This window comes from Dipodomys merriami, unplaced genomic scaffold (genome assembly GCF_024711535.1).
Source record: "Dipodomys merriami isolate MVZ:Mamm:240054 unplaced genomic scaffold, mDipMer1.0.p SCAF_4, whole genome shotgun sequence".
NCBI lineage: Eukaryota > Metazoa > Chordata > Mammalia > Rodentia > Heteromyidae > Dipodomys > Dipodomys merriami.
Genome location: NW_027205603.1, coordinates 11954291 through 12241544, shown reverse-complemented (window position 1 = coordinate 12241544; position 287254 = coordinate 11954291). Strand labels below are relative to the sequence as shown.

Here is a 287254-nt window from a genome sequence, read left to right as displayed (position 1 = left end):
CCTGCATGACAGCATAAGGAATGCAAAGTTCAGAGAGATTAAATACATGGCTGAGGACAAACAGATGACAAGTCACTGAGTCATTCAGTCTACCTCATAAAAGTTATTTAAGCCTGCTCAGAGCCAGACCCCTCAACAGAAATTAGACACGAGGAAAGAGAAACTATGCTAATGAACAAGTGAATAGGGGAGCCAAAGGAAAAAAACCTGAAACTTACTACATGGGCCTGGTCCTCTCCCTGAATAGGCTGGGAATGTGGCTCAGTGGCAGAGTGCTTGCCTAGCATGCACAAAGCCCTGGGTTTGAGTCCTTAGTACCACATACACAGAAAAGGTTGGAAGTGGTACTGCGGTTCAAGTGGTGGAGCGCTAGCCTTGAGCACAGAGAGGCTCAGGGATATTGCCCTGGCCCTGAGTTCAAGCCCCAGGACTGGCCAAAAAAAAAAAAAAAAAGAATATTCACTCCATTTGAGAAGTTTTGACTGTGGGACTGATATTTTCTAAAGGAGGAGTGACCATGGAACAAGCGGAGGGGCTGGGATCTGTGGGTTCGTGGAATATGTAGATAATGTCAGTAAAGTCAATTCTGCTAGGCTACAAACATGGGAAAATTAATTCCAGCATTCAATAGCTCATCCCATAAAGACATCAGTGCATGATAACACATGTTGCTGCTTACTGAGATCTGTGCAGAGAGTTTCCCGTGCATTGTCTCATGCAAACTTCACAGAACTGGCACTGAGCATGGAAGACCCAGTCTGGATGGTTCCCTCTGGGCCCCTTAAAGTGCACATAACCACAGACAGTGCCTCAGTTATCCCATCGCTGGTGTGGGGTCCTGACTCAGCATGTCATAGCCAAGAGCAGCGCCCTGGCCTCCCTGCCATCTAGCACTTTCTGAGGCCACTGACCTACAGAGAAATCGTCCTCACTCAGCCCTGACGGTTCAGTCCTGGAGGTTCAAGACTATGTGTAGCTGCTCCCCAGGAGCCACGCAGGGCTTGAGACATCTAGAAGGCATTTAAGGCATTAAGTGATCTACTAGCCATGCCTGATGCACAGCCAGGCCAGAGGGGAAGAAGCAGGCTATGGTGTTCAGAAGTTAAGCAGTAGGCCTGCTTGCCAGTGTGACCTCACTCCACGTGTTTGTGAGTGTGGATTTATCTTAGCATAAGGGACCAAGGAGGCTCTGGGGAAGAGTGTGGTACAGAATGGGTGTGGGAGCTAATACCCAGCTAGATAAGAGCTGGAACCCAAGGACTCCTGACCTTTCTCGGAAGTACAGTCACTGAAACCGTACTCGCCCCTTAGCAAAAGTGTTCTGTAGAGTGAACACATTTATTAACTCCTTCTACTTTTCATAGCCCCCTGTGTAGACTCAGGTCACAGATGAGGAAACTAAGTATTGTGGTTTGCATCTTTAAAAGGTCCCTAAGGGCTATGTCATGAAAGTTTGATCACCAGCCAGGTTGATAAGGCCTTTAGAAGTAGTGTCTTCTGGGAGGTTTTCAGGTCATTGGGTCATGTGCCCCTGAAGAGAGCACTGAGACTCCATCCTCCCCCCTCCCCCCGGCCCTCGCTTACTGGCCACCACAAGGAGAGCAGTTTACTCTACCATGCACTCCCACCATGATATTCTGCCTCATCACAGGCCTTAAAGCAACAGGGCCGAGTGACCACAGACTGAAGTCTCTAAAACCATAAACTAATACAGTCCATCTTCTAGGGGACTTTGTCACAGTGAAAGAAAGCTGACAAACATGCTGAGATGCAGAGAGGGTCACCAGCCCAGGGAGACACAAGGTGGCTGGATCCTCTCCTGCTCCCCTGCAAAGCTTCTACCTCCTCTTCACCTGCAAAATCTGCCAGGATCCAAAGGACACAGGACCTACGTGCTACTGCCAGATCACCAGATATCTACTGTTTTATGGACAGACATAAAACAAGCGTGACCACAAAGAACTCAGGGTCCTGAATTCTCACAGATGCACAGCCAATCCATGGGAACCCTAGGACACTCCCTGTGCTCATTCTAGCTTCTCTCATCAAGCAGGAGCCTGTGTACAACTTCATGTCATGTCCTACACACCCAGGACCAATGGCCCCCCTCCTCCATCCCCTTCTTCTCCAGAAAGTTCCTACTCTGGCTCACACTTGGCATCCTTTCTCTTCTTCAAGTGTACATACATGTATCATTTGCAATAACAACATATTACAGACTACTTTACTTTCCAATGATTCACTCACTGAACAAACATTTATTTGAGTGGCTACATATGTGTCAGATAATCAACAATTAATAATCAACAGTTATACAAAAAAAAAGAATCTTAAATACCTGCCTTCAATGGATCTCACAGTCTAATGGGGATTGGATGGTGGGAAAACAAGTGGGCAGAATATTTAGTATGTTGCATTTTTAAAATTGTATTTTTAAATTTTCTTCAAGTAGTTGTGCAAAGGGGTCACCATTCAACAAATCAGTTTACAAGTACAATGATTGAAAGGCTGACCCTTTCATCATTCTTCCCCCATGGTTAATAGACATGATTGAAGAAATTTGGGAGTTTCAGTGCCTCGGTTTCCCCATTTGTGTTCCATAAGTGTGAACTAAGCAGGGTGCAGGCCCTCCGGGACTCTGGATGACTGGTATCTGGCCTCTCCTGCACAGCAGGCATCTGTTCTACCCTGGGGACCCAGTGATTCCAGGCTGGGCCTTCTGCCTCTCCAGTACCTGGCACAGAAAGCAGTGTTCTGGAAGTGATGTCTCTTCGATAGAGATTTCACTCTGGATCATTTGTGCCAAGTGAGAGAGGAAAACATAAATAACCCCAAACACAAAACATCACTTCTCCATGATGCCATTCTGCTAATCGGTTGCACTCAGAAAGCCAGAAAGAGAAAGAACCAGCTGCATTCCACAGCTAAAGAGGAGATAGCTTTCCATTGCAAGTGTATCCTGAGGAGGTTGTTTTCACTCAATCTCCTTGTAAAGTTGTGGTGTAGATGGTTCGTGCACTGGTTCTAAGTGTAATTCCTTTCAGGGGAGCCATCCCCCTCCTCCCCAGTCATCTAACTGCATAGTGGACTTTTCAGTCCAGCTTCCTGCCCTGGTGCCATGCAGTGACCCCTCAAGTGGGAGCAGCGAAGAGAGAATCTGATCCACCAGAGGCCCCAGGGGGAATTGTGATGGATTCCTTCTGGGTTACCTGCTTTTCTTCCCCGGCACCTAGTTCCTGGATGGGGTCACTGATCTTTGAGCCACATCTGAGGATGGAAGGAAGAGTTCCTGCATGCTTTGTACTGGCCTGGTTAGAAGGGACAATGGTCCCTGTCTGCCACCTGTTCCGGCCCCTTCTGTCCAGAGGTTCTCTGCCCCACCTGCTCAGAAACAAACTGAGGAGAAGGAGACCAGGTTGGCAGGAGATCTCTGCCTCAGCAGGGAGCATAGGAGCTGCTCAGAGCAGAAGCCAGTGCCCCTCCTTTCTGCCCCTGTCTCCTTCTCCTCTTTGACTCCAGCCCTCAGCCCCAGAGACTCTCTCTATTTCTTCCCTTTCAGTCTGTCTCCCCCAGCTTTCTCTGTTGCCCCCTTTCTTTGTCTTTTTCTCTGTTTCTCTCTCTCCCTCTCTTTCTCAGCTACAGAAGGCATAGCCCCTCTCTGCCCCCACCTTAGCTCCCTCTGCTCTTGGCCTCCCTCCAGACATTTGTTTCCACTTCCCGTTGATGAGGCTGATGGGGATGATTAGGGGGCTAAGGCAAGAGGAAAGCCTTTAGTTTTCCAGTGTGCACGTTTGAAACGTGCGTGATTCTGGTGGAGGGGCCTTGGGTGTTTTCCAAGAGCAGGTCTTTCATTTCCTCAGAGTCTGGGCCCTGAGCCTGACCCTCGGGACCTGGAACTGGCAGGATCAGAAACAGTAATGTCTGCATCCCAAGGCTGTCTACCCCGTGCATGTGCATGCTTACACACACACACAAACAAACAAACACAGGCACAGTCTGACACACTCAGGCACACTTACCTATACACTCAGAGACTCACGCCCACCTGTGTGCACACTCACACGTGCACATACCCACAGGCGTGTTCTGTGACACTCAGACACATTCTCACACACTCATGTGCACTTCATTTCTCAGTTTCCATGAACCAAACAAGCCAACCTAAATTGATGCAAAATAGGTACAGTGAAATAAGCATTTTAATGCAAATTACAAAAAAATAATTTAAGAAGACTGGAGGCATGGCTTATGAGGTAGAATACCTGCCTAGCAACTACAAAACCCTGGGTTCAACACAACACACACATACACACACACACATACACAGAAACATTTAATTTATGGAGAGGTAATAGTAAGTTACTTTTTTCCCAATCAATGTACCTAGCTGTTCCAGTATCATTTGTTTAAAAAGATTGCCCTTTTCTTCATTGAATTGCTTTGATGGCTTTGTCCATTAAAAAAACTTTCTGTATAAATATGAGTCTGTTTCTGGATTTTCTGTTCTTTTCCACTAATCTATTTATCTATTCTTATGTCAGTGTCACACTGTTTTAATAACTGTCACTTGTGAGCAGTGTATCTTGACATCAGATAGCATAACTCTTTGATTTTTCTCCCTTTATCTGAATTGTTTTGACTTTTCTAAATCCATGAATTTTCACATTTGAGAGTCCATTTGTCAATTTCTAAATTAAAAGGTAAAATTTTATTGGACTTACAGTTGTGTTGCAATTGTACTTATATTTGGGGAGACTCAACATCTTAATATGGAGCCTTCCAATCCATATGCATAGTATTTATTTGTATCTCCATTAATTTTTCTCAGTAGTGTTCTATGTTCTCCATATTGCATCTGTTCCATTTTTCCTTCAATGTATTTTGATATATTTTGTGTTTGGGCATTGTTAATATATAGAAGTAAAGTTGAATTTTGTATTTTGACCCATGTATGTTTGACCATTTCAGAAGTATTTTAATAGGATTAGGAAGAAGGAAATATGGGAGAGTCTTCACGAATCGGCCTGAGCCTATCCAGGAAGAGAGAAAATAAGCAGAAACAGAAACTACACTTGTCAATTTCTCTACCTGCAAAGCACTCAGCTGGACATTTCCTAAACCTGACTTCCAAAGTCACCTTGTACATATACATATTCTACAGACAAGAAAATGTATGCAAGTAGAGGCCAGATCCACCCAGAGCACTTGTGCCCCGGTGCCCTTCCCAGTTCATGGCTTTGCCACAGAGCTGCAGCAGGACAAAATGGTGAGTGTTCATAGGGTAGAAGCAAAGAGAGATGGCATCATGTATCAAAGCTGTGTGGCCTCTTGCCCAACTGCAGCCAGAAGATAAGAGTTGTCTGGTAGATAGCCAGGGACTAAGGCTCTGCGCTGTCATGCCCATAGCATGGCCAACAGCACATGACCCAGTTTTGACTATGGCAGGAAGGACACAAAGCAGAGCCAATGGGGCCAGCATGAGACCAGCAGGCTTCATTTCCACATGTCCATATATGCATGCAATGAGTCTTGATCAGAATCATCTCTTCCCATTCTTGCTTTCTAAAGTTATTTTTTAGGTAGAGTTGTGTATGAGTCTGGATTCAGACAATGATCCTCTTTTCTATAGCTTCCTGGCATAGCTGGAAGGGTCACAGGCACACATCATCATGCCTAACATTGATTGAGATGAGGACTTGCTAACTTTTCACCTGAGCTGGCTTTGAACCACAAGTCCTCCCAGTCTTTACCTCTTGAATAGCAGGTATGAAGCACCATACCGGCTCCTCTTCTGTTTGGTGAATCCCTTATTCACACTTGGATAGCTTCAGCCCCTTCTTCCTATTCTCTCATTCTCTGCTGGGACCCCTCTGTCCTTTCTTCCATGTGAGATCATCAGTATAAAATGGCTTTAAGGGCTGGGTGTCAGTGGATCATGCCTGCAATCCTAGCTACTCAGGAGTCTGAGATCTTAGGATAGCAGTTCAAAGCCAGCCCAGGCAGGAAACTCCATGAGACTCTCATCTCCAATTAACCACCAGAAAACCGAAAGTGGCACTATGGCTCAAGTGGTAGAGCACTCGCCTTGAGCTGAAGAGCTGAGGGACAGTGCCAAGTCCCAGAGTTTAAGCCCCATGACCGACAAAAGTAAAATATCCTGTGGGGAGGCATGACTCAAGTGGTAGAATGTCTCCCTAGCAAGCTCTTGAGTTCAAACCCTGTACTACCAATAAATACATAAAGGAAACCCAAAAAAGATTCTGAAGGGCTAAGTATCATGATGAAACACATACACGCAAGGACCAGGCAGGCATTCCACAGTAGGGAGGCCCTCAGTGGGGCAGGAGAGATTCGCAGCTGACCTCTGAAACAATCCTGCTGAATATCCACCTTCTCTCCCAAGGGCAGCCCTCCCCTCAACTCCTTGACTTCTGAAGGCCACTCAAAAGCCTTGAAGCTTTATTTGGTGACCTTTTTCTGCACTGCTGGTTGCCCCGGCAACCACTAAAGCTGGCCTCTTGGCCTCTCCAAAGCAGGCTCAGTAATGGCACTCTCAGGCATGTTTGTTCTGCTCAGCCAGCTTTGAGGACAATAGGTGGAATGCGAGGCAAGCAGCTCTGGTTTCAGAACCTGTCCCCAAGGACAGCCTCTCCTCCCCCTCCATATACCAAGTAAAGGAGGGGAAAGGATCTGAGAGGCAAGGTGAGGAGGGGGACACAGAGGTAAAAGACGGCAGAGGAGCCAGAGCTGGGAATCAGGATCTTCCTCTTCACAAGCCTTGGGGCAAAGGTACTGGATGAGAATCCATGCGGGATGGGTTAGTAGTTGACTATACAGCAGTGACTAAAGAATGCGTCTTCACCCAGCCTCATCTGCATTGTTAGTGTCCAGTGACTGGAATGGGCAAAGGCTGATTCGATGTGCAGATGACCGAGAGCTGGTGGAGAAAACAACTGGACTTCAGCTGGAAGAACTGGTGTTCACAAAGAGAGATTTGATTTACACTGGAATAAGTGGCTAAAACCAATCACTTTAAGAAATACATCGGAGGGAAAGTGGATGGAGCCCACAGAACTTGTCTAGAGTGAGTTTACAGCAGTGTGTACTCATTAGCTGAGAACACAGATGTGCGCTTGCTTTCATCTGGATCCCATATTTTACCTATTAGCTGGTAACCTCTCAAGCAAAGTGTATCAATCACTCTTACAGGTAAAACTGGCCTGTGCAATTTGAATTCATGTTCCTGTATTGTATCCTCCACAGACTCAGCACTAACTTCCTAATCACCTTTGATCTATCAGTCTGTGTCTGGGCAGACTGCATTGAGGAGCTGCATGTCCTTCAAAAAATTATTTAATCTCTCTTTGGAAACAATACGATTACCTCCCTTAAGGAGTTTCAGTAAGAAGTGAGTCATTTCTAGGTAAAGCACCTAGAAGAGGAAATACATGCTTCTAGTGGTTGCTATTGGTGTGAGTGATTCACCTGAGTGCTTTCAAAAGATTGGTAAGCATTTTTGCCTAAAGGGCCCTGCACCAGCCTCGATTTACTCAGCCCTAACCTCGTAATCACCGGTGAAATATGGGTCTGTGTCATTTTGTAGGTAGACTTTTAGGCTATAAGCCCCACCTTCAGGGTTCCACACGTTAGGTGCAGCCATTCAAGCCCAATGCACCAAATAAAGAGATGAGTAGTGATGATGGGAAGAGAAAAGAGATTTTTTTAATGTAGCACAAGCATGCTACAGGAAGAGGTAAAAATAAGCATTTCAGCACATCCTCCAGATTAGAGACATGAGCTTTGGGTTTAAAGAGAGGAAGAACAGCTCCTGTTCCAAGTGATATCCAGTGGGCAGAGATATTCCAGCTTCTCATTATCTCAGGATTGGCCAGGTAGAAGACAATTATGCCGATCTCAGGATGGCCTAGAACCTTTGCCACGCATTCAGACTTGTCAGAAAACTGGTTTGCATCATGCTGAACAAGAATGCATCTTCTGTCTTTAAGAGTTCCCAAGCAAAGAGAGGCTGGGAAGCTTTAAAAACTTTGTAAAGTTTCCTACATTTCAGAATCACATTCTTCCCCCCTTGCTTTTCCCACAAACCCAAACCAGATTTGGAGCAAGCAAAACTATGCAGGAAAGGCAAAAAAAATCCACACTGGAAAAATGCCGTCTTGTCCTAAAATCTAAATGCGGTCTCTTCCCATTTGTCCTGACCCACGTTTTCAATTTCACTTATATATTATTCATCTTGCAAACATTATGCAAGTATGATGCCAGCTATTATTCTATTTAATTCTCATAATGGCACCATAAGTAGATACTGTTGTCTTTGTCTGCATTGCCAGAGAGAAAAATTGAGGCATAGATCCAAACCAATAAGTAGCCAGGTCAAGCTCTGGAGTCTATATAGTCTGAACCCACTGAGGTACTAGGTTCACTAGAGGTTTCACTCTTCTAGGTTCATTGGCATTTTCCAAACAGATTAGAATCTTCTAGAAAGGCTGAAATCACGTGTGTGTGTGTGTGTGTGTGTGTGTGTGTGTGTGTGTGTGTGTGTGTGTTGCTAGGGATTGAACCCAGGACCTCTTGTTTGCTAGGCAAGCACTCTACCACTGAGCTATATACCCTCAACCCAAGATTGTATCTTCATGAACATCTTCTAATGGATACTGAAGGCAATCAGCCAGCTCCTCTCTCCTCAAACTGCTGCTTCCTACTGCAGAAAAAAAAAAAAGCCTAAGAGTAACAAACAACAGCTGCTCTCCCCAAGAGAGAAGCACAGGCTCGGGGCGCCTGTTCTTTGGTGGAGAAGGTTTCCTTGCAGCAGTCCGCCTGACCTCTCTGAGACCTCCACCACCACATCCCGTCCAGCTTCCCGGACTGCAAAACAGCATCTTCACCCTCATTGTTCTCCGAGGAAACTTGGCAGCAGGAACAGAAGGAGTTTCTTCCAGGCCCTCAACTCTGCACATGAAAGGCAGGCTGCTGTCTGCAAGGCCCTCAGACGCCCTGGATTTCCCTGCCAAATCTCGCAGCTTAGGGAGTGGCCCTGTCTCTTTGGTTAGTGTCCTGACCTGGAGATGCTAAGCTGGAGGAGAACAATGGCTGGCACTGGGCTGACTGGCTCCAAGTTGCAATCTCAGCAACCTGCCCGGCCGGAGTTCCCACTTGGGTCCCCAGGGAAGCGAGGGGGCAGGTGCGGGGTGAGGCTGCTCCTGCCCAGGCTGGAGACAAAATGGAAGGGGTGGCCAGCAGCACCTCCAAGAGGCTGCAACTACTGTTCCTCGGGATATAACATGCTTAGCCAGACACCAGTGGCTCACACCTGGAACCCTACCTCTTCAGTAGGCTGAGATCTGAGAATCACAGTTCAAAGCTAGCCAGGAAAGTCCCTGAGATGCCTATCATCAATTAGCTAACACAAAAACAGAGGCGGAGGTGTGGTTTAAGTGGTAGAGTGCCAACCCTGAATGAAAATGCTAAAAGACAAAGCCCAGGCCCTGAATTCAAGCCCCAGTGCTGTCACGAAACAGAAAAATAAAGGATATCACATGCCTGATGACTCTAGAAGCCTTACCCAAAGCATACACGATGACAGGGGGTTCTTAAGCCCAAAGTTAATACTCTACCACTTGAGCCACAACTCCACTTCCAGCTTTTTGGTGGTAAGTTAGAGTTAAGGATCTCACAGACTTTTCTGTCCCAGCTGCTTTCAAACCACAATCCTCAGGTCTCAGCCTCCAGGGTAGCTAGACTTACAGGCGTGAGCCACCAGTGGCCAGCCTGTAGTAAATTCTGAAGATGATGCACACACTCCTTGTTTCCCACGCATTGTCCTGTGGTGGTGTTTTCATGGTAATCCTGCAACACAGATGGGATGGGGGCAGTTTTATGCTCATTTTGCAGATGTAAAAACTTTAAACTAGAGAAATCATCTACTAAATACCATCCCCTCTGCCTGCCATTGCCAGCATTTTGTGTTTTAACTCTGCTTTCATATAAGGTCACCCATACAAGGGGTGAGGGAAATAAAGATGACAGTTGTCAGGAATGAAATAGGAAATTGCATGACTCTGGGGGTGATCGCCTGTTAGAATTGTGGGCCCAAGTTCACCTGACTGTCTCACTTCAGTCTCAGCCCTGTGGAGTCTCTCTGGAGTGGAATAAAGGCAGGAGCCATCAGGATGTTGTGGCATTCACCAGCTGCACTCCAAGGAGAACCTGCCCAAAACTAAGCAAATATGTCCTCTCTCCAGGAGACCACTCTCCTATTGTTCCTAGTCAGTCTGTCTTCCTTGCTGGACACAGATGGAGGTCCTGGGATGCTCCAAGCTCACGCTGCCTTTCCTTAAGAAGGCCAGGGTAAGCTCTGGATGGAGCTTAGTGGCACAACACTTGTTTAATATGCATGAGGTCCTGGATCAAGTCTTGGCATAGAATGGAGGAAGGGAGGAATAAAAGGAAAGAAGGGAGGGAGGGAAGAAAGAAGGAAGGAAAGAAGAAAATAAAGAAGGAAAGAAGAAAAATAAAGAAGGAAAGAAGAGAAAGAGGGAGGAAGGAAAGAAGGAAGGAAGGAAAGAAGAAAAGAAATAAGGAAAGAAGCAAAGAAGAAAGAGGGAGGGAGGGAGGAAAGAAGGCTGAAAGGAAGGGAGGGAGGGAGGGGAAGGAGATGGAGGGAAGAAGGGAGGGAAGGAAGGAGAAAAGGCATCTTCTCTAAGCCCAGGACCAAGGAGACCTCAGGGAGGTGGCTCTCTGGATGAGGAGCTGCCTAAAAATAGGTACCCGCTTCAGAGCACTGAGTGACAGTCCCTCTCTGGGCACAGCTGGGGCCGTGTGGCCCAGCATGAGAAGAGCAGAGGCCAGGGAGACTGAGTGTCCCCAGGGGACTTAAGCAAAGCTATTTTGAAGCCAGTTTATTGGGCAGCCACACTGGGTGTTTACGCCAGCTTGCACATGCTTCCTGGCTGACCCTCTCATCAGCACTTGGCCCAGGGAGATGATGACACGAAGAATAGGTGAGATTTCACAGGAGGCCCATAAGCACACCACAGGGCATCAGGGAGCTACCCTGGTTCTAGGGAGCCTCAGGACACCTCCCGCCCTTTGAGAGCTTAATTGGGCAGAGGGAACCAATGAATGACTCAATAGAAGCAAATGAGCTTGTCTCCAGGTGGGCAGCTTCCACCTTACAGCCAGGACTTACATTTGCCCGAGAGACCACAGCAACCAGGGCACCAGCTGTCCTGGAAGACGCATCCATCCATGTCTCTGATGCTGCTGGGCAGTTAGAAACTTGTGCTATATCTGAGGCATTTTTCAATGTATGCTATTTTCAGTTTACAGTGAGTCTGTTGGCACACAGCCCCACGTTAATCAAGGAGTAAGACTCAATGGCAGTACAATGTAACAACTGATAAGAAGCGAAGGGCTGTTGCCACAGTCACAGCAGTTATTAGGGTTCTCTGGAAGAGACCAATACAATCGCCAAGGCTATTCAGAGAAGACTTCCTGGAGGATGTGGGGCACATACTGAACTCTGAGTATCACTTCAGCATGGGAGAAAGAGTGGGAACACAAGTCCAATGATGGAAATAGGCAGGGTAGATGAGTAAGCAAGGAAGGCATCCATAGAATGGATGGACTCTAAGTGGGAGGTTGGAGGAGTCTCAAGGCAGGAAGTAGATTGGAGACCACTGTAAAGCTCAGGTAAGGGGCTTAATCCTGTGGGCAATGGGTCCTTCCTTCCTTCCTTCTTTGCTTCCTTCCTTCCTTCCCTCTTTTCCTTCCTTCCTTCCTTCCTTCCTTCCTTCCTTCCTTCCTTCCTTTCTTCCTTCCTTCCTTGGGATGGGAGTAGGGTGCTGAATAGCAGGGATGAAGGAGGGGGTGTCAGGTGGGGTTTTCCAAAGGTCCATCTGGATGTGATGTAGAGTAGATTTCAGTTAGGAAGGCCAAAGGCAGGAAGTCACCTCCAAGGTCCTGATCAGGCTACGGGGCAGAGTGGCCAAGCAAAACAACCTGAAGTGGACCGTGGCTTCACAGTTCCAAGAGCAGAAAATCTGATCAAGCCATACTTGCTAATAAACACTTTCAGATGACTTCAACAATGAAATGAAATGATAGCCTAAGAGGTCCTGTAACACGCAAGGCTGACTCCAGGAACTGAAGCACAAGCAACATAGGAGTCTGAGGATACAATATCCTTTCTCACTATCCACTTCCTATGTACAGGACAGAGCTGGGGTACTGCCACCTGCACTCAAAAGTCCTTCAGGAGAGAGGAAAAGAAATCCTCCAGCTCCAGCCACTTAGATCTATGGGCCTCCTCTTATTCCTGCTTTGGGAGAACTCTGGCTATTTTCCTACCACCCCACAAATGGAAGAGGCCTGTTCTCTCTCTATTGCAACTAAACCTATGCCTTTTTAATAGATGCAGGCATACTATAATGCTGTGCTTTAGGTTTTCTCCAGCTTTCTAGGCTTCCTACTCTTCTTATGGCCCGAGGACTCCATTTCTTCCACAACTTTCTCCCTTCTGCAAAATGTGCTCCCAGTTCCAGACCTCACAGTGCTACTGATTATCTACTGTTTATGTGACTCTGTCCCCATTCTCTCCCTCACGCTCTCCTCTCCTCAAAAGTATCATTCAAAGACATAGAGGTGCCGGCATTATGTGGACAGCCAAGATACACTCCAAGAGAGCTAAGTGGATGGGATGAGCAGGCAGGGGAAAGTCTAGCAAACTGTTAAATTAAAGATGTAGGAGCCAGGCACCTGGTGCTCACACTTGTAATCCTAGCTACTCAGGAGGCAGGGATCTGAGGATTGTAGTTCAAGGTCAGCCTAGACAAGAAAGTCTGTGAGCCTCTCATCTCCAATGAACCACCGGAAAACTGGAAGTAGTGCTGAGGCTCAGAAGTGGTACAGTGCTAGACCTGGAGCAAAAGAGCTCAGGAACAGCACCCAGGCCCTGAGTTTAAGCCCTGTAATTGACAAAAATAAAAGTAAAAATAAAAATAAATAAATTTGTGATGCAAGCTCTGGTTTAAGACTAAACTCCTCACTCTGACTTTAAGGCTCTCTTCAATTGACCTCCTGTCCCCTCTCTATTCCCCTTCCCACCCCCACCCCCCATATCTTCCTGCCCACGGGAGGTATGCCTGGCTATTAACAAGTCTTTCTTGCTCTGTCACATCTGACCAACTCCAATCCTCTACCCACATCCATGCTTTAAAGCCCTAATCTCACAGATTCTCTGAATTCAAGAATTTCTGATAGCCAAACAACTGAATTTTTTTCCCACTTATTCCTCAACACTTGATTTTCACAAAGTGCCCATCAGAACTGACCCAGAGGGAAGGTAGCATGGTTCCTTCTCAGGGCCCTTGCTGGAAGGTTTGGGAAGCATCACAGACAGATGGACCTGAAACCTCCCATGCTTCCTGGATCTGGCCCGGGTTCTGACAGGGGGATTCGGGCCTGGAAGTGGAATGTGCTCTTCTGACCCTACAGCTATCAGGGTCCAGGCTGAGCGCCCAGCGGAGATGGCACACCTGCCCCTGTAATTCATGGAACCCCTCGAGGGGCCTAACGGGCAGCTTCCCAGGCCCAGGCTCTGGGATGTTTGAATGACTGGGTCTGGAAAGATGGCTTTCCCAGGCCATGTGCTCTGAAAGCTGGCCTCCCTCAGTGACAGGCTCTAAGCCGGAGGTCTGCACGCTGCTGATGGGGGTGAGCAGGCGTAGCTAAAGGCTTCCTGGGAACAGTGAGCTGGGCCTGCTTTCACCTGTTCTCTTCCTGACAGCTGTGGGAGATGAAGAAGCCCCGCTGGGGCCAGCGGCTAAGGACAGGCTGACTTCAACCAGAAGCTCAGTCCCTGTGCTCGCATGCAACGCGCACACACACACACACACACACACACACACACACACACACACACACACACACACACACACACACACACACACACACCAGCAAACACATCCTGGAAATGCAACAGAGCTATGTAGAACAACCTCCAGAGTGCTGGACATAGGGTCTTGGACCGTGGTCTCACTGGCTGTCCTTTACAAACCATCTTTTTCATTCTTCTGTCCTTGAATCTCTAACAACAGGAGGAACCTCTAGGCTGTACAGAGGAGGCTGTATGGCTGGGATCAGGGTCACTTCCCAGGAATCTCTAAGCCACCCTTGCTTCTGGGCCACCCAAAAAGCAGATGGAAACAGGAGAGTTGTGAACAGGGGAGCCTGCCAGCCATAGTCCCATGGTCTTTCCCCATATGCGCATGCTCAAGAGGCTTTGATCCCTGAAATCTTTCTCCATCTTTTTTGGTACGAGTAGTACCAGGGCCTTGAACTCAGGACCTAGACTCCCACTTGTCTTTTTCATTCAAGGCTGACACTCTACCACTTGTGTCATCCTTCCACTTCTGGCTTTTTGCCGGGTTAATTGGAGATAAGAGTCTCATAGACATGACCACCAGTGTCTGACTTTTTCCTCATTTTATTTGGCAAGCCTCATCCCAGATGCTTTGGGGAGGGGGAGTGGTCCTTCTCTTAGAAATTCTCAAAATTTGGACTGCTACAGTTCAAAAATAACTGGATTGTGCCTTTACTTCTCAAAATAAAGCACCAATGTAGAGCCAAATTAGGCTATTAGATATAATTTAGGAGCCAGGTGTGGTGGTGTACACCTGTAATTCCAGCACTTGAGAGACCAAGGCAAGAAGAAGAAAGGAAGAATGAAAAGGAGGGAGGGAAAGAGGGGAACTTAAAAGAGTCAGCATCATTATCAACTGCTTGAAGATTTAGAGAGCGTGTCTGAGAAGTAGAATAGACTATGAAGAAGTCAGCCCAAGAACAGGGTAATTCCGTGCTGTTTAGCTCAGGGTCATCTTGGAGGCTGTAGTCCAGGAAATCTAAATGTTTTAAATAGCAGAGTAATAAAATTCTGTATAAGGCACTACTCATATCAAAGCCAGAAACCAGGAATCATTTTTCTTTTTCTTTCTTTTTTTGGGGGGATGGGGAGGAGGTTAGTGGTGGGGTTTGAACTCAGGGTCTGGGCACTGTCCCTGAGCTCATTTGCTCAAGGCTAGAGCTGTACCACTTTAAGCCATAGAGTCACTTTCAGTTTTCTGGCAATTAATTGGAGATAAGAGTCTTGTGGGGTTCCTGCCCAGGCTGGCTTTGAATCTCGATCCTCAGATCTCAGCCTACTGAGTAGCTAGGATTACAGGCATGAGCTTCCAGCACCTGGCTCAAGAATTACTTTTCATTTGGAGGAGAACTACATTAAATGGCTTGAATCACAACAATAAAACAAAAAGAGAGGAAAAGAGGAACTTAACAGTGATCTAGTCATCACTAAACATCATCTGAAAACATTTTCTGACATTAACTTTGGGTGTGCTAAGAAAAAAAAAATGTGAGAAATTCCCCTGGCTCTATTATTACTATTTTACCAATTCCGTGGGATTAAGATTTTTTTCCTACTATTAAAAATAATTCATTAGGGCTAGGAATGTGGCTTAGTGGTAGAGTGCTTGCCTAGCATGCATGAAGCTCTGGATTTGAATCACCAGAACCACATACACAAAAAAAAGCTGAAAGTGGTGCTGTGGCTCAAGTGGTAGAGTGCTAGCCTTGAGCAAAAGAAGCTTAAGGACAGCATCCATGCCCTGAGTTCAAGCCCCATGGCTGGAAAATAATAATAATTATTATCATTGTTATTATTATTATTATTCATTAATGTTTGTGGTAGGAAATTTAGGAAGTAGAAATTAATAGGAAGAAAAAAATGTAAGTTGACAAGGCACCATTGGCTCAAGCCTGTAATCCTAGCTACTTAGAGAGGCTGAGATCTAAAGCTCATGGACAGGAAAGTGCATTAGACTCTCATCTCCAATTAACCGGCAGAAAAGCCAGAATTGGAGGTGTAGCTCAAGTGGTAAAGCAGTAGTCTTTAGGGAAAAAGAGAAGGGAAAGTGCCCAAGTTCTGAGTTCAAACCTCAGTGCTGTAAAGAAAGAGAAGGAAGGAAGGAAGGAAGGCAGGAAGGAAGAAAGGAAGGCAGGCAGGCAGGAAGGCAGGAAGGAAGAGAGGAAGGGGGGAATGGAGGGAGGGAGGGAGGCAGGCAGGGAGGCAGGGAGGCAGGGAGGCAGGGAGGCAAGGAGGGAATGAGAAGGAGGGAGGGAGGAAAGAAAGAGAAAAGAAATATATAAATCGTGTATATTCTCACCCACAGTGACATTTCATTCTTCCACTTTTTCCTATGCCTGAGTCTGAGTTACTTGTGGCTTGTTAGGCAAGATCACTGATTTGAGGCATTGCCACACAGGTTTGATAATGGATTCATGACAGCAACGACACTTAGGGCTGGAAAGAATTTCCCTGTGGGAATGGTGGACATCTCTTACAGTCATCATTAAGTTGAATACCTATATGAAAAATGCTAGGACCCTTACTTACTATTTCCTCATCCCACAAAATTATCATCTACCTAAGCTAGATGCTAATGGCTCACTCCTGTAACCCTAGCTACTACACAGGAGGCTGAGATCTGAGGATCACAGTTTAAAGTCAGCCTGGGCAGACAAATCACAGAGACTCTTAACTACAATTAACCACCAAAAAGCTGGAAGTGGAACCATTACTCAAGTTGTAGCACATCAAAAGAGCCCAGTAAGAGTGCAAGACCTGGGTTCAAACCCTAATATCAGCAGAAGCAGCAAAAGAAGAAGAAAAAGAGGAAGAAGAGGAAGAAGAAGAGGAGGAAGAAGGAGGAGGAGGGAGAAGAGGAGGGGGAAGGAGGAAGAGGAAATAGAAGAGGAGAGGGGAGGGGAGGAGGGAAGGGAGAGGAAGAGGAGGGGGAGGAAGATCATCTACCTTACAAGAAGTGAGTGTGTGTGTGTGTGTGTGTGTGTGTGTGTGTGTGTGTGTGTGCGTTTCTTGTTATTTCTTGTTTTGTTGGTTGCTGGATGTTGAACCCAAGGCCGTGTACTACAAGCCATCTGTCACCAAGCTCCATTCTCAGCCCTATCTAATTTATTAGCACGTGTTCACCTTTGCTTTCCAATGCCAGCTAATGGATATTCAAAATATCTCCAGACATGTTTTTATAACCTGCCAGCTCCTTGTTAAACCACTTTGATTTGAAGAGCATTGTGTGCACAGTATACAAACTAGCCCAATGCGCCTAGAACCTGCCCCTGACCTCAAGGAATGGTTGCTCTTCAGAACAATCGAGTGACACTAGATTAGATATGCTCCCAAGCTCCCACGGATCTGGAAGGCCTCAGAGATAATCAAGCTCCCTCCCTCCAGCGCCAGCTCCTCCAAGTTCCTCATGAAGAATGAGGTACCAGAATCAGGCTTGCCCAAAAAGCCCTCTCAAAACCCCCTCCAGATTTATTCCTGAGCCCTTATCTGATTTCTCATTCATCTTTGTGGCTTTCAGGTCGAGTAAGTATTCTCGAGCAGGCAGTGAGCTCACAGTGAATCACTCCAGCTCCCAGGGTCTTCTTCCAAAAGACAAAACACCACCCAGAGAAAGTGAAGAGCTTTCCTAGCTGCAAAGGGTTAAGAGGGGGCTGATGATGTCAGCTGGAGCCCACCGAGGTTGGACAGGAAAAGAACTCGGGGCTGTTTTTCTTCTCTGAAAGCCAATCCCAGTGGAGTCGGTGGGGTTTTTTAAAACCAAATGTCTTTACAGTTTCAAATGAGTAACTGCATGACCTCAGCAGTCACACACGCAGCCCCTGCTGTTCTACCTTGAGCCCGGCTTCTCCCTGGGCGTCCTGTAAATAACCCACGTCTGCACAGCACATGTGGCGCCCGAGCTGCCCTCAGAAATGGTTCTGGCTGGAAACACAGGGCACTGTCTCTCAGTCATCTGGTAGCGATTTCCCTGACTCCAATATAAAGCCAGACCCCGGATCCATTCTCATGGTGGCAGGCCCACATCAGGACTTCATCTCGGTTGCTTGGATGTTGGTCCCGAACCACATCAATTACAGCCCTTTGTGTGAGTGTGAAACGAAATGATGACAATCTTGTTGCTTCAATACACTGTGCAGATTGTACCGAATGGAATCCTGAGTTTACCATGAGAATAGACTGGGGGGGGGGGGAACGGGACTAGATTCTAGGTTACAGGAATAAGCCCACACCTTCAAAACAGGAATAATTACCCAATATCATCAAATTATTACATTGGACAGGAAGTTTGGGCTGTGTTCAAACTTGCAGGCTCTAGGGAATTAAGTCCTAGAACCTCAGCCTAAGAAGTAATTTTTCAAATTACAGAAGCAAGATTGCTTTACTACTACCACTACTACTACTACTACTATTACTATTATTACTATTAGGAATAGCACATGGAAATTTTCATACTTACTAACTAACCTCATGGAAATGTTTAGAAAACATACCTTGAACCAACCAGACGGGAGAATTTTGTTTCATCCCAGTTCCTCTTTGAAATTGCCCCATGCCATAGATTGAGCTTCAGTTTCATCTTCTGAATTCCCATCACCCCTATCTCTCTAGACATCTTTAGGAAGAAAAATAAATAAATCAGAATATAAGGTCCTATGTGAGTTTCAGAATTCATTACACCACATTCTGATCCCAAATGCCACCCCAACCCCACAGTTTAGGGATCAAAGACTATCATAAATGCAATGACAAGACTCCTGGGCACAGGATGGAATGTGGACTCCAAACCACAAACATCCATACTGTGAAGGCATGTGAAGAGCTGCTTTAGGATGCTGTGGGTTTTCTAGCTACCCAGCCTCAATGCTAGCATTCATGGAAAAGAGCCAAAGCTGGTGTCACTAAGGAAGAAGGCGGACACTGACAGCACATGGACTAATAGCTTTTGGCCTCACAAGTAACATCACACAGAATGGCTTGACTTGGACCCCAAAATATGACTGCTCCTAGCCCCTGGAGTAGGCTTTGTAATTTATGGTTCGATCAAACCTGGGGGAAAGGGGAAATCTGCAACGAAGACTTTGCAAACTGCCTGTTCTTTTGCTCTCTTTTGCTTTCTGCACAAGGCTGATGGATGTGCTTTCAAGGAAGTTGGGTCTGATAAGTCATTTCCTCCTCTGAAGGCATTTGACTCACCTCTACTTCACCTCCCATGAGTCTGTTCAGGACCAGACAACTCAAGGGGGGGGGGCACTTTTTTCTTTCTTTCTTTTTTTTTTTTTTACTGAGTTGTAATATATCATGGTATCTTGCTTCAGGCCCCCACAAGAAGTGTGGCCTGTGCAGGAAATCCAAGTAGGGACTGTGTCTTAATCCTGCTTCTCTGCAACAAATCCAAATCATCTCCCATTTCTACCCATGGGGACAGGCGGCTAATGCTGCCCATGCTCAGAGGAGTGCATAGTCCAGCTGCAAGATCGATTCAGGATCTGAATCCACTTCTGATTCCCACACAGGATTCATGAGGAGTTCCACAGTAGCTCAACCAGGCTAGACACCCACAGACCACGAACATCACACCCAAAAGGAAATACGTACTTTTTTTCATTTTTTAAAATCTTAATTGTTTACTTACTACGTGTCTTCTAGACTTACCCCCAAGGCTGACAGAAGAGAAAAAATAATCTCCCACATTTTGTCCTTCTTTCTGTAGTGCTAAAGGCCATGGCCACACACACACACACACACACACACACACACACACACACACACACACACACACACACACAGCTCATGCATGCAGGGAATGTAAGTGGTAATAAACACACATCAGCTCATCAGCCATGAGAGCAGGCGGAAGGAGCCAAGGATAGACTATCCTGGTGCATTGACAAAAGCAGATTGGCCACATTGGCTCCAGATTCATTAGGAGAGAAAGTGGCAACTGCACCTATGTCCCAGAAGGGATGTTCTCAGCCAGCCCAGCAATGAGCTGCTTCTGCCTGCAGGGTGATCTGCTTCATAGCTCTCCTTCCATAAACCATTACTGATTGTCCCCACAGGGTCTGTGTATCCTGCAGAGATGATGCAGAGATGGCTCAGTGTCTTCATCAGCCTGGTCCCCAGGAAGCACCAAATCCTAGACAAGCAAAGACAGGTGGTAACTAATCCATGGAGACTTCCTGGGGCAGCAAGTGAGTCACTGAAGGGAGAGTCCAAGAAGGTGGGAAGGAAGAGTCCTTTGCCCGTCTTCGGTGGAAAGTAAGTCTGAGCAGAGGCTGGACAGCTTCATTAAGGCCATGTCAGAGGGGCCTTGGGGCTATGCAGAAGCATGGAATGGGGCGCTCCCATGCAAAGACCCTGCTGATAGTCACCACAAGGAAGACACCACCAACAGAGCCTGCTATGGCTCAACTTTGGAGCAGATTGTAAAGAAATTACATGGTGTGATCTGAGAAAGGACAGTAACTAAGAAGAAAGGAGTGGGGATACTGAGGGTGGACAACTTTAGCATTGAGAAACGGACTCAGGTAGCCATTGATTGGGACAGTTCAACGGGACAGGCAGAAATAGAAACTCTGAGGGTCTTTCCTCTTCCCTTTCCCTTCGAACTTTGTGCTTCGGTATTTTAGAACAAATACATGGAGAACATAAGTAGTAACCTTTACTGTGTGGTCCCGTGTGTGGCAGACAGGGTTGTTATTAACTCATTTCATCTCAAGGGAGGCTTGAGGCAGAATGGAAAGCAGAAGCGGCCTCTACTTTTTCTGGCTTTTGTTATCTAAAGCCCTAAGCAAGAGGTTAGCGGTGTGGCTCTGTTGGTAGAATGCTAGCCAAAGAGCAAAAGCAGCAGGTATAAAGTTCAAGTCCTGGTTAGGACCTTAAAAAACAACAACAACAAAACCCTAAGCTCTTGAGAGAATTGAGGAGGTAATTGTGGCAACATCAGAGTCTCAAAGAAACTTGAGGGGGGAAAAGATAGCCACTAACAAATATTCATTTGGCCAAAAGAAGGAACTAAGGGACAGAGAAAAAAAGAGGCTGTGTTAGCCACCAGTGGCTCTCGCCTATAATCCTAGTTACTCAGGAAACTGACATCTGAGGATCACAGTTTGAAGACAGCCCAGGCAGCAAAGTCTATGAGACTCTTATCTCCAATTAACCACCAGAAAACTGGAAGTGGCGCTGTGGCTCAAAGAGCACTAGCCTTGAGCGAAAAATCTCAGAAACAGCACCTAGGACCTCAGTTCAAGCCTCATGACTGACAAAAAGAAAAAAAAGAGGATTGTGGATTCTAAGATGGAAGTCCTGTACCCATCTTTCCAACTTGTCAGAGGAAAAAGAGTCAGACCTTGAAGTGTGGGGGGAGGCAAGACGAAGACAAAATCAAGAGGTCCCTGAATCCAAGCTTGCCATAGAAGCTCAGAGCCAATGTAGATAACCAGAAGCCATAAGGGCCCCCTAAAAACTTTCACCCTCTGTGAGCTATTCTTTGGGCAGAAGAAGCCTGAAAAGGACTGAGCTTAAGTCTTCTAGAAGTCTAGTCAAATGGGGGCTTGAGCTTCAGTGTTAAATAGCAATGTAAAAACAAAAAGTTCTGCACTGGTAGTTCACACCTGCAATCCTAGCTACTCAGAAGGTTGAGATCTGAGGATCACAGTTCAAATCCAGCCTAGCAGGAAAGTCTGTGAGACTCTTCTCTCCAATTAACCACCAGAAAACTGGAAGTAGAGCAACAGCTCAAAGTAGTAGAGTGCTAGTCTTGAGCGAAAGAGTTCAGGGACAGTGTGCCTAGGCCCTGAGTTCACAACTGACAAATAAAAATTTAAAAATAAATACATTAATTTAAAAGTTTTATTTGTTTGAAACTGAGTTTTTGGACCCACATTTGCATATGCTATTTATTTCTAAGTTCCCAGCTTAACACCAAGTAGCTCATCAATGCAAGTTTATTGAATGGCAATCATAGTGTTATATATGAGGCATATAAAGACATTCATTGGACCAGTAGTTTTTCTTTTCTTCTTTTCCTTCCTCTTATTTTTTCAATAGAAAAGATTGACCCCCAAGCCAGGCACCAGTGGCTCACATCTGTAAGCCTTAGCTACTCAGGACGCTGACATCTGAGGATCGCAGTTCAAAGCCAGCCCTGGCAGGAAAGTCCGTGAGATTCTTATCTCCAATTAACCACCAGAAAACCAGAAGTGGTGCTGTGGCTCAAGTGGTAGAATACTTGCTTTGAGCTGAAGAGCTGAGGGATAGCACCCAGGCCCAGAGTTCAAGCCCTACAACTGACAAAAAGAAGAAGAAGAAAAAAAGATTGACCCCATAGACTCACGTGCTCTACTACTTGAGCCATACCCCCAACTTTTCTTTGTCTTCTCCTCCTCCTCCTCCTCCTCTTCTTCCTCCTCCACTTTCTCCTCCTCCTTCTTCTTTTTAATTTTTGTCAGTCATGGGGCTTGAACTCTGGGCCTGAGCGCTGTCCCTGAGCTCTTCAGCTCAAGGCGAGTGCTCTACCACTTGAGCCACAGCATCACTTCCACTTTTCTGGTGGTTAATTGGAGATAACAGTCTCACGGACTTTCCTGCCTGGGCTGGTTTTGAACCGCAATCCTCAGATCTCAGCTTCCTGAGTAGCTAGGATTACAGGCATGAGCAACCAGCGCCCAGCTGTATTGTACTTTTTGGGATAGAATCTTAATAATTTTTGCTAGGGCTGGTCATGAACTGAAGATACTCTGGCCTTCACCTCCCAAATAGCTAGGATTGTAGGCATGTGCTGCTGTATCTGTCTATATCAGTGGTTTTCAAAGTGGAGTATGGGGACCCTTGAGGTACCCCAGATCCATTTGTCATAATTAACTTGTTCTTTTCATTCTGATTCCCTCACAAAGGCTATACAATGTGAGGCTGACTGTGAAGGAACTATGACTGCCCCCTGCCTTCTTTAAAGTCACAATTAAAGAGATGTGCAAAATGAAGTTGGGCCCCAGTGACTCACACATGTAATCCTAGCCACTCAGGAGGCCAAGGTCTGAGAACTGATGGTGGTCTATAGCCAGTCCATGCAGACAGATTTGAGGTACTCTCATCTTCATTTAACCAGAAAAAAAAAGTCAGAAATAGAGGTATGGCTTAAGTGGTAGAGCACCAAAAAAGCGAAGGGAAAGTGACTAGCCCTGAGTTCAAGCCCCACTACCAGTACCAAAAATAGGAAGATTTGCAAAATGTGAAATAATGCCACTCTTTCCACTGATTTATTTTGTGTTTGAAAATAGTTCATTGATATTTTGGCATCAGATTTATATTAGCATGCAGTGGGTTCATTAATGTATTTTAAATGTATTAGTAGATAAAGTGTTTTTAAATTGCTCTCAGCTTTGATTTGGAATATAGCACTTATCAATCCCTATAAACAGAAGAAGCTTTTGGGGGGGGGGGGGAAGCCTCAGTCAATTTTCAGAGTTCAAAGGATCCTGAGACCAACTGGTGTGAGAACCACTGAAGGAGACCAGAAGCAGCAAGAGGGAAGGGCAGGAAGGACCTTGGTCCAATGTCTCTTCATCGTTAACTACGTCTCACTCTGTTCTTTCTTGGGTCTAGGCATCTAGTAGAAGCCAAGTCCCAGACCCTCTCTGAAATCCTGAGTCCCTGAGGATATACCAGGAGAATGCCACAGGAAGGGTTTGCTGGCTAAAAATAACTACCCTGAGACCTGAGGGTCAGAGGGCCCCTCCCAGGGCTAGGAAGAGAAGAGGGGTTGATGTCAGCGCTCAGAGCTGTCAGCATTCCTGGGCCGCTCAGGTCTATGGGTGACTGCTCAGGAATTCCACATCCTTTTATGCCTCCAGAAAAATGTCATCACTAATCTCTGCCTGAGCCCAGTGTGTGTGTGTGTGTGTGTGTGTGTGTGTGTGTGTGTGTGTGTGTGTGTGTGTGTGTGTGTGTGTGTGTGTGTGTGTGTGTGTGTGTGTGTGTGTGTGTGTGTGTGTGTGTGTGTGTGTGTGTGTGTGTGTGTGTGTGTTCCATCAAATTCTCAAATTCAAGGGTTTGTTAATCCGATTTAGGCTCTGACGTTCTTTCACGGAACACTCGCAGAGAAACAAAGTTCAGGACCTTGTTTTTCAGTAAACCCTGCCACACCCCCACCCCCTTGCCACTACTCCCTGCTGCAACCTCAGTAAGCAGAAATGCTCAGGGGAGGAGGGGCTGTGATTCCTAGCAGTGAGGTAACCTTCCCTCCTCCAGGCCCCTCCTGCCTCGGTTACTGCTAGAGCCCACGCTGCTGTGTGGAGTTATTGGAAGCCTACTCTGAAACACTGTTATAAATACCCAATAATAAATATACACAAGTTATTTCTGAAATGAACCCAGAAATAGTCCCCTGCCCAAATAGCCAAGGTTATTCTTCAAGATCCTGGGAAGTGGTTTATATTTCCATTGCTCAAAGCAGAAGCATTGGTCATATGTGGCTAATTTTAGTTTTCTGTTTTCTTTTTTTTTTTTTTTTTAAATCTTATCATCTGGAGGGGAAAAAAAGAGAAAGGAAAAAAGGTAAGAAGATCAGGGAAGAGTGTGTGTTGGTCTCAGACAGAAACAGAGAGACAAAGAAAGACAAAGAGGAGGGAGAGAATGAAGAAAAAATAATGAGAGAAGGGAGATTCTAAGTTTCTACTATTCGTCTCTAGCTCTGAAATGACAATCAGAAAAACATCACAGTCTAGGTTTTCATATTTCCTTGCCCCTGTGAGTCTAAATTATAAAGCTCTGAGGCAGTGGGTGAGCAAGAAGAGTTCCATAAACCTCCAAAGCCTCAAAGAATGAAACAACAAATGACAATATGGGTAGCTCAGATCAAAGCGGAGTGCCACAATAAAGACCGGAACTGACTTGAGACATCACAAAAGGAGCTCAGGGCGAGGAAGAAGGATCTGGAATGAAGACCTTTCTTTCAAGAACCTCTGCATTGGGTTCTGTTTGCCACATGTTACTAGGGAGGAGAACAGGCCTGATGAATTCCCTCAAATAAGTTGTTGACATGCCTTGCCTCCAAGTTTGTCATATACAGAAGGGAACAGTGCTCCCCACTGCCCCCTCCCCATCTCTCCCTTGGCTATTAAAACTCAACAAATTCAGCAGATTTATTGAGTCACTGCCAAGATTATGTTTTCCATGTGGGAGAGCAAGTTTACACTGGCAACATTTGTTCCTTCTCTTGGGAAGGCTAGGAAAAGACAGACCCAAGTCTTGTGTGTCTCAGAGGAAAACAACCCTACACAGCTCAGATTCCTTCTGGCCAGGTCCTTCCTGCCAAGATGAGTACCTAAGAATCCTAACACTAGCCAGACCTTGTATTAGCTGCCCTAGAAGTTGAGCTCAGAATCCCCAAAGTAATTTTAGGATCTCTTGAACCCCTCATCTGTTCCTATTTTGCTCTCCCCAGACCCTACCTTCCCCTGGAACATCTGGCTGGCTACCTCTCTTACTGAAGTTGGCTTCTGGTGTTTTGTAGATTTAAACTTTCTATGGGTTTTTGCCTTCCTGGTCTCCCATCTCACGAAAGGGTCTCTTTGGTTTTAACTCTCATTTTTCCATGAACTCTGCTAATTCAGATCTAGCCAAAAGAATTCTCAACAGCATACCTGAAAGAATGGGCATACACATACACACACACACACACACACACACACACACACACACACACACACACACACACACACACATATATCTACATATATCTATATATATCTATATCTCTATCTATCTATCTATCTATCTATCTATCTATCTATCTATCTATCTATCTATATACCTTCTTTACACTCCCAAGTGTTATTTCTATTTTATCATCCACACAGACTCTACATGGGGGAGGGGGGGAGTTGCCCCAGCTGGTAAAGTGTCCATAAGAAGTTCTTTACCTTTCCAGAAGGTCATTGCATGTGGACTTGGTCATAAAATCTCAATAATTCTATAGAAAGAAAGAAAGGAAGGAAGGAAGGAAGGAAGGAAGGAAGGAAGGAAGGAAGGAAGGAAGGAAGGAAGGAAGGAAGGAAGGAAGGAGAGAGAGAAAGAAAGAAAGAAGACTCAATGAAGAGAGGAATCAAAGGCCCTCCTCCAGAGTTGCTTCCATAAACAATACAATCAGGAACCATAACTAACCTCAAAATCTAGCAATAAGGGATTCAGATGTTCTGATACCCCGGGATAGTAAGCAATAGACCATCTATAAAAGCTTGAATGGCAAGTCCGATAGATAGAAGTTGGTGGTGTCAGTGATGAGCTTGAACTCCCAAAGAAGTCACTTGCACTTGGTAGGAAAGACAGAGATCAGATCCACAATCTTATATGGCATTGAGCGAATCACTTTGCTTCCCTGTGTTTGGGTTCCTATGTTAAAAAGGCCATATTCCAATGTCAAGTCCACAAAGATGGCCCTCAATCAACATTTGTGATGACACTCTCTGTCATCTAATTCTTCCTGGATCAAGGTTACACATTTATAAGACATCTCAGAGAATTTGGGACATGTTCTGCCACCATGGAGCAGTTAAATAACTACTGGTCCAAATGAATCTCAAAACCATGACTTCTGTTTATAAGCCTTTACACCATTTTCCAGCTGCCTAGGTTTCCCAGTGAACTACACAGAGAAAATGTTTTTGAAATGTACTTATCTCCTCATTCTATGTTCAAATAAGTTTGAAGTGGAAGAAACAAACCCCACCTAGAACTTGTTCACAGGGCTTCTGATTTTAATAATTAAAAAACTACACTTCATATTATATTCTAGAAATACAGATTTCCTACTGGTCCCTATATGTTAGCTATTTTTGTGGGTGAAATAGAGCAGTTTTAATATATGTACTACTTCAGGGTAGACAGGATAGAGTTCGCGTTGTCTTTAGAGAGCCCTAGAGCAATGGGTTGTACAGAACATCAGATGGAGTGGCTGTCAATACTGAAATGCGAAATCCTCCTTATGATCGAGTAAAGCAATTTTCTCCCTTTATTGGGCTTAATTTCTTACAAAGCATTAGTTTCAATAAGCTAAGCCTGCGGTGGCTTAAGGGATTTGATCATGATGTTGATGTCTGGAAACCAAAAGGATAGCCCAGGTGAATAGGCTGGAAAAAAATATATCTATGGGATGACCCATGGGCATCTGTACCATCTGTTCATGGAGGTAAAGATCTGTGAGTTGGGACAAATGAATTTCAATGACCAAGAGTAACCAGAAAGTTGTGGATTTGTTCAAGTGATGTTAAAAGAAGAGGAAAAGGGATCAGAGAACAGAAAAGAGCTGCCAGTGAATTGGACAGAAACAAAACACCTTGTGTTGTCAGCTTGCCCTTGTTGAAATGCTTCAATGCATGGGTTCTAATCATCTGTGCAACTGCAAAAGCCTAAAGAATTCCTGAGAGCTTCTGGGTTTGTTCAGATAGTCTGGAAGGCACTCACTTTCCAATATGGCAGGACAGAGATGCTGGCTGGGCCCCAAGAAGAAACACACACACACACACACACACACACACACACACACACACACACACACACACACACAGGAATCAACATGATTAGTATCACTTGTTCACCTGACCAGCTCTTATACTTTGAAAGAGACTCTGAGACTCATGCCTAACTTGACCTGATTTTCTATTTTTCTTTCCATCTCCCCCCTTCTCCCCAAAAACCCAGAAATCTCCCTCCTGATGTGAGTTGAGGCACAGCAACATTATTCCACAGCTTTTGAGGAAGTAATTATGTTGCTTTAGAAATCTTCTAAGAAGCACACAAGCTTTTCTTAACCTAGCAAGCTGTAGACTCCAAGATGACTGGAGTCCTTCCCTGTTGAATTATCACCCCTTAAAGACTTGTTTGTTTGTTTTATAAATTACTGGTCACAAATTTGGTTAGATTAAAAAATAATAACAGCAGGGCCTCTAGGAGCCTTACTCAGTTTCAACATGCTATAAAAAGTTCCATATACTTATATATTACAACAACCCATAGCAACTGCCCCCCCCCTCAGAAGTTTTGCCCTTTAGAAGTTCCAGACCCAGGGCCCACAGGCATGTTGAGGGGAGGGCCTTCTTCCTGGCTACAGCTGGCTGACTGCTCCTTATACCTTCATATGGTGGAGAGGTTGAGAGTTCTCTTTCAGAAAGTGACTCACCCCTCATGAAGTCTCCACCTTCATGATCCAGTCACTTCCCAGAATCCTCACCTTCTAATACTATAGGCTTGGGGGCTTGAGGATTTCAACACACAAATTTTGAAGGGCACACCGTTCTGATCACTGCATCAGGAAATTATACGCCTATGACTCAGTATATGGGAACATTAAAAAGTCATTCCTTTTTGCTTTCTTTCAGAAGCCACAAAGACCGGTTGTCTTTCCCTCGGGCTATAGGCACCCTGGGAGCATGGGACATCTGGTCAAAGTTCTGAACTACAGCATGGAAATGAATTTTGGAGACAGCATTCATTTTTTTCTGGCTTTGAACTGAAGTTTTCTCTAAGCGTGTCCCCTGCTTCTTTCTACCCTGTCCTCTTAGGGAGTTTTGTACTGGGATCAACATGCTCAGGATGTGGCTTTGGTTTTAGAAGCTTTCCAAGGAGTTGAGGCAAAAACCACTCTGCAAACAAGCTAAACACAAAAGACTTAGCATGTACTGAGAACAGGTAGAGTTCATTTGCTGTTATAAGTTAGGAGGGACGGGAGCAGGTGGAAAGCAAGAGACTTCTAGATGTGGTTTCGCAGGTCTGTATTCTGGTTATAAAAAGTCGACTGGCAAGGTTTATGGCATGTGTGCATTATGGATAGTAAAAACAAAGGAAGTTAAAACAAAGGAAACACCAGCACAGCCTACACTACTCTTCAAATGTTGACAACTTCCATAGATGTGGCTTCTCTTCTTGTTCATGGGATAATTCCCTTCCTGTTCTCTCATAACAGTGATCAAGGTAGCTGGGCACCAGTGGCCTGTAATCCTAGCTACTCACGGAGGGTGAGATGATTGAGGTTCAAAGCCAACCCCAGGCAGGAAGTCCATGAAACTCTTTTTTTTTTGGGGGGGGGGCCAGGGGGTCTGGTCGTGGGGCCTGAACTCTGGGCCTGGGCGCTGTCCCTCAGTTCTTCAGCTCAAGGCTAGCGCTCTACCACTTGTGCCACAGCGCCACTTCCGGCTTTTTTCTTTTTGCTTATGTGGTGCTGAGGAATCGAACCCAGGGCCTCAGGCATGCAAGGCAAGCGCTCTATCACTGAGCCACCTTTCCCAGCCCCAGTCCATGAGACTCTTATCTCCAAGGAAGCACCAGAAAACTGGAAGTGGCACTGTGGCTCAAAGTGGTAGAGTGCTAGCCTTGAGCATAAAAGCTCAGGGACAGTACCCAGGCTGTGCGTTCAAGCCCAATGACAGACAGACAGACACACACACACACACATACACACACACACACACACACACACACACACACGATGGGGGTATTTCTTTTCTCATATCTGAAAGGATGTATCCTCTGATGCTGAAATTAAGAGGAAGTTACCTTCTTTTTGCTTTTCTCCATTATCTTGTCACCTAGAAAGGATGCTGAGCTCCAGAACATGAGGAAGGAAACACTCAGAACATATTCCACAGGATCCTGAAATCAGAAACTTCTCCTGGTACTTGCATGGAAGACCAGAAGTAGACAAGAATCTGCACTTCCTGCCCATATCTTCCCCCACTGCCCAGCATTCAGCTTGATTGCACTGGTCTTGCTTTCAAGGATCTACACATGTTTTAATGCAAGATTCTTCTGAGGAAGACCTGGAGTGTAGGGTGGAAACTGAGGCCTGAGAGGAATTCCTCCATGCCAATATGGGATCCAAGCTGTCTCCAAAGGCAGCTTGATCCCCAAAACTCAAATGAAAACACCATAGGAATTTCCAGAACAGGTCCCCAACCAAACAGGGTCACGCCTTGTAAAACCTAAACAAGCAATGCGTATCTCTACCTAAAAATACAACCCAGCTTCAAAACAAGCCCACAGGGTGATATACACCATAGGCACAAGGGAAATGGAAAGACAGGGAGGAGGGGGCTCCTGCTGTCATAAACAAAAACAAAACTCCTGCCAACCAGTAAGCATGGCCCCTGTGGAACAACTCTGAAGGTTCTCATTCTCCTGTTGTCCCTTCTGTGCCCATAAAACTTCAAAAAATGCCTCCTAAAAATTGTGCTGCTTTGGATTAATATCTTCATTTAGCTATTCAGCTGTTTATGCATTTAGCTATTAACAGATTTGGGGAGATTGACTTCCAGGCAAAACAGATTTCCATCACTAGCTCTTGCGCACTGAACTGTTCTAAACAGAGACTTACGAGGTGGGTTTAAGCATCCTAAATCTGGAGATATCCATGGTCTTTTCAAGCCACCTGATCAGGTGAGAATCTTAACAGAAAAGCCAAGAAGTAGAAAGGGATGATGATGTTTGGCGGCTTTTATTTTTTATTTTTCAGACCTTAAAAGAGTTAATAATGCCAGTGATTTAAGTCACAGACTTTTTTAAAAAAACATTAAGTTTATCCACTTATATGATATATTTGTAATGACAACCCCAGGACTGGAGATCAAGAGATAAAAGTTTCAAGAGTTCAAGGTCAAATCTTATCACTTCCTAGTGTTTATTTGGGGACCAATCTTGTCCCCTCCCTGGAACTTCGTATAAACCTAAAGAAAGGGACTTTGCCTCTGCCAGTGTCTAGTGGAGTCTTAGCAACAGTGTCTTCTGGCATCAAGTAGCTGTGACATAGGGGACCCTTTTGCACCTTTGTGTAATGTATCTTACTGCTAAAAACCATGGAGTCCACCAAGACAAAGGCCCCTGAGCAGCCACTGCATGACTTGGTTCAACAGCTGAGGTCTGTGCATGAGTGGTTCCCAAGACATAGCTAATGTACCAAGCTAATGTAGCTAGTATTGGCTTCCTCATGCCTTCCCACTGCTGAGCAGCAGTAACCAGGGCTGACTTAATAACTGGAGTCATGTTATAGTTCTTTCATCAAATGGATTAAGTGCACTTACCCACATAGCAAAGGATGTTGAGCTGAACATGGAATATAGCAAGGTGCTATCTGCCATGCCATGCCCAGAAGAAACAAAAAATCACCACAGACTAGGCAGGGAAGGGCTTTCCTAACACTCTGCCATAAAAAAACCAAAAGCACCAATATGGAGTTCAGAGGAATTAGACTTACGTGTTTGGTCTTCAAGATTGAAGGCTGATACATAGAAACAAGGCAAGCAGGCACTTTATCACTTCTGTGGGTCATACAGATCTAACATGTCTGCAAAAGGAGAATTCAAACACTAGAGTAAGTACCAAGAAAGAAGCAGAGGTGTGCGCAGGATTTAGGTACATCATCATATCCTAAAAGGAAGATGCTAGATATCATTGGGGACCAGGACAGGCTGTAGAGCTAGACCCACTGCCTGGGCCTTCTTGTTTCTTTTCCATAGACATATGTTCTGAACATGTGTGTTTGGACTCAAATACCACTCCAAGAGGTAACCCTTCTAGAATCACCAATCATTTCTTCTTCCTACTCCTCTTCCTCTTCTTTCTCCTCCTCCTCCTCCTCCTCCGATTCTGCCACCACCACTACCTTATCCTTCTCCTTCTCCTTCTTCTCCTCCTCCTCCTCCTTCTCCTACTCCTATTCCTTCTTCTTATGGCTCTTTCAGAGAAGTCCTACCTCACGTCAGTTATTTTTGAAACTCAGTCATCTTGCTGGGCCAGTACTATCATACCAAGAAGGGGAGGGGGGGCAGACAGGAAGTGCAGAGTTGATATTCCAACACTCACCTATAATTCCACCAACCCGTCATACAACCCAGCCTTTAATATTACTCTTTGATGTGGTTTCCCAAACCTATGTTGTGAGAATTCTGGGAGCCCATCCCACCTCTGTCCACCCTGTAGTGGCCTATGGTGTGGGTGTGACAGACAGGGAGGGCAACCTGATTACCTAAGGTGATTTTCCCTGTAGGTACAATTTAGCCAGTGACCCAAAACCTAAATGAATCCATTCAGAGGGAATCCCAGAGCTTCATTCTAGGTTTGGAGAAAGAGAAGATCCTTCCTCCTCCTAGACAAAGATCCACATGGCCTAAGAGGTGAAGGCTGCTACACCATTAGCAGGAGACAGGTTTGATCCTTTGAGGAAGGCAGGGTTGAACCATGGATAAATCACCCAGCAGTGTTAATAAGATTGGGACATTTGGAGCAAATCAACCCTGAAGTTTGCCCTACCTCTGGTTGTTTTAGTTGTGCCAGCCAACAAACTGCCTATTGTTCATACCAGTTGGCCATGGATTTTCCATTATTGAGCTATGAAGTGTCTTTATGAGATCACCATAGAAATTGCTGCTAAGTTTATGCATTTATTACTACAAAGGAAAATAGGAAGAAATGCTTGCTCTAAAGGTCCACTCCAAGACAAATGTTTTTTGGCAGCACTGGGATTTTGAACTCAGGTCAAGCATTCAACTTGAGCCATACCTCCATCCCTTTTTGCTTTGTTGTTTTAGATAAGGCCCTGCATCTCTCCCTACCTCCAGTGCCAATCTCAGATTTCCAGCCTCCTGTCTATGCCTCCTATGTAGCTGAATTACAGATGTGATCCACCACACACAGTGTGTTCCATTATAAGGGAGTTTTGCCCCAGATGGACTCAAATTTTGGTCCTTCTAATCTCTCTCTCCAAAGTAGTTGGGATTTACAGGTGACCCAGTCCCAAAACACTTCTTTTTTTTTTTTTTTTGGTCCAAAATAAACCTTAATCCCTCCCTTCCAACCATATTGTCATGTTAGCTCTTCTGGTATAGATATCCTAGAGCCACTGTGTAGAAAGTCCCATCTATAAACATCCTGAGAATTATGTGTGCACTGTGTAATTCCTGAGCAGAATGGGCAACACAATGAATGAGACCTTTCAGGAAGATGATCCGGAGTCATTGTATAGAAAATATTGAGACATAGACTAGACAGTAGAAAACCCATCTAGGAGTCAGAAACCATTATGAGGCCTAGTGAAGGCCAGATAGAGGCCAAAAGGAAAGGGAGAGGGCTGGGAATGTGGCTAAGCAGTAGAGTGCTTGCCTAGCATGCATGAAGCCCTGGGATGGATTCTTCAGTACCACATAATCAGAAAAAGCAGCGTTGTGGTTCAAGTGGTAGAGCGATAGCCTTGAGCAAAAAGAAGCTCAGGGACAGTGCCTAGACCCTGAGTTCAAGCCCCGGGACTGGTCAACAAAAGGTGGGGGCCACAAAAGGGGGCAAAAGGGGGGCTGGGAAGGTGGCTCAGTGGTAGAGCGCTTGCCTTGCATGCATGAGGCTCTGGGTTCGATTCCTCAGCACCACATAAGCAGGGGGAAAAAAGCCAGAAGTGGCGCTGTGGCTCAAGTGTAGAGCGCTAGCCTTGAGCTGAAGAGCTGAGGGATAGCACCCAGGCCCACGACCTACGGGACCCAAATAAAAGGGGCGGGCGGGGGGGGGGGGGGGGAGAAAGGTTTGATGGCATTAGAAGAACAAAGGATAGAGTGGCCACCCACAGCAAGGTGAAATCTTTCACAAGAAAGAATAACATGGGATTTGGGAAGGCAATGTGTGCTGCAGTTGTGTTAAATGAACCACAATTGCCTGAATGGTTGAAATTGAGAAAGATCTGTCTTCGTCTCCAATTATTTACAGTTCTGTTAAATTTGTTTTCACTCGGTTTGGTTTGGCTGAGGGGGATCAGTCACAAGTGGGAGAAGATTTCTGGGGCCAAGAACATGAGAAATAACTCTTCCACTAAGGAAAGCAGAGAAAGAGATAAAAGCAAATTCCTATATTTTCCTATTCAAACTCCAATTAAAGCCAACTGGCTGGTGGCTCATGCCTGTCACCAAAGCTACTCAGGAGGCATAGATCTGAGGACTTCAGTTCAAAGCCTACTCAGGCACAAAAGTCTATGTGAGATTCTTTTTTTTCTCTCTTAACTTGTTTATAATATTTAGACACCAGTGTCACCATGGTACATGAAATTGTTTTTTTTTTAATTTAATTTTATTTTATTTGTGAACATACTGTACAGAGGGGTTACAATTACATGGGCAGGATAATGCGTACATTTCTTACCAAGCATTGCAGCCTCCTCCTTTGGTTTACCCTTCACATCCCTTCCCAGCCTCCCCCCTCCCCCCCAATCCCAATCCTTCTCCTTCCTCCCCCTTCCCCCCCCCCCACACCGACGTTGTAAAGCTCATTTTGGACATGACAACTTGTACTTCTCATTGTTGCAACAGGTCCACCTGTATCCTTAAACAACTAGTTTTTCCCCATCTCCTCCACAAGTTATACTGACATCAAATATAGTGAAAGCAGGGGTTATACTGTGGAGGAGGGACATACAAAGCAACAAAGAGATAATCTTATAAATGCGTTAGAAACACATGCATGAAAGAAAAAAACATTAAAATACATATCTAAGGGTTCATTTTCCTGACATCACATTATCTGACCTTTTCCGCTTGACTCATACATATACTAGATATTGCAAATAAGGGAAACCATGGGACCTATGTTCTTTGGGCCTGGCTTACTTCACTTAATATAATTTTTTCCAAGTTTTTCCATTTCCTAACAAATGGGGCAATGTCATTCTTTCTGATGGAGGCATAGAATTCCATTGTGTATATATACCACATTTTCTTGATCCATTCATCTACTGAGGGGCATCTGGGTTGGTTCCATATCTTAGCTATGGTAAATAATGCTGCAATAAACATAGTTGTGCTGGTAGCTTTAGTGTGGTCTTGTTTGTAAACATTTGGGTAAATGCCCAAAAGTGGGATTGCTGGGTCATAGGGGAGTTCTATGTGAAGTCTTTTGAGGAACCTCCATACTGCTTTCCAAAGTGGTTGAACAAGTTTACACTCCCACCAACAATGCAGTAAGTTTCCTTTCTGTCCACATCCCCTCCAGCATCTGTTGTTGTTAGAGTTCTTGATTTTTGCCGTTCTAACTGGGGTGAGGTGATATCTCAATGTTGTTTTGATTTGCATTTCTTTTATGGCTAGGGATGTTGAACATTTCTTCATGTGTCTATTGGCCATCCTTCTTTCTTCTTCAGAGAAGTTTCTCTTTAAGTCTTTAGCCCACTTATTTATTGGGCAGTTGTTTCTTTGAGGATTTGTTGTTGGGGGGGTTAATTTTTTGAGTTCCAAGTATATTTTAGATATGAGACCTTTGTCCATTGTATGGCTAGTAAAGATCTTCTCCCAATCCATGGGCTTTCTATTGATCTTGCTAGCTATGTCATTTGCCCTGCAGAAGCTCTGCAACTTTATGCAATCCCATTTGTCCAACCTTTCTTTGATTTGTTGTGTTTCCAGGTCTCTATTCAAAAAATTTCTCCCTGAGCCAAGGAGACCTAGGATTTCTCCTATTCCATACTGTAATGTTTTCAGAGTGTCTGCTTTGAGTTCAAGGTCTTTGATCCATTTGGAGTTGATTCTGGTGCAGGGTGATATATAAGGATCTAGCTTTAGTTTTCTACATGTAGTTAACCAATTTTGCCAGCACCATTTACTGAAGAGGCTGTCTTTCTTCCATTCTATTGTTTTAGCTCCCTTATCGAAGATTAGATGGCTATAGGTCTGTAGGTTCATTTCTGGGTTTCCAATTCTATTCCATTGGTCCTGAGGTCTGTTCTTATGCCAATACCAACCTGTTTTGATTACTATGGCTTTATAGTAGAGTTTGAAATTTGGTATTGATATTCCTCCAGCAGTGTTCTTTCCGTTGAGGAGCGTTTTTGCTATTCAGGGTCTTTTATTGTTCCATATGAATTTTTGGATTGCCTCTTCTATTTCCTTGAAGAATGAGGTTGGAATTTTGATAGGTATTGCGTTGAATTTGTAGATAGCCTTGGGAAGTATTGCCATTTTCACGATGTTAATCTTTCTAATCCAGGAGCATGGGAGGCTTTGCCATTTTTTAGTTCTGTGTTGATTTCCTTTTTCAAGATTTTAAAGTTTTCATCATAGAGGTCCTTCACTTCTTTAGTTAAGTTAATTCCTAGGTATTTTATTTTTTGTGGGGCTATTACAAATGGAGTTGTTTTCCTAATTTCAGCCACACTTTTCTCATTGTTGGCATACAGAAAAGCCATTGATTTTGGGGGGTTAATTTTATAACCTGCTACTTTGCCAAAGTTTTGAATCAGCTTGAGTAATTTGGGAGTGGAGTCTATGGGATTCTTTAAATACAAGATCATGTCATCTGCAAAGAGGGAGAGTTTTATTTCTTCTTTCCCTATTTGGATCCCATTTATGTCTGCATCTTGTCTTATTGCTGTAGCTAGGCATTCTAATACTAGATTGAAGAGAAGTGGAGAGAGTGGGCATCCTTGTCTTATTCCTGAGTTAAGAGGAAATAGCTTTAGTTTTTCACCATTGAGTATAATGCTGGCTGTAGGTTTGTCATATACAGCCTTTATTGTATTGAGGAATGTTCCATGGATTCCTAATTTTTCCAAAACCTTCATCATGAAGGGGTGTTCTATGTGAGATTCTTATCTCCAATTAACTACCAAAAAGACAGAAGTGGGATGTACCTCAAATGGGAGAGCTCCAGTCTTGATCCAAGAAAGCTAATGGATAGCACCCAGCCCCTGAATTCAGTACTAGCTCAAGAAAACAAATAAACAAACCTCCAATTAGAGGAAAAGGGTGTACAGCTCAAGTGGTAGAGTATTTGCCTAGCAAATGTGAGGCCCTGGGTTCAATCCCCAGTACTTCAAGGAGAAAAAAAAATCAGCAGCCTAACAGGTACTCAGAAATGACTTTTGCTAAAAAGCACTGACTCCCTGCTTAGGCCTACTTGTTAACCAAAATCAGAATAGCTCTGCATCTCCCTTCCCATCACCTCAGAACCCAGAAAGAACAGATAACATCTTAGAAGAAGGGACTGAAACTACCCCGAAGGAACAAAACAGTTTTACAGCCTGGACTGCTCCCTAAATGAGGGCAGTTAGCTAAGATGCTGAGCATCTCATGAACACCCTTTCATTTGAGGTGTTCCCCTCCAGTGCTGACCACCATGACTACTTCTCAGGGGAATCTCTGGAATCTTCCACAGAACTAGAAGTGAGATGATGATCAGCCAGGCCACACTGCTCCATGGTCTGCTTAATTACACAGGCCTCTTCTCCCCTACACCCCCACCTCAGGGCCCCAATTCCTCTTCTATTTAAACCTAAAGTACATGCCAGCACCCTGAAGACAGGTTCAAATGCTCTCTCTTCTTGTCCCACACATAAAAAGTGCATTACTAACTCTCCTTTCACCAACCTTCATCGCTTCAGCAGGACCTGGCATGTTAGTCCTCTGGCCAACGACCTCCTTAATCAAACATCACCAAGGCTCACATATTGGTTGTGTTAATGGATAAGTTCAGCTAAGGTCCTGCCTTCTAGGAGATGGTCTACTATCAATAAAATGGGTTTCACTCCCCAAATGAAATAGAATATTTACTATAAAGTTGTTTATTAGATAACTAACTGAAGGAAGAAGTATCCAATTAAACTAGCATTTGACAGGTACTTGCAAGGGAAGGAGAGGGGAAGAAGAACAAATGAAGGAACTGAGTAGAATGTTGGCAAGAATGCATTGCATATGCCATAGAACTGGGAAAGATAAGGGAAGACAAGATCATGAACTGCTCTGTTGGATGGCAGCTGCTTTGTAGAACTATGTAAAGAAAATAAAAAAGGGGCTGGAAAGGTGACCCAGTAGTAGAGTGCTTGCTTCTCATGCAGGAGGCCCTGGGTTCGATTCCTCAACACTAAATAAACAAAGCCGGAAGTGACGCTGTGGCTCAAGTAGTAGAGTGCTAGCCTTGAGCTGAAGAGCTGAGAGGCAGCACCCAGGCCCAGAGTTCAGGCCCCCATGATCGACCAAAAATAAATAAATAAATAGTTTAAAACAATAAATAAAAAATTATAATAAAATAGCATTTGACATATGAAGAAATAGAGGCTCAGAAAAAATAAACAGCAGAGTTCAAAATCCAACTTGAAGCTGGGAATGTGGCTTAGTGGTAGAGTGCTTGCCTAGCATGCATGAAGCCCTGCATTTGGTTCCTCAGTACCATATACACAGAAAAGGCCAGAAATGATGCTGTGGCTCAAGTGGTAGAGTGCTAGCCTTGAGCAAAAAGAAGTTCAGGGACACTACCCAGGCCCTGAGTTCAAGCCCCAAGACTGGAAAAAAAAATCCAACTTGATCTTCTCAATTACAACTAAGATGTACTGTCTTTCTACCAATTTAGCATCATTATCATGTAAGTGGGTAATCCATAAAGTCTTTAATAAGCTATGCTTATAAGCACCTCAATGTTTTACATTTCTGGGACCTGCAGAACAATGGTAGAGGTCTTCAGAATGGATAGATCTTTTTTTTTTCTTTTTTTTTTTTGTGGGTCATGGGGCCTGAATTCAGGGCCTAGGCACTGTCCCTCAGCTCTTCAGCTCAAGGCCAGCGCTCTACCACTTGAGCCACAGTGCCACTTCCAGCTTTTTCTGCTTATGGGGTGCTAAGGAATCAAACCCAGGGCCTCATGCATGCAAGGCAAGCGCTCTACCACTGAGCCACCTTCCCAGTCCCAGAATGGATAGATCTTAATGGAGCTAGCTCCCAAAGGCATAGTTCTTGGTCACTCATAGTCCCTCCACCCAGGAATGTTCTAGTATTGGAAGATGGACCTGGATGGCTCTCCTGTACTGTACAACTCTTCTCCTGCCAGTAAATGGAACAAATGCTGCATGTTCACTAGGACTGGGAGAGATCTTCAGCCTCCCTCAATGTGCTCCAGGTGGTCCCCTGTTTCTATGAAGCACTGGGGGCTGGAGGGGAGGGCATGCTGCCTCACCAAGCTGAGTACTCTCATTAAAGTCCCTGGGGTCAAGAGTAGAAGGAGCTCCCATTCTGTGCTGGGGACATGCGGATCTTGGCCATCACAGGTGAACCAAAATTCCACAGGCAAATTCATCAGCCTCCAGACTGCTGCTCGGGATATGCCTTTTTAGTGAAGTAATGAGACCTTTCTGTTCTTTGGGGTTTCGTTTTTATTTTTTGCCAGTCCTAGAGCTTGAACTCAGGGCCTGGGAACAGTCCCTGAGCCTCTCCATGCTTAAGGGTAGCTCTACCACTTGAGTCACAGCACTACTTCCGGCTTTTTCTGCTTAGGTGGTATTGAACGCAGGGCTTCATGCATGCTAGGCAAAGCACTCAAGCACTAAGCCATACTCCCAGCCTTTTGGTTCTTCTGGACTTAGAAATCTAGGCTTGTGGAGAACCATGAATCCGGGTGTGTTCGTCTCTGCACACTGGCCAGTAAGGGTCAAGGATCAGCCCCAGAAATCCACATACCTGACCCACCCTACACTCAGTATTTTGGTTTGGCATTCTGAACAATCTCGTCCCTAACCCTGTGGTTTTCAAAGCCTCCTCCTAGCTCCTATTCCACTGGGTTCCTCTTTTCCCCAGAGGAGTCTGAAGGCCTGGGGCCAACATAAATTCTGGGAATTGGAACCCAAGGGGACTTTTCCAAAGGAGTGTCCAGAGTATGTGCTGGGGAGCCTTTTTCTCTGTAGGCCCTACCCTGTCTCCACCTGCATTTTAGCGGCACACTCCAGCTGGGCTGGGGGCATCTCCCCAATCTTGCAGCAGCTAAGCTTTCTCACATTTCTTTAGATTGGCAGCAACAAGGAGACATTGCAGCACTGGAAAATGCCTGTTCTTGCATCTATCTCAAACCACAGCGCTCCACAAGAGACAGAGGGAAATGAATTAAGATGCAAGGAAAAATGATTCAGCAAGATATGCTTAGCCGGGTGCCAGTGGCTCACACCTGTAATCCTAGCTACTCAGGAGGCCGAGATCTGAGTATCACAGTTAAAAGCCAGCCTGGGGAGAAGAGTCCCCTGAGACTCTTATCTCCAATTAACCACTCAAAAACCAGAAGTGGTTCTGTGGCTCATAGTGGTAGAGCGCTAACTATTTGAGAAAAAGAGCTCTAAGACAGTGGCCAGGCCTGGAGTTCAAGCCCTATGCACACACTTAACTATTCAGGGGTCAGAAACGGTCTTTGATTTCCTTAGTTAAAAGTGTTGTTTTTATTACATCTATAAAGGATAAAGTGAGCCAGGCACCAGTGGCTCATGCCTGTAATCCTAGCTACTCAGGAGGCTGAGATCTGAGGATCGCAGTTCAAAGCCAGCCCGGGCAGGAAAGTCCGTGAGACTCTTATCTCCAATAAACCACTTGAAAACCGGAAGTGGTACTGTGGCTCAAGTGGTAGAACACTCGCCTTGAGCTGAAGAGTGTAGGGACAGTGCCCAAGCCCAGAGTTCAAGCCCCATGACCAACCAAAAAAAAGGATAAAGTGCTGGACTTGCACAGATTTTACAGCTGAGCTCAAATTCAACTAACTCTTACAATAATCGACTGCAAGCCATGGAGTCTTCATTAGGTTAGCCTATATTTAGCATTCTTAACAGAGAGTCAATGAGATCCCATTAACAGTTCGTTTTCATTCCTCCATGTTGTCATATTTTAACTACTTCTCTCTTTTTTTATCCTTACCTTGCATATACATTTTGTTTTACCAACTTACTTAGATAAGGTTAAGTTCCTGCAGACATTAAGTCACTTATGAAAGTAGTTATTATTCATGAATTACCATCAGTACATTTTATCTACATTCTACCTTAAATCTTGTACGCTGGTTCAGTGGACCTTTTGTCTCCAAAAACATGAACGTCTGTGGCTGGGAAGGTGGCTCAGTGGTACAGCGCTTGCCTCACATGCATGAGGCCTTGGGTTCCATTCCTCTGTACCACATAAACAGAAAAAGCCAGAAGTGGTGCTGTGGCTCAAGTGGTAGAGCACTAGCCTTGAGCTGAAGAGCTGAAGGACAGTGCCCAGGCCTAGAGTTCAGGCCCCACGACCAACAAAAATAAATAAATAAATAATTTTTTTTTTAAAAAAAAAGCAAGAACAACTGAGCAAAAAAAGTTTTTAAAGGCTTAGTCTCCCATGCAAGCCATTTTTGCATTGATGTCAGAAGACTTTGAAGCCTCACCTAAAGTTCTAGGAAAAAGTAAGCCAAGACAATGCAGCATTAGACCCAGTGCTGGAAATTCACTAAAGAATCATGTATTCAGTAGTGGCTGTAGGCTATCTCAATGCTAAGCAAGTTCATAGGTTATTTTATTCTTTCAGAGCCTGTTTGTTTATTTCTTGTGGTGCTGGAGGACAGAACCTAAGTACTAGTTCATGCTGTACAAGTACTCTACCATCCATCTACATCCTCAGACTCATAGTGAATACTTCTACCTTTGCTTTCAAATCAATCCATATGGAGTCTATATGGTCACATGGGGCCATACCCAGCTCCAATCTAGGCTGTCTGACTTGGAGGCCTGGGCTCCCCACCACTGTCAGCCAAGGTTCTGGATCTAATCCCGCTCTGTACATATGTAGCAACTGGTGATTCACTACTTTTGTTTTGGATAGAGGTGTAGTTCTGTGGTAGAGCAGGTAGGTACCTCGCAAACATAAGACCCTGGCTTCAAACCCAGCCCTTAATTAATTAATTATAACTCTTCTTCCATGACTTCCATCTCCTTATTTTGTAGTGGACATCACTGTGAACCATTCACTCAAAGAATATCAATCACCTGTGCTTAACACTGTGTTTGGGCAGCAAGTAGACAGTAATATAAAGTATCCCCCCCCCAGGTTATTATAGAGATTAAATGAGATGTCTTTAGGTCACTCAGTGCAGTGCTTTATATATAGTTGACACTCAATAGATGGACACCAGCTCATAACCATATCTCCACAGAGCCTTCCTGGGCCAAACACAACTGCCAGTCTCTTCTGCCTCAATCCTAGCTTCTGTGGTGAAAGCAAGTCTGTCTCCTACTTGCTGATAAAATCCAGCTCCAACCCTCTTGTATCCACCCATCTCTAGGAAGTGCTCATGGCATTTTCTTAGGCTCCAGAATACTACACCACAGTACTGAGCACCCTCAAATCCCCCTTTGTTGGGTCCTATACCCTTCCTGTGATTGAACTCAATGGTTTAGCAACATCTTGGTGAGTGCAAAGTCAGAACAAGCACAGCCAAGAAATAAAAGGTGTATTACCTAAAGCAGATCAGGACAGCATTGAAATTATTTCCAGAGCTGTACCCTCCTCCAACCAAGTGTGGTTGGCCTATGCTTGTTCATATAAGAAAGTACTTTAGGGGCAGGCACATCTCTAAGAATGCTCAATGTAAGGTTGTAGTTCAAGAAGGAAGGGGGATGAACCCATTTATGAGCATATTTAGTTCAAAGCTGTGTAGCCCATGTTTGAAAGGTTAAAAAGGTGTTGTACGGGAACTCGTTCCCATCTCAAGAAACAGAGAAACCATATTTTGAGAAGTCAAATCAGGAGCTGTTATTGGAAAGGTGGTGATTGTTTCAAAGACCTGCAGCTCCTTGAGTACACTTAACACTGTTAGAAAACTGAACCATGAGAGTAGTAAAGCAGAGGTGGGGGGAGGAGGAAGGAAAGAGAAAGAGAGAGAGAGAGAGAGAGAGAGAGAGAGAGAGAGAGAGAGAGAGAGAGAGAGCAGAAAAACAATACCAGCCAGGCACCTGTGGCTTACACCTGTAATCCTAGCTACTCAGAAGCCTGAGATCTGAGGATCATGGTTCAAAGGCAGCCTGGGCAGGAAAGTCTGTGACACTCTAATCTTCAATAAATCACCAGAAAACTGAAAGTGGCTCAAGTGGTAAAGCACTGGCCTTGAGCTGAAGAGCTAAGGGACAGTGCCCAGGCCTAGATAGAGTTCAAGCCCCATTACCCATCAAAAACAAAACCCAACAAACCAGATCAACTCCAGTGGATAGTTGAGGTGGGAGGCATGGTGACTGGAGGGAGAGCCAGGAGACACCAGACATGAGGCATAGGATAATGGCACCTGAGCTGGTCCAGTCCCTGCCAGGGGCAGGGGGCAGGGTCACAGGAAACCTGAGAGTCTCTGGAGTTCAAAGCACGGGACTGACAGGTCCAGAAACACACAGTCCAAGTCCCCACCCCTGCATCTAGGAATTCAGCCATGCCAATCACCTGAGGGTAGAACTTCCCTGTGTCTACCACGAAGACAAGATAGCACCAGTTAAACCCAATTCCCTATCATCCACCATGTGGCCAAGATGGTGCTGGTTATATCCAGTATCCTTATTTCAACAGCAGATAGGAACCCTTTGGGGCATGCTCAGCCTACATCTGAAATATAGTGGACAGAAAGAAGCACTGTGTGCATTCTCAGCTCACATCAGAAAAATGGCATCAGGCTCAGCATACTCCGCATTCACCAGCAAGCTGGGGACAGAAATGCCTAGTGGCATACTTAGCTTGCATCATAAATATAGTGGACAAGAATGTCTCTGGGTGTACTCAGCTTTCCTCTAAGTTTTGGCTAAAAATCAATGGAGGGTGCATTGAGGAGTTTGCCTCTTAAGGTGACTTAGTGTCTCTGACCTAAGCAAATTGAGATACCCAGCCCCTCGATACAAAATAAAACAATCCCCGAGGGAAAAACTGCCCTCTATCCTTGCAGCCATTTCTGTCCACCAAGATTCAAGTATTTTTACACATCCCTGAAGCTTGAAACAATTCTGCCATCGTCAGCTAGGGAGTGACGGGTGAGAGACTAGAGAACTTCTGGTCTCTTTGTTGTAAAGTTCAGAGCCAAACCTCATTAGGAAAATCAGCTAAGTTTGAGTTTTCTTTAAGTTTGAGACTGGGCAGAGACCCCTGGCTTTCAGTATAAAGTGATCCATGGGAGAAGCAATGAGATCATGTCTGCAGAGGCCCCCGGCCCATTGGAAGAAAACCTCGCCATCATTTCTTGGAAGAGACTTCTCCTTCCAATCATTTTTGCTCACACCATCTCAGTTTTCCTGTCTGGCTGCAGCCATCAACAGCAGCCAACAGGATGTTGCCAAATTTCCATTTGCTTGCCCTCTGGTCTTTTCATATGGTTGAGTTTCTCCCCTCTGGGACCAGATGCTGGTCTGACTGCATACACAGAGTTTTAAATTGTGTGGTCTCCTCCTATCATTTAATCCTTCAGATAACTATAATAAAGGGGAACTGGGGACTTGAGGGCACATATTTAGTTTTGCTTTTTCATTTTAATTCATTCCCTCACTCTGTGTGGATATAGGAATCCTCAGAGGGAGAAGAAAAGTGTCTTTCTCTGTAGGAAATGTACTGTTAGAGAATAAAGTAATGCAGGCTTTGGGGCACCTGTGTCAGTCTTCAGTTTTGTGTGTGTGTGTGTGTGTGTGGTTTCCTTTCATTGGCTTCTCCATGTACTCAGGTAGCTATGGGTAGAGAATTCCTAGGGCTCTTTAAACAGCTCTATTCCAGATACCAAGGGCAATAGACTCCAATTCCACCTTTCATGGGATTTTTTCTTTTCTTATTTTTTTCTGGGGATTGAATTCTGAGCTAGCTCAGCAAGCATACTCAGACAGCCACTTGAGCCTCACCTCCAGCCCCTTTTGGCTTTTTTTTTTTTTTTTTTTTTTTTTTTTTTTGGTCATGGGACTTGAACTCTGGGCCTGGGTGCCCAGAGCTCTTCAGCTCAAGGAGAGTTCTCTACCCCCTTAGCCACAGCACCACTTCCACTTTTGGCTTTATTTTTAAGGTAGGAAAGTGCATCATGCCTGAACTAGCCTGGACTGTATTCCTCCTACTTATACTTCCTACTTACATCACCAGGGAGGCAGGTGTGTGCCCCACACACACAGTCATTGTGCTTCCCTTGTAGCTTCGCTAACATGGGTTGAGATGGAGTCTCTTGAACTCGTATGCTTAGTCCAGCCTCAAATTATGATTCTCCCAATCTCCAATCCCAAGTAGCTAGGATTATATAGGCTTGAGCCACTGTACCTGGACTCATGTTGATTTTCTTGATATTAGATGATAAATCCATTCTCTCCTCTAATATTGATACTCTCCTTGAAGATATGGTTTCCCCTTCCCTTTCTGGGAAGATGCTAAGGAGGCACTGGGATAGATGGATGAGCATGGACACATAAATCATGAGAGCAATGAATGATTATTGTATGGTTCTACAGAAGAACAGGAGGGCTGGCTGGTGGAGGCAGTCAGGAAAGACTGATTTTCTCCTGTCAGATGGCAGCAGACAGCTGCTGAGAAAGATGGAGCTAGATGGGTAAATGCGAGCAGGCAGGCAGGTAGGCAGGCTTTCAATAATGTACAAAGTAATGTAGAGGACCAAAAGCAATCTGGTGGAGGCTGGCAAAGCCAGGGAAAAGAAGACTACCTCCTCCTCTCATCAGAGGGCATCAGAGAGAAACAGAGTGAGTTAGAAGATCCAGGGAAAGCCAATGGTACCAAAACCTTCAGGTAAGGATGCACTGGGATGGATCTAGGAGGGAGATTTCTTTCCCTTTTTTGCCAGTCCTGAAGCTTGAACTCTGGGCCTGGGCACCGTCCCTGAGCTCTTCAGCTCAAGACTAGCACTCTTACCACTTGAGCCACAGCACCACTTCTAGCTTTTTCTATTTATGTAGTACCGAGGAATCAAACCCAGGGCTTCATGCATGCTAGGCAAGCATTTTACCACTAGGCCACATTCCCAGCCCTAGGAGGGAGATTTCTGTAAATTTTAAGGATGCTGTGCTTCAGAGAAAAGTCCTTGTCATAGCTTTATCACTCGGGTCCCAGCCTCATCCGTTCATGGCACCAATGAGACAGGCAAAGCCAGAGCAGGACTCAGCATTGAGCTTTGACAGTGAAGCCAATGTACTCCAAAAGCAGGCAGTGAGCATGACTGCTCTTCTTTCCCTCACTGGAGGTGGGACAGGGTAGTGACCCAAAACATGGCTTCTAGATTCCAGTGTCCTGGTGGGACACTCAAGTGTGCCACTTAACAAGTATGAACCTGGGGATGCATTTTTTAACTTCTCCAATCTTTCATCCCCCTCATTAGCAAACCAGAGTTTGTAGCAATAGCTAGCCCATAGAGATCATCTCAGAACCCAAAGTGATCATACACGTAAAAGATGTAGAACTGTGCATCACGTATTACAAGATTCTTCTTTGCCAACAGCTATGATGAGCTGCATTTTTCTTTGAATTTATCTTTGGAGAGTCAAATAATAATCATCAACCTTGAAAGAACTTTTTGGAAGTTGGAAATACAATTGCTGCTTGCTATACAACCCCCAGTGGATTAAGTAACTTAGCCAGGAGCTCCTCACTCTTAAAAAGATTGGGTTGCAAGAATGGCTCTTTTTTATCACAAGCACAGCAGAGAGAAGGCCAATTCTAGACTGAGCCTTAATTAATCCATGTTCAGAAATGAGGATAAGAAATGCAGACAAGGGCCAGTGGCTCATGCCTGTAATCCTAGCTACTCAGGAGACTGAGCTGAGAAGCTCAGTTCAAAGCCAGCCTGGGCAGGAACATCCAGAAGACCTCTTATTTCCAGTTAACCACCAGAAAACTGGAAGTGGCACTGTGGCTCAAAGTGATAGAGCATTAGACTTGAGCAAAAATAGTTCAGGGATAGCGCCTAGGCCCTGAATTCAAGCTCCAGGACCAGAAAAAGCAAGAGAGACAGAGACCAAGAGAGACAAAGAGAGAGAGGGAGGGAGGGAAGGAGGAAGAGAAAGAGAGAGGGGGAGGGAGAGAAAAAGAGAGGGAGAGAGAGAGGGGGGAAGGGGGAGGGAGAGAGAGAGAAGGAGGGAAGGAAGGAAGGAAGGAGGAAAGAAAGAAAGAAAGAAAGAAAGAAAGAAAGAAAGAAAGAAAGAAAGAAAGAAAGAAAGAAAGAAAGAAAGAAAGAAAGAAAGAAAGAAAGAAAGAAAGAAGGAAGGAAGGAAAGAAAGAAGGAAGGAAGGAAGGAGAAGGAAGGAAGGAAGGAAGGAAAGAAAGAAAGAAAGAAAGAAAAAGACAGGCGGCCATGTGCCTCAGTCCTTGGATACTTCTCTTAGCCAGGGCCTTGGGTGGGTTCAGTATAAGGAAGCCTGGGCCTATACAGCAGACACAAGGCCATGACTGCTGGCTTTGTGAAACCATAGGCCTGCCTTTTTTTCTTCACAAGTGGTGGGAGACAGCAGCATTTCCTTTTTGGAGAAAAGACGCCCAGACCTCCAGGCTGAGGCGGGAAGGGTAATCAGCCACAGCTGTGGCCTCAGCTGATTGAAAATCAAGACTCCAGCCCTACGCTTCCTCCTGTGGTTTTGCAGCCTGGCTGATGTGCAGCTCGGAGCTGCTTGCCAGAACGCAGTACACAGCACTTCATTCCATCTCAAGCCAGCTGTCTGCAACAGGCCACCTGTCAATCTGAAGAGACTGAGGTTGAAACGGTGCAGGAACCCATTCGGTGCTGAAAGGATGGATGAGTGGATGAAAGAGTGGATGGAGGAGTGGATGGATGAATGAATGAATGAGTCAATCATCCCTTCTCTTCTCCCATAGAAGACTGTTTCTGGCTAACTGTTGCACAGGCTTTCCAGCTCTGTGCTAAGACAGGGATTGATTGTTGACCATCAGATGTAACAAGTCTCACAGAGCGGGGAGCCCAGATAGCCAATGTACCATCAGACCACTCCTCCTGCAAGAAGGACTCAGGCCCACATGTGTGCATTGGTAGCCATGCACTGGGCACTTGCACACAGAGAAAAGCAATGATTCCCAGCCTAACACAGGGCCTACGGGAATGCTGAACAGGAAGGACTATGGAGGCAAGTAAAAGAGAAAAGGCCATCTTATTCAGAAGGAAGCCAATGCACACAGACTTGGCCCTTGTCACTGGGGCCTAGGAGGAAAAAGGTAAACTACTCTGGCTGCAAGCAGAACATGTGGAAAGAGTTAACAGGGAAAAAACCACATAGCCAGCCTGTCTCAGGAGAGGCTGAGGTTGCCTGGAGGCTGAGGAAGGGGTTGGGGAAGGAAGTCTGACATTCAGCATTGGAGAGGCAGTTTATTCCTCCAGACAACCATTTCCTCCCTGTGCAGCCCTGTGGGAGGCCGCCTATCCTGAGGCTAAACTTCCAGCTCCGTTCCGAGGGGACATTCCCTCCTCTGTTGCTCCCCCATTCCCACCCTCTCCCCCCTCCCCGAAACTCAAATCTTCTCTTCCAGGCCTGGAAAGGCCCGACAGAGCCCACAGCCCACGGATCCAAGCCTTGTCACGTCATTGTTTTAAGTAGTCTGGACGTGAATCCATTTCTGGGTTTGTTTTGAAGCCAAGATACATGTTTTCACTCCCCACCCCCCTCCCGCCCCTTTTGCTTTTCTGTAAACTTGTTATGACTCATTTGGGGACTTTAAGGGGTGGGGGAGATGGATGGAAAAAGAGCAGACTGTAGGAAAAGTGGCCTGTGCTCTGATGAAGAGCTAGAGCCTAAAAGGAGGTACCTGATGGAGCAGCTGGGGTAAGGTACACTGATTTAAGGGGCCACTGAGAAACTGGAGAAATGAAGAAGGTGGATGCGCTACCTAAAAAGTGGCTTAGGTTTAAGGTTGGGGAGTAGGCCCTATGTCCTGGGTTCTTTGAGGAGGGAATGTGAAAAGCATATTTTGCTTTGTAGTCTGGACTCTGCTAAGCTCAGACCACATTTTATCCACTATGAGCTGATCATTTCTTATTTGCTGGGAAGAACTGAAAAGCAGAAGCTAGCTTCCACCGGGACAAAAGACCACACCAGGTAGAACCCTACTTGGGGCAGCCCTACTTGGTTGTGTCCTAACCAGCCCTGTTCTGGGGCCTCAGGCCAAAGCAATCAGGTTGTGTGTAGTCAGGGAGCTGACCCGTCCTGGGGAGTGTACCACCAGTGGCATTCTTCAGTCGCCACTGCCTGGGAGAGGCTAGCACACAGCCTCAGACTAAACAGAAGACAAGAAAACACTGGTTCTGAAGAACTGCTATTTTTACATCCCTCTTCCCAGAATTCCAAGGTACCAAGATCTGATTTAAAACCAAAGGAAAAAGCCAGGGGCTGGTGGCTCACACCTGTCATCCTACCTACTCAGGAAGCTGAGATCTGAGGATGGTGGCTCAAAGTCAGCCTCAACTGGAAAGGCTGTGAGACTCTTACCTCCAATTAACCACCTGAAAACTAAAAGTGGTGCTGTGGTTCAAAATAATAGAGTGTAAGCCGGGCGCTGGTGGCTCACGCCTGTAATCCTAGCTACTCAGGAGTCTGAGATCTGAGGATCGCGGTTCAAAGCCAGCCCGGGCAGGAGAGACCGTGAAACTTCTATCTCCAATAAACCACCAGAAAACCAGAAGTGGCACTATAGCTCAAGTGGTAGAGCGCTCGCCTTGAGCTGAAGAGCTGAGGGACAGCACCCAGGCCCAGAGTTCAAGCCCCACGACCGACAAAAAATAATAATAATAATAATAAAGTGTATCTTTGAGCCAAAAAAAACTCAGGGACAGTACCTAGGCCCTAAGTTCAAGCCTCATGACCAACAGAAAAAGTAAAAATAAAAAGTAACCAAAGGATAAAGAAAGTAGGAGAGATGCTAATGAAAGCGATTCATCCCTTAAATACATTTCTGTCGCATTATTTCACCCTGTTGGCAAAAAGCTAAAAGAATACTGATTGAAGGGCCCGGTACCTGAATGACTGAATCAACCCCCAGGCCCAGAGAAGGCTAGGTTTCCAGAGAGCAAGCCAGCGGACTCACTATACCGCTGTTCACAGACCACATACCAAGACACAGGAGTGTTTAAACATGGAGAGTGAACCATGTTGTAAAAAGAACCTTAAATGAAATGCAGTAGAGTCTTGAGTAAACCCTGCTGAAAGTTACTGTTAGTGGCAGTTTCTGGGATGTATGAATAGAATTTGTACCTTGGGCTCTGTTCTCCTGTTGGTTTGTTTTTTTAATCTCACTTGAAAAAAATAATCATTTTATTAACTTTAAGTAGTTACATGAAAGCATTTCAATTCAGCATATCTGTTTGTGAGTACATATATTTTTTAAGCTTTTTTTTTTTTTTTTTTTTTTTTGGCCATGGGGCCTGAACTCTGGGCCTGGGCTGTCCCTCAGCTCTTCAGCTCAAGGCTAGTGCTCCACCACTTGAGCCACAGCGTCACTTCTGGCCTTTTCTGCTTATGTGGTGCTGAGGAATTGAACCCAGGGCCTCATGCATGCAAGGCAAGCACTCTACCACGGAGCCACCTTCCCAGCCCAGTACATATATTTTGATGGATGTATTCCTTCCATCATTCTCTCCTCTCAACCCTGCCTCCATCCCCTCAAGTTATCTTCTTCCATTTTCACGTGCATACATAGTATTATGACTTTATTAGCTTGTCCTTCAACTTTCCTTGCACTCCTGGCTTGTTTTTCCTACCTAAATTCAGCCACTCCTCCAGGGCCCAGTAGTAGGACACTGGAAAGAAGATTCCAGTGTCCAGATATTGAGGTTACTTGTTCCCAGACACCATACCCTGCAGTAGCCCTTCAACAGACCCTTCAAAGCTAGCACAGTTTACATAGGCTACCTTCCCTATCCCTCAGCCATACTCCAGGACAGATGGCAGGTGGGGGGAGAGATGGGTGGCAGGGAGACCATTGAAAGGACTCAGCTAACCACAGAGAAAGAAAGAAAGAACGAGAGAGAGAGAACCAGAGAAGGAGGGCAACTTGTCTAAGGTCACCTAGGCGAGGGAAAGGTCGGATAGGTATGAGAAACCCACAGTTTAGTGAAACCTAAGCTTCATCCCTGGTGTATTTCCTGCAGAATTAAAATCCAAATTGGCCAGAGAGTCCAACAGTTCATTATGCAGGATGAATGAGTTCTTTGAGATCTGAAGTGCAGCCTAGGGACTACAGTGAAGAATACTGCACTGTACACTTGAAGTTTTGCTGAGAGAATCCATCTCGTGTTCTCATTGCACACACACACACACACACACACACACACACACACACACACACACACAAAAAAATCACAATTAGGATGAATGTTCATTAATTTGATAATGGGGATCATGTCATAGTATGTACATATCATCAAAACATCACATTGCACTTTCCAAACACATGCAATTTTGTCAATTCTAGCCCTGGAAAGCTGAAGAAACTACAAATTTTAAATTAAAAAAAATCAAAGGCAGAAAATGTCCTCAGAGATCTTTCTTGTGCAGTCCTTTAGTGTTTCAGGTAGAGTCTGAGACTAAGACTCTTAATGACTCCCTCATTAAGCCAGTAGCGACACGTGACAGGGCAGCCCAGCTCAACCTCTAGAGCAACTCCTGAGACTGGAGTTGCCCTTGTGACTCAGTTACAGAGGTGACTGAAGGTTGTAAGGATGAGGAAAGGGAATGAGTGCCTTTGTAAATAACTTGAGTCAGGCCTCAACCAGCTTGGTAAACCCCAGATTGGCCAGGCGGTTCACTTTCTGACGTGCTAGGCTGGCTCGTGGGCGCCCCCGTGTGACCAAATGTCTAAACAGCAGGCTGGAGGCAAAGCAGGCCTGGGCAGTGGACCCTGAGCTTGGTTCCTTTCTAGGCCTTCTCCCCACAGAGTCACCACCAGTGGTATTAATGAAGGCTAGACACTGATGCTTCAAAGGGCACAAGTTTGTGCCCAAATAGTGACTGACAAATATTTTACAGTGAGCCCTTGGTCATTCGTGAAAACCAAGGACATACAGAAGACCCTGAGTTGAAAAGAGTTCATAATGACATTAAACAAGCTAACATTTGTGGCTCAAAGTGATAAAGCACTAGCCTTGAGCAAAAAGAGCTCAGGGATAATGCCTATATCCTGAGTTCAAGCCCCACCATTGACAAAAAAAATCTAACTTTTCCAAGTATGATAGTAAACACCTATAATCCATCTTGCAGCACTCCAGAGGCTGAAACCAGAAGATCGCAGACTTTGAGGCTAACCTAAGCAGCAAGAAAATAAAAAGCAAGCAAACAAAAAAAGCTAACTTGATAAATAGTTACAATGGTACATTTAGCTAGCAGAGCAGAATAACTATAACTGCAAATAAATCAGATAGACTTTTTAATGTAAAAGTTTTTTTGGTTTGGGTGTAGGTTTTTTTTAACATATAATAGAAGAAAATGTATCTAGGACAAAAGAATCCCTGGAGGCCACTTGCAAATGGAACTCTGGCCAAATCATAACAAAGTGGCAGGTTCCAGCCAGGCCGCTGGACAGGTATAGACAAGAGCTGAACACATGTAATGCTATTTACTCAGGAGGCTGAGATCTGAGGATCTCAAAGCCATCCCAGGCAGGAAAATACATGAGACTCTTATTTCCAATTAACCACCAGAAATCCAGAAGTGGTGCTGTGGCTCGAGCGGTAGAGCACTCACCTTGAGCTGATGAGCACAGGTACAGCACCCAAGCCCAGAGTTCAAGCCCCATGACTGACAAAAAAAAAAAAAAGAAGAAGAGCTGTCTTCTAGCCACTTCACTGAACCATGATCTACAGAACTCATCACCAATTTGTCATCTACAATTCTATAAGCTCCTCAGAAGAAGGGACAGGAAAGGAATAGAATTGTCATGATTACAGGCCTTCTGGTCTGTTCATCCTACTGCCTACAGGTAAATTATATAGCTTATTGACACAACCCCTGCTGTTTTGTGTTGTTGTTGTTTTAACTCTCAAGTATACCTCATTATGTTAGTGTAGATGTGAGGTAATAATGTTCAGACTGTGTTGACATTTTAAAATGTCAGTCACCAAAGGCACAAATATCTAGAATCCATACACAAACCTGCTCCTTTCAGAACTGCTGAGTGGGTGGGCATTGCCCAGCCACTGTAACATAGTACCTTAGACACAATGGCTTAAGCCACAGTTTTAGAATCTGGAAGACCAGGATTGGGGTGCATCATAGTTGGGGTCTGTTGAAACCTCATCTTCACCTGCAGACTGATATCTTCTTACTATCTTCATGTAGCTTCTTCCTTAGGAAATAAAGCATATCTCCCTCTTCTGGTATAGACACTAATCCTGCTAGATCAGTATCCACCATCACAATTTACCCTTAGTTATCTCCTTCAGGGCTCTGGCTCCATATATAGTCACACAAGGAGTTAAGACCATATGTTTTGGATACACATAATTCAATCTACAGCAGGTATGTCTGGCAATCCATCACAAGCAAAACAAAAAAGCATGTGAAGATACATCAGTATTGGTAGTCCTCACCTGTAACACCAGCACCTGCAGGCTAAGGCCGGATGACCTCAAGTGCGAGGCCAGCCTGAGCCTCTTACAAAATAAAATAAACCAGAGTTGAAAAGAGAGAAGACTGGTAGGGAAACAGTCAAAGGAAGAGGCTGTAGCCGTGATGGTGGCAAAAAAAAAAAGCTGCTAAAAATGTGTGGTAACTGGGGATACAGTTCAGCAATTGACCCCATGTCTCCTTTCTATATTATCAGTTCTTTTTATTCTAATGATGACTCAGACTTTTCTCCTCTAATGTCCCCTGTCCTCATTAAAAAATGGGGAGAAGAGAGAAAAAGAGAAGGAAGAGGTGGAGGGCAGGGAGGAGGAGGAAGAGAAGAAGGTAAAAGAAAAATAAACAACAATCTTCAAAAGAACAACAACCCAATTAATAAATGGGCTAAAGACTTAAAAAGAGACTTGTCAGAAGAAGAAGTAAGAATAGCCAATAGACACATGAAGAAATGTTCAATATCTCTAGCTATAAAAGAAATGCAAATCAAAACAACATTGAGATTCTACCTCACCCCAGTTAGTATGGCTATTATCAAGAAAACTAAAAATAACAGATGCTGACAGAACACTATTGCACTGTTGTGGGAATGTAAAATCATTCAACCACTCTGAAAAGCAGTATGGAGGTTCCTCAAAAGACTAAGCACAGAGCTTTCCTATGACCCAGCAATTCCACTCCTGGGCATTTATCCAATAGACCACAAACCAGCCACACTAAAGCTATAAACACAACCATGTTCATTGCAGCATTGTTTACCATAGCCAAGATATGGAATCAACCAAGATGCCCCTCAGTGGATGAAGAGATGAAGAAAATGTGGTATATATCCACAATGGAATTCTATGCTTCCATCAGAGAGAATGATATTGCACCATTCATAAGGAAATGGAAAGACTGGCAAAAATATATATTAAGCAAAGTAATCCAGACCCAAAGAAACAGGCTGCATGATTTCCCTCATTTGTTGTAACAAAATTGTGCCTATGCATCTAGAAATAAGCACACTGGATGGTAAAAGACAAAAAAATACATTTGGATATAATACACTATACTGCACTCTAGACATTTACATTGAGACCAAAGGAAGATATTCTTAGGATCACAAAGGCTCAATAGCTATGTGTATATAATCATATAAAATTATGTTAATCAAAATGAACTCCAAGAAATGGAAACTAGAGGATTTCTTATTTTTTTACTTTTTGCTTCTTTTTCTCCTTGCTGTTTTCATTCTGTACCTTTAGTCTTGTACATGAGTTTATCTGTCTTAGGAAGGATAAGGGGAGTTCAGAAAGGGCTAAACAAAGAGTGAACAAATGCAGCAGTGATACTCACTAGACATTACTGTTAAAATGGACTACACATTTTGTGGGAGAAGCTGGGGCAGGTGGGGAAAACTAGGAGAAAACAAGGGAAGAGGTGAGACTGTTCAAAAAGAGATGTACTCTTACCTGACATATGTAACTGTAACCACTCTGTACATCACCTTTACAATAATAATAAAAGAAGAAGAGGGTGGAGGATGGAGAGGATGGGGAGGAAGAGGGGGGAAAGGAAGGAAAGGAAAAGAAAGGAAAAGAAAAGAAAGGAAAGGAAAGAAGGGGAGAAGGAAGGTAGATAGGCAGGCAGGCAGGTAGATATTAGATATTTGATGGTGAAATGAAGAATGAGTGTGGAGGAGAGGGAAGGAAGGTCAAAGGAAAAGGAGGGGAGGAAGGTGAGAGGAGAAAGAAATGCTTACACTTACGTTCTGTCCCTGGCTGGAAGTCTGGGACTTTTTGCAGCACCATTCCTCACAAGGGTGAGGAGAGAGCTGCAGGGACTCAGTTCTGAGGTTTGGGAAAAGACACGTGAAACAGCAACATCTGGGCTTTGAGGAACAACCCTGCCTTCTCATAAAACCCTTTTGCATGATGGGCCATCGCCATGGATTATCAGGAGGTATCACAGAAACTGCTCCTCTAAATCTTTGTGTGAACAGGATAGATAATCTGGTGGCCATCATACATACACATACATACACATACACATACATCATGCATCATGCTCTGAAGCCTGGGGCCCCTCGCCCCACAGCTCTCCTGCAGCTTCCAACAGTCACTGCTATGAGTGCAAGAGCACAGTGTTAGGTAAATTGGCAGCCAAGGAAAGAGAGCAGCACATGGTATTCAGGAATAGAAAGGACCGAACCACAGCCAGGTCAGACTTATCAAGGCCAGGGGTGGAAGAAGCTGTAGACACACAGGATTCAGTGTGCCTCCAAGGGTGTTGTTACCTAGGAGACACAGGTACTGGGTGGAGACTTAACCAAGAAGAGGGAGGAGTCTGCTCCACCTTCCCAGGGTGGACCTTACACACAGAATATGCTCTTTCCTGCCTATTTCTTTTCTTCTGACCTTGAAACCTATTTATGATGCAAAAGGAATTGTTGAGGTAAGGGATTTTTTTTAAAAGATTGGAAAGTCTGACTCATCTTTTAGCAAATTTGGACTTTGAGTGTTGTATTCTCTTCTAAAAAGTTAGTGATGGAACCAAGTTAGTGACCAGAAACAAGTAACTATGGCATTTATAGACTGATTTTCTGCAATGTGCCTGAGCAGATTTTCCTCTTGTATGGAATTCACTCTGTTCTGGTTGTTATTGAGATTAATGAGTGATTTAAACACACACCACACACACACACACACACACACACACACACACACACACACACACACACACAGCTTTTATCCCTTCTTACACAGAAATAGTATAAACATCTCTGGTTTAAGAAAACTAAGACTTCTGAATTTTCCCTCCAAAGACTCAGTTCAGAACCATGCATTGGACATTGGACATTCCACATGTGTCTATTAAGTAGTACATGAATAGATCAATAATAGACAGGTCATAAAGAGATAGAATGATAATGGTTGAATGGGTGGATGGACGGATGATTGACATATAGAGATGATTGGTACATGGTTAGATAGGCAGGCAGGCAGGTAGGTAGATATTCGATAATTGATGGTGATAAAAGACAGACAAACAGATAGATGAGGGAGAGATAAAGAGAAATAGTGACAGAAAAATAATACAAATAGTCATTATCTTTGTCTTATAGAAACCTGCCACCACCATGTTAACAGCTTTGGCTGATTAGGAGCTGGATTCATACTCAGCCTCTATCTCCCCAAGCACTATGTGAAATAATGCGGACTCTGAGTAGCACTATGTGAAATAACACTGGCTCTGTGAATAGCACTATGTGAAATAACACTGCTTTCCTCAGAGGGTCCTCGTGGAAAATGCCACTAGGCCAAGTCAATATTCTGATTCTCTAAGGGGACATGTTTGGACCAAAAGAACTCTTTGATAGAATAATATATAGTAAAAGTCCCTGGAATATTTCTAAGAGGAAGACAAACTGTCCCTACTCAGCTACTTATTTGGAAGTAGTGGCTTCAGGATGTATAAGGCCCTATCTGCAGGTGGTATATAGAAATTTTTCTGTCTGTTTTTTTTTCTCTACTTCTTAGTCTTGTGGTGTGTGTGTGTGTGTGTGTGTGTGTGTGTGTGTGTGTGTGTGTGTGTGTGTGTGTGTGTATGTGTGTGTAAAATGGAAGCAGCTCCCTTTTTTTTTTTCTTCTGGTCGTAGGACTTGAACTCTGGGCCTGGGTGCTGTTCCTCAGCTCTTCAGCTTAAGGCTAGCCCTCTACCACTCCAGCCACAGCACCACTTCTGGTTTTCTGAGTAGTTTATTGGAGAAAAGAATCTCATGGACTTTCTTGCTCAGGATGGCTTTAAACCATGATCCTCAGATCTCAGCCTCCTGAGTAGCTAGGATTACAGGCCTGAACCACTGGCACCTGGCCAGCTCCCTTTTTTTTTGCATGAAGCTACTGCAGGGCAAAATTTGACAAAGAGCCTGGAAGTATAAAATACATAAAAGAAACCCACCTCCAGGTGGCTTGTCTGTACATCCATATGATAAAGATTTATCAAACAGCACTGGGCTCTCCCACTCATCAATCACTTCCTTCAGCACCTGGAACATCAGGAAGAAAATAATGACTTCCACCTGGTCTGAGGTAACCAGTGTTTGGTTGTCTATGGGCACAAAGTATATATAATTACAATGTTCAGTTACCAAGGATCAAATGCTTGGCTAACACTAGAAGTCTAAGAAGGGACGGCAGAAAGAAACACAGTAAGATCCCTGAGAGCTAAAATCTGCAAAACACCTTTCTAGGGACTCAGACTTAAGAAATCTAGGTAGGAGCGATTTCTCCACACAGCAGAGTAGAATTCACAATAGAAAATGGGTCTCTTCTGTGAGCTAACACTCTAAATCCTGTAAGAGTACAAGAGGGTTCCTTAAAACATGATACTTCAAGGACCATGAACCAAACTGAGCCAAGAAAGGAAAATGAAAGAGGATAGCACAGAGGACAATGGAGTAGTGGATTAAAACAGTGGTTTTTCATTCTGTAGTTCCTCCCAACATGCCCCCCTCCCTCTGGCTCTACCAGCACCTCCTGGAACCTACTAGAAATGCAGATTCTTGAGTCTCACTTGAAAGTTAACTAGAAATTCTGGGGATAAAATCCAGCATTCTACATTTTTGACAAGCACTCCTTATTACTCTGATGCATGCTACAAATTTAAAAACAAAAACAAAAACCAGGCACCAGTGTCTCATGCCTATAATCCTAGCTATACAGGGGGCTGAGATCTGAGGATTGCAGTTTGAAGCCAGCCTGGGCAGAAAGAAAAGTCCCCATGAGACGTTTTTTTCTTTTTTGTACTTTTTTTTTTAATTATAAAAATACTGTACAGGGGGGTGGGGGGAGCGGGGAGGATTGGGCAGGGGGAGGGGTGGGGGGAGGATGGGAAGGGATGGGAAGGTGAAACAAAGGAGGAGGCTACAATGCTTGATAAGAAATGTACTCATTATCTTGCCCATGTAATTGTAACCCCTCTGTACAATATTTTCACAATAAAAAAAAATACTGTACAGAGGGTTACAGTTACATGAGCAAGGTAATGAGTACATTTCCTATGGAGTACTGCCTCCCCCTCCCATCCCTTGTTTCTCCCCTACCATCCCTTCCCTCCCACCTCCACAACTCCCCCCTCCCATGGACTCTTATCTCCAATTAACCACTCAAAAACAGGAAGAGTTGCTGTGGTTCAAAGTGGTAGAGTGCTAGCCTTAAGCAAAAGAGCTCAGGGACAACACCCAGGCCCTGAGTTTAAGCCCCACAACCAAATGACAACAAAAAACAAAACAAAACAAAAACCCGGAGCTGGTCACTGGTGGCTCACATCTGTAATCCTCGCTACTCTGGAGGCTGAGGTCTAAGGATCACAGTTCAAAGCCAACCCCAGGCAGGAAAGTCTATGAGACTCTTACCTCCAATTAATCAACCAGAAAACCAGAAGTGACATAATAGCTCAAAGAGCACTAGTCTTGAGCAGAAAAACTCAGGGACAGCACCCAGAACCTGAGTTCAAGCCCCATGACTGACAAAAATTTTAAAAAGTACTGGATTAGATTAGATGGCTTTGGAAAGTTTTATGTCCATTCTGAAATTCTCCACTGGTAAATCAAAGAGTATGACTTACATTAGGTCTATTTGACCCGGATCTTCTTAATGCATTCTCTCAAGGTAGCTGGGGTAAGGCAGTCTCTGCAGCCTCCTTTAGAAGGCTACTAATCCTGCCCAGAACTCTTCCCCTACTGACCTCATCTCTCCTTAAGACTTCATCTACTCGTACTGTCATACTGGGAAAAAGGATCTAAGCCTACGAAATCAGACCATGATCGTTATCTAACCTTCAAGTCATCAGATAATATTGGTTCTTATGCCTGCCTAGGCCTGTGGGTCTGATTATAAATTCCCCCAGGTCCAGATCTGTTTTCATACCCATTAGTACCCAGCAGAGAATCTAAGACAGAAAAGCTGGTAACAATGAAAAACAAAATATGAGGAGGGATGGATAGGCAAGTGGGCCAAGGAATGAGTAAAGACTGCGTCTTTCCTTGCCCGGTTCTCTGTCCGTAACACATCAGAATGAGCTTCAGTATTTGGGTCAACATATGAAGCAGTGGGGATTGTCTTTCTTGATTACCTATCATTCAGGCCAAATAACTAAACTAGCATCCTGGCCCAGAGATTAGGAGTAAATTCTCCTCTGCTTTAAAATCTGGGTTCACAAAACCCACACACCTGGAGAGCAGTTGCTGGGAAGTAAATGTGCTTTAAATCAGATGGGATAGGAAGGAGGGAGAGGGGGAAGGGGAAGGGGAAGAAAAAGGAAGAGAGAGGGAGGGGGAGGAAGAGACCATGAATCTATTCAGTTTGGAAGTAATAAGCTTATAAATATTTCAAAGATACCCATTTAAATTGGACCAACTTCAGACATATTTTTATTCAAATTCTGAGAGATCGCGAGTTTCATGCCGGCAATGGAACCTAGGCATCAATGCCATCTGGTACACGGTGGAGGAAAAATGGCACAGATTCCCGGGTCTGGAAATATTTGCCAGGTTATCCAAGGGAGAACAGGCCCGCCCAGAGGGCATAGGCACAAACCACAGCCTCCCAGGACTTTTGTGGTGCTGCTTTGGTCTGTGGGGTAGCTCAGCTGCTTGCAATCTGAGCAAGCTGAGGGGCTTTGTTCTCAGAGGCAGTTTTAGTTCATTTTCATGAATGAAAGAACTCTACTGCTTAGAGGAAAATGGTGTTGTCCTTGGGAAGCAAGCATGAGCAATCTTCCTGACAAAGTCAGTCATCCAAGGAGGAAGCAGACCTGCAAAAACAAATCTTTTTGCCCTAAATGACTTGCAAGTTCTCTGCAGATCTAGATGTTGGAGGTAAGAGCACAGGTGTATCTCTATGGTTTGAGACAAGATGCCATTTCCTCCCCCAAGGGACTATCAGGAAGGAACCTAGTGATGGACAGCTACTGCCAGGATCTCCCTGGAATCCCTTCCTATCTCCTTCATCACTTCCTACTTCCTAGCTACAGAGGACAAGTAGCACTTGGGACCAGAGTGGCCAGGCAGAAAGCCCAGCACAGGGTGGAGACAGCTGATGCAGCTGCAAGATGGTACCTATTTTAGAGGCACTGTGTTTTGATTCCTCCAAAGGGATTAAAGCTGGAGTCTAGCCAGTCATACCCATAAGGCTCATCCACAACTCGGCTAGAGGAGCCATGCCAGAGCAGATGAGGTTCAATCAAGGCATTTTATCTAGCACTTTCCTTCAGTGGAGGTGAAGGTAGTGTCATGAACCAGAGAATAATCTAGGGCCTTTTTTTCTTTTCGGTCAGTTATGGGGCCTGAACTCAAAGCGTGGGTGCTGTCCCTGAGCCTGTTTATGGTCAAGGCTAGTTGCTCTACCACTCAGGCACTTCCGGCTTTTGAGTGGTTAATTGGAGATAAAAGCCTCACGGGGACTTTTCTGCCCCAGCTGGCTTCAAACCACAATTCTCAGATCTCAGCCTCAAGAGTAGCTAAGATTTCAGGCATGAGCCACCAGCACCCAGCTTAATCTAGGGCTTTTTTGTTGTTGTTGTTTTGGTTAGTGGTGGAGCTTTAACTCTGGGAGCTTGAACTCTGGGCCTGGGCATTGTCCCTCAGCTCTTCAGCTCAAGGCTAGCACTCTACCACTTGAGCCACAGCACCACTTCTGGCTTTTTCTATTTATGTGGTGCTGAGTAATGGAACCCAGGGCCTCATGCATACAAAACAAGCCCTCTACCACTGAGCAACCTTCCCAGCCCCAATCTAGGGCTTTTAAGGTCTAGTTTATCTAAGAAAAGTAGACCCCCCCCCCAAAAGGCACCAACACTCAAAGGATGAAAAGAATTTTTAAGAATTCATTTTGACAATGCTCTTACAATGCTTTCTCCATTGTTGCTCCTCTCTGAATTAAATTTTCATGAAAAATGAAATACTGAAATATGTGTATAATACTTGTTTCCTTTGCCTGTTTCTTTCTTCTCCCTCTTCTTTTTTCTCCTCTTCTTCCCTCTCTTCCTCCTTCTGATAATGTAGCCCAAGCTGCCTCCATTTCATGATCCTCCTGCTTCAGTCTCCTAAGTACCCAGGTATTAGCTTTTTCTTTTTTCTTTTGGTCAGTTGTGGGGCCTGGACTCTGGGCCTGGGCGCTGTCCCTCAGCTCTTCATCTCAAGGCAAGCGCTCTAGCTCTTGAGCCACAGCACCACTTCTGGCTTTTTCTGCTTATGTGGTGCTGAGGAATCAAACCCAGGGCCTCATGCATGCAAGGCAAGCACTCTACCACGGAGCCTCCTTCACAGCCCTAGCTTTTTCTTAATGGTTGACAAAAAGATCTTTTTATATCTTGATTATCAGTTACTTTTTGTATGTGTTGCAAAGGCCTTCTCCAACACTGTAAACTGTGTTGCAAAGGCCTTCTCCAACACTGTAAACTGTTTCAAAAACATAAACTGGGAAGTGTTCTGATAATACTTCTGAAAGACATGGTACCAGGCCAACACAGAGAGAACAGTTTACATAGGTGTAAGGTCTACAACCATCAACAAATCCAGACAACAGGGAACCACATAACTTTTTGAGGAATACATTATACTTTCTAAAAGATCCTTTAATCACCTAGCTTCAGTCTCATGACAATCTATGAATTTGTGGAAACTCATTTCCTCACTTGAAGTGAAAAGTTGGTCAAGATCTTTTTAATGGTCTCTGTCTGACCTGTTATGTCAGTTTTGCAACTGTACCAATCCAGGCCCAAAGGATCAAAGAAGCCTGTCTATCATCACAGCCCTGCCTCAGAACAGAGAAAGACCTAAAATGTTCCTCATCTGGTATCTTGAAAGGAAGTTACTTCTCTACCAGAGTCTGCTCCAGTGTTTCTGATCTTAATAAAAGGGTCACGTAAACACAAGGATGAGCTTCATTCAACAATTTTTATTGAGTATTAAGGTTGTGGGACCTGATTCTTAGAGATATATTGGATAGAGATGTCAGATTTCATTGTTAGAGTCAAGTTGCTATTACTAAAATGAACGAGGCAGACCAATGCTTTTTAAAAATATTATTATTACATGCAAGAACATTCTTTTTATTTTCAGAGTTTAGATCTAAGATTACATTGGAAAGGGAGTGAATCTTCTTCCCAGTAGAAGATGACTAATTATGCAAAATCCTCTAACTCCTTGCTGTATATATGTTTTTAAATTAAGATACAGGATACTAGGCAAAGCCAATATGAATACAAGACTTGTTATTATATTTCACCTTGTGGCCTGCAAGGAGAAAGAACAGTTTTATGACTACAAGAAGACACTGCAAAACATTTTCTCATTCTGCCTTTTCCTGGCTGATGTATCTCATTCTGGTTCAGGTCAAAGCCCTGAACCAATACCTTACATGATAAATATTCTTAACAATCTGAAAAATGAGTGAAGAACTGAATGTTAATGCCCAATGGGTACTCCTAACCACTTCTACTAGTTTTATAGCTTCAAGGAATTAGAAGGAGGGGGGAAAAAAGGGATGGTGAAGAATTTAACAGATGAAAAGCAAGTTCTAAAGAGTCTTCTAATAGCCCTTTACATTGGAAATGACTACACACTCATTGACAAATCTTAGTATTACAGTATGGACATATATCCTACATAACTTTGTATGCAAGCTAATACTGGAAAAACACTTCTAGCAGCGGTGATACAAAGCCTGAGCTTTCCTCGGTATGACCTGTATAAAGCCCCTGAGTGATGGTCCACCTGAGCACAGGTAGGCCTTAGAAAGTGCTGACTGGTACCTCAGAAAGGGTGCCTAGATAGCAGAATGTCCACAGCGTGGCCATTCCAGGCCACACATGACTGGGACCTCGTATTTCTGCAGCATGACACCCAAACATACAAAACTCAACCACCGTGCCCCTCAGTCTCCAGCCCGGCTCCTTGATATCTGTCCTGACTATTCCTTAGAGGGAAGTCAGTGAAAAGCAGAAAATTGAGGGGTTACGCCTATGCTGGAGTGACAGCATCAGTTCCAGAAAAATAGCACAGGGTCACATCCACAACCGTGACCCAGGACACCGGCCTCCTGAGGCTAGGTGAGTGATCAGTCTGCCCGGCCCTCTTCCTACAGCTCAGTTGTAGGAAAGGTAGTCGATGAGCCGGGGAGGGATGTTTAACTTGGCGATTTTCTCCAGCCCTCGAACTCCAGTTGCCTTCCTCAAGGTCACTCTGCAGAGCTGAGATAAAGTCAGAGGTGTCTCTAGAAGAAGGGAATCAAAGAGTAAGGGAAGTTAGTTTTAGGCAGGAGCAAGCTGATGGATGTGAGGGTGCAAGTGGAAAAAGATTCCCTTTACCCTGCAGTTAGCATGGGACCAGGAGGAGACCTCTGAAAGGTCAACAGAAGGAGGAAGGAAGAGCAGGAAACAGAATTCTTGTAATGTCCATGGAAATTTAATTTTGTGGCTTTTATGGCTTTTAAATGGTGGGATTTGTTTTGTTTTTGTTTTATGAGCCAGAGAAACTCATCTAGGATGGGGAGAATCATTTGTCAGACATTCAGCCAAACAAGGCACAAGTGGAAAGTCTGTACTAGAGCGGGTGGTAGTGGCTGCTGCCTGCTACTCCAAGCATGAGGTCTCCTTGGCTCTGTGATGTTGAAGCTGAAGCCACAGGGATCCCAAGAAGAGCCCTTCACTTATACAAAAGAGCTCCTACCCACAACATCCTTCAGTGGCAAAATATCGGAGCTGAGGCTTAAACACTAAGCCATCACAGGGAGTTCCAGAAAAATGAGCAAGCTGGGGGGGGGGGGGCTGAGCCTGGCGGCCTGGCGGACACAGGACCATGTACACAAAGGAGTCCAACTCACTTTCATAGTACTCAAAGCACTTGGCTGGGGCACTGCTGCTCCATGTGTAGTCGGATGGTTTCTTCCCCCTGTTGTCGCGGGCGTAGATGTTGCCTCCAAACTCAATGAGCATCTCAATGAGGTCAACGTTCTTCACCTTGGCTGCATGATGAAGGGCAGTCTCATGAAGTTTGGCTGCATTCACATTGGCTCCTGAAGGTCCAAGTAGAGAACATGTATCACCAACAACAGAACTTGGGGAGCCAGGACAAAAACTGGCTTGGACTTGAGCAGTGTACTAAAATCACATGTACAAGGACCTGATGCATCTTTTCTCCATTCCCTGGAGCTTGGCTCTCCTTAGGTTTTCCAACAGGCCTGTGACCCAAGCCCAACAGTGCAAAATCATTACTTCTATAAAAATCCATTTGTGAAGCCAGGCACTGCTGGCTCATGCCAATAATCTAGCTACTCAGGAGGCTGAGATCTGAGAATCATGGTTTGAAGCCAGCCGGGGCAAGAAAGTCCATGAGGCTCTTATCTCCAATTAACTACTAAAAAGCCAGAAGTGGAGCTGTGGCTCAAGTGGTAGAGTGCTAGCCGTGAGCAAAAGAAGCTCAGGGACAGCACCCAGGCCCTGAGTTCAAGCCCCAGTACTGGTGTATGTGTATGTGTGTGAGTGCACACACATGCACACACACACAATCCATTTGTAAATAAATAGGAATAATCTATTGCTTCTCACTACTTCTCTGTGGGTTTGAAATGTTACACAATTTTTTTGGGGGGGATCCGGTCGTGGGGCCTGAACTCTGGGCCTGGGCACTGTCCCTCAGCTCTTCAGCTCAAGGCTAGTGCTCTACCACTTGAGCCATAGCACCACTTCCAGCTTTTTTTCTTTTTGCTTATGTGGTGCTGAGGAATCGAACCCAGGGCCTCATGAATGCAAGGCAAGTGCTCTGAGCCACCTTCCCAGCCCTGTTACACAATTTTTTTAAAAAAAAGTAATTCTAAGGAAAAGAAGAAGCTAATCTAGTTCATCATCCAAGGACTCCTGAAAGTAAAGTACTTAGCCATCAAGTTATACATAGAGCTACCAGCTTCAACAAGACCTTGTAAAAGGCTATACTATACATTTCCAGCTCTCCCTCAGCAATGTACAATCTGGCAATGTGGAGTAGGGATATTGGCAAGGAGTAAATAGACCTCAGCTCTAGGACTGGCCTTAATGTGTCCAACGTGCTTTCTCTACTTTAGTAACTGGTTTAAATAATCAAGAGTTGAATGCATCAGAAATTCACAGAGTTTTAGCCCGAGGGGATCTGTTCAGCTTTGGACATGGGATCAAGTTTGGGTCAGTAGAACGTTACGGTAGGTATGTTGGAGGCATTTGGGAAGAACAAGTAAATGTTTGGATTATTTATTTATTTAGTGTCAATACCACTGCTTGAACTCATGGCCTTGGAGCACCTCTCTCGGATTTTTCACTCACAACTGGTACTCTCCCACTTGAACCACACCTCCCTTTCTGGCTTTTTGCTGGTTAATTAGAGCTAGGGTCTTAGGGATTTGTCTGTCTGGACTAGCTTCAAACCAAGATCCTCCTGAGTAGCTAGGATTATAGGCATAAGCCATTAGCACCCAGTGAAGTGTTTGGATTTTTGGGGGGTCCAAAACTGGGATTCAAACTTGTTATCTGATACTTCTCACTCACTGGCTGGTGCTCTACCGCCTGAGCCATGTCTACAATCCCAAGTGTCTGGATTTTAAGTCTGAATCTGCTATAACCACTGACCACTGCCCTAGAGAATAGTTAACATGGAGTGAATCACAATTGCAAAATTCAAAAGCATAGAGGGTTCTGTGACATTGTTGAGTCATGAGGTTGGCTACTGAGCTTCCCAGCTTTGTTACCTGAACTTGCAAATGTTCTCCATTGTTTTCCCCAATTGGACCTGGTTTCTGCATTACAGTCAGCCTTCCAAGTCCCTGAGTGCTGTATTCATAGATTCAACTAATTGAGGATCAAAAATATTTGGGGAAAAAAAAGACTGCCTCCATCCTAAATATGTACAACTCTTCTACCTTAGAGAGCTCTCTGTATTGTCTTTTTTTTTTTTTTTTGGTCAGTCATGGGGTTTGAACTCAGGACCTGGGCACTGTCACTGAGCTTTTTCACTCAAGGCTAATACTCTACCACTTTGAGCCATAGTGCCACTTCTCGTTTTCTGGTGGTTAATTGGAGATAAGAATCTCACACTTTCTTGCTCAGGCTGGCTTTGAACTATGATCCTCCATTCTCAGCCTCCTGAGTAGCTAGGATTACAGGCATGAACCACTAGTGCCTTTTCAAACTTGACCAGACAATGACTGGATTCAAATGCTCCTTTCTCCTAAATGACACCTATCCCTATCAGAACTCCTTCTCTCTAAGTAGGTATTGTGAACCCTGTCTGTTCTCGACAACAATAGTCATTCATATTTGTTAAGCGCCAATAATATTAGGTCTTATGGATGCTTTATTAAAGGTATCCCCAGGAGCCCTGCAACATAGATTTTATATTCTTTATAGAGAACCTGAGCTCTTTCCCACCTCTTTCCCAGCTCTTTCCCAGCTCTCTTCTCTTTCCCAGCTCTTTCCCAGCTCTTTCCCAGGTCTCTTTCCCAGGTCTTTCCCAGGCCTTTCCCAGCCGCATGGAGGGCCAACATGGCCTGGTCCCAGCAGGTCTACTGAATAAACCTACCGCTTACCTGAATACCACATGCATGGTGTGGTTCTTACTCGGCAACCTCTTTTTAAAAACCTAATATAAATGGTGCCGAAACCCAGGAAGGGCTTAAAGTCAGGATAGGTGAGATTCCTCTCCGTTTTTTTTTCTTTTTCTTTTCTTTTTTTTTTTTTCTCTCTTTTCCCTCTTTTCCCTCTTTTGCTCTGAGGAATACCCATAGTTCTGACGGCCTTTTGTGAACCCATCTGTCTGCTACGGACACAGCATATCAATACCATTGCTGGCCTTCACATCTACGTCCACACCACTTCTTTACTCTGGTGAGTGAAACTACTCTCTACAGTTCTCTGTTGCTCAGTCTCTGTTCAGATGTGACGCCACGCCAGAAAGCTCCTACGGCCTTTAGCTGAAAGGCCGGTCACCTCTGAAGCCGAGGACGCTTGGGGCTTGGCCATTTCTCTATAGAGGGCTCTGGGGGAAGTCGGGACACCGCTTCTGCCTGGTCAGCTCTCCTTCACTCACCAGACTGACTCTCCTACACAATTCTCAGATGTAGACAGTTTCTGCCACTGCAATGGTAAATGGTCAGAAGTCTGTTTACTTTCAGGTTCTCTTTGCTCTCTCTCTGCCATTCATGTCCAACTTTCCCAATCTCTCCTATTATCTTTTCTACAACATTTTGGCTTGTGCCCTGAAGAATGCAAAGCAGGCTGGGTCCCGGGGACCCCCCCTCTAGGTTCCCTCTCAAAGGCTAGCCAATGTAGGCTTGATCTATTTGTTCAGGGTTTCTTTGCATTTTTTCAGAAATTCGCCATCTTGAGTTCGCCATCTTGACCACATGGTGGGTTAAGGGTTTGGCCCCATCTAACCCTTAACCTTCCACCAAGTTTACTACTCCATCAATCTATTCTAAGGTGCCTTGCTAACAAGTTGCTCTTTTCACAGGCCCTGGTAACTGATGCCCAACCATCTGATGTGCTTTGTTAGCAAAGATGTCTACACATGTCAAAATTTTAGGTTTTGAGTTTTGTCTTTTTTGTTTTGTGTTGTGTATTCTACTACTGACTACGTGGTTCTAAAATACTGGGCCTATCTGTGCTAAAATCCTCATCACATCTAATGAGTTTTGTCATTTCAGAATATTTGTTGGCAATTCTTGATAAGGACCAGGTAAACTCTACTTATTCTACTTGATCTCCTTGCTGCTTTAATTGGAAATAACAAAGGGCTTTTGTGGCAAAGATTGCAGCTCAAAGCCAGCTCGGGCTGAAAAATCCCTAAGACTCCATCTCCCAACTAACCTGCAAAGAGCCAGCCTGGAAGCATGGCTCAAGACTCTTATCTCTAACCAGCAAACACTGCAAGTGGTACTGTAACTCAAAGTGGTAGAGTGCTAGCCTTGAGCAGAAGTGTTCAGGGATAGTGCCCAGGCCTTGAGTTCAAACCTCCTTGAATACCAGCTGGGACAAGCCATCCCAGCAATGAGCACCTAGACTCAGCCAGTCTGGGGAACAAGGGAACATGGAGAGGAGTAAGAGGAGATGATGTCACATCAGCCACTTTGTGCCTGCCCTTTCAAAATTAACCAGAGCTGGGAGGTCAATAGAAGTAAGAAGCCTGCCAATGTCTATACCTGTCTACCTATTAACTGAACAGGAATTTATATTCTTGCCTTTGTCACCTGACTTCTCCTCTACCTAGTCGCCAGATGTCAGAAGTAGCTAGGGACATTTCTACCAACATTTTCAGCCCCAAGTCCTTCCTCTTGCCATTTCTTTGCTCTCTAGTATTTTTTTTCCAGCCCCTCAATGCCTCATGAGACTTCTCCAGACTTCATCTAAGGACTCACGCCACCAAGGGACAGCGGCTGCTCGCTGCCTTCTCTGGGAGTGGACCAAATTCCAGCCTTTTACCCCTAATGTCAACGCCCCTTGTCAGCAGGAAGTAGCCAGAGAATCCGCGCCCTATTTCATGATTATTAAAAGGCTGGAATGTAAGGTCCGCTCCTGGATGATGAGCAGACTCCACCCTCTTCACCGCAAGGTCTCCACCCAGTACCTGCATTACCTAGGCAACTGGCACACCTAGAAGAGGTCACATCTGCATCTACTGAGGTCACATCTGAATTTGATGTGGCCACACCTTTCTCCGCCCATACCCTAGATAAGGTCTAGCCCAGGCCCAGCTCTCTCTCCCAGCTCTCTTCTCTTTCCCAGCTCTTTCCCAACTCTTTCCCAGATCTCTTCTCTTTCCCAGCTCTCTTTCCTAGCTCTCTCTCTTTCCCGGCTCTCTCTCTTTCCCACGTCTTTCCCAGGCCTTTCCCAGCTGCGTGGAGGGCCAACATGGCCTGGCTGGCACCTTACCTAAAAAAAAAAAAAGTGAGAACCTGAGGCCAAGGTCTGTCTTCCTGGTAAGTGGGAGAGACTGCTTTGAACCATCTGTCTCTCCTGGCCAGCTGCTTGCCAGATATAGCATAGGTAAGACATTCACACAGATAAATACCAATACAGGGAAGCAACCCACACAGGTAAACGACAGCTCAGGTAAACCACCACGCACCTGCATTAAGCAGCACTTTGACACAGTCTAGATGCTCCCGGGCGCAGGCCACGTGCAGAGGGGTCCCAAAATGGCAATCGTGTGCTTCCAGATTGGCCCCAACATCAATAAGAAGCCTCACACATTCAGAACTCCCTTAAAATAAATGGAAAAGAATGGGAACATTCATGAATCTGCTCACTGAAAACGATACGCATGGCAAACGGCAGCTGGGACTCACTGCCTGTGCTCAGGTACAAGAAACAGAAGGGGAATTGATGACAATGTCCCAATCTAGGGAGCGGTTTACAACCCTATACAGCTCTGGGGAAGGCTGGAGATGCTGTCCTTTCCTGAGGACTGTGCAGGCTTCCGGCCCACCTGACAGTGGGGAATAGGTCATATCCACCCTCTTGCTGAGAATCAAAGATTTGGGACCCCACCTGGGAACACCTAGGGAAGGAACACTGGAGTCCTTCCTCTCTGAGGTGGCCCTTGCTCCATGTCTTGGCTCCTCTGTCAAAAGTCAGTTGGCTGCCGGGCGCCAGTGGCTCACACCTGTAATCCTAACTACTCAGGAGGCTGAGATCTGAGGATCGAGATTCAAAGTCAGCCTGGGCAGGAACGTCCATGAGACTCTTATCTCCAATTAACCACCAGAAGGCTGGAAGTGGTGCTGTGGCTCCAGTGGTAGAGTGCTATCCTTGAGCTGAAGAGTTCAGGGCCAGCCCCCAGGCCCAGAGTTCAAGACCCATGACCGACAAAGGGAGGTGAGTTTATTCTGGGTCTTTTGTGCTATTTCGTTGGAACTTGAGTCATTTTTACTGCTTCCCAATTTTTGTACTTCTGTGCAAGCCAAATACCTCCCCAAAATCTTTTTTTTTCTTCTTTTTGTTGGTTGTGGGGCTTGAACTCAGGGTCTGGGAGCTATCCTGAAGCTTTTTGGTTCAAAGCTAGTGCTCTACCACTTCGAGCCACAGCATCACTTCTGGTTTGTTAGGTAGTTCACTGGAGATAAGAGTCTCATGAACTTTCTTGCCCAGGCTGATTTTGAAACATGATCCTCAGATCTCCAGCCTCCTGAGTAGCTAGGATTCTAGGCATGAGCTACCAGCGCCCATATCTTTTAAATGAATCCTTTCCATGCCAACATCCCCCTCTGGGCTCTGTATGCTTGGCATTTATATCATTTCAATGGTCCCTAACATCAACTCACCACTCATGCAGGCCTCGTGCAATGGGGATGCTGTGTACAGAGGAGGGTTGACCTTTGCCCCATAGGACAGCAACAGCTTCACACACTCAATGCTGCCTGAAGCACAGGCATCACAGAGAGGAGTACTGCCATCAATGTTGCGGGCATCCACCTCAAGGAAAAGAAACAAATGATAAAGGACAGGCTAAAGCCCATGTACCTCTCTCTCATCTTCATAGATTCATCTTTGCAAAGACAACTTGGTACAAGCACAAGTTTGCTCTTATGTACTAAGGCACCATGCCAGGCAAGGGAGTTCAAAGAGAAAGATATACAGGTTGGAGGTTGGGGTGGGGGCAGTGACAATCATGATCCTAAGAATGGAAGTCTCCAATTTGATGTTCTTTTCTCCCTAGAAGGTCAAACTTAGCCTCACTTGCCACCACCTCCAACAACTACTGAGCATAGAGCACGAAGGAGAACCTGGGGTTGCAAGCCGGGAAGAGGGTATAAAGATGGGTTTTAATTCAAGCCTCAGCTTAAAAGAAGCACCCAAGGCTGCCTTAACATGCCTCATCTAGAATGAAAATCATAGGGCAGAAAAAGGAGATCCCCTGGATTGGCAAGTTCCACTCTGAAATTGTCCAAGATCAGCCACTGTGTGTGTGGGTACATGCTGGAACTTGTTCCACTGCTAGCTTCAGGAAAGAGTGGGTAGTATACCACTTTTACCTCTTCCCCACACAAGAACTCTGAGACCAGAGCTGCATTCCTCGTAAGACACTCTGTGTGGCAGGGCATCAATGGCTCAGGCCTATCATCCCAGCTACTTGGAAGGCTGAATCTGAGGATTGCGTTTCAAAACCAGCCTGAGTAGAAAAGTCTATGAAACAATTTTCAATTAACCAGCAAAATGCTCAAAGTAGAGGTATGGGTCAAGCCAATTAAGAGTGCCCTGAAAGCCAGGCACTTCTGGCTCATGCCTGTAATCCTAGCTACTTAGGAGTCTGAGATCTGAGGATTGTGCTTCAAAACCAACCAGGGCAGGAAAGTCTGCGAGACTCCAATCTCCAATTAACCCCCAGAAAATCAAAAGTGGAGTCGTGCCTCAAAGTGGTAGAGCACTAGCCTTGAGTAAAAGATCTCAAGGACAGTGCCCAGGCACTGAGTTCAAGTCTGACAACTGACCAAAAAAATACGTTACCCAGGGTGTGCTGGTTGGCTCTGAGCAGCCTGGTAGTAGGCCTGCTAGAAATTGCTGGCAACTTAAAACTAGCCCTGGTATGCTAGGGAAAGAACCAAAGTCAGAATTTTTAAAATGTTGTTCCTTGCTGTCTGCCCCGCCTCCAGAAACCTGGTTTTGCCAGAACCCCACTTAGCCATCCTAGAATCTGGAACCCTGCTCTTTGAGCCTCAACAACAGCGATTCGGCATTCACCCAGCTTCCCTCCCAGAGAGCCTGTGCCTGGCGTGTGGCTGGCCTGCCTGTCTCTGCATACTATAGGCCGGGTCACACTGCCACCACTATGTTAAAGTTGCCCCATCCATGAGCCCTTCCTGGCCCATTTCTCTTTCCTACCTCTAGAGGTCTCCCTATCCACTTCCGCAGCTGCCAGCCAAGCTAGGAGATGGTCCCCAGGGTCACTCACCTGAGCACCAGCCGCCAGCAGCAGCTGGACGCACCGCGCCTGGCCCTGCAGACTGGCCGCGTGCAGGGGGGTGATGGAGTCCACCGTGACCTGGTTAACGCAGGCGCCGCTCTCAATCAGCTGCTGTAGCTGCAGGCTCTCACCCCTCTGGGCAGCCTCATGCACTGGGGTACGCTCCACCCAGAAACCTAGAGAGGAAACCATTGTCTGCTAAGACACTGTCTCTTCCACCCAGGTCCAATGAACATGTGTAAGACTTCAGAGCCCCTGAATGACACTCAAGGCACCAGCTGTGTTTGTGTAATTGGTCCCAACACACTTATTAAAAACCCACTAGCAATCCCTAGTGCCCAGAGGGTGGAGTCCAAACTTCTCACTGGGTATGTAAGGAAACTGCTCACATCCAGGATTCCATCTCTCACCACTGTCCACACAGAGGCTGGGTGGGCTCTGCAGGTACACCTGTAGCTAGCTCATCACTGACCCCTGCAGTTCTACACACACACACCTCTGACTGCTGTACAGTCTCAAGAAGTTTGCCACTCCTAGGTAAAGAATAATAACCTGTCAGGAGCTAATAGCTCATGCCTGTAATCCTAGCTTCTCAGGAGGCTGAGGTCTGAGGATCACAGTTCAAAGCCAGCCCAGGCAGGAAAGTGTAAGACTCTTATCTCCAATTAACCACCAGAAAACCAGAAGTGGAGCTGTAGCTCAAAGTGGTAGAGTGCTAGCCTTGGGCACAAAAGCTGAGGGACAGTGCCCAAGCCCTGAGTTCAAGCCCCAGGACCAACAAAAACCAACAACAAAACAGTAACTTATGTATAATTGAGAAGGCTAAATATCACTTCAAGGTGGGTGACTTTAAATCTATCCATGAAGAGTGAGTGCACTCTCACCGTCATTTTGTAGTCTGACTGGCCAGGCCTGAATACAGGTTGTTTTCATCCCTTGTTCTTGGACCCCAGTTGCTAACCAGATGTTTTCCCTCCCCAATTCTAGTGCTCACTGCCTCCCTGATAGCATGCCCTCTGGAAAGCGCAGATGGTGTACTGTTCTAGTAAGTTCCTCTGGGACCAGAGTTTTGCCCCTAAATCCTTGCCACATAATTAGGCTACTGTCTCCAGCACCATCCCCTTTCCCCCAATGCAACTCAATAACAAGCTGGTCAAGTGGGACCAGCTGAACATCCCCCAGCCATTCTTCAGGATAAACTCTGCATGTAAGGCACCCAGCACACCGTGACACCATACTGACATCAATATGATCACAGACCATCACCTGGTCTCATTCCTCAATGCTCTGTAGGCATTGTTCCTTCCCAGGCCTAGAATACCCCTCCCCAAGCCCCCAGCCCTATCTCCCCCCACCCCCCCCCACAAGTGAGTCAACTGTGAGTTAAATCATCCTCAACCAAGACTGCGTGGAATGTCTGCTCTTTCAGGAAGCCTCCAATTATGCCGTCTACCCACCCATGCCCTTTCTTAAACCCTATCTCTACCAATGGCTGATCTGTATTCTTCTCAGCCTTTCTGCTAAGGTAATCACCTGGGATCCTCCATCTTCAGTATCGATCTGACACACAGGGATCTGAATGAATAAGTAAGCAACTTCTGCTTACCAGACTGAAGTTCCTAACCCGGAAGCTGGCTCTGTCCTTGCCCTGACTGAACTCATTTTTCAGCCTCTTACAAGTCTACCTAGTCCTAGACAGTGACCTGAAAGGCCAGACAAGGCTATGACCACACAGTCTGGACACACCCACTAAAAGGAAAATAGGTGCTATAACAAAAGCCAAGGCCGCAGCCCTGCATAGCAATGCGTTTGGTGATTGGTGGTTCAGTACTAGCAGCTCTGACTCTAGTCCGTTCTTGCCTCTTCCAAACTTGCGTGCTTTCATGTGTTTATTTGCTACTTGTATGCCTGAATAAGAGATGGCAAAGCAAAACTTTAGCCTCAGAATGAGAAGGCTTCCTGAACATCAACTACATGTCTACTGCTAACTAACTGCTGAGGTCACCACAAGAAGGAATGACAGGTAACTGCAAACCCTCATACCAGTCCTTTGCTCACAGGACCTTATAAGCGCAGTATCTAAACCAGCATGGATCTTTCTTGCTCACTGCTCCCACAGCCCTCTCGGCCTTTTGTGTCTCCTTCCAGACCACATCTGAAGACCAGGCCCAGACTAGGACTGACTCGAGCCTGAAAAGCCTTAGTGTGAGTTCTCAGCATAGATCTCAGCATCAGTCTTTCCTGAGGGAATTGATGTACACGGTAGACCAGCCTCAAAAAGTCACTCAGCTCATGAGTTCAGATCCAGTCTCTGTCACCTACAAACAGCTCTGCCATTTTAATCAATCCATCCACACAAAATTCCAGTCTCCTAACCTGTAAAATGAGAAGACTAAATGAACTAATGCCTGCATACTGTTTTATATAGTGCCTTGCCAATTCCAAGTAGTAACTGACAGATGCTGTAACTATTACAAGATTATTACTAACACTATTAGGTAGGCCCAGTATTGTGGCTTGAACTCAGGGCCTTATACTTTTGTTTGGCTATTTCACTCAAGGCCAGTACTGATACTTGGAGTCGCACCTTCACATCCAGCTTTTTGCTGATTTTGGAGATCAGAGTCTCTCGGATTTGTCTGCCCAGGCTGGCTTCAAACTGTGATCTCTAGATCTCAGCCTCCTGAGTAGTTAGGATTAATTATAGGCATGAGCCACCAGTGCCCAGCTACTATTAGTATTTCTATGAGTCCTATTTGGAGCTCCTGAGCCAGATCTTTGTTCTGTAACAAGCTCCCTCCTCCCCCTCCCCATACACACATACTGTACTCTAGTCCTAGTAGCTAGATCCTCTCCCCACTTTCCCCCAACTCCCTCATGAGTTCACCTACTCATTTCCTGGGCCTCTGAGACAGAACCTACATTCTTTGTATTTGGTGTGCCTGAGCCAGCCCCACACAGCCCACTGCTATATCACCAGGAATTCTGCTAGATAGGCAGCCTTGATGTATTGATATCAAGAAGGGCAACAAATCGATTTCCTCTTTTTTTTTTTTAATCTCCAGAGTTCTAGTTCACCAGCATCCCACTTAGTCATTCCAGGGGCAGAGTCCTGCTCTTTGAGCCCTAGTAGTGGTTGTTCAGCTCAGACCTGGCTGACCTCCCAGAGAGCCAGGAGAATGGAGCTGGCCAGCCCAGGCCATGCCCACTGAAAAACAGAGCAAACCCTCCTGAAACCACTATAGCAACGAGTATTTTCAAATCCACCAAGAACAAAGCTGATCCAGCAGTGTGGCTTTGAACCAGGGCCAAAGATCCATGATGCACTCCTAAATATCAGAGAGCCGGGGAGTCTTTCTTTCTTTCTTTTTCTTTCTTTCTTTTTTTCTTTCTTGCACTCCTAAATATCAGAAGGCTGGGGAGTCTGTCTTTCTCTTTCTTTCTTCCTTTCTTCCTTCCTTCGGTCCTTTCTTTCTTTCTTTCTTCCTTCCTTTCTTTTGAGTAAGTCATTAAAGGGAATTTGGGATAAGTCCTCCCTGAAGATGTCATCTGAGGACTGAAAGCAATCTCCAGGCTCTAAAATAAGCTCTTTCCCAAAAGCACCCCAATAAACACTCTTGGAATGATAGAGCTAGCCCTCAACATGCACCACCAATAAATGTAAGTTCAGGAAGAAGGTCAGCCATATTTGTCAGAAAAAGAACTATGAACAACCATGAACAGGAGTGGGAAGCTGAGGGTTTTTCTGAGGGTTCTCAAAAGGCTCACCTTTCTCTCTCATGGAAAAGCTCAGAGTCCTAAGTGACTTATCCCCCCCACCCCCCTCAGAATGCTAACAATGAATGGTAGAGCTGCAAAAGACCTTAGAAATCCATTACAATTGCTGGCTGGACCTACCAGGCATCCAGCTCCCTCCTCAGGAGGCTTGGCTGGAAGGATCACAATCTGAGGTTGACCCCAGGCAAAAATGCCAGACTTTATCCAAAAAACAACTAAGGCAAAAACAGCCAGCGAGTGTGAGTGGCTCAAAAGGAAGAAAACCTGTCTAGCAACAGAGACCCTGAGGTCCAAATCCCAGGACAGCCCATAGAAGAAAAAGAAATTCTTTATAATTGATACTCTCAGAAAAGGACAGTAAAAATAGATCATTCCTTTGTCCCCCATCTGTTTCCTGAACTTCATGATGATGAAATTAGCAGTTGCCTGAATTCCCAACACACACACACATACACACACACACATGTGTGTGTGTGTTTATTTTTATTTTTAGGAACACCTAATAGTTTGGTTTTCTTCCTTTAAAGATTTTTCAACCATGTCTTTTTAACTTTTTTTTTTGAAAGCCCCCAAAATATTCTGTTCAGTAAACTTGGGGCCAAATGACACATGGTGGTTTAAAATACATTGAATGGAAGTAAAAACTTAAAATGTTTGCTTTCCCTTAAGGGACAAACCAGACAAAACCTGGTATGAGTGGGGAAAAAGGAAAATGAAACAAAATTTGAAAACAAAAGACAAAGAGAAAAGAAGTTACAAATAATCTCCTAAGAAGTGGAGAAAACTAAGAATAGATTCTGTTGCCTTAAGGATGGGGGTGGGGGGGTTCTTTCAATAGTGGGCTTGTTAAATCCAATAAAGAGCCTTACTCTCTTACCATACCTCCCCAGTCCTCATCCAGTATCTGTTACACCTTCCCATGGCTCTAACCACCCCAGGAGGCATGTTCTCCTCCATCGCAAGCTCCAACCACAGAGCACAGTGAGCCTGGACTTTGCCTCAGAATGATAGGTCCTTTCTTTTCCCTCTTTCTCTTTTAATTTTATTAGCATAATTAGTTGTACAAGGTTGGGGGTGGGGGGTGTTCCATTCTGACAGTTCCACGCATTAAACAACAATGTATCCTGATAAATGTCCTTCCTTCCTTCCTTCCTTCCTGTTTTATAAGACAGGGCATCCTTCTCAGCTGGCCTTGAATTCTCCATCCTTCTGCCCCATCCTGCTAAGTGCTGGAATTACAAGCATGAATCACTACATCTGGCTTGTTTTCTCCAGTTCTGATGAGAACTTTAGGGACCTATTTCATTTTAAATCCCAATGCCTCAGTTTTCTTATGATATGAGGTAGCATCTCTCATGGCCATTTGATGGAGAAAATAAGATAACGTTTTGCCTATAAAAGTGATCAGCATTTATAACTTACTGTTTACTTTGATTCTGTTCTTAGACCTAAGACTTTTCTGGTTTGTGAACAATGTCTTTTTGAATTCTTACTTTAGGATAAGTTTCCCACTGTAAGTATCGCTCTACCCTTTAAAAGATGCCCTGGGGTACTGCCTTATTTTGGATTCCCCCCCCCCCCACACACACACACAGAAGTAAAGGAATGACAGAGTTGAGGACATTTCCATTTAGAAATGGGAATCTTCTTAGTCCCTTCCCCCAAAGACCTCATCAAATGAAGAGTAAGGAGAGAATAAATTCATGTAAATAAAACAAAAACCAAGAGAGTATAGAGACAAAGTTCTGCAAGTTCAAGAATACGTGGGGAGCCAGAGAAGACATATGACTCTCCTTAAATTCTATGTACTGAGTAAAAAGCTCCTAAGATTCTGCAATGCCTCTCTGAGGCATTCTACGTCACAAAAATAGGAGAGATCAATCAGAACGTTAAAATGAGTGAAGCATCCACTTCCACTAATAGAATTATTGTTGAACACCGTTAGGCTTGGAAATGTCAGCAGAACATACTTTTAAAAGAAGCGTATTGAATTTTTAAAAATGGCAATGTCAAAAACATCCACAAGCCCCTAAAGTTGTGCATCCATTAGTTTAGAACCTGCTTTATGTCTCCAGATAGTTCTCGAGCAAACTATGAAGAAAATACACTCAAAACTTATGTCATGCTATTGAACTCTACCTGAGCAAAATAAAATGGGTGCCTCCTCGGGTTTCACAGGTTAGCTATTCATGGCATGTTCTCTTGCAGCGATCACACACAGATCACACCGTCAGGGTCAAAGTCCGTGCCGCCCGCGGTGGAAGGCCAAGGAAGACTTATTAAATGCCTTTGATCATTTGCAGGTGGTGTGCAAAATCATCTGAAATCTATCTGCCACGTTCTGACGGCCATTGCTCCCTTTAACTAAGCCCCTAACTTAGGTCTTTCATTTGTATTCGCATGTGACACACACACACACACACACACACACACACACACACACACCTTCAGTTCCTAGCTTTCTGGATACTAAGCCCCTAACTTAGGTCTTTCATTTGTATTCGCATGTGACACACACACACACACACACACACACACACACACACACACACACACACACACACACACACACACACACACACACACCTTCAGTTCCTAGCTTTCTGGGTACTTTTGCAGTTCAATTCATTTTGTCTTATTAACCACGGAAAGAGTGTCGGTTTATCCTCGGATCCACTGTGTTTGTGGGCTGCCCAAAAGCCAAGGGAGACGGCCTTGTAAGCTGAGAGGACGTGGGGGGGGGGGCACGGGAAGGGGGTTCTGGGGATCGCAGCCGGCGCGATGCACCCAGCGACCTCCTGCCCGCCCTCCCCTCACCCCAGGGCCATCGAGTGTGCCCCGGTGTCCTCACTCCAGGGCGGACTCCGGGGCCACCTCCGTGGGATTGCGGGTGACTTGCACACCGGCTGACCTGACAGCAGCAGGCACCCCGGGAGACGTGCGGGGACTGCCCGGCCCTCGCGCCCGGCGGACTGGGCACGCGCCCCGCATCTCCCGCAGGGTGCGCGGCGCCCGCTCGGATGGCTCCGTCGCGCCAACCCCCCGCGCGTGGGGCGTCACTCGGATGACCGAGCCCGCCGGCCGGCCGGGGCGCGAGCCGCTGGGGACGGGGCTCGGGACCCCGGGGTCGCCGCCCATCCACCCACCCAACCGCCCCAGGGCACCGACCAGCCGCGAGCTCGGGGACCCAAGCCACCCGAGGAGCTGCGTGCGTCCCCGGGAGCCGCCGGGCCCCGGCCCCGCTCCCTCCGCCGGCCTCGCACGTACCCACGTCGCCCAAGAAGTAACCGTCCGCCGCGCGGGGCTCCATGCGGGTCGCCGGCCGGCTCTCGGCGACTCCGGGTGCAGGGACCTGAGCGGCGACGCGGCCCGGCCGAGCCGCCCCTGGGCGGGGCCGGCCCGGAGGTGGCGCGCGCCGGGAGTTGTAGTTCCCGCCGTCCAGGGGGGGGCGGGGGCCGGGCAGCGGCCAGCTCCGGGCGCTCCCCCTCCGTCCCCGCTTCGCCTCCGCAGTCAGTGTGCGTGTATGCGGTATGCGTGTAAACGTGTTGCTCGTGCGCGAATGTTGATAGTTGCAGATCGTGTATGCAGGTGCCAAGCACGGCTCCCTGTGAGCAAAAACAAACATCCGTGTGCAAAACGTGCTTGGGGCGCAAAGGGGTGTCCAGATGCACAATGTCCTGCCAACCCACTCCCCTGCTTTGCGCTGACCACGCTCGGGAGAGGCATCCAGGGCTCTTTATTACTTAACTATGAAGAAGGGCTTTCCGGCGTTCACAACAGCCGTTTCTTCCCCTTCTTTGACAATCATCAGGCTTTTAAAATCTGGACCATCTGCCCATAATACCTATCCTGAGCGCAATCTTTTCCTATGTGGGGAACACTTAGATCCGAACTATAGCTGTCAGTGAGATATATAGGCTGTAGTGGAGTGATTCTATCTTGAAAGGCACAAGAAGTCCTGATATTTGAGGTATTAATAACGTGTCATTACAAACTGGAGCACTAGCAGTCACGCATGCAGCGATAAGCACTGCAGTTATCCCCTGTAAGCTGGGCTCTGGCAGGCCATCGCTAACTACTTAGAAGGCTCAGATCTGGGGAGACCTGTTGGAAGGATCTTGGTTCCAAGTCGGTCCAGGCAGAAAAGCCCAAGAAATTCTTATCTCCAAGTAACCACTAAAAAGCCATTAGTGAAACTGTGACTCAAGTATTAGGGTGCTACACATCTTGAGCAAAAAACGCTCAGACAGCAACCAGGCCTTGTGTACACACACACATACATACACACACACACACACACACACACACATACACACAAATTACCAACTATAGACAACTGAAAGGCTTGAGATGATCAAGTAGATACAAACTTTATTCAATTTAGGCTCATATAGAACATAGATGGATACTGGAGAAAAGCTGCTAATTTATCATGAACTTGATTAGGGGAACTTCAGATGCTGCTTTATTGTTAATGCATAGCTACTGGTGTGATGGAAGTGTTCACTATCTCTAACTATTTGTGAAGACCCAGCTGGGGTGACATTCAGCAAGCAAGAATAACAATACAGTGATATTTACTGTATTACCTCAGACCTGTCTCATCATTTTGACTTTGTGTCATAATGTAGATTGCAGAAATCTTTCTTTTTTTTTCTTTTTTTTTTTGCCAGTTCTGGCCTTGAACTCAGGGCCTGGGCTCTGTTCTTGAGCCTCTCTGTGCTCAAGGCTAGCACTTTACCATTTGAGCCATAGCATCACTTCTGGCCTTTTCTGTTTATGTGGTAGTAAGGAATCGAATCCAGGGCTTCATGCATGCTAGGCAAGCACTCTACCACTTAGCCACATTCCCAGTCCCTCTTTTTTAGGTTGATCCTGGGACTTAAACTCTGAGCCTCAGTGTTGTCCTTGCACCTTCTTTGCTCAAGGCTAGCACTTTACCACTTTGAGCTGTAGATCCACTTCTGGTTTGGGAATGGTTAATTAGAGATAAGTTTCCACAGACTTTTCCTGCCTGGGCTGGCTTCAAACCATGATTATCAGATTTCACCTTCCTGTGTAGCTAGGATTTACAAGCATGAGGCACCAGTGTCCAGAAACTAGAAATCTTGACTGCCTCTCCAATGTCTTATTGTTCAAGTCCATTGTTATGATAGTATAATGTTTATTGGTTCTGATGAACAGGAGTGTACATACACACATTTAGTAAGATATATGAATGAAAGACAGTAGGAAATAAATGCCACCCCCCAAATATCATACCTCAGGGAAACTTAGAGTGAACTGGGGCATGCACATCCAGGTACCACTTCCAAAGTGAAAAGGGTTCTGGATGTGCTCATGGTCGAGCACTTTTTGTCATGCCTGAGGCCCTGGATCCAGTTCCCAAGTACCATAAAGAAAAGGGAAAAAACAGAAAGAAAAACAATGTGAAAAAAAATACCTGACCCTACAGCCACTAAGAAACATGATGGTGAATAAGCTTCCTTGGGTTTTTGTTACAACATATCCCCCAATTTCTAATAGAAGCATAAACAGACTCTCATTTAATCTTTAATTGCAGCTTCTCAGAAGTCCTGGGGTAGGTGTGTATGTTTATCTCCATGATAAAGGGCATTGACTTCTGTTAGTTAGCCATGTTAATGAAGTTGGAGATAAAATGGATAAAGCTATGAATTTCCCTCTAATCACTGCTTTGGCTGCATACAAGTTTGTTTGTTGTTATCATTTTTTGCCAGTCCTGGGGCTTGAACTCTGGGCCTGGGTGCTGTTCCTGAGCTTCTTTTAATCAAGGCTAGCATTCTATCACTTGAGCTACAGTGCCACTTCCAGCTCTGAGTAGTTTATTGGAGATGAGAGTCTCGTAGACTTGCCTGCCCAAGTTGGCTATGAACCACCATCCTCAGATCTCAGCAACTTAAGTAACAAGGGTTATAGGCATGAGCCACCAGTGCCCACCTTTTGCACACAAGCTTAATATGTTATTATTTCATTTTTATCCAGTACCAGATGTTTTCTAATGTCTCTTATCGCTTCTTTTACTTGTGGCATATTGTTATTGTTATTAATTTTGTTGGTCCTGGGGTTTGAACCCAGGACTTAGGTGCTGACTCTGAGCTCTTTTTCTACCAGTTTGAGCCATAGCAGCACTTCCAGTTTTCTGGTGGTTAATTAGAGATAAGAGTCTCATGGGGCTGGAAAGGTAGCTCAGTGGTAGAGCGCTTGCCTTGCATGCATGAGGCCCTGGGTTCGATTCCTCAGCACCACATAAGCAAAAAGAAAAAAGCCGGAAATGGTGCTGTGGCTCAAGTGGTAGAGCGCTAGCCTTGAGCTGAAGAGCTGAGGGCCAGCGCCCAGGCCCTGAGTTCAGGCCTCACGACCGGATTCCCCCCCCCCCCAAAAAAAAAAAAGAGTCTCAGGAACTTTCCTTCTCTGGCTGGCTTTGAACTTCAATCCTCAGATCTCAGCCTCCTGAGTAACTAAAATTACAGGTGCAAGCCACCCGCAACTGGCTTTTTTTTCCCTCCAGTCCTGGAGCTTGAACTCAGGGCCTGGGTGCTGTCCCTGAGCTTCTTTTGCTCAAGGCTAGCACTCTACCATTTGAGCCACAGAGCCACTTCTGGCTTTTTCTGTTTTTGTGGTACTGAGGGATCAAACTCAGGGCTTCATGCATGTGAGGCAAGCACTCTACCATTAAGCCACATTCCCAGCCCCAGCTATTATTTTTTTAATAATAACAAAAAAAACTATGTTTTCATTTCCTGGAATTTGTTTTGGTAAATATAATTTTAAGTGTTCACAGAAGTAATACAGTTGGGAATTCTTCAGCTATTTGGTCATTGATTTCTAATTTAACAAAGAATAAATACACAATAACTCAGTAGTTCTTTCAGTGTTTTAAAATTTAATAGTATTTATATTGCAATGCACCATATATTCCAAACACACATTAAAAGAATGTGTGTGCATGAGTGTTGGCAGTGTTTTTAACTGAAATTCCTATAACTTCCATTAGGCCAAATTCTTTGTCAACTTTCAAGTCATTTTTTAAAAATGTTTCATTTACTTCTATCAATTCTTAAGACTAGAGTTTCCATAAACGAGTTCCCATTAAACTTCAGTCACATCAAATTATTTGTCATGTTTCAAGTCTCTCTCTCTATATACTATATACTTCATTTCCATCTACTTATATCAATTCCTGAGAGAGTAGAGCTTCTAGCTATTAATGTGGATTTGTCCTTTTCCTTTTAGTTATCAAATCCTGCCTTATGTTTTTGTTTAAACAGTACTTTCTTGATGAATTAAGTTTTGGTGTTTATTAACTATCCCCTTTGCTTCTAGTACTTTTTAAAAAAATTTTTCTGGATAGTCTATATTGTTCAATATAAACAACTATTCCAACTTTCTTAAGATTTTTTTTCATCCTTTTGTTTTTAGCCTATCTAAGTTCTTATATTTAAAGCATGTTTCTTCAATTTAGCATATACTTGGGCTTGAAAAACTTCACCTTTTAATTAGCGTGTATAGTACATTTTAATTCAGTGTATTTAGTGATATAGTTGGGTTTGCTGATTTTTTTCTTATTTGTTCCATTTGTTCTTGTGTTTTTTGGTTTTCCTCCCTTCTTTTGTCACTTGTACTTTTGCTGTAATATCTAAGAAATTATCTAATGTAATGTCACAAAGATTTATTCCTATGGTATCTAAGTGTTAAAGTATTTACACTGACATTTAGGTCTATAATATATTTTTAGTTAATTTATGCATATGGTGTGAGGTAGAGTTTCATTTTCATTCTTTTTAATGTATTTATATATGAACCCCAATAATAAATATCTAATACCCAAAGGGTTAAACTCCCTTAGCTGCCTCTGGAACATCAAGGCCAGCCTGGGCAGAAAAGTTCACAATTTCCCTTCTTAATCAATAGCTGAGTGCTGTCATGCATACCTATCATTCTATCTCCATGGGAGGACTGTAGGATTGGGCTAGCCTGTGCAAAAAGACCACTAGACTTCATCTCAATGGAGGAAATATGAGTAGTAGCACACGCCTGTCATCCAAGCTACTATGGGAAGCCTAAAATATGTAAACAGGCAGAGTGTGGCCTAAACATGGATGTATACCTGGACAAGAAGTGAGACCATATCTCTAGTGGCACAAAAATAAGCGGAACTCATAGCTCATGGGTGGAAATCCTGCCTAGCAGACACCATGCCTTAAATTCAACCCTTAGTACTTTCTGAAAAAACAACAAAAACTTTTAAAAAAAACAAGAGGAAGAAGGCAGATGAGGATAAGAAATCATAAAATAAGTGAATTAGATCAAAGTACAATGTATGCATGTATAGAAATACAATATGCTGTTATGCTATTACATATATAATAAACATAATGATAGTAACAACAATAATAATAAAGCTTAGAAAGGGAGCTAACCATTCAGAAATCAAAAACCACCTTCCAATAATCTCTTTAACTACTTAGGAAGATACCACTGCTTCCTGAAAACCTCCATTTTTGAGATGAGCAGTGATAATGCTAGAGGCCTAGAATGTGATGACATAATATTCAAAGGAAAATGTATAAGCAGACTTCATGATAAAAAAAAAAAAAGATGGGCTATACCATTTCCTTCTTTTTGAAGTGTTCTTTTTCTGGTATGGTTACATACTTCACATCTCTTAATGTTACAAGCCCAATAATATTACTTCCCCAGATTGGTCTGTTCAACACAATCCCAAACAAATCCAATCTTTTAAAAATATAATTCTAAAACTTACTTAAAAAACTGAAAATAGCCAGGCGCTGGTGGCTCACGCCTGTAATCCTAGCTACTCAGGAGGCTGAGATCTGAGAATCGAGGTTCAAAGCCAGCCCGGGCAGGAAAGACCGTGAGACTCCTATCTCCAATAAACCACTAGAAAACCGGAAGTGGCGCTGTAGCTCAAGTGGTAGAGCGCTCGCCTTGAGCTGAAGAGCTGAGGGACAGCGCCCAAGCCCAGAGTTCAAACCCCATGACCGACAAAAAATAATAATAATAATAAATAAATAAATTGAAAATAGTCAAAATGTATTTGAAAAAGAAAAAAGTTGGAGGCAATGCAAATTCAAACCATAATGCACCATCGAGAGTAGCTAAAATTAAAAAGTGTTAGAAAGGATGTAAAAGAACAAAAAGTCTTATACAGTACTTGTGAAAGTGTAATTTATAAATATAATCTGCAAAAAGTTTACCATTATACCAAAGCTGAATGCATGCCATCTTTGTTGTCATGATGTTTCATAATAAACCACTCAAGTTAAATAGTTTATAACAGCATTAACTCTCACACTAAGCTATAATGTTGGGCTATAAATTGATGTCAAAAGTGCTTTATATAGGTTTGTTCTGGAGACTTAGGCAAAAAGGACAACAGCTGCATGAGAAGTAATTTTCATAGGAATCACTGAAAATCAAAGTCTAATCAAAGAAGCCTGTTTAAGACTATTACACACTGTCTTCTAGGATCCTATCAGCTCAACCAAGGTAAACAGCAATGAGAAACAGAAGCAAATCTGGCCAACAGTATGAACGGGATAAGTATTTGTAGAAACAAAAATCCAAATTGTTATGGCTAGCATTCTAACATCCCATTCCTTGGTATTCACCCAATAGAAACGAATGCACAGCTGAATAGAAACGTTCAATATTATTATTTCTAATAGCAAAGAACTGTAAACAAAATCTATTGGCTGTGCAATCAGTTAAGAAAATTCGCTACATTCATATATACAGTAATGATAATGAAAGAACAAGAACCATGAACCCAAGAAACAGACCTGAAGACATAGCACAAGGGGCGCCTAGCAATAACAAGGCCTTGAGTTCAATGTCCAGTATTGCCAAACACACACACACACACACACACACACACACACACACACACACAACCACACCAAAACACAGCAAGTTGTACACAGACAAAAAAAGCTTCAATTTACATTTACAAGTGCAAGTAAATGATATAGTTTAAGGATGTATATTTAGGTGCAAATCCATTTTTTAAAGTAAAGATTACCATGAAAGTCAGAATGATTATTAGTGTTTTGATTGCTGTACCTATCACAGACTGGGTAAAGCTAGAACAGAAGTTTACCAGGCTACATTCTGGAAGCTGACAAGACAGAGGGGCTGCCCCTGGTGAGAGCCTATATGTTGCATAGTAATTTGATAGAAATGCAAGCTAGGACACATGAGAAATTCAGGCCAAATTTCATCACTTTATCAGCAACCAATTCTATAATAGTCCATTCATGAGAGTTCAGCCCTCATTACCTAATTAACCTTTAGAAGTGACAGTATTGGGGCTTGGGCACTGTACCTTAGCTTTCTCTGTTCAAGACTGGTGCTCCACAACTTGTGCCACACCTCTATTTCCAGAATTTGCTAGTTACTTGGAGATGCAATTCTGAAATTTGACTTTAAACTGAGATCCTCAGATCTCAGCCTCCTGAGTAGCTACAATTATAGACATGAGCTGTAACTTTGGGGGGTGGGTACTGGGGCTTGAACTCAGGTTTTTCTTTTTCTTTCTTTTTTTTTTTTGAACTCAGGTTTTTCTACTCATAGGTTTTTAGCACAAGGCTAGCCTCTACTGTTATGGTAACGCAGAGCAGCGAAGATGGAGATCATTTTTAGACCCAAACCAGGCTAGTGCCAGAAAGAAGTTTGGGTCCCCAGGGAGGGGGGGGGTTGTTTTGTTTTTTGTTCCATCGTGGGACTTGAACTCGGGGCCTGGGTGCTATCTCTGAGTTCTTTTGCTCAGGGCTAGTGCTTTGACCACTTCCGGTCTTCTTGTGGTTAATTGGAATCTCACAGACTTTCTTGCCCGGGCTGGCTTTGAACTGTGATAAGACTCCTGAGTAGATAGGATTACAGGCATGAACCACCAAGCACCTGGCCTTAAACCCAGAATTTTATATAAACCTCTAGTTCCATACAAAACATAGGCATTAATCAGATGCACAAAAGGTCAGGGAGGCTGACATCAATTTCTGACCAGGTAGGCAATTCCTGTCTAGTTGTGCAGAGATCACATTTACCTTGTTACTTCCCCTTCTGTACTGTTAGTAAAAGTAATGCTTTGTGGGCTTCCCCCTAAGTCTGCCCCAACCTGCATTCTAGCAACAGCCACCAGGCAACTTTCCCACAACTGTAAAGTCCCTTCGCCCAGAGGGGTTACTTTTGTCTTCTTCACTACCACTTGGGCCACAATTTCCGGCTTTTTTGGTACTTGAAAATACTGTACAGACTTTCCTGCCCAGAGTGGTTTCGAACCGTGATCCTCAGATCTCTGCCACCGAGAAGGTAGGATTATGGGCAAGTATCTCCATACTTATCCGGGTAAAGATAGAAATCACTGGTCATTTACAGTCACCTCGGTTCTTCATATGTAAGATTTAAACTTCCAGAATTTTCCTGGTTAAGTTGCTCAGAGACACCCCCTGCCCCATCTAACACGGATCTTAAATTAATCAAAACAATGGCAACATTTCAAATGATTTTTTTTTAGACTAGACCACACCAGCGTCGTCCTCAAAGGTGAGCTTGGCATTGAAGGCGGCCTCACGGCACATGGAGACATCTCCACGCGGTTTCCCCACGCGCCTTCAACACCCTACATGCACTAGGCACTAGCGGGAGAAGCCTGATTCCACCGTCCAATCCCGAGCGAGCGGAGGTCTTGCGCCTGCGCAGAGAGAAATAACAAGCACAACGTGGACGCCGTCGGTGGTTTGCGCCTGCGCCTTGGATTCGCCGTGCTGATTGGCTCCCATCTCGGAGGGCGACGCGGCAGTTCCGTTTTCACTTTCTGTCTTTTCTGCCCCTCCCCCCGCCTCCTCGCTTTTCTTTCCTCCTCAAGGTTTTACTTCCGGTGGCTGGCGCTCCGCGCGGGGAGAGTCGACGCGCTCCTTCCGGTGTGGCCGCCGGGAGCCGGGGTTGGTTCTCTGAGGGGAGCCGCGGCGCCAGGCGGGGCGCGAGGGGGAGCACGCGGAGGAGGAGCACGCGGAGGAGCTCGCGGCGTCGCTCGCGGCGTCTCCCGGCCAGACGGACGGTCCGTGCGGAGGGCGGGCGCCGCTGCCCGCTTCGCTGTGGTCTCCGCCGGCTGGCCGCCACGCCGGGACAGGAGGAATGTTCTGGCTGGAGAAGCCTGCGTGGAAAGCTCGGCGGTGACCTGGGCCGGTAAGCACCCCCCCCCCCGCCCACACCGGGTGTCGGGGCGCCCCGCGTGGAGCGCAGCGCGCGGGTCTCGGGGCCCGGCGCGGGCTCGTGGGTGGGGAGGCTCCGCCGGGACGGTGGTGGGGTGCCGCGTGGCGGGCCAACTCCAAGCCGCCGCGGCTCGCAAAAGGTCCCGGGAGAGTGGGGCGGGAGCGCTCGCGTGGCCCCGGCGCTTTATTAGACTTGGCTGCGAGACTCGCGACGGGCTCCAGGGCTCTGGCCAGACTCAGTTTCCCCACCTGCGAGAGCTCGAACTGAGTACATCTGGCCAGACTTAGTTTCCCCACCTGCGAGAGCTCGAACTGAGTACCAGTACACACAGAGAGAGAGAGAGAGAGAGAGAGAGAGAGAGAGAGAGAGAGAGAGAGAGAGAGAGAGAGAGAGAGAGAAGGCAGGGTTAAAAAGAACTTTGTTTGTGCCGCCTATCCGGGCTCCTGGACCCTAGGGGAGATAGATAATGAGTTCTAGATGTGAGTTTCCGACGGGCAGGCAAATCATTTCCCAAAGCTTTCTTTAATGCAGCTTGCTACTCAAGTTCCATTCCGCAGAGACCATGGTAGCGTGTGATTTTATTTATTTATTATTTGTTAAGTGTCCAGCCGGGCCTCCATGGTTCACAAGAATAATCCTAGCTATTCTGGAGTCTGAGATCCGAGAGGATCTCGGATGGTGGTTCAAGGCTAGCGTGGGCCCCTTAAGAATCCTTTATCTCTAATGAACGAGCAAAAAGAAAAGAAAAAGCAAAAAAAAAAAAGAAAAAAAGAAAAAGCAGAAAGTGCAGTTGTGGCTCAAATAGTCAGCCATGCTTGAGCAGATAAAGCCAAGGAACAGTATCCAGACTTGAGTTCAAGCACCAGTACTCACACACACGCACACTAAACAGAGTGTCCAACAGTCTGTCCGTAGATAATAGGTCATTTAGCAGCAAACTGGAATTATGCATAAAGAAAGTTACAATAGATGCAACCTAATAATTTGACCGGAGGTGGCATGCCCCCAGACATTGCAAACAAGGATTGGTAAGTGAAAATTCTCAAGTTGTTCTTATGTGTACCCTGAAACTTCAGTCCAGAGCCTGGGTGCTGCTCCCTATCACTGAGCTACAGCGCTACTTCCAGTTCTTTTGAGTCTCAAGGGCTTTTCTGCCTGGACTGGCTTCCAACCCCTATTCACAGATCTCAGCCTCCTGAGTAGTTTACAAACTAGGCGGGAGCCACCAGAACCCAGCTCAGGTTTTTCTTAAATCATAACTTGTCTGAAGTTTCTTAGGTAAACCATTTGTTCTCCCCCTATAAAGAAAATTAGAATGGTAAGGTTTATGCAAATGTTTTGTAGATTTTAAGTGCTGTAGTTTGGGTTCCTCTGAGAAGGGGGGGAGTATGGCTCAGGTGAGTGTGGGATAGTTAATGTTACAGAATTTTAGATTGGTGGTAATTCAAAAAGGCTTATTACGAATGTTCCTTAATAGCATTAGAAATAGTCTTGTGTTCAGAATCCTTGTTAGAGAAATAGGTAGCTGTTTATAGCATCTACAGTACATCAATAACTAGCCCAGTCTAGAAAAAAAGAAAGGTGACAGTATCTACAATTATTTTAAGGAAGACAAAGACAGTATTTGAAATGTTGTGTTCTCAGGATATTGGCCCAGATGTAATTTTAATTCTCTTTTCAAAAAGATATATCACATGCATCTCCTATCCCAAATGCATTTGCCTAAATGGATTAAAATCTGAAAAGTGCCTAAAAACTTGTCTGATAGTGTTTGTTATATTATAATAACAATATAGGGGCTGGGAATGTGGCTTAACGGTAGAGTGCTTGCCTACCATGCATGAAGCCCTGGGTTTGCTTCCTCAGTACCACATACACAGAAAAAGCAGGAAGTGGTGCTATGGCTCAAGTGGTAGAGTAGCACCCTTGAACAAAAGAAGCTCAGGGACAGTGCCCAGGGCCCTGAGTTCAAGCCTAGGAATGGCTAAATAAATAAATAAAAATTACAGTGAATGTGTTTATCTGTTTCTCAATTGCCGAACACTTATTTTCAAGATTTCCTTATAGTGACACAATGATGATTTCTCTGCTGCTGATAATAAACACACTTAAAGCACTCATGCTGGCATTTCTGTAGAACCAAGTCCTTTTGAGAATGCTAGGTAATAATCATCTCCATGCTAGCAGTACTAGATGGTAATGATATATATATATATATATATATATATTTTAATTTTTTTTGGTTGGTCGTGGGGCTTGTACTCTAGGCCTGGGCGCTGTCCCTCAGCTCTTCAGCTCAAGGCTAGTGCTCTACCACTTGAGCCACATTGCCACTTCTGGCGTTTTCTGCTTATGTGGTGCTCAGGAATTGAACCCAGGACCTCATGCATACAAGGCAAGCACTCTACCACTGAGCCACCTTCCCAGCCCCGATATTTTAAAATATATTTTACATATCTCACATTTTCCTTGGTGAATAAGAAGACAACTATTTTTGGCCTGGTCCAATCATCTTTGACTTATGTGACGAACATTCTTGGCTACCATAGTGTTTTAATAATTGTAGCTTTTTTATTTATTTTATTTTTTTTCAATTGTAGCTTTATATTTTGATATATCAGTATCTTTTGGTTCTTTAGCATTTTTTCTTTATGAAATTTAGAATTATCTCAGTTATTATAGAAAATCTTGTTAGGTATTATTTGTGATTGCATTGAATTTAAGTTTGAATTTGAGAAGAGATTCTTTTGAGGTTTTCCATCTAGGAAAATTGGTATGTCTTCCTGTTTTAATTTTTTGTGATACTATGAATATATACAGTTAAATAAATTTGTGTACTCCAATGAATAGGTACCTCAGAAACCTTGTGTGTGTTGATTCCATAAGGAAAATACTCCTTGCCAGATCACCAGAGTCTTCATTAATTTTATGTCAGATATTCTTTTTTTTTTTTTTTTTTTGGTCTGTCGTGGGGCTTGAACTCTGGGCCTGGGCGCTGTCCCTCAGCTCTTCAGCTCAAGGCGAGCGCTCTACCACTTGAGCCACAGCGCCACTTCCAGTTTTCTGGTGGTTTATTGGAGATAGGAGTCTCACAGTCTTTCCTGCCCCGGCTGGCTTTGAACCGTGATCCTCAGATCTCAGCCTCCTGAGTAGCTAGGATTGCAGGCGTGAGCCACCAGCGCCCAGCATGTCAGATGTTCTTTTGACTTGCTTATAGTTGTATCAGTTACATACTTTCCTTGTTTATTTTCAGTTGATTTTGAATATTAGGTAGACTCCCACTGCATATCCTGTGACTTTTGTTAAACATGTTTTTGCGATTCATTTATGTTGAAGCATATGCCTGTCATTCAGCAATTTAGACTCCTTTACATTTATTTTAAAACCTATTGAGACTGAAAGCTACTGCCTCATGCCTATAATCCTAACTATTCAGGAGGCTGAGATCTGAAGATCATAGTTTGAAACCGGCTGGGGCAGAAAATCCATGAGAGACTCATCTCCAGTTAACCACCAAAAAGCCAGAATGAGAGCTGTAATTCCAGTAGTAAAATACTAGCCTTGGGCAAAAGAAGCTCTGGGGCAGGGCCCAGTTCTTCAGTTCAAGCCACAGGACTGGCGGCCCCTCCACCTCTCCCCCATACACACGTCTCTCTGGCTCTGAAACATTTGACCCATTTGCATTAATGTAGTGGGTCTTTGCATTTTTTTCATTGTTTATTTATTATTACCTCTCTTTTTTATATTAATGTTCTAGGACTTGGGGATTTCTCACAGTGGAAGAGCAGCAGCATTTGTCTGGCAAATGCAAGGCTCTAACTTCAGTCCTCAGCTCTGCTAAAAAAAAAAAAAGCTAATTTAGTCCATTTTTTCATCTAGTTTGGAAATTGTGTACTTTTCAAATTTTAGAATTTTCCTAGAAATATGCACCCTTGACTATTCTCTTTAAACCTTTCTTAGTTAGAATCATTCATTTCATCCAATCTCTTTGTGGTTATAACTTTTTGTTACCATGTGCTTGAATTCTTCTAAAATTTATTACTGGAGAGATAAGATACCAGGTAGATGAGTGTCTAACTAGCTTATTGTGGTTTACAACCAATGCTTGTTTATATTTCCTACATTTTTACTACTTCATTATTCAGACTTCATTGTTTCTTTTATCCAGCTGGACCCATCTTCCTCCTATATATTAAAATACTTTCTTTGTAAAGGTTTTTATTGAAGGTTTGTTGATGAAGTCTAAAAGTGTCTTTCACTATCACTTAAAAATATTTTTGCATAGAACACTCATTTAATTGGTGCTTGTCTTTTAGCATTCTAGAGAACTCATTCCTTGTATTTAACTTACATTGTTGCTGTTAAGTCACCTGTGGTTGGTAGATTCCTTTTTCTCTGACTGCTTTTGGTATTTTTCTCTTAGTCTTTAGCATTCTGCTGTTTCTTTTTTTTTTTTTTTTGGGTCCAGTGGTGGGGCCTGAACTCTGGGCCTGGGCGCTGTCCCTCAGCTCTTCAGCTCAAGGCTAGCGCTCTACCACTTGAGCCACAGCGTCACTTCCGGCTTTTTTCTTTTTACTTATGTGGTGCTGAGGAATCGAACCCAGGGCCTCAGGCATACAAAGCAAGCGCTCTACCACTAAGCCACCTTCCTAGCCCCTGCATTCTGCTGTTTCTGTGATGTGTCTATCTTGCTTGGATTGTTTGGCTTCTTTCGTTGTGTTCAAGTCCTGGAGCTTAAACTTGGCCTGGGTGCTGTCCCTAACCTTGTGTACAAAGCTACCACTATACCAAGTGAACTACAGTTCAACTCCCTGGATTGCTTGGCGCCTTAATTTGTTGCCTATTCATAATTCCTGAAAAAAGAGTCTCCCTTTCTTACTTATCTGCAATGGACTAGGATTAATTTTTCATCGTCTGCATGACAGTGTCTTCTTTCTTTTTAAATTTTGTCTCCTGTAAATTACTTAACAGAATGCATTGCCAGACTTTCAGGTTTCTGATCATTTGCTAAGTAGAATAATCTCTGAAACTGGTCTTTTGGAGGAAGGGATAGAGCTGTGATTCTTTCAGCATTATTGTTTTATTCAAATAATAGTTTCACGGATTTGCTTATCTATTGGATTACTGTTTTCATAATTGAAAGTATATTTGTATAAATTGTTTCTGATAATGTATAATTTTAGAAACCTTTTCCCTGTATTTGTGGTTCACAAATGTTCACATCTTCATTTTTTTCTTTTTTCTTGCTAAAAGATTTAGTATTAGCTTTTTGAAACAACTAACTTTAGCCTTTATCCTTTACTCAATTGGATTTTTTGTTTTATTTTATTTTATTTTTTGTCAGTCGTGGGGCTTGAATTCTGGGCCTGGGTGCTGTCCCTCAGCTCTTGAGCTCAAGGCTAGTACTCTACCACTTGAGCCACAGCCCCACTTTCAGCTTTTTCTGTTTATGTGATGTTGAGGAATTGAACCCAGGCCCTCATGCATGTAAGGCAAGCATTCTACCACTGAGCCACCTTCCCAGCCCCTGTTTAAAAATTTTTTTAATGACTTATCATAAGAAATGTGTTTAGGGCATACTTGTGTTTTACCTTAAGATTTAATAACACTTAATTGGAGAACTAAGTCCCTTGTTAGTCTGTATTCTATTCCTTGGCATGGTGAAATAGACCCTGTTTAGAACCTGTGATGTACACCTGCTCCTCCCTCATTAGGAGAAATATTTAACCATCAATCTTGAGGCCTGGTTTGTTCACTTGAGGAAACCTACCTTTATGGAAGTCTATTTATCTGTCAGAAGCATTGAGTGGGATACAGTAGAGAGTTTGATGCAATCAGTTACTAATTTTGAAACTTACAAATCCAGTTTGATGAAGAGTTAGAACAGTAGTCATAAGGTTTATATAGATGTCATAAAAAGTCACCATAAAGGGCTGGAGGTGTAGCTCAGTGGTAGAGTGCTTGCCCAGCATGCCTGAGATGGTGAATTCAGCCTGTGAGCACTGAAGAAGCAACAACAACAAAAAAGTATCACCATATAAACTATGAACTGATTCTAATAATTGTATAATCTTGAATATAAAATTGCATAATCTTGAACATAGCCTTTCTATACAGCATATCAAAAAAAGCTAAGTGTAATATTATACTAATCTAACTTTACAGTAGAATGGATTTTGAGAATGTTAAAACAATCTTCAGAAGCCAAATATTAAACCCAAAAGTAACCAAACTGTAGTTAAATGAAAAAGTTATATTACATTGTAAGATTCACTTTATATAATAGTCTCTAAAAACATTTTTTTTGGGGGGGTCAGTCGTGGGGGTGGAACTCAGGGCCTGGGCCCTGTCCCTGAGCTTTATTTGCTCAAGAGACACTTTGAGCCACAGCACCGCAGCTTCCCATTTTCTGGTGGTTTATTGGAGATGAGTCTCACTGACTTTCCTGTCTGGTCTGGCTTTGAACCAGGATCCTCAGACCTCAGCCTCCTGAATAGCTAGGATTACCGGCGTGAGCCACTGTACCCACCTTCCAAAAACTTTTTAACACTAGTTTCTCTTCACTAGCTAGTGAGTTTCCAATTTAAAATAACATATAAAGCATGTACATAATTATTTATTCATTTAATTCGTTTGTCTCAGCCGTGTTAGATTTCACTTGGGAAATGAATAAGTAAATTAAAACCCTAGTGAAACATAACATTAATGAGACGGAGGAAAAGATGTTCTTAGATCAGGCAAAACACTCCTCTCAGCCCTATTTCAGAGGCCGGTACATAAAGCATTCACACCCATATTCAATAGGGCTTTCATTTTTGTAAATTGAATCTCCAGACACGGTGGGAAAGGCCACCTTCACTGTGGACAGAACGCTTAAGAAACCGGATTTTGTAGATTGTAAAGGAACACAAGAAGCCATCCCCCAGTGGCGATTTTCCCAGGGTCACCGTCCTGGCGTCAGCTCCGAGGACCGCACTGGGCGCCGGTCGGTCGGTCGGCGTCCCCGGCTCCGAGCTTCCCCGCCCTCCCCCGCATCGATCAGAGCTGCCCCTGTCGGAGCTCCCCGCCTCGGAGCTGGCTGGCCGGGCCGGCGGGGTGGGGGAGGGAGTCAGCTCGTGGAGCCCTGGAGTCCGCCACCCTGTTGACTTTCAAAAGGCACTGCTCGCCCCGTGCCCAATACCGGCTCCCCGTCCCCGTCCCCCTGCTTCCGGTGCTGGCCTGCCCTGGCCGCCCTGCGGGCAGGGCGGGAGGGGGCCAGTAGGGCTGCGGATTGAGCAGAGCCCCCTCCCCCATACAACATGGGGTAAGGAGAGGGGTGGCCTCGAATGCCCTGAAGCTGCGGAGACAGTCCCGAGACCCCTTGAGGACCGCTCCTTTGGTTCACCTATGAAAGTGTTTGAGAATGGACCGATTCTGTGCTGTACCTTACCTGGTAGGAGGTTTGAGGGTGTTTGAGAATGAAGCTTTACCAGGGTCGTGTCAGGCCCCTGCTGCTGAAACCAGGTGATGACGGAGACCAGGTGATAATAGACATGTTTGTATGGTTCTTCAAGGTTTACTGAGTGCCTTCATTCCTGGTTCTTGATAGATTGTGTCATGGTGTCAGATGCCTTGACAGAGACTCATGTGTGTAGATCTACAATAATTGAGATTGGTTTTGTTGTTGTTGCAACAAAGCCTCACTGTATAACCCAGGCTGGCCTCAAACCCATGATTCTGCTTTAGCCTCCCCAGTGCTGGGGTTACGGGCCAGTACCTCTATAATCTGCTGAGATTGTCTTTTGAAATGTAGACTAGTGATTCCAAATGAACCTTGCGCTTCAAATAAATAATAGTACCTTATTATTCCTTTTGTGCATGAACCTGGCTGGCACATACTTAAGACTTTTGCACATTAGAGACCTTTTTTTTTTGTCAGTTGTAGGGCTTAAACTCTGGGACTGGGCACTGTCTCTGAGCTCTTCAGCTCAAGGCTAGTGCTCTACCACTTGAGCCACAGCACCACTTCCGTTTTTCTGGTGGTTAATTGGATGTAAGAGTCTCATGGACTTTCCTGCGTGGATTGTCTTTGAACCACAATCCTCAGGTCTTAGCCCCCCCAGTACCTATGATTATAGGTGTGAGCCACCAGTGCCCAGCTGGTATTTTCAATTTTTAATAGGGGCACTTTGTTTTATGTGTCTTGATTGGGCTTATGTTGCTTTCTCTGCCTCTTCCTGCCCCCCCCCCCCCAAATTGTAAATTTGCTTCTAGGTAGAGCTGTGAAAGGTCTTTTTTTTTCTGAAATCAGAGTAGCTTTATTTCTCCTGGATTGTATTTATGCTAAGATTTTAGAAAATACAAAATTCCCTTCATTTGGCCTACTCAAAGGTAATTTCTGTTATAGAGTTTTATTATCTGCTGTGGTGCTAAGAGCTTCCCTGGACACTAGGGACTTTGGTGAATAAGACATAGTGTCTGCCTCTATGCACCTGGCATTCTAGTAGGGAAGAAAGATTATCCTCCCCCCCCCATCCAAAAACAAAACAAAAGCCATGAAATAATAGCATGTTGTAAGGAGAGTTTTTTTTTTTTAAAGCAAACATACTTTAGATGGGATGACTTACAAGTTTCACTAAGCAAGTAGGAGCTTAGTTAGGAGAATGGGAGAAAACCCTCCCCTTAGAAATAACAGCTTGGACAAAGCTTAGAAAATAGATCAGTGTGGCCACAGCTTCATAGAAAGGCATGGACAAGATAAAGAACAGGAGCCAAGAGCCCAGCCCATACCTATAAGGTTGAAATCTGGGATTAAGTTCAAAGGGGGGGGGGGCAGAAAAACCTGTGGGACTCTTCCAATTAACCACGGAAAAGCCAGAAGTAGAGCCGTGGCTCAAGTGTTAAAGTGCTAGCTTTGAGCAAAAAAGCCCAGAGATAGTGCTTAGGCTCTGAGATCCAGACCTAGGACTGGCACTCCTTCCTCCCCCCCCCCCCGCACCCCCCCCCCCAAAAAGACCAAATTATATATAAGGCAAAGAGCTGTTGTTTTGTTCTGAGGACACTGAGAAGCAAAGGGTTTTAACTAACAATCATCAGAGAAGCTAACTGATTAAATAAATATGTATTGAATCCCTACTGCATACCTGTTCTAAGGGATCAAGACACACCACTGAAAATGAAAATGCCCCTTTATTCATGAAGCTATATCTAGTGTTGGGAAGCTAGTTGGAAAAACAAGACAAATATTAGATGTTGATGAGTGTTACACTGTAAGATGACGATTAATCTGCTTTTTTTCTCCCTAAACAATTTACGGTAGTACTTTTTCTGTCTTTATTAAATAAGCAGCTAAATTTATTTTTAAATATAGTTAAAAATAACAAGTAGAAATAAGCTGCAGCAATAGAAATTGACAAATTATAAGAAATCTACTAAGAATTACATAGTAACTTCCTTTTACCTATCTTCTCATGCCACAGCAGTGTTTCTGTGACTTGTTTTCTTTGAATTAACTAATATAGTTCATTAAATTTATAGTTCTGCTTATTTCTTTGATTTCTCTATTGATCATTAATTGATGTCTGTTAACTTTTAATGCTTAATAGATTATCTTTGTCAACACATGATGTGCTTAAGACTTGAGAATCAATAGTCGTTAAGATGTAGGTCTATATATTTGTCAAGTTTTGTTATTAGCATTTACTTGCTTTGTAAGAAAAAAAATTAGAAGCCTTGTTTTGTTTTCCAACTTTCAGAACAGGTTGCATATAAGGATGAATATTTAGTTAGCAAATGCATGTCTATTAAATACCTACGATGTGAAGCATTGAGCTGAATATTGAATAATTATTGGTAAACCAAACATAACTCCTCCCATCATAGGGATGGTTTATTGGGAAATATTGATTTATTAGGGAAAATGGTACTTGCAAAGTAATTATAAATATGTATGTATAAATAATTAACTACTTTGGGGTAGACTGGTGAAAGGTATAGTGGTTCTTGCCAGAGTCAAAGCTGTTGAAAAGATTGAAACCAGAAGATAGCTTGAGCCCTGGAGTGCAGGTCAGTCTGGGTAACACAGTAAGATCATGTCTCAAAGTAAATAAAAGAAATTTATTAGGTGCCATTGGCTTATGCCTATTATCCTAGCTACATAGGATGCTTAAATGTGGAGGATTGAGGTTCAAAGCTAATCCAGGCAAAAAAAACCCAAACCTCCTGAGATTCCATTTCCAAAATAACCAGCAAAAAAAGGTAAGATGCTTTAAGAGAATGAGGATCAATTTGAGGTTATATTATTTGTTTATTTGAGTAAATAATTGAATGCACATGCACTATAGGTTACTCCTTTTTTTTGTGCCAGTTATGGGGCTTGAACTCAAAGCCTGAGAACTATCTCTGAACTTTTTCTGCTTAAGACTGGTGCTCTACCACTTGAACTTCTACTTCCATCTATCTGCTGGTTGATTGGAGATAAGGATCACATGAACTTTTCTGCCTGTGCTGACTTCAAACCATGATCCTCACATCTGAGCCTCCTGAATAGCTAGGAATACAGGCGTGAGCCACCAGCACCTGGGTTATCCTTTTTTAAATAAATATGGTAGGTGTGGTGGCACATGCCTGTAATCTTAGTACACTAAGGCAGAATACTCAGTACACCGAGGCAGAACAACCAGCCTTAATTGAGTTTATGTGTGGTGCTAATTAATTAATCAGGTCTTGTACATATTAGCATACAGTAAAATAGTGTGCTAGCACTAAATTCATCCCCAACCCTTGGAAGCTTTTTGTTGTTTTGTTTTGTTTTTAATTGAAGAGATTCAGATGAGCTAAATTGACAGTTCTAGTTTAACATGTCCATTTGTACACTGGAAATGTTTTTTTTTTCTTCTTTTTTTGACCAGTCCTGGGGCTTGAATTCAGAGCATGGGCACTGTCCCTGAGCTGCTTTTTACTCAAGGCTAGCTCTCTACCACTTGAGCCACAGTGCCACTCCTGCTTTTTCTGTTTATGTGGTAATGAGGAATCAAACCCAGGGCTTCGTGCAGGCTAGGCAAGCAGTCTACCACTAAGCCACATTCCCAGCTCCTGGAAATCCTTCTAAAGTTATAGTAAAAATGTGTAAATCCACAAAGATTAGGAGGAAAAAGCAAAGAGAACATATACAAAAGCAATATTTGAGAAACTACAAAGAAAATAGATGGGAATATATTACATGATTTAATGAATTAGAGAATGGCAAATGGGAAAGGGAGGTAAGCCAACAAAGAAGCAAACTGATTATCCACAGAATCTGGAAGAAGCTCAAGAATTGGAGAGGTATAACTTTTCAAGGAAGAGTGAAGTGGAAATAGGAAAGACTGTCATAATGTTGACTAACTGGACTCCTTCACTGCTTTGGTATATCTAGAGGCTACTTTCCCTCTACACTGAGAAAAGACTGAAGGTTTATAGTCAGGAGACATAAACTAGACAGGCTTTATTTAGAGAATTGAACTGGGATGAAGCATCTAAGTGAAACTGAGAATTAAGTGGAAGACAACATGTTAAACAGTAAAATCCAGAACCATTTTTTTTTTCTGTTTCACTCCCAGAAATAAGCAAGTTGATATGCTCCTAAGCAGAATATTAAAGGATTATTCTCTATATAAACTGACTAGCCCAGATCTTAACCTGATTAAACAACTACATCCCCATCAGAACAGACCAGATCTTGACTAGAGCTGCTAGTCAAGAAGAGTGTTCAAGAATGAACATGGTAGTGCATGCCTGTAACCTCAGGACTGGGAAATTTGAGGCAGGAAGATTGGAGGGTTCAAGGTCAGCTTGAATTACATACTGTAAGATGAGGCTAACCTAGTACATATTAAGACTTACCTGTCTCAAAAAAAAAAAAAAAAGAGGGGAAAAATGTCTATCATTTCTATGGTGTAAATATCTAAGAATTGAATTGATGCAACATGTTATGTTTATCTTCATAACAAACTTTTCCTAATTGGCTTTAGTACAGTTTATACACTACAGCTTTTAGACATTTACTGCCTCACACATAAACATGCAGGACAAAAATTACCAGCCATTTGATAGATTTTCCATATGAAAAACACCAAATAGGAAACAAGCTAAACAGAAAATAAAAGGAGCTTGGTAGAAATAGATTTATTGCTGGGAACAAAAGAAACTGTATATGTGTGCATGTGCACACATGTGCACATTCATGCTTACACATGTGCATAAGAGATCACATTTGTGAAAGATTAATTTAAAAAATTATTCAGAAAATAATTGTGACTGGACCAGTTTTTAAAAATTAAATGTTTAAGCTGGGTGCTGGTGACTCATGTCTGTAATCGTCACTTACTCAAGATGCTTAGATCTAAGGATCTTGGTTTGAGGACTTCCCAGGCCGTGATGTCCATGAAACTCTTTATCTCCAGTTAACCACATTAAAAAACAGAAGTGGAGATGCAGGGCCTAATAATCATAATATGTAGGGAGCTTCTAAAAATAGACACCTAAAGGAAACACTTCTCAAAAGAAGTACAGATGGAAATAAATACATAAAGAAATGTTCAACATTCCCTGGCCATAGCAAATCAAAATGGTACTGAGATTATATCTTACTTCATTCAGAGTGACCATCAAGAATATGAATAAAGCTTGGTGCCAGTGGCTCACGCCTGTAATCTTAGTTACTCACAAGGCTGAGATCTGAAGATCAGTTAAAAGCCAGCTTGGGCTGAAAAGTCCCTGTGAGACTGTTTCTAGTTAACCACTCAAAAACTGGAAGTGGTGCTGTGGCTCAAAGTGGTAAAGCATTGTCCCTGAGCAAAAGAGCTCAGGGACAATACAACACCAAGGCCTGAGTTCATGACTGAGTTCTTGACTGATGCCACCAAAAAAAAAAAAAAAAAAAAAGAATAAAAACAAATGCTGATGAGGATGGAGAAAGGGAACCTTAATACATTATTAATGGGAATGTAAACTACATAACTTTTATGGGAAGCATTTACGGAAATTTCTCCCCAAAAAACCCACCAACCAGATATAGCAAAAGTAGCATATACTAAAAGCATCTGTATAATCATGTTCATTATAGTACTGTTCACAAGTTATGGAGCAGCTCATGGATCAAGAAACTATAGATATAGATAGATCTAGACCTGTCAACATATGCACCAGATTATTCAGCCATAAAGAATACAGTCAGGCCATTTGCAAGGAACTGAATGGATCTGGAAATCCTCATTAGGTGAAGTAAGCTAGTCCTCAGAACACAGGTCATGTTTGTTCTCATGTGAATTTTGGACCTAAAAAATAAACATAAGAATGAAGGATTGTGTATGCTTTAAATATATATGTGTATTTATATGTGTGCAAATATGATCAATCTAAAATATGATATTCATGTGTGAGATATCCATGTTGAAATTTCAGAACAGTTAGCGCGCACTTTTAACAAAAATGAATATTAAGAGTTGGAACATGTTTTCTCTGGGGTGTAGGTGGGATGGAATGAACAGAGAGGGAGGAAGAGAGGCCTGATTATAGTAAAAAAGCTTTATATGTGTGAAAATGGAACAAGGATACCTGATGAGATTAGTTTGGTAAAGGAGAGGAAAAGAAAAATGACAGTATCATGATCAAGTTGCATTGTATATATAAATGGACATGTTCAAGTGAAATTGCCTTGGATTTATAATCTCTGCTTTTCATTTTGAAATTTCAGTGAGGGAGAAGTGATTCCTATGAGCGTAATTTATTTCTCTGTATAAAATTTCTGATTAGGAATTGAGGATTCTCGAAAAAATATTTCAAACTAAGTTACTGCATACAGAGCAAATTCAGTACTTGGCTGTAAGATTCATTAAAGGAGAAAAGTGAGCATTATAGCTTTATTCATAATTACTTGGTAAACATTTGTTTAGATAGTAGATATGTTGTAAATTGGATCAGTTTTTTTCTTTGTTAGAGTATTACATATATTTTAAATATTTTTATTTTAAAAATAAAAATATTTAAATATTTAAATAAAAATACTGTACAAAGGAGTTGCCATTCAACAAAGCAGTTTATGAATACAATGCATTTTGATTAGTGGCATCCCTTTCAACATTGTCATCCATTTTTTTCTTTCTTTTTAGCATTTATGACATTAACAAAGAAAAGGACCATGACAACAATTCTAGGGGCCTATGTGATGAAAATGAATTAAAACCACCCTCACATTCTGTCTTAGAGAATATTAATAGAAGGATTCTATCAGAAGACAGTAGGTATTAAATTAAGTGCTGTAAGTTAATTATGAATGATCCTAAACTAGAATTATAAAGAGATTTAGTTTGAATTTAGGTGGTATAAAACAATTGTTTTTTATAATTTCTAGTAGCTACAGCTTCTACAATCAGTCTAAAATTGATAGGTGATTGAATCTTCAAGTTGCCTCAGAAATGTTAAATTGATTTGTATTTCTTTGACTTCATTCATTCATTTATAGATCACATCCCACTTCACTGGTTTTATATTTTCCATTCTCTTGCTGATGACTCTAAGGTGATGGGAATGCAGGCATGTGTCACCATAACTATTTTAATTATTGTCTTTTAATTTAAACTGAAAAAAAAATCTTTTTTTGGGGAGGTGGTACTGGGGATTTAAACTCAGGTTTACATGTACACTAGGCAGGTGTTTTACCACTGATTCATACCTTAGCTCTGGTGTTTTTCACTCTTTTTTTTTAACAAATTTTTTTAATTGTGAAAATACTGTGCAGAGGGGTTACAATTATTCACTCATTATTTTTGCTATAGGGTTTCATTTTCCTCCTAGGCAAGCACCTGTACCACCATCTGCCTATTTTAGGTTTCCTGTTGTTGCTGTGATAACAGGTGGGCACCAGCTTTCCATGATTGAAATGGAGTCTTACAGACATTTTCTCCTGGGTTGGCCTGCAACCACAATCTTTTTTTTTTTTTTTTTTTTTTTGCTGGTTGTGGGGCCTGAACTCTGGGCCTGGGCGCTGTCCCTCAGCTCTTCAGCTCAAGGCTAGCGCCCTACCCCTTGAGCCACAGCGCCACTTCTGGCTTTTTCTGCTTATGTGGTGCTGAGGAATCGAACCCAGGGCCTCATGCATGCAAGGCAAGCACTCTACCACTGAGCCACCTTCCCAGCCCAACCACAATCTTTTTTAACTCAGCTTCCCTTGTAGTTAAGGTTTATAGGTGCTTGCTACTGTACCCAGTTGTAGGTTTAAGGGGTCTTTTAACCTTTCCTGCCCAGGCAGGCATTGAACTTCAGTCCTCCCATTCTCAGCTTCGCACATAGCTGTTGCTGAGCCTGAATAGAGATATTTTAAATGATATAATATAAACTTTTTCAAATGTAATTTAGTTTACTTTTTCTACTTCCCAACCTCAGTAACAACTGATTTAAACCACTATTTATGGCTAGTTTCAGCATTTCTAAATAATTTTCTGTATTCTTTTGAGCCCCTATTTTTATGTGTTTTTTAAGTCAAAACAACATTATAAGCTAACCACTGGTGGCTCATGCCTGTATTCCTAACTACTCGGAGACAGGTCTAAGTAATATGGTTTGAAACTTGCATAAGCAGAAAAGTCTGAGACTCTTATCTCCAATTAACCACCAAAAAAAGCACACATATGGACTTTTCTGCCTGGGTTGACTTCAAAATGTGATCCTCTGAACTCAGCCTTCTAAGAAAGTAGGGCTACAGATGTGAGCGCCAGTGCCTGGCAAGTATTGATTTTTAGAAATACCCTACTCTTTGAGAAGTGTTGACCTAAAGGAGAAGGCATTTTTAGTCATAAGTACATAGTTTTGGAATTAAAAACATGTAAGTGAAAAGAAAAATTCTTTTGTCAGTTGTGGGGCTTGAACTCAGGGACTGGGTTCTGTCCCTGAACTTTTTTTTAAGGCTCAAGGCTAGTGCTCTACCACTTTGAGCCAAAGCACCACTTCCTTTTTTCTGGTGGTTAATTTGAGATAAGAATCTCATGGACTTTCTTGCCAGGGGTTGGCTTTGAACAGTGATTCTCAGATCTCAGCCTCCTGAGTAGCTGGGATTACAAGCCTAAACCACCAGCACCGGTTCTTACTTGTAAATCATGAGTCTTTCAGCTTAATTGTGATGAATCATTTCCCACACTTTGAAATATTCTATGAGCACATGCATTTGGGCAATCCATGTTAAAGTTAAGTAGACCAAACTCTTCTTTTGCACTACTTTCTTCTTTTCTTTTCGTTTCTTTTCTTTTCTTTTCCCTCCCCCCCCTCCTCCTTCTTCTTTTGGTGGGTTGTGAGGCTTGAACTCAGGACCTGGGTGCTGAGCCTGAGCTCTTGAGATACAGCTCTATTTCTGGTTTTCTTGTGGCTAATTGGAGATAAGAATTTCAGGGCCTTACTGGCTTTGAACTGTAGTCCTCAGATCTTAACCTCCTGAGTAGCTAGGATTACAGGCATGAGCCACTGGCACCCGCCTTTTGTACTACTTTTAGTTTCCATTGTACATGATCTATTTAAATATGGGGAGGTAAATGGTACTCATCACTTTACAAATTTAAAGATATATGCATACCTATTCACATCTTAGAAAATCTGGACCCATCAGTAATACTAGTCTTCATTTTTAAAGCTATCCTTTTTTTTTTTTTTTTACTACTTTTTCAACTGTGAGTGACATGCTTCTCAAATACTGAGCCTTAGATGTTTGAAAATTATCTTTATAAATAACAGTCCATAGAAATTTCCCAAAATCATAACTTCTAAAGGATTTTTGGTTTGTGTTTGGACTAGCAGAGGGATTTGAAAGCTTGGAAACCACACAGGTTTCCATTTTTCTTGGAGTCATACAGCTTTAAAAACTGTAACATTGTCACCACTGATGTTTTGTTATTTGAATCTAGTCAAAAAAAAATTTTGTTGTTGAGCTTGAGTCCCTGGCTGATTCTGAGCCCCTGGTTTCAGGTGACCCTTCTGCCTAACCTTCAGAGTAGCTGGTATACCATATACTAGCTCAGAATAACCTCACTTTTCATGGTGCTGACATTCAAAGGGAAAATGAAACTGAACAAAAATAAAAGTAAAACTTAGAATATATAGATTAGGCATTCTAGCTAGCTTCATTAAATCCTTACAATGCTTCATTCATTTTCCTTTCTTGCTTTCTATTTATATCTGTTGATGTTAGGAAATTTATTAAATGATGAAAAAAAATCTTGAGCGAGGCATTAGTGGTTCACATCTATAATCTTAAACTACTCAGGCAGCTGAGATCTGAGGACCATAGTTTGAAGTCAGCCCGGGAAAGAAAGTCTGTGAGACCCTTATTTCCAATAAACTATCCCCTCCAAAAGACAACCAATGCCCCCCCCCCTCCGAAAAAAGGTGCTGGAAGTAGTGCTGTGGCTCAAATGGTAGAGCACCAGCCTTGAGCAAGAGAAGCTCAGGGGTAGTAACCTCAGCACCCCTCCCAAATAATTCTGATAGCTAAAGTATTTAGGTTAGTATAAGTCCAAATGAAATTTCTTGAAAAAATTGTATGCATTTCCTTGATAGTCTAATTTTAGGTAACAACAGATAACTTATTATATTGGTAATATATTACTTATTATATCTGTAATTATATCTGTAATTTTTAAAACTGATTTTTATCACTAATGTTTGAACTTTAATGCAATTGGAAGAGTTTAAATAAAAGTAGGAAAGCTTATTAATATGCCTACTTGTACTATGTGACCAAACCTTCCAGTGCTCTGTAAGTGATTTCATTTTTATTTAGAAATAATAGAAGAAAGTTAAAATATTTAAAAGCTATAGTGGTAATAAAACTAGTAAGATTTAGTTTTTGCTGAAGGAAAAAAGTGTTAAAAGATATAGAGATGTAGAAAATTGCTGATTTTGGTCAGTATTCTTCTAGGAAACATTTGGTCAGTACTCTGTTAGGAAACATATCTTTCAGAGGACAAGCATATCACAGTCTCTGGAGATAGTATAAGAGTATGGATAGATGAAAGTACTTTTTAAAAAATGATCTGGGTGTGATGGCTTATATATGCAATCCTAGCTTTTCAGGAGGCTGAGACAGAAAAGGTCAGGGTTGGAGGCCAGCCCAAGCCCCCCTCAAAATCATGAAGATCCCCCTCCATCTCAGCCATTAAACAAATTGGACACTGGCATGTGCCTTTCATACCCAGAAATGTAAATAGGAAGATTCAGTCCAAGATCATCCAGACAAAAATTAAGATCCAGGGCTAGAGATGTGGCTTCAGCAGTAATATCCCTCACTAGCAAGTGCAAGATCCTGAGTTCAAACCCTAGCACTACCAAAAAAAAAAAAAAAGTGGTACAATTATGTGAAGTGAAAGAAAGTTATAATACAAGCCATAAAAGTAAAGCTCTGTAGACTTTTGGCTGCAGGGAAACAGCAGAAATAAAATTATTTCTGTTGTGTTTGGAAGGTAAGAAATAGCAGGTCCCTTGAAACCTAACAGGTTTACTTGGGAATTTGACAAGAAATTGGAAAGGGCAACTTTATTAAAACATGGCCTAGGTGTCTGTGTTGGGGGCGGGGCGGAGGGGGGAGCCGGGGGCGGGGGCAGGGACAAAAACAAACTAAAGATGGAAACATTGGCCTAAGCAGTTGCTGACCAGTATCCCAACACTGGAGTTGCATATGCCTTAATAGCATGCACAGCTTTAATCCAACATGCTTAAGAGTTATAGCAGTACATACGTCGTTTCTGTGCTAATTTCATCCTCAGTTACAATTTGTATAGGTTAGTTTTTTACATGACAGGTCTTTCACATCATGAATTACTTAGTCATATGTCACACAGGAAAGGAAGAAGTTATTGAGTATTCATTAGTGCCACTCAGCCGTCTTTGGTTATCTTAAACAGTGACATTATTTTTGTTTGTATTTTACAGTTTTTGAGTCAGTGTCTCTGAGTTCAGATTCTCTCTTCCAGAGGGCAGTTTCAATTCTCCACACTTCTTACTTGGATTCTGCATCTGAGCATGGTTTTCAGTATAGTCAAGTGACTTTTGTGAAAAATGACATTTTCTTAAATGAGGTGAGGTATTTGGTACTTTGTGTTGTTTGTGAATTAGTTTTACTTTAGTTTCAAGGGAAATGTATTCATCATAATATATATGTATACACACACATATATACATATAAACCTAAGTCTTAAGCATATTTTATTGTGTGTGAAATACTAGAACTTGAACTCAGGGCCTTGGGGTTTCAGCTTTTTTTATTCACAGCTGGTGCTCTTATTGCTGAGCACTCCCTTCCAGCTCTTTTGTTGGCTAATTAGAGATAAGTCTCAGACTCTTCTGCCTGAGCTGGCTTCAAAATATAATGGTCAGATCTTCATCTCATGAATACCTAAGATTACAGATGTGAGCCACCAGTACATAACTCTAAGATAATTTCTTAGCTATTTATCAGATAAAAGATCCCTGGAATTGGTCACTTAGGAGATAATACATTCTAGGGAATAGAATAATAATGTGTTTACTTAAGTAAACACTTGTGTGTTTAAACATATGAGATAATAGATTTAAAAACAAATTAGTTCTTAAAATTGGTAAGAGAGGGGCTGGGAATGTGGCTTAGTGGTAGAGTGCTTGCCTAGCATGCATGAAACCCTGGGTTTGATTCCTCAGTACCACATAAACAGAAGAAGCCAGAAGGGATACTGTGGCTCAAGTGATAGAGTGCTAGCCTTGAGTACAAAGAGGTTCAGAGACAGAGTCCAGGCCCTGAGTTCAGGCCCCAGGATCTCTTCCCCCCCCCCAAAAAAAAAAAAAATTAGTAAGAGAGCTAGGCGCCAATGGCTTATATAATCCTAGCTACTAAGGAGGCTGAGATCTGAGGATCATAGTTCAAAGCCAGCCTGGGCAGGAAAGTCCGTTGAGATTCTTTATCTCCAATTAACCACCAAAAAAACTGGAAGTAGCGCTGTGGCTCAAGTAGTAGAGCACTAGCCTTGAGCTAAAGAGCTCAAGGACAGTGCCAAGGCCCAGAGTTCAAGCCCCATGATCGACCAAAAAAAAAAAAGGTAAGAGAAAGCAGTATGTTTATAGGATATATTCTCTTTCTTTATACAGTACAAAGCCTTTTACCAACAAAAACAAACAAGTAATTATACTGAGGAAGAACTTCAAGAAACTTATGGGTTTTTCCTGCTTGAAACTGAAAATCAGGTAAGAAAATCAGATTGCATAAAATTAATGATATTGTTAGCCATAAATATTGGTATTTCAGTTTTATGAGATTGTAGGAAGACCTGTATTTTTATTTAGTGGAGTGTCATTGTAAGTAATACTACAAGCTAATCGTGAAACAGATTTAAGTTTTTAGAACTTTACGGTTCTTCTTTAAAATCTAAGTTTCTAACTAGGCACTGGTAGCTCACACTTGTAATCTTAGCTACTCAGGAGTCTGAGATCTGAGGATCACAGTTTGAAGCCAGCGTAGGTAGGAACAGTAGAAAACCGGAAGTAGTACTGTAGCTCATGTGGTACAGCGCTAGCCTTGAACAAAAGAACTCAGGTATAGTGCCTGAGTTCAAGTCCCATGACAGAACAAAAAAAAAGTGGTAAAATTTATATGAATATGGGTTTCTTTCATTACTACAATTTTTAAAATTGCTATTATAAAAGGGGGGTTACAGTTACATAAGCCAGATAATACTAGTTTCAATGCCGTTGAATGCATGGACATTTTTTTTCATTAATCAGTGTTTATTTCTGTGGGGGTTTTTCAGATTTAAATTGCATGGTTTTGAGGATAATAAGATGAACACTTCTTATTCAGTATTCTAGTTAATTGTTTAAAGATTGAACATTTTTATTATTTCCCTTGCCTAAATTGGAGGAAAAGGAAAGCACTGTGTATGTCTCCAGAGATATGTGTAGTGTCTAAGAAGGAGGGATCTATCAATACAGTTAAATTTGATATTAAATTTGATAAATTTGATATTTATAAGGCTGGGAATGTGGCTTAGTGGTAGTGTTTGCCTAGTATGCATGAAGCCCCGCGTTCGGTTCCTAAGTACCACATAAACAGAAAAGGCCAGAAATGGTTCTGTGGCTCCAGTGGTAGAGCACTAGTCGAGCACAAGAAACTCAGGGACAGTGCCCAGGCCCAGAGTTCAAGCCCCAGAATTGGGGGGGAGGGGAGAGAATTGATAGATAGATAGATAGATAGATAGATAGATAGATAGATAGATAGATAGATAGATAGATAGATAGATAGATAGATATAGATATATAATTATGTAGGTTACATTACAGGCTTATATAAATCAAAGATATATTTGCCTAAGGAATAATTAAAATATGTAGATTTACACTAAAACAGACACTTTCAAATTAAATAGTTATAAAGCAAGAAACCTTCAAGAGAATACTTAAGTATGACCTTGTTGGATTTTTTTTCGTGACACTTTTGTTAATAGAAATGGTAAAAAGCAGGGCTGGGAAGGTGGCTCAGTGGTAGAGTGCTTGCCTTGCATTCATGAGGCCCTGGGTTCGATTCCTCAGCACCACATAGCAGAAAAAGCCGGAAGTGGTGCTATGGCTCAAGTGGTAGAGCACTAGCCTTGAGCTGAAGAACTGAGGGACAGTGTCCAGGTTTAGAGTTCAGTCCCCACGACTGACCAAAAAAAAAAAAGAAATGGTAAAAAGCTTATGACAGTCTTTGGATCATTAATCAAAAGACAATTGTATGAATTTGCCCTGTGCTTTGTTTTGTATTTTAACATTTTTAGATTATGTACCCACTGTTTAATTTGCTTATCCCAAGACTGGTAATAAACAAAACAGTATCTTTTGTTTAAAGGCAAAATTGATATGTCAGCGTGGACTCTGTGTTGGTAGCAGTGCTGTTACTACTCTTGGTGATCCAGCCAAAGGTGAGGCTGTAAGGAAGAAAAGAATCTCTTATTTTACTTGATGAACTGAGATTTAATTCCATAAGAAATATTAAAACTAGTTTCATTATTTGCAAACAAGTAATCTTTAGAGTTAGAACTTTAAACATAGGGGTTGTGAATCTGAAGCTTACAGTATTCTTCAGTGCCGAATGTTTAGTACTGACTTGAGGATTTCCTCTTAACTATCATAATGGCAGAAAGTAAGTAGAACTGAGTAAGAGAGGGAAGAATCAAATGTAAGGTTCCAAGCACATACCATAATATTATTAGTAAAAAAGACACAAGATGAGAGAAGCAGATTGTTTGGAATTGCTAATTAGTTAAGAGACGCTAGTGATATAATGGGGAAGAGCACAACAGTTTTGTAAATTTCAGCTTTCTCATTGGAAAATAGATTGGGCTATTTTGTAGAGTTGGTGTGAGGACTGAGACTTTATAAAATGCTTAATTAGCCAGGAATTTGTACCAAGTAGTTTATTAATAGAAGTTTGCCATAAATACTTCTGAAACAGAAAAGGGACCAGAACCAGGGCAGAAGTGAGAGAATATTGCTTGAAGCCAAGTCATTGTTAGGCACAATAGTATAGGAGAAGATGGCAAAGAACAGAACTTCTAAATTGGTAATGGGACCTGGTGTCCTACACTGGGATGGATGATGTTATAGAATGAAAAAGAGGCAAAAGCAATCCATTACATGGAGAATTTGGAGGTAGAATTTGACACATAATCAAAGGATCTCAACTGAAGAGAATGTTCAGCAGTGCCGAATTCTAGAGAATGTAGGACTAGAAAGGATTATTAGGTCTTCACTAGATTCGTGCTGACTTGTTAAAAAAATGTTAAATTCCCAACATAAAAAGTCCCTAAACAAAACAGTAACAACAAAACTACTTTAAAATGGGTATATAATATAGCATGTACAAAGTTGTATGATTTAAGTTGTACTCTGGTTGTTCATGCCTGTAATCCTGGCTAATCAGGAGACTGAAATCTGTAGATTGCAGTTCAAAGCCAGTCCAGGCAGTTCAAAGCCAGTCCAGGCAGTCTGTGAAACTCTTACCTCCAATTAACCACCAAAAAATCATGCTGTGGCTCAAAGTGTACAGTGCTAGCCTTGAGCAAAAAAACTCAGGGAACCACTAGTCTACTTTGTGTGTTTAAGAATTTGCCTATTATGAAAGAACATTCCTGTGAATGAAACCATATATTATATAATCTTTTATGTATAATTATATTTATTTAGGATAATGGCTTTATCCATATTATAGCCTGTACTTCATTTCTTTTGTAGTTGAATCCTATATATTTATATCACATTATCTTTGTTCATTAGTTGGGCATTGTTTCATATATTCTGAATGTGAAGATATATGAATAATGCTACTATGAATATATGTTTAAATGTATGTGTTCATGCTTTCATTTCTCTTGGGTATAAAGCTAGCAATGGAATCATTGGGTTATATGGTAATTAGAAAACACAAAAAATTTAAGTTATATTCATCTCATTGCTTAAGAAAAAATAAGCTTATTTAAGAGTAAAAGGAGGGATTTCTCCTTATTCCCCCTCTCCAGATGAAGTGTTTCTATTACTATCTTTCACAGAGTTTTTCTTCCACTTTCCAGTAAACTTAATTTTTACTTAATTAAACTTACCTTTAAACTTAATTGTGAAAGGAAAGCCATGAAAGAAAGTAGTGAGACTGTCCATCTGAAGAAGGGTCCAAAGAAGACCAGTGAATCCTCTCCGAGGGCAGTTTTATACTATAGGACTCCCCTCAGATCTCCTCTCCTGGGCTTTGCACTGATTGCTTGATGGTTTGTACGTGTCACCTCAGCTCTTTCCATTGGTTATCAGGTACCCAGGGCATAATGGGAAGAAGTGTTTGAATGGGAACTTAGAGCATTATAGAAAGAAGCAGCATTTGAGCAGAATCCTGAGGCACTGTGAGAACAAGAAACACCATGAGGGCTGGGAAGGTGGCTCAGTGGTAGAGTGTTTGCCTTGCACACATGAGGCCCTGAGTTCGATTCCTCAGCACCACATAAGCAGAAAAAGCTAGAAGTGGTGCTGTGGTTCAAGAGGTAGAGCGCTAGTCTTTGAGCTGAAAAACTGAAGGGCAGCACCCAGCTCCAGAGTTCAGGCCCCATGACCAGAAAAAAAAAAAGAAAAGAAAAAAAGAAACACCATCATATGGGACACATGTTATCTGCCATGTGTTATGTCTGTTAGTTTTTATCCTCATCTACCTCATAGTTCCCCTTTTTCTCTCATTCCCCTTCTCGATGTAATCTCTAACTTCTGTAAGAGAACATAAATGATGACTACTGCAGACTATTTCTGCTCAGCATGAAGTATGGCAGTCTGGAATCCTCCAAGCACACAAGATGTCCATGGTAAAACTAGAGGACAGTTTAAATAAAGCGTCTTTTTTAATGGCCATTTGTAACCTGATGGACTCCAATCTAGAAGAAACAAGACTTAACAAACAGGTTGAAAATACAGGAATTCTTTTACTAGAAAGGGGTCCCAGGAAAGGTAGAAGTCAAGACAGCCAGGAGCAGATGTCTCTCCCCATAAGAGCCATTCTTGAGTAACTTGTTCTCTATGAGAGACCTTATAAAAGATTAATTTGTGGATGTTAGTTTGGACTTTTCCTGATCTGTTAACCCCCATACACTCTTTGTCATGGCCAAGCCCTGTCTGAGCAGCTGTGAGCATATCTAAAGCTCCTCTTTTTTTGTAGAACCACGGCTGCTAGGGAGTCAGTTTGTCCCTGAAGATTATAAAGGTTTGGGCCAAAGTCATTGACTATCCCTTGCAACAAATCTTAACATACTAGAGCAGAATAATTTCTCCTATTCATGACTCCATGCCTGATGTAATTGTAGAGCCTACCAGCAAGAGGTATAAGTTGGATAGCACTCTTTTAAGAAGCTGTGTATGCCCATACATGATAATAATAACATAATAATGTAATATGTTATATATATATAATATGATAATAACATGACAGGGTACAAAACTTACAGGGAGACACTCCAGTATCTCTTCCTCTCTGGCCTCTACTATTGTTCCCCAAGAGAATCCATGTCCAAGAGAACACAGAGTTTGTTCCCATTTAATGTGTCTAAGAGCCCAAGCCCTAAAAAATTTTAAATGTTAGAACATGCAGCATTTAATCCAAAGGAAGACAGAGGCAGCACCCAAAAGAAGACTCAAAGCAAGCTATGTTTGCCAAGCGAGCACCTCCAAATTATTGGGTGAAGAAAGCAGTTAAGAGTCCAAGCAATTGAAAAAAGGTGCTTGCAGAATAGAACAGAGGTAGGGAGGATAATTCTTAGCTACTGCAGAAACTTACTTGTTAGATCCAAGATACCGAGTCACACAAAAATAAATTCAAGTCAGAAACAGCCATATGCCTCCTCATCACTGATGAGTTCTCAAATGAAGTGATCTAGAGAAATGGATTTATTTTCTCTGCCCAATATAGAATTAAAGGCAGGAAAGCGTTTAAGCAGTAAATTAAAAGAATAGCCATGAAAGAGAATCTTTCCATGCAAACTAATGATCATGAGGGTAGTAAGTTTAAACCCTAGGAACTGTTTTGCATTATTGCTTCCTTTACTTATGTATTTTAAGAATTTGAAAGTTGGGTGCTGGTTGCTCCTGCCTGTGATCCTAGCTACTGAAATTTGAGGATTGCAATTTGAGGCTAGCCCAGCTAGGAAAGTCTACCACTTGAGCCACAGCACCACTTCGGGTTTTCTGGTGGTTTATTGGAGATAAGAGTCTCATGGTCTTTCCTGTCAGGGCTGGCTTGAACCGTGATCCTCAGACCTCAGCCTTCTGGGTAGCTAGGATTACATGCATGAGCCACTGGTGCCAGTCCATACCAGGATTTTTATTATCTAATAGCTTTTCTTTTTCTGCCTCAATGTTCAACACTGTGGCCTATATATGTCATAAATAATTTATCGTCTTTTAGGCTTCTGTATTTTCATTCATTTGCCTATTCTCTAAAGAACTTCTTGCTCAAATATATTAACTTTTTTCTCTTTGGCCAGTCCTGGGGCTTGAACTCTGGGCCTAGACACTGTCCCTGAGCTTCTTTTGAAAGCTCAAAGCTAGCACTCTACTTCTTGAGCCACAGCACCACCACTTCTGGCCTTTTCTGAAATTGAACCCAGGGCTTCATGCATGCTAGGCAAGCACTCTCCCACTAAGCCACATTCCTAGCCCTAAATTAACATTTCCGTGTTTTTCAAGTTTTTTTTAATACATACTGTTGATTATTTCAATTTCTTTGTATCTTCAGATACAACATGTTCTTGACATATATTTAAATGTCTACTATATTTTGACCTATGATGTGACTGAAGTGGAAAAAAGAAGTATAACTGTCTTGATAGAGGCAGGAACCTTTTTTTGTTTACTTTTATCACTGCTCAGAAATCTACTAAATAGTAAACTCCTGGTGCATATGATTAAAGTGCTTTCTAATATTTTTTTGTGAACTATACATTGAGAGTCATTATCATAAGCCTTTTGGCTGATGATTATACAGATAGAAAAATAGAAGAAAAGTCAAACAGATTTTTTTTCTAAGAATGTCATACTTTTTATCCTTTTTCAGTTACTGTGCCGAAGTAGAAAATTGGTTGTCAAGTATCCTTTACTTTTAAGTTTCTGTTTCTTTAGAATCTCAAAATGGTGATTACTTAAAAGGTAAATGAGGCAGGCACTGGTGGCTCATGACTGAAATTCTAGCTACTCAGGATGCTAAGATCTGAGTGCAGTTCAAAGCCAGCCTAGACAGAAAAGTCCCTGTGAGACTCTGATCTCCAGTTAACCACTTAAAAACAGAAAATGTTGCTGTGGTTCAAAGTGGTAAGAGCGCAGAAGAGCAGAAGAGCCCAGGGACAGCGCCCAAGTCCTGAGTTCCAGCTGCAAAACTGCCCCCTTCCCCTCCCCCCCCCCCAAAAAGGTAAATGAGATCAAAGCAACTTTTAATGGACTTGTTCTTTGGGTAGTGTTATTGCTTAAATGTTAGGTTTTTGGTTTTTTTGTTGTTTTTAAGTTATACAAAGGAGTTTCAGTTAAATCAGATTATGAATTCAGCGAGTCTTGATCAGTGTCACTCCTTACATAGTTCTTTCCTATATATTTTTTGTTATATGTAAATTGTATTTGAGTAGATACTTTCTTAAAGTGTAAATTAATCTGTTTTATACTTTTATAGGTGTATACATTTCCAAATATTCAGACTATCTTCATCCAAGACCATGGTGCCATGGGAAATCTGGTTATATTGTCATTTTTAATATAATTAAGGTAAAGCCCACATGTGCTTTTATGTAATATTAAAAATTGAAGTTTGTCAGCCTAAATTTCTTTGTACATTGCTAGCCACAGTTCTTATCTACTAAGACATCTATCCAAATTCAGAAAAATGACACTGTATTTTCTTTTTTGGCACTATTGAGGTTTGAATTCAGCTTTGTGCTTGCTCGGCAAGTGACCTACCATTTGAGCCACACTATTTTTCAGATAGCCTTGAGGTTTTACCCAAACCTCACTTTAGACCTTGATCCTCCTACATATATGGCCTAACACAGAGCTGGAATAACAGATATATACCACCATGCTCTGCTTATTTGATTGGCATGGGGGTCTCACTAAGTTTTATCTGAGCTGGCCTTGAACCTCCATCCTCCCAATCTCTACCTCCAAGTAGTTTGAATTACAAGTATTAGCCACTATACTTGCCTTCTTTAAAGAGAAAGCTCAAGTTTGTTTTAATAATCTGTGAATATATTTTTAAAAGAAACTTCAAAATAATAAAGAGTATTTACTAAGAAGTTTCTCTCACTGATGTCTAGGAAATTAATGTTTTAAAAAGTGAAATAACAAGTAGTTTATGCAATGAACATGGCTATAAAAACTGAACCTTAGAAGATAGCATGCATTGTCCAACTAAAGTGGTTAAATAAAAATTCATTTTCTTTTCTTTTTCTTTTTTTTTTTCCTTTGCCGGTCCTGGGGCTTGAACTTAGGGCCTTAGCACTATCCCTGAGCTTCTTTGAGGCACTACAACACCACTTCCAGCCTTTTCTGTTTATGTGGTACTGAGGAATCAAACCCAGGACTTCATGCATGCTAGGCAAGCACTCTACCACTAGGCCACATACCCAGCCATCTTCGTTTTCTTTTTTTTTTTTTTTTTGGGTCCGGTCGTGGGGCCTGAACTCTGGGCCTGGGCGCTGTCCCTCAGCTCTTCAGCTCAAGGCTAGCGCTCTACCACTTGAGCCACAGCGCCACTTCCGGCTTTTTTTGTTTTTGCTTATGTGGTGCTGAGGAATCGAACCCAGGGCGTCAGGCATGCAAGGCAAGCACTCTACCACTGAACCACCTTCCTAGCCCCATCTTCATTTTCTTTATCCTTCAAATACCCAGTCCTGTTCGCAGCTTCATGAGACACCACTAGTAGTGATCTTACAAATTCTAAATGTCCTAAATAGTGAAGGTTTTTTTTTTTTTTTTTTTGGGTCCGGTCATGGGGCCTGAACTCTGGGCCTGGGCGCTGTCCCTCAGCTCTTCAACTCAAGGCTAGCACTCTACCACTTGAGCCACAGCGCCACTTCCGGCTTTTTTCTTTTTGCTTATGTGGTGCTGAGGAATGGAACCCAGGGCCTCAGGTATGCAAGGCAAGTGCTCTACCACTGAGCCACCTTCCCAGCCCAATAGTGAAGTTTTTTAGTAAATCACTCAGTTAGAATATTTATCCTAATAGTAGAGGAACTCTGATTTCAGAAGGGGTAGGGGTGCTTTCTGTGATCTTACTTTGCTTGGCAGTCTTTTAGCTTTCTTACTATCTTAAGTTCTTTGGTTTATAAAACCCAAACTACTGACCACCCTCCTGTAGGCTAGCATTCTGCCACTTTCCAGCCTTTTGGTGCTTTTATTAGAGCTAAGATTCTCATGGAATCTCCCCTCTCCCCCCTTGCTGGCTTTAAACACAATTCTCAGGTCTCAGCCTCCTGAGTAGTTAGAACTACAAGTGTGAGCCACTGGTGCCCCAACCTGTTTTTTTTCCCCAAGAGAATTCTCTGTATTTCAACATCTATTCTCTAAAAGTGAAGAGCAAGTAACACTACTTTGCTGTACAGTACCTGCTTTTTCCTCCTCAATTCTTATTTTCTTGCTCTAAGATCAGTGGTATAAGAAAGTATGCCTGTCAACACAGATAGTAAGCATTTGATTTTTTTACATGTGTTAGATTCTACTTCTCTTTTGGTTTCTTGTCCATGCATACTCCAGATTGGCTGGATATTGCTGTTTAACTTTTGCCAGTGCTCTCTATTGTCCTTATTTATTTCACAAAAGAGAATCATACCTGAAGCCATAAAATGCTTGATGGGGAAAAGATAGAGGTGATTATTTTAAAACAGAGCTATTAACATTCTTTGGTTTCTTAGTATAGCTTTTGGTGATCATATAAAGAAGAGGATTTTAAACTCATGCACACACACGCACGCGTGTGCACGCACACACACACACACACACACACACACACACACACACACTCTTGCTTCAAAGAATGTAGTTTTCTGGATGTGGTTGGTAGTAGTTGCCTGCAATGCCCACACTCAGGAGGCAAGAGGATGGACAATTCCAGGCCAGCCTCAGCTGAATAGTGAGATCTGAAAATAAAAAGAATGCAGTTACATCTATCTTAAAATTTAAATCGCCTACAATCCTATACTCCCTTGATATTTCAATTTTATATTTCAATATTTTTCATGTATATAGATTTCATAACCCCAAAAAGGTCTTATACTTTATTCTTAAACATATTAAGAATAATTTCTTATTTTATATTATCTTAAGACATTTCCGCATGTGGTAAAACTTTTCATTTCCTTTTTCCATTGCTGGAGATGAAACCCAGGCCTTGCCTGTATTAGACGAGCACTATCACTGAGCTATATACCCTCAGTCTCAGTAAACTTAACTTTAACCATTGTGAAGAAGTCTGTAATGGGAAATACTATGACTATTCACTAGTCATTGCCAATTTCCACAAAGCACTTTCCTACATATTTGCTCCTTCTGGACTTTCTGAGTCCTAGTATAAATATATTTAGTTTTATACTTGAGTTTGAAAAGTGATTTTTAAAAATTTTATATTTCATTTTTTTCTGTTATAGTCAAGTAAATGTATCATAAAAGATAGTGGGCTAGTTTTTCTCATAAATTTGTTCTCTTAAATTTGGGATACGTATATATTTATTTGATAATTGTGTTAAAGGTTATTGGTATCCACCTCAAAAGGGTATTGTTCTTATTCAACTTACTAAAAATGCATCCACATTCCTATTAGACCACCTTTAAATAAATTCTGCAGTTAAAGTTACTGCTATTTGTAGAAGACTGATAAGTTTTATTATTTTCATTCTAGGGAAAAGTCAAGTTTGTGTCTGAGAATTACACAACTAACTACACTAGGCCATCTTCGGGCTATGACTGCCATGTGGCTAAACATGCTCACAAAGTTTCTGACAAGACAAGCCATTTTCGTGCCTTTGAACTGAGTCAGGTATATTGCCTGTGAATAAATAATATCTAAGATGTATTTCTGAATTAAATTTGTCAGATTTCGAGATTGGTTGGGGTTGAGATAAACTTAATGTGTATGCAGTTTTCATACTGCTAATAATGCTTATTTTTCTTTTTCAGTGTTACCTCTATGAACTTTCAGGCAACACTATTATTAATCGACCCAGACAAGTTTGTCCTTTTTTAATTGTAGCTTTTCAATACAGGGAACCTAAAACCATGGCAGCACCAGCTTATGAAAGCATGTAAGTAATGAATGTACATGCTTTGTTTTGCTGGATGTGTTCCTCTTGCTCTTAAAAAAATGTTCTTTTTTTTCTTTTATAGGTTTGAACTCAGTGTAGATGGTAAGAAATTATTACTTTCTTTTTAAAATGACTTCTGGGTAAAAACTCTTTCACGAATAATTAGTTTCCCTTTTACCCTTATTTCTTAAAGCTCCCATCCCTCCATGGAAAGGAAAATTAATTGTTCAAGGTTGTGTGCTATGTGATATAACTCTTCAGTCCACTTATAGCACAGTTCCAGCACAATTGTAAGTATTTTGTGTCTTTCCTTACATTTGTAGGGTTTTTTTTTTTTGTCTGTTTTCCTCAGTTCTGGAAATTGAACCTCCATACTAAAGCAAGTGTTCTACCATTGAACTGTTTCTTTAGCCCCTCATTTTTTTTTAAAACTGGTATTTTAAGGTCTTGACGGGGGTTGAATTGAGATAAAGCAATTGTATGTACTAGTATGGCTGTTTAGAGTAAAAGGCCATAATACAGGAGACCTAAAGTCTGTCCATTAATGAGAACATGATTTCTCAGGACAGTATGCATTCCCAAATATACACTTTCTTTGGAAATGTCTCACTATGTAGCCTAGGCTGTTCTCAAACTTGTAGGCTCCAAGTATCTCCCACTTTGCCTGGCTAAATAAAATTATTTGGCACTAGAGTTTTGACTTTCCCACCAAACAGATCAAATTTGTTTACTTAGCAAATACAGTAGATTACAGTTACTTAGTTCTCTTATTGAGGCCTTATTAAGATTTACAGTATTTGCAGCTAGAACTGGTAGTGCATGGTTATAATCCCAGCAACTTTGGAGATACAGGCAAGATGATTTCAAGCTTGACACCAGCAGAGACAAAGTTATTGAGTCCCTATCTCAAAAACAAACAAAAAGGCTGGAATCATAGCTCAAGTGGCAGAGTACATACCTAGCCAAGTACAAGGTTTTGGGTTCAATCCCCACTACCACAACCACCTGGGAAGTAAACAGTTAAAAAAAAAAAGGCAAAACCTACTTGAAGGATAGAGTTAGCAAATAAAAGGTAGTCTACTAAATATATTGTGTAAAGTATTCCATAATCTTATCAGAACATAGAAAACAAAGACTGTCTCAAGACTTGGAATGTAGTACATGAGGCCTTTGGTGTTTGGTCCCCGGCAACACAAAAATAAATAGCAATGTCTAGTTTTCCAATTTTCACTTGATTCCTCTTGAAAATACTAAGTAAAATAATTATTAACATCTGTTTACATTATAATAGATTGTAATCATGAATAGTCTCCACTGGGATATTGTAAAGGACATCTTACGAAATCTTTTTGTCCAGGGGCTGGGAAGGTGGCTCAGTGGTAGAGCACTTGCCTTGCATGCTCGAGGCCCTGGGTTCGATTCCTCAGCACCACATAAGTAAAAAGCCGGAGTGGCGCTGTGGCTCAAGTGGTAGAGCGCTAGCCTTGAGCTGAAGAGCTGAGGGACAGCACCCAGGCCCAGAGTTCAGGCCCCACGACCGGACCCAAAAAAAAAAAAGAAAGAAAGAAATCTTTTTGTTCAACCTGTTCTTACTTTGTACTTGAAATAACTGAAAAGGTAGATGTACGGATTCATTGATACATAAGTAAAAATGGATATGCTGTCAGGATTCATTTTCTTTCTCTTGGCCTCTTTTCTTCTTTTTTTTTTTTTTTGTCAGTCGTGGGGCTTGAACTCTGGGTCTGGGCGCTGTCCCTCAGCTCTTCAGCTCAAGGCGAGCGCTCTACCACTTGAGCTACAGCGCCACTTCCGGTTTTCTGGTGGTTTATTGGAGATAGGAGTCTCATAGCCTTTCCTGCCCGGGCTGGCTTTGAACCGCGATCCTCAGATCTCAGCCTCCTGAGTAGCTAGGATTACAGGCGTGATCCACCAGCGCCTGGCTTCTTTTCTTCTTTTTACCTTTACTTTTCTTTTCCTTTGTTGAGTGCTAGCCCTTTTTTTTCTTTTTGTTATTTTCAGATAGTTTTGTATGTGTGGCTGCGTTGGCCTGGACCACAATCCTCTCTCTCATCTAGTACTTCACATAGCTAGGATAACAGGTGCATGCCAATGTGTCTAGGTTTGATGGAGACTGGAATTATGAATATACTATGAACTGCAGTCCTCCTGATCTCTACCTCCTGCGTAGTCTGTTGTGGGGCTATTTTGGTTTTGGTTTTTGTGTATGTTTTTTGAGGGCCAGTACGGCTGGCATTCTATAAGTTAAGCCATGTCTCTAGCCATGCTGGGCATTTTGCTAGTTATTTTGGAGATGGAGAATTACAGGCGTTTCTACCCAGGCTGGTTTCATATCTCAATTCTCCAGATCCTCAGCCTCTTGAGCAGCTAGGTGTGAGGCATAACCACATGATTTTGTTGGCCTTTTTAAAGAAACAGCAGCAGGAGCTAGGCATGGTGGCTCAAACCTGGTTAGCTAGTTGGGAATCAGAGATTGGGGATCATGGTTCAGTCCCAGCCAAGACAAAGTTTGAGAGACTCTTTGTCAACCAATAGCTAGGTATAGTGGTATGCCCCTGTCATTATCCCAACTTCAGGAGAGCACAATGGTTGGGTGCAGTGTCATTCCACCTATGTGAGGAAGCACAAATAGGAGGATCGTAGTCCAGGCCATCCAGTTATAAAGGAAGACCCTATATAGAAAATATGTAAATAATAAAGCAAAATCTTATGAGTACAATGAAAAAGAAGAAAAGATTCTTAGTACTGTAGAATGTTACTGCTAAGTTCAAAAATGGAATTATCAAGCCATAGAGAACTTCAGTACATTGCTTGATGATAATTGTTTTGTTTTTTTAGACCACGGGAACTAGATTTTAAATATATAATGAAAGTGTCTTCTTTGAAAGAAAAACTACCAGAAGCTGCCTTTAGAAAACAGAATTACTTGGAACAGAAAGGTCTGTTGGAACATAGTGGCACATTGCATGTCTTGAGCTTGGTTTCAGTTCTATTCCTCTCTGTCTTCTAAACACAGAAATAATAACTTGCAACTTTCAAGTGATTCTTAAAAGGGTCTTTTCAGAAAGTTCTTGAGTTGTCATGTTCTTTAGTTCTTTGGAAGCCAACTAGAAACTGTAAAGAAGTTTGATCTATGATAACAAAGACCAGTTTTAATATAGAATACTGAATTGAGCAAACTATTAGAAGTAGCTGGAAACTCACACCCTGAAAAAGAGCATGGTTTTAATTGTTTTTATTATTTGTATACTTTTAAGTTCAAATGAAAAAAAATATGAGAGGAAAATTTAGGTCATTTACTTTAAGGAACATTAATTTTTTTGTATTTATTTGTTTTGTTAAACCTATAGAAGTCTCAATGCAAATGAGAACATTATTTTTAATTATTTCAGTAACTTTTTAAGTTTCATAATTTAGAACATTGTGATGAGAGTTTTTAAGCAGTGTTCCTAGTTCTTTTCCTTTTGACAACCTATAAAATGATTGACTTATAAGTAATTTTAGAAATAAGATCTGTTTTTCTGATTTTTCTACAGTTTGTTGCCAAGATTTGTGCTTTGATTTATATGAAGTGGAACTGTCAAACAAACAAGGAGAAAACTTAGATAAGCTAACAGAATATATTAAAAATAAGCAATTGGTAAGAACCCTTCATTTTAAATACTATTTTTTTCTTGAACTGAGAAATTGATGTCTTAAGTTAGCGAATTGGATGAGATTGCTGAAAGGATTTTTATGAATATTTATTGACAAACTGGGTGCCGGTGGTTCACACCTGTAATCTAGCTACTCAGGAGGCTGAAGTTAGAGGGATGTCATTTGAAGCCAGCCTGGGAAGGAAAGTCTGTGAGATTTTATCTCCAATAAACTATTCATAAAAAGCTGGAAGTGGGGCTGGGAGATTGACTCAGTGGTAGAGTGCTTGCCTCTCATGCATGAGGCCCTGGGTTCTATTCCTCAGCACCACATAAGCAGAAAAAAAGCCGAAGTGGTGCTGTGGCTCAAGTGGTAGGGCACTACTACCCTTGAGGTGAAGAGCTAAGGACAGCACCCAGGCCCAGAGTTCAGCCCCATGATCGACAAAAAAAAAAAAGCTGGAAGTGGCACTGGGGCTAAAGTGGTAAAGTGCTAACCTTGAGCACAAAGAGGCTCAGGAACAGCAGCCAGGCCCCGAGTTCAAGCCCCAGGACTAGCCAAGAAAAAAAAAAAAAGAGATCTATGTATATCTTGACACATTGGCACAATTATGGTCTTAACATTTTCCTCCCCCTGTATCTCAGTTTACTTTTGTATCTTGCTGATCTATTTACATTTCTAATTGTAAGAAATAGAAAGTTTTTCTCAAAATATTTTTTTTGACAGAATAATAGATGAGACCTCTAGTGCTTCTGCATTAAAGGGCCACTTATTAGACACTTATATTTCATTTTTTGTTAGCATGCATTAATTATACAAAGCTGGACTAATTGTGAAATTTCCAGACATGTACTGATGTATCTCAATGAATCTTAGCTCTTCTACCCCTTACTCCTCTCTCCTTAAAACATTTTCATACAAGCAAACAAAACTTTGACCATGTGCATCTTCATCCATCTCCTTTACTATTCCAACTTCCTCTCACAGGTACTTCTTCCCAACTTGTAAGACCCTTCTTTAAAAGCACCTTAATCATTTCTATTACCATTATTCACAGGTTTGTAGGAGTTAATTTCTTCTCTTATTTTTGTAATGTAGAAAGTAAGACTGTTGCTGGTGCCTATAAATCCTAACTATTCAGGAGGCTGAGATGTAAGGGTCACTGTTCAAAGCTAGCTTGTAAGACTCTTAATCTTCAATTAACCACTCAAAAACCAGAAGTACAGCTGTGGCTCAAAGTGGTAGAGCACTAGCCTTGAGCAAAAGAGCTCAGAGACAGTGCCCAGTTTCTGAGTTCAAACCACACAATAGATTTAAAAAGAAGACAATAAGACTGCTGAGAAATATTTACTGTGTCAAGGAATTCCATAATTTTAGCCATGTATCTTTTATGAGAGATTGGATCCAGAGTATCATTCAGCTCTCATTGTGACTAATTCTTAAATCACAAAAGATATGACGCAAATACTGAACAGTGGGCCAGGCAAGTCTAAGCCTTTTAATAACATGACTATTCTCATAACAGTAAGAAATTGATAAAGTAAAACAGACCATATGTAAATTTGGAAGGAATTCTGTCTGACTGATAGTACTCTGAGCTGGGTATGGTGGTTCAAGTCTCTAATCTCAGCTACTCAGGAGGTGTAGATTGGGAGGATGGAGGTTTGAGGCAGCCTGGGAAAGAAATTGGTGAGACCTTGACTCACTTAACAAGCTAGGCATGACGCGGTAAACTTGTGATCCCAGCTATCGGGAGGCATAGACAGGAAGCTTGGAGGCTGGCACTGACAAATAATAATAGTATGTTTTGAAATACATGGTTCCAGTCCATCTTTAACAACCAGGGGATTTAATAGGCTTATTATTTCATTCTAGATGGTAATCATTCAAGTGCTATATGTCCTTCCTTTAGCCCTCTGTGTAAGTTTCATTCTAAGACTGCCAATCAGGGCCACATGTTTCATTTTCACATGGATGGGAAGTGGTGAAGTGAAATACTACTTCAGTCACTTCAGGCCAGTTTGTGTCATCTGCACATTCTTCAACTAGTAGTAACTGGATCACAGGGATGAGCAGTGATACTTGAAAGCGTCTCTTAGAAGGTGTGAGGTCAGTTCCCCCCAGTCTGTAGTAGTGATCCCAACAGAGGGAAGAGGTACTTAAGAATCTTCTTTCATATGTTTGTTTTTTAATGTTTAAGGCAATTGTCAAGTGCTTAGAAGATAGAGGAGTTTTCATTTTACTTACATCATCAGCCTTAATACCAGCACCAGGTAAGGACTACTTTTCTGGGAGTGGAAAAAAACTTCCTGTTTATTTTGTCTTATAAGATCAACAACCTTAAGTTTTCTTCTCATTCTGTGTAGATTTTGAAGAGGAACAGATGGGTCTATACGGGTTACATTTATTCCATTCACCTCTGTCAACAGGTGAGTATACAGTGGTATCTCATTTTCAATGTGTTGCATAGTCTTAAATTCTAAACTGACTTGACTTTTCAGTAGTACATGACACCACTAACTGCTCTTTTCCCTCTTAAGTAGCTCATTTTTCTTCACCTTCTATCTGACCCTTCTTGGCTTCCTCTGCAAGTGTACTCTTCAATATCTGTTCACATTTCTTCTGCCTTGATGTTTCTAAGGTGCCTCACATTAAGCATGTCTGAGTTGATCTGTTACTGAACTAGAATACCTAGGAGATACTTTCACCTTCACCTGATGATGTAGCTTAGTGTGAGACTATGGTAACAGTAATCTTAGAGTCTTAATATGACTACTGTTCCCTGTCTGGACTGTTGGGTTTCATATTTGACTCATACATTCTCTGGATATTATTTTCTCACAGAGAATCAAAACCTTTCATTTAGGTGCCTAACAGGTAGGCAGTATGTAATATGAAGTTGTGATTTCAGTATCACTTTTTATTCCAACTAGCATCCCTCGATTTACCAAAATAGCGTAAATACTTTTATGTAGCCCAATCCCTCCTTTTTTGAGTCAAGGGTTTATTAGGATATTGCTTAGGGTAGCCTCAGTATTACATCCTGCTTAAGCCTACTGAATGCTGAGGTTATAAGTGTTTACTACTACTCACCCTTCTTATATCTTTTTTTTTTTTTTGATAGTGGTGTTGGAGATCAAATCTAAGCCTCACACATTCTAAGCTACATCCCCAGTACAATGCCTACTACCCTTCTACTGTATCCTTAGTCCACCTGTACCAAGCATATGAAAAATAAATACTTGCTGAACAAGTGAAAAAATGAAAGTGAGTCATTTAGTTTTGCCACAGAAGGAAATTCTCATTGTTTTGGAGTCATGCTGGATGCATTTAAAGAAAAAACTAACATTTCTAAAGCTACAAAGAATACACAAAAGTTTTTAAGTTGATTTTTCCTTAAATTATACTGTTATTCAAAAGAGCTGTATATTCTTGGTAATTGTAACAAAGTATTATCAAATTGCAGTACCAGAATGGCAAAGATTATTTACATTTATTAGGTATAATTGATTTAGTAGTCCTTAAAATACCCTTTTTAAGATCTGACTACAGAGCTGGCTCTGAACCTCTCCCTCTCCCTGCTCCTCCTCTTTCTCATACACACACATACACCCTCCTGTGTGGTAGGCAACCACTTTACAAGTAAGCTATATCCTCAGCCTCTTTCCTACTTTTTTTTTTGTTGTTTTTGGTCATGGGGCCTGAACTCGGGGCCTGGATGCTGTCCCTCAGCTCTTCAGCTCAAGGCTAGCACTCTACCACTTGAGCCATAGCACCACTTCTGGCCTTTTCTGCTTATGTGGGACTGAGGAATCTAACCCAGGGCCTCATGCATGCAAGGCAAGCACTCTACTACTGAGCCACCTTCCCAGCCCTCTTTCCTACATTTTTAATTATAAATTACCAGTCACAAAAAGAGCCATTCCTAACTGTATCCAGGACAAAAATAAATACTGGAATAAATACTGGAGTGCTACCTTTTCATGTATTCCTCATTAAGACAGTTTGTACTTGGTCTACTAATTCTAACCTACCAGTTGCTTATTAGACTGTTCTTTTTCATTTTCTTTATGTGTATAACTTCAAGAATATGGATATATTTTCTCATTAAATATATTACATATATGTCTTATATAAGTTCTTAGTTACCACTTAGGTTTTCATTTGAAACACTGATATATTTAACCATTCCATAATTTTGAAATCCAAAGCTTTTTTCCCCTCCTTTGTTATAAACCAAAATGATATCATGTTTTTAATGTGTGTGTTTTAGGGGTGAAGGATTGGAATGTCGAAGATGACATGTCTTTGAAAGTGGTACCTATAATACCTGCCCTTAATTGTGCCCTGCTAGAAGCAAAGAAATCACTTCCTGAAGAAAGAACCCATCCAAAAACATTGGTACAGAGCAATTTGCAAGCACTTTCCAGAGCAGACAATAGCCTTTCATTGACTGCTGTGCCTCATGATGGCGTGAAGGAGACTGTATCAGTTGGAAAACTGCCCATGGATTTTGACTTGATCCCCCCTCCTGAAAAGTGCTCTGTAGAGTCTTTCATTCAGTTGAAGTCTTATATTTCAGATCCCAGTGGCTATTCTTTTGATGTGTCTACTGCTCAGGATTTGTTAGTAGAGCAACAACAGCCTCCTTGTATTTCAGATGGAATTTGTGATGCTGGATTTTCTTTAGTTATGACTCCAGATCCTGAATTTCTGGACCTAGAAGAAGAAGTACAAAAAGAAACTGAAACAGAAAATTCTGAAAATATATTGAACACAAAGAACAATGGAGTTATGGTTTCAGTGAATCCACTAGCATCAAATCCGAGAGTGCAACCCAAGAGAAAGGCCAGCGTACCACTCGGGGTGCACAATAAAAGGATGAACTTATGCCACCCCTTTCCCAAAAGAGCTGCATCTGAAACAGATCATGGTTCCTATTCTCCGACAACTCTTAAGTTAGTTAAAGGACAGTTTCCTCAGAAAAGAAAAAGAGGTAAGCATGTGGATTATTAAAATAATAACCATAGACTTCAAGTCCTGTTCCTATCTGGATTTCTTTGGACTGTAGCTTGGCAGCACATTAGAAGTTGATTCAAAATTAGAAATTATTAGAAATGCCAACATTTCTCTTCAGTTGATCTTTATATAACTACTGAAAGCAAGAAACTAAGATATGACAAAAGCCTTCCCACCAAAAGCTTATGTTATACTTGTAAAAAGCTATCATTCACATATACTTACATCCTATTGTAAGAAATAGTGCATAAATTGACATGTGCCACAGATTCATACATTTGGAAACAAAAAATAAAAAAGTGATGTAATCTGATAATTTGTTACAGTGATCAAAGAACTCTAGTCATGACCCATTGTTTATTAGTAACTATCAGTGGGTTATGACATGTAGTCTGAGAAACATGGCATTGAATAATACATAAAGAGAATACTGTCTTTTTTCATTTTTCTCTTTCTCCAGAACCTGTGAGAGATCTTTCCTTCCTATTTGTGCAAGAGTTAGATCATAGTTGTCTAACCTTAGTTTCTTTCTCTTTTAAATTTATCCTCCACTTTTTTTCTGCTACTTACTACCTGTGATGATTTAGTAAGAAGGAAAATAATTAGATCCAAGGAAATGTACATTAAATTCTAAGAGCTTTCTTAGTGATATGAAATGGGTCTAGTTTTTTTTTTACATTTCATTAGTATTCATCATTGTTTATTATTTTGTTTTCATGCTTAAATGTTCTCAATCAGAAACAGTATTTTTTTGTATAATGTTACTTTAAAAATATTTGCCGCCAAGCACAGGTTGCTCACACCTGTCTGTAATCTTAGCTATTCAGGAGGCCAAGATCTGAGGATTGTAGTTCAAAGCTAGCGTGGGCAGCAAAAGTCCGTGAAATTCTTTATCTCCAATTAACCACCAAAAAACTGGAAGTGGCGCTGTGGCTCAAGTGGTAGAGCACTAAAGTCTTGAGCTGAAGAGCTGAGGGATAGTGCCCAGCCCCAGAGTTCAAGCCCCATGACCGACCATTGCTAAAATTCAGATATAGGATTATTTCATGTATTTTGGGTCTAAATTTTGAGTGGGAGCAATTAAAATTACAAAAAGTTAATAGAAAATTTTGTCAAAGGTAGCATTGGCATGCTTTTAACGCTTAAAAGATTAACTGCAATGTTTAAGCAGGTGGGGGGTGTGTATATGTATATGTATATGTATATGTATATGTGTGTGCTGCTACTGGAGCGTGAACTCAAGGCCTGGGTGCTGTTCTTGAGCTTTTTTGCTCAAGGGCTCCACTTTTAGCTCTTTTGGTGGTTAATTGGGAGTAAGAATCTCACAGACTTTGCTACCCAGGCTGGCTTGGTATAATGATCCTCAGATCTCAGCCTCCTGAGTAGCTAGGATTACAGGCATGAGTCACAGGTGACTGGCTAGCCAGTAGTATTTTTACATCTCCACTTTCCCTTTTAGCTATTTTCTTAGTTGCATATGAGAAGAAAAGCACATAATTTTGTAAAGATGTGTTTTTTTTTTTCCTCAAGATATGTTTACTAAGTGCAGACTTTTTTCACTCTTCACCTGTCTTAAATGTTTAGTTTCTCAGATATCACTAAAATTTAGATGTATACAAATAGTAACATAACATAATGTGACTCTTTAGAAATATATAGTCTTCTGTATAAAATGTGTTTACGGATTTAACCATATCACCTTATGTGTGTTGCTTTTACAAACATAGTTAATGTTCTACTTTCAGAGCTGTAAATTAGTACAGTGTTATTTTCAACATCACTCAGTAAAAGTTTTAATATTAAGTTGTATCTTGTCTAATGAACTTAATACTGTGATAACTTTTCTTCACCTAGTAAGATAGACTTAGTAAGTAGTAGCAAGTTCCTATCTTTTTTTTTCTAAATTCTTTATTGTGATTAAGTGAATACATAATTTCCCAAATTTCACAGTATTGTGGGATACTGATGCTTTGTTAAAGTCACAAACACATTCTAACTTTCATGTGGTAAATTGTCTATCGTGGTCTATAACATTTATGAGTTCTATGAGGTTTGCAATACAGTTAATTCTTCCACATTGAGTGATATGTACATTCCTTTTGTTTTGCATAGCATCAGCGCTCTCTTTTCCACTCGTTCCCTCCCTCCCATCACTGCCATTGAGTTGCTTAGTTCATTTTGATCAATGTCCAGTACTGCTGATGAGTCCTACTGTTGTATGTTTTTCCCCGTATGTTTTTCCCCTATTCCCTCTAGTTCTGTGTCTTCATCCTGGTTTCCCTCCCGTGTGCACATATATACCATTTGTGTGATCAGCAGCATGGGGTTATTTAGTGGTGATTTGACCAGATGAGTGGGAATTTTTTGGGGTTTTTTTGTTGTTGTTGTTTTTGGGTCCAGTCGTGGGGCCTGAACTCTGGGCCTGGGTGCTCTCCTCAGCTCTTCAGCTCAAGGCTAGCACTCTACCACTTGAGCCACAGCGCCACTTCCGGCTTTTTTCTTTTTGCTTATGTGTTGCTGAGGAATCGAACCCAGGGCCTCAGGCATGCAAGGCAAGCGCTCTACCACTGAGCCACCTTCCCAGCCCGAGTGGGAGTCTTTTGTTTCTTTAAGTCTTGTTAATTTTGTCGTATCACCTTACATTTTGGATTTCATATCCACTTAACAGGGAGATCATGTGCTGTTTGTTTCTGCTCTTGGCTCAACATGATTTCTTCCATCCATTTCTCTGCAAATGCCATTATTTTGTCCTTTCTAATGACTGCATAATATTCCATTGTGTATAGATACCAAGGTTTTGGATCCATTCATCTGTGGTGGGACATTTGGGTTGTTTCCATATCCTGGCTATTGTGAACAGTGCTGCAATAAACATGGAGGTGCATGTGTCCTTGTATACTGGTTCCTGTTGTTCAGGATAGATGCCTAGAAGTGGTATTACTAGGTCATAAGGAAGGTCAATATTTAGCTTTCTGAGGACACTCCAGACTGCTTTCCAAAGTGGTTGTATAAGTGTACATTCCCACCACAGCAGTATAATAGGGTTCCTTTTTCTCCACATCCCCTCCAGCATTTGTCTTGGCTGACTTTAGGATGTGGGCCATTCTGACTGGGGTAAGGTGGTATCTCAGGGTTGCAAGTTCCTGTCTTTATGTGAGAATTAAAACCCTACCTTATTTTTTAAAAAGTTCATTTAGAACTGGGTGCTGATGGCTCATGCTTGTAATCCTAGCTACTCAGAAGGCTGAGATATGAGGATCATGGTTCAAAGCCAGCCTGGGCAGGAAACTCGTTGAGACTCTTATCTCCAATAAACCATTTAGAAAACCGGAAATGGTGCTGTGGCTCAAGTGGTAGGGCACTTGCCTTGAGCTGAAGAGCTGAGGGACAGCGCTCAGGCCCAGAGTTCAAGCCTCAGTTGACCCCCCCCCCCCAAAAAAAAAAAAGTTCTTGTAGAAGTAGCTAAAACTTTATAGTTTTCCCCCAAACAAAAGAAGTACAGGAAAAAGGTAGGCTGATAAACATCTGGGCTCATCTTCCTTAAAAAATGGTCTCTTCTACATAAGGTGCGGAAGTGCTGACTGCACAGTTTGTACAGAAAACCAAATTGGATGAGAAAACCCAAGAAGGTTCTATTTGTAAAGATATCCCAGTGGCAACAAAAGTTAAAAGGGCAAAGAAGCAAGAGAAATCTCCAGTCAAAACTAAGCCACATGTGAAGAAATCTCCACAGAAACAGAGGGTAAATATAGTAAAAGGCAAAAGGAATTCCACAATCAGAAAGCAGCCACAACCTGGTAAGAAACACTTCCTGAAAATGCAAATACTACATGCAGATCTAGTGGGTATTAAAAGATAATATTGAAGGGCTGGGAATGTGGCTTAGTGGTAATGTGCTTGCTTAGCATATACAAAGCTCTGGGTTTGATTCCTCAGGACCACATAGACAGAAAATGCCAGACGTGGCGCTGTGGCTCAAGTGGTAGAATGCTAGCCTTGAGCAAATGAAGCTCAAGGATAGTGCCTGGGTCCTGAGTTTATAATTTGCATAGAGTCTGAACATGAATTTTTTTTTTTTTTTTGGTTGGTTGTGGGGCCTGAACTCTGGGCCTGGGTACTGTCCCTCAGCTCTTCAGCTCAAGGCTAGCATTCTACCACTTCCACCACAGTGCCACTTCCAGCCTTTTCTGCTTCTGTGGTGCTGAGGAATCGAACCCAGGGCCGCATGCATGCATGGCAAGCACTCTACCACTGAGCCACTTTCCCAGCCCTGAACATGAATCTTTACAAGATAAAAAAAAGTATAAATAGCCTTACTTATACCTAAATGCACATGCAAATACCTGGCAGATTTGTCTGCTCTGTAGTCATTTATAAAGGTAAAGAGTTGTTTGTTTATAGAGGACTATAAGTAGAGTGCTGTTAGGAATCCAGCATGGTTGAAGTGGTAGAATGCCTGCACAGCAAGCATGAGGACCCCAGTACCTTTACAAAGCAAACAAGCATAAAGCGGTCAGTAATCTAGAATCTTATATATTGATTTCATTGATTTGATTTGAATGGTGGCTTTGTGACTATTTCCTACTGTTAAACAACTTTGTTATTAGAAATTCTTGGGTCACCTCAGACTTCACCTCTATGCAACTGAACATATACCACCAAGTCTACTCTTGGGTCTGTTTCTTTTCTGTGTATAGTGCAGTCCTTCCAGACTGTGACATCTATAATGACATTTCATCTTTTGTATTGATTCCCAATAGAGAGACTTCATTCCCTTTTATCTTTATATTATTTGTTTGGGGTTTTTGTTTGTTTTTGGTTATGGTTTTGGTTTTTTTGCTAGTCCTGGATCTTGAACCTCGGGGCTTGGGCACTGTCCCTGAGCTTCTTTTTGTTAGGCTAGCACTCTACCACTTGAACCACAGACCTACTTCTGGCTTTTTCTGTTAATGTGGTACTGAGGAATTGAACCCAGCTTCATGAATGCTAGGCAAACACTGCACCAGTAAGCCCCACTCCTAGCCCCTATTTTTTTTTGGGGGGGGTCTGGTCATGGGGCCTGAACTCTGGGCCTGGGCGCTGTCCCTCAGCTCTTCAGCTCAAGGCTAGCACTCTGCCACTTGAGCCACAGTGCCACTTCTGCCTTTTTTCTTTTTTTTGCTTATGTGGTGCTGAGGAATCGAACCCAGAGCCTCAGGCATGCAAGGCAAGTGCTCTACCACTGAGCCACCTTCCTAGCCTCTCCTAGCCCCTATCTTTATATTATTATTCATTTTCTTTTTGATTTCCCTGGTGCTACTTTATTCCTCATCATCTACTTGATTCTTATATGTCACATAGATCAGGAGTGGAGAACATCCATCATCTGGGCCTTTATAAGGGCCACAAAAAACTATTATTTCATCTGGCTTTGCCAAGACAAGTATAGGCAAGACTCAAAGTAGGCCCCCAAATGATGTTACAAATATCCAAATGGCTCTTAATAGTACAGTGATAGAGGTTTTCCACTCCTGATAGATGGTGGGGAATTTAAGACAGTTATTTTGTTGGTGGAATTAGTGATGAGCTTGGGAGTTTTAAGTTCCTGTAGTGTTATTTTATGACTGAAGACTTTTTCATAGCTCATCATGTTGTTCTAAAACCTGAAATGATAATTTGGGGCATGGCTGAGGTGGTAGAGTGCCTGTAGACCTCTAAGTGCAAGGATTAGAGTTCAATCCTGAATACTGCCAAGAAAAAAAAGGGGGGGAAAAAGGTGTAGTAACATAATTTGGGTTCTGTGGAAAATTTGAACTTTTGTGATTGTTTTTGAAGGATGCATGATACAGTCTTACCCTACATGACCATATGACCATATTTATTTAGTTCCTGCTGTTCCCTGACTTATTACTTCCCTTTTGGCTAACTTGTATTTTTCTTAAGCTCACTGTTTTTTTTCTTGTGCAATTTCCCTCTACACATCTAAGTTCTAGTTCTACAAAAGGTATATCCTTAGATTCTACCCCTTTAATAGTAGTTTCTAATAATTTGATATGTCTTGGTGTTCCATCTTTCAAATTCGTTTATAAACATTATGAGATTGGCTTTTATAAACTAATTGGTTGACAGCATTCATTTGGGTTTATACAGAAAAGCACATAAAATTAAGTTTTCAAAATATGTTTAAAACTAGACAAATTTCTGCTGCATTTATGGCCATATAAACCATTAAAATTTTAAGGTTACAGCTGGGTGCTGGTGGCTAACGCTTGTAATCCTAACTACTCAGAAGGCTGATCTGAGGATCATGATTCGAAGCCAGCCCAGGCAGGAAAGCCTGTGAGACTCTTATCTCCAATTAACCTCCCCAAAACCAGAAAATGGGTCTGTGGCTCAAAATGGTTGAGCGCTAGCCTTGAGCAGAAAGAGCTCAAAGACAGCCCCAGGCCCTAAGTTGGAGCCCCATGACCAACAAAAAGAAAAAAGAAAAAAAATTTAAGGTTACTAATTTTAAAATCTGATTCTTTATTAATTACCTATACTGGTCTGTTTCTTACACTTGAAATGTTAAGCCTAAGATGGCAGATGGAACATGGCTATGTTGGATTCATTTTGAAAATTGTTCATCTTAATTACTTTAAGTTGCAATTAGCAGAATCAAATGAGAATTTCTAAGTCATCAAAACAAATTTTTAATGAACAAATAATCTGTCCTTTTCAAAGTTTGTGATACAGTTTTTCACTAATTTCATTTATATAATTTGGCGTTGTCTTGTCTCTGTCTTAAATAGAGGTAGATTATTTGTGTTATTTTTTAATTAAGAGCCTACAAATAAGTCTGTAATTGTTTTATGAGAGACTATATATACTAAAGTGTACCATTTTTTGTGTTAAGTACAGTATAACAGTATTCTTTAGAGTAGGCTTAACTAGTAAGAGATAAGTATATGGAAGTCATAAGGTTAACAATGATGGAATGAAGCTAATGTCAATAAACACATTTCCAACATGCCTGTGTGCTAAGACAGTTATTTTCTTTGGGCCCCTTTCCTCTACATTGCCCCTTTAGGATATCCTATTTAAAATAACACTGTATAGTGTTAGATTTAATATCACCCACCCTAATCCTTCTCATCCTAACTGATGACATCTTTATTAGTTACTTGCCTTTTCAGACAGGTTATCAATTCATTTTAGACCTACTTTGGTTATTATAAAGAGAAATCCAGTTGGTATTTTCCTTATGTCCACTTACCTACAACAGGGATTCATTGCCTAGCATCTCTGCTAACTTTATCTTTCATAATAACATTTCAGCCGGGCTCCAGTAGCTCATGCCTGTAATCCTAGCTACTCAGGAGGCTGAGATCTGAGGATCACAGTTCAAAGCCAGCCCAGGCAGGAAAGTCGGAGAGACTCTTATCTCCAACAAACCACTCGAAAACCAGAAGTGGCGCTGTGGCTCAAGCAGTAGAGTGTTCGCCTTGAGCTGAAGAGTGTAGGGACAACACCCAAGCCCAGAGTTCAAGCCCCATGGTCGACAAAAAAATAAAAATAAAAAATAACACTTAAGACTTTTATTATTCTGAGAAAATCCATGAAAACTATTGGAGAATATAAATATTTAAGGGGCAAATGTTTAGGTCTTGATTATCTACAGAAATCAATAGTTGGGCTGGGAAGTTGGCTCAGTGGTAGAGTGCTTGCCCCACATGCATGAGGCCTGGGTTCGATTCCTCAGCACCACATAAGCAGAAAAAAGCCTGAAGTGGTGCTGTGTCTTAGTAGCAGGGTGCTAGCCTGGAGCTGAAGAGCTAAGGGACAGTGCCCAGGCCCAGAGTTCAGTTGCCATGACCAACCAAAAACAAAAAAAGAAAGAAAATCAGTAGTTCTGCTCTCATGGATAAAGCAAAGGGGTAATATTTTCATAGAAGAGAGTAAAGTTTGAAATGATGACCATTTGAAAAAGATGAGCTCATTTATGACTTCTAACTTTATCTCATTACATTATATTGTTTAAAAATCAGTGTAAGCTAGGCACTGGTAGCTCATGCCTGTAATCTTAGCTACTCAGAAGCTCAGACTTAGAAGATTGTAGTTTGAGGCAGTTCTGGCAGAAAAGTCCATCAGAATCCATCTTCAGAATAACTAGCATAAAGCTGGACTAGAGATATAACTCAGGGCATAGAGGGTCAGCCGAGCAAACAAGCCAAACGAAAGCAGGCACTGTATGGGGAAAGAAAAAACAAATGAGCAGGCACTAGTATGAGCAATAAAACAAAAAACAATATAGTTTTTAAAAAATCTGTTTTGGACTTTGGATACTTTTCTAATATATCATTTATTAAGGGAAATGGTTCCTGAGATGCTGTTCTAAAAAACTGGAGTACACAGTTCAAACTAATACTATTTTTTTGTGTGAGTGTGCCAGTCCTGGTGCTTGAACTCAGGGCCTCGGTTTTGTTTAAAGCTAGCACTCCACCACTTCAGCTACAGCTGAAGCTATAACCAGGTTTTTGGCTGGTATTGGAGTTAAATTCTCATCAACTTGCTTGCCCGGGCTGTCAGCCTTCTGAGTCGCTAGGATTACAGGTGTGTGCCACCAACACCCAGTAAAACTATTATATTCTCCTGTCTCTCCCCCTTCTTCCCCCCCAGATTGTAAACTCACTGAGAGCAGGACTCTCCTTTTTTCTTTCCCCTTATTATATGATTCTTGAACTGAGTAGTATATGTTGGTTTTTTTTCTTACTCCTGTTATCACTATCCTTCATCCTCTACAACATATCACAAATCAGATTTCATTATTGCAGTATGTCTTGTGTGTGGTTCAGTACATGCATTTTTGAATGGTATTTTTTAATGTATAAATTCATTACGATTTGTCTCAGAGTCAATACATTATAGACCTCACGATTGGAAAGAATCTCAGTCTGGTGGCAAAATTTTAATATGCAGTCTCTAGGTTTTTCTTACATATGTATATATATATATATACACACACACACACACATATATATATATATATGTTTATGTAAATCATTGATTTTCACTAAGACATGGTATTGACAGAAACTTGATTCTGTGGAAAGCCAATGTTATATTTATGTTTTTTTTTTTATTTTATTCTGAAGCCAAAAGAGAAACCACTTTACAGCTTCAATCAGAAATTTCATCAGATGGTCAAAAAGATGGAATTAGCATAAATACAGCGCAACCAGAATGTACTTCCAATGCTCCAAAAGATCTTCCTCAAAACTCCTCTATCATCTGTGACTCCCAGGCCCTAAATATGTTAGCTGACCTAGCTTTAAGCTCTGCTGCCTCTTCTGTACCATTATGTGATCCTAGAAACCTCTCCTCCACTGAATTGCTACAAAATGATGTTTTACTCTCTAAAGAAAATTTATTATGTTGTACTTCTGACCATGAATATCATAGGGGAGTTAAAAGTCAAAAAGGTGTACTACTGCCTAAACCATCCTCAGATAGAAAGGACAATTCTGAGTCAGACATAACTGTTAACCAAGAAGAGAACTTGGTTGCTGGTAGTCAGGCCCCTGCCAGAGCCCAGTCAGCACTCCCTGAAGAAGCTCTACCATCTTCAGCTACAAGCCAAAACCTAAATGCTTTTGTTGCTGTGGAACATTCATATGCCCTGCTCCTTCCAGAACATTCAAAGAAACATTTACATCAGAGAGGTTTACCAGGCCCTACTTTTACCAAGAATGGGACAAAAGGCCCTGAGACTGGAACTCCAGTAGGAAAAGTCATACCATTTCGGCATCTACAGAACACTTCCCCTCTACAGAAGTTTTCTGAGGACTCATTGATTAAGCGCAAAAGTCGATTTGTAACTTCTAACCTGAAAGAGTTCTGTTCTCATACTGTGCTTAATTGTGATGGCTCCTTGAAGATCACTTTCATATGTGAAACAGAATACAAATTTAGTTTAGATAGTAAATATACCAACAACCCAATGGAAAAAACTATTTTAAGAGCATTACATGGGTAAGTAGGAGTGCACTCAGTGAAAATGCCTATGACTTTTCTGTTAAGATAAATATTGTCAGATGGGAAACCTGTGCTAAACTTTGGTGAAAGAGAAAAGAAGCTGTTGTAAGAAAAACTTATAATTGGTGGTTATATTGAAAAGTAGTATTGAAGGTGTACTGAACTTTCACTTTACTGAAGAGTAATAGGAAGTCAGTGGTCTTGTATGTGGAAAGCTTTTAATGTTACAAATGGCCTTTTTTTAAAAAAAAAATGGCTTTCCATTTTACAGTATTTATTTGCCAGTACTGGTGATCTTAATGTAATACTGTGAGATACAAAAATAATGCTTTACAAACTGAGTTCCAGAGGAAACATTTAAAAATGACTTCTTGCCAGGTGCTGGTGACTCACGCCTGTAATCCTAGCTACTGAGGAGGCTGAGATCTGAGGATCATGGTTCAAAGCAAGCCCAGGCAGGAAAGTCTGTGAGACTCTGGTCTCCAATAAGCCACCAGAAAACTGGAAGTGGCTCAAGTGGTAGAGTGCTTGCCTTGAGCTGAAGAGCATAGGGAAAGCGCCTAGGCCCAGAGTTCAAGCCCCACTACAAACCAGAAAAAACAACAAAAGAACTTCTAAGCCGGGCACCCATGGCTCATGCCTGTAATCCTAGCTACTCAGGAGCTTGAGATCTGAGGATCGTGGTTTGAAACCAGCTTAGGCAGGAAACTGTGAGACTCTTATCTCCAATAAACTACTCAAAAAGCCAGAGGTGCTGTAGCTCAAAGTGGTAGAGTACTAGCTTTGAGCAGAAAAAGCTCAGGGACAGCAACCAGGCCCCAGAGTTCAAGCCCCAGCACTGGCAAATATTAAAATTAAAAAAAAAAAAAAAAGACTTCTAGCTTGTTCAAGTATTCAGATTGGTAGAAGTCATGAGTAAATGGTTCTATAAATAAGAAAGCAAGAGCCAGTGGGTCACACTTGTAATCCTAACTACTTGGGAGGATGAGATCAGAAGGATCACAGGTTTAGGCCAGCCTGGCTGGGCAAAAACTGAGAGACTTCATCTCTTTAGCAGGAAGCTGGACACAGTGGTACATCTATGATCCTAGCAACTACAGGAAGTCTAGGTAGGTGAACATAAGCTGAGCTATACACCTAGGCACCTAAAACAACCCAAGAAAAACGGCTACAGGGTGTAGCTCTACCAAGTTAAAGGCCCTGAGTTTGAAACTCCAGTACCTCCAGCTATAAAAGTAAAAGGAGAGAGGCAATAATAGGGTTGTTAATAGCACAGCGCCACAGGCATTGGATTTAAAACTAACCTAGGTTTGCATCTAGGCCTTCCCAGCTCTTTTATCTTGTGACCAGGGTCACAGGCTTCTCAGACATCATTGTGCAGCTCATTTAGGGATCTTACTGAGCAGCAGGTGCCATCTATGGTAAGGTGGGTCTGATAGTCTATATTAGTAACAAATTTCCAGGTGATGTAAATAGAGCATGACTGAGTAACATTGTGTGTATATGCATACACACCAGTACTGGGACTTGAATTGAGGACCTGGGTGCTATTTCTTAACTTTTTCACTCAAGGCTGGCACTCTACCATTTGAACCACAGCTTCACTTTTTGGTCATTGATTAGAGATAAGAGTCTCATGGAGTTTCCTGTTCAGACTGTCTTTGAACTTCATCCTCAGGTCTCAGCCTCCTGAGTAGCTAGGTATGAGCCACTGGTACTTGGCAAGGTAGCACTTTTTTTTTTTTTTAAATATGAGTTTAGCAGTAGTTAAAGCTTGAGGTTATTAATATATTACTTTTTTTTAAAAAGTGACTTTAGATGTTTCTTTGGGGTAGGCATCACTGGTGGCACAGAGTCAGGAAGAAAGGATGGCTAGCTATTACATGGAATGCCACTATCTTTGCATGGTTTCAGAATATCCAGACATGTAATCTGAAAAAGCATTGTTGTACTTAATTGCCCAGAATAATATTGGTATTACACCCACATAAAACAGGTATGCCGTCTTCAAGGAAAGTTGGTATAAAAGCCAAGTGCCAGACCAAGAGTCAGGAGATCCCTGATCAGATCATAGTTCTGTCATATAGATTTTTGTGGTTTGGAAAAAGTTACTTAAACTGGAGAGGTGTGGCTCAGAAGTAAGACATCTTGCCCAGTAAGTGTGAGGCCCTGAGTTCACATCCCCAGAAAAACAGAACAACAACAAAAAGAACTCACTTAAATGTTGTGTTTCTTTGTTTCCTTCTCATTAAAATTAGTGGGTTAGGCTTAATAATATTTGTCAAATTAACTACATAGTATTCATTGCTTCATATCTGTAATTTTTTTTTGGGGGGGGGGGGTTGGTCATGAGCCTTGAACTCTGGGCCTGGGTGCTATCCCTGCGTTCTTCAGCTCAAGGCAAGCGCTCTACCGCTTTAGCCACAGTGCCACTTCTGGTTTTCTAGTGTTTTATTGGAGATAAGAGTCTCATGGACTTTCCTGCCTAGGCTGGCTTTGAACCGCAATCCTCAGATCTCAGCCTACTGAGTAGCTAGTATTACAGGTGTGAGCCACCGGCACCTGTAATTTTAAAAATAAAAATTAGTACTAAACTTACGGTTAGTGTTGGGGGCATTTGTTTTTTATAAGATTTAAAATATTTGAATTGTTTTTGTGTTTTTTCTAAAATTATAGGCCCTGGAACTCTAATGTACCTGAAAATGTGGAAGACGTAAAGCTTTTACTTCACATGTGGGTTGCTCTGTTTTACAGCAATCAAAACAAAATCATACCATCATCCCGAAAAGTTGTGGAACACAGTAATCCAGCAAAATACGTGTCTATAAATAGCACTTTAGAATCTTTTGAACTCAGTGAAATTGAGGAGACCTCCAATGTAGAAAAATATTCTCTCGACCCTCTATTGGAGAATAAAGAAACACCTAGAAGTCATGCTAAAGTATCCTTCCCTACCTCTAACAATGTGCTTCCATTCATTAAATCACCACCTATGAGACACTTGGGATTCTGTGTACAGAATGAAGAGAAAGAAGCATTTGCAAGAGAGCATCATTTGGGTACCTCTGTGAGCCAGAATTCTGTCTGTTCTTGTAATAATGAGGTAAGACTAAGTTTGTAAATGCTGCCATTATTTTGAAGATATGTTAAAATTATATTTGAAACAGTATTATTTGGAGAAAATGTGTTCTTCACATGAGTTAAATGATGTGGGAGCCCACCATGATCATGCACTTATTGTTACAATTTAGAGCAAATTGCTTGTTCTATGTGGGGTTTTTTGTTGTTGTTCTTAATAGGTGACTGTCAGTACTTGTCATGTCTTACCAAGGTATTATTTAAGGACCAAGTATGTTTATAGTAAATACTAGAAATGCTGGGGTTGGAGCCATGGCTCAGTTGGTAAAGCATTAACCAGTGAATGAGAACATCGGATACTGAGTTGAAGTCCCTGTCTCAGACCAAAAAAACAAAACTTTGATAAACCTTGACCTGATTATATCTGAGTTAATTTTGGAGAAAAGCTATTGCAGGTCACTATTTTCAAGTGTGGAAGACACTTTGTTTTATTCCATTGTTTTCAACTGATGTTCAGCTAGGCTAGATAATTCAACTTTTAACTGGAACAGATCAGAAGTTTGTAACAACATTCTAAGGAAATAGATTGACAAAACATCTGCCCTTTTAAGTTTATAGTCCAGATTTAGTGTAGACTAGTTTTTCTTTTTTTGGATTTGGAATATATTATTCTATATATATATATATATATATATATATATATATATGCATATTATATATATATATATATACATATATATATATATATACGGGGGGGCTGAGATTGTTCTCAAACTCTTGATTTGACACTTTTGCTCAATTGTCTATAGACTAGTTTTTCAAGAGTTTAGACAGTACCTGTAATAATGCTTTAACATTAGTGAATGGTGAAAAACTTTATATCAGCAACATCATTATTGTGAGGGTTTCTGGAGCATTGTGTTCCGTTTAGTGATTTCTCAGATAAACCAGTGATAAGCCATTTTATAGATGAGGAAAATAAGGCATAAAAATTACTCAGGAAGTAATTCCCTAAAGAAACATAGTAAATAGCTACGTCAGGGTTCAAATCTAGACAGCCTAGATCACTGTCAAATTTTGTTTCATGTGCATCCTTACATGCATATTTAAAATGTGTACATCTTAAAATACTTCATGTAATGTGTGGCTTTTTTTTTGAAGGTATTTATGTGATTCTCAGCAGATACAGAATACCCAATTAAGAACTACTGCCTTAGAATAAAAAAATATGTATGGGGCCTGGGAAGGTGGCTCAGTGGTAGAGCGCTTGCCTTGCATGCATGAGGCCCTGGGTTCGATTCCTCAGCACCACGTAAGCAAAAAAAAGAAAAGAGCTGGAAGTGGCGCTGAAGAGCTGAGGGACAGCGCCCAGGCCCAGAGTTCAGGCCCCACGACCAACCCTTCCCCCCCCCCCCCAAAAAAAAAATCTTTGGGTTTTGGATGCTTGTATTATGGGTACTGACTGTATTTCAAAGCTGTTCCTGGCATCTTGTTGGATACTGTACCAGTCCTTGTGGGCATAGTGGGATGCAAAGAATATTTTAGCTCAGCAGGCACTAGTTTTTCATGTGTTTGAAAAATTCTTTTTAAATGATCAGAAACATAACTCTTTACCTGTATCTAAGAACATATATCTGAATATAAATATGTCAAAATGCCACAGTTGGCATTTCATTCAGACCACAGCATGAGATAAAGGAATGTGGCCACATGTTACCTTATGTAGTGTGATACAAAGAAGGCTACCCAGAAGTTCTTAATACTCTTGCTACCAAGACTTTGCATATGCTTTGTTCCTTTAAAACTAAAATTTAAAACTGACATCTGACATCTCAGCCTGTTCTGCTGAAGTCATGCTTCAGTGTCCTTGAGTTAAGTGTCTCATTTGGTTGAAGCTGAATTTTATTAGTTTACATTGATTATAGTGTGTATGGTGGGGGAAGTTTCACTATTATATTTCCACATGTTTACAGTTTTATTCCAATCAGTGTTACTCTATCCCTTCTTTTCCCCTTACCTCCCATACCTCCCATAACAAAAATGCTTTTATTTTTTATTTTGTGCTGGGCCTGGGGCTTGAATTCTGGGCCTGGTCATGTCCCAGGCTAGCCTAGGGCTAGCACTCTACCACCTGAACCTTAGATCTACTTCCAAATTTTTGGTAGTCAACTGAAGATAAGAGCCTCACCAACTTTCCTGCCTATGCCAGCTTTGAACTGCATTCCTCAGATTTTAGCTTCCTGATTAGCTAGGATTACAGGCATGAGCCACTGGCCCTGGGCTTCCTGGGATACTAAGATTTCAAGATTCAAACAAACTAAAAATATTTGCTTTTTCTGTTCACACATAATTTTATTTTATTTTATTTATTTTTTGCAAGTCCTGGGCTTGAACTTAGGCCTGTGCATTGTCCCTGACCTTCTTTTGCTCAAGGCTACCACTCTACCACTTGAGCCACAGGGCCACTTCTGACCTTTTCTGTTTGAGGTACTGAGGAATCAAACCTAGTTCTTCATGCATGCTAGGTAAGCATGTGAACCCTGTTCACATGTAATTTTAAAAGATTGTATTTAACTACTGTTATTGTTAATGTCATTAATAGCATTTGTTTTATTTTTGTCATTTCAGCTAATTGGAGAAAAAGCCCAAGAATTATCAGATAAACTAGAGACTTCTAATCTTGTGCTTTCTGGTACTATAAGTAAACAAACTAATGGACCATCTATTTCTGGTGAAGATAAAACCTTTCAGTCACTTGAGAACACAGGATTGGCTTCTTATAATGACACTATCATACAAGCCACATTGACCACAACTAGTGATGGGTCCAGCAGTCAGGCAGTGACGTGTCAGAAGTCTTTGTACAGCATCCTGAAAAGCAAAGGTGATCCTTTTCCTACAACAGTGCAGACAGACACATGTGCTATACCTGACCTTACCCAGCATAGTAACCTCATAAGCAATGAATGTCAGCCCTCTCTGCAAAAGGTAGATGATAAGAATATGGAGTGTGTGATGATTAATGTGGAACCACTTACTCTCACTTTTGAAAAAAATACCTATGAACAAATACATACAGATGTAAATATAACCAACAAATCTCCAACCTTTAATACTGAGTTGATTAAGCAAATATCACCTACTGTGAGTGTTAAGCATCCTATAATTTCATTGGAAAAGGCACAAACACAAGGTCTCCAGGAGATTCCATCTCTAGCACCAACTAGACAGGAGGGCACTAAGTACTTCTCTGTCTCCTCAGTAAGTGAAGAGATGATTGCTGAAGAACTGTCTTTCATTCAAAAAGAGATTGCTCCTCCAATATCATCACCAACTACTGAGAAACCGATGCTATCATTAGTTGAAAGTTCAGGTTATCCAGTTGCCAATGAAGACATTAATCACTCTGAAGATGTGTTTGTGAAGACGCCAAGTCTCTTTAGCATATCTTCAGAAGAGATTATAGAGCCATCACAAGTTGAAGTAGGCTCACCATCTGCTTCAGCTGCCCTAGATTCCCTTAACTGTATCCCACCAAAAAGTACTATGTTAGATGGGTCTTTAGAACTAAGGAATGATGACAAAGGCAGCCTCAACCATGAAAATATGAATTTGGAATCATTAAATTCAGTGTATGACCAGCAAAGTAGTGTATCTATGAATAAGGAGGAGGTTAGTGCAGAATTGTCAGAGGAGGAATCTGATATTGACCTGACTCTAACAATATCACCACCTACAAGTCCCAGAGAAGAAATCCCAGCTGGCAGAGTAGAAGAACTACAGGAGTTACAACTTGAGGGTAGAGCTAAACAAATAGTTAGATCAAACAAGGAGGCAACCCTCCTAGAAAACAGAGAAGTGAATTTAGCCAGGGATATATCAGTGCATCCTGCTATGTCAGAAGAACCATTAGGTAATGAGAAAAGAGATAATGTACAACCAGTTACTTTAATACTTTCCAAAGAAAATTGTGCCCTTGAGATTGTAGAGGAAATTAATGTTAACTCTGACATTCCATTTGATTCTCTAATTGAAGAAGTGTCACCAGCTTCCAGTCCTGGCTTCCCAGTATCATCTGAAGAAATTCGACCATCTCAGACTGTATCTCCCTGTAATTTAAAAGTTTGTGGTACACAGTATGAGAAAAGTAAAAAATGCTCTCAGATTGAGGTGGAAGATTTACCCATAACAGAAAAAGAAAATTGTTCTGTTTATTCCACTTACCCAGTGGGAAAAGGTGACTTAACTCAAGTACAACAAATTCAGCTCTCAGCTGAAGTGCCTCTAAAGTTAACTGATCATCCAGGTACCAAAGGTAGAGTAATCCTTCCTGGTAAAGCAAGTGAAGGTATTATCATAAGTGACCATGATGAGGTTTTAGCTTTCTCAGAAAAGGTACAGTGCAGTGATGCAGAGTTAAATAAGCCTGCCTCCGTTGCCAAGTATGAAGGTGATTTTAAACCTTATCTTGAAGAACTGGCAAAATCAGGAAATTCTTTGCAGCCAGTTAGTTTAGAGAACAGAAATTTAGACTTTAAACACCTTTACTTAGAGTCCAGTAAGCCTCTACTTAGTCCTAGGAAGATTACTGAAAGTAAGTCTTTGGCAGACACATTGGTTTCTACAACTCACTTAAGTGGAATAATGAATACACCATTCAAACAGACTAGCCCTAAAAGCATAAAAAATATCCAAGACTGTGACTTGAAAATAGATGCCACTGATGGAGCTGATGTTACACAGGCATATATGCACCCAGAGTTTCTAAATCTTAATTTTTCCTCAGTTGGAACTACAAGACTACCAAGTGTAAACTCAGGCTATCCAACACAGGAAATATCTGTAGTCAAAATGGCCCATTTGCTTAACACTAAAACAGAAGCTGATTTATATGACAAAAACACAGATTTCAGCACTATGGGACCTCATTCTCACCCTCATACAAAAGATGAACAGAAAACCCAGGTGTTGCAGAGTGCATCAACATGTGAAGTAAAGGAGCTGTGGAATGGTAAGGGTTTCCCTGTGTGTGCTGCTTCTGACCAAGACACAGCAAACACCAGTGAAAGTATTGATAAAGATTCTTCGGATTCCTTGGTTTCAGAATCCTTTGACCCTCTTGTCTGTCGAGTTTCTGAAGAGCAGATTGTCAGTAAGAGCATTAATGAGAGGCACAGAGTCTACACAGAATCTGAAACCCTTGTCAGAGACACAGAGATGAGCATGGACATTAATATGTGCTATGAGCCACTTTCTGGAGACTTTGATGAAGACACTCTTAATTTTAGAAATCCCAAATTAAGTTTGGAGAATTCATGTACTTTGAAAGGTAGTCATGACAGCAAAAAAGAAGATGCTGCAAAAAGTAGTTATGACTCTTGCATGAACTTAAACAATAGAGATAATGAAGCTTGGGGCTACTCTAATAATAAGAAAGTTCCAAAGCTAGAGATAAACATTCCTCCCAAAAACTGGGCCATGGGCCTAAAGAAGGATAAGTACACGCCAGGTTATGTCCAAATCCCTGACTTCCAAGGTATCCTCAGGACATACGCAAATTTCACTGTCACAAGAGAGGTCAAAGATGAAAGGAAAACTAATCTGAAGAGCCGTCCAGGTTCTACTACAAATACAAATGTCAACCTGCTCAGCTCCTGGACTTGGGAGGTGGCAGAGGACCTCACACAGAATACTTTAGACATGGAATACCTACGTTTTGCACATGAGGTAAAGAAAGTAGCAAAGAATAGTTACCCTCAGCAATCTGCCTTAGAACCTAACAGTATCTTTTGGAAAGAATTATCTGCCCAAGTTGGAGCTTTCCCTTCAACAAAAGTATCTGAGGCCTCAATTTTATACCCAGAGTCCAAAAGCCCTATTCTGGTAACAATTGTACACTCCAGCAGCAGCAGACAGCAGACTCCACAGAGAAGAAACTGCTCACCTAGCAATCTGCACAATTCTTCCTTTTGGAAAGAGAAATGTCACAGTGGAAGTCTTATAACTTCTCAAAGAAATCAGACTGTTCCTTTCCACCTCAACAAACTAAGATATAGAAGTACTTTGAAAGACTCTCGCAATGATATTTCTCTTATCCTAAATGAATATGCTGAATTTGACAAAGTGATGATGCATAGCAACCAAGTTGTTTTCCAAGATGGAGATTTCAATGTGACCTCTGGAGAAGCCACATCCCAGCAGCTGTATCCTTCTTTCCCAAGACTGTCAGTCTCCTACAAAAACATGATTACAGACTTCTGTGACAATTTGCATGTCAAACTAAAGAGTGTTATGCAAGAGGCTTCTGAGGGTCCCTTCCAGTTTTACCTTGTTGAAACGGAAGATAAATCATTCTTCTTACGAACAAAGGTAAAATGGCTGTTTATTCTTTTTTTTTTTTTTTTGGTTGGTCGTGGGGCTTGAACTCTGGGCCTGGGCGCTGTCCCTCAGCTCTTCAGCTCAAGGCGAGCGCTCTACCACTTGAGCTACAGCGCCACTTCCGGTTTTCTGGTGGTTTATTGGAGATAGGAGTCTCACGGTCTCTCCTGCCCGGGCTGGCTTTGAACCGTGATCCTCAGATCTCAGCCTCCTGAAGTAGCTAGGATTACAGGTGTGAGCCACCAGCACCCGGCTGGCTATTTATTCTTAATACTATTTTAATTGCCTTCAGTTTATTTTAGGAGCAATGAACTTAGCAGTTTAGGCTCCAGAAAGTACTTAGGTTTTACATAAAAGCTCAGTCTTTTATCTGCATACTCAGTGTTGTTATATTTCAAATGGAAGACAGATAAATTCTGAGAGGATAAAATGAAACAAACTGATGGTGAATTGATACACATCTGGCCCCTACCAACTCAAGATTTCACCAGGGTTTCATCATCAACCATGTATTCAACCAGGAAATAAATGATCCTAGTAATCAGGATTTTTTTTTTTAAACATGGGCAGGTAACGAGTACATTTCTTTTTTTTTTTTCTTGTAATCAGGATTTTTTATTGGTCGGTTTTGGTGCTTGAACTCAGGGCCACCTGAGTGCTGTCCCTGAGCTCTTTTGCTCAAAGCCAGTGCTCTATCACTTTGAGCCACAGTGCCACTTCTGGTGTTCTGGTAGTTAGTTGGAGATGAAAGTCTCCCAGACTTTCCTGCCAAGGCTAACTTTGACTGTGATCCTTATATCTCAGCCTTCTGAGTAGCTAGGCTTACACAGGTGTGAGCTACTGGTGCCAGCCTAGTAATCAGATTGTAAAAGGAAAACATTTTTCTAAACCAAAAGAGGTTCATCTCATGATCCATACTACAAGAAGAAAATATGTAGTAATAATTTTTGGAGGTTCTGTATTTCAGTATTAGAAATAATACTTACATGTGAATTATGAGCATGTCCACCCTTGTGACTTTTTGTAGAAGTTAGTTGTGGCACAAATTCTGGAATGTCCTATGGTGAAAGTGCTGCAGAGAGAAGAACACGTGAGTGCAGAAGCAATGAGGATGACCCTGGGATGACTGGATGTGGGTCAGAAGGGTAGACAGGACCAGGCAGGACAGCAGCTGTCAGCATGGCAGTGTGTACTGTTGAGAGATAAAGGGCTGATGTTAGGAAGGGACATCTTACGAAGTTACCTTATCATAGACTTTATCTTGATGTCACTGGTTACCTAAGCCACTGAGAAGCATTTACAAAAGATGAATAGCAGCATATTTGCATTTTAGAATGTTACCTTCAATAAATGGAGAACAAATTGTCACCTGTCAGAAGCTTGTTTGTCATAGCTTGTTTTCTTCCATAAAATGGCTATTTAGTGTCATGTAAATATGGTGTCATTTGATTTCCCCTCCCCCCAGATTTGTAGAGTTTTTCTTTAGCATAAACTCTTCCCCATGTCTTCTTTCTTCTAAGGCTCATTTTGTTCTTCAGAGTCCATAACAAGTGACTGCTGGGTTTGGTTTGTCCTGTCCTTCACTTCTATGTTATTGCTTCAGGTTCCTTGCCATTTTAGTGAGTAACATAGTTGAAAAGACATTGAGTGATGTTGTATGATAACTTACACTTAAAATCCCAGAGATTGGGGGGTGGGGAGAGACAGTGGTTCAAGGCTGAAATGTTAGCAAGTCAGTAAGTAGTACAACTGGTAGTATACACACATCATCTCAGCAAGGAAAGATGCCGTAAGTAGGAGGGTCAGAGTCCAGGACAACTCAGACAAAAAGGGAGCATGGCTTAAGTGGTAGAATGACTGCATAGCAAATGGGAGACTCTAGTTTCAAACCCCAGTATAACCAAAGAAGTAAAAATAAAGAATGATCTTCCCCAATCTTTTGGGAGATGCTTGGCTTCCAAAAGCCACTTGGAAATTAATTTTGTTACATGTCCAATACCCAGTGTGCTTGAATGAATCAGAAATGAGGAAGCCAATGGGCAGCTCACACCTGTAATCCTAGCTACTCAGGAGGCTGAGATCTGAGGATCACGGTTCAGAGCCAGCCCAGGCAGGAAAGTCCATGAGACTCCCCTCTCCAGAAAACACAAAGTAGCACTGTGGCTGAAGTGGTAGAGCACTAGCCTTGAGCTGAAGAGCTCATGACAGTGCCTAGGCCCAGAGTTCAAGCCCCATGACCCACTCCAAAAAAAGAAATGCGTGAGTCAGTTGAGTTAGTATCATGATCATGTATGTTTTGCTACAGAGTAATTAACTTCTTTTTACTTCTATCTTCTCCAAAACAACCAAGTAATTATATGAGGTTTCCATTCCTTTCTAGTTCCTTTCCAGACAGCACTGGGATGTTAAATTTTCATGTAGAAGGGAAGTCAAGGCTATTTTATCTTCAGTGGGACTACTTCTGGAAAAGCTTGTTTTCTATACTGAATGTATTTTTCGAGAGAATATTTTATCATTTAGCCACTATTTGCAAGTAACAAATTTGTGCAGATGGTAAAATTTTCGAGAGAAAATGTTAAATAAATTTATTTTAAATAAATGAGAATTAGGGTACTATCAATAGAATAGTGTCATCTTCAATAATTCTTCAGTGATTAGTCCTGAAGCATTAATTAAGGATGGGATGGAATTAGTGATGAAATATTTGTTTATGAAACAAGGAGATGCTCAAGGTCTTTACACAAAATAATAATTGCCCATAACACTGCAGGGTTTGACTTTTTTTTTTTTTTAATGTGTTCATTACAGAGCTGAGCACTAGTGGCTCACACCTGTTGTAATCCTAGCCACTTTAGGAGGCTGAGATCTAAGGATACCATTTGAAGTAGAGCTGTGGCTGAAGTGGGAGATCAGTAGCCTTGAGCACAGAATCATAGAGATAGTGCCTAGATAGGCCCTGAGTTCAAGCCCCAGGACTGGCATTAAAAAAAAAAGTGTTCATTCTAATAGTTTATTTGGTTTTGTTTTTTGTTTTTTGTTTTTTGGGCAGTGCTGAAATTTGAACTCACAGCCTCAAGCTTGTTAGGCAAGCATACTACCACTTCAATCATGTCCCAGTCCTTTTGCTAAAAGCTTATTTTTCAGATAGGGTCTTACGCTTTTCTCCTTGCCACCTTCAGGGTATAATCCTACCATTTGCCTTCAGAGTAGCTGGGATTATAGTTATGTACCATCACACACAGCCTCATTCTAGTAGTTTATTAGTAACATAATGATGGCTCAAGATTAAATATTTTAGTAAGTCCTTTGTAAAAAGAAATCTTACAAGAATTTCTTAAATATCAGGCCATCCATTATGAAGTATTTAAAGAAAATAGTTTTGACTAGGTCATACAGTGGCAACATTGCATCCTTCATTTAGAAATAACATGTTCATGGGGCTGGGAAGGTGGCTCAGTGGTAGAGCACTTGCCTTGCATGCCTGAGGCCCTGGGTTCGATTCCTCAGTACCACATAAGCAAAAAGAAAAAAGCTGGAAGTGGCACTGTGGCAAATTGTAGAGTGCTAGCCTCAAGCTGAAGAGCTGAGGGACAGCGCCCAGGCCCAGAGTTCAGGCCCCATGACCAGACCTTAAAAAAAAAAAAAGAAAGAAAGAACATGTTCAAATCTCAGTAGAAGCTGAGTACTGGTAGCTCACATCTGTAATCCTAGTTATTAAGGAGGTTGAGAACCAAAGATCGATCATGTTTGGACCCAACCTGCACAGACAAATCTGAGAGACACTTTTTAAAACCTCTAGTTAACCAGGAAAAAGCAAGAAGTGGAGACATGGCTTACGTAGTAGGGTGCTAACCTTGAGCAAACAATTATCTCAGTGGAAGGCACTTTCTCATCCTTAGAAACTGTTTTGTGAGTTAGAATAATCAGCATTCCATTGTTACCGTATTGACTATCTATTCAAAGATACAGATCTATAGGACTTTATTTCTCTCCAAATTGTCTCTAATAGGGATATGAAATTCCCAATTGATTTTTAAAGTTTTAGTAGTAGCTCTAGCAGTGGCATTTAAAAGTAAATAACTAGTGAACCCAAAGATATTTTATGCCCTAGAAAAAAATTGGAAGTCATTTATGTAGATTGGTTTGGTAGTTTTTAAAAAGTCAGCTTTTGTGTTTTATGGACATGAAAAAATTATTATAAATTGCTTTATCTTTAAGCTTCAAATTTCTTTTGAACTTGTAATACTTGTTACTAAGAATCCAATTTATCATTTTTATATATAAAAGTTTGGTAATTTATACAAATTGCTACTTAATGTTGCTTTGATAGGATATTCTATAATGACTACTCTAAATCTTTCAGAACATTCTGAGGAAAGGAGGCCATATGGAAATTGAACCTCAGCATTTCTGCAAAGTTTTTGGCAGAGAGAATGATATGCTAATAGTTATCATCAGAAATGAAGATATAGCATCACATTTGCATCAGGTAGGTTTGGAAACATCTTTCTTAACAAAAACAATGTATTCCCAATACTGAAGTTGTTCTGTAGTATCCATGATTTTCTGTGTTGGGAAAAGCTAATGTGCACTTCCTAGTAGACCTACAAGTGAGAAGATGGAGACAAGGGGGGTGCACTATGGCATACTGTATAGGGCAATTGTAAGGTATTTGTAGGGCAGTTCGAGCTTCATGAAGTCAAACTATTCATATTAAACAAGGGAAGTACTGTGTGAAAATGTGATTTCTAAATTTTCTCACTTGACATCTGTATCCTAAAATCTGTATCACTTGATCTCTGATAAAAAGAAATGTTGATTAAATGGCTTAGGTGTATTCAAGTGCTATTGCATCTGCCTAAAAGAGGAAGGAAGAAAGAGAAATTTTGGTTTTGTGAACATTTTGTGAACATTTCCTTATTCCCAGAAAGGGCCACGGCCTCAGTGTTTTGTCCCACTGTTATCAGTGGGCAGTGAGCTGTTGATAATAGCACAGTTCTAAGTTTATGGGACCTGACCAGTTACTGTAAAGGTACCCAAAACCCCAGATGCACTCTTCCCGCTTGAATTTTTTCCAAGTCTTTGGAAGTTTTTGAGAGGTCTTTAATTTTGACAAATTCATTTTTGTTGATGAGCTGAGAAATACTACTTAAACTTGTGACCAAGTTATTAGTATGGGCTAAAGATACTTTCACCTCTTGGGATAGAAAAGTGACAAAAGTGTTTAACACCATGTGTTTGATGCACCTGCCTTGACAAAGGTCCTTTTATGTCCAACAGATTCCTTCTTTGCTGAAGATGAAACATTTCCCCAGCATTATGTTTGCTGGAGTAGACAGCCCTGAAGATGTTCTTAATGACAGTTACCAAGAACTGTTTGGCACTGGAGGCTTTGTGGTATCAGATGACAAAATATTAGAAGCTTTAACGTTAGGTTGGTCTTTCCTTTGGCCCTTTTTTAAAAAAAAATTTGTTATAAGGTGATATACAGAGGGGTCACAGTTACATAAGTCAGGTAATGAGTACATTTCTCTTTTGACAAATATCACACTTTCCTCCATTCTCTCCTAGTTTTATTTTGGCCTTGTTCTTTGTTTGAAACCTTGCCAGTTCATTTCCTCCTCCAGTGAAAGGAATACTGTTGCATCTTAAAAAAAAAATCACTATTTGAGTGATGATGGCTCATGCCTCTACTTGGGAAGCTGGGAATTCTGACTGAAGTCCAGTCAGGGCACAAACACGTAACTCCATTTCAACCAGTAGTTGGGTATAATGGCACAAGGTGCCATACTAGGCAGGCTGAAAAGGATTACAGTTCCAGGCCAACCAAATCAGGAAAGTCCTCAAGCCTCTATACAAATAGAAGAAGCTGCATAATGATGTGAACATAGGATCATAGTCTAAAACTTCCTGTTCACTCACCTGAACAGGAAGAGAGACTCTATTTCAAAAATAGTGTACAAAAGGGCTGGAGAAATGGCTTAGTGCTAAAGCCCTATCCTAATGAGCACAAACTGAGTTCAAACCCCAGTCCCTCTCCACACACACACACACACACAAACACGAGATGTTACCAATTTAAGAATCCCAGTTGTATTTCTGCGTATTACGTGTGTATATATGTGTGTGTGTGTATATATATACACACACGTATATATATGCATACATACATATCGGTCTATATATTACTGTGCTATGCTCAGCACTTTTTTTTTTTTTTAATTTTTTTTTTTTGAGTCTGGTCGTGGGGCCTAAACTCTGGGCCTGGGCGCTGTCCCTCAGTTCTTCAGCTCAAGGCTAGCGCTCTACCACTTGAGCCACAGCGCCACTTCCGGCTTTTTTCTTTTTGCTTATGTGGTGCTGAGGAATCGAACCCAGGGCCTCATGCATGCAAGGCAAGCGCTCTACCACTGAGCTACCTTCCCAGCCCCACACTCAGCACTTTTTACATACTAAGTCTTTTATTAAAACTTTATTTAAATTTATTTAGGATAGTGTTGAACGGGCATACATACTATCTTTGGTCTTCTAAACATTCTTCTCTATTTGTTCTTTCTATTCTTTTTTCTACATTTAATACATACTAATTCTTTTAGTACTACTCTTGTTTACTCTTATTTAAACTGGTTATTTTTTTATCACCAAACCTGCTTTTAAGTTTCTTCCTTCTCAGGGTTCGTCAAACTTCTTCACTTAGCAAATAAGTCCACTGCGTGAGAAACATATTGCTTAGAATCATCTTAGTTCTCCATATCTGATGGCACCACCCTTAATGAGTTGTTTGAACATGCAAACAATTCACTTCTCTCAGGTCAGATACCTTTATGTACAACCCAAACCTGCCCTAGGGCGGATCAGATTAGAAGTGGACTCTGATACCCTTTCTGTTTGAAAACATAGGATCTGCCTTAGCATGCATTCAACATGGAAACTTAGATTTAAAAGTGTGCTCTGTGACACTGGGCTTTGCTTCTGTCCCATCACATGGCTGGTCCAGGGAGATCTCTCATCACTAGTGCTTCCATGCTCTTTTTTAAGCAGTCCTTTCCCACTGTTGGTGAGCAGTAGGACTGAAGTAAGGAGGTTGTGCCTCTGACAATGAGTGGATGGAAGTGCCAGGGATGTACACTAAACCAAGGCTACAAGTGATAACCATTAGACTTTGCATGAGACAAAAAAGAAAACACCTGAAACACAACTTTTCTTTCCAAATTTAATCTACAGCTCAGCTGAAGGAAATGATCAAAATCCTAGAAACACTAAATGGAAATGGAAATGGAAGATGGAAATGGTTGCTTCACTACAGAGAAAATAAAAAGCTAAAGGAAAGTGCAAGGTAAGACTTGCTGTGAGACAGGAATGGAGATGCCTTGTCCCCCGTGCCCAGTACTCTAGGCTGCTGTCAATCGCACGTTGCATCACTGACACAACTGAGCTCTGTGGGCCAGCTTTTGGGTTTTTGTAGCAAGACATCAAATAAAAGAAGCCATGTGTTAATTGTTTGATCTGCACATGTGTCTAAAGTCACAGCAGTCAAACTTACAAACCATAAACACCCATATAATTATATTCAGGCTCTGCTACTATGAACTACAAAAAATATTTCATAAGGCACTGGTGGCTCACCCCTGCAAACGTAACCATTCAGGAAGCTTGAGACCTGCAGGATTTCCATTTGAAGCTGCACGCAGGCAATTAATCTCTTAATTAGCTAGCAAAATGCTGGACTAGAGGCATGGCTCAAGTGGAGCAGCAGCAACCACGAATGCAAAAGAAAAAGACCCTGATGAGTTCAAACCATTATAATGTCAGAAATTAAATGTGTGTGTGTGTGTATTTCACTGTGGACTAGGTGCTTAAATGCCTTTGGATATGTTACATTGCCATCGTTCAAGAAAGAAAAGAGACCAATCCTTAATTATCAAGTCTGTCTTTAATTGGCAAGTCTTTAAGTGTTAAGCAGGGGTTTTAAGAAGAGAAAACCTTGTTTGATTGTTTGGCTGAAAGAATCTAGGGCCTATGATACTCTCGTTCAAACATGCATCCCTGAGAGATATGTCTTCCTTGTACAGTGTCAACACTTGATGAAGGTCCACATGCCAAGTTTTGAAGCTGGGTTGCAACTTCAAAAACTTACCCTTAAAATGAGATAGTTGCCTTTTTTTTTTTTAAACCATAGTGCTTTCTTCACATTAGGAGCAAACATAGCTGAAATAGTAACTGAGATGCTTTAAAGTAAAGAATAGGGTTTTTGTTTTTACATTACTGGGATTTGAACTCAAGGCTTTGAAATTGACAGTAGGTAGATTCCCTAGTGCTTAAACCATACCTCCAACCCTTTTTGTTATTTTGCTTGTGCCAGACTGCACTGTAGTTCCTGTGTAGCTGGAATGATAGCTGCATGTTATTGTGCCCAGCTTTTTCTCATGAAATGGGTGGAGTCTCAATAAACTTATTGACTAATCTGGATCCACAAACCTTCCATTCTCCACCTCTCACAATCTGAGTAGCTAGGCTGGGGTGTGAGCCACTAGAGGTAGGACAAGAACATATTTTCAGGAAAGGCTTTACCTTGATAGAGGACCCTAGCAGAGAGAAAAAGGTTTCATTGACAAGGTAAAGAGAGTAGAATGTACAAAGGCTTATTCAGACCAGGGTACGCAAGCAGGAATTTGCAGAGAACATTGTTAGGAGGCACTATAAGGGAAAAGTGTGGCTTAATAACTAGAGAAGCAGCACACTTACACAATATAAATTGAAGTGACATAAATTCTGGTTATTCTTTTTTTGGGGGTGGGGAACAGTAGTGTGACGGCTTTAACTCAGGGCTTTCATTAGAATCACGGGTACATTTTGCTCTTAAGGGTAGTAACAGAATTTTAAGGAAGGTAGGAAACAAGAAAATTCTGGTTACTACCTAATGTTTGTTATCTAATCACAGACATGAGAGGTAGCATCAGTACTGTAAGAGATTTGTGGGTATGAAAGGGATGACATTAAGATGCATTGTGTTCATAAGCTGCTTTACTGAAGGGCAACTCCTTTGTACTACTTAAAATAATAAATTCATTGGTGTACAGCTAATTAATGCAAAGCAGTGAAAAGTCTACCAAGACAACTTGAAGTGCAGTTAGATGTAGTTATGATGCTTCTGGCTCAGCATGAGTGCAAATTTACAATTGTATTTACAAGCATGTTTTAAGGTCGTGCATCTTCAGAAAAAGGTTATGAAAAAAAACTGATAATGGGATCTTATTTTAAAATGACTAGATAAAATGAAATAATTTGTGATTTAGTAAATCACAAAGGGATACTGAATTTGATTTTGGCTATTAATATTCAAATCTATTTTCAGAGTGGATCCAGTTGCATATAGAAAAAACTTGATACTGAAATCATATCAAAGTGCCAATATCATTGAATTGCTTCACTATCACCAGTGTGACTCTCAGTCATCAACAGAGGCTGAAAGTTTGAAATGTTTGATAAACCTGCAAATTCAGCATATTAATGCCAGGTTTGCTGTCTTCCTAATAGGTAAGTTCACATTCAGTTTTCATTGTTCAGCTAATGCCAAATTAGGTCAGCTCTAGAAATGTCCATCCAAGTAGTCAAATATGGGCTAACACCGTAATAGGCAGTCAAGCTATATGTGTGTTTTGACAAGTGTACCTAAGACCAGGAGGGGTTGGGCCACAGGTACCAGGTGAGTTGTGTGATAGATAAATCTTCTGACAAGTTTCCTCAGTTCTTACAAAGTACTTTCTCAAATTCTTTGCTTTTATTGATCACAAAGCCATCTTAATTGTGAACCACATACACTTCTTCTCTGCTACCAGTGTTAAGAAATTGGAGGCCTGGGTGCTGGTGGCTAATGCCTGTAATCCTTATTACTTAGGAGGCTGAGAACTGAGCCAGTCCTGGCAGGAAAGTCCATAAGAATCTTTATTTCTAATTAACCACCAAGAAGCTAGAGCTAGAAGTAGAATTGTGGCTCAAGCAGTAGAGCCACTAGCCTTGAGCAAAAAAAGCACACAATACCCAGATCCTGAGTATTATTGATATTTTTCACCATTTTTTTTCTCTTTCCAGATAAGCCTACTTTTACTGCCTCCACCGAAATCTTTGAAAATAGTGGAATCCTTGTTACAGATATAAATCATTTCATTGAAAATATAAAAGACATAGCAGCTCCATTTAGGAGTAGCTATTGGTAAGAACACTTTTTGTATGCCATCACTCTAGGTTTCTGAGGAGAATCTTAACTGGGTATCTGTGGCTCACACCTAAATGCGTAGCTACTCGGAAGATCTGAGGACCTGGATTTACCCAACCACAGGCAGAAAAATTGGTGTGTCATTTCAGCTAACTAACAAAAAGCCAGAGACATGGTGAGAGTAGGAGGGCCAGAGTTCAAGCCCATACTGGCACACACAAACCAACAGAACATGTGCAGCCTACTATAATTTTTAACTTACTGTTAGCTTCCTTAATCATAACTAATGATAAAACCAGCTGAGCACTGGTGCCTCAGTCCTGTAATCCTAGCTAGTAGCTCAGGAGGCTGAGATTGAGGATCATGGTTCAAAAGCAGCCTGGCAGCAAAGTCCATGAGACTCTTACTCCCAATTAACTCCCTAAACACCAGAAGTGGAGCTGTGGTTCAAACTGGTAAAACAGCTCAGGGACAGTGTGTAGGCCATGAGTTAAAGTCCCATAGCCTATAAAAAATTAAAATACTTGTTTATTTCATCTAATTTTGTTTCCACAGGTGATTCAACTAAGCTTACCTACACATGGAGGACATCAGCAAATGAAGATTCCTCGCACTTGAAATAATGTTCTACAACTTTCTAAGTTTCCTCTTTTGTTACTTTTCTTGAACTTCTGACTTCACAGTGGTATAGTAGTTGTCATTAACTTTGAGTGGTAGTTTAAAGTACTATTTTAAGTTATTTTTAAGATGCCTTCAAAACTTAGTTGAGCCTATTAAAGACAAGAACTTCATGTTTACATAGACAAAATCAACTTTAACAAAGCTTTGTTTTTCTAACATGGTATTTTAGACATTTTGACACATTTGTAAAAAATGTACTTATTAAATGTTTTCTTTGTTGTATATAAAGCAACACTACAGAAAGGTAAAACACTTTTATAAACGGTACAAATTTATAAACTTCCATTTTCTCAGTTTTTGTAAATACTGCACTACAAAAACTCACCCTGAAGAAAAAGCAATCACTTATTTATGATATTAGAAATCATTTCTATAGTAATCTTTAAGACACAAAACCCAGCAAAAAACATTTGTAAGATACTATCTATTTGGAGCAAAGATTTTTATAACTAGTTTGTTTCTTTTTTAAATAAAGTAATGTAAAAATCACCTGTTTCTGCAATGAATTTTAGAGCAAAATTTAATTAAAATATATGAAATATCTTAACACTTTTTATGCCAATCATTGGAGTAACTAGCTTCCAGAAGAATCCTTTCTAAAGAGCCTTTTGGTTTGGCCCAGGTAAAACTCTTCCCCTCATCCTTCAAAGATATTGAGCACCAAGCTGCAGAAAGGCCAAGCAGGCTGTCCAATTGCTTTACATCATTCCTACTTACCTAAGGTGCCATTGTTACTGTTGTTTTTCTCATGAGGACTATCAATACAACTTTTCACTAACTGAGATTTTCTATTAACACTTGCAGGGACCTAGATAACTACCCTTGGTACACTTTGTTACTAAGGAAAAGAACATATAGCCCTACCTGACATTCTCTCTCCTTGCTGAAAGGCCATCCAGCATCACAAGGCTCCCTTCTTCATCCTGCCTTTACTGTTTCACTGCACCACACCATATGAAAGCATGCTGCCTCTGTGCCAGCCCACCAGAAAATGTGTGTGGATGTTTTTGCTCCAGTGGCATGGTTGGTGAATTATACAATTTTGAGTGAAGGCTATGAAAACGTTCTTTTCACTCAGTGGAAACATGAGAAACTCATCAATCACAATCTGATTAATCCCTTTCCCCATTCCATAACAGTGAGAGTTGATGTTCATCATTGGGAAAATGCAGCATTGGCAGCCATCACTGAAGAAAAGGCAGTACCTGTTAACTGCTGCTGAAAGCAAAACTGTCACATTCTGTCAACTAAGAAAGCCACAGGACAGGGCCTGATCTGACGTCCAGATGAGGTGCTGTGCGTTAGTGCCTGTGAAAAAACCGGTGACTCTTCTGCCTGGTGTTGACCTGGGTCCTACTAAAGGCAATGTGTATAGTAGCTGTGCTGTGGCATTCACAATCAGGACACAAACAGACCAATATATGAGTGCTGTGGTTTCCAGAGTTTGGCTTTATTTTGCAGTACAGAAATCATTTGGAGCCATTTTGAGACAGACATCAATGAAGTAGAGGCTCTGTCAAATCAATACTGCATTGCAGCTTGGTCCACTGAAGAAGCCATACCTGGGAAACAAGATGCTTCTACACTTTACCTGCTTTGAGATGTGTTCCTCTCCCCTTCTCTCATCAATTTTACTAGGTTAAAACACCACATACTGGCTTCCTCCAAACAACTCCTTAAGCCTGGAGTTTGGTTAGAAACTTATGCCCATAAACCAAACTGTGGCAATCCTATTTGGGCCCTGCCATAATACTTGACATAACACAAAATGTAATAATGCACAACACTTAAGAAATGCTGTCCCAAACTAGAAAATTTAGATTCAATGTCAAGATGGCACACAAATTGTATAGATCCAGCTCTTGAGCAGTGGAAGCACACAACTGCAAAGGCTACACTGATTAAAAGATACAAATACTGTATCAAGTTCTCTATCAATATCACAATGTATGTTTAAAACTGCTCCTTCACTACAAAAAAGCCAGTCTGGTTGGTTAAATAGAACAGAATGTGGTAAACAGCCAGTTCTGAATAGCCACTCCATGAAAACAAGTTAATACATGATATTAGAGAGATGAAGGGGAGGAGTATTTACTGGTTACAGCACTCTCAATCTTCATTTTGATTACAAACCAGGCCTTACAATATTGATTTCATACAATATGCACTATTTGCCAATTTTTAAATGTGTCCTAATTAGATAACACGTACTGCTGCTAGTCTTCCCCATAGATATCATTTTTCTTGCGCTTCATTTCCTCAAAGTCAAACTCAGATCCTGTCATCCTCTTATAGATGTCTTTTATGTCATCACACGTTGTCTCAAAGTGAGTTGTAGCATCATATGCACGAGAAATAAAGATCTGGAAACAAAAGTTTATGAGAATTTTAAGATTATATAGGCTATTTCCCTATAAAGCCTGATACATTTTTGTCAAGTCACACGCACCTGGCTGTCTGTTCCCAAATCTTTTGGTACAAGGAGGTCACTGATGCTAACAAATCTGGAAGAGAAAAAAATTGGCAGGTTAGTTCCCACACCCCATCTCTGCCTATATTTTCAAAGTTTAAGGTTGGTAGAGGAAAGACAGCCCACACCAATGGCTGCCAGCCTGGTTCTCGGGATCACTACCATTCAGCCCAAACTAAGACCTCAGTTTGTATCGTGGTTGACATAAATGAATACAACTTACTTCTGTTCAATTGGTTCCAAAAGCTCCAAAGCTGGTCTAATTTCTTTCTCAGGTTCCTTTGTTTCCACAGTTGTACTAACGATCGCAATGTACTTGCCCTGGGCAGCCACATTGTGTGCAGACGAGATCATGCAAACATAGATATCTACAAACAAATAACAGCTCAGTCTTTCATGGTTTGTAACCCTGGGACATGAACATTCCAGATTTCACATAATTGATTTAATTATGAATAAAAACTACTGGGAAGAGCCGATATCTTCAAGGCTTAAGTTCCTTAGGAAGATGAACTGGGTCAGGGTAAGAACACATATATTTAATAACTGGAACTTCTTTTAATCTTGTTATGGTTTGGATGTGGCTCATGTGTTAAAGACTTGGTCTCCATCTGGTGAAGCTAATAGGAAAACTGGACTGGTGGCACTGGCTTCATCAATGGTCAACTGGTCAGTCTAACTCTGCTCCCTCTCTGTGCTTCCCAGTCACCACTGAGATGATGGTAAGTGGCTTCCTCTACCACACAGATAACATTAGGTCTCATTTCAGCTCCCCCAAATGGAATCTACTGACTGAACTAAGTCAAAATTTTCCCTTCTGGAAGCGTCAACAACACAGGCTAACAAATGAGTTGAAGATTGGGTCAAAAATGATGGAAGACTCCAACTTTAAATGATACAAAAATTTCTTCAGTGTACAAAATGAGGTATCTGGGTTTGAAACCCTAAACAATGTAACAAATTTCTACCAACATCTACTACTTACCAGACTTTCGATTGACTTGGTTCTGTGGAATAATAATCTGGCAGGAGTTGGCATCATTGGTATTCTTGATGGGATGGCTGAGAACACAGATAACTCTGATAACCTGGCCCACTTTTTCTACCCGATCTTTTACATAGCTGGGGTCACAGATGAGCTGCTTACAGCGAGCAATCTAGAACAAAATATTTAAAAGATTATAAAGAAGACATAAATGGAAATACATCCTGTGTTCATACATAAGACTATCTAGAATTCAAAACTACCTCAAAAAAGAACAGTGCTGGAGGAATCCCTATAAAGCTACATCCATGCAGTGGTATGCAAGATAAAGAACCCAGCAATAAATGCTTCACATTTACGGTCAAATGACTTGACTAAACCAAAAACATGGGCTGGAAAGGTTGCTCTGTGGTAGAGTGCCTTGCACGCATGAGACCCACAACCGGACCACCCTGCGCCCCCACCAAAAAAAGCTTCATGATACTGAACTTGATAATGTCTTTCTTACATCTCAGACACTGACAACAAAAGAAAAGAAAAAAATAGACCAAGTGGTCTTTGTGAAATTTTAAATTTTTGTGCATCAAAAAATACTATTCACAGTATAAATGAGAAAGCCATGAAATGACAAGGAATATATCAAGAACTCAAAATGTCATTCAACCTCACTAAAATCTGATCTCAAATCCTCATTTCCCATGAGATTGAATCACCCGAAAAGGTTGAGGTTTCTACGTTTCCTAACAGTTCAGTGCACTGGGAAAGGTAAAGCAGAAGAATTCAAGTATAAGATTTACATTATAAAGAGCCCAGCCTGGGCTAGGAAGGTTGCTCAGTGGTAGAACACTGCCTTTCAGGCCCTGGATTCTATTCCTCAGCACCACATAAGCAAAAAGAAAAAAAGCCGGAAGTGGCGCTGTGGCTCAAGTGGTAGAGCACTAGCCTTGAGCTGAAGAGCTGAGGGACAGCACCCAGGCCCAGAGTTCAGGCCCCACGACTGGACCCCCCCCCCAAAAAAAAAAGAATAAAGAGCCCAGCCTCAAAACACCAAAAGCATTTTAGGTTTCCAGGCACCAACAGCAAATAAGGTATTTTGGAGTGCACGCATTACTAGCAGAACAGGCAAGGGCAATGACTAAGACAAAGGGCAGAAGTACTAAACAGTATGGTGACAAAAGGAAGGAATAAGTAATAATGTATTTAAAAACGTACAGCTCTCTGACCAGCAATATCATCTTCACCTGAGTATTTTTTTTGACCCATCATGGGACTTGAACTCTGGGCTTGGGTTCAGCTTAAGGTGAGCACTGTACCACTTAAGCTTCAGCACCCCTTCTGGTTTTCTGGTGGTTTATTGAAGATAAAGAGTCTCAGGGACTTTCCTACCAGGGCTGGCTTTGAACCTTGATCCTCAGATCTCAGCTAGGAGAGTAGCTAGGATTATAGGCTGAGCCACAGGTGCCGGGCTCACCTGAGAGTTTCTAAGAAAAGGCAGAGTTCTAAGGCCTCCTGTGTCAGAACATGCACTAAAACCAGACTAGCATGGTTTACAGAGTATTCAACTTTGAGTAACACTATTCAGAACTCTGCCTAGACCAGATCCACAGCTGAATCCTATATTAACCAACTAGCAAAGCCCAATTTCAACCAATAAATTCTGGATGGTAAAAATAAAGTCAAACAAAAATCTGAAAAATCTGGAGACAGACTCCAAAATACCCTTTAAATATGGGATACTTTTAAATTCCATAGTACTACATACTTTAGTCTTAAAAGAGCAAAGCAAACCAGAAAAGGTTAATGTATTAAAAACAACCCAAGGCACATCAACTACAGAACAATCCTGGGGAACACCAACCACCTAACAAAATCGTATAGTCTAGAAGCTAGCGTCAATGTCCACCTTCAAATAAGCACTTTTTTCACAAGAATGTAGTAATTTTAAAATTGTAAAAGCTACTTACCTCTCCTTCAGATTTAACACCAACTACTTTTCCATTCTGCACAATGATTTCTTCAATGGGCTTGTTCAGCATGTAGGTGCCTCCATAAATAGCACTTAGCCTACAAAGGTTGTTAACCCTCCATTATAATACAGAATTGTTTCAGCTGCATAAGTCTCCCTTCTTAGGTCTGGAATGTATTAAGGACTATTTTTTCAATTTCTTTCTAGAAGGATGTTATAGAATCTATAGGTAAAGTACGGATTTAATAAGCCGACTTAATTTCTCATACCATTACCACATCAAAAGGATCCAATGACCAGTATTCCAGAGATAGCTTGTAAAAAAGTCTAGTTCTTCCCCACATAAATTGTATACTTAGAAACAAAGATTATCAAAAGGCCCAGGAAAAAAGCAAGCAGAAAATGGAGAAGACACTAGAAGAGAAACAAGTGTCAAAGCAATTTACATGATCTACAGGGCTCTTCTGAGGGAACCACCTCTGTCTATGTAATACAGACAGTTCAGACAGCCAGGACAGAAATGGGAAGCCTGCAGTCTATAGATCTGAGGTAAGGTGGAATCTGGGGTAGTCTGTAGGGGAGGCTGGGCACCAGTGTCACACACTGGTGCTATTCAGGAGGCTGTGATCTGAGGGTTGCAGGTTCAAAACCAGCTTGGACAGTAAAGTCCCTTAGACTCATCTTCAATTACCAAGCTAGAAGTGGAGGTGTGACTCAAGTGGTAAAGCACTAGCCTTGAGCAAAGAAGCGCAGGGACAGAACCAAGGCCCTGAGGAGATGGGGAAAGCGGGGGGGGGGGGGGGGGGGGGCCGGGGGGCGGGGAAAGGAGAGGAGTAGCTACTTGTGTCCAGGTCCTTAGAGTTCAATCCCCAGGACTACACAAAAAAGCATGTGTAGGAGAGAAACCCTGCAAAAAAAAAAAAGGGGGGGGGATGTACAAAGGATTTAACGAGTCTGTATAAACTTTTCAAATATTAAAAGTTGTTCATACAAAAGGGAGAATCCAGTTGGGCACTGGGGTTTAAAGCCTGTAATCCTGAGCCGTGAGCACCAGCCTTGAATGAAAAGCTAAAAAAGAGCACTCAGGCCTTGAATTCAAGACCCAGTACTGGTCATGCATGTGTGCACACACATGTGCACACACACATCCCAAAAGGGAGAATCCAAGAGACCCAAAGAAAAACTTCAAATGATAAAAGCTGAGCTGAGATTACAGTTTTAAGTGGCGGTTTTGGAGAATGGTGACCCCAGAAAGACTTCACCCTAGTGTTCAAAGATTCAAAGTAAAAAAGATTCACCCTAAGAAAGTAAAATCAAGCCTCCACAAGTTAATAATTTAAATGCTTACTTGACCAAAAACCAGCTTTTCAGAGAATCTCTACCTATCCATTTACCCTATATATAATCTGTAACTACTAGACACATGAAAAAATGTAAAAATATGATCCAAAGTAAACAGAAAAAGCAATCAATAGAAACAAATACAAAGGTCCAGATGTCAAACGGCACAGGTAAAAAGACAACTGTTGTAAATATGCCCAAGGACAAATATCCTTCTTCAGAGATCTGTTAGGGAATAATGCATTATTAACATACAACCAAAATGAGCAGAGAAATTTGTAAAAATGTCATGTAAAAAATAGAAATTTTAGGGGCTGGGAATGTGGCTTAGTGATAGAGTGCTTGCCTTGAGCAAAAGAAGCCCAGGGACAGTCCTAGGCCCTGAGTTCAAGCCCCAGGATTGGCAAAAACAAAAAAAAGGAAAAGAAATTTTAGAAGTAGAAGGTGCAACATAAAAGTCACTGAATGGAATAAACAGGTTCTTTTCAGATTTTTCTCTTGGTTCAGGTAGGATGGGGATGGAGGTCATGTTCCATCCACACACATCACCAGCAGTAAAAGCAACCATAGCACAACAGCACGCTGCTCACTGGCCCATCCCAACTACTATAGCTCCTGGACTCCACAACAGCACCAGTTTCATTCTGTTCACAATTATACCTACTGTACATACTGTATACATACTCTTCTATATCCTGTCCCCATACTCTTCTACATCCTATCCATCATCCTGTCTATCCGTATTTCTCTACATCCTATTCTCCAGCAGGAGCACCCCTTATATCCTGTCCTCCAATGGCAACTCACTGTCCAACAGTGGTATAACTGCACTGGACCCTGTCCTTCAGCAGTCACACAAGGTCACAGACATCGGATCTCAAGGATTCCTATGTCTTGGTGTTACCTAAGGTAGCACACATGTGCATGACTCAAGGTTATATAGGTGTTATGAATTCCAGTCCTGGGAAAGTAAAGGCCCAAGCCCTCCCTCCATAAGCTAAGGTGCGAGTAGCCTGACTTACTCCATTTCCATATACTTGAGTACAGCAGGAAAACCCAGGTTAAGGAGCTGTAAACCTGAATCCAAGGTATTTGAGAGGCTGAGGCAGGAGGATCATGAGTTCAAGTCTAACCAAGAGAATTTAGTGAGGTCCTGTCCCAAAACAACAATAAACAGGGCTGGGGTGAAAGTCAGTGGCAGAGATCAATTCTCAGCATCCCCTTATCAAACAAACAAACAAAAAAGAAGCAGAAGTAGTCAGTGAAACTGAAGATACATGAACAGGCATTTTTGAACATGAGAGCCAATGAAAGAGATTAAAGAACTTCAATAACCTCAAGAGTTGCAACGAGCACTAGCACTTTGTCAAACTGAATTGTTTTATTGAAGCTCCGTGTTCAACTGTTCAGAAACTTTATTTAAAAAAAAAAAAAATCAATGTATCTGGCAACGGTGGTACGACCATTCTCTACCACCCAGTTCCCCTAGGTGGTAGAGATCAGGAGAATCTTGGTTCCACACCATGTTTGCAACATTTCATCTCAACATAGTAGCACAAACCTGTCATTGTATCTAAAGTGGAAAGCAGAAATTGGAGGATCACAGTCCAGGCTGGCCTGGACAAAATTCCTTATCTCAAAAATAAGAGAGCAAAAAGGGCTAGAGGTATGCTTGAAGCAGCAGAGCATCTGCCCAGGAAGCATGAAGACTTCGATTTGAACCCTACTACTGCCAAGACATTATTATTATTTTTTTTTTTCCCCCAGGGCTGAGGACCGAACCCAGGGCCTTTTGTGCGCCGGGCGGGAGCCCTTCTGCTGGGCTAAACCCCCAGCCCCAAGCTATTATTTTTTTTAATAAAATGGAATAAAAAGTCTCAGAAAAAATAACAAAAGGAGAAAAAAGGAGAAGTGAATCTTAAAAAAAAAAAAAAAGATGAATGACCTCTCACTATTCAGGAGTATATCTCAACAGTCAAATCACAGGTTATATACATCTACTCAAAATAAAGTTCAGAATCAATGTTAAACATAGGCTCTTACCTTGCAAATCCTTGAGGCAGTTCTCCAAGGCCATAGAGTGGATAAAGGTATGGGCTTTTACCATATCTTGCCAAAGACTCACTGTAAAGTTTAATCCTGTTAATGGTTTCACAACATGGCTGGTCTAAGTAGCTAGAAAAAAAGAAATAAGCATTCAAATAAGGGTTTGGTTTTCTTGTTCAATTTAAAATCTTTCTCAAGTAACTTCAAGCTATTATCTTATTTCATTTACAACGTTGCAACATCAATTTGCCATTAGAACCGCTTTACTCCTAGTACAATACATCTATAAAATTGCTGTTAAAATTTCCACTTTGGAGATCTGGGAAATTCACTTAAAAGTTCCAAGAAAACACAAGTCAAAAAAGGCCATCAGTTACTTACTCATCAGTTCTGTAAAGTGCAAGAGAATGACCAGTAAAATCTATGACATCTTGGCCCAGATCAAATTTTTTATACACATCTCGCATTGACGTCTTCTTAGGATCGACACCTTCAAAAGTTCTAGGATCTTTTTCATCAAAGTTGGCAACATAGACTAGAAATTTCCTGAAGCGACGTTTTTCAAATAGTCCCATTAAACCTACAAAACAATTTTTCAAAAAGCACACATTCACAATAGAACACTAAGCAAAGGAAAGCATGGAGGAAGTTTAAACATACATGTCATTTAACTTCAGCTCCTCTGATATAAAGTATGATTTAAGATAGGAAAATCTGAACCACATGGCTTCCAGTTTCATTTTTTAAGCACATAATTAAAACTGGACATTACAAAGACTTTGACCATACAAATACAAATCTTTATAGCCAGTATCTTTAAATTTTAAAGTTGAATTGTCTCTTACTCATAGAGAGTAAATGTGATTGACAAGCACATTATCTATGAAGACATCTCAATGTCTGTCCCTGACAACTCTGATCCACACAGCCCATCACCAAAAATTCTAAATGCTTTTTCTTTTCCTCTTCGGCATGTTAAAATGTATTCTGGCATCTATTGGATACTCTGGCATCTATTGGGAAAGACATTTAAGACATCAAGGATAAATTGCATCAAAATAATTTGGAAGTAGACTGTACAACAGGTCACTGTTTAATGAAGTTCTAGATAGTCAAGTTCACTGCTTGTTACTTCTTTATACATAGTTCTCAATTTTTCCTACTGATCAGTATTCCTACAAATAATATGTAGCTGGTAAGAAGACAATGAAAAGGAAACTTTCCTAATTTCATCCCCCTTCTCCTCTTCTCTTCAAATTGCCTAGAACAACATCAGGCACATACAGACATTCAATAATACCTGGAGACTAGTTTCTGAGATTCCTTTCCACTACAAAATCTCATGATTCTGAGTGGGAGAAAAAAAAATGAAATCACTTACTAGATGCCAGGGCTTCTGCCTCAGTGGAAGGAACCTTGTAGATTTTTCCTCCTTTATAGACAAAGCTCCCTTCGATCACTTTGAAATCCATATAACGAGTGACCTCTGTATAAAGCAGCATCTTAACCAGCTGACCTAGAAGAGTCATATAATTCAAACTATAATATAAACCTTAGTATCATAGGAAATTAGAAGAAATACTATGCATGTACAGAAAAGTCATGCAACTCCCTCTCCCAATAAATATATGTTAGTAAAAAATATTAACTTGCCAGGTGCTGGTGGCTCACACCTTTAATCCCAGCTACTCAAGAGGCTGAGTTCTGAGGATCTCAGTTCAAAGCCAGCCTAGGCAGAAAAATCTGTGAGCTCTCATCTCCAGTTAACCACCAAAAAGCCTGAAGTAGATGTATAGCCAAAGTAGTAGAATAAAGAAACCAGGTGAGAACATGAGGCCCTGAGTTCAAGTTCTAGTATCAGCATCAAAGAAAACAAAGAAGACAAACCAGAAATAAATGTACATTTACACATTTCTAATATTAGTGGCTGCCAAATTTTTCATTACATCGTCCAGTAACTCCTACCAAAGAAACACCTATGGCTTTATTTAAATGGTTGAACCATTTAAATACTATACACTTACATACTATACACTTACAAAGTTCTTTAAATGTTGTACCTTCAATACTAAATCTTACCAACTTGCTTTGAAAAATCTATGTATTTTACTTATTTGAAGTATGAGGTTTAGAATTAATAATATTACTGCAATTTTATTTAGGCTGCTTATTTCTTTTTTTTTTTTTTTTTTTTTTTGGCCGGTCGTGGAGCTTGGGCGCTTTCCCTGTGCTCTTCAGCTCAAGACGAGTGCTCTACCACTTGAGCCACAGCCCCACTTCCAGTTTTCTAGTGGTTTATTGGAGATAAGAGTCTCACAGAGTTTCTGCTGGCTGGCTTTGAACCATGATCGACAGATCTCAGCCTCCTGAGTAGCTAGAATTACAGGCGTGAGCTACCAGCACCCGGCTATTATATTTCAAAGAGACAATAAAATATTTCAATGTCTAAGTCAACTTATATTCATTAAACTTAAATGAACATCAGATAAAGAACAAGGCTTGCAATGAGTTCTAACTTCCTATAAGCCCAAGAATGCTCAAACACTAAACGTAGAAAAATGTGCAGAGTACAGGCTGGCCAGTTCACTACCTAGGAAAGCTGATATATATTATGTATTTATTTGCTATTGCTGGTTGTGGGGCCTGAACTCTGGGCCTGGGCGCTGTCCCTCAGCTCTTCAGCTCAAGGCGAGCGCTCTATCACTTGCCTTTTCTGCTTATGTGGTGCTGAAGGCCTCATGCATGCGAGGCAAGCACTCTACCACTGAGCCACCTTCTCAGCCCAGCTGATATTTTTCTTTTCTTTTCTTTCTTTTTTGTTGGTTGTGGGGCTTGAACTCTGGGCCTGGGCGCTGTCCCTGCACTCTTCAGCTCAAGGTGAGCGCTCTACTGTTTGAGCCACAGTGCCACTTGCCCAGCTGATATATTTCTAAACCTCATTCTGTTACCTTCAAATAGGACAAAATGACAAAAAGTAAAATGAATAATATTAAAGGTTGTTGGGAAAGGGTAGTATTACTAATGAAAGCAAACATTGCAATTTAAAGTCTTTTTAAGAAGGTCACAGCCATAATTAGGAAGTAAACGGTAAGACTTGTCATCAATGCATTCTTTCTCCCTCTCCGCCACACACATAAGCATTCATACCACACTAGCTGAAAAGTGCAATGTTCACTGGGACAAGATTTATGTGTGTGTGATATATACATCTGTATATCTATACATACATACACATATGCTAAAATAGTCAATCTTATTAAATTTTAATGGTGAAATTTTGGTTATGTAAATTTATTTCCTTTAACTATATTTCTATTTTTGTGTATGTATGCCAATCCTGAGGCTTGGACTGAAGGCCTGGGCACTGTCCCTGAGCTTCTTTCACTGAAGGCAAGAGCTCTATCACTTGAGCCACAGCTCCAGTTCTGGCTTTTCTGGTGCTTAATTAGAGATCAGTCTTATGGACTTTCCTGCCCAAGCTAATTTAGAACTGCAATCCTACTCAGATACCAGCATTCTGAGTAGCAAGGAGTATAGGAATGAGACACCAGCACCCAGTTGTTTTCTAATTTTAATAATACTTGAGAATAAAACTTTTTATTATTCATTTCTAAAGAATTTGGTTCATTTTAAATTTCAGAGCATATTTAAACTTCCAACTATTTGTATTAATACAAACTACAAAATATGAACAGAAAAAAGAAAGGGCAGTACACACTTACTTCATAGGAAACAGATTTAGAACCAAGAATCTAGTTTTTAAATGTATTTTATGCCTCTAAAATAAGGGAATATTAATATGAAAAAGTCTACAAAATACTTTAAAAGCTACAAAATTGAAAAACATTAAAATGACAGTTTCTAAAGATCTAGTTATTGAAGACTATTACCAAAGCATCAAGAGGGAAGTCAGTCAAAAAAAATCACAATTTTGGTATGTACTACACAATTGTGCCAAATGTTTATAACTGTGTCAAATGCTTACAAAGTCACATTTACAAAATGCTTTTGGTTTTGGTTTGTATAGTGCTGCATCATAATTTTGTTTCTCCAGAGCTGTTTATCAGTTAGTCCCCCCTCATTCTTATTGACTTCAGATACTCCTAATGGATCATTTATTAACCATACTGTTGGCATTCCACAAAACCCAGTTCCTCACACCCACAATAATTCTGTCCAAGAGTTAGTTTTTACTTCCAAATCAGACTCAAAATTAAGTTAGAATTCTTTACCATTAGCCATAAGGAACTTGGGAATTAAGTCAACATTCCAGTCTCTTCCTCTCCCCATTGATGCTGGTGGTACTCCTGGTAATTTAAATCTTTTGTATAACTAAAAGTAAAACAAAGAATTTCCATAATGTAAGAAAATTTAATTTTAATTATAAAATGAATAAGTGGCTTTGGCAATAATAACTAAACATTACTATGTAAGGGAAAGTATGAGGGAGTTTTACTTTTAATCAGATAACATTTTTATCAAGATTCCAATACATTTGTAATTTAAATATATTATGTAACTCATGAGTGCTAAAATACACAAGTTTGCTTTTATTTGTTACTAGTAGAAAAGCAAGAATACAAAACTATGTGTCAGTGACATACACTAGTCCTAGAGGTGTATTTATTTTTTGTAGAAATCACTTAAACTCATTCTCTCCTGAATAAAAGAAACGCTTAATTCTGCTTCTGTGGTATGAAAGAATTGAAAAACTAAATTTGAATTTTGTCAGAGGAAAACTAAAATTAGCTAAAATTTTCAAGTTCTATTAAGAAACAACTAAAGTACAAATTGTAGCACACATCTAAGGTTTACAATAATAAGCCTCGACATATTCATATACCCATTATTATTAAATCACCGTAAACTTGGCTTATGTGACTTTTGCAGGTGTTAGTTGATGTGGGTGGGTATGTATTGGGTAGCCAATTCATGTATACTTTCTATGAGCTAAGTATAAGCTTAGATAAAAGAAAGTTTGTGGTTTAAAAGTCTGAGAATATAAACCAGATGCTGGTGGCTTATGCCTTTAATAATAGCTACTTGGAAGGCTGAGCTCTGAAAATCATAGTTCAAAACCAGTCTGGGCAGGAAAAGTCTGTGAGACTCTTATCTCCAATTAACTACCAGAAAACTGGAAATGGAGCTGTGGTTAATAGTGGTAGAGCACTAGCCTTGAGCAAAAAAGCTTAGGGATAGCACTCAAGCCCTGAGTTTAAACCCCATGACAGAAAGAAAGAAAGAAAGAGAAAGAAAGAAGGAAGGAAGGAAGGAAGGAAGGAAGGAAGGAAGGAAGGAAGGAAGGAAGGAAGGAAGGAAGGAAGGAAGGAAAGAAAGAAAGGAGAGGGAGGGAGGGAGAGAGGGAGAGAGGGAGAGAGGGAGGAGGGAGGGAGGGAGGGAGAGAGAAAGAGAGATACAAAGGAAGAAAGGAAGGAAAGAAGGAAAAGAAAAGAAAGAGGGAGGGAGAGAAGGAAAGAAGGAAAGAAAGAAAGAAAGAGGGAGGGAGGGAAGGAGGAAGGAAGGAAAAAAGTTTGAGAATATGAATTCAACCTTTTAATTCCTACTCGGAACAGGAAACATCTGGTGAAGGCTGTGTATGGCACAGGAAATATTTGGCATATGACAAAATAAACACATATGCTTTTTGTGTACTTCTTTTCAACTTCCCAGAGCTGTCTTCTGTACTGGTAATTTTTTATGGGCTGCAAATGATCTTATAAATATCTAAATGGGGCTAGGGACCAGTGGCTCATACCTGTAAACAAGCTACTAAGGAGACTGACACCTGAGGATTGCAGTTCTAAGCCAGCCCAGGTAGGAAAGAAAGTCCATGAGATTCCTATCTTCAATTTAGCACCAAAAATCCACAAGTGGAACTGTGGCTCAAGTGGTAGAGCACTAGCCTTGAGCAGAAAAGCTCAGGGACAGTGCTCAGTGCCTGAATTCGAGGTCCAGGATAGGCACCAAAAACAAAACAAAAACAATCCAAATGTTTTTTGGCAGAAATAACAGGAAAAAGGTTCCCCATCCCTAAGTAACACTGGCAACAACTGAATAAAAATTAATGAGGAGAAAAGGGAATGGTAAAGGAGAGAAGAAAGCTTGTTTGTCTTACTTAAGAGCAACAGTAAGTATACTAGTGTGGAAGGAACAATGCCAGCATGTCCCTGCACAAATGACCTATAAGAAGAGATCTGAACGATGTCATCACCCCAACCAAAGCTGTAAGCATCATTCACAGTAGGGGTAACCTAACATTATGTGCCTTTAATGCAATGTAGAAGGAAATAACCAACAACCTATAAAATATCCTAGCCTTCTCAGAAGGAAAAGAAAGGGGGGAAGTGAGGTAGTCTTTTGTAGACTAAGAGAATTAAGAGAAACAACAGGAATGCAAAACTTCAACAGTCAGAGATCAATGGAAAACCTGAGAGGTCTAGATACTGTCACTTTTCATAAACATGTAATGATATTATGATTATGCAGGAGGACAATGTTATATTTAACATCTGTATGTTATCATGTCTACATTACTTTCAGTGGTTCAAACCCAACAGAGCAAAGCTGAGTGTGGTGATACATGCTTGTAATTCCAGCACTCAGAAAGCAGAGGCCAAAGGATCATGAGTGTTTAAGGCTAGCCTGGGCTCTATTTTATCTCAAACAAAGAAACATACACAAGAATAACCCCGAACCATTAACAACAATAATAAAAATGTATCAAAACATTAATTGCTCAATTCAGATGGAAGGATTTTGATACAAATAGTCTATCAACTGTCTGTATTCTCTCTTATTCTTTTTTCTTTTTTTGGCCAGTCCTTGATCTTAGGGCCTGGGCACTGTCACTGAGATTCTTTTGCTCAAGGCTAGTACTCTACCACTTGAGTCACAGCACCAGTTCTGGCTTTTTCTGTTTATGTGGTATTGAGGAATCGAACCCAGGGCTTCATATATGCTAGGCAAACACTTGAAGCCACATTCCCAGCCCTGTATTCTTAAATACAGAGAAAAGTCTTTATGACATATAAGTATGAAGTTCAATAAGTCACTGAATATGTAAAAAACATGGAATACATGTACAAATTTCTTTGGCTCTCTCTCTCTCTCTCACACACACAGAGAGAACATATCCATACGTGTATCTGGATGGTCTACAAGACCCACACAGAGAAATAAACAATTTAGTAGACAGAAAATAGTTCATGTGCCCATCCCCTAAAAACTGGGAATCACGACACGTTTCACAAGCCACTCTGAAATGTTAACCCCACAAACACAATTCTGTAATCAGAAAAGTGGGGATAAATATAAGACAACCAGTAAGACTCTGGAGAGAAGACTGGCACCATGCCAGGCACACACCAGGTTCCCTACCATTCCTCCCACTCCCACTATGGTATTAAATGCTACATGGCAACAAAGTCACAATTTAAAGTTCTATAAGTCCCAAAGAACCTAAAGAACCATGGTGCTACAGACTTTCTAGTTAATAAAACAAAAACAACCCAAGTGGTAAAATCCTTCAACTACAAAGGTATATGAATTCCTATGAATACGTACATCTTCCAGTGGCGTGATAGACGCACTTTCACCTCCATAATATGGGTTCTGATCCATGTGGAGAACCTTCTTTCCATTCACTGACATTATACCTGACAGGATACATTCCTGCAGAGAAAACAGACATCTCTTTAAAAGAAGAAAAGTCACAGCATGTTAAAAATTGACTTTTTTTTTTTTTGCCAGTCCTGGGGCTGGAACTCAGGGCCTGGGCACTGTCCCTGAACTTCTTTTGCTCAAGGCTAGAGCTCTCTCACTTGAGCCACAGCGCCCCTTCCAGCTTTTTCTGTGATGTGGTACTGAGGAGTCAAACCCAGGGCTTCATGCATGCTAGGCAAACAGTTTACCACTACCACTACTACCACCATCCTACCACTCTACCACATTCCCAGCCCCCAAAACTGATTTTTTTTTATAGGAAGAAACTGTCGCCAGGTGTCAGTGGCTTTATGTGTATAACTCTATTGAATCAGGAGACTGAGATCTGAGGACTGTGGTTCAAACACTCTTTATTTCCAATTAATCAGCCAAACCTGGACGTGGGAGCTGTGGCGCAAGTGCTAAAGTGTTAGCCTTGAGCAAAAAAGCTCAGGGACAGCAGCACTCAGGTCCCAAGTTCAAGCCCTGTTACTGACATGAAAGAAGAGAGAGGGAGAAGGAGAGAAAGCAAGAAAGACTGCATTACCCAAAGTAAACCAGTGCTTTCCAAATAAGAGAAATAATACTATAAAATAATGCAGGGGCTGGGTACTAGTACCTTACCCTTATGGTAGTAAAACAATAAAAACAGGGGCTGGGAAGGTGGCTCAGTGGTAGAGCACTTGCCTTGCATGCTCGAGGCCCTGGGTTCGATTCCTCAGCACCACATAAGAAAAAAACCGGAAGTGGCACTGTGGCTCAAGTGGTAGAGTGCTAATCTTGAGCTGAAGAGCTGAGGGACAGTGCCCAGGCCCAGAGTTCAGGGCCCCACGACCGGACCCAAAAATAAAAAATAAAAACAAATAAACAAGGTTCTGACAAAACAAAGAGGAAGAACCAGCTAATAAAAGTAGGTATCAGGACCCAACTTTTGGAGGCAAAATCATAGCAAAGTGAATATTGCAGAGCCTATACATCTAATCCTTCACACTCCACTACAAATAAGCATGACATACTAGTTTGTAGCCCTATAGTAAGCGCTAAAGGTTAAAATCTAAAATAAAGGGCCTAGAAATTTAAATTCGGGAGTCTAACAGCTGCTAACTTCAACAGCACTGCTTGGAACAAATATGACCAAAGCTAAGTGAAACTAGTAGGAATTCTACAGGCTCAGACTATATATTCATCTATAGAAGACTGTTTCTATATTACTAAAATAAAACATAGTACCTTAAGTGTAATGCTTGAAACTCTATTTTACACATGGGATGAAGTTACTAATTCACTGATAAAAATGAGTCAGAGCTGGATATATTAATGATCCTCAATTTTTGAGTATCTCCTAAAATTAAAACTTATTACTACCTACCTTTTAAATATGGAATAACAAGCAAGTAACTAGAAAAACTGGGAGAGAATGAGGGAAAGGGAGACACGGTTTGAAAGGATTGTACTCATTACCTGACTCATGTAACTGTAACCCCTCTGTATATCAACTTTATAATAGCAATAAAAAGAAAGAAAGAAAACCTGGCCCAGGGCTGGGGATGTAGTTCAATCATAGAGTGAGCACTTGCCTAGCATGCATGAGATGCTGGTTTTGAATCCCAACATGACAAAAAACAACGAATCACCCACAAAGAAAGAAAACACTTTCTATCAATTGTGTATGTCAAGAACAATAATAGGCTTGGTGCCAGTGGTTCACGCCTGTAATACTAGCTAGTCAGGAGGCTGAGATCTGAGATCAATGTTCAAAGCCAACCCAGGCATGAAAGTCCCTGAGACTCTTATCTCCAATAAACCACTCAGAAAACCGTAAGTTTGGCACAGTGGCTCAAGTTGTAGAGCGCTAGCCTTGAGCTGAAGAGCTGAGGGACAGCTCTGAGGCCCACAGACCCATGACCCCCCCCACCACAAAAAGAGAACAATAATGGAAATGTGTATGACTATCCTCAACATATTAGGCTTAAACCCAACATATAATTTTAAACTCACCCACAAATGACCTACACAAAACAAGAACACACACAAACATCAAAATAAGATATACAACTATGTTCAAAATACAAATTCTTTATGAGTTGCTAGCCTCCTAGCAAAGGGGGGAAGAGAAGATCAAAAAGGGATTTTCATTTCAGACAGGTCTGAAATGAAAGGAGAATCAAAGTACCCACAAAGCTTACTAAGTCTCTTTTTTTTCTTTTTTCTTTCTTTCTTTTTCTTTTTTTTTTGTCGGTCCTGAGGCCTGAACTCTGGGACTGGGCACTGTCCCGCAGCTCTTCAGCTCAAGGCTAGCACTCTACCACTTGAGCCACAGCACCACTGCTGGCTTTTTCTGCGTATGTGGTGCTGAGGAATCAAACTCAGGGCCTCATGCATGCAAGGCAAGCACTCTAACACTGAGCCACCTTCCCAGCCCTAGCTTACCTAAGTCTTAATGAGAGTACATTTATTATAGCACAACACAATATTAACATTCATGAAATGAGATATTAGTTATCAAGTAAATTTACTGTCTTGGTGAAGTTATTAAAATCATTAGAAAGGTTTTTTTCCAAGAACTGTAGTCCTTCAAAGGGATAATTCTCAATTCTTTAGGAAACTAAATTACACCAAATACTCCATTTTTCCTAGCCAGAGCAAAGATTTTAGTTTTTACCAAATTGTTTCAGGTCTCCTTCATAAAAGTTATGGTGCATATTTATGGATTTAATATGAGCTTAATTAAGACTTAATGGATAGAAAACAAGGGCAAAAAGGCAAACTCCAACACACTTGTTTGAAAGACTATCTTAAAGGAAGAAGATGGGTGTAGTATGGCATCAAAAAACAGGAGGATCCATGTACAAGGCACGTGGAAGTAGGAGGTGCAAGATTCTATCAAGGACAAGAGGCCTGGCTCATCAGTAGAAAGCCTGCCTAGACAGCACGAGGCCCTAAGTTAAACCCCTTACCAACAACAAATACATAAGTAACAAGCTCTTAACATGCAAAGAACTTAATACACGGGGCATTATATATTTTGGTACCTATAACTGACACCATCTGCCTTCATTAGGTCTTTAAACCTTACACAGTAAATATTTAAATTAAGGAAATTAAACAATATGTTAACTCTGAGTCAGCTGTAATTTGGGGGTTTTTAACTTCGATGATCCTTTAGTCATGTAAGCCCTAGTACCACTAAAAATGAGGATCTAAGATTTCTCTTTACTGCTAGGTGCAGGTGGCTCATGTCTACTACTCAGAAGACTGAGATCCAAGGATTGAGGTTTGAAGCCAGCCAGGGCAGAAAAGTCCCTGTGAGATGCTTATCTCCAACTAACCACTCAAAAACTGGAAGTGGAGCTGTGTCTCAAAGTTGCAGAACCCTAAGCCTTGCACTAAAGGAATTCAAAGACAGCAAACAGGCCCTGAGTTCACACCATACAACTGATTCAGAAAACCTTTTTCTCTTTATCAAAATCATCCTTTCACCACTGCTTTTATCAATGGTGTTCATAATGCTATTGCCATGAATTGATACAATTCTTAAAGAATGTGCCCCAAAATAGTCTAGGAAGACTCATGGAGATTGAAGCTTTTACACTAATAAAAGATAATGTGTCTAATTTCAAGTTTAGTATGTACTCATCGCCCATCAGTAAGCTCACAATCCAAATGAGTTTAAATAAAAATGTCTTGGTTGTTATAAGGACTGTTTCATCTTTGGTACAAAGTGAAGCTTCTAAACAAGGAAAGTGGAACTTCCATGATGGATTTGTACCCAGTTATCGTGTTCAACAGACCTTAATCATGAGCAAATCTGAAATATTAGCAATACCCAGAGAAAAACAGTAGAACAGCTCCTACAAAAAGAAATTCAGCCAAATGGTCCACATTGAAAATGACTGAATCGCTTTTGGGTTTTTGTTTCTATTATCTTTAAGTAGTTATACAAAGAGATTACGTCAGTTTATCAATACAATGCATCTTGATCAATATCACCCCTTTCATGTTTTCCCCATCCCTCCTAACCCCAAGGAATGGCTTTCTGAATAAGTAATAGGCGTGTATTTGGTACTACTTCCTAGATCATCATCACATGCCTGTTTCTGGACTGGTTAAATATAACCAAAGTAAAAAGGGTATGTTCAAAAGAGTATTATCCAACAATAATCACTAATCTTTTTTTTTTTTTTTTTTTTTGTCAATTGTAGGGCTTGAACTCAGGCTCTGGGCACTGTCCCTGATGTCTTTCTGCTCAAGGCTAGTGCTTTACCACTTTGAGCCACATGCAGCTTCTGACTTTCGAGCAGTTAATTGGAGATAAAGAGCCTCATAGGGACTTTTCTGCCCGTGGCTGGGTTTGAACCTTGATCCTCAGATCTCAGCCTCCTGAGTAGCTAGGATTGCAGGCATGAGCCACCAGCACCCAGCTTAGAACAGTTCTTTAGAAAACTAAAAAACTTAGTCAAACAATTCACAACAACCAAGTAATAGGTAGGTCCAGATGCCCACTGACAGATGAATAAAGAAAATATGGTGTATACATACACACAAGGAAGTATATTATTCAACCATTACAAATCAAATTGTGTCATCTACAGGAAAATAGATGGAACTGGAGTTCATGTGAAGTCAAGTGAGATTCAGAAGGACAAATATTATATGTACTATCTAGTATACTGAATCTTGATTCATAAATAGCAAACAGACACAAATCCCAATGGACATCTATTTGCAGACCAGGCAGTGATAGTGGAAGGAAGCAGACAAGTGATGGGAGGTGAGATCAAAGTACATGGAATATACAGCAGAAGTGCCATAATGAAACATATTGTTTTGTACAATTTAAATAAAAATCAACATGGCTTTATCTTAGGGAAGAGAATGATATGGCAGGGTGTTTTTGTTTTTGTTTTTAAATGACCCTTCCCTTTCACTATGTGTATTTGTTATTGAATCTGGGACAGATATAAGTGTGACTTTTAATTTTTCTTCTTTTCTATTTTTCCAGATTTACTACAGTATTATTTTTACAAAACACAATAGCCAAATAAAAACTCAGATTTTTCTCTTGTCGAGAAGGCCACATAATTATTTATGGATGTCATCTAAATTGTATATAATTTGATCCTGAGATTACACTGCAGTTCAATAAATGTGAAGTGGTGGTTTATAGTAAATGATTATGTGAAGTCAAATCATATGGAATTCACAAGACTTACAACAGTGCTCCTAAGATTATGTGGGAACTCAGTTCAAATTTCAAATGTTCCCTAAACTGACAGCCCAAAAGGTTGGTTTTCCAAGATGAACTTGTTTTTACATTTTAATAACAAAAGTACAATTTCCAAAAATCCGCCTGCATTATTTGCAGAATATTATCTCTAAGCAGACAGATACCCAGGAAAATAATTATACTGTGGTATTAGATACCCCTAAAACTTTATTAGGAATGCATTCTTCGTGTTATTGATTTATCTTCTAAGTCTTGGTAAGGAGTGTAGTAGGTACAACAGAGAACTTGGCTTCTGGCAAGCTCTATCATTAATCCATTTCTTAGGGAAAAGCATCCAGGTGGGACAGTGAAAGCAACAAAACAAATCCCACCAAGGGAACATTATAGCAAGGGTCCGGTGGATGAGAAAGCATTGGATAAACATTATAGCCAGGGTCCGGTGGATGAGAAAGCATTGGATAAACACGTCTGGAGGAAAAAATAAAAAACCAACTCACTTCTTCCAAATCACCAGATGCTCAGTAAGTGAATGAAAGGATGGCTTAAAAGAAGCTGTAAGGCTTCTTCTTTGGAGATTGGGGAATAAACAAAAAAAAATTAAAGCTAGTGTCTTCATTTTCTCCAAAAACTTTTAAAACTCTTGCAAATCAGCGGCTATCCAAGGACTCGTCACGAAACCTTCCGCTCGACTCCGCTGGCCAAAGGCTGACCGGTAGAGGCGGCTGCACGCTAGATAGGAAATGCGCCGGCCGGGGGCCACCTCCTCCCCCTCCGTCTGCTTCCAGTCGGAAGAGGTCACCCACCCAAAAGGGAAGTGCGGGGACATCTGCACCGCGGGCAGGCTTTAGTTACTGTGTTTCCTCTTCGCTAGCTGCTCCTCACCAGCCGTCCTCGGTCCCACCCGGCTGACTGCCTTCACACACGGATGCACAACCAGAGTTCCAGTTCCTGCTCTTCCCCCCGGCCCGCCGCACATGGGGCAAAGCCCACGCGCGGGGCGCCCCACAAATCTCACCCGCACCCACGATGACACCTCCGCGCCCCGCTTTCCAAAACCCAAGGCGGACGAGGAAAGAAGCCCGGGAGCAGAGGCGCCCCGAGGCCGCTGATGGGCGACGCGGGGCCCCCGCCGCGGCCCGCGGGGTGCGCCCACCCTCCCGACGCGGGCGGCCCCGGGCCGCGGCCTGGCCGGGGGGCCCCGCAGGGACCGCCCCGCCGCCGCCACCCTGGGCCCATCCTCCCTTCCGGGCCGCCCTTTCACCCCGGGACCGATTCCCCGCCCCCCACCCTCGGACGATCCCGCTCCCCGGCCGACTCCCCCGCTGCCCGCACCTCCCCTCCCCCGGTTCGGGCCGCCCTCCACCCCCTCGCCGCTCGCGGCTCACCGTCAGGCCGGTGCCCAGCACGATCACGTCGTATTCCTCATTCATGGCGGGGAAGGGCGAGGCTCCGAGAAACGAGGAGACGCAGGGGCACTGCAGCCGCCCTCAAGAAGCGGGAAAGGACTCAGGCCGTCCTCGGGCCTGAAGAAAGAGGGAAGGCCGAAGGAGAGGTAAGATGGAGCTGAGAAAGAGGCAAGGCCGGCCGCCACCTCAGACGGGAAGAGCTAGGAGGGAGGGCGCGGGGCGGGGCGGGGCGGGGATGGGGCGAGAGGGGAGGGCGCGGCGGCGGCGGCGCAGCCTCCTCGGCCAGGGCGGGGCCTGCGGAGAGGTCGCGAGAGCCGTCAGTCACGCGCTTCCCGCTCTCTGATTGGATAGCACCAGTCACTAGCCCAAGCCTTTTCCGCCACTCGCGGGAGGAGGGCGGGATGTCGCCATGTCGGCTTCCGGTTCCCCGCCCGTCTTTGCCTCCGTGGTCTGGGCCGCCGTGGCATGCGGGGCTTGGACCGAGTTGAGCTTGAGCGTGGCGGGACGGAGGCCGCCGCTTGGCTGCCGCGGTCGTTACTCCAGCCCTTGGGCAGGTGGGACTGGCTGGATCCGAGGCTCCAGAGCCCGACCGCCGTCCTTGGACTCTGGTGCCCGCGGGGCCACGTGGGTGAGGAACTTGGGGCCCGGGCCGCCCCTCGGCGGACGTCAGCCTGGTCGCCACGGGCCCGGAGCCTGCTCCCGCCCGTTGGGTTGGGCTCAGTGGTGCGGCGAAGAGCTCAGACACACAGTCCCTGCCTTATTTTGAGTTCTGAGTCATACTCGTTTGGCTCTGGCCCCCAAACGTTTCTGCGAGAGGTAAAGCTTGTCCCCAAGTGGCCACCATCCATAGTGGAAGTGCACGCAGGTTATTACCTGCCCTGACAGTGTACCCTGGTAGCCTAGCAACCGAGCCTAGGCCCGCCCCCTGCCCAAGGCCGCCAAAGTGTGCCCTTATACGGCAAACGCTGAATTGCACTGTTCAGATAGTTTTGAACATTTCCTGATTTTCTGGTTTTAGATGTAGTTTATCACACTTGAGTTGAGATGCATTTATGAGCTCTCTTTGGTCCGAAGTGCTGCTTGGTTCCAAGATTATACTGTTTAAAATTACGCTAAATTTCGTTTCAGCTTTTGTTGTTGCTTAAAAGATTAGCCTAGTCTGCAGGACCTAGAATTAAACATGCTGTGGTCCCCAAGATCGTCAAACTAACACGTGAGGTACCCACCTTTTTGCAGCAGCTGGTGGGCCTAGGTAAGTTTTACTTTTGGACCCACGCTCCACTCACTTTGTGTTTTGAACTCTCCTTTGTCTGAGTAAATTAACTGAATTGAATTCAGTCCACAGACTTCAATGGTCTAAAATAGACTAAATAGACTTTGAACGCTGTTCAGTTTCCAATTGGAATGGACAGTTACTGGATTAGATTCAATTAAAAGTCCTGCATAGGCTTTTTTTGTTTTGTTTTGTGGAAGAATGTGTCTTGGTACTCTAACTCAGCTTTTATGCTCTCTGCTACAACTCACACTTGAGCCACGCCTCCACTTCTGGCTCTTTACTGGCTAATTGGAGAAAAGAATCTCTTAGATTTGTCTGTTCTGGCTGGCTTCTAACCTGGATCCTTGATCCTCAGAGCTCAGAGTAGCAAGGATTAGAGATATGAGCCACCAACACCTTGCTTGTTTCCAGTAATAGGATTTTTTTTTTCTTATTTTATGCCAGTCCTGAGCGCTGGGAGCTTCTTTTTCCCAAGGCTAACACTCTACCACTTGAACCACAGCTCCATTTCCAGTTTTCTTTTTTTTTTTTAGTAGTTTATTGGAAATAAAGTCTCACAGACTTCCTGTTAGGGCTGGCTTCAAACTGTGATCTCAGCCTCCTGAGTAACTAGGATTACAGATATGAAACACTGATGGCTGGGTAAGATTTTAACTCAGTACCTTAACATTTGAGCCACTCCTTCCTCCCCTTTTTGCCTCCCTCTATGTTTGGTGGCCCTGGGCTGTGATCTCCCCCTTCCCCATGAATGTTAATAGGAATGACAGTCACAACACTTCACACAGCCATTGAGGTGGAAGCTTACAAACTTTTATATCCTGACTGACCTCAGACTACAATTTCTGCCTCTCTGGTAACTAGAAGTACAGATTTGAGCCACCACTTCTGTTTGGGAGGGGAGTACTAGCAGAGTTCTGAGAGTCCCACTGACTTGCCTGCCCAGGCTGGCTTTGAACCTAATATCCTCAGATATTAGCCACCTACTGAGTATATAGAATTACTGTTATTAGTCACTGGTCCCTAGCTTTAATAAGTGGCCCTCAACAACTGTAGTAGTCAAAAGTGCCATTGTTTGCAAGACTTGCACCACCATTGATACTTTCCTCTCCCAGAAACTTGGAGAGTGTATTCTTACGTGTGACCCCCCCCCCAACTAAAGATAGTGTTTAAATTTCCCTACATCCATAAAATGACATATACATTAGTCACAAAATGAATTTTTTGTTGTTGTTGTTCGTGGAGCTTGAACTTAAGAGTGTGGGCCCTGTTCCTGTGCACTTTTGTTCAATGAGAGCACTCTACCACTTTGAGCCATAGCTCCACTTCCAGTTTTTGAGTAGTTAATTGGAGATAAGAGTGTCACAGGGGGCTGGGAAGGTGGCTCAGTGGTAGAGCGCTTGCCTTGCATGCTCGAGGCCCTGAGTTCGATTCCTCAGCACCACATAAGCAAAAAAGAAAAAAGCTGGAAGTGGCGCTGTGGCTCAAGTGGTAGAGCGCTAGCCTTGAGCTGAAGAGCTGAGGGACAGCGTCCAGGCCCAGAGTTCAGGCCCCACGACCGGACCCAAAAAAAAAAAAAAAAGAGTGTCACAGGGACTTTTCTACCTGGTCTAGCTTCAAATAGCAATCCTCAGATCTCAGCCTCCTGAGTAGCTAGGATTACATGCTGAGTCACTGGTGCCTGGCTGACCAAATGAATTTTTATAATATAAAACTCAAGTACAAAATGGAAGAGACTATTGAATGTCCTCATGTAACAGTGGGTCTAACTGACTTCTGTTGGCAAAACAGCTGATATTCAAGAAGGTCTTTAATTGGAACTCACAAGGTCTGTATTTTGTAACATACAATACCCCACTATTTTTTTTGATTTAGCAATAATAGTAAATAAATGTTGAAGAGGGTTTTAAGTCTGTCAGCTAAGATATGCTGTGTTTTGAATGAAGAATAGGGTTACAGAGAAACTTAAAGGCATTAAGATAAGGGGATTAATTTAAGACTTCTTCCCTGGAGAAAAACAAATCAAATAGTATCTTAAGGAGACTGAGTCTCCAAAAGTGTGAGCCTGCTCTTGGATCTTTCCTCCCCACTTACCACAGTTGTCAAGAAACTTGGAAAGCAAAAAAACATTTTATGGTGAAGTAGCTTAAAGTAGCTTAACTTGGTTCAGTGGATTGTGGGGTCACAGATGTTTTTGGTTCCTTCTAGAGTGAAACCTGAGGTTTAGTGGAAGGAGGTACTTTGATGGAGGAGAATAGAAAGCACCATCCATCTTGAAAATACTGCAGATCTTTACACAAATGAGGAATTTATGGCAAATGTCTTATTTGTATTTGGCTTTTAGAAAATATTGTTTATTAATTTGTTCTATTATCTGAACTTTATCAGGGAAGAGAATGAGCCTAAGGAGAGAAAGTTACAGTGAACTTTAATCCAGGCCACTTTTCACTCTTCTGAGTCACTGCAGCAGTTTCTGCGACAGATTTTCCCACCTCTTTTTTACCTGGTCTATTTTGTTTATCAGTTTCTTGAAATATGAATTTAGATCATGTCATTACTTCTCCATATCTTTTAGAATACAATGCAAACCCTCTAATAGGGCCTACAAGGGATTGTTTGCTCTAGCTTTGACATTCCAACTTTGTCTTACAATGTTTACTTGCTTGTTGGTCACTAAACTTAAAGCACTGTAGTTTCTCAGTTCCTAGAATCTGATCAACCTTTAACTACCCAATGGCCTTTGTACTCTTACCAGCTCCTTAACTGCCAAGGGTCACTTCCCCCCTGCACCTCTTTACAGAGTTAATTCTTTCCATTTCCCCTCAGCCATTACTACAGTTCTTTTCACTGCCTTATCAATTTGCTTATTATTTTCTTCACTTGTTCTTTGCCAACTAGGGCAGGGATATCATCTGTTTTGTTCATAGTCAATGCTCCTAGCACTCAGAAGAGTGCTGAGCACCTGGTAGATGATGAGCAAATATTTGAGGAAAGAATAAATGACTCAGAAGTCAACAAAGACTAAATGTGGTAGAATCAGTCCCAATTCTTCCAGACACTTGAGAAGTAGGTCCTTTCTCCTAAGATACTATAATTACTGTTTCAAAAGGTCTTCGAGACTTGGTATGTTTTCAAATTTCCTGCTAATGCTCTAGAAAAAGGAAATAATAGGCTATCTATGAAAGATAACTTATATAGCTCCAAATATATGTATTTCCTAAGATGATGCATCATTTGTCTATGCCCACCCCAACAACTCTTCCTCTTTTCCCATTCTCCATTTTAGCAGTGACTGGTTACATCTTTTGCTCAGACAGAATTGTAGATTTCATTCTTTATTATACCATCTTTGTCCCTTGTCTGCTCTAATTTCATTGCTGTACACAAACCATCCCCAACTTCAGGAGCTTAAAAATAAACAGTGGTAATGGAGCAAATGAAGGAAAGGGTGACATTGTCCAAAAAAGAAATGTGCTCATTACCTGACTTATAAATTAGTAACCCCTCTGTAAATACCTTAATAATATTATATATATAATATTATATCTTTAAAATAGACGGGTTTAAGAAAACCAGGTAGGATTAGCTTGTCGAATGGGTCAGCTGGGTGGGAACTGCTTAGGTTTATTAGGAATTTTTATTTTTTTATTTTTTTTTGGGTCCAGTCGTGGGGCCTGAACTCTGGGCCTGGGCGCTGTCCCTCAGCTCTTCAGCTCAAGGCTAGCGCTCTACCACTTGAGCCACAGCACCACTTCCGGCTTTTTTCCTTTTGCTTATGTGGTGCTGAGGAATCGAACCCAGGGCCTCAGGCTTGCAAGGCAAGCGCTTCTACCACTGAGCCAACTTCCCAGCCCTATTAGGAAATTTTTGTCAGTGGCTGAGGCTGCAGTTGTCTGAAGACTCAATGGGGCTGGTCAGCCAAGATGGGGCACTGAAGTCCTGGCTGATGTTTAACACTGTGGCTTGGAGGCTAGGAGATTAGCTATAATCATAGCTAATCTAGAACAACATATATGGTGTCTGGTAAAGAAAAAGATAAATTCCCTGAAGAAGTTGAGTATCAAAAAGGCTTTTTCTGCTGAGCTACCAGTTGCTCACATCTGCAGTCCTAACTGTATAGAAGACTGAGAGATCAGGATTGTGGTTGAAAGCAAGACCAAACAGACAAATATGCAAGACTTTATCTCTGGTTAACCAACAAAAAAGTCAGAACTTGGAGGTATGGCTCAAGTGACAGAATGCCAACTATGAGTGAAAAAATCAAAAGGATATCAAGGCCCTGAGTTCAAACCCTGTGCTGGTATGGGGGCTGGAGAGTTGGGGGGGGGGGCAGGAATAGGGAAGGCTATTTCTAGTGACTTTACAGGAATTTGCAACTTTAATTGACTTTCTACATGGTGTAGTCTCCAGACTCATGATGTGTTATAGAAAATACATCTCATGGCAGAAATCAGTTGCAAGTGCAAGTGTGTGATTAGCTGCAGCTCTATGGAATGCTTTATATATAAGGACTGGGAGTTGGTAGTAATGGGTGGGGCTCAGGGATAGTAACAAAGCAGGTTGGCCTGGTGTTCTGATATCCAAAAAATCTGATAAACAGGCTGCAGGCATGTCCTATATCCCTCTGTTCTTTAAAAAGCTTATACTCACTCTAGCACCTACGTGTAAACAATTTAGGGGACAGGCGGGTCATGTTTTGAGGTCAGCCCATGGAAAAACTTTACAAAACATCCCCTGCCCTCCAAGTCCTTGTCACCCCAAGCTTTGCAGAAAGCTGAGCTTGGGAAGATCCTGGTTTCCGGTCAGCCCAAGCAGAAAAGCCCAAGAGAGTCCATCTTCACAGAGGCAAGCTGAATATGGTTAACTTTGGAGGGCATTATCTCTATTTAAATACTCAAATCTAGAGCAGTCTGTCAACCTAACACAGCTGCCATACGAAGTTAAGTCGTTCTTTTCTGTGCAGTCTGTTCTGTACCTTGTATAATACTTAGACTACACACTGGGTACCTGCACCCACCTCATGCACCTCACTAGTTGTGGTAGTCAGAGTTCCTTCAGACATTGCAGGATCTCTGGTTGACAACATTTACTTCAGTTGAAAACCACTGAATTAGATTACCACCATTTCTAAAATTCCTTATCAAATTCCCAGAAGACAAATCTCATTGGCCCAGCTGGATCCAATGAATTATAACCAGAACGTGGGATCACATGGCAGAGATATGGCTGCCAAGAATCCACACCTATGCCAGTGCTGGCCCATTCCAGAAAAGAGGAGTGGACAGATAAGTAGTAGGTATCAATTACATTTCCTTAATCCTAGTCATGAGGTTTTTCCAGCCCAACTCCATGTACTCTGGCTCCTACATGGTTTAGCTGAAATGTTGAGATAAACTTAAATTATCTCTATACCCTTAAAAAAAAATTTGGAGTTGGGTTCTAGCACAGTGTAGAGGACTTGCTTAGCATGTATGATGCCCTGGGTTTGATTCAAAGCACCTAAAAAAAGCCCCAGCAACATGAACTTTTGTTTTTAAACCTCCAATTTTTCACTATAAGGATTTTAAGTAAAAATACCTGATTTCAAAATGTATGTCCTCCAGGGCTGGGAAGGTGGCTTAGTGGTAAAATGCTTGCTTAGCATGCATGAAGCCCTGGTTGGAGTCTTTAGTACCACATAAACAGAAAAAGCTGGAAGTGGCACTGTGGCTCAAGTGGTAGAGTTGCTAGCCTTGAGCAAAAGAAGCTCAGGGACAGCGCCCAGGCCTTGAGTTCAGACTCAAAGCCAGCCTGGACAGAAAAGCCTGTGAGACACTTATTTCTACTTAATCACCAAAAAGCCAGAAATAGAGGTGTGGCTCATGTGGTGGAGTAAAAATCTTGAGTGGAAAAAGCCAAGTTGAGTGCATCAGGTCCTGAGTTCAAGCCACCAGTACTGGCCTGTGTGCATGCATACACACACAAGAAGATACACTATACAGAAATGCTTATGAAATTATAATATACAGTGGCAGAGAACTGCCCATTTTTCCCTCCTCAGGGAATGGCAAGTACAATGGGAAGTGCAGTAAGACTTCTTGCAACAATCAAAAGCCTTATGCTAAAAGGTAACAATATGAGGGCTAAAAAAAAGTCTAGCAGTCAAGTGAGAATGTTTGTTCTCCTATCATTATTTAAAAATATAAAGGTATGTGCATGTTAGCCCTTGTTCAAATTACTTAATGTTTGAATACATAAGTAAGGTTGAACAGAAAAGACACTGATTCGGGGAGGGGGGTATATATGGAGGAAGAGACGATTGCAGGAAATAATGATACAAAGGGTTGATTTTCAGAGAACATTTTGCAAATTGAACACATTCCCACTCTTTTCTTCATCCTCTTCAACAATGCCATTAAAGGAATTTTTTTTTAAGATGCTAACTCACAAGTTCAAAGACAATAGAAAAGGAGCTTCAGCGGTTAAAAAGTGAGGGACTCAAAGCAGATGTTTAAACATAATAGACTTAAACCAGGTATGGTGTAATTCCAGCATTTGGAAGCTGAGGCAAAAGGATTTCAAGTTTGAAGTGACCACCTCAAAAGAAAAAGGTGCCAGGTGCTAATGGCTCACACCTGTAATCCTACCTACTTAGGAAGCTGAGTTCTGAGGATTGCAGTTTAAAGCCAGCTGGGGCAGAAAAGTCCACATGAGATTCTTATCCAATTAACCACTCAAAAACTGGAAGTGGCGCTGTGACTTAAGTGCTAGAGAGGTAAACTTGAGCACAAAGAGGCTCAGGGACAGCACCCAGGCCCTGAGTTCAAGCCCCACAACTAACAAAAAGAAAGAAGACATGTCTTTTGTGTTTCTTAGCCCAGAGAGTTGAAATTTAAGGGCTAGCACAAAATATAGATGTAAAAGCAGGCCACATAACACAAGAACTAAATGTAGGTAGAAGACTCACACAAGATGTGTCTGCTCAATCACCTTGACCACCCTGGTGGGGAGAACCTCCCCCCATCCCATGATCCTGGCAGTGGGGGCTCCTGGCTCTTCTGCTTTTCTGTGGCCAGAGATGCACCTCTGGCTTCTCCAGTGGGCACCTAAGAATAAGAGGCTCCCCACATGCTAGGAAGTGCAAAGAACTTGAGAAAGGACTGATGGGCTAGAAATGTCAAAGATAATCCTGGAAGCCTATTGCAAACATCTGTGGACAGAAAAGTTTTTATTGTGGTCATTCTCACACTTAGACTTGTTTATCGTCTGGGGATTTTGTGATGTACAGTGGGATGATGGTGGTGATGGTGACAATGGTGACGATGGTTCACTGGCATGTAGAGTGTTGCTGTCCAAAGTTTTCTCTGTGCTGGAGTCTTCAGACCATTTAGAACTGGAGGTTGAGAGACCTCACAGAATTTCCCTCACTCATTTGGGGTGTTAGGAAATTGCTACCTACCAAAATATCTTGTATCATTAACTATTATCTTATAGATAATTAAATTTCTCTCCTGCTGGAGCCTTGCCAGGGCTGCGTGCTTTTATGAAGGCAGGCTTTATGCTTTGAAGGTTGTAATTTAGATGCAGAGAATTACTTCAGCTTTGTCACTTCAAAGAAACCATTCCCATTGGAAAGCTGTCAGTGTGGTTTACATCTGTGAGGGAGGCTGAGCCCACAGGTTTGGCCTCATTACCTTTGTCTTACTGGTTGGTGCAGCAAGAAGGCAGCCTAAGAAGAATCAACTATATGCATTGGGTTGTGGCCTGGAAACTTTGATGGCTCTTCCTCCCTCTCCCTGCTGTTTCTTCCCTCTCCCTCCCTCCCTCCCCTCTCTCCCCTTCCATCTTCTTCCTCCTCCTCTTTCCTCTCCTCTCTCCTCTCTTGTGATTTCTAACCAGGCTAAGCTACATAGTGAAACCCTATCTCCAAAATGAAGGGGAAAAGAATTTCTACCAGTCTGGTATGACATGAGCTCCAAGCTTTCTGACCTGTACATCCTGTGCTTCTAGTCCTGTCATACACAGACAGAGCTTCCTGGAGTTCTAGTTCTCCAAAGGTTTTGCTCATCCCAACACCAACAAATTGTAGGTAAATGTGTGGGTAAAATGTCCCAGATGCAGCTTTGAGGAGCTTGCTTCTCCCCCCACCTCCCATAGTAGTAGATCTGCGAAAACACGCTTGATGGCAGATTGCGCCTTTCAGCTCACAAGGCTGGGAGGGGAGTGGCTAATGTGGTAGAGCATCTGCGTAGAAAGTTTGAACCTTATCCCCCTGGTCCACAAAATATGAGGAAGAAAAAAGTAGCTCATGGGCCTGTTTTTTTTTCCCAATAGTGTTAACACACCCATGTGTCTGGGTAGTCCTGATTTAATTGGATAAATTCATAGATGGCAGTATTTTATTGTGTAAACATTATTAGTCTGTGCTGACGAATGGCTGTACAACAGATGCAGAGTTGCTCTTCCTCAGCATTTTCACTCAGACTGGAACAGAGCTGCTGTTTTATAAAATGGAGTCACTCAGGGCAAGGCCCAGGCTACAAGCTACTTACTATTCTGCACATTATGTCGTAGTTTAGAGCTGGGCACAGCCTGATCTGAGTACTATGTGTGGCGACTGGTTAGTGGGTGAATACTCTGGAAGGATTCCTGGGGAGGCAGGGCCACCTGAGCCACTGAAGCAAGGGACCCCTGTGTGGGGGCTCCTAGAGTTCCTGTCTCTTTGGGATGTACAGGAAGACTCGTGCCTCTCCCCAGAGTGGCTCTCCATCTCAAGGTCAGCCCTCCAAGGGTTGGTTGTATTTGCTAGAGCCGTCCTAGGCATTCTTGTTACTTTGATTTACAGTCTGGGATAAAGGGCCATTATCAAAAGGCTGCATGCTCTGGGCCTGCTCACAATAGGCCTGAGCAGTCTCCCCAGAGGCCATAAATTTACTGGACACGAACAAAAGCACCATTGTTGTAGGGATAAAGCAGATAGAAAGTCGATTTTTCTTTGCTACTAGATTGATTTCTGTATTGCAGATCACTGGGGTCATGTCTGAGGGAGAAGGGGAGAGCCTGGGGCCCACCTCAGGGTCCTTATGCCCTGGCTCTCCTGGAACCCCACTGAGGACTGGTGTAGACAGTTGGCCAAACCCAATAAGGACATGGACTTCCCGGAGTTCAAGCCCCACATCCCATCCCGGAAGGTCTCATCAGCTGTAGTGGCCTTGGCAGGATTTCAGCACAATGTTTTGGCCTACGTGGCTGCAAGCCAGGCTGGTTAGGTGAGGCCAGCATGTCCTCAGCCCTCAAGCTCCCTCTCCCCCCCCCCCTTCATTCCCACCTTTCCTCCCTGCCTCGTTTAAAGGCCCCTTATTCTGAGCACCAGCTCCTCCCAGTTCCTGAACTGATACTGTATAATCTGTTTGATCAAGGACACTTCTATTTGATGTTCCATTTTAGCATAGGTATTTAGTATATGTTGGTTCTTCTAATGCTATAGATATCACACTATAGATATTAATTACTAATCCATTGCACAGATAAAGAAGCTGATTCAGACACTGGGGTTCTGACCAAGGTAAACAAATGTTGGACTCAAATTTAGGAGTTGTACGCTACATCTAACATTCAGTAAGCCAATCCCTACTAATAAACCAGTTAATAGAGATGCCATTCTTCCCAAATAACCATTCCTCCCAAATGGCATAATGATTTAACAAAGCCATTATGTAGCTCAGAGGCAAAGTGCTTGCATAGCAAGAACAATGTCCTGGGTTTTATCCCCAGTACCAAAAACAAACCTTTGCTTGAAGTGGCTCACACCTTTAATCCTAGCTATTCAGAAGACTGAGATCTGAGGATCATAGTTTGAAGCCAGCCTGGGCCAGAAAAGTCTCCACGAGACTCTTATTTCCAATTAATCACTCAAAAACCAGAAGTGATGCTGTGGCTCAAGGTGGTAGAGTACTAGCCTTGAGTAAAAGAGCTCAGGGACAGTGCCCCAGGCCCTGAGTTCAAGCCCCGAGGGAAAAAAAATCACCACATCACCTCTTTTAACTACATTTTGTCTGTGTTTTTTGTCTGTGTAAATGCCAGTACTGAGAGTTGAACTCAGGGTCTGGGTGCTGTCCCTGAGATTTTTTGCTCAAGCTTGGTGTTCTACCACTTGAGCTGCAGCTCCACTTCTGGCTTTTGATTGGTTTATTTGAGATACAGGTCTCACGGACTTTCCAGGCTGGTTTCAAACCATGATCCTTAGGTCTCAGCCTTCTGAGTAGCTAGGATTACAGGCATGAGCCACTGGTGCCTCATTTAGCCACATCTTTTTGATGTAGCTAAAATCTGTTGGAATTTGTGTTAAAATTGGGGCTTGTACATACAAAACTATATTTACACTTTTTTTTCAGCTTTATTTGTTATGCTCTACATGCAAAGAGCAGCTGCTCTAACAAGCTTCTCTTTCCTGTTAAATACAGATGAGAAATCTCCATCCTGTTTTTGTCTGCCTAAGTAGTAATTGTCTTCTGCTAGCCAATCTTCTCTCATTCTCTCTCCTTTCTTAGTTTCATATCCTTTTATTTCAGGAGGAAAGGCGGGTTCATACTGTGATTGGATCTGACAGTATAGTGACTGGTTTCAGAGCAGAGATTGCAAGAGTAATTGCACTTATTCACTCATCTTTTTTTCTTTTTATGCTAGTCCTGGGGCTTGTACTCAGGGCCTGGATGCTGTCCCTGAAGGTTTGTTGTTGTTGCTGTTGTTTGGTTCACAGTTGGTGCTCTACCACTTGAGCCATACCTCCACTTCCAACTTTTCGGTGGTTAGATGGAGATAAGTCTCATGGACTTTCCTGCCTGGGCTGGCTTCTGAGTAGCTAGGAAGACAGGTTGAGCCATTGTTCCTGGCAAGTTGCTCATCTTTGTTAAGATAAACCATGTGAGAAACTCTCATGTCTTAAAAAGTGACAAAGGATGCTCCTCTCAGGAATTAAGTTTATGAAGCTGGGACCAGAAGGCAACAGAAGCAAACCACACGACATACTGAGAATTTTCCAGGAAGAAGATGTGGTCTGTTGTGTTTGAGGAAGTGAAAGGCCTGTGTTGTGTGAGTGAAGTTTGAGGAGGGGGCAGGAGGAGGCCTCACTGCATGGATGGAGGGACAGCAGGGCACGCCTTCCTGTGCATCTAGTGATGAGGCTGGACTTACCTCAAGGAAGAAGTCTGAGAGGGGAGGGGCACCGTCCACTGTCAGCCTTCCCAGGTTGCTGTCAGGGTTGCATGGAGCATGAAGGGAATTACGAAAGCAGAAGTAGTAAGACCAGTTTGGAAGATGTTACAGTTCAGACAAGAGAAATGTCTGAGAGGTGCTCACGCTGGATTTCCTGTCCCATAAATCCTTCCAGAATATAGAAGACTCCACTCTGAGATGGAGTCCATCTAGTCCCTTTGAACCTAAGTAGGACTCTTTCAACTACATTCACAAATGGAATGAGGGGAAAAGATGCTGTATGACTTTCAGATACATTATGAAAGGCAATGTGGCTTTGTGTGTGTGTGTGCGCGTGTGCTCGCACACAGATGCTGGGACTTGAACTCAGGGCTTTGCATTGTTGCTTGGCTTTTTCTGCGCAAGACTGGTGCTGCATTGTTGTCTGGAGTTTTCCACTTAAGGCTAATGCTCTCCCACTTGAGCCACACTTCCACTTCTAGTGTTTTACTGGTTAATAGGCAATAAGATGCTCTTAATTTGTCTGTCCAGGCTGGCTTTAAGCCACAGTCCTCAGATCTCAGCCTCCTGAGTAGCTGGGATGTGAGGTGTGAGCCACTGGTGCCTGGCCTAAAATATTGCTTTAGTACTGTCACAGTCAGATGGTGAGACCCTTCTTCCCTGCCCCCCTTCACGTCCCCGCCCCCCCCCCCCAGCAACATTGCCCATGTGAAGGGGAAATGAGGTTGCCAAGCAACAGCAACAGCAATAGCAACCTCTAGGCACCTGCGTGATTTCAGCTTTCAGGTCTTCTAGCCAAGGCCCCCATCACTGGGGAGCAAAGAAGAGCCATCCATGCTGTGAATTCATGACCACAGAATCCATTAGCTTTATCAATAGCCGTTTCACACTGTTAGATTTTGGAGTCAAATTTGCTCTACAGCCTTAGTATGGGAAGAAGAGGGCAGTGTCTGGAACTTGTATGATGGCAGTGGTTTGGGAAAAACGTGGACCTATTAGAGCTCTTCTGTGGAAACAAAATTAACAGGATGTGGTCATGATAGTGACAGAGTGCCATTTCTCTCTCTCAGCAAACTAAAGAAGCTGCTTCATTAGAGAAAATACCAGTTTGGAAGCTGGGCATGGTGGCTCATATCTGTAATCCTGGCTACTCAGAAGGCTGAGATCTAAGGATTGCAGGGTTTTTGTTTTGTCTTTTTTCTTTTTTTTTTTTTGGTCATGGGGGCTGAACTATGGGCCTGGACACTGTTCCTCAGCTCTTCAGCTCAAGGTAGCACCCTACCACTTGAGCCACAGCGCCACTTCAGCTTTTTTCTGCTTATGTGGTACTAAGGAATCAAACCCAGGGCTTCATGCATGCGAGGCAAGCACTCTACCACTGAGCCAACTTCCCAGCCCCTTCAGGGTTTTTGTGTGTGTGTGTGCATTTTCTTTTTCCAGTCTTGGGGCTTGAATTCAGGGCCCGGCACTGTCCTTGAGACTTTTGGTGCTCAAGGCTAGTGCTCTACCACTTGAGCCACAGCACCACTTCTGGCTTCTTCTGAGTAGTTTATTGGAGATTAGAGTCTTATGGACTTTCCTGCCTGGGCTGACTTTGAACCATAATCCCCAAATCTCAGACTCTTGAGTAGCTAGGATTACAGGTGTGAGCCACCAGAGCCCAGCTCTGAGGACTGCAGCCAGCCCTGGCTTAAAAAGCCAGAAGTAGAGCTGTAGTTCAAACGGTGGTAGAGTGTTAGCCTGGAGCAAGTTCAGGGACAGCACCCGGGCCTTAAGTTCAAGCCCTAGAACCAGCACCAAAACCAAAACAAAACATAGAAAAGAGAAAACCAAGCTGTGTGCTTGCGGTACGTACCTATAAATCTTAGCTACTCAGGAGGCTGAGATCTAGGAGGATCCACATTCAAAGCCAGTCTGGGTAGGCAGATCTTGAGACTAATATTTTCAATTAGCCAACAATGAAGGCATGGTTCAAATGGCAGAATACCAACTGTGAGTGAAAAAAATCTGGGAAAAACAAAAAACCAAGCAAGAGCTAGAGGCCCTGAGGTCAATCCCCAGTATAGGCACATAAGAAAATAAAAGAAAATGCCACTCTCTTCTCTCTCTCTCTCTCTCTCTCTCTCTCTCTCTCTCTCTCTCTCTCTCTCTCTCTCTCTCTCCCCTCCCTCCCTCTTTCCCTGTCTTTCAGTCTCTGTCTCTGCATGGCTTCATTATTTGGGTCCTGGCTTCTCATTCATTTGAAGCTACTCCAATCACACTGTTAAGCCATTACTTCCACAACATAGTCCTGTGGGGAGCCCCAGGGGTCAGGCCAGGAGCTCTGGCCTCCTTACTCATGCAGATCACACCCACTTCCTACTACCTCCTTGTCTGATTCTTTCTGATCCTTGAAGTCTATGCTGCAGTAGCCAGGACTCAATTGCAGAGCTGCTTCTCTTCTCTTTCTCTTGGGTGATCTCAGCTACCTCACACCATCTGTCTGCACACGCACGGCACCTCCTGCCAACCTCTCCTCTCCTGCTGCCTCCAGGACAACTGGACGTCTCCTGGAAAGTCCATACTGGACCAGCATCCAGTCTAGACTCCCAACCTTTCTTACACCCACCTCCCAAAGGAGGCAATGCTGCTCCCATTTGCACAGGCTCAGATGTTTGATCTTGCTATCCATTCACCCCATGTCCAACTCCTTAGTAAATTCTGTTGGTTCTACTTTGAAACCATCTCAGAATCCTGACCCTCCGCCCCTTCATCCTGGTCCATATTGCTGCCCCATCTCTCAGTTGCCTCCTAACTAGCTTCTTTGGTTCTGTTCAATACTCAGAATAATGCTGCTAAAAATCAGGTCAGATTTAATCTTCAAACCTCCTAATGTCCCATAAGGGCCTGTGTCATCTGGCTCTGACCTCATCTGCCACCCTCTCCCTGCTTACTCATTTCTGCCACACTGGCTGGCTTCCTTCTTTCTCCTCAGCATGGCAGACACAGCTTCCCTAGAGCTTGGGCAGCCACTGTTAGCTCTGTCTGGAATGTTCTCTTGGAGCTTACACATTCTCTGCTAAGATGTCTCTGGCAAATCCACCCGTTGGTGCTTCCTGTCCCCTTCTCCATTTTATGTTCCTCCTAGCACTTATGACCACTTGATACACTACTTATTTCATTGGTGTCTGTGTGCCTGGCACACAGTAGGCTCTCATGGACTTGAGTGAACATTTAATCCCCTGTGGCAGGCACCTTGCTTTAGGTGACTCACTCTTTCCTTCTCTTTCTTTCTTCTCTCTCTCTTTCTCTTTCCTTCCTTCCTTTCTTTTATTTTTTAAGCTGGTTGTGGTCTAGAACTCTGAGTCTGGGCACTGTCCCTGGGTTCCTTTTGCTCAAGGCTAGCGCTTTACCACTTCAGCTACAGTGCCACTTCCGGCTTTTTCTGTGATTAACTGGAGGTAAGAGTCTCAGACTTTCTTGCCCGGGCTGGCTTTGAACCACAATCCTCAGATCTCAGCCTCCTGAATAGCTAGGACTACATGTGTGAACCACAGTCGCCCAACATATTTTCATTTCTGAGGTGAATTAGATGAGGCTTGGAGACAGTGAGCTACATTTCCCAAAGCTACATGATTATTAAGTGAAAGAGCTACGGTTTGAATCCAGAGCTCATATTGGCAAAGCTATGCTGGCCTTTCCTTACTTGGAAGATCTCAGAGACAGTACCAACTCCATATGAGAGTGAACTATCATGCATGTGAAACTAGTGTTTCAAATGCTTCTGCGTTACCCTATCCTTGAGGATATTCTGAGACTTATAGAACTGGAGGGAAAGTGGTTGCAGCTCTTGGAAAATATCCTGCTGGGTTAGATGCCTGTAGAGACAGCTAGGCTGATGTGCTGAGGCCTGAAAACTCACAGTGGCAGAAGTAGGGTATTGACAGGTATAATCATGCAGTACGTTTCTAAGGAATGCCCAGCCTGTCCTCCTTATTGTCAATCACTTTTCTCGGGGATGGCTGAGGAGACAAGATTCTGCACATTCTCTCTGTTGGGCTTAGTCACAAATACCCAGCAAATCCTCACTGTCCTAGCTAATGCCACAGGCCACACTTTAGCTTACTAGTTTTGTTATCTCAACAAAACTCTACCACTCTTTCTAACTTAACTTTGACCCCTTTTTCATGTTGCTGGTTATACAAGCATACAGACTATCAAATACAAGTTCATATTACTACTCAGCATTATAGAAAATGCAATATACCTGTCACTAACTGCTCCCACACTGACCTTCAGTCATGTATGGATGTGCATTCTGCCTTAACCTTTTTATCGTCACTGCCCCCTCCCCCTTTTTAATGCCTCTGAGCAGGAAATATTCCTTTTGCATGTGGAGCTGCACCGCCATCCCAAGGCCTCCTGACTCCTCTTTCCCCTGACCTGCTGAAGATTCTGGCTACATCGTGAACCTCTCTTGTCACTTTTATTTTCTCCCATCTATAAACATCATGCACTTACCCCTCTGAAATAGATTACTGTTCCATGTCCTGTCTGTCTATCCATCTACCCACCTCCCCACCTAGCTCTCTCATGGTAGGGACAGAACCCCAGAACCCAGGGTCTTGAACATGCTAAGCAAGTATTCCATTACTGACATGTATTCTAGGCCCAAATTCTTTCCTTTTGGTATCATTTGAACACTCAAAAGGAGGAGTACTAGTGAGCTCAAGCACTTCCATGGCCTCCGTGGCCTCTCAAGCATTCACTTAGCCTCTGGCCTGCTAGTGATCAAACCCAAGACCCATTGTTCAGTCCCTATCCCTTTGCCCTGGCTTGCAGTCAAAGCTTTACATCCTTAAGAAACAAAGCTCTGTTGTATTTTTTTAAGGTGGGAGCTGGGGCTATAGCTCAGTGGTAGAGTACTTGCCTGGCAGTATGAAATCCTGGGTTTGATCACCATTACCACACAGACGAGAAAACCACACCCCAACATCTACACAAAAGAACATAAACGGTTATATGAAGAAGCATGTAGCAGTGATTTAAAAGTAAAGTTCACATAGTTTGTAAAAACGTTGAATTTGCTTGAGCTTCATCTTAACCATATGCATTTTATGCATTTAGAGGGACTCCACCAGGGTCCGGTTTGTTTTCTCCTCTAATACTTCCTGTATCTTCTAAGTTCCACCATAGCCTTGTAAAACAAGTCTGGGAGAACAAACAGGCCTTTTCTGGTCTGCCACCTGCTGGTAAATCCTAGCAATACCCTAGATAGAGAAATTCAGTGGCTGCTCATCCCTTTTCTCCAAACCTGAACTCCTGTTAACCTGAAGTTTTTTTCATTTCTATTCTGCAATCCCTTTTCCATTTAGCTCTATAAATATTTTTTACATATAATTTTATGTGGGTAGTTTTAATGTATCACATTATAATACTCTGGTTTCTCTTCATATCTCATAAATCTTTCCCCTATATCACATTCTAGCTACCTTCAAGTTTTTGCAGTGCTTACCTATTTGTATCTCTTTCTGGCAACTTATGCCCTGATTAAGCTTAATTACTAATGTGTTCACGTGGTCAGGGTGTGCTTTTAGGAACAGCTGAGGGCCATAAGACCTAATGAAAGTGTGGTCCACTCTTGAGGAGGGCAGGTACAGTGAGCCACCATAGGCAATCCCTTGGTTAAACTGGCCAGAGTTCTGGACTGCTGCATGCAGGGACTTGAGGACAGGTCTAGAAGCAGGAGGAGTCATTAAGGGACTGCTGCAGTTATGGTCTGGGACAAGAATATGAGAGCTTCAGCAGCCAAAGAAAGGAAAGTAACTGTAATTAGAAAAGTGAAGGAATAATAGTAATTATCATCATTGTGCACAACACTTCAATATATTATTGCAGAAGTATATTATTACACATTCTCAGCACTTTCTTTGCTACAATTAATGCTGTCATTATAACCATGCTGCCTCTGGCTGTTGAGTCATTTCAGCAATGGCCTCCAGAAGCTAAGGTTTATGTCACATAAGTATGTGGGATCTGGAATTACCAGGAAACAAGTGTGACACAGTCATTGGCTAGTTGGTAAGGGCAGAGCAAAGGGACACACAGGAACTTTTGTGCACACAAGGGACTGCAGATAAACTGTTGTGGGGCTAGGAATGTGGCTTAGTGGTAGAGTGCTTGTCTAGCATGCATAAAGCCCTGGGTTCAATTCCTCAGTACCACATAAATAGAACAAGCCAGAAGAGGCACTGTGGCTAAGTGGTAGAGTGCTAGCCTTGAGCATAAAGAAGGTCAGGGACAGTGCTCAGGCCTTGAGTTCAAGCCCCAGAACTGGCCAAAAAATAAAAAGAAAGAAAGAAAGAAGAGCTGGGAGGTGGCTCAGTGGTAGAGCACTATCCTTGCATGCCTGAGGCCCTGGGTTTGATTCCTCAGCACCACATAAGCAAAAGGAAAAAAGCCAGAAGTGGCACTGTGGCTCAATGGTGAGCGCTAGCCTTGAGCTGAAGAGCTGAGGGACAGCGCCCAGGCCCCATGACCCCCCCACCTCCCCCCACCCAAAAAAAAAAAGAAAAGAAACTGTTGACTGTGTGGCCAGTGCCTGCCATCCTAACACTTGGGAAACAGGCAGGAGGAATGCAAGTTCAGGCCAGCCTGGGTTACATAGACTTGTCTTAAAAAGAGAAAATAAAGACAGAAAGTGCTTTATGTTTGTTGTGAGGGTACTTTTGGGCTGATCTTTGGCTTACTTGCATGTACGCATCATCTCCACACTCAAAGGTTCAGCTATCTCTGAAGCAACCAAATAATCACATCTCCAATCAGCCCAGAGAGGTCATGAGACAGGACTGAATTTCTACCTCAATCCTAATTATTTGGGAGTTAGGAATAGGAATCTGCTGACATGGGGGAATAATCAAGAGAAACTGGAAATTCTTGCTATTTTCCAAGGCCAGCACAGGCTGAGGATCAGGTGAGTGTGCAATAAGTATTGGCTGGATTATGATGAACAAAAAAGGATTAAATCATTAGGATTGATGCATTCCAATCTTAAAAGACTGACTTAGATGAATAACTATATTTTTCTTTTTTTTTAAATTTTATTTTATTTTATTTGTGAACATACTGTCCAGAGGAGTTACAATTACATGGGCAGGATAATGCGTACATTTCTTACCAAGCATTGCAGCCTCCTCCTGTGTTTACCCTTCACATCCCTTCCCAGCCTCCCCCCTCCCCCACAATCCCAATCCTTCTCCTTCCCTCCCCTCCCCCCCCCCCCCCCCCCCCCCGCACCGACGTTGTATAGCTCGTTTTGGACATGACAACTTGTACTTCTCATTGTTGCAACAGGTCCACCTGTATCCTTAAACAACTGGTTTTTCCCCATCTCCTCCACAAGTTATACTGACATCAAATATAGTGAAAGCAGGGGTTATACTGTGGGGGAGAATAACTATATTTTTCAATTCAGAGAAAATGATGGAACATTTATGCATGTTACATACTTCTGGAAGGATACCTGAGAGTCACTTCCTAATAATTATTCCTACTGTAATTTATAGTTAGAAAAAGTGAGATGTGGAGGGATCATGACCCTGCTTGGGGATTCTATAACACAGTGGGAATCCAGATTCCCCGTCATTCAGGTTTGTAGTGGGAGAGGTGTGTACAGAGGAGCAGGTGACGTGGCAGGGGGCAGGGGAGGGGGATGGAAACACTGGCTGCTGACTGCTTTCATCGAATCTGTTAATGACTAAAGAAAAGAAGCAGAGTAGAAATTGCCATGCATTTTATTGTTTCCGTGTAGAAACCTACTTATGTCGTAGTGCAGGGGTCAAAGCCTTGGAGGATGTCCGCTCTCTGTGTGAGCTGCAGAGCTAGGGTGCCCGTTATGTCTTCAGAATCCTTCAGCCCAGACCGCAGGAGAAACTGGGCACAAGCCAAGTGCTGACCTGCACAGGCTAGATGCAGGGCTGAGAGAGGCAAGAATGACATTAGCTTAGAACACAACCGCTGGAGTACACAGCCTAAGGTTGCAATTTGAAGCCAGCCAGGGCAAAGTGAAGTGAGAAACTATCTCAAAAATAAGTCAGATGTGGGGATGCATGCTTATGGTTCCAGCTGCTCAGGAGGCAGAAATAGGTGGACCAGTCCCAGCCAAGTTACTTCAAGGTCTTATCTGAAAAACAAACTAAAAGCTAAAGAGTAGGGGTATGGCTCAAGTAGTACAACATCTACCTAGCAAGCACATGGCCCTGAGTTTAATTCCCAGTACTGTAAAAAGAAGGGAAGTAAATGATTTTATGACTTAACAGTAGTAATTAAGCCGATAGTCATCACCATTGTCAAGGTAATAGCATTAGTTCTCCAACTTGGCAAATACAGAAAAAGTTATTTTAAGAAAAAGCTGTCAAGGGCTGGGAATGTGGCTTAGTGGTAGAGTGCTTGTCTAGCATGCATAAAGCCCTGGGTTCCAATTCCTTAGTACCACATAAACAGAAAAGGCTGTAAGTGGCACTGTTGCTCAGAGTGGTAGAGTGCTAGCCTTGAGCAAAAAAAGCTCAGGCACTGTGCCAAGGCCTTGAGTTCGAGCCCCAGGTCTGGCCAAGAAAGAAAGAAAAAGCTGTTGAGATACTTAAGAATAATATTAGCACCAATCTTTTGTGGGGCTTGAACTCTGGGTCTAGGCGCTGTCCCTCAGCTCTTCAGCTTAAGGCAAGCCCTCTACCACTTGAGCCACAGTGCCACTTCCCGTTTTCTAGTGGCTTATTGGCGATAAAGAGTCCCACGGACTTTCCTGCCCAGGCTGGTTTTGAACTGTGATCTTCAGATCTCAGCCTCCTGAGTAGGTAGGATGACAGGTATAAGCCACCAGCGCCTGGCTTCTTTTCTTTTTTTGAGACAAGGTCTTGCTATGTAACCAGGGTAGGCTTGAACTTGGGATTCTCCTGCGTTAGCCTTCTGAGTTCTGGAGATGGCACCCAGGTTTTGTGCATGGTAGGTAAGCACTCTCCACTAGGCTATACTCTCAGCCCGAAATATGAAACTTGGTGAGTTGTTCACACATTCAATACCTGATCGATTTCGTTCATCTTTAGCATTGATGTTAGCACCCAAGGATAGGAGAGTCTCAAGTGTACTTGTATGTCCTTCCTGAGTATTGAAATAAATTCATTATTACTGTGATGATAACAAAAACTTTTAAACAAACTCTAATCATATTAGGCACTTACAGTGCCTTATAGTGCACTTATAGTCAACTAAAAAACCTGAATTGTATAGCTAAAGGGTAATGACTTGTATCACTCTTTTTTTTTTTTTTTTTGTCGGTCGTGGGGCTTGAACTCTGGGCCTGGGCGCTGTCCCTCAGCTCTTCAGCTCAAGGCAAGCGCTCTACCACTTGAGCTACAGCGCCACTTCCGGTTTTCTGGTGGTTTATTGGAGATAGGAGTCTCACGGTCTCTCCTGCCCGGGCTGGCTTTGAACCGTGATCCTCAGATCTCAGCCTCCTGAGTAGCTAGGATTACAGGCGTGAGCCACCAGCGCCTGGCTTGTATCACTCTTAATAAGGCATCCATCATTAAATATCTTGGTCACATTTCATTATTAGGATTTAGATGATCAACTTTATATGCCACATTAGTGACCTAATACAATTGAGTCTCTATCAATATAAGCTGTATAAATTTTGTGATTTATACAGAACTACAATTCCAAAATTTCCCAGACCAATATTTACCTAATTAAAATCTGTAGGGTAGAGATAGATGACCAAAGACTACATAACCTCTCATAAAAGAGAATCCTAGGGGCTGGGAAGGTGGCTCAGTGGTAGAGCGCTTGCCTTGCATACTTGAGGCCCTGGGTTCGATTCCTCAGCACCACATAAGCAAAAAGAAAAAAGCCGGAAGTGGCGGTGTGGCTCAAGTGGTAGAGCGTTAGCCTTGAGCTGAAGAGCTGAGGGACAGCGCCCAGGCCCAGAGTTCAGGCCCCACGACCAGACCCCCTACCCCTCCAAAAAAAGAGAATCCTGCAGCTAGTATTATGAAGCAATTATATATATATTTTTTGGTGAAACCAAAATCAAAGCTTGAGGTTCAGTCTTCCCTGAAGACTGGAGAAAACCAGCCTGTCTCCCCTTGTGGCATCTCATACCATCCTTACACACCTCCCTACCTTCTCATGAGGGGAAAATAGGACAGAAGAGTGTAGATGATTTAAAAATAATCGCTGCTTCTAGAAAATCAAGCATGGGACAACTAAGTAATGGATCAGTAATATGGGAGACTGCAGGCACTGACAACAGCTTCCTTTCTAGTTGAACATTTTGTCTTCAATGTGACAGGGAGAGATCAATTAATGCCATTCCCTTCTCCCATTTAAAGAGATCTTAACTTCTAAATGCTGCATAAGTATAGAGATCTAGGAGTTTCATACAACAGACATTTATGGCTTTAAATGATTCCTGAAAACAAAAATGTTAGTAGTGTGACGTAAAGCCCAAGAACATAAAAGGTACTTCTTTATTTCTTAATTTCTTTCTTTTTAGTTTCCTTTTAAAGGGATTAACGACTTCAGATTCATGATTATTTCAAGTATATGGACAATTACCATTCACAGAAATGAAGCCATAAAAACCAGGATTATAGCTGAGGGCCAGTGGCTCATGCCTGTAATCCTAATTACTCAGGAGGCTGAGATCTGAGGACCACAGTTCAAAGCCAGCCGGGGCAGGAAAGTTTATGAGACTCTCATCTCCAATTAACCACCAGAAAACCAGAAGTAAGCTGTGGCTCAAAGTGGTAGAGTACTAGCCTTGAGCAAAAGAGCTCAGAGACAGCCTTCAGGCCCTGAGTTAAGCCCCACAACTGACAAAACAAAACAGGATTACAGAGCCATCCATCAATGGAATAACGCAAGTCAAAGTAAGGTAGGGACATTGTCATGAGAAAATACCAACCTTGGCCGCATAATGAAGTGCTGTGTGGTGGGTTGTGGTTGCTCTCACATCTACATCAATGCCAAGATCAGACACCAGGAAGCGGATGGCTTCATCCTGCCCTGTGACAGCTGCCCTGTGCAGAGCCTGGGCCCCCAGGCTGTCCTCAGCTGAAGAGCAAGCCTTGTAGATGGGAGGAGCAAAAATCAGAAGAAGCAGAAAAACCTGGGCCCATACACCTGGCTGTCTGTACCTTCCTCTGTGCAGAGGATATGGAGCTTCTGTCTGATTCTCTAAGGACTCTAACCAAAAAAAAAAAAAAAGGATGAATCCTGTGACACTGATCATGATGTATTATACTCAAACTGCTTTGATGAATAGTAACTCCTTGTAAAACTACTTAAAGATTTGAAAGAAAGAAAAGAAAGGAAAAAGAACGGGATGAGTCAGTACTCCTGGCTACAGTGCCAAAAGTGCTTCCAGGGGCCTCTGTTGCCATCAAAGGACTAGTATGTCTTAGAACATGGATCTTTGGGGCCTCTCTCCACAGAGTCAATTTCACTGCTTTTCCTTGCTTTTCTTTCCCTTTTAAATAAACTTGCTCTGATTATTTATTTATTTATTTATTTATTTATTTATTTATTTATTTATTTATTGGTCATGGGGCTTGAGCTCTGGGCTTGCTTGGGCACTGTCCCTGCGCTCTTAAGCTCAAGGCAAGCGCTCTACCACTTGAGCCACAGCGCCACTTCCGGTTTTCTAGTGGTTTATTGGAGATATGAGTCTCAAGGACTTTCATGCCTGGGCTGGCTTTGAACTGTGATCCTCATATCTCAGCCTCCTGAGTAGCTAGGATTACAGGCATGCGCCACCTAGCTATAAGGAGCTATTTCTAGAATACTTAATTTGCTAACTTCTCTAAGTAGATTACATTATTTAATACTTCTAGGAGCCATCTGAAGAAACTCAACTTCTCTTTATTTTATAGCTGGAAATACAGATACTTAGGACCCAGGATATAAAGGGTGCTGTTTATCCTACAATCTAAAATTTGTAAGAAGAATCAAGGAATAAAACAAAACCATTTTGATACCTGATGTTTTTCAAGGAGTAGCCTGGCTACTTCCACATGACCACATTGAATTGCATCCATAAATGGGGTGACGCCACAATTGTCTCTGCAGTCTGGTTCATACTGGCACCTAAAGCCCAAACCCAGAATTACAGAACTGAGAGTATTCCCTTCAAACTCTTCTCTAACCATATGTTGTCTCCTCGGGTTATCTTTTCAAATTATCATCTCTGTTGCTGACCCCACATTTATATCTGGGCCCACCTGTGTCTTGAACTGCCTGCCTGAGCCCCATATTTCACAGGCATACAACACTCAACATTACCTAAAGTAAAATTATCATCTTTCTCCCCCACCTGCTGCTCGTCCAGTGTTCCATTTCTCAGCAAGTGGCTCTGACATCATATCCTAAAGTCATCTTTGATGTTCCCTACTCCTCATTCCTTTCATCTGTTTATTTTGTTGCTACGCTAGAGATGCTAGGGCCCTGCATATACTGCCAAGTGTTCTACCACTGAGCTGGATCTCTAGCCCTTCTCATCTCCTTTAACAAGTTACTCATCTTGCCCCATTGGCTCCACTTTCAAAATTACCTCCAAATCCCCCTCTTCATCCCTAGACATCTTTGTGTCCAGCTACCATCAATTTTTTTTTTTTTTTTGCCAGTCCTGGGGCTTGAACTCAGGGCCTGGGCACTCTCCCTGAGCTTCTTTTGCTCAAGGCTAGCACTTTACCACTTGAGCCACGACACCACTTCTAGCTTTTTCTGTGTATGTGGTACTGAGGAATCAAACCCAGGGCTTCATGCATGCTAGTTGAGCACTCTATCACTAAGCCATGTTCCCAGCCCCTTACCATCATTTTTGTCTTTCTCACTGCACCAAATAGATCATGGAACCTCCTGCTCACCCCATCCCCCAATCCATTCTGCCTAAGGATTGACAATTTGGGGAAACTGTTGTCTGAAAACCCTTCAATAGCATCTTAAATGCTTAGAATAAAATCTGAACTTTCTCACATGGTCTACAGTGTCCACATTGTCCAGGCTTCAGCATATTCTGAACTTCCTGTTTCTCAGATATACCATACTTGCCCATGTCTCCTATTGGCAATTAACTCTCATTCTCCCCTTCAAGTGGCACCTTCAATATTGCTGGTGCTGAGATTCTGACTCCAAGATATACTGAGTTATATGCTCCCTTTGGGATACTGCTATTCCTTGTAATGTTGGTAAGTCTTACAGAGCTTGTTCAGTCTGTACTGCTGCCAGTCTGTGATCCTCTTCAAGTAAAAACAGTATTAACCTCTTGTTAAAATGTCTAATAAATATTTTCCCCCAATTTATTGCTTTGCTCTTACCTCTTAAGAAGTACTTTTACTGCTTCTAAACAGCCATGCATTGCTGGGAGAAGAGAGTTGAAAATTAGAACGTTTAGGTATGCTGTATACTCAAAATGCTTCTTGGCTGGGGATGTAGCTCAATGGGAGAATGTTTGCCTGACATGCATAAAGCCCTGAGTTTGATCCTGGCACCATAAAAATAAATAAATAAAGTTCTTTCCTCCTGGTTCTCTCCCTTCTGCCTCAGTCTTCTAATTATGACTTACAGGAATATTTAAATTTGGTATACTTTTACTGCCCCCTAAAAATAAAATTCAACTCAATTAGTGGTAATGATGTTTTTACTTTAGGGATGCACAGCCAGTACTTGATTATTTCTCTCTCTCTCTTTTTTTTTTTTTTTTTTGCAGGTCTGGGCTTCAGCTCTGGCCTGGACACTGTCTCTGAGCTCTTTTGTTGAAGGCTAGCACTGTACCACTTGAGCCACAGCTCCACTTCCATTTTATCTCTATGAGCACTTTCATGGCAAACTTTCAGTCTGAAACTTATCTTCCCAGTTTTTTATTGTAAAACTCCAAGGTCAGTCAGCTTTCATCCAGGAAATACAAAAACATTTTACTGTCTGTATTAATCCTTAACCAAGTAACCAGAAATTGAGTCCCTCTCCTAAAAATAATATTCAATAATAAAGGTTTTGATGTCTTCTACTTATTTGGGGCAAATGATAGGGTGCTATGTCTCCAAGGAAGTATCTCCAGATGTGTGTGAAGGGCAAGGTGACCAAATAATTAATAAGCTAGAGAAATGTCTTTCCATTTACTTGGAATGTTTAGGAAGACATTCTTCCATCCCTAAGTGCCACTGTGTTTATAAAACAACTGGATGTGTTTTACCTAGACTATATCACATCGCAGGCATTAAGTTCTAGAGAAACTAAATTCAACACACTTCCTAGTAGGGTAAGGTTACTTTCCAAATTTCAAATTTCTTGTTCTAGACTCTTACACCTCTTACTGTAACAACTTTACATTTTTCTTAATTTAAAATCATCTACAGATGCATAACAGTTAAAAGTAATTAAAAAATAAAAACCGTATCCTAAATTGTATTTAGACACTGGGGCCAATGTATCTATAAGCGTTTGTATTTAGACATAAAACATGGTATTACTAAGAATATGAAGGAAATATTTTCTTTTTCTTCTTGTCTTCAGTAACAATGTAAAAACTGCTAAAAAGACAATAGTAACTATTTATTCTGGGCCTACATGTGCCAAGGATTGTGTTAAGGAACTCACATAATGACCTCTTTATCCCTACAGTAATTATGTATCATGGGTATCATTGCTGATGAAGACATTTGCTCAAGAGACAGACTAGGGGGGCTGGGAAGGTAGCTCAGCGGTAGAGTGCATGCCTTGCAAGCATGAGGCCCTGGGTTCGATTCCTCAGCACCACATAAACAGAAAAAGCTGGAAGTGGTGCTGTGGCTCCAGTGGTAGAGCACTTGAGAGCCTTGAGCTGAAGAGCTGAGGGACAGCGCCCAGACCCAGAGTTCAGGCCCCATGACCGGCAAAAAAAAAAAAGAGAGACAGACTAGGTTTTCTACTGAAGGTCAAAGACTTTGAGAGGAACAGAACCAGTTTTCCATCTAACTAATAGAAGGTAAGATGGATACACATGAAGAGTTTACTAACACAAGAAAGGCACTTAGCCGGGCACCAGTGGCTCATGCCTGTAATCCTAGCTACTCAGGAGGCTGAGATATGAGGATCGGTTCAAAGCCAGCCCGGGCAGGAAAGTCCGTGAGACTCTTATCTCGAATAAACCACTAGAAAACCGGAAGTGGTGCTATGGTTCAAGCGGTAGAGTGCTCACCTTGAGCTGAAGAGTGCAGGGACAGCGCCCAAGCCCAGAATTCAAGCCCCACGACCAACAAAAAAAAAAAGAAAAAAAGAAAAAGAAAGGCACCTAGCCAGTTACATGATCTGTAGAAAACATTCTTTTTCCTTACCATCTATTTTCTCATAACCGTCATTTCCCTGCAGGCAGCCTGAACAGGATGATGTAGGCAGCGCTGAGTGAAGTGACTGCACATCTGTCCTGTTTGCCTAAGGCTACTGGCTGTACCTGCAGTGTGCAGAGGAGTTCTTCTGATTTTGCTCTCTGTCTTCCAGGCATCTGGGCACACAGTGAGCAAGTACTGGAGGATAAGGGGGTCGCCTTCTCGACTGGCAATGTGGAAACTGTTCCAGCCATCTTTGTTCTTCAGGAGTGGATTGGCACCGTGTTCCACGAGGGCCTGGATCACCTCAAGATTCTTCCTTGTGCAAGCCATCATCAGAGGAGTCCTAAGGCCAACCAGTGTAAGCCATCAGATGGAAGGAAGCTGAGACATTAAAAGGGAGAGGTCAAGTCTTCAGGAAATGCATATAGCCTTGGCACAGATGGACAACCTAGAAGGATCAGTGGTCTTGAAGGAAGGAAAAGAGCTTTGACTGGTAAATCCTCTGCATGATGTAAGAACACTGGGAGAAATAACAAGGGGAATATGATTGTCACCTACAAGTAGATCGGGACCTGGGAAGCAAAACTGCTTGAGAGCCAGACCTGAGTAGTGACCTGGGACAGAACTAATAAGAACCACTAGGACCAGGTCTACTTTTCTCCCATAGTGGGGAAAATGAACTTTATACCATTCTCTTCTGTACTTTTTTCTTCTTTTGTGAGGTTGAGAATCAAACCTAGAACTTCATGCATACTAGGCAAAGGCTATAATACTAAGTTACATTCCCAGCCCCTGTTTTCTTTTTTTAATTGTAATGAGATCAGGAATCACTTGAAGTAGAAGCTTCACTATGTAATAAGCCTTAAGAAGTTCATAGCAGGCCAGTGAATGTGGCTTAGTGATAGCATGCTTGTCTAGCCTGACTGAGGCCCTGGGTTTGATTCCTGGTACTACATAAAAAATAAGTAAAATGAAAAGAAACAAAAATAACCATTAAAAAGAAATCATAGCCTCAGAAAGACCAGACACAATGAAAAAAATAATTTCAGGCAGGTAGAGATAGCTCAATCCTAGCTACTCAGGAGTCTGAGATCCGAGGATCCAGTATGCAGACAAATTCTTGAAACTCTTTTCTTTTTTGCCAGTCCTGAGGCTTACACTCAGGGCCTAGGCACTGTCCCTGAGCCTCTCTGTACTCAAGGCTAGCACTCTACCACTTGAGCCACAGCACCACTGCTGGCTTTTTCTGTTTATGTGATACTGAAGAATTGAACCCAGGGCTTCATACATGCTAGACAAGCACTCTACACTAAGCCACATTCCCAGCCCATCTTGAAACTCTTATCTCCAGTTAACCAGCAGAAAGGCAGAACTAGAGATGTAGCTCAAAAGGTATAGCGCTGGCCTTGGGCAAAAAAGCTAGGGGAAAGCACCTAGGCCTGTCCAAACCCCAGTACCAGCACCTAAATAAATAAATAAATCCAATCTAACAAATGAGGTTGAATTTGAGTGAGGTAAAGTTTCTGGACTGTGTTGATAGCAGTTGTTACAGCAAGGCAAGAGGTGAAAACCACATAGTGTTATATCTGCACCGCTGCACTGTATCAGTCATATTCCTATGGTCTGTACAATACCAATTAAAATAATGCAATCTGTGAGCTAAGAATCTAGCTAGACGTCCCCAGAAGAACATCACTACGGTACAATCCATTCCCTATCTGACCACATTGAGCAAGAAGGTTGGGGGCGATAAGACCTTGCCGATGGGTGAAAACTGAATGCTGACAAGAGCTCCCCTCGTGTACCCACGAGGTACACGAGCCAGGATTCTGATTCTGAAGGACTAGGGAGGAGGCGTGTTTTTCTGGACCGTCGCCACCTACCAGTCGCCCTTCTTCAGGCAGTCTACCGCCGCCCCTCGGTCCAACAGGTAGCCCACGCAGTTCCGTTGGCCCATAGATGCAGCCTCGTGAAGAGGCCGCTTGTAGTCTCGGTTGACGGCCTCGATGTCCATGCCACAAGTCTCGGCTAGATAGGCCAGGATGTCCAGGCGTCCGTGACGGGAGGCACAGTGGAGGAGCGTGTCTCCAGCCGGGCCCTGACAGCCGCCGGCCGCCCGCAGCTCCTCCTGCAGAGCACGCAGCCGGCCTTCCTGCACCAGCCTGCAGAGGCGGCGCGGGTCCCCCGGCGGGGCCATCCCGGTGGGCCAGGCGGGGGCACGAGTGGAAGGGGACACCGAGCCTGAGTCCGAGGCAGGGTGCACAAAGCTGAAAGGGAGCCTGGGCTTCCGCTTCCTGCACGTGACACTCCTCCGAGACACCCCGCCCTGCGCCCAGCTCTTTTTCCCCGGCGCTGTAGCCGCCGCCGCGGCCGCCAGAGCCCCTTCCTGCCCCTCGCCCCGGGGGCCGGGGAGCTGCGCCCTCCCGGCGCGTCGGGGCGGGGCCCCCGGCTCCAGGCGCCCCTGCTGCTAGGGGTACGTGGGCGCACCTGTGGTCCCGGAGCTGCCCTCTGCACTGGGACCTTCTGGAGCCGAAAACGTCAGGGGATGGGGGCGCATCGCTCTACCGCGAAGCCCCGAAGCTTGAGGGGCCCGAGGGGCCGGACCCCCCCCCCCCCCACGGCTCCGGAGGCCGTCGGTCGGGGCCTGGCCTGAGCTAAGGGCCGAACCCAAGCGGCCCTCGCTGCGGCTGCGGAGCGCGCGTCCGCGGACTGCGAGGCGGGGCCGCCGCGGATCCCGGAGCCCGGGCTGGACACCGCCCGGGTCCTGGGGGTCTGGGGCGGTGCTCCTGGGCTCCGCCTCCTCCTCATCCAATCGACAGTCGCCCGACGTCCTCCCCGCCCCTGCCGCTGCAGCCCCCAGGAACTCTGGGAAAGTTTCCCGGTGCCGCCTCCGGGCCAGCGGAAGCACGGAAGGGGCGTGGTCCGCTCGCGGTGGCCGCGCCCCTTCCAGACTCGCGTTTCGATTGGCTCAGACGGCCGTCCTTCAGATCCGGTGGCAGGCGCTTCCCTGGGCAGCGACGGGGCGGAGCTCGTGGAGGAAGTCGTCCGCGGTCTCGGCTCGCTGACGGGGCGGGAGGAGGGGCTTGCTGCAGGGGGCCGCTGGGCTGGGAGGCCAGCAGCGGGGACCGGGCGGCGACGGCGGCGGCGGGGGCCCGGGTCCGGAGCGCCATAGTGCGTGAGATCCTAGACGTGACCGGGGATGCAGGCGGGGCTCCGATGCGTGGGAAACTTCAGCCTTTCGGGTCTCGGGGGTGGGGCCGTGCTCTCCGGCGGGGCGGGGCGGGGCCCGGCCGGGGGTGGGTGTGGGGGGCTCGGCGGGCTGCGGGCGGGTGCAGGTCGCGGAGCGCTTGCACGGTGAGGCCCGCGTGTCAGGTGAACCCCTGCCAGGCCCGAGCCCCCGCGCTGCCCCCTGAGGCCCTGCCGTCATTTCTCGGGGGCTTGCGGAGGTGGCTGGGGAGACGTGGCCTTGGTTACTGGCGAGCTAGGCTTCTCCACTCTTGTTTTGACCTTGGGTAAGTCGTTTTATTCTGCCCAGACCACCCTCTACCATTAATCCCCCCCTTCCTTTTCCTTACCTGAATGTAAGAAGATAAAGGTGAGGTGAGAAGGCCTTAAGCTTTTCGAGGATTCACTGAGATCTGAGGACTGACTGGAGGTGATGGAAGAAATTAGGGTTAGGTGTGGTCTTCCTTGATGGAACTAGTCATTTAGCCTCGGTGTTTTTCTCTTATTTCAGGGGAAAAAAATGGAAATCACCACTAAAGGCCAGGCTTCAAAACAACCGCCTTTTTTTTTTTTTTTTTTTTTGGTTGTGTCTTAACCTGAGCTTATTTTGGTCTACCACTTGAGCCACAGCTCCACTTTGGCTTTTTTGGTGGTTAACTGGAGATGAAGATTCTCATGGACTTTCCTGACTAGGCTGGCTTTGAACCTCTATCTCAGGTCTCATCCTGCTGAGTAGTTAGGATTGCCGGCATGAGCCACCAGGGCAAGGCACAACAACTGCTCGTTAATTTGGTTCTGCGCTCTGGTTTAACAAAGCACTTGGCATTAAGTAAATCCACATACCATCCCATAAAGCAGTCCTTTTGGTCTGACAAGCAGTGGACTTAAGGCATAATGAAGTTAGTGACTTTACCATGACAATGTAGTTAGCGAAGTGTAAAGGAGGAAGGAAGGATGGGTGCAATCAGAATGCGTTAGTGCCTGACGCAAGCAACATAAAACGGGAGATAAAATGAAAAAAAAAAAACACTTGAATTTCGTATGTCCTACCATTTCTTTTTTTCTTTTTGCTTGTAGTGTTCCTCTATTTCTCTCCTAGGCTTTTATTTGGAAATTGAATTTGGATTCTGTCTTTGCTGTTTCTGGCTATGAAATTGCTTATCTCCTAGAAATTTTATCAACTCACGTCTTAGATACTCATTGACCATTCACATGCCTTTTGATGACTACTTTCATATTTCAAACTGTTTCCTAGGCTGTAACCTGATTTTCCACAGATACTTTGAAAAGATAAAGACCAGATGTGATGGTGGATGCTTGTAATCCCAGGAGACAGAAGACTGAGGCAGGAGGACCTTGACTTGAATTCAAGGCCAGCTTGACCTACTTATTGAGACCCTGCCTCGAAAAATCAGAACCCCAAATTACTTTTAAAATTGGAATTTTGAGCTTCCTTCCTCACTCTAGAAAAAACATGATTGAAGAAAAGATCTTTTAATCTTTAATATGATTATTAACATTACTTGTCCTTGCTGTTCTTTCTCTTTTGTCTTTTCTTGTCAACAGCTCAAAACACATTTTTGGTCTTCAAAATGTTTTGCTGCCCTCAGGCAATTACTAGCTCTGAGTGTTGCTGCCCTCAGGCAATCACTAGCTCTGACATAAGTTGGTAAAGTCACTTCCAACTTGTTTTTCTTACAGTTTTCATGTCTATCTAAATTTGATTGTTATAATGACCCTACTTAAAAACTGCATGGTACCCTGAATTGCCTACAGAATAAAGGCCAGTTTCTTCATCTTCTTTTTTGTAATGGCACAAATTAAACCGTATAGGAAGAGTTTTTGTCATATTTCAGTATATGATCATATTGATCACATGATTACATATATTTTGATCATATTTGCCTTCTCTGGTACTCTTTCTTATCCTTCTTCTTCCTTCCTGTTTCCCTTCTCTTTATTGCGTGCCCCCCATTCCTTGCTTTTATTTTCATGACTTTGATTTTCTTTTTCACAATGAGAGAAAGTATTTGATACTTGTCTTTGTGAGACTGGCTTATTTCACTTGACATGATGATTTCAAGTTCTGTTCATTTTGCAGCAAAAGACATTTTATTCTTTCTAATGGCTCAATAAAATTCCATTGTGTGTGTTTGTAAGTATGTATATATTTGTATGTACACGTGTATGTGTTTAAAATCATTTTCCTTATTTGTTCATCTGTTGTTGGGCACCTAGATTGATTCCATAACTTGGCTATTGTGAACAGTCCTAGGATAAATGTGTACTGCTACTACAGCTTGAATTAAGAACCTTACTGTATCCCTTGGCTTTAGCCACAGCTCCACTTCTGGCTGTTTGCTGATTCTTTGGAGGAAAAGGTGCCACAGACTTTTCTGCCTCAGACTGACTTTGAACCATGATGCTCAGATCTAAGTCTCCAGAGTAGCTAGGATTACCAGCATGAACCACCAGCACCTGGCTGACTTTGATTCCTTTGGGTTTCTATCTACCCAGAAATAGTATGGCTGGGTTATAGAAGAGTTCTGTTTTTAATTTTCTGAGGAACATCCATAACTGATTTTCATAGTGGCTGGAATAATTTACATTCCTACCACCAGTGAGTAAGATCTCCACCCCCATATTTGTTTTCTTTATGATAGCCTTTTTTTTAATTTTTAATTTTTTTGCCAGGCCTGGGGCTTGAACTCAGGGCCTGAGCACTGTCCCACTTGAGCCACAGCTGCACTTTGGTTAGGGGGTGATTCATTGAATTGTCTCACAGACTTTCCTGCTCAAGGTGGCTTTGAACCACAGGCCTCAGATCTCAGCTTCCTGAGTAGCTAGGATTATAGGTGTGAGCCACCAGTGCCTGGCTTAGTTTTGGTTTACATTTTGCTGGTGAAGGTAATTTCTTTAGCAATATATTAAATGACCTTTGTTGTTTCTGACTTCAAATTCATTTTCCAGCCTTGTTTATCATCATTCCTCATCAGTGACCTTGTTCGAAAGAAATGCACCTTTTCTGCTACACGAGTGGTTGGCCATGCCTCTGGGGGTTTGCTTATGTTTCTTTGACTAACTGAATCTCGTGTGTGTGTGTGTGTGTGTGTGTGTGTGTGTGTGTGTGTGTGTGTGTGTGTGTGTGTGTGTGTGTGTGTGTGTGTGGTTGTGTGTGTGTATCTCGTGTGTGTGTGTATCTCGTGTGTGTGTGTGTGTGTGTGTGTGTGTGTGTGTGTGTCTGTCTGTCTGTCTGTCTGTCTGTTTCATGGGGCCTGAACTCAGGGACTGGGTGCTGTCCCTGAGCACCATTATATTCTCAGATTTCAGCCTTCTGAGTAGCTAGTATTACAGACGTGAGCCACCAGTGCCCAACACCCATTTGTTTTTTTAAGGCTCAATACTTCTTAAAGCCTCTTCCAACATTGCTAGTTCTATTTACTTTTCTTTACCACCATAGCGCTTTATGTATTTATATAGCACTTATATTGCTCTTGTGTTTAGCAATTTGTGTTTGTTTTGATACCTGCCTTATGGTCAAGCATATTCATTTTTATATTCTCAGTATCTAAAATAGCATTGAACAAGGGTACCATAAGGAAATCCCTCGGGGAGTTTATAATGAATCTGGGACATAGTACATACATAACGGTGGTTGTGGAGAAAGCCTTTCAAATATATACGAATATATTCTGCACAGTAAATAGTAGTCCTTTTCTTTCTTTTGTCATTCCTCTTGTGAGAAACATAACCGTGAACAATCCAACCTATCCATGCTTGTTGTAGAAAATGAGTGCTGTTTCCAAGAGAATCATGGTAGTTTAGAGTATAAGATGATTGGAGAGATAGAACCTCCTAACCTGTACCCTGTGGATTTAGAGGATAGCTGGTAGCCATCTGGCTATACATCAAGGGTTAATACCAACTGGCACAGTGGCTCCCTCCTGTAATCCTAGCTACTCAGGAGACTAAGAACTGAGGATCAAGGTTCAAAGCCAGCCAATGCGGAAGAAAGTCTTTCAGTTTGTTTTCTCTAATTAGTAGAAAGCCCAAAGTGGAGTTGTGACTCAAGGAGTAGTGTCAACTTTAAGTGAAAAATCTAAGCAAGAGCATGAGCTCCTGAGTTCAAGCCTCAATACCAACACACAAAAAAGAGTTAATACCAGAGTGTTGAACTAGTTGCAGTGTGTTCCCTGTTTATTTTAAAGAGAGCAAAATACTTTTAGTTTCTCATTTAGAGTCTCCAGAAAATATTAGAAGTTTTCTTATAGTAGTAGTTTTTGAATATTATTAAAATTTTGATACAGGAATTAAACTTGAGGATTTTTTCCTTCTCTCTCTCTCTCTCTCTCTCTCTCTCTCTCTCTCTCTCTCTCTTTCTCTCTCTCTCTCTCTCTCTCTCTCTCTCTCTCTCTGCAGCACTGGAGTTTGAACTCAGGGACTTGTGCTTTCTACACAGGCCCTCTTTCATTTGAGTCATACCCCCAGCCCCCTTCCCCTTTTTTTGCTTTAGTTATTTTTTACATAGGGTCTGATAGTTTTTCCCTCTTCCCTACACCTCAATTACATCCCATCAGGGTTACAGGCATGATGTCTTAACACCATACTTGGCTTACTGACTGATAGGGTCTCACTATTAACTCTGTTGGGAATGGACTTTAACTGCATTTCTCCTGATCTCTGCCTTCTGAGTAGCTGGGATTATAGGTGTAAGCCACTTTTAAGGGGAATTTTTTTTTTTTAACAGAGCTTCACTAGTAGCCTAGAAGTTCTTATATGGACTCAACAATCATCCTGCCTTAGCTTCCCAAGTGCTGGCATTACCAGCTTGTGCCATGCCTGGCTAACTTGAAGGGTTTTTTGGTTTGTTTCTTCCTCCTCTTCTGCCTCTCCTTTCCTTCACTACTCCTCCTCTTCCTCTTCTTCCTTCCTTTTTTTTTTTTTTTTTGACAATACTGGAGATTGAACCCAATGTCCCTTCTCCTCTTCTTTTTTCACCTCCTTTTCTCCCTCCTTCCTTTTTCCTTTTCTTCCTTGAACCCGCCTCTTGCTTGCTAGACAATAACTTAGGCCAACTTGAGGTTTTTTAACTTAAAGCTTTCTTACAGGGCTGGGAATGTGGCTTGGTGGTAGAGTGCCTTCCTAGCATGCAAAATTCCTCAGCTGGAGGTGGTGCTGTGATAGAATGGTAGAGTGCCTTGAGCAAAAGAGGTTTAGGGACAGTGCCCAGGCCCTGAGTTCAAGCCCCAGGACTGGCCAAAAAAAAAAAAAAAAAAGCTTTCTGACACAGAAAGGAGAATGTTACCATAGGAAGTACACTAGACCTGACAGTCAGGAGACCCAAGTTCATTTACAAGCTGTCGTGACTTTCAGCAAGTCTCTGAGCCCCAGTTAATTGTGGCCCAATCATGGGATTACTGTGCAGATTAAATTTGAGTATAGGAAAGAACAGAAGAACTTACAAAGCACTCAGGAGCTGTAAGATAATTTAGAGCTTCCAAGCCTAGGGAGACAGCCTCAGCCTGAGAAGAGGGCCCTGTTTTGATGCTGTTGTTTCAATTATGAAGCAATAGGTTAGCTTCTGGAGATAAGTGAGCTATGCCTTCCTACTTACCATTACCATAGAGATTTTTTTTTTAATTTTAATTTTATTGTCAGGTGATATACAGAGGAGTTGCAGTTACGTAAGTAAGGTAGTGAGTATATTTCTTGTCTAATACCATAGAAATTTTAATCTAGGAGTGGAAAAGGCTTATTAAAAATAGGTTCTTACACAAATAATTGCTGTTTATATAAGAACAACATGAAGTAACTGCAATGAAGATAAATAAACAATAATTTGTATAAGGTATGCATTCATATCAAATTGAAAAAAAGTTGTGGGCTAGGAAGGTGGCTCAGTGGTAGAGTGCTTGCCTCCCATGCATGAGGCCCTGGGTTCGATTCCTCAATACCACATAAACAGAAAAGGCCAGATGTGCTGTGGCTCACGTGGTAGAGTGCTAGCCTTGAGCTGAGGGACAGAGCTCAGGCTCCATGACCGACAAAAAAAGGAAAAAAAAAGTTGTTATAATATGTAGTATGTCAGAGATCATTTGTTGCTATGTTAACGTGTTAAATCCTTCCTTGCTGAGTGAATCTATTCTGCAATGCTGGAGTCGAGCAACAACTCTTGTTAACTGTGTTTAAGTTGGGCTCTCAGTTTTCTCAGGCTGCAGTTAGACCCACTACATTCCAGAGTCAATGTAATGATGGGGGTTACGTTGTAGTACACCTGTAGTATCTATAGAGACCAGACGTCCATGTGTATATCATCACAGCCTCCTGTCAAAGTGCAGAGCTTGTGGAAAAGCTCACCAAGTGAGGGTAAGTGGCTCTGTACATTGTCTGATAAGCAAAGGTAGATACAGTGTTAAGAGCAGTTTCTTCCATTGAGTACCTTGCTTTAGGAAGTTAAATTGATTTTTTAAAAGATCATTTGATTAGCCATAGTTATTCCCTTTTAGGGCAGTTACTATCTTCATCTTGTCCATTTTGGTTCATAACCTGTTAAGTTTGAGAGGACTTTTTAATTAGGAAAGATAGGGGAAGAAAGGAAAATATTTGGTATCAATTTCAAATGACCCTGAGGTGGTTAGGGTAAGTTTTGAGGCAGAAACAAATAAATTCAAACCTGCAGTAACCTCACAATAGAAGTTTATCTTCAATCCCTTAATAATCTAAGAAGGTTCCATGTATATTGACGGCTGTTGGGCCATCTTGATGTGTGAAGGGAGATAGTCGGTTACTTTAGTGCTTCCTTCTTTGGGGGTTAAGTGATGAGTCATGATCCCTCCCTTCAAGGAGTGGAGGCTTAGTACTAAGTGTTGTTCAAGGGAGACTAAACTTAATTTCCGTTAGAGGATCTCCCTTCAAAGGGTAAGGGTCAGAATAGACAGTCCTGAAGTGAAGAGATCTGACGACTGGGGCAAGTCTGAACTCCAGGTAATGACAACCTTAAGTCAATAGCTAAGAGAAGGAAACTGAGGTGCCAGCAGGCCACAGAGCCAGAGCTAAAATGCAAGGATTAGCAGAGACATCTGAGGGTTTTAGAAAGGGGGGAGTCTTACGTAGGGGGAGGGGGAACAGAGATAAAGCACAAGAAGAGAAGCTATCCCACAAAAAGCAGTATGGGAATGGGTTTACTTGAGCCTGGCAAAATTCTGTTTGAGAAAATATTTTTTCCCACATTCTTGGTCTTTTCTGTCATGTCCCTTGAGGATATGACACCTGTCTGTTAGTCACTGTTGGGAGAGAGTCTGAAAAAGCGGTATAGGCCTCTTGCTGTGGAGAAGGTGAACCTGAGCATCTGTGGAGGCTTGGAAAGCCTCGCTGTCTTTCTCTGTAAGCATAAGGATGCTCCCTGGTTTAGACAGCTTTGCCTCACCTGTGCGTGCCCACCGTGGCAGCTAGCACTCTGGTTTCAGATGTCCTTTTAGAGACATGTAAAGTGCATCTGCTATGCCGGGAGGGCTCAGCACCTTGAAATTGGGTGATGTGGAAGGTTTAATGGAAGCAGGCGGGGGAGGGGGGTGGCATTTGAACATCTTTATGTATGTTGATAAAGCTGTACTAGACCTGCTTTCAAAAAAGGCATACTAATAAAAATAGAAGGGTAATTAGAATTTCGGTGTAGTTAAACTATACTTTAGCAAGAACACTAATGCTTTTAAAATAAAGCAGGTCCCTTTAAGGAGACACTCCACTGGTATGGTCGTCAGGTAATTGTTCTAATGCTTCTGTTGCTAGGCTTTGAGGTATAGAGGTAGGCGTCAGCCTCCACGTGGGTGTCACAAGTAGACGTTCTCCTGTGAATTCAGTGTGACAGGTTGTTATACCTCTTGTTTTCATAGACTTGAATAATATAGACACCTGCCAGGGGACCTACCACCCAGCCTTTAAGGGGCTTTGAGGAGGTGTTTAATGGCTAGTTAATGCCAGAGGAGGTGGAGTCAGATCTCCTGTTCCCCAACCCCATTTCTGGGTATCACAGCACTTACATCTGAGAGACCTGAGATAGAGTTTATTTGTACCGGCTACTAGCTGAAGTTGGGACAGTTATTTTTGCTGTGCCAATCCAGTGAAAATGACAGCTCTTCCTCAGGTAACACTGCACCATTTAATGTATAACAGAGGCAACTTCCTTAAGTATACCAAAGCTGGTTCTCCCAGGTGAGATGCCCCCTCCCACTCGTCATTACCTAAACTCACCAAGTAAGGACTTGGTGAGAGAATACATTGGGATGTAGCTGAACTCTTGACGCAGAGCGATGTGTTTCAGCACTCCCATTAGATCTTCATTCCTGTGCCTTAGTTTGATTTCTACAAATGTAATCTCAGCGAACAGTTCAGATCTGGATGAGGCAAATACGTTAATGTATTCCTCTGTCCATATTATCCCCTTTCCTCAAAACCTTTCCTTTTGAGACTGGACCGAACACTTTTGATATTCTCCATCTGTCCTATGTGGTGTTTGAGGAGGTCCCTTTTCTGGCTGTGCTCTTGCCCAGATCCACATAAAAGGCCCAGTGGTCTCCGCTTAGGTTCTTTTTTTTTCTTTTAGGCTTAGGTTCTACACCACCTAAGCCTAGATCACTTCACTTTGCCCTCCTCATCTTTTACTCAGTTTGTTCAGAACATGCTCATTGAGGCTATTATGATAAAACACCATAGACTGGGTAGCACTTATCAGTAACATAAGTTTATTTTGCACAGTTATAGAATCTTTTTTTAAGCTTATTCTACCATGCCTTGCTTATATTTGCCTTTGTAATTTAGAAAAACTTCAAAAAAAATTTTATTGCCTTCATAGGGATTGAATAAGATTTAGTGTTTAGAGAATAGTTCAGCAATAACAGAAATAAATTATAAAACCATTCAAGTGGAAGGGATATTGGATTTTCTGTTTTTAATAATATATGAGCTATTAAGATATTAGCTATTAAAGTATTTCTAGTAACAATTGGTTGTAATGAGGCTGCTGTTATACTTTCAGTTTTACCATTATATATTATCTATTTTTTTTGGGGGGGGGGCCCGGTCGTGGGGCCTGAACTCTGGGCCTGGGCGCTGTCCCTCAGCTCTTCAGCTCAAGGCTAGCGCTCTACCACTTGAGCCACAGCGCTACTTCCAGCTTTTTTTTTCTTTTTGCTTATGTGGTGCTGAGGAATCGAACCCAGGGCCTCAGGCATGCAAGGCAAGCGCTCTACCACTGAGCCACCTTCCCAGCCCCTATTATCTATATTTTGAAACATAGTTCCATGTTTTATGAATGTTTGTCAAAGAAGCTTTATTCAGTAGAAGATAGTATGTATATATATATGTATATACATATATATGTATATACATATATATATATATGTATATGCATACACGCACCTATATATATATCTGTTCTTTTATTTTTGTGTGTGTGTGCCAGTTCTGGGGCTTGAACTCAGGCCTGAGTGCTGTCCCTTAGCTTTTTTCACTCAAGACTGGCACTCTTCCTACCACTTGAGCCACAGCTCACTCAAGTTCTGGCTTTTTTTTTTTTCCCCTGGTTAATTGGAAATAAGAGTCTCACAGGCTTTCTTGCTCCAGGACTGGCTTCAAACCATGATCCTCGGATCTCAGCTTCCTAATTTGCTAGGGTTACAGGCGTGAGCCACTGGTACCCAGCCTTACCATCTAGTTTTTGAAAATAACTATAATGTATATCTGCACATGGTTTGAAGCCAATCCTGAGGCAAGAAATTCTGTGAGACTCTTTATTTCCAATTAACTAGAAAAAAAGCCAGAAGTGGAGCTGTGGCTTACCTAGTACTCTATTAATCAAATCCTGAGTTGTATATATGCTAGGCAAATGCTTGCCACTGGCCAATACTGCCAGTCCCCCTTTTTGGTACTCTTGAAAGAGGCTTCTAGGATCGATTACTCCTTAACATAATGTTAGGGAGGATGAGAAATTTCTTCCTCTGAGGGTTCTGAAAATTGGATTCAGTTTTCTTCCACTTGAGGACCTTACTGCTATGCCTCAAAGTCTGTTCTCAGTACCATGCTGTTTTTTGGGGCAGAGAGGTGTATGCCAGGTGGTCCTTCTAAGGAATTTCTAGCCTATTTCATTATAACTGTGTTTTGATTCTAAATTTTGGAGAAGCTGGTATATACAAGGGATGGTGAGTATGTTTATTTTTAAAAAGCTATATCTTTAGCTAGGTGCCATTAGCTCATGCCTGTAATCCTAGCTACTCAGGAGGCTGAGATCTGGGGATCAAGCCAGCCTGAGCAGCAAAATCCATGAGACTCTGATCTCCAAAAGGCTGGAAGTGGAGCTGTACCTTAAGTGGTAGAACACTAACTTTGAACAAAAAAGTTCAGGGATAGTGTCCAGTCCCTGAGTTCCAGCCCCAGGATAGGCACTCCCCCTTCCAAAAAGAAAAAAAGAAAAAAGCTGTAGCCTGCTCTTGGTTGTTGTTGTTTATTAAATCATAAGGGGAAAAAAGACAGATTTAAGGATTTTTTTCAAATATGTTATAATTTTATTTAAAAAAATCTATAGCCAACTTTTAAATATTTGTAAATATAAAAACATTTGTCTGGAAGTGGCGTTCAAGTGGTAGAGCATTAGCCTTGATGAGCTCAGGGATAGTACCTAAGTCCTGAGTGTAAGCCCATTGATTGACAAAAAAAAGTTTATGGTCTAGACAATGACCTGGAAAAGATGCCAAATTACAACTATCCACTCATAGCAACTTCTTTTTGAATGAGTATTTCAAAATCATTTTAGGATCTTAAAATACCATTTTGAGATTCTTTATGAAGTTTTTTTTTTTTTTTGGGGGGGGGGTCCAGTCGTGGGTCCTGAACTCTGGGCTAGGACATTATCCCTCATCTCTTCAGCTCAAAGCTACAGCTCTACCACTTGAGCCACAGCACCACTTCTGGCTTTTTTTTTTCTTTTTGCTTCCGTGGTGCTGAGGAATTGAACCCAGGGCCTCAGGAATGCAAGGCAAGCGCTCTACCACTGAGCCATCTTCCCAGCCCATGAAGTTCTTTTGTAGTGATAATGATGGTTTAAACTCAGGGCCCTGAGCTTCTTAGGCTAGTCCTCTGCCACTTGCTATACCTCCAGCTCTCTATTAAATGCTAAGGAATACTAAGACATTACGACAGTGGCTGAATGTTGGTGGCACTGGAAGAAGGAAAGGGCTGGCTGGAGTGATCTATAAAATCAGTCATCAGTTATATTTTTTAAAAACTTGAGTAATTTGCTGGCTTGCTTATAGAGCTAGTTATAACTAATGAATATCTCATTTCCTCTGCTTGTTGATACGAAACAGTGCAACGATTTAAGCGGAAGCATCTTACAGCTATCGACTGCCAGCATTTGGCTCAGAGTCACTTGGCTGGAACCCAGCCCTTCGGCCAAAGATGGACAAACAGAGATCCCAACCAAGGTCTCTATCCTAGACCCAGAACACAAAGAGGGAGTAGGGGTAGGTCTTCAAAAACGAATCTTGCATTTCAAACTCCCATTTGTGTGGCCTTTGAGTATCTCCAGTTTAAAAGTACTTGAAAATACCGCTGGTATGATTTTTATAGTCCTGTTGCAGTAGTGTGATACTTTCCCTGTGAATTTTCCATGACAATTCTGTCCTAATGATTGACCAGAGCCTCAGGACACATGCTAGTATGTTCTTTTTTTTTTTTGGGGGGGGGGGTGGTCTGGTCGTGGGGCCTGAACTCTGGGCCTGGGCACTGTCCCTCAGCTCTTCAGCTCAAGGCTAGCACTCTACCACTTGAGCCACAGCGCCACTTCCAGCTTTTTCTTTTCTTTTTGCTTATGTGGTACTGAGGAATTGAACCCAGGGCCTCAGGCATGCAAGGCAAGTACTCTACAACTGAGCCACCTTCCCAGCCCTATGTTCTAAGAGATATGGACCAGTGTCAGCATTGTGATTATGCGACTTTATTAATCTTTGACCACTGTGTCACTAAGTCCATGATGTCATTAATTTTGTTTCCCAAAGTCTACCATCATTCAGTGCTTTTATGTCAGAGCCTGTTCTTTGTCATCTAGTAACCCTTCTCCTTTACAAGATTTTAGTTTTTTTCATATCAACTGGAATGCATGCTTTGTTTTCTTATGCCAGTACTGGGGCTTGAAATTAGGACCTGGGCATTGACCCTTAGCTTTTTCACTCAAGGCTGGTACTCTACCACTTAGGTCACAGTCCCACGTCCAGCTTTTTGCTGGTTAAATGGAGATAGGAGTCACGAAGACTTTCCTGCCTGGGCTGCTTTCCAAGTGTGATCCTCAGATCTTAGCCTCCTTAGGAGCTAGGAACACTGGCATAGGCCACCAGTACCCAATTGGAATATATGTTTTAGCTAATATTTTTGGACATCATTTTCTAGCTTGTTACAGTCACTCCTAAAAAACATGTTTCCATGTTTCTGTAATAGATGCAATCTTATTCTTGCCATCACCTGATTTTTTTCTTTTCTTTCTTTTTTTTTGTCAGGGGTAGGGCTTGAACTCAGGGCCTGGGTATTGTCCTTGAGCTCTTTTGCTCAAGGCTAGAGCTCTACCACTTTGAGAACAGTGCCACTTCCAGTTTTTGAGTCATTAATTGTACATAAGAGTCTCACTGAGACTTTTTCTTCCTGGGCTGATTTTGAATCACAATCCTCAGATCTCAGCCTCTTGAATAGCTAGGATTACAGACATGAGCCACTGGCACTGGCATATTTGATAATACATAAATGTCTTCATCTGGCTGTTTGGTTCTCTTATTACCTGTCTTTACCAGAAGAATTCTTATTTTGCTAATTCCTGCTAGTATAAACTAGATTGGTTTTCTCTTTTGATGCATCTGATTTTACCATGCAATTTTAATGTAAACTACTTTTCTTAAAACATTGTAGGGCTAGGAGCGTGACTTAGTGGTAGAGTGCTTGCCTGGCATTCATGAAGCCCTGGGTTCGATTCCTTAGTACCATATAAACAGAAAAGACTGGAAGTGGTGCTATGACTCAAGTTGTAGTTCTAGCCTGAGCAAAAGAAGCTCAGGGGGAAGTGGTGCTGTAGCTCAAGTGGTAGAGCGCTCGCCTTGAGCTGAAGAGCTGAGGGACAGCGCCCAGGCCCAGAGTTCAAGCCCCACGGCCGACAAAAAAAAAAACAAAAAAACAAAAAAAAAACCTCCCAATTTGGGCTGGGAAGGTGGCTCAGTGGTAGAGCGCTTGCCTTGCATGCATGAGTCCCTGGGTTCGATTCCTCAGCACCACATAAGCACAAAGAAAAAAGCCCGAAGTGGCGCTGTGGCTCCAGTGGTAGAGCACTAGCCTTGAGCTGAAGAGCTGAGGGACAGCGCCCAGGCCCAGAGTTCAGGCTTCACAACCAGACCCCCCCCCCCAAAAAAAAAAAAAAAAGAAGCTCAGGGACAGTGCCCAGGCCCTGAGTTCAAGCCCCAGGACTGGCAAAAAATTCTCTCTCTCCCTCCCTCCCTCTCTCTCTCTCTCTCTCTCTCTCTCTTTCTCTCTCTCTCTCTCTCTCTCTCTCTCTCTCTATATATATATATATATACACACACACAAACATACATCCATCCATACATATGTTTCTTATTTTGTGGGTACCTGTAAAAATATTGTGAGACAGTTTAAAAAATCTTAATTACCTGTTTTTGATACTTGGTGTGCTTCATGTGTTTAAGTCAATTTCTGTGTTGTGAGTTCTTCAGGACTCTGAGCATGTGGTAGGTTCTTCACTATTAGTGTAAATGAATTTGACAATTAGGAAATGCCAGAATTTAACTAGGCCTGACTTGAAAACTCTGGGTTTCTATCACATTTTTCTAGAAGCAGCTATAATGATTTCTTTCTATAATATGAAGGAAATACTCACTGCAGTTCCATAAATTCACTTAAAAGGCTAAACCTTGTTTCAGTCCATTACCTTATTTTCCAAAGTAAGAATCTTTGTTGACATTTGAAAATAACTTTTAGGATTAGAAAATGCCACCAGGATGTATGGAATCACCATGGGATCTCCTACATGCCTGGATGTTCTGTGAGGTTGGGAATTGTCACTTTATTTTTGTCTCAGAAGTAGAGATAATAAATAAATAAGTGCCAACTAAAGACATGTATACAAGAAATTGGGCACAATTAATAATACAAAAATAATTATGATTCCTTGAACTTAATGCATCAGCTTTACAGAAGGAAGTTAAAAAAAAATTAAAAGATTTTTAACTGTCACATTAGAAGAGTAGGATTTTCTGAACATGGCAATGTAAGGCATTTTTCTTTCTGCTTAAGCAGAAAGTCTTCCTACAGATTTGTAGGAAAGAGCCAGGAGCCAGGAGAGCTGTGTTGTATGAGTATATATGTGAACAGGAGCAGTTATCTTCTATCTGTCCAGTCAAGTGTCCAGTGTGTAGCATTTGACTTTGCATATGTTTGAAGGTATAACTTAGATAATCATACCACCCAATGACTGATCTCTGTCTCTTTCTTAATGTCTGATTGTCTTATTTGGGTCAACTTTGCGTCAGTAATCACTAATCATTGCTTCTCCATTTTCTTCTTGTTCTTTGCACAGGTCAAGGATGTCGAAGACACAGTCCTGAGTTCTTCCTAGCTGGCCAGCAGCAGTGCACCAATGACATGGCCAAGAGCAGTTCAGTTGGCCAGGACAGCTGTCAGGACTCTGAGGGTCACATGATCTTTCCTGCTGAGGGCAGTTGCGCCCTGCCCCAGGAAGGCGATGGAGAAGTGAGAGTAGGCTCATCAAGGTCAGCTCTACCTCCCAGGAAGAGGTCCCGGTCCTTTGAGGAAGACAGCAATAAGGTTACAGGGACCAGGCAGTGGGATGGAGTGGCGAAGAAGACTGCACGGCTTCAGTTGTCCCCACCGTGCACAAGGCCTAGGGAGGCCATGCAAGAAGCAGAGGACTGTTTGTCACAGCACTCTGCAGATTCTGGAGAAACTGTCCAAGACATTGAGGACATTGGTCCTGACCCCATTCCTGACTCATACTATGGCCTTCTTGGGACCTTGCCCTGCCAAGAACCACCAAGCCACATTTGTAGCTTGCCTAATGAAGTCCTGAGGCATATCTTTGCCTTCCTGCCTGTGGAAGACCTCTACTGGAATCTGAGCCTGGTGTGCCACCTGTGGAGGGAAATAATCAGTGACCCACTGGTGAGTCAAGCACTCTGTTGAGCATCTTTAGCTTCACTCAACACAACCTTACAATTAGACACTCTCTTGAAACATGGTGGTTCCCATTTGTCCTCAGAAAAATGTCCAAACTCGGGCCAGCCTTTAAGAAGGCTTGTCCTACCCTACTATTCCAGCTTCTTTGATCCTTCATCTAAATACATCTCTGTAGTCCACCTGAAATACATGATTTGTTGTGTTTTAGTCTTGGATTGTTTTTTGTGCCCACTGTTGGTTCTAGTTTCCCCACCCTACTTAGAGGTACTGTTCTTTCTTTCTTTCTTTCTGTTGGTTGGTTGGTTGGTTGGTTGGTTGGTCTTGGGGCCTAGGCACTGTTGCTGAGCTTTAAAAAGCTCAAGGCTAGCACTCTACCATTTGAGCCATAGTACCATTTCCAGTTTTCTGGTGGTTAATTGGAGATAAGAGTTCATGGCCTTTCCTACTTGGGCTGGCTTTGAACTGTGATCCTTAGATCTCAGCCTCCTGAGTGGCACGTACTAGTGGTACCCAACTAGAGGTCCCCTTATTTCTGTGGCCTTCTTCAAGGCTCAACCGTTCTAGTAATTACTTCCCTTCTCATCTTGTTGAACTCCATCATTTTCTCCTTTTTGAGGCATGTTATAACTCTCTGTTAACATCATTTATCATGTTCTGTTATTATAGTTTTAAACAGGCTTCCTGCCCACCTAGCTTATTGGTAGAGGCTAATGATTTAAGCTGGCTATCATATTATTTGAAGGTTTGGTTTTGGATTCATTGTTGTACCATCCCATATTTTTTTTAATCTATAGGAGATGGTTAATACATGAGTGTTATGAAGGAATCTCCCTTTGAGATGGACATATTGGGATACCATATTCTCAGGAAAGATCCTGTTCTTTTCTTCATTGCTCCATTATTAGTGATGGAGTGCAAGATAGCAGATTTTTCTTTAAAAGATTTTGGAAGAAATTTTGTGTCACTCTAGCTGTATTCTTTCTGCTTTAAGAGGTATTTATGTACTTCTGTTCACAAAATTGAGAACTGAGGAACCGAGCAGTCATAGGTGGGCTAAGTCAGGATTTTCTCTGTTCCATTTGGGAAGCTCCTTGGGACAGTGTCCTAGTTTGTACTTAACCTCCTGAGATGGTAAAATAGTGCTATTTTTGTTATTTCTGATGATTTATTTTTGGTAGTCTGTCCCAGCTGAGGATTTTTCCTGTAGCGTTTGTTTCTGGTTTCGTATCATGGTAGTAGAGTGACTTTGGTAGTGCTCCCTACTTTTCAGTGTTTGGAAGAGTATAAGTAGGACTTAATTGTTTCTTAAATGTTGTGTAGGATTCCCCTGTGAAGCCGTCTGTTCTAGGCTTTTCTTTGGGAGGTTTTGATAGTTGGTTTGATTTCCTTATTCATTATTGACGTCTTCACAGTGTTTCTATCTTCATGATATGGTCCTAGTAGATTGTGTGTTTCTAGGAATGTATTAATTTCTTCTAAATGACTCAATTTGTTGGATTGTGGCTGTTCTTAGTAGTCTCTTATTTCTGTACATCAGAAATAGTGTTATAATATCCTCTCATTTCTTCTTTTTTCTTAGTTTGTCTAAGGATTTATCCCCTACCCCAAAACTCAGCTTTATGTTTGTTTGTTTTTTTCCGATTTTTCTTAATAGTTCTGTTGCAGGAACAAGCTTGGAACACACACTTGTTCCTCCTGCCTCAAGGCTCCAAATTGCTGGGATTACAAATGTACTGCCAAGCTCAGCTCTGCTTCAATCTTTGTTAGAGCTCCCCTAACCTTCACTAGGGAGACCAAAAAAAAAAAAAAAAAAAAAAAGAATAAAAGAAACAAAGTTTCCTGTTTAAAAATCTGTGTATTTGTGTATGTTCTAGTTTTCCTGCTATTTTGATTTCTAGTTTCATTGTATTTTTTTAAACTACTGGGTATAACTTGAGTCATATTAATGAGATTTCTGTGAGTCTTCTGGAGAAGGTTCCATGTATACTTGAGAAGAATGCATATTCTGTTGTTGGGTGGTGCATCCTCTATGCTAAAGAGTTGTTCAAGTCTTGTGTTCCCTTATTCAACTTCTGTATGGTTGCTCATCCACTGAAAGTAGCTGTTACTACCTATTTCTTTATTTCTATCAGTTTGCTTCATATATTTAAGAAACTCTGAATATTATAGTGTCCTGATGTTTCAGATAAGGAAGCTCAAGCATTAGCTTTTTCCAGAGTCTGTGGTAAATTACTGTTAGAACTAAGACCCCAGTTTTCCTAGTTTCTACCCAAACTTGATGCAACATTTCTACCTGATTTGCTCAGCCTCTGAATTGTGAGCTCTAAGTGCCTGTTAGTCGGTAGAATGTTGTCTATGTGTTTGTGGCCTAGTTTTCTTTCTAAGAGCCGTTGCCCACACGTTACTTCCTTTTGTTTTCTGACTACACAGTTCATTCCTTGGAAAAAGCTGTATCATCGATACCTGATGAATGAAGAGCAAGCTGTGAGCAAAGTGGACGGCATCCTCTTGAACTGTGGCATAGAAAAAGAGTCAGACTTGTGTGTGCTGAACCTCATAAGGTGCCTTTCTTCCTTGGTGCAAGGGAGAGTTCCCCACGTCCTTTCTTGTATGTTGCTGCCTTATAGATCCTCTGCCTTATGGACTCGTCTTTGACTGTCTTACAGATACACAGCCACCACTAAGTGCTCCCCAAGTGTGGATCCTGAGAGGGTGCTGTGGAGTCTGAGGGATCATCCTCTCCTTCCTGAGGCAGAGGCATGTGTGCGTCAGTACCTGCCCGACCTCTACATGGCTGCTGGGGTACGCAAGAAGGAGCCCGTGGGAGGATGGGGGCAATGCTTTTCAAGGGAGGAAAGTAGGTTGATGGTGAAAGTTTATTTTCACAGTCTCCATTTCATCAGTGAATGTGTTGAAGCATTAATCTTGTTGTGGATCCCCTTGGAGAAATAAAGGGCCATATAATTCCAAATTCTTGGATTTAGAAGTCATCTTAAGAAGCAATTTCCTATTCTGTTGAAAAGTCCTGTCTGAAATATTCCTGAAAGATAGCCATCTATCTTTAAAAGACAGCCCATTCCATTGGGGGCAGCTTTGGTTGTATGAAAGGTGTGGAGAAGTTAAGGGTCTTGTTACAGTCACAGTGAGGTAAGGAGAAGATAGAAAATAGCCCTTAGTTTCTTGGCTCTCAGCCCTATTTGGCCCTCACACAGATTCAAGGCTCTCATGTTTCTTTTTGGTAACTACATGCAACCTTCACCTGTATTCTAGCCACAGAGGTGTAGAAACCCCAGTATTGTGTTTCTTTCTGTCTTGATGGTTAATGGTGGTAGAGTATACTTTCTCTCACAGAATAGGTATAGTCGAGGGGCATGGGAAACTTCCTTTCTCAGAATTCGTTCTTTAACAGGGATAGGTATAAGAATAATAAAGAAGCCAGGTGCCGGTGGCTCACCTCTGTAATCCTAGCTACTCAGGAGACTGAGATCTGAAGATTGTGGTTCAAAGCCACCCTGGGCAGGAAAGTCTGTGAGACTTTTCTCTCTCCATTAGACTCTTATCTCCAATAAACCACCAGAAAACCGGAAGTGGCGCTGTGACTCTAGTGGTAGAGCGCTAGCCTGGAGCTGAAGAGCTGAGGGACAGCACTCAGGCCCAGAGTTTAAACCCATGACCAAAAAAAAAAGAATAATAAAGAATAAGGTACCCATTGTTAATTAATTCCTTCTGTGTTAGTCACCATTTACTTAGAATTATCTAAATGGAGCATTACTACTATCATCATATAGGTTACTTAAAATCATATTTAATATGTATTTAATTTAACATTTAGTCATTATTACCTACTAAAAACGTAAATAAATGTAGTGTGAGAGAATTGTCAGCTACAGTGTCTCCAAAAACTGCAGTGTGTTTTTCTGTCTTTTGTCTTTTGAGACTGGGAGTCAACAATATAGCCCATACTGACCTGGAACTCATGATATAGTCCAGTCTGGCTTCTTAATACTTGATCCTTCTTCTCAGCCTCCCAAGTGCTGGGATTATAGACATGGACCATAATGTCCTGCTGTCTCTTCATCTTTGTGCCTCCCAGTGAGGCACTGAGTACTTGTGAACTCCTATTGACCTAGAAAGGAGAGATGGGACAATGAGAAGAGAATTCATAATTTTGGAGTGCCCCCCCCATGCAAGGTTTCATGTTCAGTACTTTATTAATGTAATAATACTAAAGAAAATCAAGATTTCAAATCTGAACAGGAAGAGAAGGATTCTGGAGCAAAAGGAAGGTCCTGTGGCTTCCCAAATATTATTGGAGCACTTGAGCTCAGTTCAGTCAAGCCGTAGCTAGTCCCTGATTTTCTGGTGCAAATCTTCCTGATTGTGTCCTGTGCCTGGGCAGCTCCGCTTATCCCTTGTGCCTCACTTCACAGGGCGTTAATGTCTGGGCCTTGGTGGCAGCCATGGTGCTTCTCTCCAGCGGCGTCCACGACATCCAGCAGCTGCTGTTCTGCCTCAGGAGACCCGGCTCCACAGTGACCATGCCAGATGTCACCGAAACCTTATACTGTATAGCTGTGCTGCTCTACGCCATGAGGGAGAAGGGAATCAACATCAGCAATAGGTACGGGGCCGGAGAGGGGAACTGTGACAATCTCTGTGGTAATGTGAGAAGGTCCCAACTTGGCCAGTTCTCCCTCCCACTTGCCAGCAGTAACATCTGGCAGGCTGCCTGGAGTAAAGACACCCAGATGGGCAGGCAGTAAGCTGTTGTGCAACCCTAACATGGATTTTACTGCTTTTCCATTCCCTCCCTACCTCTCTTCCCTTCCTCTCTGGTACCAAGGATAGAACTAAGGACCTCATGTTTTCTTTTTTTTTTTTAATTTTTTTTTTGCCAGTCATGGTACCTGAACTCTGGGCCTGGGCACTGTCCCTCAGCTCTTCAGCTCAAGGCTAGTGCTCTACCACTTGAGCCACAGCACCACTTCCAGCTTTTTCTGCTTATGTGGTGCTTAGGAATCGAACCCATGGCCTCATGCATGCAAAGGCAAGCACTCTACCACTGAGCTACCTTCCCAGCCCCGGACCTCATGTTTTCTAGGCAAGCATTCTACCATTTAAGTCATATCCCCAGTCCTTTTTCTTTTAGTTTGTTTTTTCTTTTTTCTTTTTTAGATAGGGTTATGTGCTGACTTTTTCTGAGCTGCTCTTAAACTGAAATCCTCCTTCCTCTACCCCTTGAGTTGCTGGGATTACCATAGCCAGATCAATGATCTTTTCAGAGCACATCTAGAGCTCCTGTTGGAGGGATGGTACATCCCCATCTTGTTCCGTTTGACGTCACACATAGAAACAAGCACCTTGCTCAGAACTGTGTTTCCTGACAGTGCTTCTGTCACCTCTAGAGAGAATCTGATTAAGAAATAGATTGTGACCTAAATTTGATAGTCTTTTTAATTTACTTTTCTCCCTTATTAGGATTCACTACAACATTTTCTACTGCCTATATCTTCAGGAGAATTCTAATACTCAGGCCACTAAAGTTAAGGAGGAGCCATCTGTCTGGCCAGGGTATGTATGTATATAAATATAAGCAAGTGTTTTCTCTTCCATTATTAATTCTGCTGAGTAAGGAGGGGAGACATTTTACTTTACCATTTTTATTGTGGTATAATTTACATTATATAAATTTCATCCATTTGAAGAGTATAATTCAGTAATTTTTGAGTAGCTTTACCATGTTGTGCAGTCAGTATCATAATCTGATTTTTATCCTTTTAAGGGGAAGTCTATTTTGGGTCAACTTCTGATTAGCCAGTTTGCTCATTTGAATTTTGTTGTTGTTGTTGTTGTTGGTTGTGGAGCTTGAACTTTGGGCCTGGGTATTCTCCCTCAGCTCTTCAGCTCAAGACAAGTGCTCTGCCACTTGAGCCACGGTGCCACTTCTGGTTTTCTAGTGGTTTATTGGAGATAAGAGTCTCACAGACTTTCCTGCTTGGGCTGGCTCTGAACTGTGATCCTCAGATCTCAGCCTCCCAAGTAGCTAGGATGACAGGCATGAGCCACTGGCACCCAGCTGTTTATTTGATTTTTGGACAGTAAATTCCTTGCACTTTTTCATTACCTTTTTTTAATTTCTCTTCTGTGAATGATTATAGCAAGAAAGCATCCATTCAACTTACACATGAGCAACAGCTGATTCTGAACCATAAAATGGAGCCTCTCCAGGTGGTAAAAATTATGGCCTTTGCAGGTAAGGGAGTACACAGCACATTCCTGGAATAGAGCATCCAGTTCATGTTTGCTACTTTTTACCATCATTCCCTCTGCTACCCATTATCTGCATGCCAGAACATCTGTGCATTGATCTTTTATCAAACTGTCTAGTCAGATAGTCTCATAAGCAGTAGGCCAAGAAATACTTGCTTTCTCGCACTACTCTAGGGAACATTTTTCGACACTAGAATTCCTGTTTTAACAAATATTTCGTAGACATTAATTGACAGTGGGATTGGTTGAAACCATCAATTATCATTGTATATGTACAGTAACTAATTGCTTCTGGAAAGTTAGGCCATTGCTAATTAGCATAAAGGGTTCCAGTAGCTTTCTAATTTTGTAGGGTGATATCTTGAGGGCCCTCCCTCCATTTATTTTTAGCAATTTCCCTAAATATGTTGTCACTGAGCTGATCCTATAGTCTCCTGAAATACTTGATTAGTCTTTTGTCTAAATCTTTTCTCATGCCATTTTTCTCTACCTAGAACCCGTTTCTTTTTCCTTTCTACCTGCTAACTACAATTTATTAAATGCATGCAGTATACTGGCTTGGTGTTCTCTTTAACATCATTCTGTAAAAGTTGGTTAGCTTATACATAAGGAAGTTTAAGCTACAAGAAACTTATTTCAGATTATATAAACAAATAAGAGGTAGAACCAGAATTCAAAGCTGTTTTTTTGTTTTTCCAAAGACATGTCCCCTCCCCACTCCTCTCCCTCCCTTTCTTTTTTTATGCCTCTTCTTTATTGCTCCATCTTCTTCTTTCTTCTCTTTTTCTTTGCCATGTATATTGACTCTCATCATTTGTGTAACTCCCTGATAAAGGCTTCTTCAGTCACTTGAATCCTAAATATCCAGTTGTAGTAATCTTTTTTTTTTTTTTTGCCAGTCCTAGGCTTAAACTCAGGTCCTGGGCACTGTCCCTGAATCTCTTTGTGCTCAAAGCTAATGCTCTACCATTTAAGCCACAGCACCACTTTTGGCTTTTTCTTAGTAGTTTATTGGAGATAAAAGTCTCCCAGGGACTTTTGTCCCTGGGCTGGCTTCGAACCATGATCCTCAGATTTCAGCCTCCTGAGTAGCTAGGATTACATGCATGAGCCACAAGCATGAGCCACAAGCACCCGGCTTTTTCTCTTATAACTAATAATGTGTTAATCACTTGATACCTCATCACAATAGTAGAAATAGGTAACAAATGCATTTTATGAATATTTCTTTAGTTTCCCACAGTTCTTCAAAACAACCCTGTTCATCTATAGGTGAGACTTTTATTGTTGTTGATAATCCATATTCTTTTTTTGTTGTTGTTGGTCATGGGGTGTGAACTCTGGGCCTGGGTGCTGTCCCTGAGCTCTTCCACTCAAGGCAAGCACTCAGCACCGTTTCTGGTTTTCTGGTAGTTAATTGGAAATAAGAGTCTCATGGATTTTCTTTCCCCAGGCTGGCTTTAAACTGTGATCCTCAGATCTCAGCCACCTGAGTGGCTAGGCTTACAGGTGTGAGCCACCAGTACCCAGCTTCCATATTCTTTTTCACTGTCTTGTGTCGCATTATGCTCTCATGTTGTCTGTTTCACTTGTGTTGGTGTTTTATATCCAGCTAGACTGTAGTATATCTTCTTTTAGCATCTCACAATGCTTAGCACAGAGCTGAACGTGTAGTAGGTACTCAGAAATCCTTGTTAAGTAAGTGACAGAACAATTGACTGAGTGGTGTAGAGGTAGAACAGACGAGAGTCTAGAATGGATCCGAGGAATCCCCGAGTCTCCCTTTCATGCTCTTGCTTGACATATATCATTGAGTGTTAGGCCAGCAACAGTTACCCATTATTGAATTCCTGCTGCGGGAGACCTGATGCTTATCTTTGCCCTCGCAAATCCTATACGTACAGGTTATTCACATATTCCCCTGGGTCAGACTGGAGCTCAGTGAGGAGAGTCAGGTAGCTTGCCCTTTGTTGTTTGGCTAGAGCCAGGAACACAATGTCCCCATCTACCTTTACCTGATTTTAAAGTTGCTGCACCCTTTTTGTCCTTATGAAAGTCATGTTGATTTCAAGCCAGAGGAGAGAGAAGCTTGATCAAGACCTGAATAGGGTCCCCCCTTGGAGTGTGTTTTGCTTGGGCAGAGGGTCACATCCTCTCCTCTTGGCTTCTGCAGGCACCGGGAAGACCTCTACCCTAGTCAAGTACGCCGAGAAGTGGTCTCAGAGCAGATTTCTGTATGTCACATTCAACAAGAGCATCGCAAAGCAGGCTGAGCTCGTCTTCCCCAGTAATGTCATCTGCAAAACCTTTCATTCCATGGCCTATGGGCACGTCGGGCGGAAGTGAGCATTGCCAGGCCAGCGCCATTTGCACGTCTCTTTCTGGGTTTTATATGCGATCCTCATGATCGCATGTGAATTTACCCCACAACATTAAGAATATGTGATGCCATTATCCATTTACAGGCAGCGTTAGTGGTTGGTTCTCTTACCCTGGAAGATATATTGTTTGTACATAATATTTTGCTGAGAGGAGCATTCTCATTTCTCTGACATTGAAGCACAGAAAGTCAAAATGATCAAGATATCACACATCTTGATACTTGGAAGGTTGGGTGGGGAAACCTGCATGCACCCCTGGCTTCCTGTGCACAAAGGCTTCAAAGAGCTTCAAGTGTCCCATTGTGGGGCTTCTGGGAGCCTTGATCCTAGCTGAGAATAGTAGCAATGGCCATGAGTGGATTCATCTTCTGGATCTGTGAGATGTTCGTTCATGAAAGCCTAGCAAAAACCAGATTGAATTAGATGAAGACTTTTCAGGATTTTTGTGGCCTTTTAAGCATTCTGTCTCACCTTGTATAATATATCTCAGATACCTGTGATGTCACTGGAGAGAGGGGGATGGAGAGGGGGAACTCATCACCACAGTGCCAGTAAAGCCAAATGGTATTTACTTGGCATGTGCATTACAGGTACCAGCTGAAGAAGAAGTTGAATCTCTTCAAGTTGACGCCTTTCATGGTCAATTCGGTTCTTGCTGAAGGGAAAGGTGGATTCATCAGGGCCAAGCTTGTATGTAAGACTTTGGAAAACTTCTTTGCCTCCGCTGATGAAGAGCTGACTATTGATCATGTACCTATTTGGTGTAAGAACAGCCAAGGACAGAGAGTCATGGTTGAACAGAGTGAGAAGTTGGTAAGTATCAGATGTCCCTGGTTTTAGGGAGCTGTTGTTATTTTTGTCTTGCTTGGCTGGTACCTACCATTTGAGCCACAGCTCCACTTCCAGTTTTTTGCTGGTTAATCGTTAATAAGAGTCCCACAGATTTTTCTGTTTGGAAAGGTTTTGAACCGTGATCCTTAAATCTTAGCCTCTTTTTGTTGTTGTTCATTGTGGGGCTTGAACTCTGGGCCTGGGTGCTGTCCCAGAGCTCTTAAGCTCAAGGCTAGCACTCCAGTGCCACTTCTGGTTTTCTGGTGGTTTACTAGAGACCAGAGTGTCACGGACTTTCCTGCCCGGCTGGCTTTGAACTGCAATCCTCAGATCTCAGCCTCCTGAGTAGCTAGGATTACAGACATGAGCCACCAGCACCCGGCAGATCTTAGCCTCTTGAATAGCCATGATCACAAATTCAAGCCACTAGTGACCAGCTTATTTCTATCTTCTTATTTCCTTCTCACAAGAAATTGAAAATAGGCAGATGAGATTAAGGTCTGTCAGGACAAGTACAGTCTTAACACTCAATGTACATATGTGAAAAAGGAAGCAGAAAACTTGATGGAACTGAGGGGAGAAGTAGGTGAGGGAGGAGAACAGTGAAAAGGGTGACTGATCAAGATGCACTATAAACACAAGTTGATGTGTCAAAAGGTAACCCCCAGCCGGGCACTGGTGGCTCACGCCTATAATCCTAGCTACTCAGGAGTCTGAGATCTGAGGATCACTTTTCAAAGCCACTCTGGGCACGAAAGTCCACGAAACTCTTCTCTCCAATAAACCACTAGAAAAAAAAAAATGGAATTGGTACTGTAGCTCAACTGGTAGAGCACTAGCCTTGAGCTGAAGAGCTGAGGGACAGAGCTCAGGCCCAGAGTTCAAGCCCCATGACCAAAAAAAAAAAAAAAAAAAAAAGGTAAACCCCTTGTACAACAACTTGAAGATTAAAAAAGATATATTAAAAAAAATTCTAAAGTACAGGCCTGACATGGCACTGGGAATTGTACAGTATTTTCTCCAGGGAAGACCATGCATAGACATGTCAGTCATCACATTAATTCTCTTGTTAAACAGACAAGAATAGACATTGAATGATGATTTTTTCCCCCAGAACTTCTTATTGCATCCTCAGGCCCCAGAATTGAATCAAATCTAATGATTGGGAGTCTTTTCTAATTGTTTTGGTTATTGGTTCTATATTGATTTCACTAGCAGAAAAGTTACTAGTAAAATCAAGTCTATTCAATCACTTCTCTTTTTTTTGGTGCCAGTCCAGGGGCTTGAACTCAGGGCCTGGACACTATCCCTGAAGGCTAACACTCTACCACTTGAGCCACAGTGCCACTTCCAGCTTTTTCCAATAATGATATTGGAAATAAGCATCTCACAGACTTTCATGCCTGGGCTGGCTTCGAACCACAATCCTCAGATCTCAGCCTCCTGAGTAGCTAGGATTTATAGGTTTGAGCTTCCAGGGCCCAGCTCATTTCTCTCTCTTTTTTTTTTTTTAAACAATTGTCAGTAATGAACCTAGAAGAGCAGTTGGGCCTTTTCTGGTTCTTCAGCCATTGTGACTTTGATCTCTGCTCTCATGTTTCGTGTGAGCCCAGCTTGCCCCTCCTCTCAAGCATGTGAAACCTCCACACTGTTAAAAGTGGAGCCTTGGGAGGTGCCTGTCCCTTTATTCAGTAATGATGCCTTTGCTTGTCCTGCTGTATGTGGTAGTGACAGCATGATTTCACCTTGCTCTCTTTTCCAAGGTCTTAAACTTTGAGTTATTGTGTCATTTACTTCCTAGAATGGTGTCCTTGAAGCAAGCCGACTCTGGGACAACATGCGGAAGCTGGGAGAATGCAAAGAAGAGGCTTACCAAATGACTCATGATGGTAGGCAAGTTTCCATACCTCACTCACTGTTAGGTGTAAGTACTTAAGGAAAGTGAATTATGACTTTTGCTGTTTCCCTCTTCCAGGCTATTTGAAACTCTGGCAGCTGAGCAAGCCTTTGCTTGCCTCTTTTGACGCCATCTTTGTGGATGAGGCCCAGGACTGTACCCCAGGTGATAAACTATTCAGGACATCAGTAGTCTCAAATACGTAGAAACACCATCATGATTATGTAAGAGGACTATGTGTGGAATAAGTTGATTATTCTTATTTGTGATAAAGAAGAGGAACAAATGATATTTAGTCATTGAGAAATCCTTTTTATTTGGCTAAAGATGTTAGCAATCGTCTGTTCTCACTCAAAGCAGATTTATCTTCCTCTAACTGTTTTACCGAAGTTATTCTTAGAATGTCAGGGCTGAGGAATGTAGCTAGTGGTAGAATATTTGCCTACCATACACAAGGCCCTAGGTTTGATCCCCAGCACTATAAAGAAAAAATAAAACATAAAAATATTGATTGAGGAGCTCACCCAGTGATAAAGATCTAGACTCATGCTGAATGGGGAAAAATTTTTCAGTTTAGAGCTAAAAAAATTGTTTCTTATTTCTCAAGTGGTATGAATATGACTTTCTAGGTAATTTTGGAGTCTTAGAGTATTAGAGAAAATAATTTGCCTCATTTTATATCTGCCCATAAATTTTCTTATACTCAGTTCACCCAGAATGAAAGATCATTTGCATTTGTAGAACCAGAACCTGTTTCCTTTGACTGTTATACAAGTGTTCCTTTTGATTGAGCACCTATCCTGTAAGAAAAGACAACCCTTGTCTATCCTGCTCTGGCTTAGTTTTGTGAAAGCATATACATCCTTTTCTCTTTTAAATATGGTTTCTTTTTAGCTGTATGGGTTGGAATCCTTCAGATTTCTCACTGTCCCTCTTGTTGGTTGCAGCTATAATGAATATAGTTCTGTCTCAGCCATGTGGGAAGATCTTTGTAGGGGACCCACACCAACAGATCTATACCTTCCGGGGTGCAGTCAATGCTCTTTTCACAGTTCCCCACACACACGTCTTCTATCTCACACAGGTAAGTCTCTGCCCCTCATTCCCCACGATTGTAAGCAAACAATGTATTTCCTGTCCCCTCCTAGTTTCTTACATGCCGGGCTTTGTGTATGTTTCTATGCTAGGTTCACAGTATATATAACAAACCCTTTGCTGTAAGCAGTGGTTCTCAGCAGGTCTACAGAGTCAAAACTATTCTCATAATAGTCATGTTTCTCTGTTGGCATTTGCATGGTAAAACTATTGGTGTCTTATGAATCAACGCCTTGATACCAAACTGGGCTAACAATTATATTCTTTCAGCACATTCAGATTAAAAAGAAAAAGGTTTACTTGAGCATGTCCTTGATTCTGAAGTCAAAATGATTATCTTGTTACCCGACCTTTTCAGTACATCTCTCTAATATTCCTTGTGTTGCAATGGGAAGTACACACAAACCACTTCCTCTGCAGACTGAAGCTGTAGACTGACAAGGAGCACAAGACAGTTATGAGCTGAAGTGGATGCTTTTTTCTTTTCTTTTCTTTTCTTTTTTTTTTTTTTTTTGGGTCCGGTCATGGGGCCTGAACTCTGGGGTGCTGTCCCTCAGCTCTTCAGCTCAAGGCTAGTGCTCTACCACTTGAGCCATAGCGCCACTTCCGGCTTTTTTTCTTTTTGCTTATGTGGTGCTGAGGAATCGAACCCAAGGCCTCATGCATGCAAGCCACCTTCCCAGCCCCAGATGCTTTTTTCTTATAGTACCTTTTTTTTTTTTCCAACTTGAAAGAACAACTGATAGACCATCTCATGTTAGGCACGGTGAGTATTTGCAGTTTCTCAAAGATGAGTGAAAAGAACAGTGACTTCAAGGAAAAACAACAGTGTTTGTTTCCAAAGACAAAATTTTTACTTTTAGGTGCTGGGAGACAGTGAGGGAAGGGGAGACACTGCTCAAAAAGAAATGTATGCATTACCTGACTTACGTAGCTGTAACCCTTCTGTACATCACCTTTATAATAACAATTTTTTTTTTTTTTTTTGGTTGGTCGTGGGGCTTGAACTCTGGGCCTGGGCGCTGTCCCTCAGCTCTTCAGCTCAAGGCGAGTGCTCTACCACTTGAGCTACAGCACCACTTCCGGTTTTCTGGTGGTTTATTGGAGATATCTCACAGTCTCTCCTGCCCAGGCTGACTTTGAACCTCGATCCTCAGATCTCAGCCTCCTGAGTAGCTAGGATTACAGGCGTGAGCCACCAGTGCCTGGCTTAATAACAATTTTTTTTGTTGTTGGTCGTGCAGCCTGAACTCTGGGCCTGGGTGCTGTCCCTGAGCTCCTCAGCTCTACCACTTGAGCCACAGCACCACTTCCAGCTTTTTCTGGTTAAGTAGTGCTGAGGAATCGAACCCAGGGCCTCATGCATGCCAGGCAAGCACTCTACCACTGAGCCACCTTCCCAGCCCCTATAATAACAATTTTTTTAGAAAAGGGTTCTTTCAAGCAAAGTGAAAACTTTGAAAGCTTGTGAGTGTGAGAAATCACAGTGCCCTTTCATTATATAAGCATTCCTTCTTCTCCAGCTGCACATCTGTGTGAGGCTAGATTTTCTTCTTTTTTTTTTTTTTTTGCCAGTCCTGGGGCTTGAACTCAGAGCCTGGTTGCTGTCCCTGAGCTTCATTTGCTCAAGGCTAGCACTCTACCACTTGAACCACAGCGCCACTTCTGTCTTTTTCTGTTTATGTGGTACTGAGGAATTGAACCCAAGGCTTTATGCATGCTAGGCAAGCACTCTACCACTAAGCAACGTTCCCATCCCCGAGGCTAGATTTTCTTCACACACTTCAGCCAAGACAATATATCATTAGACTGAATACAGATATAAGGAAGAGAAGTCAAACATTAAAGAAATTTGCAAAAATGTCAAACTCTGTCACGCTTGCTATTCTTTTTGGGGGGGTGGGAAGAGGAAGGTGGCTTATAGTTACTTCAAAAAGTACTCTTTGTAGGACCTTCGTCATTTGTAAAAAGCGATCAGCTCTCTCACCCTAGAGGACTTGAGTTGTTACTTGTATTAAAGTATAAACTACTGAGTTGTGTAAAGTTAGTGAGAGGTCTGTGAACTGATTCTATTTCCTTGTGTTCCCATCTGCAGCACTAATTTAAAGGTGACAGCAGGAAAGCTGTTTTTTTTTAATTGACCTGATGTGTGTCTTAGAGTACTTTCAAATTTACAGAAATACTGAAATAATGGTACAGACCAGGATAGTTCTCATATAAGCTCAACTCTAATAATCCCTAAGGATTAGCATTTTATATTAATGGAGAACACTTGCCACATTAATGAACCACAGCTGATAGTTTATTATAAATGAAAGTGTAGAGTTTGCTAAAATTCCTTGATAGTTTTTGAATGATGTTTTCTGCTGCTCCAGGATCCCATCTAGGAGAACACATTAGTTATAGTCATGTGTCCTTAAGCTTTTCTTGGCTGTGAGAATTTCTTAGACTCTACTTGTTTTTAATGACATTGACAGTTTTGAGAAGTACTATTCAAGTAAATGTTTCTCAAAGGTGCTGGTCAGGCCAGGTGCCGGTGTCTCAGGCCTATAATCCTAGCTACTGAGGAGGCTGAGATCTGAGGATCATGGTTCAAAGCCAGCCCGGGCAGGAAAGTCCATGAGATTTTTATCTCCAATTAACCACCCCAAAACTGGAAGTAGCCCTGTGGCTCACAGTTGTAGAGTGCTAGCCTACTCAAGCCCCATGACCGACAAAAAAAGTGCTGGTCAGGCATTTTTAGTATGCCCATGAATGGAAACTTGTCAGCACAAAATAACAAAACCCTTAGACAAATCACCAGCCAGGCTCAGTTTCACTCTAGAAAATGTCCACATCCCCAGCCCATGGAGCACAAGTCAGGTCTTGGCAGTGATAGAAGTGTGTTCATTTATATTGTGTTGGTTTCAGTTCCTTTCATTTGTTGTCTTCCAACAGAGTTTTAGATTTGGTGTGGAAATAGCTTATGTGGGAGCTACTATCTTGGATGTCTGCAAGAGAGTAAGGAAGAAGACGTTGGTTGGAGGAAACCATCAAAGTAAGGCTTGCAGTTGCTCTTCTTTTAGAAAGTTGCAAGTTATAAAATTAATTGCCGTCTTTCATTTGATTTGCCATGGAATGTATGCTTTCTTCCCAAAGGTGGCATTCGAGGTGATGTAAAGGGACAAGTGGCTCTTTTGTCACGGACTAATGCCAACGTGTTTGATGAGGCTGTCAGGGTGACAGAAGGAGAAGTACCTTCCAAGATACATTTGATTGGGGTAAGAGTAAATTTCTGGAGACCACTTCATGCACAGAAACATAGCAGGTAGCCACTGAAAATGTTCAGCTTCATTAGGATCAGCTTACAAGGATTTTTGAATTCTTAGCCAGCTGTACCAGGCCTGAAGTCCTTATTCCTGGCTACTTTAATTATGGTATCAGAATATTCCCATGATGTCAGACCCACTAAGGACCGAGGACCTTTTCTTCCACTCTAAAAAAAATGAGTCTTGACTCTGAATGGGAGACTGCTCGCTCCCTGGGATTTTTCTTGTGTGTTGTCCATGTGAGTGAGAACGGTGGAGCTGATGACATCCTGGGCCACACCAGTTACCCTAATTCACATGGAATTAAAACCTTGAGTTCTAGCTCTGCCTCTGTCACTAACACATGTGGCATCTGTATGCCCCATTCTCTTCTCCATATTGAAGATGAAACAATGTCTTTCCTGTGCCTGTTCCATGGGGAAAGTAGGATTCAGTGACAAGCTTGTGATATTTTTAACTTTAGGTTAGATAACTACTATATATGTTTTTTACTTATGGTAAAAAGGCCCTACTGTGTGGCAGGCACTTAGTAAATATGGTTGGTATATTTTAAGCTGGGCACCAATAGCTCATGCCTGTAATCCTAGCTACTCAGGAGGCTAAGATCTTTCCTGGACAGGAAAGTCCATGACGCTATAATCTCCAATTAACTACCACATAATCCCAGTATTTCATATAATCTATTTTGGGATAGTTATGTTGTCTTTGTCCTTACAGATTGATATTTCTGCATAATATTTCATTTATTGTATACATAAGAACTGGGTGCTGTTGGTTTTTTTTCCCACTCAGCACATGAGCATATTTTCTTTCATTGCCGATGTGATGACTTTATCTTATTTCCTCTGTTAGAAGTTAGCCATTTTCACTATGGTAGGTGATTATGGAATACCATCCCCATAGGTATGATAGGAAGCACGTTGTTTTCTTCCCCCTCCTACATCTGCACTGCCTGTAGTACATGCCATGATACTCCATTGCACATCTGATTGTGGGTCATAATGGATACTGTCATGTTTTGGTCTGTGTTTTATGTCATTGTTTCACCTGTCCTTCTAAGAGATGACCAGTCCTGGGGGGAGGGTGGAGCCTTTATCACATGTGTCCTCTGATCTGGGCTGGAACTACAGGAGTACTGGGTCACAGCCAGGACTGGGCAGGCACTGCTTAGATAGAACAAGGTTAACCTGTAGTGTACTCAGGCCCTCTCTTCCAAGGGCTGACCTTCAAAATCACAGAATGATATGGACTTTAGACACTCAGGGGTTCTCTCTCTTTTTTTTTTTTTTAATTTTATTTTATTTAATTTGAGAACATACGGTACAGAGGGGCTACAATTACATGGGCAGGATAATGCATACATTTCTTACCAAGCATTGCAGCCTCCTCCTTTGTTTACCCTTCACCTCCCTTCCCAGCCTCCCCCCTCCCCCCACCCAATTATACCCCCCTCCCCCCCCACACCGACATTGTAAAGCTGTTTTTTTTTTTTTTTTTTTAATTTAATTTAATTTTATTTGAGAACATACTGTACAGAGGGGCTACAATTACATGGGCAGGATAATGCATACATTTCTTACCAAGCATTGCAGCCTCCTCCTTTGTTTACACTTCACCTCCCTTCCCAGCCTCCCCCCTCCCCCCACCCAATTATACCCCCCTCCCCCCCCACACCGACATTGTAAAGTTGGTTTTGACATGACATTTTGTACTTCTCATTGTTGCAACAGGTCCACCTGAATCCTTAAACGACTTGTTTGTCCCCATCTCCTCCACATGTTATACTGACATCAAATATAGTGAAAGCGGGGGTTACACTGTGGGGGAGGGACATACAAAGCAACAAAGAAATAATCTTATAAATGCGTTAGAAACACATGCATGAAAGAAACGAAAACATTAAAATACATATTTAAGGGTTCATTTTCCTAACATCACATTATCTGACCTTTTCCGCTTGACTCATACCTATACTAGATATTGCAAATAAGGGGTTCTCTCTTAAGAAACAATGGTAAGTATTCTACTCAAGTGTGTTTATCATTTGGTAACACAATTTCTATTCCTGGAAGGTCTGCTCAAATTGCCCTTTTGTTGATGAGAAAGCCATATGTAGCTAGCTAAGTCTTGTCCTTTTTAGAAACAGGAAGATTTAGAGCAAGAGAATCTGCAAATTCTGAGTTTCTAGCCATATTATAGTTTAGTGCTTTGTGCTTGATGAAGTTCCCCACTTCCTGTAGATGCAGTTTAAGATCTAGTTCCAAGAAACTACTTTATTGTAAAATCCCATCCCTGCATTTGTTTTATTTTGTTACATTCAAAAGCAAAACAAAACAAAAAGCCTTACCAACAAACTTTTTCAGGGGATTAAATCATTTGGACTGGACAGAATCATTGATATTTGGACTCTTCTTCAGCCAGAGGAAGAACGGAAGAAACGTGAGTAGTTGGCTAGCCTCAGGGCTAGGAGCTGGGAGTCCCAGAGTCAGTGTTCTTGTTGTTCTTCTGGAAGGGGAGATTATTTTGATCTTCTCTTTCAAAGAGTAGAATGCCCTAAGCCTCCTGTTTTCAGAGGTACCAACAGAGTTCCAGAATCCTTGTCTCACAAGTCTTCTGCTCTCTGCTGCTGGTCCCTTAGGCTGTCTTCCCCTGTATCTGTCAAGCTGGGCAGCTTTGCCCATCAACACTTCCATATGGGCCCCAAATGATGGCTTCTAGTTTTTCTTTTTATTTTGGATTGTGCTATTTCAAATCCTCTGAAGGAGGTGGAGCTCTTGAGTATAGTCTGTTGACCCTCTGAGGAGGTAGAGAGACCACCATGTTGATTTGTCCAGGGACACTCAGCAAGTTAGTGATGCTGTCAGGACTGGCCCCTGGGTCCCCCAACTCTACCATCTGCCTTTGTGCCTGTGCTTGAAAATGTGCATTTGTGTTATCTACCTCCTGTCAAGCTGTGTGCATCCCCTCCTTAGGAAACCTCGTCATCAGGGACAGATTCATCAGAAGATGGGTGCATAAAGAAGGCTTCAGTGGCTTTAAGAGATATGTGACTGCTGCTGAGGACAAGGAGCTTGAAGCAAAGATCGCTGTGGTTGAAAAGTACAATATCAGGATTCCAGAACTGGTGGAAAGGATAGAAAGATGCCACATAGAAGACTTGGACTTTGCAGGTAAGGAAACTAGTTGATTCTTCCTTGCTCTCTAATGTTTCTTTCTTTTTTTTTTGTCAGTCATGGGGCTTGAACTCGGGGCCTGGGTGCTGTCCCTGAGCTCTTTTGCTCAAGGTAAACACTCTACCACTTTGAGCCACAGCTCCACTTTTGGGTTTTGAGTGCTTACTTGGAGATACAAGTCCCATAGGGACTCTTCTGCCCTGGCTGGCTTTGAACCACGATCCGCAGATCTCAGCCTCCTGAGTAGCTAGGATTACAGATATGAGCCACTGGCACCAGGCTTACCTCTACTGTTTCTTTTCCTACATAAAGTGTCAGTAACTGTGGATGGCCTTCAAAAGCTATCAGCTGCTAGGTGCTGGTGGTTCACACCTGTAAGCCTAGCTACTCAGGAGGCTGAGATCTGAGGATCGCAGTTCAAAGCCAGCCTGGGCAAGAAAGTCCATGAGACTCTTGTCTCCAGTAAACAAACAGAAAACTGGAAGTGGCACTGTGGCTCAAGTGGTGGAGTGCTAGCCTTGAGCTGAAGAGTTCTGGGACAGCACCCAGGCCCAGAGTTCAAGCCCCACAACCCACAAAAAAAAGCTATCAGCTACTTTGGCATTGAAGGAGGGTATTTATTTTTAGGAGAAAGGGTTAGATAAGGCCCTGGGATTGATGTGCAGTAGCAGTATTAAGTAAAAACAAATAAATAATGAGAAAAAGGGAGCAAAGCAATTGTTTTTCCTCAGGCCCTCTTTTATTGGTGTGCTATTTTCAAGCCAGTAGAACAAGATTTTCTAGTCCTAGCACTGCCAGGGATAATGCTGGACAAGCCACACAGCCCTCTCCTGCGTTTCTGTCGCTCCATATATAAAGAGTAGAGAGAAGGTAGGTCAAGTCATTTGGCTGTGGATGGCAATTCTAAACGGTATTCCTGGTATTCCCAGGGTTGATAATAATTAACATAATTTTTTTTTTTTTACTTTTCCTTTCAGGTTTTTTCCTGATGATAATTTGCTTTTCCCCACAAAGCTCCCCCTCTTGAGGTCCTCCCTAACAAAGTTGTTTTTCTGTCCTAGAGTACATCTTGGGTACTGTACACAAAGCCAAAGGCCTGGAGTTTGACACTGTGCACGTTCTGGATGATTTCGTGAAAGTGCCTTGTGCCAGGCATAATCTTGCCCAGCTTCCTCACTTTAGAGTTGGTAAGGACATGAACTGGTTACTTTTGGTATGTTGGTATTTTAGTAGGTACCATTGATTGAATGCTTCATTTTGAGTGCCTTAACTTTTGTTCGTGTGGCCTCTTGCTATGGTCCTTCTAGAAGGAACCAAAAATAAAATAAACAACATCATTAAACTTAAACTCTTGATTGTTAATGTTTTGATTTGTAGAAAAATCTAACTTCAACAGAGTGCCCCTCTCAGGGGTGTTTTCCTTCTCTGTGACAATGTTAGACATCTCCAGATTTATCTGAGTCAGTCTAGATAAATGTGGGAAGGGAGAGAACATAGGTACTAGGTACCAGTAGACTTGGGTCCAGCTCTGGCCCTGATTCATGGTAGGCCTACATGTAGGAGCGACTTTTCCTCTGTGAGCCTCAGTTTCTCCATCTACCTCATAGGTGTTGTGAAAACTGGATGATGGATATCCACATCATCAGGTGCTGGTAATAGTTAGCATGGTCTAGGATTTATGGTAGTGCTAAAAGAAAAGAAAAAAAAATCTAGCATTTCATGCCACTGTAGTCTGTGAGGTTCTTCTTTGTTTTTGTGGTTGCTATTTGTAAGAAAATTGTGTATAGACAGCCAGCAAATGTTGAGAGATGTTTTGGAATTGAGTATATTTGAATGAGAACATAAGATGTGGAAACAGGCTTTTGAGTTGACTGTTTTTCCTTTTTCTTTAGAGTCATTTTCTGAGGATGAGTGGAATTTACTGTATGTTGCAGTAACGCGTGCCAAGAAGCGTCTCATAATGACCAAATCACTGGAAAACATTTTGACTCTTGCTGGGGTAAGAGGAACAGGAAAGCCCAAGTTAATTTATGAGCATTTGAATACTGTTCCGTTGGAGGACTCAAACTGGAGTCCTCACATCTGGATGCTGGGTGGGAAAAGAAGGTTTCTTGGATGTGCAGAAGCCAGCCACTTGTGCAAAAAGGGTTCCCAGCAGTAAAATAGAGTGTGTCTCCTTTCCAGATTCCTTCCTGATGAAATTTTTAAAGACTCATCTAAATTGTCAACTGACTTCTTGTATTTCTTAACTTTGTTTTTTTTTTTCCCCCTCAGTTGGTTCTCAGAACTCAGAGTGGGGGAGGGGTGGGCTTGGCAGTCAGGTTTTCTGCATCTTAACTTCCTCTCTTCCCCTCCTTGATCCAGTTGAAATGCACCTGCTTCTGCTGCCAGATTTTTCCCCAAATCAGCCTTTCCTAGAGAGAAAATATCTCCAGATATCTAGTCTGAATGAGGTGAAGAAAAGTGTGCTTCTTCACAGTCTTTAAAAAAAAGTAACATGAATTAGCCAGGTGCCAGTGGCTCATGCCTGTAATGTTAGCTACTCAGGAGGCTGAGATCTGAGGATCGCAGTTCAAAGCCAGCCTGGGCAGGAAAGTCTGTGAGACTCCAGTAAATGGCCAGAAAACTGGAAGTGGTGCTATGGTTCAAGTGGTAGAGCACTAGCCTTGAGCTAAAGAGCTGAGGAACAGCACCCAGACCCAGAGTTCAAACCCCACAATCAACAAAAACAAATAAACAAAAAACCTGAATTGATATTAAAACATTAATTAATACAAGAGGGTCTCATGAAAATTCCATCATTATTTTAGGTCTAAAATTATGCGACTTTTTATAATCTCTTATCCGATACCAATACTTTAAGGAGTTAAGCAGAATTTTTATATACAAATAGTCTGTACATATTACATGAACTTTTGTATACATTTTGGTTATAAGTACTTTTTTTTTTTTAAGAACTTGTAGTGTGGCTTTTCATGGAATTACTTTTACCCTAGTGGTTTGACCTGTAACAAAATCATATTGTCATACCCTTAACTTATTAGTGAGTATAATAGAAGAACAATATCATTCACAATGTGAGATAAATTGTGTGTGTGTGTGTGTGTGTGTGTGTGTGTGTGTGTGTGTGTGTGTGTGTGTTTACGTGGGCACATGCATGCATGCACCAGTCCTGGGGGCTTCAACTCAACCCAAGCACTGTCCCTAAGTTTTTTGCTCAAGTCTATCATTCTACCACTTTGAGTCACAGTTCCATTTCTGGCTTTTTGATGGTTAATTGTAGATAAGAGCCTCATGAACTTTCCTGCTGGGCTGCCTTCAAACCATAGTCCTCAGTCTCCTGAGTAGCTAGGATTACAGGCATGAGCCACTAGCACCTGGAAGATTTTTTTTTTTTGTCATAATGCAAGATCTATTGGAAATTTATTTGTGGGCATGGCTTATTGCACACTGCAGGCCCTCACAGCACAGGGTTTGCCACTTACCCAGAAGACCATGATTTGGGACATATATGACTCCACAGCCATCAGGAAGGAGACACTTCTCAGCTACCAGGTCTTCAAACTCATCTGCATTAAACTAAGTAAAGCCCCACTTCTGGAAGATGCAGATCTTCTGGCAGACAGGGAACTTGAACTTTTGTGATTGTGTCAAAAATGCTTTTTAAAAAAAAAAAAAAACAATGTTTTGCTAAAACCAGGAACCAAAGAAGCATTTATTTGTTAGTCCGTTAAGTTACTTAATTTAGAGCAATCACTATCCTTTCCCCTTTCTGTGCACATGTCTTACTGTAGAAACTGGATCAGTTGTCTGCCCAATGGAATATTCAGCATTCTAGATCTGTTTCCTGTGTGATTATGAAACTGGTTGTGCCGTTGCCTGCCCTAGGCTTCCTGTAACTGGAAGTAGCTGTAGATTGAGGCTTACTTAGACTCAGCCTTCATGGCTTTGTCAGGCTTTCTCCCTGATGGGGAGGTGGCCATGTTTGCTTCATGTTTCATCCCATCATGCACCAGGGCAAATTCTGAACCTTTCAGAAATGATAATATTTTGTTTTTGTCTTTTTAGCAGAGCTAGGAAATCTGTGTTTTTGAAAAGAAAGAAAAATGTCAAGAGTTTATACTGGTAATTCCAATCCTGATTTAGTTTTTTTGTTTGTTTTTGTTGGTTGTGAGGCTTGAACATGGGGCCCGGGTGCTCTCCCTGAGCTCTTTGGCTCAAGGCTAGCGCTCTACCAGTTTGAGCCACAAAGGGAAAACAGGACAGTCAGTGTTTTTCTCACATGAGGGGCGCAGGTTGTGTCTAAAGAATGTAGCAGTGGTGTGTATTGCCATTCCATCTCCGTCTGGCTCTTTCCTTCCCAGGAGTACTTCCTGCAAGCAGAGCTGACAAGTAATGTCTTAAAAACAGGAGTGGTTCGCTGCTGTGTGGGCCAGTGCAATAACGCCATCCCCGTGGACACGGTCCTCACCATGAAGAAACTGCCCATCACTTACGTACGTTTGCTCTCTGGGGTTTAATGCAGCCGTGCACATTACATCACTGTAAGCTTTGTGCTTACCTGGGCTGTGGGGTGAGGAAAACAAGAGAAAGCTGTGTGATCCTTTTTAAGGAGCTCTTCATGTGTCAAAGCCCTGCAGATGTGAGAGTTTCCCTGCCCGCATGGCAGGGATGGAATAGTCAGGAGTCACAACAGGTATTGCTGTCTGGATGTGCTGAAGCTTTCTGCTTTGGGAGATGAGGGTGTGACTAGAGATTTTTTTCCAGAGCTTTGTTTAGTTTTTATTGGGTTTTGTTGTCTCTCTGGCTCTTCTTCTGCTCTTATTTACATTATTTGGTATTTGGGATCAAACCCGGGGCCTTGTACATAAGAAGCATGTGCTCAATCACTGACCCCTCTCCTGCTAGAGCCTAGTTCTTCCCTTCCCTACTTTTTTTTTTTTTTTTTTTTTTTTGCCAATACTGGGACTTGAACTTGGCCTCACGCTCTTGCTTACAAGCTTTTTCATCTCAAGGGTGGAGCTCTACCATTTGAGCCACACCTCCACTTCCTAATTCTTCATCTCTTGACCAGATGATGTAGAGTGGCATCTGTGCTAGATGATAGACTTGTGGGAGGTGTTACCTTTGAGGGTTGGGTTTGTGTCAGTTGGAGAACATCAGAATCATAATGCCTGTCAGTTGGCAGCTACGATGGTAACACAGCATTTGTTGGTGAGAAGTTCTTGTTGCTAGGTTGGTCCCTTACCTCTTTTGCTTATCCTTCACCACAGAGCAACAGGAAGGAAAACCAGGGTGGGTACCTGTGTCACTCATGTGCAGAGCAGCGGATTGGGCCTTTGGCGTTCTTAACTGCCTCTCCGGAGCAGGTACGGGCCATGGAGCGCACTGTGGAGAACATAGTTCTGCCCAGGCACGAAGCCCTGCTCTTCCTTGTCTTCTGAGGATGTGCTCTCCGTGACGCAGAGTGGCCTGCGGTGGGCTCCACCTGCTGCAGACAGCCAGTGCGGGCAGGCTTCCTGCTCACCTGAGACTGGGAGTTCCATCATGGACTGCTTTCTGAGGAAGAAGACACCAACCCAAGTCGGACCTGCCATTTCTCTGTTCCCTACAATAGCCAATTTTCCACTTGCCTAGCCTCCATATGTATCAGGTCAGGGAAGTGGGGGAAGTTCTTTTGATAAAACAAACAAACAAACAACATTTTATGTATTTAAACTTTTATTACAAGGTTTCAATTAAATAGGCATTGCACTGACATGCCACTGTGACACCTAGCTTCAGCACGGTCATTTCTAAACTCTCTCCAACTCTCTCCTCTTTTTGCTTTCAGCAGCATGTGGCTGGTCACATGACCTAAGCGTACCATTGTTTTGACATGAAAGTCACATATCTAAAGGTGTAGTGTGTGTCTGCTATTATAGCAAGGATGTCACATCACACACAAAAGACAAGTGTAAAGTAAGAGTAGCCACATTTCTCATGGTTCTAGGACATCCAGCTGGAAGATCGGAAGGGGTGGGCAGACCCTGTGTAGTGGATGGGGTGTTGGTAGAGGAGAGATGGGAAGGAGTTCATTGTGCTTGAAGATGCTGGGTAGCTATTGTAATGAACTTATAATGTTTACATAAAACCTATCACATCAGTGTACATGGAACAGTAGCTGGTATGTTTGCCATTCATCAGGATTAGGGATGCTAATGGTACCACCCAAATAATACACACACTTTAGTCTTTAGCTAAGCCAGAAAGATCTTCTAATACTGGATCTTGTTTATTTTTTGGTTGGTCATGGGGCTTGAACTCAGGGCCTGGGCCCTGTCCCTGAGCTTTTTTTGCTCAAGGCTAGCACTTTACCACTTTGATGCACAGTATCACTTCCTGTTTTTTTCTGGTGGTTAATTGGAGATACAAGTCTCACAGACTTTCCTGCCCAGGCTGGCTTTAAACCTCAGTCCTCAGTCCTGAGTAGCTAGGATTACAGGTATGTGCCATCAGTACCCAGATAATATCAGATCTTTTAAAGAGATGGCTCTACTTAGTTTACAGGATGCTAGTGTCGGCAAGATAGTAATATCTGGTGGGCTGGACTCAGGTCGTTGCAGTGGGTCTGGTGTTTTGGGAATGAACACATTTGTCAGTGGTTCTGACATAGTTCAAATGAGCAGTATTGACTTCACCTAGGAACTTGCTAGAAGTTGTCTCACAAGCCCTACTTCAGATCCGCATGGTCAGATGCTCTGGTGTTGAGTCCCAGTCATTGATAAGCCCTGGAAGTGACTGTATTGCACCTGTGTGCTGAGACCTTCCACTCTTGATGAAATCCAGTAGATCCTAGTAATTAGATAGGTGTCACAACGCAATGATAGACTCTTATTACGACTCCTCATGTTCTGGCTAGTTCTCCAGGTAGATGAGGACAACCTTCATTGAGAAAGGAAGTAGGAGATGTAAGTGTAAATGAAAACAAAGCTGATTTTCAGAATGTTGGGATGGTAGGGAAAGCAGTGGGGGAGAAGGACAAGGTCATGAGAAATCAGGAGAATAGGAGTTCCTAGAGAATGTAATACACTCAAGTGAGAGGGTAAGCCAAGACTGGACATTGCCTTAAGAGGCAATATCCAGTTGGGGAGGGACTGGATGCCAAGGTACCCCATTGGAGAGGAGCACTTCATCAGAGGAGGGCCCAAGGCTCCAGGTGCAAACTGTTCAAAGATGAACTTTGTAGAATGACGTTTCTGATCATATCGCCACGGGAGACTTAGATACCTGGCAGTATTCAGCCTGGAGTTAGTGCTAAGCCTAGAATACTTGGCAAGTGGGAATTTTGAGAGTAATAGCTTTCAGATAAACCTGATTCTGGTGTGAGGCTCAGCCACTGAGGCAGATGGTGCCTTGAGAAGAACAAGCAGGCAGACTGACTTGCCCAGAGATTGACTTACTGGAAACTCAGAAGCAGGGAGTCAGGTGAGGGCTGCACCTCATGGCAGGGGGAAGGAGTGTATATGCTAAGTTAGACAACAGTGGGCCACAGCCAACTGGAAAGTACCTGGCTTCAAAACCAATGATTATGATATTAAATTTCAAGTCTGAAACGGGCTCAAGTGGCAGAATGCCTTCATAGCAAGTACAGGCCCTGAATTTATATTCTCTCTCACTTTTATTCAACTCTCCCTTCCCTCCCCTCCCTTTTTCCTCTCTCTTTCTCAGGGCCTTAAGCCAGGCAAGCTCTCTACCACTTAGCCACACCTCAGACCTTCTGCTCTTAGTTTGGTTTTTCAGATAGGGTCTTTTCACTAACTGTGCCTGGGCTGGCCTCATGCTGGGATCCTTTTGTCTTCATGTAGGAGTAGCTGGGGTTGTCACTGGGAAGAGATTTGGAACAGAGATTTCCCTGATAGAAGAGGGGAACACTTATTCAATTTTCTAAGTCCACTGTGGACCTCTTCCCCACACAGTCTTGGACTAGTAACAAAATGAATTTCGAAGTCATTCATGAAGGAGACACAGAAAGTAACTGCTGAGGGATGAGGCATCTCTTACCTTCACAGTTTCTCTCTAAAACAACAAGTTTCAATGTCTCAAAATGGAGAGTGTGTTATAAGGTGGGAATTCTATCAAGCATGTATTTTAATATAACAAAGTAGGGAGAAATACTTCCTACTTCTCATACAAGAAAAAGAAATGGACAGTTCAAAATGGTGGGCTTTTTTTTTTTTTTTTTGGTCATGGGGCTTGAACTCTGGGCCTAGTGCTATCCCTGAGTTCTTTAGCTCAAAGCTAGCACTCTACCACTTGAGCCACAGCGCCACTTCTGGCTTTTTCTGTTTATGTGGTGCTAAGGAATCAAACCCAGGGTTTCATGCATGCTAGGCAGGCACTCTACCACTGAGCCACCTTCCCAGCTAGTGTTTGTTTTTTGTAATTATATTGTTGTTATCTTTAGTTGCACAAAGGGTTGTCATTCAACAAATCAGCATATGAGCACAATGTGTCTTGATCGATGTCTTCAAAATGGAGTTTCATATGTAGGGTCTTTATACTTTCTGAGCTGGAGAAATATGTCTGGTCATCTGTTTAGCATTATTAGACAATGGTGCCAGATGACTAAAATAAGTGTTTTTATTCTAGATCTAGATCTGATCTAGGCCTACCCAGAACTCAAGGGCAACAGGTAAGTTAATGAGACATGCCATCTAATTTTTTATGTCTGCCCATTCATCTAGTTTCTTAGCTCCTTACTAACATCTCCAAGAAGGCAGATATAGAGAGCCCCTTTATGTCCTTATTCTTTTGTGTGTGGCGGGGGTGGGGGGTGGGGGGTGGGAGGGTGTGGCTGGTCGTGGGCTTTCAACTCAGAGGCACTGTACCTGAGCTCTTTTGCTCAAGGCTAGCACACTGCCATTTTGAGCCATGGTGCCACTTCTGGTCCTGCCAGGGCTGGCTTTGACCCTCAGTCCTCAGAGCTCAGCCTACTGAGTAGGTAGGATTAATAGAAGTGAGCCGTCAGCACCTGGCTGACTCAGACCTATGTCCCCTAACTGGGCTGGGCTTTCTAGTACAGGACTCATCACTTGGATGACCAGTTGCCTAGCAACTTGGTTGCCTAGCAACTTTCCAATTACCTTGTTTTGATATTACCATTAAAACACGGGGAAAGGTCTGGGTTACAAAGGGTAACATATATGTCAGTTCTTGATGGTCCTTTTTTGTGGTCTTCCTGCTCACCAGTTTATAAAGCCCAGGTGTTTTCTATTCCTGGGCCAATCATTCTTCTAGAACAGTGAATCTTTTTTTTTTTTTGTCGGTCATGGTCATGGGGCTTGAACTCTGGGCCTGGGCATTGTCCCTCAGCTCTTCAGCTGAAGGTGAGCACTCTACCACTTGAGCTACAGCACCACTTCCGGTTTTCTAGTGGTTTATTGGAGATAGGAATCTCAAGGTCTTTCCTGCCTGGGCTGGCTTTGAACCGTGATCTTCTTAACTCAGCCTCCTGAGTAGCTAGGATTATAGGCGTGAGCCACCGGTGCCTGGCTCCAGTGAATCTCTTTAGTATCTAAAAGAAAAGGGAGGGAGGATGATGTAAAGAATGTAGGAGTATGCATTGTTAAATAATTGATTCAGTTTCTTGCTATTTCCTGGCTCTGTCTTAACTCTTGAACCTGGTAGTTTTTGTTTTTTTTTTTTGATCTACTTTCCCAGCCATCTTACTCCAGCTGTCCTGCCTCTGGATTATGGGTGTGGGCCTAGAGCACTTCTTGGTAAGGCACTTTATACAATTATTGATTCTCTGCATCTGATAAAGCTCAAGGTCTGAGTGGGAGCCGAAGAAACATACACATTCCTGTAGATTAGACCCTTACACGCAAGGCTGGGCAGAAATAAGAGAGGAGAGAGGATGACATGACCTTGGAGAGGGATTTTCTTAAATTTTTAAATGTAAGAGATTTGAACAGATTTACATACTGAGTAAAACTGAAGAAGAGAGATTAAAGGTACCATGATTGGTGCGTTGATGGATGGACAGCAAGTGGGAGGGATCAGGATATATGATGCAAAGGAAGAAAGCTACATGCACATTATAAGTGTCGTTGAGTAAGAAGTTTATGTAGCTCTAGCCCAATCATTGTATTTCTCAATGAAGTCAGAAAGAGGATCATCCAGAGAGATTATTAAAAATATGGGACAGATAAGACAGCACAGGGCCACCAGAGAGTATCATTGCTGAGCTGATGGTAAGAAGCAGTACCTTGAGTAGATAGTGTTTTCTCCTCCAGAAGCATAGAGGTGAGAGCAGACACATCAATGGTTAGACTGAAACAGTTTGGTAAGCAGGGGAAGTGGGTACATGTGAGACAGCCTGCCCAGGAAGCCACATAATGATTTCAGCTGTCCCTCCCCTATCCCCCACCCCAAAACACCCATCCGACAGTGGCATCTGCTCTGCCTTTCAGAGCAACTAGCTAGATTGAAAGGGGCCTGTACACCTAGTCAGACTAGTGATCTAATACTCCTATCAAGCCTGATCTTTCTCATCCTGAACCTATGGGTTTTTAGGAATGTGGAGGGCAGGAGAGACTGGAAGTCGATTGCTTTGGATTTTCAGCAAATTAGTATAGTTAAAGCTGACTCAAAAAGAGAGTTCCTATAACTTGTTGTCCCATACAGATGAAGACCCCATTATGTACATAATCCCTCCACGGTTCCTCCTAGCACTTCAGCTTACAGAGGGGTGGTGGCTCTCTGCATATTCACAGGGTGGCCCTGTCCTTTTTCACAGGGCTGTTTTCATTATAGATTCTCCAAGAGAATCTCCAATTCCCAGACTTGTTGTCTCCATATTCCTCCATATTCACCAGTGATGTTTGGATATTTGATGTTTATAGTGCCCTGGCTAGATGGAGACCAGCAGACATACTAGAGGCAGAAGAGAGCATGCTTAAACCTCAATTTTTTATTCAGTTACTCATTTGATGTCTTAGTGATTTCTCAGACTCGGAGTATTCATAATGTGGCGCGCTCTTCACTCCCCACCCCTCCTCGCCCCAACTGGGTCCTTGTATCAAGATATTTTGTGCTGTGATTAACTTCAAAGCACAACCCCAAAGATATCTGACAGCAAATGTAATGATCTCACGTAGAAGTTGAAAGGAAGGAGGGAGAAGGAACTTGTATCAGCTGCTTAGCACCAGTGCAAAGAATTCAGTGGCTTTCTCTTCCTATCATCTTTCCTGTTTTTCCCCAGCTGGCTTCCCTTATGACCAGCATTTCCAAATTGGTGTTTAGAAATGGCAGTAGCAAAGAATTAAGCTCATCTTCTGTGTGTCTGCATAGCAAGAAAACCATTCCCCTGGAGTCTCTTCAGCTGACCTCCTATTTGGTTGGTCAGAATTAAGGAACCCAGCCACTCTTTAGCCAAATCATTAGCAAGGAGAAATGGCTTGAGGGAAGACCTTAAATGTGTCTTATGGGTTCCTTTTCTCCTCCTTCCTAATGTCTAGAAGATTTAAAAAGAAAGAAGAGTCTTTTGTTTTTTCATCAAGGGAAACCAAGGCAAAATAGAAAAGACAAAGACTGGTCAGGGACCGGGGAGTTAGCTCAGTGGTAGAGTGCTTGCCTTGCATGCATGAGGCCCTGGGTTCGATTCCTAAGCACCACATAAGCAGGGGGAAAAAAGCCAGAAGTGGTGCTGTGGTTCAAGTGGTAGAGGGCTAGCCTTGGGCTGAAGAGCTGAGGGACAGTGCCCCAGCCCAGATTTCAGGCCCATGACTGACAAAAAAGAAAAGACAAAGACTGGTCAATTTTCTTCTTGACAATATTGTAGAGGATGGGAAATAGGGGAGGAGGAGGAAATGGAAATTTTCGTTATTTATCTATTGCTAGCTAAAGACATCTGGGCTGAAAATAACTGTAGAACTTTTCTCTGTGGTTGTGTGTACATTTCCTGTTCTAAAACAAAATTTTGAAAATTGAGTACCTAGCAGATATTGACTCCAAGACCATTCTATTCATTACGTCAATAGTTACTGGTATTTGCCAAGTGTTAAGATATGTTACACTTTTCAAAAACTCTGAAAAATATGGTAGATGGTCACTGGAGCTCCTGGGCAGTGCAGGTGAGAAGAAGGTTCGAAGGACAGCTGGGAGCAGCCTTAACACCCAGATCTGCTAGAAGGAGAATGGAGGCCCAGACACCTACAACCACTTCATGGATGCTGTCCCTCCCTCTTATTCTTACCCTATCCTTGAATCTTCTTGGACCAATAGAACTGCAGCAAAAGTTGTATGTGTTAGTTTCTGGACTAGCCTTAAAGGGGCCTGGAAGTTTCTACTGTGTTTCAGTCACCTGGGGAGGAGTTAATAACACAAGACCACCATACAGTAAAGAAGCGCAAGCAGCTGTGCGGAAAGGCTGCTTTTGATTTTTGATGACTTGACTAGCAGATGTCAGTGAGAAAGGGCACTGTGGCCCCCCAGGGAGCATGGGAATCAGGTACTATGTCCATGTTCCACCTCCCAAATGCTCTAGCTCTGGAATGGAGGGTTATAATTGGTTTACAATCAGGACGACTGCTCTCAAAACCCCACCCCATGCCTGGTTCTGTTCAAACTCTGACATTAATTGATTTGTATGGCTTTAAGAAGGTCAACTTCTCTGGTTCAGAATTTTCTTTCTTTTTATAACATAAGGAAGTAGGATTTGGCATATGATTTTAGAAACAAATGTCATACACAGCAAAGAAAGAAAAAGAGAACACAGGAAAGACAGAATGTGTATGCTGTGTATGCTGGATCCAAACTTGCCATAGTTTTGATTAGATCAAATTACTTCTCACATGGAAATTCCCTAATCTGTGCCATCTCTAGGCAAGAGATCTTCAGACAAAGAAAACGAACTCAACCATTTTTGACTCTGCATTCCCTTTTTTCTTTTTGAAACATTTTTCTATGGTGTAATTTTTTGGTATTGAAAATATTTTATTTACACAAGGCACTTGTACAAACCATATGCTGTAGGTAGCTATGACAAACAAGGAAGTATAAAAATAAATATATATACACACAAAACATCACCGAGTTCAATTTGCTTCTGAATCCTTCACTCAGGAGGAGTCGCTGGCCCATTACTCTTCTGCCTTTCTCAGCTTCTTTTTGATACCTGACAGATCCCTGTCGACAGAGTTTCTAGGATCTCAAGAGCTACTGGGTGTCTTCCTGGTTGACATTTCCCATGTCAGGAAGAGCCCTGAAATTCTCCGGGGGCCTCAAGTACATTCCCATTATCTGTAAAGTGCAGAGATATGGATAAGCGATCCTGGGTCACTGTCAGAGTGAAGTCCCAGGCCTTCCTGGAAGCCCCCAGCCTCTCCTAGGAGAACTTCAGCCGCTCAAACTTTGGGAAACCAGGGCCTGACGAGCTGGCAGTGTCATCTGTGAGCTCCTGCAGGAGGTAAGATGACACCAGGGACCTGATTGCACTGATGGGTGTTTCCCTGGCTCTTAGCCCCGTGGGTATCTTTCAGGTGCTCTTAATTGAAAGCAGAGCTGGGTGCCTTCTCTCCAGATGTAGCTGGGCTGGCTTCCCATCTCAGAAGTCCTGCGGGTAGGCTCCCATGCCCCCACTGTGGCCAGTGTCCACAGCCATTGGCATCACTTCCATGGGTTCCATTTCAGTAGCAGGTGGCTGGGATGTTCGCCTGCAAAGGAGATGATTCAGAGGTTTTGACTAGAGGAGAGGATTGCCTGAAAGTCAATCTACATTCATACACAAGTATATTTATCTTTTAAACAATTTAAAAAATACTATAAAGGTGATGTTCAGAGGTATATTTCTTTTTGGGCAAGGTCACCCCTTCCCTCACTCTGTATATTTACCTTTATATATGTATATATGTTTTATGTTTGGGATGGTGCTTGGGTTTGAATGAAGGGCCTTATGCTTGCGAAGCAGGCTCTCTACCACTTGAGCCACTCAGCCAGTCCTGTTGGTTAGTTTCAAGATTGCCTTATACCTGTGCTAGCCTGGGTTGTGATCCTCTCATGTGTGCTTCCCTTTGATGCTGGGATGACAGGTACATGCCACTGTCCCAACCGTTGTTTAAGACAGTCCCGTAAACTTTTAGGCTTGGCTGGCCTAGAATCATAGTCCCCCAAGTAGCTAGGATTACAAGCTTGGGCTACATGCCTGGACTTTTGTTTTTGTTTGTCTATTTTTCGTTTGTCCAGAATGGTCTCAGACCCATTATGGAGTCCATGCTGGCCTCAAATTCGAGATCTTCCTGCCTCCGCCTCCTGAGGGGTGTGATTACAGCAATATAACAAGTATGTGAAGCACCAAGTGGGTTATATTAGACATCGGGTGAAAATTAGGCTCAGTCTTAAGTTTTATATTGCTACAATATTTATTACTAGTGACTTCAACTTTAGCTGCAAGAACTCCTGATATCCATCCAGAGAATAATGTGAAGGAAGGATCCAGAGCCACTACATCAACTGGCCCTTAAGTGATGAAAAAACAAAGGCCAATATGCCACTTCAGACTTAATGAAAATGATTTTTAAAAAAAAAGCCTCAAGATTTGAGGAAAAACACTGAAATGTCAGAGGTGGCATGGCACAAACGTCAGAATTTCAGTGATTAGGAATGAAAAATTAAGGTTGCCATAAATAAGGGCACGCACATGTCAGGAACATATTTGAGAATGTATTTGTGAATACATAGAAGAAACGATTCCAGAGCTTCTGGTAGACAGACTTCCAGTATTGTTGGCCTGGATCCAGTTGTCCCATTTCGGGCTTGTGCTCTGAGAACCATGGGAAGCAAAGACTGGCTCTGTCCTGCTGGGCCCATTTCTGGTGGCCCAGAAGAACAGATCCTGCCGTGCCACTCACCTTGATCTGATGCACCACACCATGACAAGCAGCACACACACTCCACAAGTCAGGGTGACGGATGTGGAGATGGCGACTGGAAAAGAACAGAGCTGAGCTGCAACCACAGGTGTGGAGAGTACATTCGCTCATTGCCAAGGATCAGTCAATTGTAGGCAATGTGCATCCTCACAAAGAAGTCCAGCATGCTTTAGTTGGATCTCTTCCACATCTGGGCAAAACCACGTGGTTTTTGCTGCCAACATTGCCAATTCAGACTGCTCCCATGCCTGCTGTCCCACATCCCTGCTCCCTGTCCTTGGACAAATAGCTCAGGATGACCCTTGGTAGTGGGAGTGAGTCAGGAGGGAGACCCTAGGTGAAAACTGGATGAATGAGGGGAGGATGGGGGGGGGAATAAGGGGACACTTCAGCTTGATCTTCCTCACTGTCCCCTTTCTCACTGTCCCCTTTTTTCTTAATGCTACAGATTTGGGGACAATAGCATGTAGTACCATTTTCCATCCATTTCTATTGTCATTTCTTATTTATATTTTTATCTATATTTTTGTTGTGTGCCAAATACTGGGGCTTGAACTCAGGGCCTTGAACTCTTGATTAACTTTTTTTGCTCAAACTTCATGCTCTACCCCTTAAGCCAGACCTCCATTTTTGGCTTTTTTTTTTTTTTTTTCTGGTTCAGTGGAGATAAGTCTCTTGGGTTTGTCTGCCTGGGCTGGCTTTGAAATTTGATCCTCAGCTCTCAGTTGCCTACATAGCTAGGATTTCAAGAATGAGTTGCTGGAACATCTTTTTGGTGGTACTGAGTTAAAACCCCAGTACCACCAAAAACAAAATAATGACATGAAGGTACATATATTAACATGAAGAGTTGTCTATAATATTTTGAATGAAAAAAGCTAATTGAAGGGGAAAAAAGTAGTTTTCTAAGCCACAACTATGTACACAGAAAAATCTCAAGGGATATATGGTGCATTGATGTGTCACGTAATTATACAATAATATAAAATCCTCATTTTTGTTTTAAAATATTTCAGGTTTGTGTCTTTTTTTTTTTTGCCAGTGCTGGGGCTTGAACTCAGGGCCTGAGAGCTGTCCCTGAGCTTCTCTTTGTTCAAGGCTAGTGCTCTAACTTGAGCCACAGTGCCACTTCAAGCTTTTTCTGAGTAGTTTTCATATAAGACTCTCATGGACTGTCTGGTTGGCTTTGAACACAATCCTCAGATCTCAACCTCCTGAGTAGCTAGGATTACAGGCATGACCCATCAATTACCAGCCTATTTCAGTTTTTTTCTCTCATATTTTTACAGTGAGAAATAAACCCATAAAAATTGTAGAAATGAAACCAAAACCTATGTAAACAAAATAAGCCTAGTGAGGTTGATAGAAAAGCCATGAGACATTAGTGAAAAATGTTTCTTGAGTTCTCTGATTTAATACTGATTATCAGAATGACTGGAAAAGAAGCAAATGATTTTTTTATTCAGAGGCATTGCATGCTAGAGTAAACTGCCTCCACATTGGCTAGTATGTTTGGCATGCATTTACAGTTTGAGGAGTGATTTATTAGAAAAGGCAGATTGGTTTGAACTGTAGTTCTGCTTTCATGATGCTTCTTCCTGTTTCCTTTTCAATAAGACTAAAATCTGCAGAGTCAAACTCAAGAGAGAAAGAAGGGCTCTGAGGCCAAGGATGACAGGAAGCAACTTGAATTCGGTGCCTTCAATCCTCACCCTGAGCCTCTTCTCCAATAACCTCCAGGCAAGGTTAGTAAGAAAACAAACCAGGGTCACTAGTCCAATGCATTAACAAATCACCTGCCAAACTCTCCACCTTATGGTGTTTTCTAGAGGGTATGGATTCAGGAGAAAGGAAGAGAAGGAGTTGGTGAAGAGGAGAAGAAAAGGAAGGGGGGAAAGCTGATTATTGTACTGGAGGCCACAGGGGCCAGCGCCCATCCCTTTTCCTTGCCCTGGCTTCAGGCCTCAAGTGCTGATGGAATCTAAGATGGTGAAAGAAGTAGGCTCTCAGGGCCAGTATTCAGCGTAGATGGCGATCAAGTGACTATAGAGGGACCAGTCCTTCCTTAGCAGCTTCCTGGTAAACCAGGTCAGTCCTGGTGGAAGTACTGCTGTCACTGTTAGTGTAGTGCCCGTGTCTGCACTGGAGGAGGCGCTGTAGAGCTCAGAGCATTGATCCATTATTCTCTCCCCCTCCCTCCCTCTCTGTCTCTGTCTCTGTCTCTCATCTCTCTCTGTCTCTCTGTCCTCTCTCTCCCTCTCCCTCTCCTTCTTTCTCTCTTTCTCCCTCCCCCACCCCCCACCTAGGCGTGTAGTAAGTGTTGGGGGTCAAGGCTGGGGATGTGGCTCAGTAATAGGACTAGCCTAGGATGCCCAAGACCCTAGGCTCAATACTACACTGCAAAGAACAGACACAAAAATCCTTGTTGGGTTTGGCTTACTCAATGAATAATTGGTTGAGTTTAACCCTTAAAATTCTATAAATTGGAGTCTATTTAAACTGACATTGGAGCTGGGCACCCATGGCTCAAGCCTGTGATCCTAGCTACTCAGGAGGCTGAGATCTGAGGATCACGGTTCAAAGCCATTAAGGGCAGGAAAGTCTGTGAGATTCTCATCTCTAATAAGCTACAAAAAAGGCTGGGAGTGGAGCTGTGGCTCAAGTGGTAGAGCATTAGCTTTGAGCCATAAAGCTCACGCCAGAGTCCAAGCCTAGAACCGGCAAAAAGAGAAAAAGAAAGAAGAAAAAAAAATGACATTGAGTTTTTTGCCCCCCAGTAATAGGACTCAGAGCCTTTTACTAGAACTTCTTGATCATGACTAGTGGGACTCTACTGTACTCTAAACCAGGCCTACAGTCCAGTTTTTTGCTGATTAACTGGAGATAGATTCTTTTCTCCTATCCACAACCCTATCTAGGACTAGCTTCATATTGCAATCCTCTAGAACTCAGGTACCTGGCCTTAAATTGCTGTTTTGTTTTGATTTTTAAATAATGCTGTGTTTCCAGAACTCTTTATATAGAACTATTTTTGTCCATTTAGATGTTCAGCTATGGTATTTTTATGTTTTGTTTGTTTGTTGTGTGATAGCAGGGTTTGAACTCAGTATCTTACACTTACAAGGCTGTCACCCAACCACTTGAGCCACATCTCCAGCACTCAATTAATTTTTACTGGATTACAGGTGTTAAAAGAGAATTTTCATATATCATCCAGTAAATTTTTTTATATTTCATCCACAAACTAGAAAAAAAATGCGATGACAGATTATAGCCTAGAGTCAAATACTTTGAAGATCTTTGTAGAGAATTTCACTGCAGGATTTAATCCTGAAGACATTCCTAGGTCGGTGAGCTTTTAATTAATAAAGAATGTAAGCAGTCATAAGTCCAAAGAGTAGACTGGCAATGTAGAATGTGGGCAGGTCCATGAATGGCATAGTATGTAGCTGGTAAAAGAGAATAGGCAGGTTTATGTACTGATACGGAGAACCTCCAAGCCGTGCTATTAAATGAGGGCAAGTTGCTTGGCTGTCATCATCCTCTTTCAGTGTTCTCTTTTTACACAGCCTATCTGGAAGGATCTGCAAAAATCTACCTCCATTCTTCAAGGACATTTGAGTGGACAGAGGGACTTTTTACTGTACATTCTTTTGTAACTGGAGTTCTATGCCACGTGCAAAATAGTATCAAAATGAAAAACAAATTAAAAAATGCAAAACACTGTGGAAAGATTAATTTGGGATGTGACTAAGGCAAAAAAAATCAATTTGGATACTGTTCTCCTTCTAAATCATGAACATATTTTTGTTCCCATGTCCTGGACATTACATACTAGTCTTTCAATAAAAATAATCCCCAGAGAGCCTTTTTTTTTCTAATGGCTTGCATGGCTTGGGGTGTGACTCAAGTGGCAGGGCCTAGCAAACACAGGGTCCTCTAAAAGCTGAACTACATACAAGGACACTCTTGTGATGCACTGACTGACTGCACCATTCTATGTGAGGATAAATGGTCCTAATCAAATGAAGAATTCCATCCACTGAGTGTTACGCATTATGCACTTTCTTATCTGCTGGGGGCTCTGCAGGGAGGGAGGAGGGGTCATGCTGGCGTGAATGGGACCAGGGCTTGCTCTACAGGCTGCATCTACAAGTCTCTCTGCCCATCAGCATCCTGGACAAGGAAAAGTACTCACCAGTGGCCGATGTGCGGCTGTGTGGATGGACACCTGCGGAGGAGAGGGGAGAGCGCACAGTCAGGACTGCAGAGGCTTCTCATGAGGCCGGACAAATAATGGATGGCTTGGCTGTCATCTCAGATCCTTAGATACACAGCTGGCACAACCAGACTGAGCATAGCACCGAACAAGCAGGGTAAGTCACAGGGGTGCTGGGCCACACCTAAGACCTGGCCAGGCCTTCAAAGAGAGCCAGAGGGCCCAGGGCTTCTCAACATCTCCCAGAGCATGGCTCTGGACTGCAGAGCACTCCCTCTACCCTCCCTCAGTGGGAGAGCACAGTTAAGTCCTAGCACGGGCCGGGCCATGTGGGTTAATCGGTGTAGCTGGGGCACATGCCTGAGGCAGCTGGCATGGTCAGCCGTGCCCTCTGGCCCAGGGCAACGAAGCTAGAGCTGGTGGGAGCAGGAATATGTCTGTTAGTCTTGACAATGGATTAGATGGCACCAAAGTACGGGGGTCCCTGGCACCAGCTCTCAACCCAAGTGTCAGAAGCAGCATGCGGGGAGCAGTGGTCCTCTCTTCCTGTGAAGCTGGGGGGCTAACCTGGTGTCCCATGGGGGGTGGAGGGCAGGAGCTCTGAGGCCTTGGCTGTGGTCTGAGATGGGGCCGGAGAAGACTCGTAGCTGCCTAGCCCTGTGGTTCCTGGGGAAGGCGTCTGGGATGGGGTGAGTGGGGAGCCGGGTACCATGGCTGTATCCATGGCTACGGAAGTGCCTGACTTGGGCCATGATGTGGTTGGTTCTGTAAGAAATTCCAAGACAGAAGATAAAGATTCAGACTGGCTCGAGCTGGACCTCACAAGCCATGTGCCAGCCCTCCCTGGCCATCCGGCTCCCAGCGGTCTGTGTGTCAAACCAGTGGCACCACTGTCCACTGAGCCATGGAACTGGCTGTGGCACCATTTTTTGCATCCAAGTGCTTATAAAGAATCATTGGTTGGGCTGGGAAGGTGGCTCAGTGGTAAGAGTTCTTTCCTTGCATGCATGAGGCCCTGGGTTCAATTCCTCAGCACCACATAAGCAGAAAAAGTTGGAAGTGGTGCTGTGGCTCAAGTAGTCGAGCACTAGACTTGAGCTGAAACGCTGAGAGACTGCACCCAGGCCCAGAGTTCAAGCCCCACGACCGACAAAATAAGAAGAAAAAAGAATTATTGGTGTTGCTTTGGGAAGATCTAGCTATTTCCTAGGGAAGGATACAGTTAAAATTTGGCTCTACAAACAAGTGGAGGCTTATTTGCCAAAGGTAATTTCCTTTCTTCCCTTCCCTTTCTTCCCCTTTGTTTCCTTTCTTTCCCCTTCTCTTCCCTTCTCTTCCCTTCCCAACTCTTCTCTTCCCTTCCCTTCCTTTCCATTTCTTCCTTCCTTCCTTCCTTCTTTTTTTGGGGGTAAGGTGGGAGAAGGTCTGAGTAGGCCAGGCTGGCCTTCACAATCCTCCTACCTCAGCCTTCCAAATGCTGGAATTACAGGCATGTACTACCATGCTTGCCTATATTTTACATGTTGTCACATTGTTGAAATAAAAGGAAGTCTGAGACTCAGCCTGTCTGAACTCCTTGAGCTATATCCAAGGAAAATTATCCCGATTTAACTCCATCCTCAGGAGCAGTGGCTGCCTGGACTTCAGGTTCCTCGTTTCCTTGTCCTTCACCAGCAGATACCCTCTCCCCACAACTGAAAGATGCTGTGTGCCCCACACCTGCCCGCCATTGTCTTCATGAAAAAACGGGGTCTTTCATGTGATGAATATGGAATTGGGAAGTAAAGCCCTGGAGCAAAGCATCTGGTAAGACAGCCCCCTCTGCGTTCCGTTGGCTGTGCTCTCCGTGGCGGCCCTGCACTCTGGCCTTCCCAGCCCTGCGTGCTGTGCAAAGGCCTCAGACTTCAGTCCTTCATCACTACCTTGCAGCCAGCTGCCACCACTCCAAGCAACCCAGCAGATACAGCCTGCGGAACACTCACGCCCAGTGCGCAGGCCCCACCAGCCTGGGTTAATGGCTCCTCTTCTGTATGGTGACTGCAAAGTTTGGCCTTGGAAGTGGAAATCTGACCAATGATTTGAGACAAATACCCCAAGACATTCAGCATACAAGCTCTCAAGCCAACCTTCCTTCCTTCCTTCCTTCCTTCCTTCCTTCCTTCCTTCCTTCCTTCCTTCCTTCCTTCCTTCCTTCCTTCCCTCCTTCCTTCCTTCCCTCTCTTTTCTTTCTCTCCCTCCCACCCTCTCCGACTCAGGGCCTAGGTCTGAGTTATTATACTTTAGCTTTTTCTCTCAAGGATGGTGCTCTACCACTCCAGCCATACCTCCACTTCTGCCTAATTCAAGCTAAGAGTCTCATAAGACTCTCCTGCCTGGGCTGGCTTTAAGCTACCATCTTCAAATCCCAGTCTCCTGAGTAGCTAATATTATAGGATTATAGGTTCAATTTTCCTTAACATCAAGAAAAAGGCTAAGGACATTGAGCTGGAAGATTGCCTAAGACTCAGCGGAAATATGGAACTTCACCTTGCTTCAAGAACAACAGCGATGTTCACTTGCTCATGAGAAGTGGGGGTGGGGGGGTGGGGAGAAGAACTCTCCACTGATCCGCCATGGTGCTCTACATTTTGCCAACAAGGAGCCTTGTGTGGCTCTCTCTGCAGACAGTGTTCTCAAGGATGTATACGCTGTGAATGCCTTGGAAGACTGAGACCACTCCCTTCTGAAGCAAAGAGCAGACACAGCTGCTGCCAGTTAGAAAACACTCATAGGCCCATCCCTGTTGCCTGGGCAACAAATGGTAGCTACATATATCGATGCTCCTATTGCTCACGGTGCCCGAAAGCTCTTTGTCTCTCCCAGGTGAGACAGTGACATTGAAGCAGTCAAGTGAAATCACATCTCAGACTTTCCCAGTTCTTGGCAAAAAAAAAAAAAATGGCAACAATTCAATTTGGCCTGACCTAGTCAAAGGATTCTAACCTACTGCGAAGTGTGCATGCATATGCAACCTGGGTGTCAATTAATGCATATTCTCAAGGGTGATGGGAAGTTTGCTCTCTTGGCTGTTTGCAGTAGAGTGCACACAGTGGTTTGCACATCTGAGGGGGGGGTGAAGGGGGGATCTGAAATGTCCTACCTTGTCCAGGACGGGAAGGGCTCTCTGGATGTGGGGTCACCTTTGTAGTCACTACTGTGGATGGTGGTACTAGCCTTTGGTGAGTCAGGGAGGGGTCTCCTAGAAAGAAGATAACCACCTGGTGTTTAGAATCCTAAGGGGTGAAAACTGGAGTGGCTTTAGATCTGAAAGTAATTTTTTTTAAAGTGACATGCACGTTAACAATGGAGATCACTGGTATCTGAGGGCAGTTTAAAAAATCACAAGAATAAACTGTGCTTCCTAACCCAAATGCCAAGGCATTTTTTTCCCCTAGCATCTCTGAGAAGATTGCATAAATTGAGCATCAAATTTCCTCTCTTTTTGGCTGGAATGAGGCCAATGATATGAGCCCAGTTTTATAATTTTGGCTATTCATGGGGAAATAAGTGATAATAGATTCCATTGTTTGGGAATCTTTTGATACATAGGAAATTTGGAGCAACAGTGTAAATAGTTACTAGTGGTTAAAAAGGTCAGGGCATCAGTCATTTGGAACAAATGAAACCTAAAGATTCCTTCAGGCTGGAGGTTCTGAAATTCTGACCCGAGTTGGCTATGCAGCTCATGTCTGTAATTTCAGCTATTTGGGAGATAGAGATTGGAAAGATTACAGTTTGAAACCAGACTTGACAAAAAGCCACTGAGACCCCCTCTCAACCGATATCCAGGCAAGGTGGTTCACTCTAGGTAAGAGTGAGAGAGGGGTAACTAGTAGGATTTCAGTCTGGGCAAGCCCAGGAATAAACATAAGATTCCATTCAAAAAATAACTGGAACACCTGCTTAGAAAGAGCAAAGCCTTGAGTTCAACTTCACTACCACCACAAATCTTAGGATTCTAGATTCTTCTTTTCTCCCACCTTTCCCTGTTCAGAGTGTGCAGCTGTTGTCTTTCCTGGATTCATTTACCGTAAGATGTGGAAATTTGAGAAAAGGTAACTTTCCCCAAAGTGAAGGAAAAAGTCCTGATTTTCCACTTGCAGTTCCCACATTCATGGTTAGTGTTGCCTTCCTGGGATTTTCTTTTGAGCTGTACTCAAAGCCAAGGGGTGGTGGTGGGGGAAGTCTGATCCCCCAATACACTGATTCCTGGCAGAACCTCTGTTCTCTGCCCTCCAGGAAGGAAGAATCCAGAGGGTTAATCTCACATTACACATCCCTGAGAAAACCTGGCTTTTCCCAGAGTTCCAAGCAGAAGGATGTTGTTGTACAATGGCCGCCTCCAGGCTCCTGGCCTCTAGAGAAGGGGAGCGTCTTTGCAAATGTTCAGTGAGAACAGATCTAGCTTCTGCTAGACACAGACTGAGCCATGAAGACTTGCTAAATCAGAAGTGTCTTGGAAGACCAGAGGTGAATCATTTTTTTTTTCTAGAGGAGGAAGAAGGAAGTAGAACTGAGCTTCATATTCTTGGGAAGAGCACCAAATGGCTTCTCCTCCAAAGTTGTTAGGCTTTTCCTAGGATGGTTATCCAGTTATAAGTGATTCAGGAAAGAAGATTTTTGGCATCTTTCTTATCCTTCCTCTTGAATGCTGGCTGGCTGCTAGACCCGCGTGACTAAGTCAAGAGGAACTTGGATTTGTGTTCATTTCCAGCTACTCCCCTCCCTCTACACCCCCCTCCCCCGCCCCATGTTGGGCACCAATGGACAAGGCAGATTTCTACTTCCCTTCAGTTTGCAGCCTTGTGAGAAGTTGGAAGAGCTGTCTGGGAAGCTAGCCTGAGCACACATCCTTGTGGGAGCCAATCAATCCTTTTACTGCCCTGATCTCTAAACAAGCATGGGCCACCGTAATAGTTAATATTTACCAGTCTCTTCTTAAAGCTCTTAACATCTCAGTGTTGGCATCTTGTTCATTTGCTGAATGTTCAATCTGAGTTCAGACAGGTTAGGGACTTTACCCAGAGCTGCGAGGTGATACACGGCAGAGCCAGGATTTGAACTGGAGAACTGCCTAAGCACAGTGCCCACAGATCTCCATCTCAGGAGGTATGGCTGATAGTGTCCCAGTGGTATACTGAGTCTCGGCTGGGCAGGAAGGGTGGGGACCGGGCAGTGAGCGGCTACTTACGGATGCATCTCAGGCTGGGCATTGTCCACTGGGCCGTGTTGGTGGTCTCATTAAACACGCACTCGATCAGGCTCGACGTGCCAGCTTTCCGCTTGAAACCAGAGTTGCAAACATACCTCTCCCTGGAGCTCACATGGTAACTCTTGATGTTGATGTCTGCGTGTTCCACAGACACGGGGCTTGGGCACATGACGCCTGCAGAGTGTATGAGAGAGGACCAGTGAGATCTCAGCTTGTCAAGATGGCTCTCCAGGGAACCACGCAGCAACGGTAAATTACACTGGAGCCAGAAGGAAGCCTAGCCCTGGGGCTCTGTCAGCCAAACTCCAGGCTCCAAGCATGTGGAAGGTGATCAGGAAGGGAACTCAGCCTCTTAACTTCCATGCCAGCCACCCAATACAGGTACTGGGGAGTCAGGAACGAACCCCTCTTTCCCCCTCTCCATTTCCCAACAATCTCCAAGCCCTCGATATCTCTATAATAGGTCCAGCTCTGTCCCCACTGGACCAAACAAGCTTGTCTATGGCAAGCTCGGATATTATTTATTGCTTGTTAATTATTATTATTATTATTTGCTGATAGTGGTAGTTCAGCTCTGTCACCTTGAATACTTTCCGCCAAGCTTTTGGTCATTTCCACAAGGCAGCCGGCATCATCTCTAGGAATGCAAACTTGCTAACGTCAGTGTTGGACCAGGGATGGAGTTCACAAGTAGATCACTTGGCTAGCAGGCACAAGGCTCTGAGTCCAATCCCCAGCATCAAATGATCCCTGGCTGCCTGGTGCTCTTAGAACAAATGCTGAAAGCTCGAAGAATCTTCAAAGGTCGGCCTGCCCCTCTAACTCTCTTCCCATTTCCACATCAGCCTTTGCTGTTCCCTGTGCCTTTCACCAGTGTGGTCCTGCTCTTCCCCCACAGTTCCCCTGTCTGTTCAGACAGATCTGCCTAACATCGCAGGCAGTGATAACCCAAACTGTACCGAAACAGGGACAGATTCGCTGCCAATGTGTGGGTCCGACAATTTTTTTTCTTTTTTACAATGAAAAGTAAGTTCCCTAGCTCCTGGATAGATAATGTCTGCCTCTCATCTGCAGATTTTCCTCTCAAGTGTGTCTATGCTATTCTCAGTGTGGGCAGAGCTCAGCAGCAGTCATTATTTTCTCCTTCTCTGGTGGATGATCTGTAGGAGCCAGGTGTCATCCCTGAGTAAAGGAAACCATGTCCAGGGATCCCCCTGCTGGAGGAAGATGGTTTGACTATGGCAGGGTTGATGGAATGGGAATGTAGAGCAGATACTAGGCAATGGTATAGCACTAAGGGGAATGGTCCTGCAGTGTGCTGGGCTCACGTGGCAGGGGCCCTTTCTGAAGAACAACTCTGTCCTGAGGAAATGTCCACTGAAGGAGATGATCAGGAAAGGTGTGAGGTCCCCAGCTTCCTTGAAACTGGTTTTGAAGAGGATTCATGTATATATTACATAATAAATAGGTTTGGATAGGGAGGGGGAATGGTTAACACAAACAAACATGGAGCAAAATCTAAACAGTTAGTGAGTCTGGGTAAGGAATATCCAGAAAGTCTTGATGTGATTGTTGCTTCTTTAGTGTAAGTTTTGAGTTTAAATCTGAACAACGAAGTAAGCAAATAAAAACCACATAATGAGTGGTGGAAAGACCTGCTAAAGTGCTTGTGTGTGGAAAACTTAATCCTCAAAGTCAGGCATTGATGGCATTTGGAGATGGGGCCTATGGGAGGTAATCAGGACTAATTAACTTCATCAGAGTGGGGTCTCTAAGGTAGTGCCAGTGGCTTTATAAGGAGAGGAAGAGATGGAAGCTGGCAACTTGCTCTGTACCACTACATGGGGCCTGCCATGCTCTGGTGCTGCACAAGCCCCTCTGAGGTACTGAGCAGACGCTGGTGCTGTGAACTTGAGCTTCCCAGTGGGAATCATGAGATGAATCAACCTCTATTCTTTATAAATCCTCCAGTCTCAGGTAGCATGTTATACAACTAGAACTTTGACTAAGAAATCAATCTCTGAGGATTTTCCTCCTCCTTTACTTTCAGTGTTGTGGCTTGAACTCAGGGCCTGGGCACTGTCCCTGAGCTTTGGTGCTTACTACTCGCACTCTAGCGCTTGGACCCCAGCTCCACTTTGGGTTTTTAGTGTTTTATTGGAGGTAAGAGTATCTGGGACTTTCTTGCCCAGGCTGGCTTTAAACTGTGATCCTCAGATCTCAGTCTCCTGAGCAGGTAGGATTACAGGCATGAGCCACCAGTGCCCAGTTCCTAATCATTTCTGGAGTAGGGAGAATTACAGGCATATGCCACCATGCCTGTCTTCTAATATCTGTAAGTGAATTTAATTCTCCCACCGCATTCTTCAAAATACCACCCCTTACCCTGCCAGCACACATACACACACATACATACTGTGAATGTATGTGTGCTTAGTTTAGCAGGACCATGTGTTTAGTTCCTTGCTATCGAAGTCTTAAGTCTCTACCGGTGCTGCTTTGCTGCATGTTATCATCGGGGAAATACTTAGGGATAGAGAAATGGGAGTAAGGTAGGGAGGAATGGCTATAAAAAAATCACTCAGTTCAACTCTACAAATGCTTGGCAGACTATCAGAAATGAGAGTCTTGGAAAACACTAAGCTTGCTCTGTGATAAAATATTCCTCCATCTGAGAGAGCTGGAATCAACCTTGGACCTTTGGACTTCTTTGGGTGTTTTCACATCATCTGTGGCTAGACAATCAGACTGGTGACCCCAGAGAGTAAGAGAAACATAAGGTTTACAAGGGGGAAAGGACAGACAAAGACTGGATTTTAATTGACCAGATATTTTTTGTTTTGTTTTGTTTTGTTGTTGGCCACTGAGCTTGAACTCAGGGCCTGGGTTCTGTCCCTGAGCTCTTTTTGTTCAAGGCTAGTGCTCTACCACTTTGAGCCACAGCACCACTTCTGGTTTTCTGGTGGTTAACTGGAGATAAGAGTCTCACAGACTTTCCTGCCTGGGATGGCTTTGAACTGCCATCTGAGTAGCCTGCTGAGAAGCTAGGATAATAGGCGTGAGCCTCTGGTTCCTGGTTGTCTCTTTATCTCTCTAGATTTCAATCTCCTTGAGAGTGAACTTGTACAGCAATTCACAAGGATGCTGGAAAGTGCCAGGGCCTAGGAGTATGAAATGCACTTTATGACTATGACATGCGAGGAATCATCATCACCGTCTTCATCTTGTCACTGTTGATCAGACACTAAAGAAACTGAACATGAGATGGTCAGAACCAGGCTGGTGGGGGCTTTTGTATCCATGGATCAGAGAGAACAGGAAAGAGGAAGGAAGAAACCTCCGTGTCATGATACCAGGGGGGCAGGGCACATAATTGTGCACAGGCTAGACTACTGGAAGACTGGGACAGCGATCAATCTTGACAGAGGCTGCCGAAGGCCTTCGGCTTCCTCCCTTCCTCCCTTCCTCGCTCCCTCCATCTCTTCCTTCCTGTGATTGCATAAATCACCTACATGGGGACCCTTTCATCGCTTTGTGATTGCATCACTCCATCTGCTCTCCCACTCTCGCCTGGGTCCTATTGTTCTGTCCTTCTCCCGGCCCACGTTCATGGTCTAGGCCAGCCCCTTGCTGCAGCCCTCATTGCCCCCATGCTCAAGCCTCATGTGTTCACCCAACTTTCCACCCGCCTTTGCCTTTGCTTTTCCCACACAACTGAACACTTAATTGCACAAAATTGTTCTTTTCAAGAGATTACTATTGGAAAGCCAGGCTTATGCCTGTAATCCTAGCTATGCCTAGAATTCCTAGCTATCCTATAATCCTAGACCGAAATCTGAATGTCCTAGTTCAGAACGACCCCAAGCAGGAAAGTCTGTGAGCCTCTATATTTAATCAGCAAAAATCAGGAAGTGGGGCTGGCTCAAGTGGTAGAGTGTCACCCTGAACAGAATAGCTCAGGGACAAACACCCAGGCTCTGAGTTCAAGCCCTAGGACTGGTACGCGTACCCACTCCCACCCCCACCCCCACCCCGACACTTACTACTGACGTTTTGTAAACAGAAGCTATTCATCTCTCAGCATTTCCCTCCTTAACTTTAGCTAAATTGGTCAGGAATCCCCAGGGACTTCCTGTTAGAAGGGAAGTCCTTCCCGCGAGAAGGTTATAGAGCAGTTCCACCTTTCTTTTTCTTTTTTTTTTGTTGGTCGTGGGGCTTGAACTCTGGGCCTGGGCACTGTCCCTCAGCTCTTCAGCTCAAGGCGAGCGCTCTACCACTTGAGCTACAGCGCCACTTCCGGTTTTCTGGTGGTTTATTGGAGATAAGAGTCTCACGGTCTCTCCTGCCCGGGCTGACGTTGAACCACGATCCTCAGATCTAAGTCTCCTGAGTAGCTAGGATTACAGGCGTGAGCCACCAGCGCCCGGCCCACCTTTCTTTTTTTATGGGGCCTGAACTCTGGGCTTGGGCGCTGTCCCTCAGCTCTTCAGCTCAAGGCTACTTGAGCCACAGTGCCACTTGTGGCTTTTTCTGCTTATGTGGTGCTAAGGAATCGAACCCAGGGCCTCATGCATGCAAGCAAAGCACTCTACCACTGAGCTACCTTCCCAGTCCCTAGTTCTGTCTTTCAATGAGTGGATGGTTGATTAGGAAAAAGAGAGTGTTTTCTGGTTTAGTAATAACCTGAGGTGGATACAACTTCCCTTGTCACAATAGCAAAGCGTTATCATATAACAAAACATCAACACAAAGCAAAAAAAAAAATAAACAGTGAAAGGAAAGATTAAGTGAAACAAAATGAGACAATGAAACCAAAGACTTTTGCAACAAATGTCAAAAATTCAGATTCTTAGTATATAAACAGCTCTAATAAATTAAATACAAAGATAAAGACCCTAGGGCTGGGAAGGTGGCTCAGTGGTAGACCACTTGCTTTGCATGCTCGAGGCCCAGGGTTCGATTCCTCAGCACCACATAAGAAAAAAGCCGGAAGTGGCACTGTGGCTCAAGTGGTAGAGTGCTAGCCTTGCGCTGAAGAGCTGAGGGACAGCGCCCAGGCCCAGAGTTCAGGCCCCACGACCGGACCCCCCAAAAAAAAAAGAAAAAAAAGAAAAGAACAAAGATAAAGACCCTAGTGGGTTAGTGAGCCAGGACTATAATGGGTGATTCACCAAAGAAGTAACGCCAAAAGCTCTGTACATACAAAAAGAATTTCCAAACCTCGCCAATTCATCTTGGTTAGAATTCCTTGAGCTTTACCTCTACTCTTGCTTCTGAAGTGTGTTTTTCTTTTGCCAGTCCTAGGGCTTGAACCCAGGGCCTGGGCACTGTTCCTGAGCTGCTTTTGTTCAAGGCTGGCACTCTACCATTTGAGCCACAGTGCCACTTCCAGCCTTTTCTGTTTATGTGGTGCTAGGAATGGCACCCAGGGCTTCATGCTAGGCATCACTCCTGAAGGACCTTATAGCAGGGATCCTTCCACTTAGATGAGGCATCTGCAAATCTCTTTAATGACACAGAGTTGAGAAGGGTCTCAAACCTCAGACCATTCTCCACCCCAATGCCAGAGGAGGTATTCTCTGTCCATTTGCAGTTTAACATTTGTTGCCCATTGGCATCACCATTCCCCAGTGTGTTGGGGATGGGCCCATCTTCTACTAGACTGACAGCCAGTTATTGAGCCGCATTGGGATTTTGCTGTTACTATGGTTACCACCACATACCCGGGCTTCAGATTTCTCTAGTGCTATCTAGAGCTTCAGGTAGGCAGTACCAAAGGATTTTTCTCAATGTGCCTGCTCCATCCTCATCTTCTGTCTTCTGTGTGCCTAGCATCCACCCAGAGATCTCTCCATACACCCTGGGCCACAGGCCACTGGACTTGTCACTTTGTGCTTGCTTACAGAATGGGACAAGGAGGTTTTCTGTTGTCCTAGACCAGCTTTGGACTCAAGGAGCACTTGGACGCCTGGGTCTCATGGCAGAACTTTGTTAATTTGCTTCTTCCCTCTGCAACAGCCCACCTCTCTCATGTGTTGTCACCAGGGTATAGACTCCCCATTCCATGTTTGTGCAGATCCCTGAGCCAGCACCAAGTACCTGCATTGCCTGTGTGCACTGGCCATTCTACACCCCCCCCCCATCCATTGATCTGCTGGTTTATCTTGGCACCAATGCTATGATGCCTTTTAAGAAAGGCATCTTTGTCTTCTGCTGTCCTGATTCTTGAAGCTTCACACTGTCTCAAAACCAGAGTGTGTAACTCTTGGTTCAGTATTTTCAAAGTGGAGTGTGCATGCTTCACCTATTTTTTAATTGAATTATATAATCCTTATAGCATTTCTTTTTTAAAGCCTAGTGACTTCGATTAGAATTGAACTGCATCTGTAAATCAATACAGGGAGGAACTGATTTAGTTATGTGAAATTAAAAAAAGAAACCCACATGTTGAAACCATAGGTCTCTCTCTTGAATGAAGCCTTTGTGATTTCCGTGTATCAGTTTTATTTATCTTTGGTTAGATGTGCTGCTAAGGATTTAATTCCTTCCTTCTTTCTTCCTTCCTTCCTCCCTCCCTCCCTTCCTTCCTTCCTTCGTTCTTTCCTTCCTAAGTATTTGATTCCTTCCTTCCTCCCTTTCTTTCTCTCTCTACCCACTTCCTCCCTACCTTTCTCTTTTTTGTTTTTTCTTCCTCCCTTCCTTCTATTCACATTCTGGGAGTTAAACCCAGAGCCTTACATATATGCTAGGCTATGGGTTCTACCACTCAAGGCATGCCCCAAGCTCTTTTACTATTATTATTATTATTACTAGAGTCTTACTAACTTTGCTTGGGCTGGCTTCCAACGTTCCTGTCTCTTCCTTTAGAGTCGCTGGGATGACAGGTGTGTACAACCATGCCTGCCTTATTATTTAATATTTTTACATGCCAGTGCTAATGGTAATATTTTCTATTTCCTATTGTGTGTCGCTGATCTGATGCATGTTGATTTTTATTCTTTTTTTTTGGTCCAGTCATGGGGCCTGAACTCTGGGCCTGGGCACTGTCCCTCAGCTCTTCAGCTCAAGGCTAGCACTCTACCACTTGAGCCACAGCGCCACTTCCGGCTTTTTTCTTTTTGCTTATGTGGTGCTGAGGAATCGAACCCAGGGCCTCATGCATGCAAGGCAAGCGCTCTACCACTGAACCACCTTCCCAGCCCCTGATTTTTATTCTTGTGCTGCTTTTTTTTAAGTTTATGTGCTGGCATTTTAATATAATATTTACCCAATTGGTTGAATTATTTCTTCTAATATCATTTTTACAAATTCCATAGCCTTTTTAATGGAGATGATCATGATTAATTATTTGAGTGTATTTTATGACTCTATTTTAACTTCCTTTTTATATCACTAAGTAGAAATCATTGTTGTATTTTTACAGAGTTTGCTTTGTAGTCTATAGTTATCAGAGTTGACCTCCAGGTGATATTACACCATGTCACACATATAGCATAAAGATTTTAAACTATATATTTCAATTTATCTTTCTAATGTTTGTATTTTTGTCATAAATTTTGCTTTTTACCCACTTTATTCTTTTCTAGAACCCATTGCTACTATTTTGCTTTAAGCACCTGATTGTGCTATGTTTTTGTACTGGGAAGGTTTGGCAGTATCTACCTTGATTTATTGTTTTTTTTTTTTTTTCTGTTTTTGCTGAGAAAGGATAATAATCCCCAAAGAAACATAAACCACAATGAAATTCCCAACATTCTGTTTAAGTAAGATAATCATAATACTAAAATAAAAATAAACAGCTAATAAAATAATAATAAAATGGATAAACCTAGGAATAGTTAGCATTTGAGTGTATACACATATCAAGTACAAACTAAGTGAAACAGCTTCGTGGCGGCTGGTTACTTGCTTGACAAAGCTAGATTATCTTACAGATAATCTAGCTGAACTGTAGCTGTAACTTCTCATTTCTACAAGCCACAATCACATCTTTTGATACATAAATGATCATATTTATCTATTCTCTGGAACTCTGTTCATCAGATATGCAACGTAAGCAAGTCCCAATACTGTCTACAATTCCTTGGACATGGTGCTCAGGTCGAAGCCTGGCTCTGTAAACTCTGGGCTTGAGCAATGTCTCTCAGCTCTTCAGCTCAAGGCTAGCAACTCTACCACTTGAGCTAAAGCGCCACTTCTGGATTTCTGGTGGTTCATTGGAGATAAGAGTCTCATGGGCTTTTCTGCCCTGGCTGGCTTTGAACCTCAATCCTCAGATCTCAGCCTCCTGAGTAGCTAGGATTACAGGCATGAGCCACTGGTGCCTGGCTCCTCTTGTGCTTTTTGAAGTTACTTTTACAAGTACAAATATTAGAATAGATGAAGTAACAGAAAATGGAGCTCACTTCAGGTTCTGGGATTTTTCAAGCTCCTTGAATAGCCAGATAAAAACATATCTGCAGCAATGTAAGGCCACACCTATGAATCAGGCCTTGTGATTAAGTTGGTTTACAATCTTAACCTGGGCAAGGATCCCAGGCCTCTTCTTACACACAGGGTTCAAAGTTGTCAGCATGCCATTCCCATGCTTTAGCTCCAGTCAGAATCCATCTCAGCATTCCCTTCTACTTTACTATTCAAATGACCGCAACATACCAGGTGTCCTGAGCTGCACAGAAGCCTTCGAAGCCTGGTAAGAAGTGTCAAGCCCTCTGGGCTCCCAGAAACCCATTTTCCTTCCTTATTTCCTAACTGAAATGCCAGCCAATTCAACACACCTCCTTTCGACATCCTAAGTATAGATTGCACTTGGTCCATTGACCAAAACTCAACTCTTTTCTTTTTTCTCATTCTCCTTGATGAGGCTTCCTTTACCATCCTGGGAACTGGTTCCCATGAGGTCCATCATCATTCAAAGTGGTGACTTTCAGAGGTGTGGAAGGTTGAGTAACCACAGACTGGAGGGCAAAAAAAAGGGAAGGAACACTCCACACCATTAGGGCCACCTGCTCCAGGGACAGGGTCTTGCTTCAGGATTTGGTCGTTGAAAGGATTGCAAAAGTCTCTGCTTTTGTTGTCAGCCTCTAGGCTTTCCTGACTTGTAGTTTGTTCCCCGCATTCCTTCTTTGATTTGCTTTAGTGGTTTCAGGGTTTGAACTCAGGGCCTTATGTGAATGATATTTACTTTATTTTTCAGGTAAGGTCTCATCTTCTTTTCTCCTCCCCGCCCCTCACTCCTAGGCTGGCCTAGGACTTTGATCCTCCTACTTACCATACCTTCGGCACAGCTGGGATTGCAGGTATGGGCCACCATGCCCAAACCCGTTCTCTACCTCTTACAAGAGCAGCCTTTTTACTAAGTAGTCCAGTAATGGTCCCTTGCACAGAACCCTCCAGGGACTCCCAGAACAGACTCAAGAAGAAAGCATTCTAACCACACCAACCATCTCAGAAAGGTGACACTACTTTGATTGCTAGAATAGACCTGTGGAATTGTATATATTTGTTCATATAGGTGCAAGCTATTTACCAAAATAAACTTAGCAAAAGTGATTCATCAAAAAGGTTTCATCACAACTTAAACACTTCTGCTCCTCCCAAGACACTGTTTTGTTATATTTATTTTTATTTTTTGTGCCAGTCCTGCAGCTTCAGCTTAGAGCCTAGGTGCTGTCCTTGAGCTTTATATGCTTAAGGCTAGTGCTCTACCACTTTAGCCACAGCTCCCCTTCTGGTTTTTTGGTGGTTAGTTACAGACAAAAGACTCACGGGCTTTCCTGCCCTGGCTGGCTTTGAACTGCCATCCTCAGATCTCAGCCTCCTGAGTAGCTAGCATGACAGGTGTGAGTCACCAGTCCTTGGCTATAAGACACTGTCAAGCGAATGAAAAAAAAAAAAAAAGCTACAGAGTCTGAGAAAACATGAGAATTGTATATCCAATAAAAGCTTTATATCCAGAATATATATTTTTAAAAACTCTCAAAACTCAGGGTAAAAAGTCTGAACAGACATTTCACCAAAGAAGATATATACATAGCCAGGAAGCACATGCAAAAATGATCAGTGTCATTAGTTCTTATGAATTAGATAGGAAATGCCACTCAGAAACTCCTATGTTGAAGGCTTGTTCCTGAAAGCCATGTCAGAGGTGAGGCTTATGGGAAATAACTGGACGACGAAGCTCTGACATCATTGATTAGATTCAAATCTGATGGCATTTTCAGGAGGTGGTGGAAACTAGGAGGCGGAGCCCGGTTAGAGGAAGTAGGTCTCTGGAGACGTGTTCTTGAAGGGTACTCTTTGTCCTCACAGCCCTCCCTTAGTCTCTGCTTCATCTTGTCCTTCCATTTTGATGTTCTAATTCATCATTGATCCAGAAACAGAGCCAAGGAATGATGGATGAAAACCTCTGAGAGTGTGACCCAAAATAATTACTTCCTCCTGGTTTCACATGTGTGTGTGTGTGTGTGTGTGTGTGTGTGTGTGTGTGTATGTGTGTGTGTATGTGCGCGCGCGCACACGCATACATGCACACACCCCAGGCCTGGGGCCTGAACTTAGGGCCTGGACACTGTCTCAAACTTTTTAACGCTCCACACTTGAGCCACAGCTCCACTTCCATCTTTTTCTATAGTTAATTGGAGGTCACGGTTTCACAGACTTAACTGTCTGGGCTGGCTCAGAACCTCAATCCTCAGTTTTCAGGCCCCTGTGTAGTTATGATTACAGGCAAAAGACACTGACACCTGGCTAATCTTTTCTCCTTTAAGTTGATTTATTATGCAGGGAAGGGGTAACATTGTCCAAAAAGAAATGTACTCTTTACCTGACTCATGTAATTATAACCCCTCTGGTATAACATCTTTATAATAACAATAAAAATACTTAAAAAAGTAAAAGTTACTATGAAAGGAGTTACCAGGATAAAAAAAGTAGATCAAAACTATGAGAGACTATCACATACCTATTACAATAAATAAAAAAGATATCATGCAAATGCCAATATGTGTGTGGAGGAACCAAAATTCTCCCATGTGGTTGTTTCTTAAAAGGGTAAACATGTAAAAAAAAAAAAAGGGTAAACATGTATCTACTGCCCAGACACTCCTTTCCTAGCCAATCTCTACCAAAGAGAAATAAAAGTAATATATCCTCATAAACATCTGTATGCGAGCCAGGTGTCCGCTGGCTCACGTCTGTAATCCTAGCAACTCAGGAGGCTGGGATCTGAGGATTGCAATTGGAAGTCAACCTCTGGGGAAGGAAAGTCCATGCGACTCTTATCTCCAACAAAGCACTCAGAAAGAGCTGGGAGTGGCACTGTGGCTCAAGTGGTAGAGAGTTAGCCTTTGAACACAAAGAGGCTCAAGGACACTCAGAAAGAGCTGGGAGTGGCACTGTGGCTCAAGTGGTAGAGAGTTAGCCTTTGAACACAAAGAGGCTCAAGGACAGCGCCCAGGTGCTGAGTTCAAATCCCAGGACCAGCAAAAAAATAAAACAAATAAGATAAAAATCTGCATGTGAATGTTGAAAGCTGCGTTACACATAAAGAGCAAAGTGTGAAACCAATAATTCTGTCCATCTACACATGGATAGACACGGAGTATGATGCGTGGAATGAAAGCAACTCAGTAATAGAAGAGAAAGACCTTGTGTTGTTTTTGTGCGTCTAGAAGACAGGCTCTCCCGACATACCCCTGGCTGGGCCTGAATTGGATATTCTCTTGCTTCTGTCTCCTGAGTCCTGGGAATAGCCTCAGTGTACCAACACAGGGGGACAGGAGTGAACTATGGATACAAGTTACAAAGTCAAATACATTCTCAGAAGAATTATGGAGTGAAAGAAGCCAAACTTACTCTATTATCCCATTATGTACAATTCTAGAAAGTGCTCGGAATGAATGCTAACAGAAAACAGATAAGGAGTTGCCTGGGGGGCAGAGTAGGCAGTTGGGGTGTGGGGAGAGGGGTGGATTTTGTGAGGAAAGAGAACTCTTAGCTAGTGATGGATGCTTCCTGTCTTGGTTTTGGTGAGCAAGTGCCTTTTAACCTCTACAACGGTCAGCATGTATAGCCTAAATATATTCACTTTGTCAATTATGCCTCAGGCTGTTTTTCTTTTTTTAACAAACAGGGGCTACGGATGGCAACAACCCCTTTGTCCAGTGGAAGGGCAGGGTGGTGGGTGGAGAGCAGAGACCTTCCCAGGTCGCGCTTCTGTGACTTCCAGGTAGATATTTGCTCTTCGCTGGTTCACTTCCAACCGCATGCCAGGGAGCTGCCCGGCTGGCTGCTGGCTATGTTGGGCATCTGTGGAATGATTCGTGGCTAGCCAGCTGGGAGGAAATCAGCAGGTTAGGAATATAACTCGGCTGGTCGGCGATGAGGGGAAAGCCGAGGGTGATGGAAGTTTCAGGAAAATGAAACTTCCTCTGATCTCCGCTAAGCGGTGAGGTTCAGGCAAGAAGACAGACAGCCACGTGTGTGCAGTGGACAGATTCTCAGCAACCCCTTGGGGGGCGGGGGGAGGAGGGACCAAACTGACCGGATGCTTCAAAACCCAGAGCACTGGCATCTCTCCTGGGTATCCATGGACGCCCCCAAATTAGAATCAGGTGCATTTTCTCAGAGTGTGCATCCATGCACTTTTTTTTTTTTATGGGAGGGAGAAAGAGCAGGCCTAACTTGAACCAGATACTGACTCCTCTGTGTGTGTGTGTCTGTGTGTGTGTGTGTCTGTGTGTGTGTGTGTCTGTGTCTGTGTGTGTACTAGGTTTGAACTTAGCGCCTGGACGCCATCCCTTAACTTTTTCGCCCAGGGCTGGCGCCTTACCCACGGCAGCTCAACTCCACTGGAGATCGAAGGGTCTCCCTGCCTCTTCTGCCCGATCTCAGCCTGGTGAGGAGCCGGCGGCATAACAGGTGTGCGCCCTGGGCCAGACCCTGCCACCGACGATGGCGCTGGGACAGGAGCTCCGCCACCCCCGTGGCTCCCCCCTCCTCCCTTCCACAGCTCCCCGGACGAAAGCCCTGGGCCACGCATCCCATCCTCCCCTGCCGAGGTTCCATCTCCGCGCCCCCAGGTGGTCTGAAACCCCAAAAGATCACGGCCACTCCTCTGCGCCCTCCGCTTTCCTCCGGAGCTCGGGCTTCCAGGAGGCTCCTCACCAGCCCAGCTCCCCGACAGTCCAGGGTAAAGTATGGAAGTCGCCCCGCACGTCCCTGTGTCTCCGGCCTGAGAATCTAGGGAGGGCACCCCGCACCCCTCCATTCCCACCCCTCGGTCAGGGCGCGCGGCGATTCAGACCCGGATCCCCAGCGCGTTGGTGAGGCTGCGGGGCCGGCGCGGGGCCGGGCGGACCGCGGCACTCTAAGCCGCCGCCTTCTCCACGTGCGCCTCCCGCCGGGCGCCGCGCCCCCGTCCCCCCAGCACCCCCCTCCCCCGATCGGAGCGGGTGCGCACTGCCTTCCACCGGTGCCCGACTCCTGGGTCATCTCCAGTTGGATGGGGCGCCTGGGGCCGCCCCGATCGGCGCCCCGACCCCCCTCTCCCCCCAGGCTCTAACCCAGCCTGGGCGCACGCCGCTCCCTACCGGGTGTCCCCAGCGGCCAGAGCAGCAGCAGCAGCAGCAGCGGCGGCGGCGGCGCGAGGAAGGCGTGGACCGCACCGCGCCGGCGCCGTGGCGGCCCCATGGCCTCGGGTCCCGCCGGGTCCCGTCGGGACGCCCCGGCCCGCACGCGCTCCGTGTCACCCCCCACCCCCACCCCGGGCCGGGGCGCAGCCGCGGGGGCCGCCGCCCTCCAGCCTGGCGCGTTCGCTTTCGCTTTTGCTTTACCCCGAGGGCTGCAAGGTGACAGCTCGGTGACCCCGCGTCCCCACCCGGCCGTGGAGGAGCCCCACGCCCCGGCCTCCCCCGCCCCAGCCTCCCCCCCACCCCCCCCAACCCCGCCGCCGCCGCTGCAGGGCCCCGGGACAGCTGCTCTGCGCACGGCCGCTCGCTTGGCGAGCCCGTGGGGCGCTCCTCCCCGAGCTCCAGGCAGCGAGCGGAGCCTCCTCTCGGGCGGCCCTGCTGAGTGACAGCCCAGGTGTCCCCGCGGTGGAGAGCCGGGTCCCCGGGGCGGACGCGCGGTCCCGGCCCCAGCGCGCCCAGCTCCCGTGCGGTCGCCGCTCGGCCTTGGCCTCCATCAGGCGGACACTTCCACCCCAAGAAACCGCTCAGGGGGAGGGACGGGACAGGGAAGGGAGGGAGGAGGGGAGGGGGGAACAGGTGTTCCTCTGAGATTCATTTCACTTCCTGGAACAGTTGCACCTAGTTTACCAACTCCTCTTCTTGCCAGTGTTTTTTTTTACTTTTCTGAGAACCGATCTGTAGGAAGAAAAGGCTAGATGCACAGCCAGGCCCCCCCAAGTCTAGGAGTGGAGTGAGCACCCTTAGACAGAACCAGCAGGTGGCTTTACTGTACCTGGTTTGTGACCTTTTGGGGACATGTCCAGGAGGGCAATTGCTGGGTCGTGGGGTAGTTCTGTGTTTAATTGTTCTGAGGACCCTCTGTGCTGCTTTCCAGCGTGGTTGAACTACAGCTGACATTCCCACCAGCAGTGTATTAGAGTTCCCTCCTGGCCAGCATTGGTTGTTTGTTTCTTTGATAATGACCATTCTAACTGGGGTGAGCTGGAGTCTCCGTGTTGTTTTTATTTAGCATTTCCTTTGTGGCCAGAGATGTTGAGCATTTCTTCTTGTGTCTATTGGCCATTTTTACTTCTGAGAAGGATCTTGTTGGCTCACTAGCCTATGCAGTAATTAAGTTTTGGGGTTTTGTGGGGTTTATTTTTTGAGAGTTGAGTTTTTTTTGTTTTTTTTTTTTTTGGTCAGTCGTGGTGCCTGAACTCAGGGCCTGGGTGCTGTCCCTCAACTCTTCAGCTCAAGGCTAGCGCTCTACCACTTGAGCCACAGCACCACTTCTGGCTTTTTCTGCTTATGTGGTGCTGAGGAATTGAACCCAGGGCCTCAGGCATGCAAGGCAAGCACTCTACCACTGAGCCACCTTCCCAGCCCAAGAGTTGAGTTTTTTAATTTAACTTTTTGATTGGTTTTGTTTTATCTTGTAGGCTAGGTCCCCTGCTTTGCAGAAACTTTAAAATTTGATGCAATCTCATTTATCAAATCTTTCTTTGGTTTGCTGTATTTTGAGGTTGGGTTTCCTAAAGAAAGTCTCCCAGTGGTGTCATAAGGCTTTTGAGAGAGAATTCATGTGAATTGTCTTTGAAAAGCATTTAGCAATATGTGAACTGAACTTACCATCCATCCCCTAGGACAATTCGGAAAAGATGAAAATGTTTCCTCTACTTACTTCTGTTTACCAAAGAAGTTAAAATCGACACAGTAGATGCAAAATTTGCACAATACAAACCATTCAGAAGACTGGAGAGATCACACAATATCCTAACTTCCAAGTATAATCCACATCAACATTTATTTGTGTACATCAAACTTATAAAAGGCTTTATTTGGGGGCTGGGAAGGTGGCTCAGTGGTAGAATGCTCACCTTGCATGCATGAAGCCCTGGGTTCAATTCCTCAGCAACACATAAACAGAAAAAGCCAGAAGTGGCTCTGTGGCTCAAGTGGTAGAGTTGCTAGCCTTGTGCAAAGAAGCTCAGGTACAGTGCCCAGGCCCCAGGACTGGGGGGTGGGGGTAAGGAGGGTGGGGAGCTTTGTTTGGGGACATTTTCAAATATCCAAAGCTGGAAGAATAATGTAGTGAAAGCCAGGTACTCATCATGGGTCTGCAAGTGAGCACAGGAGGACCATTCTGGAGTCTAGAGGGGAGGAACAGCCCTCCAATGGTGGTAATCTCAGGGGGCATTTCCTTTCCTCTCTATATACCAAAGCTTGGATCTAGAAACCATAAGGTCAAATGAAAGATATTTCTTGATGCTATGAAACACATTCTCTTGTTTTTGTTTGTTTTGTTTTTGGCAATTCTGAAGGTAGAACACAGAGCCTTAATACTTGCTACACAAGCACTCCACAAAACCCTGTTCTGAGAGAGAGAGAGAGAGAGAGAGAGAGAGAGAGAGAGAGAGAGAGAGAGAGAGAGAGAGAGAGAGAGAGAGAGAGAGAGAGAGAGAGAGAGAGAGAGAGAGAAGAGAGAGTGTCCTGGAGATTGAGCTCAGGGCCTGGGCACTTGTTTGAGTTTTGCTTTTTTCCCCTCTGTCAAGGCCAGCACTATCATTTGAGCCAGAGCTCCAACTCCAGCTTTTTGGTGATTAACTGGATATAAGAGGCTCTTACAGACTTTCCTGCCCAACCTGGCTTTGAACTACGATCCTCAGATCTCAGCCTCCTGAGTAGCTAGGATTACAGCCATAAGCC

General features: G+C 42.8%; 6 protein-coding genes across 12 annotated transcripts; 2 read left to right on the top strand and 4 right to left on the bottom strand.

Moving 5' to 3' along the window:
• Positions 1 to 62210: 62210 nt before the first annotated feature.
• Positions 62211 to 79396, bottom strand: Asb13 (ankyrin repeat and SOCS box containing 13). Its single transcript, XM_069990547.1, has 6 exons — positions 79303 to 79396; positions 72247 to 72434; positions 70619 to 70769; positions 69424 to 69558; positions 64157 to 64348; positions 62211 to 63547 (listed from the first exon to the last, which is right to left on the bottom strand). Exons 1-6 carry the CDS (start codon positions 79343 to 79345, stop codon positions 63420 to 63422), a joined length of 837 nt encoding a protein of 278 aa, XP_069846648.1. The 5' UTR covers positions 79346 to 79396; the 3' UTR covers positions 62211 to 63419.
• A 16177-nt stretch (positions 79397 to 95573) lies between these two features.
• Tasor2 (transcription activation suppressor family member 2) lies at positions 95574 to 158630 on the top strand. Of its 3 annotated transcripts, none has more exons than XM_069990542.1 (25): positions 95574 to 95593; positions 102420 to 102547; positions 107224 to 107369; positions 108412 to 108507; positions 110147 to 110219; positions 115484 to 115575; positions 118703 to 118840; positions 118981 to 119105; positions 119188 to 119207; positions 119299 to 119395; positions 121962 to 122062; positions 122660 to 122763; positions 124960 to 125032; positions 125126 to 125188; positions 127033 to 127755; positions 131345 to 131575; positions 136892 to 137768; positions 140448 to 140874; positions 143478 to 147218; positions 151591 to 151716; positions 152508 to 152661; positions 154452 to 154563; positions 156583 to 156764; positions 157320 to 157440; positions 157999 to 158630. In XM_069990542.1, exons 1-25 carry the CDS (start codon positions 95589 to 95591, stop codon positions 158000 to 158002), a joined length of 7959 nt encoding a protein of 2652 aa, XP_069846643.1. In that variant the 5' UTR covers positions 95574 to 95588; the 3' UTR covers positions 158003 to 158630. The 3 variants fall into 3 exon arrangements, with proteins under 3 accessions (XP_069846643.1, XP_069846642.1, XP_069846641.1); XM_069990540.1 differs by lacking the exon at positions 95574 to 95593 and adding an exon at positions 95613 to 95793; XM_069990541.1 differs by lacking the exons at positions 95574 to 95593; positions 157999 to 158630 and adding an exon at positions 95612 to 95793 and having other exon boundaries at positions 157320 to 157444.
• A 914-nt stretch (positions 158631 to 159544) lies between these two features.
• On the bottom strand, positions 159545 to 181328 carry Gdi2 (GDP dissociation inhibitor 2). Its single transcript, XM_069990543.1, has 11 exons — positions 181246 to 181328; positions 174496 to 174603; positions 171165 to 171264; positions 168314 to 168448; positions 167314 to 167512; positions 166930 to 167061; positions 163544 to 163643; positions 161580 to 161751; positions 160818 to 160962; positions 160574 to 160628; positions 159545 to 160487 (listed from the first exon to the last, which is right to left on the bottom strand). The coding sequence occupies exons 1-11, from the start codon at positions 181288 to 181290 to the stop codon at positions 160341 to 160343; spliced, it is 1338 nt and encodes a 445-aa protein (XP_069846644.1). The 5' UTR covers positions 181291 to 181328; the 3' UTR covers positions 159545 to 160340.
• Positions 181329 to 201486: 20158 nt separating this feature from the next.
• On the bottom strand, positions 201487 to 211693 carry Ankrd16 (ankyrin repeat domain 16). 2 transcript variants are annotated; one of them, XM_069990544.1, is made up of 7 exons: positions 210957 to 211693; positions 209196 to 209416; positions 207085 to 207127; positions 205747 to 205855; positions 204675 to 204836; positions 202789 to 202867; positions 201487 to 201687 (listed from the first exon to the last, which is right to left on the bottom strand). In XM_069990544.1, the coding sequence occupies exons 1-7, from the start codon at positions 211268 to 211270 to the stop codon at positions 201530 to 201532; spliced, it is 1086 nt and encodes a 361-aa protein (XP_069846645.1). In that variant the 5' UTR covers positions 211271 to 211693; the 3' UTR covers positions 201487 to 201529. The 2 variants fall into 2 exon arrangements, with proteins under 2 accessions (XP_069846645.1, XP_069846646.1); XM_069990545.1 differs by lacking the exons at positions 209196 to 209416; positions 210957 to 211693 and adding an exon at positions 209080 to 209189.
• Positions 211694 to 212171: 478 nt separating this feature from the next.
• On the top strand, positions 212172 to 252273 carry Fbh1 (F-box DNA helicase 1). 4 transcript variants are annotated; one of them, XM_069990537.1, is made up of 21 exons: positions 212179 to 212244; positions 223659 to 223814; positions 226925 to 227526; positions 229972 to 230102; positions 230208 to 230343; positions 231972 to 232162; positions 233020 to 233112; positions 233700 to 233794; positions 235985 to 236153; positions 236783 to 237005; positions 238825 to 238912; positions 238999 to 239085; positions 239868 to 240004; positions 242953 to 243052; positions 243154 to 243275; positions 245687 to 245762; positions 246296 to 246493; positions 247558 to 247683; positions 248389 to 248495; positions 250861 to 250992; positions 251770 to 252273. In XM_069990537.1, coding segments are annotated over exons 1-21 (3141 nt in total). In that variant the 5' UTR covers positions 212179 to 212243; the 3' UTR covers positions 251941 to 252273. The 4 variants fall into 4 exon arrangements, with proteins under 4 accessions (XP_069846639.1, XP_069846638.1, XP_069846640.1 ...); XM_069990539.1 differs by lacking the exon at positions 212179 to 212244 and adding an exon at positions 212498 to 212585; XM_069990535.1 differs by lacking the exon at positions 212179 to 212244 and adding an exon at positions 218090 to 218664.
• Positions 252274 to 259453: 7180 nt separating this feature from the next.
• On the bottom strand, positions 259454 to 284583 carry Il15ra (interleukin 15 receptor subunit alpha). Its single transcript, XM_069990534.1, has 7 exons — positions 284471 to 284583; positions 270858 to 271052; positions 268767 to 268865; positions 266195 to 266392; positions 265607 to 265639; positions 261388 to 261463; positions 259454 to 260193 (listed from the first exon to the last, which is right to left on the bottom strand). Exons 1-7 carry the CDS (start codon positions 284568 to 284570, stop codon positions 260085 to 260087), a joined length of 810 nt encoding a protein of 269 aa, XP_069846635.1. The 5' UTR covers positions 284571 to 284583; the 3' UTR covers positions 259454 to 260084.
• Positions 284584 to 287254: the final 2671 nt, after the last annotated feature.

Excerpts from the sequence above, each read along its gene's own strand:
- Asb13 (XM_069990547.1), bottom strand. The coding sequence starts at position 79,345 with ATGGAGCCCCGCGCGGCGGACGGTTACTTCTTGGGCGACGTGG. Across the intron at positions 70,770-72,246 it reads TGCTGGCGGCTGGTGCTCAG|GTGGATGCCCGCAACATTGA; the intron begins GTGAGTGACCCT and ends CTTTTCCTTGAG. Across the intron at positions 64,349-69,423 it reads CAAAGTGCTGCTTAATGCAG|GAGCCAATGTGAATGCAGCC; the intron begins GTGCGTGGTGGT and ends TTGGACCTTCAG.
- Tasor2 (XM_069990540.1), top strand. The coding sequence starts at position 95,693 with ATGGACCGATTCTGTGCTGTACCTTACCTGGTAGGAGGTTTGAGGGTG. Across the intron at positions 119,208-119,298 it reads GTTTGAACTCAGTGTAGATG|CTCCCATCCCTCCATGGAAA; the intron begins GTAAGAAATTAT and ends TATTTCTTAAAG. Across the intron at positions 122,063-122,659 it reads GAATTACTTGGAACAGAAAG|TTTGTTGCCAAGATTTGTGC; the intron begins GTCTGTTGGAAC and ends ATTTTTCTACAG.
- Gdi2 (XM_069990543.1), bottom strand. The coding sequence starts at position 181,290 with ATGAATGAGGAATACGACGTGATCGTGCTGGGCACCGGCCTGACG. Across the intron at positions 174,604-181,245 it reads TGCTGGGCACCGGCCTGACG|GAATGTATCCTGTCAGGTAT; the intron begins GTGAGCCGCGAG and ends TTTTCTCTGCAG. Across the intron at positions 171,265-174,495 it reads CTATCACGCCACTGGAAGAT|TTATACAAAAGATTTAAATT; the intron begins GTACGTATTCAT and ends TTTTACTTTTAG.
- Ankrd16 (XM_069990544.1), bottom strand. The coding sequence starts at position 211,270 with ATGGCCCCGCCGGGGGACCCGCGCCGCCTCTGCAGGCTGGTGCAGGAA. Across the intron at positions 204,837-205,746 it reads TACTCCTTGAAAAACATCAG|GCTTGCTCTTCAGCTGAGGA; the intron begins GTATCAAAATGG and ends CCCATCTACAAG. Across the intron at positions 202,868-204,674 it reads CACTTCATTATGCGGCCAAG|GAAGGACATACAAGTACACT; the intron begins GTTGGTATTTTC and ends TTCAATACTCAG.
- Fbh1 (XM_069990535.1), top strand. The coding sequence starts at position 218,601 with ATGTGTATATCATCACAGCCTCCTGTCAAAGTGCAGAGCTTGTGGAAA. Across the intron at positions 223,815-226,924 it reads AACACAAAGAGGGAGTAGGG|GTCAAGGATGTCGAAGACAC; the intron begins GTAGGTCTTCAA and ends TTCTTTGCACAG. Across the intron at positions 239,086-239,867 it reads GGCCCAGGACTGTACCCCAG|CTATAATGAATATAGTTCTG; the intron begins GTGATAAACTAT and ends TGTTGGTTGCAG.
- Il15ra (XM_069990534.1), bottom strand. The coding sequence starts at position 284,570 with ATGGGGCCGCCACGGCGCCGGCGCGGTGCGGTCCACGCCTTCCTCGCG. Across the intron at positions 266,393-268,766 it reads CCCTTCCCGTCCTGGACAAG|AACCAACCACATCATGGCCC; the intron begins GTAGGACATTTC and ends AATTTCTTACAG. Across the intron at positions 260,194-261,387 it reads GTGTGGTGCATCAGATCAAG|GCGAACATCCCAGCCACCTG; the intron begins GTGAGTGGCACG and ends TCTCCTTTGCAG.